The sequence below is a fragment of the Mytilus galloprovincialis genome, chromosome 2, assembly GCF_965363235.1.
Source record: "Mytilus galloprovincialis chromosome 2, xbMytGall1.hap1.1, whole genome shotgun sequence".
NCBI classification, from domain to species: Eukaryota; Metazoa; Mollusca; class Bivalvia; order Mytilida; family Mytilidae; genus Mytilus; species Mytilus galloprovincialis.
The window spans coordinates 65,382,793-65,651,395 of record NC_134839.1 but is presented as its reverse complement, the minus strand read 5'-3'; the positions used below and the strand labels follow the sequence as shown (position 1 = coordinate 65,651,395).

Genomic DNA, 268,603 nt, shown 5'->3' with positions numbered 1-268,603 from the left:
AGCAGTAATACAAATTCAAGCAGCTGCACAAATTCAAGCAATAATACAAACTCAAACAGCAATACAAAATCAAGCAGCAATACAAACTCAAGCAGCAATTCAAACTCAAGCAGCAATACAAACTCAAGCAACAATACAAACTCACGACTCAAGCAGCAATTCAAACTCAAGCAGCAATACAAACTCAAGCAGCAATACAATCTCAAGCAGCAATACAAATTCAAGCAGCAATACAAACTCAAGCAGCATCACGCAGCAATACCAATTCAAGCAGCAATACACACCCAAACAGCATCAAACAGTCAAGCAGCATCACACAGCAATAGATTCAAGCAGCAATACAAATTCAAGCAGCAACACAAACTCAAGCAGCTACATAAATTCGAGCAGCTACACAAACTCAAGCTGCAATAAAAAAAACTCAAGCAGCAATACAAACTCGAGCAGCAATACAAACTCATTCAGCAATATCAATTTAAGCAGCAATACCAATTCAAGCAGCAAAACAAACTCAAGCAGCAACACAAACTCAAGCAGCTTCACTCAGCAAAAGATTCAAGCAGCAAAACAAACTCAAGCAGTAATATAAATTCAAGCAGAAATACAAACTCAAGCAGCATCACGCAGCAATATATTCAAGCAGTAACACAAATTCAAGCAGTAATACAAATTCAAGCAGATATTAAAATTCAAGCAGCAATACAAACTCGAGCAGCAACACAAAGTAGCAATACAAACTCAAGCAGCATCACGCAGCAATACAAACTCAAGCAGTAATACAATTTAAGCAGCAACACAAATTCAAGCAGTAATACAAATTCAATCAGCTATTCAAATTCAAGCAGCAATACAAACTCAAGCAGGAATAAAAACTCAAGCAGCATCACGCAGCAATAGATTCAAACAGCAATACAAACTCAAGCACTAATACAAATTCAAGCAGCATCACAGATTCAAGCAGTAATACAAATTCAAGCAGCTATTCAAATTCAAGCAGCAATACAAAATCAAGCAGCAACACAAATGCAAGCAGGAATACAAACTCAAGCAGCATCAAGCAGCAATACAAATTCAAGCAGCAACACAAATTCAAGCAGCTATACAAATTCAAGAAGCAGTACAAATTCAAGCAGCAATACAAACTCAGGCAGCAACACAAATTCAAGCAGCTATACAAATTCAAGAAGCAATACAAATTTAAGCAGCAATACAAACTCAGGCAGCAACACAAATTTCAACCAGCTTCACAAAAACAAAAAGCAACACAAACTAGATCAAAAACTCAAAGTGAAGTAGCAACACAAACTCCTGCAGCAACACACCTCAGTATATTTAAATGAATATAAAAAAAAAACAATCGAAAGACTTATATATTTAAAGGAGATCAAATTATTACAAAAGCAATAGAACATCCACACAAATGAATTCGTTTATCCCTTTTGTTATTACACACACATAAAGTCTTTAAAAAAACCCTACAGAAGTCAAAGTTGAATATTTGATTGACTTGCCTGTGTTTGAAACCCATACCTTCGCACCTGCGAGACGATCACGACATTATTTCAAAAACTTTAAATGGACCATTGAATATAAGCTAGAAATGTCATGATCGGATAAGATTGAAAAGAAAAAAAAAATACGACCGATATTAGATGTACGATTTTCAGGCAACCAGCTTTACTGTAAGTGTACATAAAAGTGTTTAATTTTAGAACATTTTTTTAAAATGAAGAACAAAATTTTAACAAGCCTTTTGTATACGTTAACACATTTAATAGACCACAGAGTCTTGAGGATATACAATTTGAGGTGGGGATAATTAGGTTGAAAACTCATCCTTCTTCATAACCAAGGAATTTGTTTTATACTTATGTAAATCAATATTGAAATAGACTTAACCGTTTTTAATATAATTATTCAGGTATTTATCAGAAGACAACAAGTACCCAGGATACTTGAGTGTGTTTGCAGCCGGCTTAAAATGGAGTCGATACAGTTTCGACTTGGCCAATGGGGATTTTAAGAAATGTTGTCAATCATCATAGATCAATATAATCATAAACTAAAATGATTTACAACGTGATGACATGTACTAAGGATAGTCTACCCCAAGAATAGATTCGACAAAACGTTAAGGAATTTTGGGTTCTCAATGCTCTCCATCTGCGTACTTTATTTTTCCTTTCAACTTTTTTATTCGAGCGTCACTGGTTATTCTTTTGTAAACGAAACGCGCGCCTGGAGTACACAATTCTGGTATCTATGACAATTTTATTGAATCATATGTCCTTGTTGTTTTCTTGTAGTCGAAAAATCTAGTGAAATTCCAAACCTTATTACTACCGTACATGGCATATTCACAGTCTTCAAATTCGTTCAAAGAGGGAACAGATTTTGGATGATTTAAGAATGAAAATCAAAAAAATTTGCAATCATGACTGTTTTCGTCCAATGCGACCGTATTTTAACTTTCTAATCGAAATTAAACAAGTTACCAATTAAAATTACCGTTAAAACATAATCACTGCCAACATTGCTTTAGTATGTCATGGAAGGCTTTGATAAGAATAGAATGATACAACGATTTTTAAATTCGTTCACTTCACATTTTCTGATACAGATAATGTTCCGACACTAAAGAACTCAGTCTGGTGATTGTTCTCATATCAGTTTATTTCATTGAACCTAGAAAAATGATACCAGACACAGGTAGATAGATATATTTGTTTACACCTAGAATTGTCAGCAGTACTGCTAATTTTACCTGTCCATTAAAAAAAGACAACGACTTTAATCTTCAAAGATTTTATTTGACTACATTCATTTATTTTATCTCCCAAGTTAATATTCCAGAGCTAGCATTTTCTAGCACAATATACTTGATAAAGGAATAAATGCTTAATAATTTTGAAAAAGTTTTTTTTAGTAGACGAAACTATGTTTAAATTCAAATGGCAAATATATAATCTAATTAAAGTAATGAATATTGTAAATATACAATGACGATGTACCGAGTGTTCTGCAGCGTAGCTTTATGTATGTTTTCACACCATATTTGCGCATCATATGAACCCCTAAACATTTTGAACCAGGTGCTCCGCAGGGCGCAGCTTTATACGACCGCAGATGTCCAACCCTGAACAGTTGGGGCAAGTATGGACAAAACATTCAAGCGTGATACAGCTCTGAATTTGGATTGTGATCAAATTTTTGACATTACATGGTTTTTTTTTTACACAAAACAAATGTCAAGATTTTACAAATCAATTAAAGATTTCTTCTTCAAACTTTTTAAATCTAAAATTAAATAGTTGACACAGCATAGGTTTCTGACACAGAATGAATGTGGTCTAATGAACTTTACTTTTTTTTGCCTTTGAGCAATTCACTATGCTGTTGAATATTAATCCTCTCAAAAAAATGTTTGAAGAAATTTTCTTTTTATTTATGAAATCTGAAATGAGAAAAATTTAATGTAAAATAAAGTGCTTGTTATCACTGAATGGTAAAGATTGGTTGGTAGTAAAAGTGAATATACATTGTTTATTGTATAAAACAATAAAAAAAACTTCATCAGCAACATTTTATATTGGCAAATTTCCAATGAAGTTATTTACATAAAGTTATTGGCAAATAAAAATAGAAAATGACATCATAGTCATGTCTGGCAAATGTCCAACATACATTATCTAAAAACATTTTAGATAAGATAAGGAAAAAAAGCTTCATCAGCAACATTTTATATTGGCAAATTTCCAATGAAGTTATTTACATAAAGTTATTGGCAAATAAAAGTAGAAAATGACATCATAGTCATGTCTGGCAAATTTCCAACATATATTATCAACTACTATTCTATACAAAGAAAGATAACTCCAATTGAAAATTAATTGCTATTGCACAATATTGTGCAATTAGATATTTCTTGCTATTGTGCAATACTGTGCAATTGAAAATTTCTTGCTATTGCACAATACTTGATATGGAATCCTGATTTGGACCAACTTGAAAACTGGGCCCATAATCAACAAGAGGCTGTCACAACGACAGCAAACCGGATTTATTAACATTTATTTGTGTCCTGGCTATATCACAAGAACCATTACTGATGAATGGTGAAAGTGGAAATCGTCAATATCAAATTTGACCTCCATTTTGTCATCAGTATCAACATATTAAAATTTGAAAAGCTTAGATTGAATGGTTCATGAGTAAATGCAACAACCTGAATGGAAACGCCATTTTACGATCTTTCAAGAACCATAACTCCTGAACGGTAAAAGTCAAAATCGTCATTATTGAACTTGACCTCCATTTTGTCATCAGTAACAGCATATTAAAATTTCGGAAGCTTTGGTAGAACAGTTCATGCATAAATGCACGGACACGACTGGAAACTTCATTTTTCAATCTTTCAAGAACCATAACTCCTGAACGGTAAAAGTCAAATTCGTCATTATTGAACTTGACCTCCATTCTTTCATTAGTAACAACATATTAAAATTTGGGAAGCTTTGGTAGAACAGTTCATGCGTAAATGCACGGACAACTCCATTTTTCAATCTTTCAAGAACCATAACTCCTGAACGGTAAAAGTCAAAATCGCCATTATTGAACTTGACCTTTGTATAGTTGTCAGTAATAACATATTAAAATTTTAAAAGCTTTGGGTGAACGGTTCATGAGTTAATGCACGGACAACATTTGATTGCCGCCCGCCCGGCCGGCCGGCCGCCCGCCGTACATCCCCAAATCAATAACCGATATTTTTGTCACAAAAATCCGGTTAAAAATCAAAGTACATATTTAGATAAAGCATATCAAATAAGCCCAAGAATTTAATTTTTGTTAAAATCAAACTTAGTTTAATTTTGGACGCTTTGGACCTTAATGTAGACCAATTTGAAAACTGGACCAAAAATTAAGAATCTACATACACAGTTATATTTGGCATATCAAAGAACCCATTTATTAAATTTTTGATGAAATCAAACAAAGTTTAATTTTGGACCCCCATTTGGACCAACTTGAAAACTAGGCCAATAATTAAAAATCTAAGTACATTTTTAAATTCAGCATATCAAAGAACCCCAAGGATTCAATTTTTGTTAAAATCAAACTAAGTTTAATTTTGGACCCTTTGGACCCCTTATTCCTAAACTGTTAGGACCAAAACTCCCAAAATCAAACCCAACCTTCCTTTTATGGTCATAAACCTTGTGTTTAAATTTCATAGATTTCTATTTACTTATACTAAAGTAATGGTGCAAAAACCAAAAATAATGCTTATTTGGGCCCCTTTTTGGCACCTAATTCATAAACTGTTGAGACCTCAACTCCAAAAATCAATCCCAACCCTCCTTTTGTGGTCATAAACCTTGTGTTAAAATTTCATTGATTTCTATTTACTTATACTAAAGTTATTGTGCGAAAACCAAGAATAATGCTTATTTGGGCCCTTTTTTGGCCCTTAATTCCTAAACTGTTGGAACCAAAACTCCCAAAATCAATCCCAACCTTCCTTTTGTGGTCATAAACCTTGTGTCAAAATTTCATAGATTTCTATTCACTGAAACTAAAGTTATAGTGCGAAAACCAAGAAAATGCTTATTTGGGCCCTTATTCCTAAAATGTTGGGACCAAAACTCCCAAAATCAATCCCAACCTTCCTTTTGTGGTCATAAACCATGTGTTAAAATTTCATTGATTTCTATTCACTTTTACTAAAGTTAGAGTGCGAAAACTAAAAGTATTCGGACGACGACGACGACGACGACGCAGATGACGACGCCAACGTGATAGCAATATACGACCAAAAAATTAAAATTTTTGCGGTCGTATAAAAATGAAAAAAAAAGCATAATTATTATTTATCACTGAATTAATATGCTACCTTTTTGCTTCTATATTAAACTATTGTTACTGGTTATTAAACTTATACTAGTATTAACCTGTTAACTTATAAGTTCATGAAATTTTCTTCAGTGCATATTATACAAAGCACCATACTTTTATTATTTTTGTCAAAGCATTCAACGAAACTTTCTTTTAGCTAAATGAACCAGAGAGTGTAAGCTGTCATCAAATGTAAGGAGAAGAACGACTCAGGTGTCAATAGGATTATGAAATGAGGGAGGGGAGTCCTGAACTTGAAAGCCAACACATTACAAGTACCGTTATAGCTTATCCTGAATGAATTCATTCACAAGATCAAAACTTCAGTTGGTATAGGTTTTGCAGATGTTGGAGGCTATACACTTATTACCAATGGTTACAAGTTGGCATGCCTTACAAGTTTACATCTTCATCATTTGATGTTTAATCAGCAATCATACTAGAATGTTTTAGTTTCAAGTTTCTAGTTTTTGCTACAAGTTTATAGTTTTGGTATATTAGAAGCATTAAAGATTTCAACCGCAAAATTAAAAGAAAAATGTGGGGAATGTGTCCACAGCACACAGACGGTGCCCCTGCTTGCACCTAACGTTACAAAGGGAAATAACTCCTAGTCATCAAAAGTGATGACATGTGTAAAGGGGTATAACTCTAGAAAGGTATTAGTCGTGCAACCAAAATTCAAACTTGATCTGATCTAATCTGTGTTTTGTGGTAATAAGCATTGTGTATACGTTTCATATATATTTGGTTGAGTTAAACTGATTTATAAGTAAGAGAACGGAAACAAAAAATTCAGCAATTTTTCCATTTGTAAAGGGGCATAACTCTAGAATGGTATAAGTGAAGCCACCAAAATTCAGCCTTGATCTGTGTTTTGAGGTTATAAACATTGTGTATAAGTTTTATAACATTCATGACATTTGGTCAAGGCAAACTAAAGTTAGAGAACAGAATACATTTTTTCCATTTGTAAAAGGGCAAAACTCTAGAACAGTATAAGTGGCCCCACCAAAATTCAAACTTGATCTGTGTTTTGTGGTAATAAGCATTGTGTACAAGTTTCATAGCATTTGGTTGAGGCAACCTTAAGTTAGAGAACGGAAACCAACTTTGGCACCAAAGGACAAGGGTAAAACTTAATGTCCCCTCTACTAAGGTGAGGGCATAAAATTGATTAACATATGAAAATCAGTGATCTTAGAATGTGTTTCTTTTGGTGAAAAGATAAACTGCACACTTCTTACGCTTCCATAAATTTGAAAACATTTTTTGGGAGGGTGGGGATGGGAAGGTGGATGTGTATGCATAGTCATAGAAACCAACTTCAAAGCATCCTTTAAAATTTGTTTAAAAATATGAAAATATACCATTACCACTGTTGGTACTTGTTACAAATTCAAACAAGAAATGAACTAAATAAAATTTTTGGATTGTTTAATGCATTATAATACTACATTGAAATAGAAAACATTGATCCATCCTTCCATATGTGGATATATCTTTGAAAACATAATGAAACTAAACAAAATAAAGTCTGAGTTTGAGTCAGTCACATTTTCACCATTACAAATTTTTATCAAATGAATGTTGTTTTTAGTCATGGCTGCCATGTTGATAAAGAGAACAAAATATATGACACAAATTAAATATTAAAATTACACAAAAATATATGCCCATATCTATTCTATGCACAAGAACTGTGCAAAAAACACACCTAACTATACTGTAGAAGATTGTTTTTTCCTGTATCAAAATTTGGAATTTATCTCTCTGTCAGTCTCCTTATTTTGCAGTTGTCAAATTATTGACAAATACCATTAACTATTTTAGTAATGGCAGCCATATAACAGTTCAATGGCAAGAAAACATGGAACAAACTTCAAACTTAACAGTAGTGACAAATCTAAGTTTCAACTGGCCAAGTGGTTTCAAAGAAAAATGTTGAATGTTAACAGACACCAAGAAATGAGAAAATATCTCATTAGGTCAGCTAAAACACCTAATACATCTGTATAGTTCGAACAATACAGTGAATAACAATTTAATTCTGATACATAAGATTATCACAAATAATCCCTATGACTAGATGCACACATTAATAAGCAATCAAGTTGTTAAACATGTATGAAAATTATCAGTCTAACTGATTTACCTTTATCTAAGATAAATTCTAAAAACAATTTAAAAGGAAACAACACTATTTCTAACTAAAGAGTACAGATAATCCATGCATACAAAGTTTGACTCATTCTGCATAATATGTAGAGCTGATTAAATGGAAAACAAAGACTTTTTACCCGAGATACATATAAAGTGTGAATAAAAACGTGGAATATGCCAACAAGCATTCCAACAAGATGAACAACGTTAAAACCCTCATGATATACAGAGGTCAACATTTGTTCATCATTAATAAACAGTGTGTCATACTATAAATCACTTTCAGTAATAAAATGTTGTATATAAATATAATATTGACTAGCTAAGATTTTTCATCGACACAAAATTTTTAAATTCCCACAATGACAACTTTATATGATTCTATTACTAAGATGTTAACCACCCAAAGGTTTTCAAACCATGAAACATGGATCAACTAATGCTCTTGAAAAACAACACTAAATACAATAGATATACATACCAACAAGGTTGCATGATTATTGACCAAACAGACACCAAGATGTATATGCACATGCACACCAAGGTTACTCAAAAGGATTTTCATCAACTTCTTCAAGTAACACAATAACTAATACTAATTCTACATTAAAAACAAGAATGTGTCCTCCGTACACGAATGCCCCACTCGCACTATCATTTTCTATGTTCAGTGGACCGTGAAATTGGGGTAAAATCTCTAATTTGGCATTAAAATTAGAAAGATCATATCATAGGGAACATGTGTACCAAGTTTGAAGTCGATTGGACTTCAACTTCATCAAAAACTACCTCGACCAAAAACTTTAACCTGAAGCGGGACAGACGGACGAACGAACGAACGGACTGATGGACGCACAGACCAGAAAACATAATGCCCCTCTACTATCGTAGGTGGGGCATAAAAAGCAGCAATCTCATTTAAGTCACATCTTTCACTTTGTTTCATTAGATTTGTTTGTAATTCATGTAAGATTTGAAGACATCCAATAAGGGGTTATGAACAATGACCTTACAGCATCTAATCACATAATTCCATGCAAAAGTTTCCTTTTTGTTTACAAAAAAGATTCAGTCAATGACAAGATTTGAATATTGTACAGAAACTAAATATCTTTTTAAGTGGTTCCAGTTAAATACACTGACCACATTCATTCATCAACTTAGCAAAGCATTTAATTTTCATTATTTTATTACTGTGTTTAATTTATTTCATAAACCGAAGTTGATAAAACATAATCATTAAAAAGACGAAAATGACTTAAACTATGTTTGTGGGAAATCTTATTGCAGCATGTCCCTTAAAATTATTTTCTGATTAAAAAATTACATAAAAGATCATCCAACATGTCCCCTTACTGGAAATGATTACATTTTTAATGAGGTGCAAACATTTCTATGAGATCAAAGTGAAAGATCTAATTTCTTTTGAATCAGATTGAAATAGCATAAAGGTACATATTTAATACTAATTCTAAATAAAAATATCAAACAACTTCATATGTAATACTGATTCTAAATAATGTAATAACAAGTTAAAAATACAATGCACATGCACAGTCATTTGAAATCCTGAAAGTGTTCCTATAAGGGTTATGTAACCTCACATTGATGTATGTAAAATTATATTAAAATCAGTTGCATGCCAGTAGATCTAGAGGTATTAGAATTATTAAAAAAATTCTTGGCTTTTAAAAAATAAAACTACAATGTTTTTAAAAAAGAATAAATTCATATTTTTTCCCCCCAGTGCATATGCCATGATGGCTGTTATATATTTCACCATTATTTTCTTCTTCCAAATTTGAATGAACACATTTACTGATCATGCTGATGTTAAGGTATTCTACATTGAAAACTACAGTAAAACTATTTACAATCACAAAGAAAATGCATCTAATATTATGTTACAGCTGTTATCCTAATGTTAGCAAGTTAAGGTTTGGTTTGCTTACTTGCCTTTGTTTATATTAATGTTTGCTGAAGCATTGTAATTTAGACATCTGAAAACAAAGTAAAAAGGCATAGTTTAACTTGTATAAATTATATTTAAATTTGATTGGACATTATCAAATAATCAAATTTACGCATATACAGGTTTAACTCTGCCTACTTATATTGTTTGCAGATGTCAATCTTAATTACAATGCTTGAGCAAACCTTAATACAAACAAAGCAAGCAAGTGAGCAAACCAAACCTTTAACTTGCTTGTATTAAGATAACAGCTGTAATAGTAAACAATTTTTTTTTATTTAGCTTTACCAACAATTGAAAAAAAGACACACCTTCAGGTGTGATTTGTATTAGGAAATGTAGCCTTTAAGGTTAAGATATCGATTAATCAACTATTCGACTAGGTAGAATTTAAAACTTTAGTTATTATAACCTATTACAGGATGACAGTGGACTAGCTTGCTTTCTGTTGATACGGCAGTAAAGATGAGAATTTTTATTCTGAATTTGCACAACAATAAAAATATACAGACAACCTGTGAGGTTATATAAAAAAAACCATGCAAAAATGTCATGCAAAATATTACACAGGATAATACAGTGAATAGTTTTTAAAAAGTACAAAAACAAGCATGATCAAAAATGACCTCAACATAAAAATGAAATTCTGAACTGTAAACCAGTAGTATTTCAGCACTATGACTCTTGTCTGATAAGAACTAAAAACTCATCAAACACTATATCTTCTACATCTTTTGTCTGATTAAGAACTAAAAACTCGCATAATTTTAAAACTTTCAAAATGTTCATAAAATTACAGCACTAAATATTTTCTACTTCTTTTGTCTGATGAAGAACTAAAAATTCACATAATGTTAAAACTTTCAAAATGTTCATAAACATACAGCTTTACTTTTTGAACAAGTGACCCCATATTCTACTGTTTGATGTTAAATATTCAATCAACTCTCATAACTGTCAATCATTCATTGAAATATAATCAACAGTTGAAGAAGCTCACTTTAAACATTCATATCTTCTGGTTAGACACTTAGTGATCTCCTCAGCAATAACTTTCCAGGCTTTTCCGTGTTTATCAGCATTTACCCTATCAGGGTGAAAATGCACTATAGCTTTTTGTAGAATTTTTTTCAATACTGGTGATTCTAAATGTACTCCTTTCTTGCGTGGAATACCGAGTAATTTATGTTCTGGATTTTTTGGTGGAAAAACTCTATATACAAACTTCAAAAAATCTTCTGAGTCTTTTTTGTCATTCTTTTCAATATCTTTCATTTCTTTTGAGAGTTCCTTCATCAGCTCTTCTTTCTCTTTCTGCCATTTGCTATCTTCTTCTTGGACTGTTTCTTTCTGGTACCGTTCTAATATGTCACTACATTCCTTAAACCAGTCTGAAAAAATAAATATTAGTGCTACAATATTCTCACCTTTATCAAATGACAGTTTTTTTTAGAATATCATATCATTATTATCATATGGACAAAAAGAATCTAAAATAAACAATTGACAATGCAAAGACTCGATAATATGTTTCATCATTTTGTGTGTATTTTTGTCTAAATGTCATTCAATAGACAACTTTCGAGTTCGATGCATTTCCGTCAAAAACTCTGGTTTTAGTGAACGTCATTTGTGCGTTTAGGGGCGTCGTCACTTCCATTCCAATGTTGAGCGAGTGGTTGGAAAACTATAATTCTATATTGTACGAATTATACGACAAATTGAATTCTCAAAATTGACAATCAGCATTGATGTCATTAGGGAATTGTCATTAAGTACCTACAAAACAACCATTATTTCTAGTTTATCCTGCACAATGACGATCACCAAGACGCTTGATGAACGTAAATAGTGCAGGGATACAGGCGACCCCCTCTATCTGGTAAATGACGTCATAAAGGACGTCATAAAGGCGCGTATAATTGACGAGTTTTTTCCGGTGACGGATGAACTCGAAAGTGGTCTATTGATGGATGATTCCTCCAAAAACTGCAGACGGTCATATTACCATGATTACCTGATTTAAACATTAATTAAGGTAATAAATTATGACCATAAGTAATTAGATTTTTTTTATTGGTCTGTTTAATTTCATATTGTAGGTTAAAAAGTATGCATGTTTATCGTCCTTTTAACCTATACAAGAATGAATTTTTGGTGGATATATAGGATAAGTCAACCAAATGGTTTATCCTTGTTCACTTTTTCATTGTTGACATTCTTTTCTTTTCAATAGCTGATTACACGAATCAAAGCGCTGTAAACGCTGAAGGCAGTTAACCAAAAACCAAGGCAAATGTAATTATGAAAACTGTGGCAATGTTCCTTCAACATTAAACATTCATATATAGTACATTTATGTTTATCTAATAAATTAATTATTAAGGCAAATAATTTATATGTTCTCAAGGTTTCTAAAGCAATGCATATATATCAATGTATATTTTTTATGGTGAGTCTGCAGTGGTACAAGTTCCGATGATTGCAGTTGTTCTACTTGTAGTTAACATTGGTTTAAGTTGACTGCTAGTAGTACAGTTTGACTGAGTACGAACATGAAATAGTATGAATGGACTTGTTTCCATGGAAAGAAAACTGAGTTTGTGTTCTATAGTACAAAAGTTATGAGACACAAATCAGACAAATGTTCACTACTACAGGTCTCATCAATCATCAAAGGTGAGGTCTGACTGACCTGCCCATAGTAAATGTAAATTATTTGTTATATTGTCCCATACAGGAATATATGTGGTTTAGGGGTTGGGATCTTGACCGTTTCAAAGTTATCAAACAGGAGGGGGTGAGTGACTCCAGGGACTTCCCCTATGTTTTATTTGATTTATTATATTGTCCCATACTTGAATATATGTGGTTTAGGGGTTGGGATCTCGACCGTTTCCAAGTTATCAAACAGGAGGGGGTGGGTGACTCCAGGGACTCCCCCTATATTTCATTTGATTTGTTATATAGTCCCATACATAAGTATGTATGGTTAAGGGGCGTGGATCTCGACCATTTCCAAATTCTCAAATGGGAGGGGGTGGGACAACTGCAGGGACTCCCTCTATATTCCATTTGATTAATTATATATTGTCCCATACTTGAATATATATTGTGTTTAGGGATGGGGATCTCGACCACTTCATAAGTTTCCAAACAGGAAAGGGTGGGTGACCCCAGGGACTCCCTCTATATTTCATTTGATTAGTTATATTGTCCCATACATGAGAATGTATGGTTTAGGGTTTGGGATCTCATCAGTTTCTAAGTTATAAAACGGGAGGGGGTAGGGTTAACAAGTCCGAATTCCGCTTGCAAAAGTGGAAGGTCGCGGACCTCGAACCACCGCTTATTTGAACCCCTGCCTCCAAATTGAAAAGATACAAAAATTTCGTCTTCTAATTATTTGAAATTGCCGCCAACAGCATGAACAGTTGAACTTATTATATAATAGACTACTGACGTAGTTGTACTTGATGACAAACAATATTCCTACGACTTTTGCCATTTGGAAAATCTAAACTACTTGTCTTAAGAGATTTTTGGGGATTAAATATTTCATACAATTGTTCTTTATCATAGCCAAAAGCACAGGCAATAATAAACTACACAAGGATTCCTAATGAGCACTACTTCCTTTGTGCAACTTCAAAACTTTTGGGTGATTCGACGATCATTTAAGGTTTTCTGGTCAGATTTTTTGTTATCCAGAATTAAAAGTATTAAAAAAGTGTTCAATTAGTTATATATAACATAGAAGCCAGCTAGATAATAACAACAGCGAGTATCTCAGCATTTATTGGGTAGAACACAAATCTAGGGTGCTCACATAATGCAGCTTAACTGCATACAAATTGTTGTCAAACCAGATCAAGATCAAGAAAACAGTCATCATAACATACCTTCTCCATGGAATGTCCTTGGATGCATAGAATGTGCCAACTGTATTGACCTCATCAGGTACTCTTTAGCCTTGTACTTAAGCTTAAGTATTTTGTCATATACTCTGCCCATCCTACTGAGTGCAATAGCCTCTAATTCTACCTCTGTCACCTCTCGGGTACGTAGAATGGCTTGTTTGTACCAGTCAATCATCTCGTACACCATGTCCATGTTAAGCTTTTCTTCATCTAATAAAACTTTCCTAAATATACCATCCCCTGAAAGTTCAAATACACCTGCATTGCAATACTTTATGAATACAGTGATCAGTTTTTAGGTGTATACCTTAAACTATGCGAATGATTAGGCTTAAATTAAAATATTGTTTGTTTGACCTTTACCGACCAACCCTATAAATTCCTTCCGCCTGAAAATCTTTTATTTGTATTTACCAGCAAGATTTTATTTTATTTTAATTTTTCGTTCCTACCAACAATCTTTTATTTGTATTTTCTGCTCAAATTTTTTTTCCGCAATCCTTTGGTTTTATCTTTCCTGTATACGATCTAGTCTGTTTGGTATCACTTGAGCATTTGACATGAACACTTGCATTTGAAGTTTCAAAGCATTTGTTTGAATCGATGTTGAAAGCTTTGAAATCATGATATGACGAACATTACTGTGTGTCTTTATACTCGTTTAACACAAACTTATCAACGTGTGTACAAAATATCTTGTAAACAGACGTTGTATCCTATGTAGAAATCAGAATGATTATGTTAACGATGCCTTCGACCAGCATTGATATATTATTTATATCTTACATGAACCAAAGGTCTGTAAAGTGGAGAATATTTGGCAGCAAAATCGCCAAGTTTTTCCATACAGATCATTTATAAACATGCAATGTAATATACATGTACATGACAATTGAGTTTCAAGTCTTATAGCATTTTTATTGGAAACACAGGCACACACATAATTTAAACACTCTATAGGGACTTTTTCTACTAGTAATGTATGTCTGCCACGACATATTTTACCAGGACAAAGTTATCTTTTACAGAAAACCTTTAGGTCGAGGTATGCGTACACGGTAAGTAGTACAGAATATTATTAATTAGTGTAAGTATAAACTCCTAAAAGTTCCAGGCATATAAAAGTTGAAAATATGCCGCAAAGCCCTGTATTTTGATATTTGAAAACAAAATTAAGTAGTGCATATATGAATTAACTTCACATTCTACCATGTCTACATGACAATTTTTTTTCAAAACTTCCTGGGACTATTATACTAAAAGTCACAGAATCTTATTAGCAAAATCATACTTAAACAATAGCAATACAAACCATAATAACATCATGCAGATTTCGTATCTATGAAATATTATACCTACCTGCCTACCCATAACAAAAAATAAAATATTTTACCTTCCGATCTACCCTGTTTCAAAACATAGGGTCGGAAAAGGGCAAACAAACAATATTTTAATTTAGGCCTTATTACTTTTAAAACTTCCTTAAAATTAAATGAATTCAATTTATTGTGATTGATCATTGATTAACATTTAAATACAAAAACATAAACATAAACAAGTTGGATTTCAAAAGATTCATACATTTACCAGTATTTTGCATTTAACTAATCTGAATAAAATAGTAATTCAAAATCAAAGTGCTTATGAAAACTGAAAGGTAAAGATTGCTTTCATTTTGATATTTGTGAATTTTTAAATTTAACATTGAATTGTATTTTGCTTGGCATGTTAACAATTTTAGTTGGAGTTATCTTCCTTTGTTCATGATTGTACATTTGTAGTAAACCTACAAATTTATACAAAAGTACAAAATTTATATTTGGGCCTATTACATGTAAATGACGCAAAGCAGGTTAGTAAAAGTTAAGTCAAAAGTTTTATTTAAAGTCAATGTGCATCGTTTATGTACCTAGTAAATGTTTCTTACCTATCTCTCTTGCCTGTATTGACTCAGCCATGCAAGAATGCATGAAAACATCCTCTTCTAAAATTCTTGCCTCAGCCTCAATTACTGTTACTCCTTTTCCAATTCTTTTGGTTTCATTTAGAGGAAAAAATGTTTCTTTTAATACATAAATAGCTTTCTTAAAGTCATTGTTCTGTAAAGCATAAACAGCTTGATGAAACAAACAATTCCCTAACTCAATATAAACACTACATTTTACATTTTCGATTCTGACACTCTCAATTATGTCATTGTACATTTTTAATCTTTCATCTATATTTACATCAGCTATTTTCAATTTAAAACACTCTAAACATGCAGTTGCATTTGCAAATACACCATCACGCCAACTCTGCGGTTTGACACCATTGGAGGAGTCTCTCCAAGAGAATGAAAAATATTTAAAAGCTTCTTTAAAGAAATATGTCATGGTTGAAAGTCTGTTCTCCAATTCTGCTATGCGCCAAGATACCATGCCAAGATTTTTAGAAGCTGAAATAAAAAAAAAATATTTATAATAGAATATAAAAGATATTAGTTAACAGGTTAAGCACACGTACAATCAAAGCCTAAGAGCCATGTAAAAGCAAATGTTGCTGAGTCCATGATTTTGTGATTTGTACTTGTTTTCATATCTACATAAAAGATGTATATCATGTCCAGCAGACAGGAGACTATATAGATAAATCAAATACAAAAAAAGACTTCTGACAATTGATTTTTACTACAACATTTTCTTAAGGAGAATATTTGGGATTTTGAAAGAAAAAAATGGTACTTTCAATTCAAAACCATTTGATGACATCTTACTAGAGTTATAACCCTTGAAATGTTTATATTTAATTTCAATTGATTACAACTTCATACTGGTACATGCATGATCTTTTTGAAAGTATTAGGTGACCTTGTGCAAACCAGATGTAGCAATTTTTGCATTAATTCAAAACAATCTATTTGCTTCTAATTGTTTGAGGAGACATGGTGATACATATTTAGTACTTCACATTCTTATTATATAATTAACATATTAGATGTCTTTTTATATTATTATTCAATGTTATTTCATTTTGTATGAAGTATTTTCGGAAATTACAAATTGACAATAATTTATTTTATATTTGGGATTTTTTTCACTAGTTACACAAATAAAAGCAAGCACAAATTTCTAAATCTACACAGTCATGATAGTATTTTCATTAGGGGTGCAATCAACATTTTGAGGGATCATGAATAAGTGACCCTTAGTGGTGGACTGATTAATAAAGATACTTGTATAAAACTAGATATCACTGGAATCAGAATATCTCTAATTTATAATGAAATAAAAATAATGTATACTTTTAATGTATTAAAAATATTCCATCCAATGAACATGGGGAAAAAAGGTCTAGTTTGAACATAAAAAACTTAAAACCAGGTCATATGCACACCCATGAAGACATGATACATGCACATTTTACACAATCAAAACTGTATGAAATTTGTAGGTTTTTACCTGGCCTTTCAAAAACAAGAGTGCACACGCTGAAATGTCTCGCCTTCTTTACTAATCATTGATATTATGTTGATAGTCCTAAGTATAAAGCTTTATTAAAAACTGTCACATTAACTTAATATTAACCAAGATAACTAAACAATGACCAATGAACCATGAAAATAAGGTCAAGGTCAGATGAACCATGCCAGACAGACATGTACAGCTAACAATGCTTCCATACAACAAATATAGTTGACCTATTACTTATAGTTTTAAGAAAAATAGACCAAAACACAAAAACTTAACACTGAGCAATGAACCGTGAAAATGAGGTTGAGGTCAAATAAAACCTGTGCGACTGACATATAGATCATAAAATATTTCCATACACCAAATATAGTTGACCTATGGCATATAGTATTAGATAAAAAGACCAAAACTCAAAAACTTAACTTTGACCACTCAACCATGTAAATGAGGTCAAGGTCAGATGACATCTGCCCGCTAACATGTACACCTTACAATTATTCCATACAACAAATATAGTAGATCTATTGCATAAAGTATGAGAAAAACCGACCAAAACACAAAAACTTAACTATAACCACTGAACCATGAAAATGAGGTCAAGGTCAGATGACACCTGCCAGTTGGACATGTACACCTTACAGTCCTTCCATACACCGAATATACTAGCCCTATTGCTTATAGTATCTGAGATATGGACTTGACCACCAAAACTTAACCTTGTTCACTGATCCATGAAATGAGGTCGAGGTCAAGTGAAAACTGTCTGATGGGCATGAGGACCTTGCAAGGTACGCACATACCAAATATAATTATCCTATTACTTATAATAAGAGAGATTTCAACATTACAAAAAATCTGAACTTTTTTTTCAAGTGGTCACTGAACCATGAAAATGAGGTCAAGGACATTTGACATGTGACTGACGGAAACTTCCTAACATGAGGCATCTATATACAAAGTATGAAACATCCAGGTCTTCCACCTTCTAAAATATAAAGCTTTAAAAAAGTTAGCTACATGTAACACCCACGCCGCTGCCGATCACTATCCCTATGTCGAGCTTTCTGCAACAAAAGTTGCAGGCTCGACAAAAATCTTGTTACAGGGTACGGTCTCCTGCTCCAAAAAGAGCTACAGTGGCTGCAAATAAGTTTTCAATTTTCACTGCCAAAAAAACAGGATGTTTACAGTGTTGTCTCCCCTCAAAACATGTAAAGTTGATATAATTTTTAAAATTATTTCAATCACTCAACCTGTTTTAATTGAAAGCTAATTAACTAATTTTTACAATCAAATACAAAAAACATGATACTTTTTCACCAATTGAGTAAATAAACAGGGGTTTCCCCTCCATGGTTATTTTTATTCGGGAAATAACCCCTAGTTTTTTTTTATACGAAACTGTTTATAGCACCCTAGGTACATGTATAAGTGTGATATTTTGACACCATGCTGTTCAGGTCAATTTAATACTACCCCTGTATTCCTTTATTCATATTTACCCGACACTTTATCTCCTTCTGATTGACTGAAATTCAAAGCTTTGTAGTAGTGTCCTGAAGCTTTCGTCAGTCGTTCTTTCTGAATAAATGGACTAAGGTTTTTGGAGGCAGTGACATAAATTTTATTACCCAATGTCCTCCAATGTTCTGATGAACTACCAGCTACACCTGAAGTTCCTAAAAAATAGAGCATGCAGCTGTACAGAAAATTAAACATATATGAAAAGAAATTTTAAGAAGCCATGATGGTTGCTTAAAATTACCAATTCAAGGGCAGCAGCCCAACAAAAAGTTGCCCGTTTGGTCTGAAAATTTCATGGCAGATAGATCTTGACCTAATGAACCAATTTATCCATAACAAATTTTCTCTAAATGCTTTGGTTTCAGAGATATGAGCCAAAACCTGCATTTTATCCTATGTACTTATCTTGGCAGGGTCATAGGACATTTTTAAAACTAGATACCCTATAAATGATGATTGAGGACAAGTGGTTGAATTTGTCCAAGTAGCTTCAGAGGAGAAGATTTTTGAAAAAGATTACAAAAAATGACCAAAAAATTGTTAAAAATTGACTATAAAGGGCAATTACTTGATGAGGGGTCAACTGACTATTTTGGTCATGTTGACTTAATTACATGTAGATCTTACTTTGCTGAACATTATTGCTTTTTACACTTACACAAAATGTATCTCCATCTTTAATAATATCCAAGATAATAACCAACCAGGTGCTCCCCAGGGCCCAGCTTTATATGACCGCAGAGGTCAAACCCTAAACAGTTGGGACAAAGGACACAACAATCAGCTTGATACAGCTCTGAATTTGGATTGTGATCAAATTCTTGACACAATATTTTTTTTATCTTAAGGCATACAAAATCATTTAATTGCCATCCTTTTCTGATTCTTAGTTGAATTTGTATTTAGTTTATGTTGTTTTATCAATTCACATTATTTTAAAAATGAAAACTTAAAACAGGATTAATCAGGGGAAGTAACCCTAAATTTCTTTGAATTGTTTACAAATCTTGAAGCAAAAGTCGTTAATGATCATTAAATAGTACTTAATAATGTTTGACACCCAAGCTGTCAACATGGTCAAGCAAAGCCATTTACTTTCACATGGTCTGTGATTTACAGGTAACAACACCCCTCATCAGTGACACAAAAACGTAATTAATGTTGACTTGTTAATCAAGGTTAAAATATCTAAAAGCGGGAGATTCTAAACTCCCGCTCGGGATGGTCTCGGCAAGCGGGAGATTTCTTGATTTTCGTCATTTGAGCAGGAGACACTCCTACTCAAAACAGGAGGGTTGGCAGGTATGCTCCAGACACAGAAATTGTTCTAAAGTAAAGGGTATATGATATTGGTAATGACATACTAGTCCAAATATAAATTATGACATCTTGAAAGGCTATTATATTTTTTCCTTAACGCCTTACACAGGTTGGGAACAAAGTTAACCCTCTAAATGGTGATTATACCTGTATAGAGGGATACAATTATCTATCTTTAACATGAAATTTAAAGGTCAACTATTCCTTTTGTTGTTGATCAGGTGTTCAGATAGGTATACAATATATTGCAAGTTTTGTCACTTTAGCAGAAAACTGGTCATCCCAATTTTAAGTAAAGTGCATATGTTGATGCATAATGCTAGAGATTATAGCCAATATAACTAGAAAATGCCATTTTGCCCTAATTTGCTTTAAATCCAGTGTAAACAAAAATACTCCTCTATAGAAGGATATCATTATACCTTTAAAGAAGGATTATCCCTCTATACAGGTATAATCACCATTCAGGGGGTTTGTTCCCAACCTGTTACATCGTCGCAGGGAGGCGTCAAAGCAGAAATTTAAAATAGCCTTCCAAGACGTAAATATATATTTGGACTAATGACATACCTGACACTAGTCCAAATGATTATGACGTCTGGCAAGGCTATTTCATTTTTTTCTGGGACGCCTTCCTACAACTAGGACGTTGTAGGAATTAAGGCGTCCCAGAAAAAAATTAAAATAGCCTTGCCAGAGGTCATACAATGTAACAGTGTAAGACTCATAATTATTTGGACTAACCTGACACCATAAATTAAGCGAAACTAGAAGATGCAAAAGAGTGAAATGTACCTGCAGAACCAACAGACAGTTTATCAGCATTGACTGTGATGCTTGGTTCTTGGATCTTTTCTGCATGAGATTGATAGTTGTCTTCAACATCCATTTCTGCGTTGCCCGTCTGGAGCTTGCCGTCAGTCTCATTGTTTGAATTTGACACAACATCATCGTCCCTGTCGTTATCATCTGTGTCGCTCGAAAAATATGTGTCATACATTGGTTTTAATCTCTCATTCCTAGGTCTACTGTAAAATCTTGGTAAGCCATCGTCAAACTCAGTACCTGTGGCAGTGCTCGCACCATTAGTGGTCTTACAATTATTAGTCTGTTCGTTCTTTTCAAACGTACTGCTATCATTAGTTTCTTCTGTTCCTTTACACGGAGACCCCGTAGAGCCATTGGCATTGCCATCGGGAAATGGTGAACTAGGGCGCTCCTTGGCTTTCTTGTAGCCCGACGTACTCCCACTCTCAAAATCGGCTTTTTTTGCGTCGTCTGTGCTTTCAGTCGATACAGACGATGGTGTTCTTCCAGTTTCATTAAATTGTTTGTAGTTTACAGGGGAATGACGGCGCTTTCGGCAGTTTCGCGACGAAGCCATGTTGATATATTTTTTTACGGCACAAGGGAAGTAATTTACGCGGGAATCTTCTTCTTCTGTAGGATATCAACCCTATATGCAGGGTCACCGCATTAAAAATATATGCGTTATTTAAAAATTAGCTAATTTACCTGGTCAATATAATAACGAATTAAATTAATGTTAAAAAAATATTTATAAAAAAAAAAAGAAGAGATAAATTCGTAAAACATTTGTAAAACTAATTCTTACAGGAAGCAAATTAACTCGTACCACGTTAACTCGACTTGTACCACTGGGAAGTCGTACCATCAGAACTCGTACCACTGTAAACTCGTACCATTAAAAATATATGAAAAAAAAATACGATGTTTTATGGGTTTTTGTTTGTGAACTTAATAAAAATAAAGTTGAATTACTTGAATTTTATACTGGATTTTAATGAAAACTTAGACAAAAATAGAAAATGTTTTTAGTCTTTTGTAGACGAAACGCGGCGCGTCTGACGTGTATACAAAATTTAGTCATGGTATAAGGGTCTGGATTGGGGGGGGGGGGGGGGGGCTGTTATACTGTAAACATTTAATTTTCACCCCTTTTTCTCTAATCTTTAAAAAATTAACCCCTTTTTTCTAATCTTCGAAAAATTAACCCCTTTTTTTCTCTAATCTTCATTTTTTTGCCCGTTATTCTCTAATCTTCATTTTTTAAGGACATTATTCTTTAATCATTTAACCCCAGCCAAACCCTCTGGTATCTATGATGAGTTTATTCAGAGACATATATACGTCTCTGGTTTATTTTAGCTTTAATTTTTAAACACTGATCTTTCAAACTAGAACTTAATCCAGATGAGTTAAAACATTGCTTTAACTGTACCTTACGTTGAATATATATATATCCAAATTAAATTAATTAAAGCTGTGATTCATGATCACTAATTGAATGCTATGTTTACAATTGTTGAAAGCCATGTGTTTTTTTGCGGGAAAATTCGGAAACCCCTTAATAGGAAACAGTTACATTTCATTGTTATTTATAGACAGTAAGAATTTAAGTTTGAAAATCATTTGGATTAACTGCTAACTAAAGATTTATTCATGAAAAATTAATATTTTCTTGGGGTGAAACTGATAATACTTTAATAACTTCTACATCTGCCACGGTATTTTCTATGATCTTCTATCCAATATATATAGACAAGGAACATTAGCTACAAATTGGTCATTGTACTTTCAAATTATATACATTTTACAGACTTATTATAAGAGTTATTGAATGAAAGTAACGTATATCATGTATATATTCATCATTAAACACCATTTAAATGTATTTAAATAAGTTGGTACGAGTTAGAAGTGGTACGAGTTTGCATTGATACGAGGCTTTTTTTTGTGGCACGAGTTTACAATGGTACGGGATAACTATTATAAACAATCCAGGGGTTCCGCAACAATAGTAAGACTTAGTGTAACATCACAACATAAGAAGACTGTCCTTAAGGAGGGGGGGGGGGTGGTGCTCCAGTCATGTTTCAATGATTCCCTCTATAATGAAACAAATTTTTCCCACGAAAGAGGGGGGGGGGGGCAAGGGCCCCCAGGCCCCCTGGATCCGCCTATTGTCACAATGTAAAAACAAAATCAATTTTTACAAAATAAATATCAGTCATAATTATAATTATTAGACGAGTACGAGAACACACAACCATCTGTGTGCCTGTGGAGAACCCGGTGATAGAAGATAATTTTAATTTCTTTTATGTTTGTCCATTTTTCATAAGAGCTCTTTCGAAAAGTAAAGGATACAAAAGTTTCCCAATTTTACAATACATGTATTATTTTGTATCATGTGATAAAAATTAAGTATAGTACGTACTGTATAATAATGTTATATAATACACAGATTGCCGATAAGTCTTAAAAAAACGATAGTTTCTGCATCTCTAGCTTCATCAGATTTATAAATTAATACTGCGGGTAGCATCTGACCATGCTGGTGGGAAATATTACATACTAATATGGCATGATAAAATCCTTGTATTCCGAATGACAAATTCATTCAGTCAACAGCCAGCTGGAACATGGTTTTTGTCACATGTAAGTTCATGAATTCAGTGCCCTTAAAATCTCATATGTTGATATTAATTATTGGATTGCATAGAAAAGACTCATTAAAAGTCAGTTTTACATGAAGTTGAACATCATGTAGGGGTGGATGAGAAAATTGAGAATGTAAATGGGGAATGTGTCAAAGAGAAGTTCTCTTTGCTGAACAACCCCTTCCAAAAAGCAGACAATAGCCATAGGCAACCAATCCGGGGTCTTCAACGCAACGAGAAAATCCCACACCCGGAGGTGGTCCTAAGCTGGCCCCTAAATGAAATTGTGTACTAGTTCAGTGAAAATGAACTTCACACTAAACTCTAAACATAGAAATGAACTTTAATTAAAAAAAACCCATACCAGACTAACGAAGGCTAGAGGCTCCTGAGTAGGGAAAGGCGCAAAAATGCGACGGGATTAAACATGTTTTGTGAGATCTCAACCCTCCCCATTACCTCTAGCCAATGTAGAATAAAGAAAACATAGCAATACGCACAGTAAAACTCAGTTTAAAAGAAGTCCAAGTCCGATTTCAGAAAAGATTACAAAATAAATTAAGCAAAACGACAATGATACATAAACTAATAGAAGACTACTAGCAGTTACTAAGATGCCAGCTCCAGACCTCAATTAAACTGATCGAAAATTATGTCTTCATCATATGAAAGTCCCTCTCGTTATAGGGGTTTAGTATCATACCATCATAACATATATGAGAAGAACATAACCCGTATTATGCCAATAACTGGTTTTAGAATAAATGTGTTTATTTTCGATGCAAATTAAAATCATTGTATGTTGTGAAATTACTTGAAATGAATTTAAAAACGTTTCCAACGTTTTTTGCAATTGGATAAGCTAACAGGACTGGTAGTCGATTACACTCATACCTCTTGGACCACTGTATGTCAAATTCATTTGAAATTTCGTTTATGAAAATCAATTAATAGTAACGGAGATAGGCCTACTATAGTTTAACACATTGTTTGATACGTGGTTTAATTAATATAATTAATATCAGCATCCTAAAATGGATTGCAAAATTGTTTCAACAATTTAAACGAATATTGTGAGCAATGGAACTTGAATTTGTAACAGTAAAATCGAATATTGACAAGACTGAGGCAAAGGTTTTTGATCAAATAAAAACAATAAGAAAAGCGGAAAGTTTATTTCAAAATAGCATAAATTGAACATACATACATACATACATAACATTGCATAATAATACTATAGAAATTGCAGAGGTGTATTAAAGTCATATTTTTATATAAAGAAAATGTTGTATTTTGATGCTTTTGCTATATATCATCTTCGCCTATAGGGTTTAAAATGTTGATAAAAGTTTTGTCTAACATATACGAAGTTCTATAAGCTTATGAAATGATCTATTCAATTATCCTTTATTATAATCGAGATATCGTCACTTACTTTGGTGAAGAAAGAAAAACACTTGAAGTGAATTATTTGTCAATGAAATCGGTAAAACTCCAAACTAAATTGGCTAAACAAAATCTACTAATGTCATAGGCCTTACAGTAAAGCTGTACTGCCTAAACTGGAAATAAACCCAGGACACGTTCGTGTGCTGGCGCCGAGTGATTTCACTGTAGGGGATCTAGGCTTTATATTTAAAACTCAAAGGATATTATCATATGATGTTAATATAATGAAACATGAAGTTACGGGAAGGATTCCTTTCAAAAATTAAAACACAACTATCTAAAATCAAACTTTTCTCATGTTTTGGAAAATCAAAGTACTTTTTCTAAATTTTGTTAGTTTTGCAATTGGGGAAATCAAAATACCATTTCTAAACAAAATTAACCCCGAAAAATTATAAATTATTCTGCTTAAGCAAAAAATATAAATGAAAAATACAAAGTATTTGAAAGAATTACTGATGATTTAATAAATTAAAAAGCAAATTAGTACGATTTGTATTTAGTATTTTTTCCTGATTAAACACCTACGATTGAACGTTGTCAATATATAAAATAGTATTAGAAAATAGAGTGTCCATTTAGCGGCTCTACCTGACTACAGAATATAGACATGAAGATGTGGTAGGATTTCCAATGAGACAACTTTCCATGCACAATAGACCAAATGACATAGAAATTAACAACCATAGTAGCATATGCAAACAAAGTAACATTTATATATATATATATTATTATAGCAAGTAACAATCTATTAGCGATAAAACACTGCCAAAAACTGCGAAAATTTCCATATACATAAAAAAAATAAACAAATGAATTGACAACTTAATACTTGCAAAATTGTGTTGTAGTAATTAAAAAAATGAACTAGAGCTTGTGGCGCTCACATGCATCTTCAACAATGACCACTTTTTGTTTTGATAATATTCAGCACGAAAGTGCATTAACCATGTTAACTTCATAAAGAGTGAATTTAAAATTATTTTAACGTATTTAAAAATGTTGTCCTGTAGATTATATTTGCTATTTAAAGTTAATATTTGTCTATAATTTTCAAACAAATATGAAAAACAAGTTAAAAATCAAAATTAAGGGCAATAACTCTTATAAGGAGTTGACTGACGATATGGGCCATGTATACTTATCCTGTCTAGCTGATTATTTTTGCTTTTTGGATTTTTCTATTTATCTCCATGCATTTACCATTTTGGCTTGCAAAGCATAATTTTGCTATTTTTTTTTTACAATTTTCTCTATTTTTGCTCTAGAAAAATAAAAATAAAAATACCAAAATTTTAATTTTATTACTTTTACACCAACATAGTACTATATTTCCATATATGTAGTTTAGTCATAAGTGTTGTTTTCTTGCGGTGATGGATAATTGAAAACTGGTAGAAACTGGCTTTCCCCCCATACATTTCATTGAAAATTTGCAATTTTTTTTAGTTGAACAGTCCTGCCTGGTGCTCTCTGACATTGACTCTTAACATTTTGATAATTCCTGGTAAGTTTTTCATTATTTTCAGCATTTGCAAGATAAAAAAAACCTATAATATATTAGCTATGTTGGCCATGTTTATTGGCAAGCAGGATCATCGGACACAATTTGAGAATTATATATATCAAGGATAAGTCTGTCCAACCTTGGTGCCGTGTAGAAGATGATTGTAAAACTATATATCGGACGACAGCAGACAAAAAATGCAATAGTAATGAGAAAAAACTCATTTGTTCATTCGGTTCAGATGACCTTAAAATAATAGATAAAAATAAAAATAAAGAAACTTAAAATATGCTTAGTGTTGTTATTCTTAATATACACGTAATAAAACCTTAAAAAAGCAAAACATAAATAAATACACAAAAACATATAAACATACAAAATATCTTTAAAAAAACAAACGAAGCAAAACATCCTTTTTGTTTATTGATTTCATTTGAAACAGTACTTATCAAAGACACAGTTGACCAATTATCTTTTTGTACCAAACATGCAAAACAAAATAACCAACATGAAGAACTCAGGAAGGGTCCCTTGTGCATTTGTGCGAGGCACAGAAAAAATAACTTATACCGATACAACCGAATCAATACGCTTAAGAGGTTGTTTTGTTTGCTTTTAGAAATTTTGTTACAAGCTTAGGAAACAATTCAGAATATGTTTCGATTGAAAACGTGTCTGAAAGATGATTTTTGACACAAAGACAGGATGTTTCTCAAATTAATAAATAGTGTGTTAAAAATTTATTTTTCACCAAAATTTAACACTAATTTTTACACAAAAGTAAATTTTATTGCTAAAATTAAAATTTCATTTTGCATTGTTTGAATATAACATAATGAATTGTCATGTTCATTCTTCACCGTGTATCATCAGTACACCGGATATAGGTACTAACCAAGCGGGCATGGTCGATTTTGACCTTACAAGGTAACGAAGATCTTTGTTTTACTTTATCAATATTCAATGTACATTTCCCAAATCATTTCTTAAAACAGCAATTATGTTTAGATTGAAGTACACATTGATATTGTGTGAACAAAACAAAGATTTTTCGTTACCGTGTAAGATCAAAATTGCTCACGAACGCTTGGTTAGTACCTATATCCGCTGTACGATGATACACGGTGTTCTTATTCAAAAGTTAGAATCAAGATTTACTTACAATTACTTTTTTTCGTGTAGAAAAGATTATTACATTTAATTTGAACTGGTTATAATTTGATAAGCCATCGAATTATTTTATGTTTTTTAAAATAACATTTTCTGTATTTCAATTTCAAAATCTGTTTCTATATTATTTAACCTATGCCTTATTTTTTCATGTTATAATTATTCTATATTTTTAAAATTTCAAAATGTTGGTATGAGTTGGAAGAACCATGTGTACACCGATAAATAACTCTAGAATTAATTTATTTGTTCTGAGATTGTTCCTTGCATTATTTCAATGAGTAAAGAACATAAATTTAATTTAATCATTGTTATGTGAAAAATTTTTGTCATATTTAAGATAAATAACAAAACAAAATTAATTTTAGTACTACTAAAAACCGATATTCAAAGACTTTACTACAGAGTTAAAAACAGGGCGTAGGATATTTGATCGGGAAAACAAATGCACATAGGGTCATTTGAGTGTTAACATCATTAAGCACCGGCTTTATCATCTTTATGCCAGTGCTTTGGGCTTTTTTAAAAAACAAATAAAGATGTTTTAAACTTCGAGCGATATAAACTCTTCATTTTATTAGTTAAATTCTGCTTGAATTCCTACTTGCATCTCCCCGTGGTGAGCAGGAATAACAGATTGTATTTGGCGAACGGATCAAAAATTGTCTTGCTCAAATGTCTTACTTTTATTTTTATTTTTCTCAAATGGCCTACAATTTCGTTTAGACCCTCAAATGTCTAATACTTAGGCGCTCAATCGTCTTTTTTTTTATCGCTGAAATTGTCGTCCATTGCCGGGTAAAACCGAACAACAATTTCCAGAATTTACATGTACGAGATTAAAATTATGAAGGTTTTTTTAAAATAATATGAACGTTTTATAAAATGACAGAATTAGTTTCCAAATACATCATAAAAGTAAAAGTGCAAATTCTTTACAAAGCTGAAACAAAAGCTGAATTTGAAAATATAAAAAAACAACGTTGCTGGTTTAATTGGCTAATCATGGAATCTGTTGTTTGATATCAAGCACTTGATATACAATTATCTATACGCCGAAAATGATCACTTCTCGTTTGATTTGTAGTACATGTAATAATCGTCGTCACCAGTTTCTTCTGTGAAAAGCTTGCTCAATTCCTCCTTGATTTGTTCAAATCCTGAACGTTTACGTGGATCATAGTGCCAACACTTCAGCATGATTTTGTAAAATCTATAGAAAAATATTTTATAATGAAGGTTAATAGTCAAGTTGTCATCTACTCCGTACTTCTGATACCAAAGGTATTCAATAACGAAGACTAAATAGATCAGTATCAAATCAAGCTTTTCTCTAAGATATCCAAAGGCGTAAGGCCGATTTCTCTTCAAATGGAAGTTTTTAACGACCTTGACTAGCTATACAGCCCTAAGCTTGCACGATCGGTGATTTCACGTGAAACTAGTTCTTACCAGTGTGCACAATACATGTATAATGTGTACTTTTAATTAAGGTTGTAACCCTGTAATTGCTTAGTTCATTTCATCAGGTTTTATACATACGAAGATAGCTCTAATCATCTATTTTATGAACGAGAAGGTATGATGAAGCAATTTGTAAGCCCTTTCATTAAAAAATCCTAAGTATTTTAAAATTATATAATAATATGTTCATAAGTCGTACAATTTTTTCTTACGTTTGTCACTAGAGCCCCTAAAAACTCTTGTATTTTGCGTATGACAGCTTTACCTTATGAAATATTTTGCAAAATATGTATTTAACTAGGTTGTCAATCGGTGTAAAATATCTGTTCAGCTAAGATATTGCCTACTATATGTATATATATATTGTAAATGAATTTATAATGTGATATCACATGTGTTCATTCTACATCCAATGATCTGTAGGTTATATATTAAACTTCTCATTCACAATTAGATAAACATACTTTTACAAGACTTTAATAAATTATCTAATTTTGACATTTCAGGGCCCAAATAATGGTTCTTATAACACCGCCTCCTTTTGAGTATTTAACCCTAATATTTCTAAGGACATCGTTAGCCAAAAACCGTAAAGCCTGTATTTTCTTTGTGCTACAAATTCAATCCACAAGGTTCAATCCACCACTTTCTATATATAAGTAAATGCCTGTAAAAAGTCAGGAAAATGACAGTTGTAATCCATTCGTTTGATGTGTTTTGAGCTTTTGATTTTGCCATTTGATGAGCGACTTTCCTTTTTAAATTTTCCTCGGAGTTTCGTGATTTTACTTTTTATTTTGGTAATAGATGTTCTACGATACAAAATTTTACAAGCACGTGTGTAATTTTCCATCAAAATGCTTTTAACAACAACATATAGTGCTGAAAAAGATGTTTTTTTGGGGTATGGTATCATGATGTAGACTTCTAAAAATTAAATGTCCATTATGATTTGACAACTTATAAATTTTGTCCCTGTGAATAAACTCGTCATAGATACAAGGACTGAAATTTTGTATATGCACCAGACGCGCGTTTTGTCTACAAAAGTGAAACAAATACAGGGGAAATTGGTGTTACTCAGTTTGTTTATGCCAGCATTCGGAGTAAAGGAGAACTATTTTTTTCTTATCTTCGCGTCGGTACATTTATCCTACCGCTAGAACCTCCTTATGTTTGTCTCTTAATGCATTAATGAGCAATAAATGTTTCGGTCTTGTTTTAGATTGAATATTTTGGTCAAGGTATTCTAACATCCAGTTGTGGTCACATCACATTCACACTTAGTTATCATATTTTATGATGTGAACTCTTTATATAATTTGCCAAATTAGAGTAAAAGTATGTATAACTTTTTTACAAATTGAAAATAAAATGTATTATAATACATACACGTCATCACATAGCTCTGGTTTCTTCATTTTAGTGCCACGCTTAACCACACTTAATACGTCTGTGTTTTTTATACCTGGATATGGTGTTTCACCTATAGAAAGTAAAACATCGTTTTTACACTGTACATACAAAATATGAAAAAGAATAGAAATGAGTTTAGTTTAAAAAAAAAACCACAATACAATGTTGGATATGATGACAATTTATTATGATCTTATAACTTTTTAATTTCAGGTGAGGAGTTGTTCAATTCATCTTCATGGTAAAATCAAGACTTACGTAATGAAATCTTATTTATTTTTTTAAATTGCAAAAGTATTTTTGACGAACTTTTAATAATTTTGAAATTTCATGGGTTTTTCGTATGAAATTATTATCATGTAGTGGGTGTTAACAGCAGGTACTTTTGTATGAACAAATCTGAGGTATATATAGAAATATTTTCAAATGTTCCGGAGACATGTTTACATCTTTCTTCGTTCTAATTTCAGATCTGCACACATATGAAAAAGGTTTTAAGTCAATCCAAACTACAGGCTAGAAAAAAGTAAAATCATAAAAATACTCCGAGGAAAATTCAAAAAGGAAAGTCTATAATTAAATGGCAAAATCAAACGCTCAAACACAGCGCACGAATAGATAAGAACTGTCATATTCCTGGCTTGGTACAATCCTGTTCTTATGTAAAAAAAGGTTTTAAAGTTAGTTAAACATCTCTTGTATGACAGTCGCATCAAATTTCATTATATTGTGTGAAAAAAACAAACAGACACAATAAGCAAAAATGTCACAAGTAGGGGCATAGCAGCCAACATTATATCATAATCTTAACCACAATAAAAACAAACAAATATGTAACAAAGAAACACAAAATGACATAAAGACTAATCAATTAACAAACATTAAAGACAAGAATACTAAAGTACACAGATTTACTTTAGTATAATAACACAATGACGGGATGTATAAGTACAGAGTCACGTCATGTATGTACCATAGAAACATAAAAAGGCATTTTGACAAAGTACATAAGCAATCATGAAAGACAAGAATAAAAAAATGTTGTATAAGATCACAATAACGGGATGTAAAAGTACAGGGCCACGTCATATGTATCAAAGAAACATCATAAGGTATACAGACAAACCACATTAGTGAAAATAAAAGTCAAGAATACGAGAATTATCATAGAACAATAACACAATGACGGGATGTACAAGTACCGAGCCATATCAAATATATATCAATAAAGACAGACTAAACAGTAAAAGTAATAACCACAAAGACAGATTAAAGAACACTTTATAACACAATATTATTTAGATTATAAACAACGTCAGTACCAATAATCTCTCATACTTCAAGACCATTGTGTATTATTTGAGAAGTTGAAACAGAATATTTATCAACAAGTTCTTGGTACCATCCGATGAATATTTATAGAAAAATGACGAGACGTTCTTTGACATATCCCTGGTTTATCAACTTTTTGCTCAGACACTGGTGACGATTTACAAAGTCTGAGTAGGAGCTGCAAGCTCTTGAATACCGAAAAATACGTCTTTTAAATTGAATTGTAAGTTCGAAGTATCTACTTAAAATATCTCATATATATGCGTTTTCTATAAATATTTTTTGTGTTTGTTTGCAAGACTGTTTTTTTTTACAGCATACATTTTACCGAGGACAGCCTGCAACATTATTTTTGTCTTTCAGTGTAATCATGTTGGTATTTTTTTATTATTTCTAAACTAAATTCTGAATCTTTAAAAGATGAATCTATAGGGTTTTACCAAGCGAAAATATTTCCCACATAACGATTCCATATGACCACACGTCACTCAACTCATTTGCATATTTAGTTGTTTTCATACATTCTGGAGCCATCCATTTGATTGGAATTCTCTCCTACAAAAAATGTTTGTAAAGTATATAGTATAGTAGGAAATAAACCATCACCAATGACATATGTAATAGCAATAGAAACTTTTTCGTTTCTCTGACAACTTTTTTATGTTCATCTTTATTGTTTGTCTTTTTGTCTTCAGTGAGTCTCAAATTCATTCATTTGAAAAACAAGTTGTTATATAGTCATCCGAAACCCCGTGAAACCTGTATGTTAACTGACATCTAGTTGGTATTTAGTGTTTCTTTCTTTTGTGTTGTCTCATTGAGGTACAAATACATTTTAACGACAGTCTCTTATAATTCATTCAAAATTAGCATGAATATTTACTCAGGTACAGGTACATATAATGTGCATATATCTCTCTGGTTTACTAAATATCCCCCTTCCTCAATCCCCTCCCCAAAAAAAGACCCCCAATATAGAACAGATTTTTGTATGCTTTGTGTGAAAGGTTAAAATGTTAGATAATCATATTTGCAACTACGACATCTGAAAAGATCTGATACTAAAATAGATTTAATCTCCAAGCATTAAAATTATATTTACAGATTTTCTGGTGTCTCCGGTTTCGGTTTTAATTGCTTCCGGATCCGGGCCGAATCCTGTGATTTTTGGAATATACTGATCGTTGAGTAACACATTTCGTGCTGCTAACCGCCTATGTACCACCTACAACAATAATCAATTCGTTTTTTTATAAGTAATAAAAAAGAACCACGTAAAACGATTGTAAAATTGTTAAAAAAGAGGTACGACATAATTCTATTTATTCCACACTAAGGCCATTTTCTGAAATTCCTAGAATCTTTACCAAAGTTAAAAGAATTATAGAATGATACACGTTCGTAACATAACATTCAGGCGTATTTCCGAGTTCCATATTGTAGTTTTGAGCTATAGTGTTGGTAGCAACTACATATATATATTTTTTTTTACGATATAGATTAATTTATTCCGCTGAATGATTTATTTCAATGCAAAATTTTACAAAACGTGTAAAATTTGCCTTATAATTGCTCAACATAGCAATATGGGGCGCTGAATAAAACTTTTATTCATTAATGATATGTCAAATCGTCAATTTATTTTAAGAGTATCAAACTTGTGCCTTAATATTCGAAAAAATTGTGTAACAAATATATGCAGTACAATGTATGATTATCATTTACACAATTATCAAAAATAGTCAAAATGACAAGGATTCAAGACTGGCCTTCAACAATGAGTAAAGCTCAGATGGTTTAAAACACATTTCTAAATTTTATGTGACAAAAACAATCGAAATATGCCCTTAACTTTACACAAGGAAAAATATAGTTTACATTTTGATGACCATCATGTGCTACCTTTCGAGAACCCATTTCAAAGAAAGATTTCGTCAAAAGCAAAATCAATGATTATAGATTATCGTTGATTATCTCAACGAGATTGATTTTCTCGCTTGAGCCGGGACGGCGAAAGCGAGAAAAGTAATCAACTTGAGATGACCAATGATAATCTGTTTATCGCTATTTTAACTATGACGACGTTGTCAAATTCATGTCAATTTCATTAGCAACGCCACGTGCCTCCTTAGTTTCTAGCGATAATTTTCCATCTCAAGCGAGTACCATGATATAAAAAAACTATCACAAAAAAAGATCAAAGGAAAAATGCACAAAATAGCGATAATATTGCGTATTTGACGTTATATATCATTATATTTTATTCATATAAAAATTGTAAAGAAATTATTATGAATAGTTTAACAATTTTTTTAAAGTGACAAGCAATACGAAACGCAGATAAGGTAATTGGAAACATCTAGTAGTAGTAGTAGTTTGATCTCGGATGAAGAGGGTTATTGGCATTCATACGAGATCCTCTTTTGTTCATAGCACAATTTAAATCCTTCACCTTGCATTCGAAATGCTGAACGAAACATAACATCAATCAAAAGGCATAACTACAAACAAACTAGACTCATTGACTCAATAAGGTTTAGCTAGCTTTAAAACCGGGTTTAATCCACCATTGTCTGCATAAACAAATACCATGCCAAGTCAGGAATATGACAGCTGTTATCAAATCGTTTGATGTGTTTGAACTTTTGATTTTGCCATTTGATTTGTGACTTTCCGTTTTGATTTTTCCTCGGAGTTTGGTATTTTTGTGGTTTTACTTTTTATTTCCATTATCTAAATTAACGGAACAAGATACCATACGTGACAGATATATAAATAATAAAAAAAACATGACTTTTTAGTAAAATTAATTGTATACATATGCAAAATCTAGCTCTTTTGAATTGTAGTTATGTTGTACTCATCCCTGAGTAATTGTTTACAAAGACAAGCAGACAATACTTTATATATGACTGCAAGTGAAGAGCGATTAATACTTTAAAACTTGTCCTGTTTAAATAATTTTCATATCTGTTATCATGGTTATACCATCTAAGTATTATATTGACTTATACTCCGTAGTTTAATTAACCCAATTGAATGGAATAACTATTTTATATATTTCGATTTGAGCGTCACTGATGAGTCTTATGTAGACGAAACGCGCGTCTGGCGTACTAAATTATAATCCTGGTACTTTTGATAACTATTTAAACCACTGGGTCGATGCCACGTGGACGTTTCGTCCCCGAGGGTATCACCAGCCCAGTAGTCAACATTTCGGTGTTGACATGAATATCAATAATGTGGTCATTTTTATAAAGGAGTAGGTTTACAAAACTTTGAATTTTTCGAAAAACTAAGGATTTTCTTATTCCAGGCATAGATTACCTTAGCCGTATTTGGCACAACTTTTTGGAATTTTGGATCCTCAATGCTCTTCAACTTTGTACATGTTTGGCTTTATCAATATTTCGATTTGAGCGTCACTGATGAGTCTTATGTAGACGAAACGCGCGTCTGGCGTACTGAATTATAATCCTGGTACTTTTGATAACTATTATGGTTCAGCAGTAAATTGAAAAAAAAATCTGTTTTCTTTAAGATCTGCGAGATATTCTCACCTGCTGAGAGGATAAATAATCCATTCCTTCACAAATAGCAAGTGTCATTCGAAACAATCTTTCCTCTAAATCCACAGTGACGTTTGATCTGACGGACTCTAGAAACTCCTTCAGAACTCCTTTAGGACAATATTCTAAAATCATGATAGGACCACCTACAAAACAGAAATTGTGTCAAGTTTCTCATGTGTATGTGCTTCTCTCAAATTATTTGTGGTGCGCTGATCGGCTTCGTAGTACAATACATATAACACTATCACAAGCGATAGTTCTTTTTCTACAAACTTATGTATGCGTAAGCCAATCAGTATTTCCTCGTCAATAACATTAAAAGAAAGAAGAGTTAATCAAATCACATTAATTAATCAAACATAAACATAATGTTTGATTTTGATGTTCCTTAATGTTATGTGCATATTAAGAATGCATGGAGTGCACCTTCAGAAAAGTTATTCGGAATCGAATGACGTATGTACCTCAATCGATAGCATACCTGTTTATATCATTCCATTATCACGTCTATACTCACGAATATCATCGTTAACAGATCCAATAAAATCCAAGATATTTTTGTGATGTCCAATTTTTGTCCCATAAAAGTTGATCTTCCCTTTCATTTTAATGACATTATCTTCATTCTGATCATCTTCAAGAAGAGAAATAAATGTGCAACTAAGTCCAATGTTTCAAAACAAAACAATATCACTCAATTCAATCATCAAACATGACAGAATTATCTATTGTGGTGCAAATATTCACATATATTTTTTAATATATATAAATCATTTTTGGCGCCATTTAAAGCTTATTTTTTTACGTGAGCCAAGGCTCTATGTTAAAGGCCGTACTTTTACATATGATGGTTTTCTTTTACAAATTGCGACTTGGATTGAGAGTTGTCTTATTGGCATTCATACCATTTTTTCATCAAGCAAAACAATATTTTGTTAACTTCCACTGTTATCTTAGTAACACATTCAAACGAAACCATCATTTTGGCCGAAATATACTATTGGGAAATATACAGAATGGGGAACTTAAAACAAAAAAAAAAAAAAAAAAAAAAAATGTTTAATTTAAATAAACTAACGCTTAACGATTAACATTATTCGTTTTTATTATTTGAAAGCTGATTATCGATGGTGGATCTTTTATAGTTATTGTTTAATTTATTTAGATATTACATACGTATGTTGATATTTGTCATAAATGTTTTGATAAAGACTGTATAGACATTGCCTCCTAATTTCTTCTAAATAAATCGTCTATGGTGCCATTTGAATGTTGTAATTTCTAACTTCTTGAATGGTTATGTATTTGCCAAAGTGGAAGATTTTATATAATTTACAAAATAAGTTATCTTCTTCAACGGTACCTTTTAAAGTTTTTGCAACAACTTTTCTGACATCCTGGTGGTTAAAGTATTGAGCCAAATAAATTATGGCGAATCGTCCACGTGCAAGTTCTGTTTCTAAAGATAAATCTTGTCTTGAGATCGCCCATGTATCTCGTCCTTGTGTTTCCATTGCACCGTAAAAATATATATCATCATCGTTATTCGACATCTGGGCTCGGTTCTAATATAAAATTTTAAACAGAAATTAAAGTTTGGTTTACATGTATAATGTTCTAATTACACTCTTCATAATATATAATTCTTGAAAATATTATCCTTCATAATGTATTTCCTGGTTCGTCTGATTTTCAATGATGATTTTTTATATTTTAATTTTTAGAAAGTTCAGAGATCTTAACTACAATTGATTAAAAACTCATCATAGATACCAGGATTACATTTTGTATTTACGCCAGACGCTTTTTATAAAAATGCATTATTTCATTTAAACTATGTCCAATAGCAAGCTGAATGGGCATTACAAACAAGATTAAGCATCTTTTGGCTGTGTCATTTAATCAATTCTATTATCTGATATCTATGAGTGTAATTAAAAGCGTATTCAACTGTCTATGGAATGAGAAAAATGTAAATGTTATTGATATAAAATTCGAAAACGCTAAAAAAAGATCTTATCTTATTGTATTTATACATTTTCTTTTATATAAATTCACTGCAATGGATAACGTGAAATATATTTTATTTTCTTATTTTTTAATTTTTTTTTATAATAATTAACTGAAAACAAATAATATACCCTTACAGATTTATTAAATAAATGTATATAAAAACTGGTCGAATATACGTTAAAAGAACGCTATAATTGATAAGTACAACCAGTCACTATACTAATAAAAAACCAAGATAAAATCGACAGCAAGGAGTTGTCTTTAGGAAATACTTAAAAGTTGGTTTCGGTTCTGTTCATTATTTCAGACTTTGCTAAGTATTTTTTTATTAAATTATATATCATTAAAAATAGAAAATATGCACATCAAATTTTGGTAAATCACGGTTCATGCAATATATAGTTTATGAAACGTTTACAAACTGAACACTTCTTTTATATGTAGATTTATTTACTTGGAGGAATTTCAACGACAATTCAAAAAGTTTAAAAAGAAATAGTAAAATGGTGTTACTAAATAGCCACATTCACAAACAATTCATAATTTAAAAATAATAAGATGTGTTATGATTGAGACAACCATATACCAGAAACAATTAAAACTAAAAGAAGTCAACCACTATAGGTTATCGTATTGACTTCAACAAGAGACAAAACCCATACCGCATAGTCAGCTATAAAGGAATCCAAAATTTCAAATGTAAATCACTTTTCAAACCAGAAAACGAACGGTGTAGTCTTTGTTCAAATAACTCAAGCAAAAACATTTGGTAAACAGCAACTACCGCCAACCGCTGAATAACAGGCTGCTGACATGGGACAGGCGCATGTATAATGTGGCGGAGATAATAGATATCAGAAGATGTGATATGATTTGCTGGCTTAACATGACAGTGGTGTACGAGTACAACAAAAACACAGACGATAAATATCATGTGTAAAAGGCTTATCATATCGATACAAATAAAATATTAGCCCTACCAATAACACCAAAAGTAGATATGAGAGAACTTGCAGTTATTGGAAGCTAGTTCAATGCCAATTACGAATCATGAAAAGTCGTGTGTATTTTATCAATCTGAAACCTCCAATATTCCTGCAACGGATATTTTTAAAAAACGTCTCAACAACCTTTCCTTAAAAAAGTTTCTTTTTTAAACGTTGAGTTGCTCAATTATTGGATCCTTGAAACCGAATTGATTTATTTTTCATTTCTTAAAGAAGTACACATATCAAGCCTCAATTCCTAACACATAGGAGTATGGAGCCACACGTTTGAACATGCATTTTGAAATTTGACTTATTTGTTCAGAAATATTCAAGAGGTTAAGGCTACTTTTTGTAAAATTTATTGGGGTGTTAAAACGTTGACAGAAGTACATTTTGTACGAAGCTTTTACAACCCTACTAAATTACTAAAATAAGTATTCATATATTGATTTTATGCTAGGAACATAAACCGACGATTCATATCAAGTTTTTCGTTTACTTCTTCAACCTGTGCACTTGTGGAAGCTCGTGTTATCATGAATGTTACATTTCATTTTGAAATGAAAGTTAATTTCAGAATGACGCGATGTGCTGGTAGCCTATCAAATTAGCGTATAATAATGAAGCATACATGTAATATAATTATACTAAATTGATACCGGGCACACTAGATAAATAGTCATCTGACGCCCGAAGGCAGATTGAAATCTAGTAATATATATATTGGTTCTTTTGTTTGCTTTTATCTATTGCTTAAAAACCCATATTACACCTTAATCTATAACGACTGGGAGTGCGGACCCACCTGTTTGAACACGTATTTTAAAATTTGACAAGTGTTTTAAGAAACATAATGCAATACATACCGGGTACATTTTATACTAAGTAAATAGGCATCTTCTTAAATCTATCTGATGTTCGGTGGAAGAATCAAATCAAGAGATCTATGTATAAATTATTTTGTTTGCTTTTATCTAGTATTTAAAGTCTTAACAAATTTTAAAGGTAGACACTTAAAGCAGTGAAACAGAGATCAATGAACCGATAAAATTGATCATAAAACGAACTTTTTGACAATTCCACTTTCTTTTATATTTTTCTTATGCTCTTTAAAGTTCTTCGTTTACTGGTATTCATTTTTTTTATCGTTCTCACGTCAATTCTACACTAAATTTTTTCTATTGCATTTGTTCACATGATTACAAAGTTTCATTGTTAGGTATTATAAAAATCATCAAAAACAGACCCCCACCCCATCACCAACAAAATAGTGCTATCAATTAACTGGTGTTTATAACTTGATTTAAATATTACTGGTACCAGTTAATTTTACTTTCCAATAAAGTATATTTACATTTCCACTGGCTGCTTCTGGTACTCTGATGGTATTTCTAATTGTTCTTATACCAGCTTGTAATCTTCTGGTTTTCCAAAGAAACAAGATTACAGCAACCAGGACAAACAATAGTAAAATTAAACCTGAAATTATATTGAAATAAGTACAAACATCCAAAAGATTTTTCTCTTCCTAAATTGTAAACTAAAGTTTTGTACGAAGATACATTGGGTTTACATAAACTCATCATAGATACCAGGATTTAAATTTTGTAAATCCGCCATACGGGTGTTTCGTCTACAAAAGACTCATCAGTAACGCTCGAATCCCAAAAATTTTAAAAAGGGTAAAATACAGTACGAAGTTGAAGAGCAATAAGGTGAAACATTCCTAAAAGTTTTGCCAAATATTTAGATAATTTATATGTACTCATAATAATAATGTTGAAAATGGAAATGCCCATCGATACCTTATACCCTATACCTCTAGCCAATAAAAAAAAATAAACGCATAACAATACGCACATTAAAATTCAGTTGAAAGGAAATTCGAGTCTGATGTCAGAAGATGTAACCAAAGAAAATAAACAAAATGACAATAATACATAAATAACAACAGACTACTAGCATTTAACTGACATGCCAGCTCCAGACTTCACTTAAACCGATTGATCTGTTGTTCTCTTCCTTTTTGAAAAAAAAATAGATAATTTTGAAGAATCTAGAATCATACAATTAAATTCAAAATCAAATTTATGCCATCCACAAAAGATGAATAGTCGTTGACTTAAGACTGATGATGTCGATTAGAGCATCCTGTTTGGTAATACATGAAAATATTTGTGTTGCTCTTCAGGTCATTGCACTCTACGTGTTTCAAGACTTTGCTTTCGAGCAAATCGGACTAGAAAATGATATTACAATGCGCATGTACAAATAAAAAAATATATATAAATTTCGCTTATCCGAAGCAATTTTTCACAATTACCGTCATCAGTAACGCTGAAACCGTAATATTCGAAAGCCATGATTCTATATATCAAAACATGTAAGGAGCTATTTGACTAAAAGGGAAATTTGCCTGCGGGAGCTGGATTCTTAGTTTTATTATCAATTTTAAATAGTATGTTATAAGTCATATACGGTTTTTATAAGGTAACTTATCAAATTAATATTATATTTAAGTATTGTTTTACAAACTCTTCCCTGGTTGTCGTTAAGCTGGTACATCCCCAAAATGTCATTTTGTTATATAATTAACTTCACGATTTAATTTCACCACGATGGTAATAGGTTTGACCATTATATATTGATTCGAAAAAAAAATGCTAGGCATTTATAATCATATTCCGATATGTGTCTTTAAATTCTATCTCCGAAATGAATATTCAAAAGGTACAGTAAAACAACTGATCTCAACTGCATTTGTATAAAAAGATTGAATCTTATTTAAAAGCTTTTCATCATTAGAAATCGCCGAGATCTGTAATTCGTTTAATTTGAATTGATTTGACTTATTGTTATATGTCTTTTTCAAAAATGTTAGGTAGAGCTTAAAAACAAAAACATTTTGAAAAGATATAAACATGTTTCACAAATTTTAGAGCTTGTATAAAGCGTCGCCATTGTTGTGATTTGTTTTTATATGTCCATTTTGTTGTTCGTTTCATATTTATTTTTTACAATCAATTTGCACTCTGTTGCCACTGAGTTGTTTTCTCTAATTGACACTGTGAACACAATTTGATAACAATGTTGAGCCATCTGGTAGCAATTGAACTCTTCAATTTGGAGGTGAAAACGCGGTGACCGTAGCGTCTAGATTCTACACACTTGGGAAAGCAGGAAACGAAAATATACATTGACATTCATTCATTTGTGCAAGAAACACACACAGGAACTTCTATGAGTTGATTAAACACATTCAAATTGTCACTAAATATAGCCGTATGTTTAGGGATGTAAAGACTTTTGCACAATTACCACGTGGCAATTGTTTACATACACTTTCTACACTTAAAAATGGTCATGTTAAATGCGCTTTTTGTTTGTATGCAGCGAGTTTCGACAGCAACCAATAAAAATCATTACCTTGTGTCTCCGAAATTATATTTCAGTCTACCAAGGGTAGAGAGGAGGGAAGTGAATCGTAACCCTAGGCTATCGAAGATGTGTAAGCGCATGTAAATTGATATTTGACACTATCTGAGATTTACATGGTAAACTTACTTGTAACTATTGCAATGACAATGTTCTTGGGAAGTCCTTGTATTACATTCACATGAGTTTCAGTATACACAGGAGCCGTTTGCGACACTAAAATTATTGTAAAGAAAGAAAAGAAATATATAAACGTTATTATAGTCGAGTGTTAGACATTCATTAAGTCACAAGTTACTCAGATATACTACAATACCAATAATGATATACTTTATTTGGAAACACTCAGACACATATTTACATGTGAAAGAGAGGCAAAATACATAGTCATAATTATGAGTACCACTAGAATGAATGCTTCACATTAGTGTCCATAGACAAGTCATGTATGTTTTCCTGTAAGGTGAAAATTAAGATTACATAACACCAGCTCATCGTAGTGTTTCTTATAACCTATAGTTACGTTCTTTTCAAATGAGCAGATAGATGAGGTCAATTGGTTGGAGAAGAGGATTTCCCTTATTGTTTCATTTCAATAATTTTTTCTTGTAAAACTTTAAGTAAATAATATAGACAAAGTAGTTGTGATTTTTAGTCAAATGTTTATGAGCACTGTCAGATTGTTTTCTTGTTTAAATAACAAATTTTATAAGTATAATAGTCTCATGTGTATCTGTCTCAAAATTATCAGGGATTCACATTAACAATGGTTTAATGTTCATGACCTTCCATTTACAGGTGTGAACTGTCCTGACATAAGTTAGTTACACCCGACAGACTTTTGTTTTGAAAAATAACATGAGCATTAAAAACAAAAAAATTATAAAAAAACAATCTTAAAATATGTAACTAACCCGATGTTTGAGTAGTACCCTGTGAGAAATTGATCTTGGCAAACACAGTTAATCAGTTTAATAGTTGAAAAGGGTTATTTGATTCACAGCTCTATCGTTTAAGGTATGCATGTGCTTCATGAAAAAAGATTTTAGACCCTTGTCATTAGCTCAAAATTCTGTAAAGCTTCTATCATGAAGACACTCAAGGTTATCAATGGTTTTGCGAATGCTTCTTTTAAACCAAAGAATACAGCTTGTAAATAAATGTAGAAAAAGTAAATAATACAAAACATGCTATCGACGTAATGCATGATTATGACAGGCTATCAAGAGTATTTTATTGTGACATCTCTAATCTCAATCGTGTGGGTGACTGCAAAATTTGATACGTTCTCAGAACACATAATAGGCAAGTTCGTTTACATTTCGATGTGACACTTCCTAAGTTTTAACTCGTCATTTTCGAGAATAATATATGCTCCTAGCTAGCAGACAGTACATACATTATCTGTTTCCATATAAAGATTTTTCGATCTCTTGGTGAATCAATCAAAAGTTTACAACATGATAGAACACGTACATTTGGATTAAATTCTTTATAAAAGAGAGGCGAAAGTTACCAGAGGGACATTCAAACTCATATATATAAACAAAAAATTGACAACGCCATTGCTAAAAACGAAAAAGATGAAAACAGACAAATGATAGTACACTAAACACAACATAAAAATAAATATTAAGCAACACGAACCCCACTTAAATAGGATTGATCTCAGGTGTTCAGAAGGGTAAGCAAATCCTGCTCCACATGTGGCAATTATCTCAACACGTATGGGATAACATATCGTTCTCTTATTTTATAACGTGACATCTGTATTGGCTGGCCGTTGGTATCATACTGACAACATTTTTTAACAAAAAAAACCAACCCAAAAAAACCCAACAAAAAAAAAAACAAGAATGACATGACTGCTGTAATTAAACCTCTTTGCAAAAAATAATAATCAAATGGTTTATATACAGCACATAGGAGGCAATACATTCACGTGATGTTTTCATTTAATTTTAGCATGTTATTTTTTGCCTTTATATGCAATGACATTTTTAGATCTCGTAATATAATTTAAATGAAACACTATATCGTCTTCAATTTTAAAGTTGAACATTTTGAGTGCTGTTAACACTTACAATCCACTTCACACAAGCCTCCACTAAATCCATTTTCGCATACACATGTGTCAGGTTCTGTACAAGTTCCATTGTTCCTACACTTCTGATTACAGATAGCTACAGATAGACAAAATATTGCAGAAAATGTCAAAATGAAAACAGGAAAAGATGCGCTACGTCTTAAATATATTGAAGTCCTTTTATTTTATTTTATTGAAAGGCTCTTGAAATTAATACATATTACTATACGTGTCTGCATCCTAAAAAGGAAGTCCTTTCATAGAATGTTATGGGAAAATAACAAAAAAAGTCATTTAGATAAATAGATTAAATAAGTTGCACAATGTTATTAGATATCAACAAACCTGTGAAAATTTCAACGGCTTCGGATACAAACGAATTTATTTATAATTCATCTAGTATTATAGGTTACAATTAATTAATTTAAAATGACAGTAAAAAATAAGATAATCATAGATTACCTTGGTCATCTCAACGAGATTGATATTCTCGCTTGAGCCGGGACGGCGAAAGTAGAAAAGCAATCGAGTTGAGATGACCGATGATAATCTGTTTATCGTTATTTTACCTATGACGACGTTTGTCAATTTCATGTCAATTTCATTAGCAACGCAGAGTGCCTCCTTAGTTTCTAGCGATAATTTTCAATCTCAAGCGAGTAGCATGATATGCAAAATTATCACAAAAAAGATGAAGGGAAAAATGCACAAAATAGCGATAAACACACACACACACACACGATATTGATTTTAATATGTAGATGTAGTTATATCTTTTATCATTGTTTATCAATCACGAGTTTCTATATTTCATACACAAATAAGATCTGAGCATTATACACATTTTGTCAGCTATATGCAATCGGTACTTGTGTTAAGACAAAAAAGAAACATGTATCAGAGAGAGAAAAAAGTAATAATACATATTTCAAAATCCGTTTCAGCTTTATTGAATTGTTTTCCGTCTACAAGTTTTACCAATAATTAAAGGCAAGAAATAAAAATGTGCAATTAGAACTAATTGTGTATTTTTCGAACAAACATGTATAATATACTTACGAATCGTACAACTATTTCCTTCATAACCGCTGGTACATGTGCATTTATTCGTATCGGTACATGTTCCATTGTTCATGCATTCTGGATTACATGTCACTAAGGCATGAAAAAAAATGATTTAAAATTTATTTCAATAAGATAGAAAATATTAAATTATGAAGTCCTATATATTTAATATGTATCTCGCGGTACAATTTGAATCAAGGTGGCACATTGTTAACACAGATGTTTCACAAACCATATTTTGTTATGGGAGAAACTTAATATTCATAGATGTTTGATTTTGTTTACATACTAGGTCCCAGATATGATATCAATGCTGCATATTTTAAGACACAACCTAATAATGTTACAAGTATGAATAATCACGGATAGCGGCCAAATTAAGTGTTGAAGAGATCCAGAGTGAACAGAGGAGTAGAACAGATGAAGGGTAAGTTTGAAATCTTTGAAGTTTGAAGTATATAAATGTTGAAAATATGCCGCAAAGCCCTATATGTTTTACTGTTGATGAAATTATAGAACTAATAGTGCATTAACACTTTCCAGTCTAGAATAGATTATTTCACAAAACTGCATGGTAAAAGTGGCATAATTTTAGCAATAAAAAAATTCCTATTGTAAAAATGCAATGTCTATATATAGAAATACATCCTATTGTGCATGTTGGACAAAAAAGGGAACATGTAGAATTTTCTCCAAATCTCGTTTATCTTCAAAGATTTAAAATAATAAACTCAAATATCAAGTTTTATAAATATTTCACGAAGATTGAGAATATCGTAGGCCATAAATATAACGTTTCAGCAAACATTAACATTTACATTGTTTAGAAGTGTATAAATCTATTCTTAGCAGTCACTAACATGCATAGATCCCTGATGAACATTGTTGCAAGGATGTTTTTGTCCTGTCGAAAACCAACAAGTAAGCAGTAACACCGTGACTGCGGCATACAAAAAGACAAGTTGTACATATAAAAATATCTACTAAAAGTAACAACTGTGTTCTATCCTACAAATATAATACAAATTCCATATTCACATAAACAAGAGAATTATTTAGCAATTTGAGGCCCGAGTGGCAAAACAAAACCGGAATAAAAAAATTACCCCTGGGTCATAAAACAGATAATTTTACATTTAAAGGGTGTCATTTTTATCATTTTTATCAATTTGTTTGGAAATATTTTGAAAAACAGATTTAAGCAATCAAAACTTTTAATGAATTTGTATATCCAAAAGGTATATTCATATACATTTCTGTAAACCTTTTTCGCAAATATGGCTAGTTAAAAAAAAAGCGATGCGCGTGTTATTGTCGTGTCACTGTCGTACAACAGTCGTGGGTCACTCGTGCGATTGACTTCGAACTACTAGTATATTAAAAAAGTCAGATTTTTTGCGTGCCATTTTTCATTTGTCTACAATATTATTCAGTGGCATTATAAGTTCGGCCCAAGTAAACAACGTTTTTCGTATTAGTTTATATTATAATTGTTCAGCGAATTTTAACAAGGATGTCGCTAGCTTTTATCAGCATGTTGAAAAATTAATCCGAGCTATGCTCTACTTTTTTTTTTTAACAATAATTAAAGTTATAGCGATACACATTGTAGATTTTGGATGTCGTCAGGCTACAGCTTTGAATATCTGAATCTTTTTTTAATATAATATAAAAGTGTTTTTTCGAGCAGGACATTGACCAGGGCATAACTATATTAAACCTGCTTTTAACCAATACAAACATTCACAATACAACTGTTTGGTATGTGCATGTGTATAAAAAATTTAACATACACAAAAATAGTTTATCAAACATTGTTATTTTAACTTACCTTCAGTTTCACAAAGTAATCCTTTAAATCCTCCTGGACATTGACATAGTCCACGAGATATGCAAGTACCATTATTTTTGCAGCCAGGTGGACAAAAATCTAAAGAAATACAATTATAATATTAAGATTTCACCGAACTTAGAGTTGAGCTTCTTTCTTTTCCAAAGCAGACACATTTGCATTACAGCATCAAATTATTAAAATGCACGAAAATATTGTAATAACTGGAAACTATGCAAGGTATATATTTTACAAGCTGAACATTTTTGCTACACAGAGTTCGTGTGGATTACTAATAGTTTTAAAAAAAGACAACAATAAACAAAACACTGCAGTGTACTTAATTTTCTCTTTTCGATGAAATTATTGCCAATCCTTCCCTAAAAAAACTAAACTAATGTTCTTGATAGATTAATCTTTTATCTTTCGGTGTTTTTCTGTCGTCAGAATTTATGTCTATGCATAAAAAAGTTCAAATGTATTTACACCTGCTACAATCTACACTTTTGTGAAAATTTGTCTTACATATTTACATAATTTACATATATTTCGAAGTGCTATAATTTGAGTAAAAACACATATACATGTATAAAATCTTAAAATATGTACTTTCAATAAACTTTTACAACACATAGGAACGGATGTAAAACATTCAAATGTACCAACTGAGCCATTTTGTTTAACCTTTTGTACTAAAGAATTTAATCTCTATTTATGAATTTCAATCGGATAACACTCTTATTTAATTAATGAGAAATACCCATGTGGCATGCAAGCTGTAACAGCACTGACGTGAAAATGTAAAACAGTCTTGATCCATGTAAACTTGTTGCTCCTTTAAATAAACTTATTCTAAAAGGTTACCTATTCAACGCTGTAATAAGATCATTGAATATTGCTTTTATTGGTATAGATATTGATTTTGTCATCAGTAGATTAAAAGCTAACTAAATATCACTAGTATGTTATATACATATACATTTTCATGGATCTACAATCTGTCGATACCTGTAACTTGACATTGCACAAGGTCATGTTCTTCTCTGGCTGTTTATGACGTCTTTACACTAAATCCATTGTATGTTGGATGTGTACGGATTGAGTGTTTAGTCTTAGAGGCATGATTTTTTTATGAGTTGTTAGTGGCTTTGAACTAGCTGTCAGATAACTGCGAGTACTCTCAGATCTGTTCATTGTGTCTTTTTGTGTTGGGATGTATAAGTACCCGGCCACGTCCACTTGTATTTTTTTTGTCTATCTGATGAGTTAAGACTTTTTCAACTGATTTTTATAGTTCGTTCTTATGTTGTACTGTTATACCACTGTCCCAGGTTAGGGGGAGGGTTGGGATCCCGCTAACTTGTTTAACCCTGCCTCATCATTTATGTATGTGCCTGTCCCAAGTCAGAAGCCTGTAATTCAGTGGTTGTCGTTTGTTTATGTGTTACATATTTGTTTTTCGTTATTTTTTTTACTTAAATAAGGCCGTTAGTTTTCTCGTTTGAATTGTTTTACATTGTCTTATCGGGGCCTTTTATAGCTGACTCTGCGGTATGGGCTTTGCTCATTGTTGAAGGTCGTACGGTGACCTATAGTTGTTAATGTTTGTGTCATATTGGTCTTTTGTGGATAGTTGTCTCATTGGCAATCATACCACATCTTTTTTTTTATATTAACTACTAGTACTTGGGATCGGAACATGCGGAATGTCTGCAAGTTAAACACATTTGTGTGCGCAAAACCTTCTGCTTACCAAGAGGAGTGGTGTTACATCACATCATTAAAACAAACTGTAAAAATCAGTTGCAAAATCTGGACTTATAAGATCTACACAATTCACTCAAAAAGAAGAAAGACGCAAAGTGTAGTTCTGCGGGTACTTGCAGTAATGTAAAAATAGTTCAAACTTAACTACAAGTAATACACATATAACGTAAGGTAGCTGATATATTATGTGTAACGACGTTATACACAGCAAGAAAATACTTTTGCAATTGAAAATTCATCTTTATCTGTATATTTTTTTTGTTTATACATGACCAAAAACGAACCTAAATATGTCGACATTTAAAGACAATAACTCGCAAAAGGATGTGCCCTAATATTTTGGCAATATAGACTTTCTAGTAGATCATATTTTCAGATCTTCTCATGCTGATGATATTTTGTTATAGTTATTGACCAAGCAAGTCGGTATATGTTATTTAATCTGCACAGCACGAGATGACCCAATAACCCGAACGACGTAGGAGATCGTGTTATTTGGTCATCTCGTGCTGTGCAGATTAAATAACATATACCGATTTGATTGGCCAATAACTGTTTTAACACATGACGCAATCAATTTATGTGAACGTTTTAGAAAAGTGGACGTTATTCCGCAATCCACGGATCATAGGAAAGGTTCTTGCAGGGTAAAGAAAGGGTGAAATACGACTTTGGTAAGTTTTAGATTAATATATTTTGATATTTAGACTCATTCTAAAATTGCGATTAAATTGTATATTTATTTTTATCGTTTCCGTTTAATTTATTCCCAATTTTTATTTAACTGGTGACGATTAAGACTTTGAAAATTGTGTACTTTCAAATCGGTGTATGAAAAAAAAAATAACTGCAAAGGTTATTGAGTTTAAATTAGATTAATAGCTTTTGAATTTCTTTCCTTCAATGATATGCTTAGAGAAAAAATGAACCGAGAAAGCTTAAGATGTTATATTACCTAAATTTAAAATGTTAAATAAACAAAAATACGTTTCTCTTTCAAAAACATTTACTTCCCGCACTCCCCCCTCCAAATTTCTTTTTATCTACTGTATTACATTTTAAGACACGTCCATCTAAATGAAGTCTGATTGATCTCCAGCTAATCCCCGTTTTGAAACTAACTTAAATATGATCCTCATTAAATTTGATCCAAATAGTCCCTTTTTAGGAATAGATATCCAAAAAGTCGTTGAAATTCCATCGAGTCTGATACTAATCCAAATCAGATTTCTTTAATTCGGACATTCTTAGATTCCTTTTTTTTTGGGGGGGGGGGGGGGGCAGAAACTACCAAAAATTGTTTTAACTATCTAACTTTAAACACTGATTTAGATTTACGTTTTACACAAAATATAATAAAAAAGTTTATCTCCCAGCTTAGATAAAAAAAAAAGGAATGAGAAACCTTTCTTTTTCCTATTTTGAAACTACGATGTTTGAACGAAGTTCAATGTCGTAATTTCAAGGCAGATGGCGGATTCGGGGTTAGGTGCGAACAGGTGTTTAACCCTTGGATTGGACAAAATATCGTGTTTTAGCTTAAAATCGTCAATATTGTCTTTAGTCTCGCTACACTCGGTGATATTTTTTTTTAATTTGATAGAATAACGCCCCTTTCAAAATCCAGAAACCGCCATTAAGGTAAAAATAGATTTGAACTGTGCAGTATATCTGAGGTAGTTAATGCACACCTTAGCTGTGCATTATCTAGATTATAACACGGTAAGAACAAAGAGATTTTATTCTTGCCATGTGTTAACTGTTTATATTGTTTTATTTTAGTTTGTTAGTGCTGTGACATAATAGATAGAGGTCGATTATCATAAAGTTTCATTTCACTTAATAATTTACACGGCTAAGCATTTGCACGCCAAGAACAATTAATTACCTTGAATTTCCTATATGTCGTCAAAAAGACGTAAAGTGCAGTTTTTCCATTTTTTTGTTTCGCTAGTAAATTTGAGTTTAACCCGTTATCAAAGGTACCGGGATTATAATTAAGTACGCCAGACGCGCGTTTCGTTTACATAAGACTCATCAGTGACGCTCATATCAAAATATTTATAAAGCCAAACAAAATTCAAAGTTTTGTAAACAGGAAACTTATGAAATGACCTCATTATTGATATTAATGTCAACACCGAAGTGTTGACCACTTGGCTGGTGATACCATCGGGAACGAGACTTCCGCCAGCAGTGGCATCGACCCAGTGGTGTAAACAGTTATCAAAGGTACAAGGATTATAATTTAGTACGCCAGACGCGCGTTTCGTCTACACAAGACTCATCAGTGACGCCCATATCAAAATATTTATAAAGCCGAAAAAGTACAAAGTTGTATCTAGCATTGAGGATCCCAAATTCCAAAATATTGTGCCAATACGGCTAGGGTAATCTATGCCTGAGATAAAAAAAAAAATCCTTAGTTTTTCGAAAAATTCAAAGTTTTCTAAACAGGAAATTTATAAAATGACCTCATTATTGATATTCATGTCAACACCGAAGTGTTGACTACTGGGCTAGTGATACCCTCGGGGACGAAATGCACATCATGAGTGGCATACAGTTGATCTATTTTTAACGGGGCTACATCCAATCATATTTTTTTTCTGTTTGTTTTATGCAACGATCTATGTTAAGCCATTACGGTCATGTCGCTTAACAAACAGATTGGTAGGGCATAATTTGCAAACTGAATACTCGAAGGATGGTTATAGCATGTTTTGTTGCAATTGACTCTTATTAAAGAGGAAAAGAAGTTTTTGTAAAGGTTTATAGTCGAAGGACGTAGAAAAAAGAAGAAAAAATAACCACGATGGCAATTTGTTTAAAATGACACCGTGATACAGATAACGTTCAATACAGGACAACAAGCCACACACGTAATGAAATCATAAAAAAAACTTTCAATCAAGCAGGACACATTATGCAGATGGCCAAACTGAGTACCAGCGCATACATTTTCTGTGATCGTTTTTTGTGCAGTAATTATAATTTGCTATCTTTTAACTAATTACATTTAAATAGGGTTTTAAAAGTACAGAAAATATACATAAAGGCTATAAAATACCTGTTATAGTTTTTATAAGTTTGGGTAAAGTTTTCTCCAAGTTATCATATGTTGTATCAAAGTAATATTCCGGTTTGGAGACCAAAGATCTAAGTTGTTTTTCATCAACACTACTCCCAATTCCTATCCCGATTATTGTTACTTTTTTGTTTTTACATTTTTGCAGTCCTGGATTGTTTGCACTAGATGACTTTCCATCAGTTATCAACACTAAAATATTTTGGGCATGTTTTCTATCTCCACGTTCAAGTTCAAACATATCGCTGCAAGCGTAACCAATAGCACGATCAATGTCTGTTGAACCACCACTTCCGAAAACTGTCGCCAATATTTTGTTTGTAAGGACAGACTTATTGAAGCTTTGATCGAGCTTAAATCTTGTTTTAACAGTGCCCTGGAATAAAGCCATACCAACACGTAGTAAGTCGTATCTGATAGGAAGTCTATTCACACCATTGGCAAGATACTCCATGGTTACACGAAAATTACCACTGCCAACACTACCTGATTCGTCTACCACAAATATAATATCAGATGCTGAAAAAAAAGAAAATTATCGCGTGATGTTCAAATGACAATTTCTGTAGTGATATGAACATTCTATGACAACTTCATAGCTGCATAAATCATTCTAATGTGTTATTTGACCTCGAATTCTTCTTCTCAATTCAAATGTCATAATTTGTGGCATATCTCAACAACAGTAAGAATTGGGTTTCAATTATATTTCACTATTTCTTAAAAATAGTACATTATTTTTATATGAAGTACCAGCTTTCGAAACATTAATGAACAGAGTATACCTTAAGTAATACGAACAACTTTTATTTTTCGGTTCCATATATCCCAATAAGGATTTAACACAAATGTTAACAGATACAAATTAGTCCCATGTATATAGAATATTTGCATGGCAAAAACTGAAGAATTTTAATTATATTTTAATGCCAACTAAATGAGACAGTTAGACAATGTTGATTTTTTAACCCTGTATGCGTACATTGCCTATGTAAATTTTAAAATTGTTTATAATCCTGGTACTTTTGATAGCTATTGTATGCACATTGAACGACAAATTTATGTGACGTATATAATTTTTCTGACGTCAGACACTCAAATCAATCCATGGGTTCGTAGATAGATGTTTTTGTGTCCTGTTAAATTGTTCCTTTTAAAAGTTTTGGATTCTAATAAATTCTATGTATAACTTTTGGACTAGTTTGAATCTCGGTCTATTTCTGTAATTTATTCTTACATACTTTTGATTTTTTAACCCTGTATGCGTTCATTGCCTATGTAAATTTTAAAATTGTTTATAATCCTGGTACTTTTGATAACTATTGTATGCACATTGAACGACAAATTTATGTGACGTATATAATTTTTCTGACGTCAGACACTCAAATCAATCCATGTGTTCGTAGATAGTAGATGTTTTTTGTGTCCTGTTAAATTGTTCCTTTTAAAATTGTTATACGATGATGACTGATGTACCCATATTTTGACTATTTTATTAATTGTGACTGTTTATTTAACGCATCATGTAAATGTAGCGGAATTTGATGAGACTGTTATTAAAGTGAGAGGGTTAGCGCTATAGAACCAGGTTTAATCCACCATTTTCTACATTTGAAAATGCCTGTACCAAGTCAGGAATATGACAGTTCTTGTCCATTCGTTTTTGATGCGTTTTGTTTTTTGATTTTGCCATGTGGTTATGGACTTTCCAAATTGATTTTCCTCTGAGTTCAGTATTTTTGTGATTTTACTTTTTACAAGTGAAATAGTAAATTTCAGTTACATTTAGAATAATGAAAACCATACATTTATTCTAAATATCTTTCAACTGAGCTTAAACCCACACTTTATAAACTCATACATTTCTTAAAATACAGAGTATGCTAATCAATGGCATCATTAAACTGACAACTGACTAACATACTTACGATTAACATCACAGAAATCACCTGCATAACCTGGTGTGCAAAGACATTTATTTGGTCCATAACATTTCCCGCCATGCTGACAAGGTGGAAAACACGCATCTGTAAAATTAAAGCATTTGATCATTACCTTCTTTTTAAAACACAAATTTGTATTTCATATATATGCAAGACTTAGATTAACGCCCGTTCCTCGAATCGTCGTCATAATAAAATAAAATGATATGCCCCTCTATTCGTTAGGATTGTCAGTTTTCCTTGGAAAAGTCAGTGGATCTCTACAGGCACTCCGGCTTCGTCCAATAATTAAAGCTGACCAGCAGGAAGTAGGCACTGCTGCTTAAGGTAGCGTACACTATCAATTATTAAATCAGTCAATCAATCAATATGTGTTATTGCCATTTCATGATGTTTTCCTTTGTTTAATTGATTATTTGGGACGAGCTGTTACCTACTTGTTGTACATTCTCAATCTCATAGACGTCAACTAAGTGGATTAATTACCTCTTGGTAAAAAATTAAAACGACATCTCATCTAGCAGAGTAAAAAATTTCCCTGCGAAGGAGTGGAAAATGACGTGGTGTATTTATTGTACAGTTTTTTTCTTATCTGTAACGAATCACACAGTTAGCAAACCTTTTTATTTATTTATTTCTCGCATTGATAACATAATTTGTGAAAAATCTTGGTTGGACGTACACAATTTTAATCATTGCACAGGTGACAAAAATCAGAGTTTCTAAATTACATTGTCACAACACAATATTTCTTTTCGACTGTTTCCGTTTGTACTTCTTGCACACCCTAGGCCCTAGATTTGCTGACCTCTTCAAACCTATTATTATCTTTCTCCCCAATACAGTGATTTGTCATAGTTCATTTGGACATGATTGTGTAATGTGTTTTAATGACAAAAAATGACAAATTATAAACATTCTAATTTTTGGCTGAAGGAACTTTTGTATATGAATTAAAGCTGATAATTATCTTTGTTTATAGCTTATATGATGTTAATTCAAAGATTACTGATAATTCAGTGGGATAGTTTGGTTGAATAGTTTCATGGTGTTGTTCATGTTCGACCTGATTCAATTCTGTGATTCTTATTGTAACGAAAAGTAACGACCAAAGTAAGCATACATTACTAGCTATAAAACCAGGTTCAATCCACCATTTTCTGCATTAGAAAATGCCTGTACCAAGTCAGGAATATGACAGTTGTTATCCATTCGTTTGATGTGTTTGGACTTTTGATTTTGCCTTTTAATTTTGGACTTTCCTTTTTGAATTTTCCTTGGAGTTCAGTATTTTTGTGTTTTTACTTTTTATTATACTAAACTATTTGAATAATGTTAAAAAAAAAACTGATTTTTGCGGATGCTTTTTTCGAACTAAATATATTCTACCCTTTGGTGTGGCAATATATTGATGCCATGTTCTAATGTTTATATGCTTTTAGATCTAGGTTTCACATATTTGCGTTCGTTTTCTACTCGCGAAAATGAAATCGCTCTAGACAATAAGTCGTTAACAGTAAAGATGTTTACTCTATAATAATAATATAGGCATTTGTTGATTTGTTAATAATATATCTAATGGTACTTTTCTTTTAAGAAATATCATATTAATTTAATAGTAGACGGAGTAGGATTTCAAATGAGACAACTACCCACAGAAGACCACAATGACGTAGATATTTGCAACTGCAAGTCGCCCTATGGCATTTAACAGTGAGTAAAATCCATGCCGCAATGTATTTTGTTATATTAAAGTAGGCCGTTAATTTTCTCAATGGAATTGCTCCATATTTTTCATGTCGAGGCCTTTTATAGCCTACCATGATACCATATTTATTTTTCTCATTGTTAAAGGCAGTTCGGTGGCCTATAAATGCTAACATCCACTTCATTTGAATCTTGGTGGTAAGTTGCCTGTCTTATATGAAAACAGACCACATCTCCTTATATTTTAAAAGTGGCGATTAAGAGATTGACATATTGTTGAAGATTGTATGGCGTGCTCTCTTTATTACTAGAACCTGAGTTCTTGGCAGTAACCTATCAAACCATAACTGACTGAATCAAACTATTAAAAACTCTCTTTAAACGCTCCTCGATATGAAAAAAATAACTATCCGCGCTGTAGTTTCACAAAAAAAAATAACACTCAATCATAAGAAAACAAAAATACATCGAATAAATCTTACTACCAGAACATTGTCCTCCTACTGTTTTGTTTGAACAGCGACATGTATCAGGACCATAGCAGGTTTCACCACCATTACAGGGAGGATCACAGATGGCTGAAATTAAATACAATACGTCATTTAAGACATTGAAACATAAAAACGTCTATATCGTAATGCAAATGATATCTTAAGTTTTGACACTGTCTGTCCAATTTTTGAAGTATCATATTTAAAAAATTACAGTAAATGTAAACTGAGTAATATTGCCAATACCTTCACGGGTCAGAACGATTACACGTCATTTTTGTCACAGAATTCATACTTCAAGAGTCAAATCTTTCGCAAATATTAGAATTTGTCTCTCGTCATGAATTGCAACCAGGTGGTTCAAGCCAGATACTTAAATTTCCAACCAAGTTGAAGCTTGCAGGCACTTGCTAGCAGCTAGATTTCAGATATATGTCTATTAATCAAAAATTTGCATAAGATTCAAACGTTTTTGATATATGATAAAGTAGTCGTAGACACTATTACTAAATTTAAAAAAAATCATTACCTGTTCATTACTTTAAAAACAATTGTTTTCACTTTATATATATACAAAAACAGGTGCTGCACGATTAAAATTTTAAATAGAGTGTATGAAGAATCTTATATAATTATGAAATCATTTAAATGGAGCAAGACAGTTTGACAGCATTTTAATAATTTCATAATTATTAACGATTTTATATACTCTATATTTCAAATTACAAGTAGACATCATCTACCCAGCTTCCTTATGCATCTAATGCGGACAAAAGTATTGTAGTAGGGTTTTTATATACATATCTCACAAAATAGCTGCAAGCATGAGCCTGGTATATTTTTGTTAGATTTGTTTGTCGCAGTGTCTGGTATTTACTTTAGTAAGAAAGTTACACACAAAACCTAACTTTCGACTATATCAGTCAATGGAACGACTACAAAACAACTGTCATTATCCGGACTTAGTATACATACATGTATACCGTTTTCTAAGAAAATAATGGATTATCTCATGACATCACAAACGAGGCTATTTTAAATGACCGTTTAACGCACAATCTTATCTCTCCTTACAATTTTTTTTTTAATTTGAATAATTGAGATTTAAAAATAATTGTCAGGTTAACTCTAATATACAAAAAGTATATATACATATATGTATAGTTTAAAAGTAAAAAACACAAAAAAATCACATCATAAATCGAACATTGTTTCTGTTAGCGCTTTCACTGCATCTCCTGCGGTCCATCAGACAGAATTGTTATCGTTAATAGTAGCGACATGTGACGTTACGTTATAGTAACGTCATGCTGTAATTGTATATGTCTTACGGAATCTAATTAACGGAACGAATTTAATTTCCTATTTAATGTCGGCTTATTCAGTTCAATAAAATATTGTTCCTTGGCTTCACGCGGAATTTTATCATCGGTCCACATCTTGAAAAGGGGATATATTTTGAATTTTCCCTTTCCACATTGGTCAAAGTGTTCAGAACAGGGAAAATTTCTAATTGACGGGTCTTTTATCTGCTGTTTATGAACTCTCACTCTATCAATTAGTTTATTGGTTTGACCTATGTAGTTTTGATTACAAGTGGGACAGGTTGCACAATAAATGATATTTTCCGATTTACAGTTCATGCTTTTTTATTCGGTTTGATTACTGTGCCAGATTTTAGAGTTTTACTTTATCCCACTTCTAATATTTCACACGTTCCACATCTGGGATCCCCGCATTTTTGTATTTCTGCTACCTTCTGTGTTCTGAACTTTGCTCGTGTAAGAAGTTTCTTCAGATTTGGCGCTTGTCGACGGCTCCCAATAAGCTGTGATTAATCGACTAGATCTTTCATTTTCTTTGATTGATGTAGAATAGGTAAAAACCCTTTAGCAGAATTAAAGATCTGGTGATTACGTGGATTATGAGTGATAACAAACGGAATTGATTGTTGTTTATCTTTTTTGTCATCCCTTGATACTGTTTTTCTTAGTTCAGCGATTAGAATGTTCAATGCCTTTTTTTTTTATTCCATTGTCAATTAAACTGACTGGGTAGTTTTGTCTTTTTAGATAATTTTTCAATTCCTGTAGTCTCTTATCACGTAACTCAAAGTTTATTACTATTTTGCATATACGTCGGGCTAAATCAACAGGAATATTTCGTTTGGTATGTGACGGGTGACATGACCTAAAATCTAAATATTGATGGGTATCAGTGGGTTTACAGTATAAGTCCGTTATTATTTGTTCATCTTCCTTGATAATATTGATGTCTAAGAACGGGAGTTTTGAAGAGCTGGAATCGTAAGTGAACTGAATCGATTCATTTAAGGCATTCAGCATTGAATGAAATTTATCTAGTTCAACTTCACTTTTTGTCCAGAAAATAAAACAATCATCAAGATATCGCTTCCAATTTTCTTCAATATTAAGTCTGAAGTTTTCATCGAATTCGGAAGGTATCTTTTCGTATAGTTGGTTTTCTATGTAACCCATAACCACAGTGGCATATGTTGGTGCCACCTTGGTACCCATCGCTGTTCCCTTGATTTGAAGGTATTAAGTGGTCCAAGGACACAGTTATCGTCCTTTGGTTTTCGTTGTCTACGAATATAGTCCCTAGTGTAAACAGTGTATAACTTGCATGTTTTATTTAATACACTTTCCCAATTTATTTCTTTATATTAAATGCATGAAATATTAAGTAGGGGGATGTAATTACATGTCAAAAAAACTTGAGTGCTGAAACTTTATGTTAAGTAGTGAACTGGTCCAGTTCTAAAAGGTCAAATTTTATCACGTCTGAAGCTGTCAACTGAATTTTACACCCCCTTAACACAGAATTGTCAATATTTTGAGTTAGAGCTGGTACAGACCTTCTAAAATTCAAACTGACCACACGCACGATACACGCACGCACGATACACGCACGGTGAATGCACGATACACGCACGGTACACGCACGATACACGATACACGCACGATGAGCGCTGAGCGTTACACGGCGGATTAACGCAAAATGAATGATGAATGATGAACGCACGATACACGCACGATGCACGATGAATGATAAATACACGATACACGCACGATACACGCACGATACACGCACACACGATACACGCACGTTGAATGATTCATTGACGACTGAACAACGAACGCTTTTTACACGATTCTCAAAGCTATTTTATTTAGAATAGTATTTAAAATTGATTTGCATTTTCATTAAAGGCAATACTTGTAGCTGTTTTGCCGATACCAGCATAATAGATAATATGCTATTTTGCCAGCTCAGATTCAAATAACGTAATTAAAGTCGGCTATTTTATAGGCACCGGAAATATTTGTGAACTTGGACAGAAGCTCATAACAATCAAAATATAGTGTCTTGATTTTGTTCAGCCTCACCCTGAGAGTTCAAGTTTACGGCAAACGAAGGCGAGACATTGTGTTCCGCGAAACCCTTACTAATTTTATTTCATACAGTTAAAAACCTAAATTTTATTTTTATGCATGCAATGTCCGACGCATTATATCTACAGAGAGTGACTGGTTCTAGAAATTATTTCAACTAACATGTTGATATAATTGATTGCAATAAATGAATGATCTATGTATTTTTATTTTCATGTTATATATTTTTTCACTTTGACGCATACATTTTATAAACGATTATATATGCATATATCTAAAAAAACATTATAAGCTGTTTTCGTATTCACTACAAGCATAGCAGAAATTATTTGATTCTTTTATGTTAACATTCACTGCAAATTTTTGTAGTTCTGTACATATATAGGACATATTAGGTTATAATTTCACCAATAAATGAGTAGTTGAACAATCTTTAGAACGTGTCGGTTTTTCCTTGATATTGCCGAAAATCAGTGATCCGACTGACACGAGCGAACTGACATAACACCTGATTAAACAATCATAATTTCTTTTTTTAATGTAAGTTACAAAGTTCCTTATATTATCCATTGATATCAGAATCGTATGTGTTAATTGAGAGCAAAAGATATTATTTTGTCAAAAAAAATTGATTCGTACAAATTAATTAGAACTACCTAAGAAAATGACATTTACTAAATAATTAGAAAATTTAAACATTTGTAATACCAAATACTTCATTATATACTTCTGAAACGACTTTTCGTTCTGAATATGCATGAAATTTTTGCCACTGGACGTTTAAACAACCACTGAATAATCAATATATCAAATTTTGCTCTCAGTAAAAATGACTTAAACAATATAAGACACAATTGGTGTCTGTTGTTTGTTTGTGCAGTAAACATACTGAATGTGTTTATATTCCTTACACAATTTCAGTATGTAAGAAACTTCATACATATTTTCAAACATCCTGACACTTCAAATTTCTAGGAGGTGAGATTCACGGGGTTTTACCTAAAACTCTTTGGGAAAATGCAATTTTTAATTCCAATTTGAAACAAGGTTTTTTTTTTAAATGCATGTTTAATTTGATAAGGAGATTTGAAAAATCTATCTCAATGGTAGTTGAAATTATTCAGTGCAATCATTTTGTGTCCGTCGTTGTCTTTCATACATATCAATGAATTGGTGTATCCACTGTTTGCTGTTCGTAATCTGTTGTTTATGGCAATCAGGCCTCGCGATCGGTGTCCAAAATTTAAGCTCCCACTTAGGTAAATTAATGATCCTTTATAGGGGAGGGGCTATTTTTCTCGATGCAAACATTATTTTCCTTCCTGAAAAAAAACCAGCTTAACAATTTTCTATATTTTTTCATTAAATCATAAACCGATGCATATTAAATGATTTTTTAAAAATTTAAAAACATATTTTTATGGTAAATATATCTAAATGTCTGGGTAATTTTCCTCTCTAAATAATTATTTTGTTAATTTTTTAAGGTAATAGTGTTATCAGTTATGTAATTTGACACGTGTCTTATAGTTCAGTGATTTTCGAAAAAAAATTAACGAAAACCGGCACAGGCATTGTTCAATTATTATCAGTGATCTTTTATTGATTAAATTTGAATGTATGCATTAAATATCAATTTCTATCTAGATAAGAAATTTGTTTACATTGCACATCACTCTTTTAGTCCTTAGTAGCATATTATAACATATTAGTGCACTTAGGAGTCCTTAGCCGTGTTTAGACGCACCATTTTCTGCTCTTTGGTTGAATTGTTGTCTCTTTGACACATTCTTCATTTCAATCCTCCATTTTATTCAATTAGTTGTGATTATACCGTATGGAGATTTTTGTTCCAACTATTATGAAGAAATTAACGACTTTTTTTAACTAGATAAATATTCAACAAATTACCGTTTTTTCTTAAATCAATTTCTTTTAACAAAAATCAATTATTAACTAAGAATTGTTACACAAATGTAGTAAGAACCCAATTTTGTAACGAAGATATTCCTTTTCTCTTTACCGAAATCTGCATATCTTTATATTTTGAAACATAAAATGTTAAGGGTGTCTGCTCAAAGGACAGAAATGTCCAAGAAACCGAAATATTAAGTAAATGTCGAATAATTCAAACCCAGTTGTCTTTTAAATTTAGCACATGAAGATATAATTTTAAGCACATATACACATGTACAAATTGATTTTGTAAAAAAAATCTCTGTCGGTGGTCTAAAACTGTATCGCATACCCATAAATGTCCTAAAGCTTTAAATGTTAGATCATGAGGGTCTGAATGGGGATTCAGTATTTCTGTGTTCTATATTTTTAGGCAATTTGTTTTATAATTCGTTTTACCTTTTGCCGATCAATCTTTATTCCATATATTCTAGTACCTCATCATTTTCTTTTCTATTTGTCTAGTTATTTTTTGTATTCTTTACTTTTGTCTATAGTTTCCTTCTATAAACCCCCATTCACACCCTCATGTATAATGAAAGACGATAAACATTTTAGTATACATACCACCCGTTGTCACTTTCACCTGACATACAAATCACATATTGTTATTACGGCCCGTTATTTCCACCTGGACACAGGCCTTATATAATATATATATTACGTAATAATAACGGATATAGTAAATTCAGTAGATTATAACATGTATCATCGCACTGACTTCTTAAATGTATTTTGAACTGACAATTGTAAATAGTATTTTTAGTTATTTAAAAACTAAGATGTGTCAAAGAGACAACAACCCGAAAAGAACAATTGACAGCCGAAGGCCACCAGTTATGTTTGCTAATGTTTTAGTTTCGAATAAGGCAAAAGCCATTGTATTTTCAGAAAATCTCTAAACGGATAATGAGAGTTTAGTGACCTTGACTTGCTAACAGCCCTAGCACTGTCTCTAAACATTGTCGAATTTAAGAGCCTGTATCAATTAAGGGATATGCTACCTAGCTTTTGGTGTTTACAAAAATATACATTTCAGAACCAAATTGTGGCTTCTTTATATTTATACCAAAATTGAGTTCAAGGCAGTATTTTGTCGAAGAGAACTATTACCCAAAGTGCAACATGCGAGAAGAAGTTTCATTTCCCTTATTGTTTTTAGTGATGTGACTAATCTTTCGAGGTTACGTCACGGAAATATATCTTAAATGAAAAGGTGCAACTGGGTGCATCCCTCAAAAACAAATTAAAAAAAAATCTAAATATATAAAATGACGGGTATTCGTAAATCAGACAGCAATCCAAGAATAAGAGGTTTAAGCATACATGTACCCCGCGCTGGTATCAACTTACTGAGTTGTGAGTAAAATTCAATATACATGTAGGACTATGAAACGGGAAATACACGAAAGATTTGTTCTTATACGTACGATTGAGTATCATTCCCTACATACATACGGGTCCACAAACTATTCTTATGATTATATAATGGTAAATGAGGATCTCATTAGAGGAACAAATTAAGTAACGATACATGTAGAAGCAAGAATAATTTCCTTTTGCAAAACATCAAATAGGACGATCTCTCAATAAGAACGCAGCAACTTGAACTATAACATCCATAGGCAATAACACTATAGTAAATGCTTTATATACTGACATTGAAACAAATATACTGCTCATAATAATTGCACATATGTAGACTTTAATTAAGATATCCCGCGTGTTATAAAACATCGCACTCCATTGCGCCAAAGTCTGCTGGTCTGCGCCGAAGTGTGCTAAGCTATTATTTTATTATTCAACCCAATGTAACGCAAAACGAATAATACCGTTTTGAGCTATAAAACAAAGGCAACCCTTTATACTAGTCAAAAATTGCTTGGTCTTGATAGATGCATACGAAACTTCAATTGATTGTTTGTATTTTATTATATCCGATAAAAATGAACAAAAATTGGATAAAAACTACCGATCTTTCTATGAAACAAAATTTATCCTTATTGGAGTCTTTGTCATATGGATTCATAAAGGACAAAAAATCTCCTCAGTAACAGAACAAAAAACACCCCATGGTAAAAAAAAACACGGGTGCGTCTAAAGGAGTCCTTAGTGCACTAAGAACTTATAACATGCCACTAAGGACTAGATGGGATTCTGTTACATGTAATTTCTTTTCATATTATGGTATATATCGATATTTAATGCATAAATTTCAAATTTTATAGAAAAGTAATAATAAATAAACAGTTATTCAACATTATCAAGACACGCGCCTGTTTTTCTTTGATATGCCGAAAATCAATGAACCGTCTTACACGTGTCAAATTACATAACTGATTACACGGGAATCCTCCTATCTGATGTCTTAACGTTTTAAAATCGACAAGATCGGTAAAGTTGGATACTTATAAATGAATAATTCTTGAAAAAAAAATCAGAACGAAGAAGTATTTTCTCAAGTGTATTTTGAAATCATTTCAAGTAAATGATAAATTTGTCAACAGAGTAATAGATCTAATGTCGGTTTTTAAAAGACCGCATACAAATTTTGCGTTCGTATATTGGTATCACTTTGTCGTCGTCCGTCGTCAGTTTGACTTCTTCGTGGAGCGTTTTCACAAATTGTGGTATACTTTGTTGTTTCCAGTTAATCGCCATTTTGAATACGTGTTTTATAGATTTGCAAATGATACTTGTCCACACATGAACATGTTGAAGCTGGTTACGAGGTTTCAATACATATTCGTACAATCGTTCTTAAAGTTTTTGAAAATACATGTTGAAGTTTTGATAACAAGAAAAAGATGTGGTATGATTTGGGATGAGACAACTCATCACAAGAAATAAAATGACACAGAAGTTTTCACCATAAGTCACCCCACGGCCTTCAACAGTGAGTAATGAACACACCACAGTAATTATTTCATAAATTATCTCACACAATATGTTAAACAGACAATTTGTTAAAAAAAATTCGTAAAGGTTCCGCGGAACCCAGTGTCTCGCCTATTCTTTCTGTTAATCGCATGCTCAACAACAATGAGGAAATAAATCAATAAAATATTCCTGTTGATACTATCTTTTGATTGAAAAAAGCTTCTGTCCAAGTTTGGTAAAAACCCAGGACAGTTTATTAATCTAATAAATGTTTTAAAACTTCCTGATACTATCTTATGATTATTAACAAGCTTCTGTCCAAGTTTTATAGAAATCCAGGATAGTTTAAGAAACGGTCATTAAAATTTCAAAGACGCCGACGGAATGTAGGATCGCTTAGGATCGCTTTTTCGACTAAAGTCGAAGACTCGACAAAAAACATACAAATCAGATTTCTTTTGAATACGGGCGCACTACGTTTTATACGCCCGTCAACATTTTGACGGGACGTTTTATGGTATACAAATGTCCGGCGTCCGTCCGTCCGCATGTCGCACTGTAACTTGAGAACCGCTTATCTATTTCATGAAACTTAACATAGTTGTTTCTTATGATGGTTTTCGGAATTTACTCATATTTTTAGTGAAACCATTTGTATTTACACGCATCTTTGTCGGAATTAAAATAAAAACAAAACACTTATAAATATATATATTCCTTTTGTCTCCGTATATCTTACATAAACATTTTAACAAGTTGACCACACTCTTATTTATAAGTTGACGCACATGCATCAAAGTCGTGCTCCTATGGCAAACAATTTTGTTGCAAAAGAAATAAAACAACAGCAAAATTATTTGTCCTCTTCATCATTTTAAATAATAACAACACATTTAATTATAAATATTTGAAGCATAAATCTTTTCGATACAATTGTTTTAAATCACTTAAAATAAACTAGATCGTCATTGTTTAATCAGTTGCTCTATATATATATATACATGTATGTTATTTGGCACGTGTCAAACGGTTCATTGATTTTCGGCATATCAAAGAAAAACCGGCACGTGTCTAAATAATGTTGAATATTTCGTTTATTTATGATTATTTTTCTGTAAAATTTGAAATTTATGCATTAAATATCAATCTCTAACATGATATATAAAAATAATACATATAATAGCACTCCTTCTAGTCCTTAGCGGCATTGTATAGTCAAAGTCTTAGTGCACTAAGCATTCCTTAACAGTGTTTAGACGTACCGATAAAAAAACAACATCCGTCATTCTTTAATAATCATAGAAGGTTAACAACTAGTCTGTTTCCCGGCCGTTATTGAAATTCATGACAATACCTTAATATATGTATGTTCCGAATGCATACTGAATGTTTTACGGAGGGGACCAACCTAGTCAGTAACAACGTACTATAATAAAAAATGAATCCGTGAAAGTGTTCCATGTTTATTCCATTCAAGTAAAGACTTGTTATGATAATACCATATATTTAACTAATTTCTAAAAAAAAAACTAAAAAAAACAAGATTATATCTTAAACTTGTAAATCCAATTTCAAGTTTTAAAAGTTCCTCAATTTAAGATAATACATGATGTGTTTGCGTGATCTTATATTTGTTTAATTAAAATAATCCCTTCAAATACATATAATGTTTATTTTTATTCAATTTTCCACAAAACATTTTAGCTTAGTTTAAATGAAATTCAAAAAAGAGAATTCAAACACTGTTGAAGAGAACATACATATTCGTATTAATTCGCCTCAGTTTAATTTGTTAATTCATATTTGACATTTAACATTTTAATCCGCAATCCACATTTACCCGACAATCTTGTATATTGTATTTTCTCAATGAAATAACATAACGTGCATGTGACCATCAGAAACTAAGACAAAAATGATATTTATAATGGAATTTATCAAAACTGAAATCTTTGAAAATATCTTAGTAGCATAGGAATTTGCCAAACAAGCGAAGAATTATAGTCTACCTAGGATTTACAACCAATGATTGGTATAGTTTCTTTTCAATAAAATATTGTTGGTGTTTTTGGCGACTATAGCAGAAACATTGCCGTTATTAAATAAACATATAAAATTTTCGCTATCTGATAATTATAGCCGCGGGTTAAAATGTTCATTAAAATGTATAATATTTGTCTTAAAACTACATATAATGGGCATTTAAGAATGACATGAAGTTCATCTTCAATAGTAGAGCTACAACACATGTCATCTCGTGGACTACTTTTGTTTCATAGTTTCCAGTTTCTATTGTTTTAGTGGAGCTACCCCACATTTAAATTTTGCAAAAACACATTTGTTTTTAATTGACAGAATATTTTTAACAAATAACAGTTGGCCAACAGTATATTTTTAAGTCCATTTTCGCTCAGTTGAATAGAAATTCCAATTTTAGCTCTTCTGTCGTAGAAATGTCAATATCATGTTATTGTTTGTACGTACAACATGTATCGTTATGTAAAAATGTGTCAGTCCCAGCCAAGATTCACCGAATAACCACAAAATATTTACAGATGATAAAATATTTACACAAAAAGTCATGAATCTGTATGAACGTTATGTACGATGAAGTTAATTAAGTGTCTACAAGAAAATAAGTATGACTGTACATTTTATTTAAATTATTTATATACATATACTTTAACCGTGAGAAAAAATATAAGCTTTGGTGAGCTCTATAACCGACTATCATATAGAAACCGCAATGTATGAACGTTACACAATTAGAGATGAACGTTTCACAAATGCCCGTTATCTGATCTACACAATTATACACGATTGACGAACGCACGATACACGGTTATAAGAATGAATGATTGATGAACGCACGATACACGCACGATACACGGTTAAGAATGAATGATTGATGAGTGCACGATACACGCACGATACACGATTAAGAATACACGATGCACGCACGTTACACGGAAAATACACGGAACGATGAATGATGAACGCACGATTGGTACACGCACGATACACGCACGATGCACGCACGCAACACGCACGATACACGATGAACGCACGGAATAATGGTCAGTTTGAATTTTAGAAGGTCTGTAGAAGTTTCTATAATTTTGATATTATTTTTCTCACTGGTAGTACACTACACTGTAAAAACATTTTGGAGAAAGAGCAGGTGCGATTTTTTTAATTTGAATTTATTGTCTAAAAGAAATGCACTACGAAATAACTGTGTTCTCGGGCCTAAGAGATGGATTCCTGAAATCTAGATTTTGTACTTTGGGAACTTTCCTGAATGATTTGCTGGTTTTAATTTGCCAAACTCAATAAAAGTAAAGGATTTACATCTTTGGTTAACAGAAATTCTGTTAAAAAGTGCCATTTTGGCATTCTACAGCTATAATAAGCATTTTAAAGCAATTTATATTTAATGCCTAACAGGCATGCTGACTTTCTATCTGACAGCTTTTTTATTCCTGATATTTGTGTTTCTATGCTTAAATCAAATTTAATTAACCATTTGTGAACTCTGAATAAAGAGAAAAGTAGATTATCACAGAAAAAAAGTTCAGCATATTTTGTATTCATGGCCCTGGTTAAACGGCCTAATTGATGTATGTAAAATGTGAAGCGCTTTGTACATCAAATCTGTAGTCCATCACAAATATTTCACTAAATCTGTAAAAAAAGCATTTAACTATATTCAGTACACCTTACTCCTTTAAAGGCTAACATATTTTTTTTCCTGTATCATAGTAAGTGGTCAAAATTTATGCCTATTGAGACTAAAACTATATGCAAGTTTTCCATCCAAAAGTGAAAAAACTGGCTGTCAGACCATATTGTCTTTCAAAAAATATAAATGCAAGAGTCCTTATGCATTTAGACTTCTTGTATCATAACACCTTACCATAGAAATGAACAAACAGTAACACATTTTCACTCCTGATAGCTTCTGTGTGCATTTTTATTTGTCAATATGGACTACCGCCTAAATTGACTCTAAATAATTCTCAGTACTACATTGTCCAAGATCATTTTATACTCATGTGGTATACTTTTTGTAACTTTTCTATACATTTAAAGTACATTTAATATATATGAAAGAATAATACAGGCTTAAAAAACTTCAAAAACTTCAAATTGGCTGAGAAAAATGCATATTTATATAAGGCTTCCCTGAATTGGAAAATCTCTATTTTCAGGCATAGGTGCATATAAATTTGACTTTGGAATAAATACAATACATCTGATAAATAAAATGAGTGTGCAGATGCTTTTAATACTTAATATCTTATATTCAAGAGCATTTAAGAAGCAATTTTTTGCAAAATTTCAAGTTTTTAGGCCAAAATCTTGACAGTTGAAGATATTTAATTTATACGTCAAAAATAAACAGTCAAATGTCAATACTAAAATGACCATAGTTTCTGTTCTATCTGACATATGGCCATGAAACTTGGCAAACTATCTCATTATTGCCTAAGCTTAGGTTATGCAAAGTTTTATAAAGATTGGTCGATTCTTTCTGTCCTATTAGGTCCAAGGACACAGTTATCGTCCTTTGGTTTATAGTCCCTAGTGTAAACAGTGTATAACTTGCATGTTTTATTTAATACACTTTCCCAATTTATTTCTTTATATTAAATGCATGAAATATTAAGTAGGGGGATGTAATTACATGTCAAAAAAACTTGAGTGCTGAAACTTTATGTTAAGTAGTGAACTGGTCCAGTTCTAAAAGGTCAAATTTTATCACGTCTGAAGCTGTCAAACTGAATTTTACACCCCCTTAACACAGAATTGTCAATATTTTGAGTTAGAGCTGGTAGAAGTTTCTATAATTTTGATATTATTTTTCTCACTGGTAGTACACTACACTGTAAAAACATTTTGGAGAAAGAGCAGGTGCGATTTTTTTAATTTGAATTTATTGTCTAAAAGAAATGCACTACGAAATAACTGTGTTCTCGGGCCTAAGAGTCGTGAAACTGGAAGTAGTTGTTCTCAAGGATCAGTTTTAATCCTTTGATGATGAAGTCATTGGAAAAACGTCTAGGAATTTCATCTAAATACTTTCCAACCAGTATTGTACAGCTTTTAATCCTAATTCGTGAGGAATGTTCGTGTAAAGACTTATTACGTCAAAACTCACTAGAATGGTATCAAGAGGTACCCGGTCTGGAATATAGTTAAGAAAATCCATGTCATCTCTGACAAAACTTGGGACTTTTATACAAAGTGGCTTAAGCAGAATATCAAGGAGGTTGCTTAGCCTTTGGGTACTACATGCAGGTCCTTCAATAATCGGTCTTATTTTTAAATCAGTATAGGCCTGTTGATTTTAATATACATAGAATCACAGTTTTCTATATGATCTTGAATTTCCTTGGATTTGTGGATTTTCGGAAGGCCGTAAAAATTGCTGGTTTTAACCTCAAAATTTTTAAGATAATCTATTTTCTTATTATATCGGTAATGTTGTTAGAATATTCCTTTATTAGTTTTCTTATTTTCGACATGGTGCTTTTGTCTCTATTTCCATTCAGTTTTTGGTAGAAAACACCGTCTTTAAGTTGATTAAGAACCATTTCTGTGTAGTGATCTTTGTCCATAATCACTATACCCCCGCTTTTATCCGCCTCTTTTATTATAATTGATGCATCATTTTGAAGTTTCTTTATAGTCTTTTGTTGAGACTTTGACAGATTTGAATTTACGTGTGAATCGACACTATTTGTGTTGGCAGTTTGTTTTAAACAATTGATATATTCTTCTAAATATTTGTCCCTACTCGGTTGAGGATAAGTATCCGTACCAGGGATTGTCAGATATTAGTGTTGGGGTAAATTTGAAATAATGTTCCAAAAGTTTTATTTCCTGGTCAGATAAATCTCTTCTCGATAGATTAATTACCTTCGGTTTTGTCGTTGAGAAGTTTGGAAGTTTACTTTTTTCCTTCGTTTTTTCCACATCAGACCTTCCCCTAAAAAATGAATGTTATTTCCGGGATTAGGTTTCTATCTCTAGAACGCTGATAAGTATGAGCATTCCTGTGTGTGTCCTTCATTGGAAATTTTTCTGTTTTGCCTTTGTCTACGTGGTCTTTGCGGCAAAGCGTCAGGACGGTTATAGGTACTTTGCTCTGCTCTATGATTTGATGGTTTTCTTTCGTTTTTAACCACTGAGGCATAAGTCTTCTTATTTATAATTGACCAGGACCTGGATCTACTCCGAGGAAGAGACTGTCGGCGTGTTTTTTTGTTATTTCCCATTGATTTATCAATCTTTCTTTTTTGGGACTGACAGATTTCACGGGTTCGTTGCCAAAATTTTCTTCGTATTTGTCGAACCACTCGTTCGTTGAATCTAGAATTCGTTCTGACTTTTCTTGTTCTATAGTCGTTACTATTAACGATAACAATTCTGTCTGATGAACCGCAGGAGATGCGGTGAAAGCGCTAACAGAAACAATGTTCGATTTATGATGTGATTTTTTGTGTTTTTTACTTTTAAACTATATTTTCTGTACCAAGAACTTTTATTTATCAATATATATTTAAACTATATTTTCTGTACCAAGAACTTTTATTTATCAATATATATATATACAACTCGTCTAAACATCAACCCAACAATGTTAGATCTGTAAATTTGCTTTCGCAAATTTTTTGTTCTTCCCTCGCCGGGATTAGAAACCATGCTTCTGAGATATCGTTACACCAAATCGCCTGCACTAGACCACACGACCACCTGGGCTTATATATATATATATATATATATATCGGTTTTCTTACTATGTATTTCCTTAGAAAGGACTAGTACAATAATATTTTTCTGCTTTGAAATTAATTTCGATATTTGCTCAGAGTTACCCTATATTGCATATGTGAACGCATAACAAATCAAGAAATCCATTCGATATGAAATAATAATTACATAAGATGTATGTTTCATTATAATGCGTTATTCCGATTGGCTACACTGCAATCTCGCGTTATTCCTTAACCAATTTCATTACACAATAAAATGTATCATACACGATGACACGAGGTCCCACAATAGAGTGCACAGGTAAATTAAATAAAAACTTGATAAAAATCTTGTTTTCATGATCCTAGCTAAAAAATGTAATTTTAAGTATTGAATGCTTTTTTTTTTAACTTCATAGAGTTGTAAAAGCGTTGACCGTGCGCTCATTTTTAGAATGAAGCGATTCCGCTTCGGCTTGTACTTGAGTTAACGTTTTTACACCCCAAAAATGAAGTTCCAAAAAGAAGCATTCAATTCTTAAGGGGGTACAGAACACCTAAGAAAAGATAACTCTTACTCATGGTCTGATTCATTGCTACGTTTTAAAATCATGTGCAATATGCAAGCTTTTAAAAGATCATGATTAAAATGTTTACATTATTTCTAAGAGCAGCTGTACACCTATTGTTATTCATTTAATCTTTTAATCCATTTAAAGTTACTCATTTTCCATGAATGAATCTCCAAAGAGACATAATAGGGAACCATAACTGTTTTCGTTTTTTACTTGCCAATGCCTAGGTTTTACATAAAATGAAATAAAGTACAAAAAGTAAAAAGTCTAAGGATAATACCATTTGATTGTATTGGGGGGGGGGGGGGGGGGGGGGGGTTGAATTAAAAATTTTGTCCTGCATTTTTTTAGTTGTAATCATTGGGGAGGGGGAGGGGACCGGAATCATTTTTTTTTAAGCTCAGGATTTCGGGAACCGGGAATTCTTTTTTCGAATTTCGGGATCTCAGGATTTAGACTTATTTGAACTCGGGATTTCGTGTCTTTAAGCCCAGGATTTCGGGATCATGACCCTCCTACCTTCCCTTATCTAACGTCATTGTCCTGCATTTTTATTTTTCATTCTTTAGGGACCTACAATTTTTATTAATTAGTTTATCCTGAACTTGTTTACATAAATAATAATCTGCTTGTTATGCCAAATTACTGTTCCTGCCTTGGTTTGCTCAAAAGCCTGTCTTGCCCTTTTTCAAATTTCATCCAACTCTCCCTCCTCAAATGATAGCTCCCTCTCCCTCTGACAATAAAATTTTAACCAAATAAATAAATAAACCATGGACAACTATACAATGTTTCTGTTCGTAGAATGATCTTCACCAAATTGATTAAAACCGAAACTGAATTGACTCCACAATACATTTTTTTAAATCTTACATGTAGTTTTCAATGAAATACACTATGGGCTTAGTAATACACTAGTACATGTACCTATATCCGCTGACCTTATGACACACGGTGACTATTATAGAATTAACTGGGATTAATGCTGATTTGAACCTTCGGTATAAGTTTTATAGAAATATGGGAAGAATTGTACAACAAGACCTGATCGAGGGACAGATAATATTTTGCTACAATATAGATGTTTTTAACAAAGATCATGTTCATGGGATCAAATTGTCTTTTTGGATAGGGTTAATTACTAATTTGACAACTAATGAGTGAAAAACCTCTTTATACAAATCGTAGTAATGTAAAATAGGTTATGAATAATTTATAATTTTAAAATTTCTGGCATATTTTTTTTTAGTGCAATTGAATATTTTATTACAAGATCTATATTCATGTAAAAAGTTAGAAGATACCGAAGGGGATACTCAAACACCAGTGCATTATTTACATGTCACGGAACAAAGACAAAAAGAAGGAAAAAAAACATCCGATTCAGTCCACAAAACACTACACATTTATGCACTCTCACATTCATCTGAATAAAAAAAAAACATATTTCTAGTATATTTTTTCAAACTTTATCCTGACAGGACTGGTAATAAACGGGTGTCTTCTATTCCGTCCGCAATTTTCAGGAAAGTAAAGTCTATATTTAGAATCATGGTTGAAACTGAAACTACACATGTATGATATAAATAGAACATGTTATTTTTGCTTTATCAAATTTAAATTTCGAAGGGATAGCAAAATTTGTTATTTTTCTTTTGTTGTGCTGTTGTCCTGTTTGTGTATTTTTTCGAATTTTTTAATCAAATGCAATTTTGAAATAAATATAAAAAAAGAAAGTGTGGTTTTATTGCAAGTGACAAGTGAAAATGTTTCTTCTCAAGTCTCAATTCAAGATTATTACTGAATAGAGTAATCATTCTCTATAATAATAAGGGCCCCAAAAAATAATGTGAAACTTGTAATTTCCGTGCTTTTAACTAAAAACCAGTTGTATCTAATTTTCATAACCTTGAGCTCTGCAGAAATATTAAAAAAAGTTCTATGTTTAACGAACTTGATTTCACAGTATAAGGATTTTGCAGTCAGCTCTATTTCATCTCTCATGAGCCGTGGTTCTTTGAACGAATAGTTTTGTTCCTAAATTTTGAATTGTATAATTATGAATCTATTGACCAATAAAGTGAAAATCTTGATCATGTAAACATGTAAAGCAACTGCAAACTTTAAAGCTTCTCCCTATGTATCATATGTATTTTTGGCTTGTCATGGTTTCAATGTCAACAGCTCGTATCTCAAATCAAAAATCAATTACATCCTTTTTTTTGGGGGGGGGGGGGGGGGGGTATTGTTTTACCCCTGTCCATATGTCCTTCCGTCCGTCCCATTATTGGTATATAGTTATTTTGCATAACTCCTCCAACTGTTTGATTCCTAGGAATTTTTCACTTTGCTGTCTGTTGAGTAGTTATATATATATAAGTACGTACACTGCGCTTCAATAGAAACTATTCCTTTTTCAAACAATTTTATGTGACCACATGTCCATTATGAATTCCGTGTGCATGGAATGGGTTGACATGTCATAAAATGTGTCTATATTTTTGTATGGTCGATTGAAGCTAGTGTAATATGATTTTTAAAATAAATATGAATTCATAAATACGTAAAAGTCAGTGATTTTTACCAAAAAACACACAATTATCGTCCTCGAGGTCAAATTTCAAGGTCACATGAAGGTCAAAAATTTAAGAAGGCACATCACCTCATGATGATACATCCACATGCCAGAAATGTAAGGCCAAGGTCAAAAGGGAAAAAAGTAATGGCCTACATGATTGTGTTTTTCACGAAAAAAACCAAACATAAAGTTGACCTTGAGGTCACATTTGAAGGTCACAAAAAAATCATTATGATGCAAGACACTTAACCCCGTGATGATACACCCACATGCCAAATATCTAAGGCCTAGTTCAAAAGATGAAGAAAAATATGGCCATTATGTAGTATGTACTTTTTGAATAGATTTTGCTCTTATTTAACAAATTTGAGGGTGGGGCGTATTTTAGACTTAAATTCCAAAAAATCTAACGGACAAATTTTAAAAAGATTTTGCAAGAACAACCGACTAGTATAGCAATCCAATTGCTTAATTTTTTGAAAAAATTAAACGACACATTTGAAAAAAAAGAGAAAATTCTTCTTCAAATACCAGAAGCCCATCATTCACTTTTCGGGGCTGATTCTGATACCCCCTATTAAAGTTCGGGCAAAATTTTAAATCCGGAATAAAAAAACTCACCTCAGCTTTCATTATTAGCTATGTTATTGTCAATTTAGGAATAATTTTTTGAATTTTTAACATATTTAACCCTATACCTATATTTCAGAAACTTCCAATTTTGGCCTAAAAGATGCCTACGGTTCAAATCTTTTAAAAAAATTTACAAGATGTTTAGGTTGGCCTAGTTTATCAATGAAATAAAATTAAGAAAAATTAAACGACAGGATTTTTTTGGGGTATAGTGTTGGGTACCCCCTTAAAGGACATTTGTATATTTTTAAAAACTTACGAATTTTACAGGTATATCCTTTCCATTTATCGCAGCAGTTGGTCTCTGTGTAAAGTTTGGTATACGAACACCTGCATACATTTAATATTGCAATCATTTTTAATTATCAATTTACATGCACTAATTGTTTTCTTATTCCAAATAAACAAAATATATCGACGGTCTAAATACGACATTTTGTTAGAAATATCATAGCATAAATGTGTTTTTTCAATTGAAGACTGCGATTATATTTCAAAGTTGTGTGATGTTCAGAATTTTCACTTTTGCAGCGTTTTCGTGTATGATTCATGTTCCGATTCACAGTAGATACTTTTTTTTTATTCTTACTAAAAGAGGGACGAAAGATACCAGAGGGACAGTCGAACTCGTTAATCGAAATAAACTGACAACGCCATGGCTAAAAATGAAAAGGACAAATAGACAAACAATAGTACACATGACACTAAAGGTCTATGATCGTTCCCTTCAAAATCAGACCTAAGCTAACCTTTTGACAGCCTATAACAAACGGTTGAAGTAAACGTACTGACAGTGTATGTTATTTTAGAATGTTTAATAGTCATTCAAGCTAAAAACAAAATAGTAAAAAAATATACAATTAATGTGTACGGAAACAATCATGGCCTTGTCATAATTTGTTCGTTATGTAAATTGCACACTTGAGTACATCGCTGAGAATTTCTGTAATCCTATGATATTTTATAAATATCTCGCAATAATTGTACACTTTATAGTTATTAACATTCATTATGGACTGTTCTCCTGTAAAGGAACTTATCAGCGTTGACTCTAGCTTGTTCCAACCATTACTAATATATGGTTTCGAAATAATAAATTTTATAATGATTCCATATTGAACACAAAAACTGTCATGTTATGCCCATTTTCATTATATGATGTGCAAATATCCTTATATGACGTGCAAATATTTTTATATGATGTGTAAACATACTTATAAGATGTGCAAATGTACTTATATGATGTGCAAAGATACTAATATGATATGCACACATTCTTATATGATGTGCATACATACTTATATGATGTGCACACATTCTTATATGATGTGCAAACATTCTTATATGATGTGAAAATATCCTTATGTGATGTGCAACTATACTTATATGATGTACAAATGTACTCATTTGATGTGCAAAGATCCTTATTCAAATATGATGTGCAAATGTACTTATATGATATGCATATATACTTATATGATATGCATATATACTTATATGATGTGGAAATATCCTTATATGATGTGCATTTTCCCTTATATTATGTGCAAACATCTATATATGATGTTGTTGTGTCAGTATATTATGTGCTTGTAATCTTATATCATGTGGCTCGGTTAAATTCATTATATGATGTCGAAACGTCATTATATGATGTGCTGTCATCGTCGTTATGGTCAATAAACATGCTTACGATTACAATGATTACTATCTACGTCATAACTGATTCCGATCTGCTTCTGCGGAGTTACTAAAATGCCGCTCAAATCTGTTGCTATTGCGAGCGAATTTCAAAAGTGCATTTTAAAGATGAAGTTGGACAATGCAATTCAACAAATATTAACGTTTTAAACATTTCGGAGAAAGATTAAGATAATATAATACAGGAGCTAGTTGAAAAATATCCCGGCTGTGACGAATATATAATAAAACAAATGTTGGGGCCCTAACTGTAGCTTAATGTCCAGTTTGAACAAAAGCTCCGTGTTGAAGGCCGTAGTTTGAACTATAATTGTTGACTTTTACGCATTATGACTTGAATGTAGATTTGTCTCATTGGCACTCATACCACATCTTCTTATCTCTACTCATTGCAAAAGACACCAATGTACTCAAAGTCAGTTTTAAAAACAATTCATAACAATAGGTAGACAATTATCTACTCTTGAATAATTATACCGGTATGGATGATTGGTTGATTTTTTTGTTGATTGATTGGTGTTCAACGCCACTTCCAACACAATCATGCTAATACTCGGCGGTGAGATTATATTGATGGAAGAAGCAGAAGTCTCCGCAGAGAACCCCACAGAGAACCACCGATTTTCGGTAGTGAAAACTAATAATTCTTTTCAATTAAGATTGGAGTAAGGCTTACCTGACCTAAGTATTGACAGGCTAGAAAAAGAGTAGGTCGACTACTTACACCACTCAACCACCGAGCCCCCCTCCAAACACAACCAAAAAACATGGATTGAAGGAGATACGGAATGAGTTTCAACTCAGTTCAGAACATGATTTTTGTAAATTGTTTATCCCTTATTTCTAGACACATATTTTATCTTTTTCAGAAGGGAAGTGAAATAATTTGTTTCCATGGGAAATGAGTGAAAAAATAAAACAATTATGAAGTTGAAAAAAAAATAACCATGTTATCGAAATAAAAGTTTATTTTTTATAAAAGTTGAAAAATATGTTTGTCCTGAGCACAAGGAAATACACGTGCTTTTGTCAACACTAGATGATGCCTAACCAATCTGATTAAGATATAACGTACAAAAAATCTGTCTAACTAAAGCTTAAAGTTTGATTCCCAGTGTATATAACGATATCCTGAAATACTTTTTTAACAGTATCCGCTATGAATTTCTGATGTAGAATGACAAATAAACATACGAAAAAATCATGATTTTTGACTAAAATACGATATGATATATTATCGCTATTTTGTGCATTTTTCCTTTGACCTTTGACCACGTGGCGTTGCTAATGAAATTGACATGAAATTGACAGCGTCGTCATAGGTTAAATAGCGATAAACAGATTATCATTGGTCATCTCAACTCGATAGCTTTTCTCGCTTTCGCCGTGACCGGCTCAAGCGAGAAAATCAATCTCGTTGAGATAACCAACGATAATCTATAATTATATGTACTATAAATTCGTGATATTGTTAAGAGATGCGAAAAGGATTTCATCGCGCCTACAGCCATGCATGTGTAAAATTCATACACAAATAGATAAATATCGAGAATAGTTCATGAACAGAGCGTGCAAGATATTTAAAAGCCGCAGTTAATTTACATTTGCAGAAAAATGTACAAATGTCAAAACATTGTCTCTTGGAGTCTCGTTTAAACCATTTCATCATTGCAAGCAGGTATCACCAAAAAATAATATTTCAATCAAGTCTTAAGTGTTTTTAAAAGACATTTTATTGCAGCATAATTGCAACTTCGACCAGCATCTCTCAGCTGTACAGTTAAAAGCTATATTCAAAGCTAAATTCCTTATATTGTCACAGTTTCCTATTGTACTGTTTAATCAACACGTTATTGTAAGATTACATTAAGAATACTAAAAATCAAATCTTCAAATTGTATATGGCGGATGGGAACAGTTTCCAATTTGTTAGCCGGCATGACATAACTAGAGGCTCCCAAGAGCCTGTATCGCTCACCTGACTCTACTTTGGTTTTTGAAATCATATAAAAAAAAAGATAAAATTTGGCTACAAAATTACAAAACTTGGTCAGCACCTCATAAGGAACATTCATGCTATGTTCGGTTCCATTCCATTCAGTGGTTCTCTAAAAGAGGACCTTTTGTATGCATTTCCCATAGGGTCCTATGATAAACTAAACCCCCCACTGGCGGCCATCTTGGATGATGGATTGGCTACAAAGTAACAACACTTGGTCAGCATCTCATAAGAAACATTTATGTTATGTTTGATTTCATTCCATTCAGTGGTTCAATTTGAATGCATTTCCCATAGGGTCCTATGTTAAACTAAGTCCCCCAACTGGTGACCATCTTGGATGATGGATCGGCTACAAAGTAACAACACTTGGTCAGCATCTCATTAGGAATATTCCTGTTATGTTTTGTTTCATTCCATTCAGTGGTTCACTAAAAGAAGTAATTTGTATGTATTTCCCATATTGTCTTACGTTAAACTAAGTCCCCTGCTGGCAGCCATCTTGGATGATGGATCGGCTACAAAGTAACAATACTTGGTCAGCACCTTATAAGGAACATTCATGCCATGTTTGGTTTCATTCCATTCAGTGGTTCTCTAGAAGAAACCATTTGTATGCTTTTCCCATAGGGTCCAATGTTAATCTAAGTCCCCCGCTGGTGGCCATCTTGGATGATGGATCGGCTACAAAGTAACAACACTTGGTCAGCACCTCATAAGGTATATTCATGCCATGTTAAGTTTCATTCCATTCAGTGGTTCTCTTAAAGAAGTCATTTGTATGCATATCCCATAGGGTCCTATGTTAAACTAAGACCCCCTGGCGGCCATCTTGGATGATGGATTGGTTACAATGTAACAACATTTGGTCAGCACCTCATGAGGAATATTCATGCCATGTTTGGTTTCATTCCATTTAGTGGTTCTCTAAAAGAAGTCATTTGTATGCATTTCCCATAGGGACCTATGTTAAACTAAGTCCCCCGCTGGCGGCCATCTTGGATGATGGATCGGCTACAAAGTAACAAAACTTGGTCAGCACCTCATTAGGCACATTCATGCCATGTTTGGTGTCATTCCATTCAGTGGTTCTCTAAAAGAAGTCATTTGTATGCATTTCCTATAGGGTCCTATGTTAAACTTAGTCCCCCGCTGGCGGCCATCTTGGATGATGGATCGGCTACAAAGTAACAACACTTAATCATCACCTCATTAGTAACATTCATGCCATGTTTGGTTTCATTCCATTCAACAGTTCTCTAAAAGAAGTCATTTGTATGCATTTCCCATAGGGTCCTATGTTAAACAAAGTCCCCCCATTCATGCCATGTTTGGTTTCATTCCATTCAGTGGTTCTCGAGAAGAAGTTCAAAATGGAAAATGCTAACGACGACGACGACGATGACGGATGACGACGACGACGACGGACGCCAAGTGATGAGAAAAGCTCACTTGGCCCTTCGGGCCAGGTGGGCTAAAAACGGTGAATACAAGAACTTAACTGTATATATAATAACTAATATAGGGCAATAGTGCTGATCAAAAATAAAACCATTCCAGTCACTTTTTTCCGAAGTAATTGATATTACAAATAAGTAACAAGTTTCAGGTCCGCGGGTTAAAACAGACTGTATCTTGTAAACTTTATCAGATTACATACAAGTTCTAAAAATTCAGTCTAGAAATAAGGATTATACATAATTTGATACTCTTATTCAGCCATGGAACCGCGATAACGCGGGTGTTTTCTTTTCTAGTTTCAATAACAACAGCAAATTATGTTCGTGATGTTTTACTAACGAACGGTGCAGAATTATAACTAAATAAAAAATAGAAAAATAATCGACGAACGGTACACAGCGCACACCGTCCAGAATCATCTATAAATTGGTTATGTATACCGGTGTAAGTTCAAGTAAGCATCTTCGACTAGCTTGAATTTCAAATATTTAATTTCATCAATCTTAAATTCGTTAAAAGACTTTTATCAGTTGTCGCATGTCGAATTATCGCATAAACCAACATTGAAAATTCATCACAACCCCAAAAATTCCACATCAGAAATAAACGCACTAACAGTTATAATTCATCGCATTTATAGTTAAAATGAATCGCATTCAGTAATCAATATTATGGATTCTGCTGCTTTAATTACACTTTTATGGACTTTAATCATGTTATAATACATTAAAAAGTTACATTCTAATAAAATTGTGTTAAAAAATACTTTTAAATCATTTATTTTGTATTTTCAAAATGTAAACAAACGCAGTTTTCGCCATCATTCTTTATTCTACAATAGACATATTCGGATACGACAGTGAAAATTAATTAACTGGGTTCGCACTTTATACACACTGATTACAAAATCTGACAACACTTCCATTTTACTTTCTATTCTGGTAAATATAACATCAGCCAATGAAATTCAGCCTTTCACATTTTATTTAGGTGTATATAAATCCGATAAAACCAGAGAATTCCAATGGTCTTTAAACAGGAAATAGAATGAAACGTTTTGGAGAGCCGCGTAAGCATATAGCTTGGACACTTTGTTTACTGAGGCCTGGTGGTCATTAACGGATAAAAAGTTGTGTTTTAAAATTTTCTAAGTGAATCTTTACGGCGGTAGCTTTAAATATTTTGCGTTTATCTTGAAAACTACAATAGATTTAAAAAAAAATTAGTGCAATGTGTCTGAATATATTCTATAGTAAAGGTTTCATTTTGGCAATTTGAGCTCTTATGAGTTTTGTTGTTTTATTGGCTATTACCTTGATATTTAGAGAAACCTTTTTCTTGGTAAAATGGTGTAGACAAGAACAGATTTCAAAATAAGTAAATTATAATCAAGTTAATTCTCTTTCATTGTTGGCGGGGACGTGAGAGGAAATATGGGAATTTCTCTTATTTTTCACAAGTCAACACCTTGAAATAGGACCCCTTTCCAAAGACATAAACATTTCACCTCCCCCAAACAAATTAAAACGACAGCCAACAATAATACACACAAATTTCTGAACACTTTTGTTCGTTATAACATACAAACAAACAAAACCCGCACTAAATTCCTATTGCAAGATAAGTTTAAATTAATAAGTCAATAGTGTATATAGAACTTCAAGTGCGGAATTTTTTGCGACTTGGAGCTTAATGTGGATAATTAGCCGGTTATGGTATCATTAATAATTACCACACATTCATTCAATATTACTTGTTTCAAATGAAACATACTCTGCTAAAAGAAATTGTTGAAAATAAGGATTTAGGATTTTTATAAATAGTTAAGGCTAGTGGAGCGAGGCGTAAAAATTGACGTTTTTCGAGTCCATTTTTTTTACTGGGGGGAGGGGGTTACGATGAGGGTCGAGCACTGAACAGTTAGGGCAAGTATGAACACACCATTCAAGCTTGATACAGATCTGAATTTTAATTTTAGATATCTGACACATCATATGTTTGTGACACATAATAAATATGGTCTAAGATTTTAAAAAGTTGAAATTGGACATTTACCTATTATATTGTCCAATATCCAAAACTAAATATAGTGTTAGTTCAGCATATCAAAGAACCTTAAGAATTGCTTGTTTTTGGTCCCGTTTTTTTGTCTCCGAATTTGTAAACAGTTTCTGCCAAAAGAGTATTTACGGACAACAAACTCATCGCCATAACAATATACGGAGGCAGTTCTATAACTATAAACAATTGAATACCAGTAACACCGTTTTATTAAAAAAAAATAAAATAGAAATTAAAGGCTCCCTTAATTTCTTCCTATCCCCCTCGTTGAGGGGTTAATGCCCGGTCCATTATATTAGTTATTACCCTATCAATGTTTTATTTTTGTTAATATTTGAGTCTATCTTGAGAAAAGTGATATATAAAGAGAAATTGCACTGCTAAAATGATCAGCAATGAAAAATTTACCCCAAAAATCAACTGGAATTTCGTGTATTTATTTTTATATAAAAAAACGCTACGCTAGGTATAAAGATATTGACAAATATAAGCCTACAAATGTAGTACCCTTGTTAAAAAGTACGGAAGCCGAGAAGGGCCATTCAAACGACATCGCTATAGATATAGGAAGATGTGGTGTGAGTGCCAATGAGACAACTCTCCATAGAAATAACAATTTAAAAAGTAAACCATTATAGGTTAAAGTACGGCCTTCAACACGGAGCCTTGGCTCACACCGAACAACAAGCTATAAAGGGCCCCAAAATTACTAGTGTAAAACCATTCAAACGGGAAAACCAACGGTCTAATCTATATAAACAAAACGAGAAACGAGAAACACGTATATAATTATTACATAAATAAACGACAACTACTGCATAACATGTCGTAATAACGACATCGCTATTTATATAAAAGAATATGTATCATGATTGCCAAGAGACTAAATGACACAGAAATTAACAACTATAGGTCATCATAATGCCCCCAATAATTAGAAATGCCCCAGCATAGTCAGCTATAAAAGAGGGACGAAAGATGTACCAGAGGGAGACTCAGAGTCTCCGAAATGCTGTGTGGCAGACAATGTTATTAATTCATTATTAGCTCCCTTGGTAAAACTCCAAATTTCATATTTGATGTATTTCATTGTTTAATAATTTACATGAAGCTTGATAAGTATATATTTGTTAATTGCATAGCTTTTGCTATTTGAATTCATTGGATAATGATATTTATTTATATTGTAAAGTTTAACATTTGCATCGTCGCAAAATCTTTGGTTACCTTCTTTGGTTACCTTCTGTGAAAAACTAATATATATTATAGATCCCAATACAGTATAAGAAGATACCAACCGTGGAAGGGCTGTATCAAGGTCAAAATAAAATTGTATTTGTTGGAAGAATATTATGTGGAATTATATGAGGACTGACACTCAGTCCTACCAAGGCAAGCCAAGCTTTCCATCTCCCTTTAAATAATCGCAAACTACATGCCTTCTTGTATGAAGGGTGAATTGAAGTAACAATTGCTCTATTTCTACTTTCAAACGTTGGGCACGATGTTCCTATATACAATCACTAGGATTTAAAACAGAATCTTCGAAATTCCATCCGCAAAACAAACAAAAATGTTAGAAAACACGAACCAATATTAAAACAAAGTCAATATATATGTTTTAAATTATGTTTTTACAGCTCTTCATCATATACTAAGTAATATCTAGTATATTTGAGGATTAAAATAACAAAGCTATGTGAAAAAAACGGATGTTCAACGTTACATTTATGAAAAACTGTTTTAACTCTTATGTATAGTGATCCTATTTCTTATTCTCTGATCTTCTTGATTCTTGTAAGGAACAACGACATGTGTCGGTTCTTTGTGGCTTTAAAGCCGTTATTTTGCCAAATTTCATTTGACTGGGTGTCGTGATGAAAGTAATTTCTGTACTAGCGAAGCCGGAACTTTTATTCAGTATAAACTTTTGCATGAAATGGAGGTAATTGAAAGACGAATCCCAAACAGCGACAAAAACCGTTTCATCGAATTAATAAAAACCTGGGATTATATCAGCCGTTTTCGCGGACAATCCAGGAGTAGATAACTATATTTTAAAATGTATATCAGATGTTAAACACTACAGATGACTTGGGAAATAATTCTCAAGCCAAGGTTCAAGTATTTGAAGGGGTGCATTTCGACAACTTATGTGCCAGGAAAAATACAATTCTATTCAAATTTAACCAAGGGTAAAAATGTTCGACTTACTTGCAGAGTCTCAGATATATTTGTATTGGGGTTGAATTAAGATATAGAAGTTTTACAATGACAGATGATATCCACCTTGAAAGTTAAACATCCTATGATAAAAGTTTTGTACATCTAAAAGAAAAAATATTTTTTATATGGATAACCGTATACATGTACTTCCGTCCCATTTTCCCTTCCTACATTACTTGCGACAGTACTGCATTTTTAGTTGAAATAACTTAAAGGGTAAACATTATTGAATCGATTTCCACAACTTGAGGTAATTTATGATATAATGACATCACAAAACAAACAGAATCAGAATCAACCAACATATAAAAAACCTAATAAAACTTGCTAAAATTAATCGAAGTCAAAAACCCTCTTCGACGCCGCATTTTAAGTGTAACGTCGTGTTGTAGAAACATCGTGTCCAACGTTTGAAAGTAGAAATAGAGCAATCAATATTTCAATTCACCCTTATTACAAGAAGCCAAGTAGTTAGCGCCTATTTAAAAGGAGGTGGAAAGCTTGGAATGTCAGTCCTCATATAATTCCACATATGCCAGAAACTTTTTCATCATGTACTGACCCTGTTGATCTAAATGACAACATAATTGATTGTCTTATATATGCAGATGACATTGTTATTTTTGCTGAAACACAACATGGTTTACAAGAGAGAATGGATAAATTACAATTATATTGCTCAAAATGTGTTTAAATGTAAACCTTAATAAAACCTTAATAAAACAAAAGTTTTAATTTTTAATAACAAACCCGGAAAACATGTTGATTGCCCAGTGTATTTTAATAGATTACCTGAGCCGTATTTGGCACAACTTTTTGATATTTTGGATCCTCAATGCTCTTCAACTTTGTACTTGTTTGGCTTTATAAATATTTTGATATGAGCGTCACTGATGAGTCTTATGTAGACGAAACGCGCGTCTGGCGTACTAAATTATAACCCTGGTACCTTTGATAACTATTTAAACCACTGGGTCGATGCCACTGCTGGTAGACGTTTCGTCCCCGAGGGTATCACCAGCCCAGTAGTCAATACTTCGGTGTTGACATGGATATCAATAATGTGGTCATTTTTATAAATTTCCTGATAACAAAACTTTGAATTTATCGAAAAGCTAAGGATTTTCTTATCCCAGGCATAGATTACCTTAGCCGTATTTGGCACAACTTTTTGATATTTTGGATCCTCAATGCTTTTCAACTTTGTACTTGTTTGGCTTTATAAATATTTTGATATGAGCGTCACTGATGAGTCTTATGTAGACGAAACGCGCGGCTGGCGTACTACATTATAACCCTGGTACCTTTGATAACTATTTACACCACTGGGTCGATGCCACTGCTGATGGACGTTTCGTCCCCGAGGGTATCACCAGCCCAGTAGTCAATACTTCGGTGTTGACATGAATATCAATAATGCGGTCATTTTTATAAATTTCCTGATAACAAAACTTTGAATTTATCGAAAAACTAAGGATTTTCTTATCCCAGGCATAGATTACCTTAGCCGTATTTGGTGCAAATTTTTGATATTTTGGATCCTCAATGCTCTTCAACGTACTTGTTTGGCTTTATAAATATTTTGATATGAGCGTCACTGATGAGTCTGATGTAGACGAAACGCGCGTCTGGCGTACTTAATTATAACCCTGGTACCTTTGATAACTATTTACACCACTGGGTCGATGCCACTGCTGGTGGACGTTTCGTCCCCGAGGGTATCACCAGCCCAGTAGTCAACACTTCGGTGTTGACATGAATATCAATAATGTGGTCATTTTTATAAATTTCCTGATAACAAAACTTTGAATTTATCGAAAAACTAAGGATTTTCTTATCCCAGGCATAGATTACCTTAGCCGTATTTGGCACAACTTTTTGATATTTTGGATCCTCAATGCTCTTCAACGTACTTGTTTGGCTTTATAAATATTTTGATATGAGCGTCACTGATGAGTCTTATGTAGACGAAACGCGCGTCTGGCGTACTAAATTATAACCCTGGTACCTTTGATAACTATTTACACCACTGGATCGATGCCACTGCTGGTGGACGTTTCGTCCCCGAGGGTATCACCAGCCCAGTAGTCAACACTTCGGTGTTGACATGAATATCAATAATGTGGTCATTTTTATAAATTTCCTGATAACAAAACTTTGAATTTATCGAAAAACTAAGGATTTTCTTATCCCAGGCATAGATTACCTTAGCCGTATTTGGCACAACTTTTTGATATTTTGGATCCTCAATGCTCTTCAACTTTGTACTTGTTTGGCTTTATAAATATTTTGATATGAGCGTCACTGATGAGTCTTATGTAGACGAAACACGCGTCTGGCGTTCTAACCTATAATACAGGTACCTTTGATGATAACTATTTGCACTTCATAGGCCCAAAAAAATATCTTTACTTATCATTTACTTCCAGCATATACAAGTTTATATCGGCAATGAAAACAAATGGAAGTTTTTAACGACCTTGACTGGCTATACAGCCCTTGCACGGTCGGAAAACGGCAATGATAAGTTACACATATTGACATCTATAAAATATATAAGTTTCTCATAGAAGGTAACCAAAGATTTTGCGACGATGCAAATGTTAAACTTTACAATATAAATAAATATCTTTAACTAATGAATTCAAATAGCAAAAGCTATGCAATACACAAATATATACTTATTAAGCTTCGTGTAAATTATTTAACAATGAAATACATTAAATATGAAATTTGGTGTTTTACCAAGGGAGCTAATAATTATTTAATAACACTGTCTGCCACACAGCATTTCGGGGACTCTCCCTCTGGTATCTTTCGTCTCTCTTTTATAGCTTACTATGCAGTGGCTTTTCTAATTATTGGGGGCATTATGATGACCTATAGTTGTTAATTTCTGTGTCATTTAGTCTCTTAGCAATCATAATACATATTCTTTTATATATATAGCGATGTCGTTATTACGACATAGCTATAACGACATAGTGATGTCATTATTACGACATGTTATGTCGAAATTACGACATAGCGATGTCGTTTAACGACATGTTATGTCGAAATTCCGACATGGCGATCGATGTCGTAATAACGATATATTATGTTGAAATCACGACATATTTTTTTTTAATGGCCCTTATCGGCTACCGTAAAAAGGACATAGAGCATGGCATACAATATATTTTCTTTAATTGATTAACTTTAACCGTTCATTTTTTGTAGACCCATGATCGATTAAAATTAAACTTTGCAATTCATAATTTGAATTTTCTAACAACATCTGGTGTATGTTTTTTTTTAAATCTTAAATCGAGGAACTAACATGTCTCTCTTTTTAAATATCAACATTTTTTCAAACGATACCTACAGATTTGAGCTGGGTTTATACAAATTCCAAAGAAGCAGGTCGGAATCATTGTAATCGTAATCATGTTCATTGACCATAACAACGTTAAAAGGTAATCATATAATGACGTTTCGTAAATCGAACCACATGATATGCGATTACAAGCACATGAGATAATGATAAAACCAAATCATAAAAAGATTTGCACATAATTAAATATAAGGGAAAATGCACATCATATAAGGATATTTGCACATCATATAAGTATATTTGTTCATCATATAAGGATATTTGCACATCATATAAGTATATTTGTACATTATATTATGATATAAGGATCTTAGCACATCATATAATAACATTTGCACATCATATCAGAACATTTGCACATCATATCAGAATATTTGCACATCATATAAGAATGTTTGCACAACATATAAGTATGTTTGCACATCATATAAGTAAAGGAGTAGGTTCAGTAATTAATACCCCTTTTTGGCCCCAATATATAGCAGTTTTACAAAATTGTGAAAATGTAATCTTTTAGCTATTTACTGGAAAGAAGAATGTATCTGCTACAAAAATATGGGCTGTTTTTGACAATACTATGCCCATATATCGGGTACTAGCATCATTAAGTCATGCTAAGTTACTGAAATCTTCACAATTTTAGCATTTAAGTTGAATTTTAGACGGTTTCCGTCTTAAATGAAAGTGCCCGCATTCGTGTTCATTCATAATATTAAAATGTAAGTTGTATTTAATGATAATACATAACATATATAAAGGTTGAGGATGAACACGGATGCGGCCACTTTCATTTTTGACAAAAAAACATCTGAAAAGTGACGTTTTTTGGCATATTTGATAGATTTTTCATATTTAAGCTAGAATCGGGGCGTTTTTATTGACTAACTCAGTTAAAATCTTTCACATAAACTAATTGAATCAATTGAAATAGACACTTAAGTGTTAAAAAAGTATGCAAAATCTTTCGTTAGATCAACCTGAAATTTGAGTACAAAATCGGCCCTTACCGTACCTACTCCTTTGTACATCATATGAGTACATTTGTACATCATATAAGTATATTTGCACATTGTATATGTATGGACATTATATAAAGATATTTGCACATAACATAAGCATTTTTGCACAAACTATAAGCATACATGTATTTCACGTCATATAAAGGTGTTTGCACGTCATATAATGGCAAGTGCACATCATTTAAAGGTAAATGCACATCATATAATGAAAATGGTCATAACAAGACAGTTTTGGCGTTTCATAATATTAACAGAAAGGTAGCCTTCAGATCGCGTTAATTGCAAATACCCATACATTTTTCTATTTCCAAGGGATATCACGCGTTTGATATACACCTTTAATATTACTTCAATGAAAATATGGCCAGAAATTTTCACGTTAGATTGCTAACAAGACCGGATGGATGAACGCCCGTTATTTCATTGTCACTCTCAATGCAATGCGCGAGACAAAAAACAAATCTATAATAAAGAGACGACAAATTGATATTCGAGACGAAGGGCAGGTTGAATTTTAAAGTAGAAATGTTTTACGCCATTACCTTAAATAATTTTCATTTTTAAACAATTATTTACTGAATTTCGGGTTTCAGTTTTAGTCCTTTTCATCATCCTCTTCCCAAAAAAATCAAATGGTCATACATTTATTTTTATTATTTATTCGAGGACCTACATTTCTAGAAGGAGTAAACTTTGTTAATTGTTATTGCAGTTTAATCCTATCGACATATATGGGTTTCAGATAATTTTTTTTTAGAGATAACAACATCTGTTAATATTGGGTTTATCTGTTTCATTAAGTAATTAAAAGATTAGGCGTTTCTGTTGTTTGCAACTATACCATATTCAAATTATACCTCTGATAAGATAGGAGTACTTCATTCATGTCTGCACATAGAAAGCAACTTCGGGGATCGTTTGTGTTCTAATTAAACTGAACTTTTATAACAAGAGATTACAGAAAGCGTGTAAGCCAAGGATAATATTTCTTTCAAATAATCGACTTTGAGCAATCATGATGAAGGTAAATCCAGAAAAGCGTGTCGGACGCAATACATTTATACGTATTGTTTTAATTTTGTTTTATTCAAAACAATGCATTATGGTAAAATATCAGAATACATACCCAGGACAAGACTTAGTGCCATACTGGTAGGTCTTTGGTCTGTTGCAAAAATGTCTATAAAGTATGAAAATATAATCTAATGATAACATCAACATCACATTGTCATTTGTCAATTATTTAACTTTTGTATTATGATCATCCCTAAATTTCATTACTTGCTATACCTATACTCAAAGTAAAGCACTACTACACTAGAACGAACAAAGCCTCAACCATGACATCACTTATTGCAGAGAATTTTCATTCTTATAAATCAAATAATGTGCAATATTAGCCCGTGGTGGGGTTACTGACCATCCTTTCGGGTATAACTGTGCCGACAGCACTTGCCAAATTATACCTTGTTCTTACCAAAAAACATTGAAAAACATACCCTCTTCTATAGACACGCTCACCGGGAATAATCCTGTTCTAGACCGGAAAAATTAGATGCTGTTCTAGTCCCGGGTTCTAGACTGTATCTTAAACAGTTAAATAAGCGATCCTGTTCTAGAGGAATACTTTGATTTAAAAAAAGACCCTGTCCTCACCAGCAGGGCATGAAAAAGAGAACCTGTTCTAACCAGCAGGGCATGAAAAAGCGACCCTGTTTTTCGGCACACTCGTACCACTAAAATATAGGAAGTAACCCTCCGGGAATATTTGCGATTTTTTTCTCAGAAAATCTTAAATACATGGTATTGATGTGATGAAATGAACCTAAAAACATATTTAAGAAAAGATGTGGCAACTTTAAAGGTTAATATATGTAAGTGTTTCTTTTTTAGTTTCACTGTTTTATATTTAAAATGAAAAATCATTTACAACATATTTCAATTAGTATGCCAGCACTGCGTTGTTCGAATTTGAGTTTTCTTGTTACATGTTATATATGTTTCGCTACATTATTTGAATTTGAGGAGGTACGATTATGGTCAATGTGAAAAGAATTTGACGAATTTAAAACCCCATTTAATTTATCCACGATGTTCGATCGTCCTAAGTGAATAAAGATGAATTCGCAGCAGTAGTGCATAATGAGGTTTTACTCGATATAGCAATATGTAATAGATTCAGCTGTCACGAACTCTTACATTTCGGGTTTTGATTTTGGTATGGGCTATGAAACTATTCAATTTAATGTATGTTATCACCAGCTGATCAACCATTTCCCATTTGAGCGGTTTTTCCCCCAGTGTTTTGACATTAAGCTTCTCTATTGAATACGTAATGACAAAAGAACTTGATTCAATGTTCCAAATCTACAAAGTAATATGTTGATTGATTTTGTTTTTTAAATGTTGTTTAAACAAGGCTAAACATGTTTTCTGACAAATGTCAACGCTTTGATACACATGAAGAAACGTTTCAATCTTTACAACTGTACAAAAACAATTGAGGGGCAATGAATGAATATAGAAAAGAGAAGTATTCTGCTGTTCGAAATTAATAAATCGATTGGAAAGAAACCCAAACAAATCAGGAGATGTTTTCACAAAAAAAAACTTACGACTAAGATTGGTCTTTTAAAGTCATGAACAAATCAGTATATTTACGACCGATCTTAATCGTAAGAATAATTTGTGAAAAAATGGTGGGCTGAACCTGGTTTTGTTGCATGCCGAACTCCCGCTTTAATGGCCATGTTAAATATAAAATTAAAATGACAATATTACATGACAGCAATACAATACAAATATAAATACAATAAATCTTAATCTTAAATTTTTTTTGTGAAATCGACTCCTGGGTTACAAACTAAAACTGAGGGAAACGCATCAAATATAAGAGACAGAAACACAACATTAATGTGTAACACACACGGAAACAAACTCTAATATAACAATGGACATTTTTCTGACTTGGTACGGGATATTTTAAGAAAAAATGGTGGGCTGAACCTGGTTTTGTTGCATGCCAAACCCCCCGTTTTAATGGCCATGTTAAATATAATATTAAAATGACAATATTACATGACAGGAATACAATACAAATAAATGGGAGAAAATATAGGACAGAGAAACACACGAATAATAGCTAGGTTTAAAATTTAATACGCCAGACGTACGTTTCGACGACACAAAACTAACCAGTGATACTAAGATGAAAAGGATTTGAAGCCAAAACAAAAAATTGAAGAGCACTGAGGACCAAAAGTTCCAAAAAATTGTGACCAATACGGGTAGGATTTTCTTTAAAAACGAATGTGTCCATAGTACACGGATACCTCACTCGCACAATTATTTTTTATGATTAGGTGATCATGAAATTTTGGAACAAGTTTAATTGGGATTATGATTGGAAAGATCATATCATAAGGAATGTAAACTAAGTTTCAAGTTGATTGTACATCAAATTCATCAACTACTCCCACAACTAAACACTTTAACCTGAAGCAGTTCAGACGTACGAACGGACTGACGAAGGAACGGACGAATAAGCCAGAAAACATAATACCCCCTTCTATCGTAGGTCCGGCATAGAAATATCCTATCTCCATTACTGTACAAAATTATGTTCATTTACCTGTGTACATTATTCATATGAGTGGCATTTATTTTTAATGTTACGGTTGTCTATTTGAATTTCGCCCATTATTTTATTGATATTGTATTCACTTTCTGCCATATATCATATTTATTCGTTCAGTATATATTGATATAAGAAGACAATAACAATTATCAGTTAAAGTGCGGAATTCAACACGGAGCCTTGGCTCACACCGAACATCAAGCTATACAGGGCCGAATTACATGAAAAGGTAAAACCATTCAAACCGGAAAACCAACGGTCAAAACTTCACAAAAAACGAGAACCACATAAACAAAAGACAACTACTGTACATCAGTCTTCTGATTTAGGACGGGTCTAAAATGTAGTGGCTTTTGAAATGGTCTCAGTGGTTTGTGTTAATATATCTTTTGATTGAATGTAACCATTGCAATTGATATTTCATATTGTGCTTTTATATGTTGTGATGTTACACTATTGTTGTTTTATGTAATTGTGAAAGTTGGCACCTATTTCAACGTTTTAACCCGTTGTATTTGTATAAAACTTGCCTAAGTAAGGAACCTGATGTTCAGTGGTTGTCGTTTATTGATTTGGTGGATATTGAAAACCCGAGGGTATCACCAGCCTAGTAGACAACACTTCTGTGTTGACTTGAGGTATCATTAATATGTTTGTAATTATAAATTAACGCGCGTCTGGCGTAAATACAAAATATAATCCTGGTCTTAAAATGAGTTTGTTAACCTGTTAACAAAACCTCGAATTTTCAAAATAATTCTAAGGCTTTTCTATCTCGGGAATAGTTTACCTAAGCTATGTTTGGCAAAACCTTTTGGAATTTTAAGTCCTCAATGCTCTTCAAGTTTGTACTTTACATTGCATTTTTACCATTTTTTAGTGTGTCTAGTTTCTTGATTTTTATATAGATTAGACAGTTGGTTTTCCTTTTTGAATTGTATTACACTAGTCATTGATGGGGCCCTTTATAGCTTGCTGTTCGGTGTGAGCCAAGGCTTCGTGTTGAAGACCGTACTTTGACCTATAATGGTTTTCCTTTACAAATTTAGATAGATAGTTGTCTCATTGCCCCTCATACCACATCTTCTTAAATATATTCATAAAATCAAAACAGGTAAAAAATATGTATGTAAAGCATTGTTTACACAGAAAACATCAATGTATTGGGAATGGAATGCAATAGGTAAATACTGGTTAAGGTCTCTAGACGGAAAATATGATACAGACTTTATTATATGTTCTTGTTTGGATACTAGAGGTATTAAAAAAATGTCTAAATTTTATATAAAATAAGTTTAGATTATGAACTGACTTGCAGAAAACTCAAAACTATTTTTCAAGAATGTTGACCTTGTAGAGTAAAATTTATTTAGCAATTGTCAAGGTTCATGCTTTAAATCATGCGATTTTTGTCTCCATTGAAATATTTAAAAAAAAAAAAGATATATTCAGACTTAACTTATCGATCAGATCGGTAATCGAACACTAATCGATCATATTTGATCAGTACTCGATTGATGACTTGAAGTCATCGATCAGTAATCGATCAAACTCTCTCAGGAGTTTGATCGATTAGTGATTGATTAGATTATTGATCGATTTAAGACCGATTACTGATGGATTAGTGATTGATTAATGACAGATTAGTGATTTTATTATTATTGACAAAACAATGCTATTCCAGAAATAAGCCTTATGAAAGACATCATTTGTGAAATAAAAGTTCCATGAAAATATTTTCACCATTGCCAAAATTTTCTGAAATTCCTGGATTTACTCAGTAATACATGTTTATACAATATGCAGTTGTAACCTAAAGAAGCGTATTTAAGGTGGCTCGGGCCTATTCGAAGTTTCTATCAGAAGTGCCGTATTTTTGGTTATTTTATTCTTTAAACAAAATGAATCAAATTGGTCGAAAAAAAATAGGGGGTCACGGACCATTTAAGCTCAAAATTTTACTTTTAAACAGGTATGTAAAAGGGGCCATTTTTCAATGAAATGATAGGGAAAATAGAGGTGTTGACATATTTTTATCGCAATTACAAAAAAACGTTCTATGACAATTGGTCCAAAACTGTAATATGGAAAGCTGGAATATAGCTTCAAAGAATGAGCCAATAAAAAACATAGGTCACCGATAAGGAAAGAAAAATATTTTGCCTTAAAACCCAAATTTTGGCGGGAAAATGGTGAAAATGGTTAAAATGTCATTTTGACCCTTTAACAAATACGGATAATAACGAAAATATTCTATAAGTCACATAACAACAATGATTTAACATTTCTAATCAATCAAAATATTTAGAAAAATTATGTCAAATTTACGACAAATACTTTTGTAATTCATGCGTGAAATTATGCGCAGTCGAATAGTCCCGAGCCACCTTAAAGGTTAGCCCTAACAAATTCCTGACTAAAAACTACATTTTTGTAGGTTTACCCATGTATATTAGTCCTAAAAACTATGATATGACGTCTTGAAAGGCTATTGTATTTTTTTCTTTTACCCCTTTCATTGACGGAAGGGGTCAAAGCAAAATTTAAAATAGCCTTCCAAGATGTCATAATTATTTGGACTACTGTTTATATAATTAGATATGACCTACAACATTATTTCCATGTGAATTTGGATCCAGCACTTACCCAACCCTTCCCGTATCATATTTTTACTTGTCAAAAATGTATATCTGTCATAAAATGTTTTTTTTTATGAAAATAAGATTAACCTAAAGTATACATGTATATAACTGATGAAAGATACATTGCTATTTTTTCTAAAGACATCAGAATTTCTTTTCAGGATACATTTGCAGTAATGTAATGTTTCATTATTATATATTGTTAATGTTAATTAGGTGAAAATGTCAAAATAATAGGATCAAAAGCACAAACAGCAAATAAATAGCTGGTAAGATTGTATGGGGAAATTGATTTAGATATAATTGATTTGACCACACTATTGGAAACATTAACAAACATCAAAAGATTCTGACATCTAATTAGTTTCAGACACTTGTGATATAAACAGGCAAGTTGAAAACTTCACCTCCATCTAAATTTCACGATTTTATCATGAAATATGTAATAGAGCTTGAAATAGTGACCATGGTGACCAGCTCATCCCTACCACTCAATTCATTCAACAACACTACCTGCTAAAGTTTACTAAGGAATGCAATAATCATTCCATAAAATTTCTAGACCTTGAAATCCTCAAAGACGAACACATGAAAATACTGGTAAGATATGAAATGCTATAAAAAAAAAATACAGAAAAATTTCAACATCTTCATAAAAACCCAAAACAAACCCATTTGGAACTTTAAATCCTATATTAAAGGCAAAGGTATTCATTTACATAGAAACACAAACCAGAAAGAAAACTCTTTATTGAAAAACCATTTTATTAACTGAAATTGGTAAAACAAATTTTATTAAATTCCATGACAGAAAAGATAAAATTAAGAAAAAGGAAAAAGTTTAAAATAGATGTTATGTAACATTTACATATTATCATCCTCAAGCAGAAGAACTTCAAAAAGTATTCAGGAAATTCTGGCATCTTATTAAAACAGATTCTTCAATAAGGGCTACATTGTGTATCATATCCCATTAAAACCTATCCATAGGATTCAAAAGAAATAGAACATTGGTGAATTAATGAAATGACCTATAAAATAGTTTGTATGAAGGTCACAATTCCTTCAAAATATTTCACTGTGCAGAACTAATTAATGACCATCATCATGTAAACCTCACATGTAAACTGAAATTCTTATAAGACAAAATTCTACCAGGAAACCACTGTGTCTAAACCACACCGGCAAAATTTGCTCGGACTCGATGCTATCTAACATCCGGCACAATGACGGAACACCAATATACAAAAGAAAGGTAGGTTTCTCCTTATTTTTTATTCTTTTTATGATATCGAAGAATATATATACATATACAACTATTTTCTATTGTGAGATGCAATATTTTCTACAACCGTTCTCTATTAACGGAGAAATAAGTCAAAATGCATGTCAAAATGACGAATTGAGTGAACCTTGCCTCGAAATTGTTTAATTTCTCGTTAAATTGTTCACATTGTACGGAAAGAAAGGTACGGGAAGATAGATATTGACACGGAGATTGCAAATTTAGTTATTATGAGCATCTCAATAATTGTAACTCTGTGTATGGAACGAAAGAAATGGGTCATGTCAAAATCGAACTGGCCGGTTTCGTCAATGTATACAACCCGGTTTCGTCATAGATTTCAAAATGCATAACCCGGTTTGGTCAAATAAAAAAAATCATAATCGCATTACATTATAATTGATTATTTAACTTCAGCATTCAAAAGGAGTTTTGTGGGTCGTTCGAAAACAAGTTCGTTCACCGGACAGCGGCTTATTATTTGTATGAGTCTCAGATTCAAATAAATAATAAGCAAATTCATACTCTTATAGAACACTTAAATTTTAATTTTACTTTGCATTCCGAAATTTTTTAACAGCATATTGAGATTAAAGCTCTCTAACTATGCTTTTTCTATATGAGTTATGGGAAAATATGTTGAACATTTTTAAACTTGAAATTAAAGTTTACGGTCTTAAAATTCGAAACACACATTTCATATGTGATTTTCTCGCACAAAAGAATGGTAATCTAATCATTCCATGTATGAAATCTTTTCTACCATCGTTAAAAATAAATCTTCTTAAGGATAAACGTCGATAATAAGACAAATGTATATGCATGCATAATCGACATAGAAAATGAATGTAGGATTACAACTACCATGCATTAAAATAAAATTTATTTATCACTATACTGCTATGTACAAATTTGTATAATAGTCTCAGGTCATCGATAAAATTCAATAATAAATATTTTGTTAACATTATTAAAAAAAACCAGTCTGCACTGTCGCCATTGTGTTATGATGATCTTACACTGATGTTGAACAATATATTTTGACAATATATACGGACAGACGGATTCAGTTTATTTCAAAGTGGGCGTATTTCGAACAACTTTTACATACCGCCGAGCGTAGCGAGTCCAACAATATTTTGATTATTTTTTGCTTTACAAAATCTTTAAATACAGGAATCAATAAAGTTTTGGCAACCAGAGGTGGGGTCGGGGCGTACAACATATACGTCATCTAGATTCGCCACTTATCTTATAAAGTGTATACCGAATTAAAATATTGTAAGAAATGAGAAAACAGGGCCACCCGGGCAATCGGATTATGTCAGTTGGATTATGTTTCTCATAATAAATGCCGAATATCAAGTTCTTTTTATCGATTTCTATACATTTTTTTTCAAATATATGTAAAAGTTATATAGGAAAATGATAAGGCAGACACAAATACAAATAAATCGACTTGGCCGATATCCTACTAAAACTTATTGAACTTAATTACGATTTTTTTTTTCATTTCTTTGCGTTTTTACACGCCCGTCCCAATTTTGACAGGCCGTATTATGGTATACACCCCCTCCTTCCATCCGTCCGTTCTTCCAGCTATCAGTCATTCTGTCCGTCCGTCCGTCCGTCTATCTATCCGTCTGTCCATCATAAACATGTGGCACCGTAACTTCAGGACAGCTTATCTCATTTTCTTAAAATTTAACATAGTTATTTCTTATAATGGCCAAACGATCTGTAAACCTTTTAGTGAAAATCTAGTTAAATCTTTTTGAGTTACAGAAAATGTAAGTGAAACAGGATTGTGGGGTTTTTTAACATGTCGCGCCATATCTCAAAAACGAAGTATTATAACTGCATCAAACTTTATACACTTCTTAGTTATATAAAAACTATAAACTTCTGTTTACTTTTTGGTGATGTTTAAAATTTTGGTTTAGAGTGATTGAATTTTTTTTGGTAAAACAAAAACAAAAAGGGGGGGGGGGGGGCATTTAAACATGAAAAGTTCATACAAATTCCAAGCGAAAACAACCCGACCATAGAGCAGAAAACAGCCGAAGGCCACAATAGGTCTTCAATGAAGCGAGAAACCCCCGCATCCGGTGTTGTCCTTTAGCTGGCCCCTTAATAAATATGTATACTAGTTCAGTGATAGTGGATTTCATAGTAAACTGCGAATACATGTATATTTATCATATTTAATGGATAATTTTAACTATGATACAAGTTTTGGCACAAATCGCGAATTAACTATACAGGCTCTGTCATAGGACGAATTAAGGTTTATTCATTATTTTTTATTATTTGTACTTTTGTTGTACTGTTTGTGTCAGCGACAACACTTTGACTCAGTCCATTTCCCGAGTCACAGGCCTGTAATTCCATGGTTGTCTTTGGTTGCTTTATACCATATGCGTTTTGAACATAAAATAGGCAGGTAGTTTTCTTGTTTGAATTGTTTTACATTTATAATTTAGGACCCTATAATAGCTTGCTTTCATGCGGTTTGTGTGCTTTTCTCCTTGTTTAAGGCATACGGTGACCTAAACTTGATTAATTCAACATCATTTATGTGTCTAAAAGAAAGTTGTCTCATTGTCAATGTGTATGGGATAAGTAGTTACCGTCACTTCTTCTAAATAAGACCTAGATATAAATGACGGTGATGTTTTGCAAACCAACTTTTATTCACATTGAAAATACAAAACTGTCAGATACATGTATTGTTTTCGAAAGTTATCTTGAAGTTTCAATTGAATTCGAACTGTAAAAAAGATGAATTTGAACTGTAAAAAAAATGAATTTGATCTGTAAAAATAATGTGAAAAACATGCCTAGGAAAATAAATGTGCTTACCAGAAACGGGGAGAAAGTTACAAATCTCACTGCTATGTTATGGATGCTTAAGTGTGAAAACTTGCTTTAGTGCGCAAGGAACACAGTATATATAGTACCAGAACATATGGCAGGACTGCATGCATGATAAACTTGTGCAGAACAGTATAGACTATAGTCGGTTTGGGACTGTTTGAATGCATAGTGTATATAATATAGTATAGTAAATTAAAATTATGGCACAATCAAAACACATACTTTTATTTTTCATCTTTACATACTACTATTATAAACAAAGAAAATATAATAATGTTACAAAATAATTAGATACCAGTGTTTGCTATTGAGTATTTATATTCCATTTAAAATTAGTTTGAAGTTAAGTGAAATAAGGGATACGCCTTTCATTAGGAAAATGTGTATTATCATAATTAACTATGTCCAAAAGTGCCTGTTTAAAATAGATTTTAATACGCCAAGTTTACCTTACAATAAATATATATTTAAATTCTCGAAAGACAATGTTGAGATCCGTGCCAAAGTTGCTTTTCATAAATTGTTTGTTAAAAAAAACCAAACAAAAAACGGGTGATATATAGACGAAACCGGGTGATTGTGTAGTAACAACATTGACGAAACCGGTTTATTTTAATTTGACATGACCCTTTTCTTTCGTTCCATACACAGAGATAAAATTATTGAGATGCTCATAACAACTAAATTTGCAATCTCCGTGTCAATATCTATCTCCCCGTACCTTTCTTTTCGTACAATGTGAACAATTTAACGAGAAATTAAACAATTTCGAGGCAAGGTTCACTCAATTCGTCATTTTGACATGCATTTTGACTTATTTCTCCGTTAATAGAGAACGGTTGTAGAAAATATTGCATCTCACAATAGAAAATAGTTGCATATGTATATATATTCTTCGATATCATAAAAAGAATAAAAAAATAAGGAGAAACCTACCTTTCTTTTGTCTATTGGTGTTCCGTCATTGTGCCGGATGTTAGATAGCATCGAGTCCGAGCAAATTTTGCCGGTGTGGTTTAGACACAGTGGAAACACTTAATTCAACATTTATTGAAATAGGATGAAATAGAAAATCAAAAACAGAGTTCGTGAAAAGTGGTGGACCTCTGGATTTTACCACCAAAATTTTGCATAGGACTGACACAATTTTAGTATTTTTCAATAGAATTAATAATGAGGACCAGCAGATTTTCTCCAAGGACCACCTGGGGAAAAAAGATTTCGTAAACTCTGCAAAAGAAACAAAAAATCTAAATTCAAATTAACAAATTTTACAAAATTATGAAAAAATCAATAAATTAAAAGCAGTAATAAACCAGGTGCTCCGCAGGGCGCAGCTTTATACGACCGCAGAGGTCGAACCCTGAACAGTTGGGGCAAGTATGGACAAAACATTCAAGCGTGATACAGCTCTGAATTTGGATTGTGATCAAATTTTTGACATTATATGTTTTTTTTTTACACAAAACAAATGTCAAGACTTTACAAATCAATTAAAGATTTCTTCTTCAAACTTTTTAAATCTAAAATTAAATAGTTGATCATGACACAGCATAGGTTTCTGACACAGAACTAATGTGGTCTAATGAACTTAAAAGTTTTTTTTTGCCTTTGAGCAATTCACTATGCTGTTGAATATTAATCCTCTCAAAAAAATGTTTGAAGAAATTTTCTTTTTATTTATGAAATCTGAAATGAGAAAAATTTAAACCCCCCCCCCCTTTTTTTTCACATCCCCGTTTCCCTTTTTCCAAAACTGATATCAATTCAAATTTCAAATGGAGTTTGCAACAATAACTTCTCTTTTAAATACATCATAAAATATTAAAATGTAAAATAAAGTGCTTGTTATCACTGAATGGTAAAGATTGGTTGGTAGTAAAAGTGAACATACATTGTTTATTGTATAAAACAATAAAAAAAACTTCATCAGCAACATTTTATATTGGCAAATTTCCAATGAAGTTATTTACATAAAGTTATTGGCAAATAAAAATAGAAAATGACATCATAGTCATGTCTGGCAAATGTCCAACATACATTATCTAAAAATATTTTAGATAAGATAAGGAAAAAAAGCTTCATCAGCAACATTTTATATTGGCAAATTTCCAATGAAGTTATTTACATAAAGTTATTGGCAAATAAAAATAGAAAATGACATCATAGTCATGTCTGGCAAATTTCCAACATATATTATCAACTACTATTCTATACAAAGAAAGATAACTCCAATTGAAAATTAATTGCTATTGCACAATATTGTGCAATTAGATATTTCTTGCTATTGTGCAATACTGTGCAATTGAAAATTTCTTGCTATTGCACAATACTTGATATGGAATCCTGATTTGAACCAACTTGAAAACTGGGCCCATAATCAAAAATCAAAGTACATATTTAGATAAAGCATATCAAATAAGCCCAAGAATTTAATTTTTGTTAAAATCAAACTTAGTTTAATTTTGGACCCTTTGGACCTTAATGTAGACCAATTTGAAAACTGGACCAAAAATTAAGAATCTACATACACAGTTAGATTTGACATATCAAAGAACCCATTTATTCAATTTTTGATGAAATCAAACAAAGTTTAATTTTGGACACCCATTTGGACCAACTTGAAAACTAGGCCAATAATTAAAAATCTAAGTACATTTTTAAATTCAGCATATCAAAGAACCCCAAGGATTCAATTTTTGTTAAAATCAAACTAAGTTTAATTTTGGACCCTTTGGACCTTAATGTAGACCAATTTGAAAACGGGACCAAAAATTAAGAATCTACATACATAGTTAGATTCGGCATATCAAAGAACCCCAATTATTAAATTTTTGATGAAATCACACAAAGAAAATGCTTATTTGGGCCCTTTTTGGCCCCTTATTCCTAAACTGTTAGGACCAAAACTTCCAAAATCAAACCCAACCTTCCTTTTATGGTCATAAACCTTGTGTTTAAATTTCATAGATTTCTATTTACTTAAACTAAAGTTATAGTGATCTAAGTACATTTTTAAATTCAGCATATCAAAGAACCCCAAGGATTCAATTTTTGTTAAAATCAAACTAAGTTTAATTTTGGACCCTTTGGACCTTAATGTAGACCAATTTGAAAACGGGACCAAAAATTAAGAATCTACATACATAGTTAGATTCGGCATATCAAAGAACCCCAATTATTAAATTTTTGATGAAATCACACAAAGAAAATGCTTATTTGGGCCCTTTTTGGCCCCTTATTCCTAAACTGTTAGGACCAAAACTTCCAAAATCAAACCCAACCTTCCTTTTATGGTCATAAACCTTGTGTTTAAATTTCATAGATTTCTATTTACTTAAACTAAAGTTATAGTGCGAAAACCAAGAAAATGCTTATTTGGGCCCCTTTTTGGCCCCTAATTCATAAACTGTTGTGACCTCAACTCCAAAAATCAATCCCAACCTTCCTTTTGTGGTCATAAACCTTGTGTTAAAATTTCATTGATTTCTATTAACTTATACTAAAGTTATTGTGCGAAAACCAAGAATAATGCTTATTTTGGCCCTTTTCTGGCCCTTACTTCCTAAACTGTTAGAACCAAAACTCCCAAAATCAATCCCAACCTTCCTTTTGTGGTCATAAACCTTGTGTCAAAATTTCATAGATTTCTATTCACTTAAACTAAAGTTATAGTGCGAAAACCAAGAAAATGCTTATTTGGGCCCTTTTTGGCCCCTTATTCCTAAAATGTTGGGACCAAAACTCCCAAAATCAATCCCAACCTTCCTTTTGTAGTCATAAACCTTGTGTTAAAATTTCATTGATTTCTATTCACTTTTACTAAAGTTAGAGTGCGAAAACTAAAAGTATTCGGACGACGACGACGACGACGACGCCAACGTGATAGCAATATACGACCAAAAAATAAAAATTTTTGCGGTCGTATAAAAAATGACAAACAGAAGGGGTGGTCTCTGCTGAAAGTTTCCCTTTAATCACCATATTTACAGAAAAACTCTAAACATTGCTACACAGTATCAATGAAAGGCCAAAACAATGATTTGTAGTTGCACTATGCAACTACAAATCATAGGTGGATATAACGGCCTTATTTATTTAAAAACAAATATGTTATATACACATAATAAAAAAAGACAATCACTGAATTACAGGCTCCTGACTTGTGACGGGCACATACTCAATTCTATTTAAAAACATCTTTAATTTCTTATTCATATTTATTCTACTTATCTTTAGATGTGTATGCTTTCGTGTGAAAATAAAACACTAACCACTATTGCCTTGCATAAGGACTATTTTAAAATTTTAGAAAAAAAGGGGGGATCTTTTGTATGTAAATTCAAAAGTCAATAGAAAGTTTTCCACTGACTCTGATAACAATCTATTTATTTTTATCAGTATTTTGCAATCCTTAGTAGAGTCATAGTCCACAGCTGGTCATTTCTGGTCAGTCTTCTACAATATTGTGGAAATTAGACAATATCCTGCTGTGAAGACAAACAAGTGTGTTTGAATAAATGATGTATCAATTTTCTGTTAATTGGTAAATGTTCTGGCTATTTAGTTGTGACCTAAATTCTGGCATTAGTTAATAATGTTATAGGACAAACCCTAAATTTCATATATCAAATTGCACAATTTATTTGTGTTGATTAATCCGTATATATGAAAAATACAGATTTTAATAAATATTAGCTTGGTTGAAATTTTCATCTTCTTAATAAAATCACAAGTGTCTGAAGCTAATATTATATGTAAAAATTAATTTTGATGTGTTAACAAAGGTCATTAACTTAAAAGGCATCAAATATTTATCAAACCATGGAAGTATATATATACTACTGTATTCAAGTCAAAAGTTGTTGTGAAAATCTATTTTTTTCACTCTTTTTGTCTTTTGGAAAATGTAGTTTGTGCTGTATTTAGACCCCTCTACAACCAAATTTGTTACATGCACACATATAAAAATTAGAGTTTTTATATCAATAATTATGACATCTTGGATGGCTATTTTAAATTTTGCTTTGACGCCTTCCGTCAATGAAAGTTTGTAAAAGAAAAAAATACAATAGCCTTTCAAGACGTCACAGTTATTGTACCAATATACATGGGTAAAGCTACAAAAATGTAGTTTTTATTCAGGAATATGTTAGGGCTAACCTTTAAATACGCTTTTCTTGGTTGCGACTGCATATTGTGTAAAAATGTATTGCTGAATAAATCATGGATTTTTTGGCATATTTAGACAGAAACATAAATTCAAGACTTAAAAATAAACACTGATGTCTGGCATGGGTATTGGTTCTAATCTTTACATTCAAATTTCCAGACATATTGACAACATCATGAAAAAAAAAATCCAGTATCTTCTTAGCATTGAAATGATTTTAAATTCTAGAATTCCAGAAAATTTTGGCAATGGTGAAAATATTTTCATGGAACTTTTATTTCACAAATGATGTCTTTCATAAGGCTTATTTCTGGAATAGCATTGTTTTGTCAATAATAATAAAATCACTAATCTGTCATTAATCAATCACTAATCCATCAGTAATCGGTCTTAAATCGATCAGTAATCTAATCAATCACTAATCGATCAAACTCCTGAGAGAGTTTGATCGATTACTGATCGATGACTTCATGTCATCAATCGAGTACTGATCAAATATGATCGATTAGTGTTCGATTACCGATCTGATCGATTAGTTAAGTCTGGATATATACATGTATATGGGACCGTTATAACAATAAATCCTTTAATACTTTTCTAGAAATTTTCAACAAGTTTCAAGGTTTAATTATAAAGCATGATTCAGACACATCTATGTGTAACATGGGGTAAATGTACATTAATAAGCATGATTTAGAATGCAATCATTATGGGAACATTTAAAAACAGAAACAAATGAAAATTCAAACACTTTACATATCACAATAAGTTATTTAAGCTTTTTAATAAAAGAGGGCACCTGGCCATATGAATAATCATTGCAGTCAGAAGAAAAAAAACCCAGATAATTTCTGCTTGATAAAAGATAAAAGGAACGGGATGGCACAATATAGTCACCCTAAGCGTCATTAACGCCAGAGCAAAATGACCTTTAAGAAACCAAAACTATCTCACAAAGCCAATTTTTGTAGACCTTTAAAAATAATAAATTTCTGTCATTTTAGAATCAAAACAAGAAGTTTATGGTGATTTAAAAAAAAAACGATATCCAATACTTTTATGAAAATATTACAACTCTAAATTGTCATTTCAAGTTGAATAAACAATTCAGAAAACACTACTATTAAAATCTATTTGGGGTAATTTCGATCAGAATTAGCTTTCAGGAAATCGAAACAACTTCAATGGAAGTTACTTCATGCTATAACTTACACGGAAGCCAAATTACACAATAAAAATTGCCCCAAACGGAAAGTGTCACTATTGTATTGAAAAAGTTCTACTATCCAATCTGTTTATATACTGTAAACTAGTGGGAGAAGTTTAACGGGAATTTTTTTTCGAAAATAGGGGAATTTTGTTCAAAATTGAGTATCGCAAAACTAGAAAAAAAAAAAATCAGAAATGAGTATAATACTTGTGGGTGTCATAAATGCAGATATTTCTTATTTTAAAATTTTAGATATGATATTTTTTTCTTGGAAAACTAGAAATATAGCAAAATATCAAAAAAAATGCGTAACTAAATCGAGGATTTTGATAATGATAATTCATGACTTGAAATGCAATTTTTATTCAAATGTCAAATCCTACTTTTTATGAATGAATAACACATTTCCTTTCTAATAATTTTTAATAAGTAGCACAGTCATGAAATGGAAGTACCTTTATAACATAAATTAAAAATGAATAAATATTTTGAAATAATATTGCCCCTGGTATAAATATTATAGTTTATATTCCAAACGGAATAAATGGTACAGAAGATGTGGGATGAGTGCCATTGCGACAACTCTCCTTCCAAGTCACAATTTATAAATTAAAACATTACAGGTCAAAATACGGTCTTCAATACAGAACCTAGGCTCACACTGAACAGCAAGCTATAAAGGGCCCCAAAATTTACTAGTGTAAAACCATTCAAACGGGAAAACCAACGGTCTAATCTATACAAAAAATGAGAAACGAGAACCTTCACAAACAAACGACAACCACTGAACGTTAGATTCCTGAACAAGTATTTTTTGTTATAAAATTACATGTGACATATTGAGTATAATTCAATCAAGATATTATTGTTGCTTATTGTTATTGGAAGAATGTAAGGGCGAAAATTATTTAACTCAAAAGTCACTTTCAGTCCATTATGGTTGCTATCATAATGTTGAATTTAGATCTTTTTGACTCTTGTGTAATTGACATTGCAAAAACTTGATCTTGAGCAAACCTTACATATAGCTCCGTATGACAGACATTTAGTAGAATAATGGACGGCTCGTGATCCGCCGTTTGATACATTGGATGATGATGCTGTCTTGTAGTAGATAAACTTTTCATTTCGGTAAGAATGATTAATTTTGAAGGAATCATAATCTTAGATTATTAAATTGTCATGATGATTGTACCTTTACGGATAATTTTAAATGCCTGAAAATCTGAAAAGTATGGTATTACAGTCCTAAGTATGAAATAGTTCATATTATAGTGGCATATTGTTATTCTAAACTGTTTCCCAAAATTGATCGCCCTGAAGATCATAAAAAATATTTTATTAAACTAAAGTATGTCAATAAAGATTTTGATTTTGTAAATATTGCCGGTTTTTTTAACGATCATTTTATTAAAGACCAAATACCTGGATATTTTGATAATACTGAACTCCCTCTTATTTGTTATATTTACAAGAAATCTACTCGGAAATATGTGGTTTATTATAGACAATTGTGTACAGATGTAAATATTATTGAAAATACACCTATGTCATGTAATTGCAGTAATTCCGAATACACTTATGGCCCCATTTCCCATGTCATCATGTCATAACCAGGAGACTCCATTGTTCGCGACCGAGGGTTACAATCATTCCTCAGTAAAGGACCTCAATATCGGCCCCTGTCAATTATTAACTGGATTGAGTGTCGTAATATCATCCACGACTGACTCCGTACCTACTGTTTGTAATGGGTAAAACGGGAAAAAGCTGACAACAAATCTTTGGAGTCTTTTTTTAATTCAGTAATGAAGATAGTTGATATTCAAATACAACATTTTAAAAAATATTTTACTTTTAACAACAACCTTAAAAATCGTATTTCGAGTATCAAACATAAAGAATCAAGGAATTTGTGTTCGTCCCTGCTACTAATAATATCGTTATTGTTTGACATAAATTTTATATTGAGGTTCTGCAAAAGGAATTCACCAACATTCCAACTAACTTCATTTTCAATAAACGACATCTGTAACAAACACAAACCTTTAGTTACTTCTTTACAAGCAGAACCAAATAAAGATTTATTTCATTTTCAAGCCATTGTTCCACTACTTAATTGTCTATTATACTAACTTGTACACTTGGTACAATAAAAAGCATGTTAATAAATTGTTCAAATAAGACCGGTACCTTTAAATATGGTGGAGTTAATTACTTTTGGAGTGTCAAAAACTCGTTGGAAGTACTGGATAAATTGCATGCATACATTGGTGATTTTGAATCTGTTCAAAGTTTTGAATTTTCTACCCCATATACCACTTTGCCTCATATTCTTATCAAGAAAAAATCATATCCCTTATTAACTGGGCATCTGAAAAGACAAAATGCGAGTACATATGGTCAATCTCTTTAGGACATTTTTTAGTAGCAATAAACAAAAGAACTATGTCAATTGGACATGCTTTGATATTATAACAATACTTTAAGATATTTGGATGATATAATGACGACGTCAGTATGTATACTTAAGAAATGTATCCTGTTGAACTTACTTTTAATAAAGCTAATACTAACAATAACCACTGCCCTTTCCCCGATCTTGATGTCGATATCGTTAACGGGAAACTCAATACAAAAACTTTATGATAAAGAGATTATTTTTCATTCCCTATCGTTAATTATCCATTTTTAGATGGTGACAAAAAATACTAAACTCCAAGGAAAATTAATAAAAGAAAGTCCATAATCAGATGGCAAAAACAAACGCTCAAACACATAAAACGGTATAAAACATAACAAAATATAACAATAAAACGCTACACTAGAAACATAGCTTTGAAATAATAGTATAAGGACAACAAAACAAAAAAAAATATACAGAAAAAGTTTATTGAATAAGCAATATTAAATTTTATAATACAATTGTGTCTGTATATTCAGACAAAGGGGACGAAATATACCGGAGGGTCATTCAGACTCATAAATCGCAAGTAAACTGACAGCGCTATAGGTAAAATAGAAAGAAAAAAAAACAGACAAATAATGCTACAAAATACACAACATAGACGCATAAAGATTAAGCAATGTGACCCCCCTTAAAAAAGAAACCATAGAAAACCGGGATAATCTCAGGTTATTTCGGTTGAATCATAATAATGTCATAAGCATGTCATAAGCATATTTAGAACAGCACATGGAAGATCAACGATAAACATTCGAACGTTTTAGTGATAAGAGAGATTGATCATTAAATTTAAATCATTGTTTATAATAATGTAATTGTAATAAATACTAAATAATAAAATGAAAATATTATCTTTCTTTCATTTATATAAGTTCAGCATGTCCTAGTCATATCCAAATATTTTAAAAATTTCCTTCATCGCTGATTTACTATTCTTGGTAATTAAAGGATAAAAAAAACAAAGCATGAATAGTAGGCCTTTCATGCAAGAACTTTCAATTTGGCAACCGGTTACAGATAGAATTTAAAAATCAACTGAAGAATATTCATTTTTTTTCTTCAACATGAAACTTTTTAACATTTCAAAAAAGTTTATTTTTAGCGACCAGTTAATTACCAGGAAAACAAATTACAAATTATGATTCTATAAAATACAAAATAATTATTGAAAAATTACAAAGCAAAAAATTATTGTACTCACCCACATAACAAAAAATGAAAAGACAAAAGAAATATTATTGCTTGAAGCCAACTCTGTGATATCTTCGCCATACTTTTGTTAACTGAAATAGTATTGATTCAAACCGGAGGTCTAATAAGTGTTCACTCTAAGTACTTTAAAAGGGCTTAAAGTTTGGGGAAACCATTATCTTACAATATAATCTTTTATCTTTCCAGGCATCGTTTTCTGGTGACAGATACATGTATGTGCTCTGATATTTACTATTGATGAACCGACTTCAAATAAGACTAAGGTTAAATCTGTTCGAGTTCAGAAGGAAATATTCTTTCAGGAATGAAATAAAAACAAAAATTTAAAACATGTGAAAAATAAAAACCAATTTCCCCTCATCCCTCAAAAACCTTCCACCACCACTACCAAAACAAAAATCCTTTACCATATATATATTATTTTGTTTATTAATGAATAAAAGTGATATTAATTTAGTGGATCTTAATATTTTTCAGAGGATTAGAGTTCAATGACGATTTATTAAGTGTTACTGATGTACTCTTTTATCGCATTGGTCGCAGCAATGTAGCCTGTTTGTGTAGATGAGGTGCAAAGGAAACACCAATCAATCTTTAGCTGCAGTCGATGTCTTTTCATAAGTTTGAACACTATCATGACGTTCATTGACTTGTTGGCTTCTTTTCCGTTTTTAACTTTATTTCAGAATCTATCATATATTTATCGGCTAACTAAAACAATGTTTTTACGCTCACAAAATCTGTCAGAGCCTTCCAGTGGAGATTTTTTAATAATCACTTGTCACTCATTTTAATACAAAAATTATGAAGCCTACTTTAAACAAAAACTCTCAAGCAATTTGTTTTAAATTTGTCATAAATGTACAATGTACATGTGCAATATTGTAGCGGCTACATCGGGCAACGTAGATTTATGACTATTGAACGAGTAGCTAGCCTAGTTTCTACATAGATATTGAAAGCAGCTACGTAGCATCTACATAGCCGCTACGTAGCTGCTACGATATTAAACACGACCCTATGCTTATATTGTTTGACTTTCTGTTGTTGTTTTTTTCTATGGTCGGGTTGTTGTCTCTTTGGCACATTCCCCATTTCCATTCTCAATTTTATGTATTTATAAGTACGTCTGAAGCAGTGACAACTCTACGACAGATTTCATCCCTCAGATCACCAGTGATGGTGATACAAGGCTGAAAATACATTTTGTTTATATAATCGTCTAAATAACACAGCGGTGTAAGATTTGTAAATTTGCGGAAGCAAATGTTTTGTTCAGTTCACTCCCCTTTTGTACGTCCGTTGATATTTTAAATTGGTACAACTTTATTAAAAAAAACCCAATAATTAGTGTAAAAAGTATAATTATATTTTAAACATGATTATCCTTTTGAAAAAAAGACCCCAGGGGTAAATATCTTCAACCAATAGTATTCCTCACTAAATAAATTCGGCATTTAAAGAAAAGAAATGTTTTGACTGATCGAGGCCAATCAATGTAAAAACTAGTCCAAGTGACCGCATTATGCCGTTAAAATAAAAACTTGAAACTTTTTGTTTTTGTATCTTTAATCAGTTTATGACCAGGTCAATCAACAACGAATGTCCAAATAAGTAAATAGTTCAAGGAAGTAGCTTGTCCATGGATTTCTGTGATATAACTATAAGATAAATAAATCATGTTTGCGGAAGGGTCTACTTAGAAAATAAAACCAATGAAAAGGAATGTGAAAGTATCTAAATTCATCCGTGACAAAAATCTTTTGTTCTATCAATTTTTATCTGATAAACGGTGTATAGTCATTCACCTTAATATTTTTATTAACACGTAAATTATCCATTGATATGAACATACTTATTTTTCAAAACTATTATAACTTTACAAATATTTAAGACTAATAATTATGTTCAATCTAGTTAAGCAGTGCACAAATAGAAATTTCAATCAAATATCATTTGACATTTGATTTTTTCTTAAAAAAAAGAAAACTAAACACAAACGTGAATTTGTGGAATCGCTTTCTGCTAGTATAAAAACAACACAGACAGCAGCAGTGTGGGAAATTTTGTTTAAGACTTCCAAACGTCTGATTACTTGCGATTTATAAAAAGACCTAAATCGCAAAGACATTTACAATATGATTTTCTGCTACAAATTTATATCTACAACTAAACTTGTTGCGTTGCTGAGCATTCAAAACTAATAATAGAAATCTGTGTTATTTTGCCAGTGCAAGTACTAGTAATATAGACAAGCGTAGACACTAATTATATGAGAATATTAAAAGCGCATGCAAGAAAAATAAATATACAAGTCATGTAATTGAAAATTAGAAGGCCTTTGCTATGAAAACAATTATATACTGAAATGTGTTTTTTAAACATCCAAATGAAGTAAATCTATCTTTTGATTTCTGTGAAATGACTATTATAACAAAGATAACTCCTGGTTTTGTGAATAAATTATTAGGATATGCGAACGAAGTGAGAGGAAATTCGATAGTATCTAAATGTGAAGGTCGTCAAGTTTGTTCCTTTTTCCTTATTTCTTGTTTGTAACCTGTTCGTTAGTTATTACTTATTCTTTTCTCGTGTTACAAGAGATTAAGGAACGACTAAGTAATAGGGTATCAATCGAGCACTAAAACGGGTACATACGCGCTAATATGGTTATTTCAAATTTAAAAACCCATGGCCAACTCCAGAGACAAGAAAAAATTGAAGAGGTTTTTTGAAAAGGTGTAACGTATAACACACTTATTACAAGCGAAAGGTGCTACGTAAAGCATATGTTTTACAATCAAATAAGGAACGAATAATTAAAAGAGTATCAAGAGAGCGCTGAAACGGGTACATAGGCGCTAATATGGTTATTTCACCTCTAAGAACCCAAAGATCACACCAGAGACACTAAAACGAAAGAAACGATTTTTTTTTTATAAAAGGTGCAACATATAATTCACGTATAACAAGCGAAAAAGGAAGAAATAAGTAACAGGGTTTCAGTCGAGCGCTGAAAGTGGAACATACGCGCTTATATGGTTATTTCATCTCTAATCCAAAGCTAACACAAGAGCCCAGAACAAAATCGATAAGACTTTTTTTGAGTTGCAACGTATGATACCCATATTACAAGCGAATGAGTTACAGGGTATCAGATGAGCGCTGAAACGGATATACACGCGCCAATAGTGTGATTTGACCTCCATTAACCCATAGTTAACACCTGAGACAAGAAAAAAAATGGAAAAGTATTTTTTAAAAGTTGCAACGTACTACACACGTATTACAAGCGAATCAGGAACGAATAAGTAACAGGATATCAGTCGAGAACTGAAACGGGTACATTTGCACTGGATGTGTAGTTGCACCTCTACAAAGCAAGAACTATGACCAGAGATAAGAAAGTAAAGCAAGAAAAGGGGGAAATACACTAAAATCGAATACGTAATGAATAAAGAATAAAGAATATGTAAAGAATAAGGAATAAGTAACGAAAAGGTAACAAATAGGGAATAAATAACGAATAAGGGATAAGGAATGAGTAACGAATATGGAATGAGGAATAAGGAATACGTAACGAATAAGGAATAAGTAACAAATAATAAATAAGAATAAGTTGATGACCTTCCAAATTTGTCTGTGACACAAATGTTTTGTTCTGACAATTTTAATCTGATAAACGTTGTAATGCCATACACGGTAATGTTTAAAACACTAATTAGTCAATATATATTTCAGTCAGGCATACAAATACCATAAGCATACTAGTATTGCATGCACTAGCCAGAATCAGAACTTGTTTTGTTATATGATAGAAAAAAAGCTAAATTGAGGAAAAGTACATTTATTAAAATGCAAAAAATACATTTAGAAATAAAACATTGCACATAAAAGTTCATAATTAATATGAAATCATAGTTCATGATTTCATATTAATTAATTAATACACAATTAATGCGAAATTACATCAACAAAAACAAAATAAACTAAATAAACGACAAAGAAAAGCAAAGGTAAGAAAACAAATCTCTCCTACTAATACCATAAATACTATTAGTTACAAAGTGTGCTAGTGACCTATTTTATGTTGGGTGTGTACTGATGGATATTTAAGTCTTAGATAAATAAATGTTTCATTAGTTATTGTGTATGAACAAGTACTCTCAGATCTGTACTTAGTGTCTTTTTGTTGTGGGGATGTATAAGTACCCGATCACAATTTGTCAAGTTTCAAGTTGTCTACTTTATTATTTTCTAATCTTACAAGTAAGGTTTATGTTTGTTTTTACTGTTTCTTACCTATTATTCATAGTTACTGTTCGTTAGAATATTAATTGTACTTTTTTTGTCATAGGCTGAATATATCATTAAAGGACAATCGCTACTATAAGAAGTCGTATGCCGGTTTTGGTATAAATAGAGAGATTGTAGATCATCAATATTTTCATATATCTGCTCTGTCGGATTTTCAGCATCTATAGCAGTTTCTAAGATAAGACAAACAGTTTACCCCTATACTTAATTGTAGCCATGTTGATGTTGGTTTGAAGGCCGGATCTTCAGTCATAATGTTTAAACTAAATACCACGAAAATGATGCTGGTCACATGCTGGTTCAATATACGTCCAGTATTTTTAAAACGAGAAGATTAAAACAAACAAGAAGGGAAGAAGACAGACGACAGACACCAGTTGATGAGCTATGCGCAATTGACTCTTCTGATCAGGTGAACTAAAATTGATTCAAATAAAACATATAGCAGACTTTATACTTGCTAAATGTTATTGTTCCTAATATGATTTAAATCAACAATTCTAAAGTTAACTGAAAAAAGAACAGCAAAAACATGCATACATAGAATAGTTAATAAAAATAAACTAAATTATGCGCAAAATCCATTTTATTTGTTAATTTCTTTGTATATCAGATAATTGTCCAATAAAAAGGACAAATTTTACCAATTATATTGTTATACCAAACATGCCCCCGAAAGCCAAGAACACTGACGATGTAACTAGGAAGAATCCCTGTGTACTTTTTAGAGGCACAGAAAGAAATGATTAATACCGATACAAACGACGAGGGTTTAAATTATTTTTGTTTGAAAAGCAGTAACTTATTGGCAATTTTTGACGCAAGGTTTTAATTCCGACAAAGTAAAGTTGACCTTCTAATGAATTTTCAAAGAAAATCTCCCACAAAAAGGTGTATCTAAATTTGTCCTTTTTTAACATAAATACTTTGATACTGAGATTTAATTTTCTTCGCAGAAGGACGTCTCTAAAAATATTTAACACACTATCATTTATGTAATTCTGTTGTTCAGTTTTGTCGAATAATCTGAACGTTCATAAAATGAAAGAACGAATTTCAAAATACAAGTTTATACAAAAGTAAAAAGCTATAAAATAGAAGCTTTTTTTAAAAACAAAATAAACATTTTGCGAACTTATTTAATTTTATGTTCATGGATGCTATTGTTTGCTAACAATATCTTGACACGATATTCAGACTCTGGAAATTTTCAGACCTCGTTTGTTTTGTAGTACATGTAATAGTCGTCGTCTCCAGATTCTTCTGTAAAAAGCTTGGTCAATTCTTGCTTGATTTGTTCAAATCCTGAACGTTTACGTGGATCATAGTGCCAACACTTCAGCATAATTTTGTAAAACCTATAAAAGATAACTTTTTTTATGAAGGCATCGCTATAAAAGCATATAAATATAGATTTTATTATGCACGACACGTGTTTCAAATGAACAAAACCTTCATCAGTTACGAAAGGTAAAGTCATGACACACCCAGTTGTACTGAGAGAGAAAGAATGTCGTAATTCCAAGATATGGAAACGTTTAAAGGTACACAAACAGTTGACAAGGGCTTACCTCATCAGTTGGATACAAAGCTCACGTACATCCTACAAAATCTCAGAGTGGACGCGACAGTATATTTACACTTCCGCACAACGGACAGAATATAATTGTACTCCCTGTTACTGATAGCTTCTTCAAAGCCAATAACAACTTATACAACAAATCAAGTATCAAAAATATCAATAAGTATATATCCAAAACCTAATGGATTTAGTTAGTGTAAAGACGTCATTAACGGTCAGTGGAAAATATAAACTAGTAGAATGCACAAATACAGAAATCGAAAAGTTGTACAGTCAATATGCATATGTATATGAATGAAATATACATTAATGTCCAATTTCAATAATATTCAGTTTTATTCATGCATGTTACAATTCCAGTAGGAATCGACAGCATTCAGATAGTGTTCCTATGAGTGAAATAAATACAAGCAACATTGTCTTTCTCTGTTTTTAATGCTCGACTACCACAGAAGGATGACATGTTTTTTTGTTCTGATCTGTTCGTCCCTCCTTCTGTAAGTCCCTCTGCACCTCCATGAATAAGTGCATCCGTCAGTGTCAGACTGATTTTTTGGTCAATGTTAAATATCCAGTTCAAAATTTAGTTATCATTTTCATTATAATGTGAGCTATGTTCATACTTGCTAAATTAGGGTTTGGAACCCCATCGCAATTTTCATCGAAAATAAAAGAAATAAATAGCAGTGTCTGCACAGATTTTGATTTTAAATATTTGATATTGTAGTGGGGTTCTTTTTTTGGTATTTGCATGATTCCAATCACAACATAACCGAGTTGTACTTCCAATGAGACTTTTTTTTCTCATGCAGGTACTAGTATGATCGACACCAAGTGTTGCAAAACTCAATACAAATCTTTTAGGACTAAACCATCCCCGCAAAATAAACCATTAATGAACATTGATATGGTTTTTAATCTCAAGTTAGTTTTGAGTTAAATGATGCAATTCATCAACTTGAAGCTAAAAAAAAAAGATTATATTTTTTTCATGCAAACACAGTGTATACTATATGTATGTGCATAGCAGGCAATTTTTGCATATATTTCTGGTTTGTGTGTTCCTTCGTTCTTCCTTCCTAATGTTAATCAGCACTGTATTCTCATGAAAAGTTAAACGATATTTTACAAATTGAATGGAAAATAAAATAAAGTGCTTTATTATACATACGCATCATCACATAGTTCTGGCTTCTTCATTTTAGTGCCACGTTTAACCACACTAGGTACGTCTGTGTTTTGTATGCCTGGGTATGGTGTTTCACCTTTAGAAATTGAATATTGTCTTATTAAACTGTACATAAAAATATGGGTATGTGGTATACATTTAGTCAAAATAAAAGTATATAGAAACGAAACTTTTTGAAAGTTATAAATGCTTTTCAAGGACTCCCGTACATTGTGTAGGTAGTTTGTTTCTATGGAAAACGTTTGGTCTACCCAACATACCCATGTAAAATAGTTGGTAAATTCATCTTCATGGTAATATGAAGACAGAAGTTTTTGCACTACAAAGTCTAGTCTGAGATAATAAGATCTTATTAATTTATCTATATACTTACATAATTTTTTAAATACTGCAGAATTGTTCTAATTTTGCAGTATCAGGAACTCTTGTAATATTTACGACTTATGTAACTTATGAAAAACTTGTTTGAAGCATTTGGACATAAAATATCTCATTAATGCGTTTGCTATGTATAAATTTTTGTTTGTTAGCATGCGTTTTTCTTCTTCTAAACAACTAAACTGTACTTTTTAAATTGAGCATAACTTAAGCTAGCTAGGTCTTTTAAACTGAAATTAAAAGTTTGAAGCATTTTGACTTAAAATATCTTATAAATGCGTTTGCTAACTTTTGTGTTTGTTAGCATTTTTTTCTTCTAAATAGTTAAACACCATTGCATAGTTTACCGAGTACAGCCTACAACATAAAGCATATCTTTCTTTATAATCGTGTCTGTATTTTTAATTGTTTCTAAACCAAACTCTGAAAACTTTAAAAATGAAGATATAAGGGTTTACCAAGAGAAAATATTTCCCACATAACGATACCATAAGACCACACATCACTCAACTCATTTGCATATTTAGTTGTTTTCATGCATTCTGGAGCCATCCATTTAATTGGTATTCTCTCCTACAAAACAAAATATGAAATCTCTCATGTATAGAAATAAAACATCATCATTGGCATATATACTAGTAACAGAAATTTTATCGTTTCTCAAATAACTTTTTGTCTTTCTTTCAGTAAGTATCAGTGAAATTTATTTAATGATTTTTTATAGTCATTCGAATCTCATTGAAACCCGTTAACGGACATTCCGTTGTCATATATTCTACTTTGTGTCGTTTGGTTGCTGTCACATTGATATAACAAATATATGTCAATGATTAGCATTTACAATTTAGTCAACGAGGGACGAAAGATACCAGAGGGAGAGTCAAACTCATAGATTGAAAATAAACTGACAACGCCATGGCTAAAACAGAAAAAGAAAAACAGACAAATGTTTTGTCCATCTGATGAGTTAAGCCTTTTTCAACTGAGTTTTATAGTTTGTTCTTATATTGTACTGTTATACCACTGTCCCAGGTAATGGGAGGGTTGGGATCCCGCTAACATGTTTAATCCCGTCTCATTATGTACATGTATGTATGTGCCTGTCCCAAGTCAGGAGCCTGTAATTTAGTGGTTGTTGTTTGTTTTAAATGTGTTACCTTTTTGTTTTTCGTTCTTTTTTTGTACATAAATAAGGCGGTTAGTTTTCTCGTTTGAATTGTTTTACAAATATATATAATTGTCATTTCGGGGCCTTTTATAGCTGTTACCGCGGTATGGGGTTTGCTCATTGTTGAAGGGCGAACGGTGACCTATAGTTGTTAATTTCTGTGTCATTTTGGTCTCTTGTGGAGAGTTGTCTCATTGGCAATCATACCACATTTTCTTTTCTTTTTTTAAATAATAGAACAGAAGACAAAACACAGAAAACAAGTCAGTATATCAGTTTATCGATTACCCCCTTCTCCAAAATAAAACATGCATACAAAAGGAAACCAGTTAGTTATGCTATATTTGAAGGGTTTTGATGACATCATCTGAAAAGATCTGGTGTTGAAAGTTGTCTATAATAATATCTTTACTTATCTAAATGATATTTACTGATTTTTTTGTGTCTCCTGTTTCGTCTGCTTCCGGATCGGGGCCAAATCCTGTGATTTTCGGAACATACTGATCGTTGAGTAACACATTTCGTGCTGCTAAACGCCTATGTACCACCTAAAACAATAATAAATTTGTGTTTATAAGAAAAAAAGGTAAACTTTTTGCTATGTTGCTATAAAAAAGGTATGACACAATTTTTTTTATTCCACACCAATGACTTTTACTGAAAGTCCTCGAATCTTTACTAACGCTAATAAAACCATAGAATAATATGCGTTCTTAATTATTAACATAACATTTATGCGTATTTCCGAATTCTGAATAATTTATAAAAGACAATAGGTTCAAGATGACATTTTCAAACATTTTAGTAAAATTTCAGTACTATTTTAACACTTTTGAACAGCACATTTAAATTATATTGGAAGCATCTATATATATACTTTTTTGCGTTAAAAATTAATTCATTTGTTTAATGATTGTTTTCCAATGCAAAATTTAATAAAAACGTGTGAAATTTGTCATATAATTGCCTCCAAAGAAATCGACAATATCTATTTTGATTACCAAATGTCTATGATGAGTTTATATGCATAGGCCTCTTAATAAACACATTTGATATACAACATGTATTTATGGTACAATGCATGATTGTCAATGAGACAATTTACCCCAAGAGCCGAAATGACATGGATTAAAGTATGGCCTTAAAAAATAGCAGATTCCAACTATTTAAAATCTTCGAGTGTAATAAAAACAATAGTTATATGCCTTACACAAAAGACGAAAAGCAGTTTATACATTGATAACAATCCTCCTGTAAAACCATCACGGAAACATGTTTAAAACTTTTGTTTTCAAAAATGCAATCAATATTACTAAGTCCATGACAAAATTATCATTATCATTTATTCATAAAACTACTGAAAATAAATTTTTTTTGACAGAATTTTAAAATGAAAAGTTAGAGTGGGGTGCTCATTTTCGCCATAATTTTCCATGTTTTCTGTAGTTCATGTTCAAGTCTTTATGTTTTTGAAGTATACTGATATTTCTATATGAAGATAACATCAAAATCAAAATATTCTTAGCTTGAACATATGTTTCTGTAAAAAAAAAAATCACAAGAAAAGTAAGAGTAAAGGCTATTTAAAATTTTCGGATGTTTTTTCAAATGGGGACACACATTCGTAGTTTTTACACATCTATTTAAAACTAAATAACTGCAGCTTTAAACAATATTTATCAAATCAATTTCATTATAGATGAATAGCAGACATTTCAAACGTGTAAAGAACTGAAAGGAGTAGGTTCAGTAAGACCCCTTTTTGGCCCCGAAATAGAGTAACTTTACAAAATTGTGAAAATGTAGTCTTTTAGCTATTAGTTGGAAAGAAGAATGCTTCTGCTACATAAATATGGGCTGTTTTTGACAATATAATGCACATGTATCGGGTACCAGAATCATAATAAAATTTCAGCATTTTAGTTAAATTTTAGACGGTTTCCGTCTCAAATAAAAGTGACCGCATTCGTGTTCATTCATAATATTTATATGTTAGTTGTATTTGATGATAATACATAACATATATAAATTTTGAAGATGAACACGGATGCGGCCACTTTCATTTTTGACAAAAATCAACTGAAAAGTTACGGTTTTTGGCATATTTGATAGAATTTTCTTATTTAAGCTTGAATCGGAGCGTTTGTAATGACTAAATTAGTTAAAATCTTTCACATAAACTAATTGAAACAATCTAAATAAACACTTAAGTGATTAAAAAGTGTCCACACTGTTTCGTAAGATGAACCTGAAAATTGAGGCCAAAATCGGTCCTTACCGGACCGACTCCTTTATGGCAATCAGTCAAAGAAGTATTAAAAAATACTTCTTTGAAATCATTATTTCATTCAGGAAATTGGCCGAAAATCGTTTTTCGGTCTTTTGCGGTAAGTGTCGAAATTTTGTCCAAGTTTTAAAAATAATCATATTTGTTGTAATAATATAATTTACTGGCATATTTCTTCCATTTCACCCATCCTTTGAAGTTTTTACACCTCAAAATCCTAAAAATAAAAAAAGTTGTGTCCCCGGTGAATATGAGCGCACCACTCTACATGTGATAAGAATTGCAAATATGGTTATATTTCTACATCACTTGATTTCAGCTAGTGAAAAACTGTGTAGGTAATAACCATACCACATCTTTTAAAGCACATTTTACTCGAACTGCTAAATGAAACAACCCTTCTTAGCTTTTACTTCGATGAACAGTCAAAAAGCAAAAATTACAAACAAATTGAACCCATTCGATGCAATTTTATACATGATTGTCTAAATTTAATGCATATTTTACATATGTTGGCCAGATATATGAATGCTAAAAAGCACATACTAGTACATTTATTTGAACATAGGTGACAATGAGAAGATTAAATGAATGATTATTCGTCAAAATCTAATTAGCTCTATTATAGCGTTATATTTCTTCGTTGCTCCGCAATTGCTTTTGAAGGCAAAAAGAAACTAATTCGCAAATGATTGATTATTTTCATATCTGTAATACCATCCACGTAAAGTGTTACCTTTATTTATCCAACCAAATGTTAGTTTCGTCGTTCGTCATTAAATTGCAAACATATACTTTCTTTAATGTCTGCAGGAAATACTTTACCTGCTGAGAGGATAAATAATCCATTCCTTCACAAATACCAAGTGTTATTCGGAACAATCTTTCTTCTAATTCCACAGTGACGCTCGATCTGACGGATTCTAAGAAATCCTTCAGAACTCCTTGGGAACAATATTCTAAAACCATGATAGGACCACCTTCAAAACATAATGTGTGTCAATGTGTGGAAACTACAAAAATGTGTGGAAAAAAACAAATCTAAATTCAAAATTAATAAGTATAAGAACCTACTGGAAGAAACTTTAAATAAATGGTATTTATGTAAATTGAGAAAGGAAATGGGAAATGTGTCAAAGGGACAACAATGTGTCTAGATACCATGGGGGTATTGTTACAAAATGGCTGGTCTTGCCAGGGAAACGTGTGAGACTCATTTTGATAAAGGGATATTGATTGGGGATACGAATGCAATACAAAATTGCATATTCTTACAAATAACTTGACATTGTTCAAAGTAAATTCCCAATCTGTGTTATGGTATAGTTTTGAATGTGTTTCGTCCAATCAGGTTCGTTTTTTCATGCATATTAGTGAGTGTATATAGTATGAGCTGACACTGTCTCCCTGGTAAGTTATATGAACTATTGATATGCATAATAAAAAAATATCAATTCTCCAAAACCAATAATTGAACATAATTAAAATCCTTTTAAAACTTAAAACATGTTATATATGCACTTTGCTTAATGCATTCGCATTTACGTAACGTAATTTGATCGTTGGGTCATTAACCGGGTATGTGATACTGGAAAATATTACGTTCCGTGGTGAAATCATTAATCAAGATCGATTTATGGTGATAAAATGCATAATTTCGCAAAGCAGGAAAACCGTAAAATATACGTGTGATGTTTTTTTTTTATAATTCACATGTTTAATACATTGCAGTCGCAGATTGTATATTATTTCATCACAGAAATTGTATCTGGTAACAACATACTCTGAAGTTTGAAAATCAAGCTATTCAGAAAAGAGAACTATGGTTTTAAAGACAATTTTCACATTGTTATATAATATATCAATTCATATAATAGCCTATTAGACGTCATAACAATCTCGAGCTACCGTTACAAAAGTTCGTCAATTTTCAATTGTGCTTTATTAATTGTATAATGTTTACGATTAAAAGTAAAAGTTAAAGATGCTACAATTTTCCTCTATTCTAAATAACCTATGGCATTATCTATTTACAATAACTTTGTATAATCCCTTAGAACATATCGTTTCGAGCATATTATCACTTCCTCTGAAAGTTTATTGAAATGTTTACCTAGTTAGCCAATCAGTATACTAATATATATATATATATATATATTTTAAAGTCGCCAACAGAGAGGAAGTCGAGTTTAATGACATTTATTGATCAAAGATAAACATTCTGTTTGATTTTGATGTTCCTTCAAAATCTGTGTATATTAAGCCTTACACCGTGTACCTAAATCGATAGCATACCTGTTTATACAATTTTTTGTCATTAAGTTTTATTGTTTATTTTTCGTGAAGAATGTTTTCATTCCCTGATGGAATAAGACACAAATGCAAATTTTTAAGATTTTAATTTGGTTAGAAAAGAAATCAAATTTTTCAAGTAACATATTTTTTGCTATTGACCTCGTCAGAAAAATTAAATGAATCATGAATAATATCATCGCCAAATAAACTTTAAACATTCCTACAACTCATGATATTTATTTGATAAATAATAATTTTAGTGTAAATAATAGGACAGTATCGTTTTATAGTGGATGACATTTTTAATACATGGTCTTTAACGTATATTGAGAATGAAATAAGGTTATACGGGACAATACGTATACTATGTGGATATAAAGCAAATAAGGAAATCTAATGTTTTTTTTAAAAGTCAGCTAAAATAATACAGGAAAATCATCAGGTTATTTTCAAGGATATAATTTCGGACGGTTTAAAAAAAAATTGATATCCCATGAATCTGATTCTATTAAATATATGATAAACAGAATAATCCATGGTAAAATCCGTATTGCATGCTGTACCACAACTCGACCAATATCAGCCCTTGGTACTTTCGGCCCTCGAGACTGATATTGGATTTCTCGTGATGATACAGCATGTGATACGGCTTTTTCCATGTATAATTATTCTATACATAAAACTGTCTATACTCACGAATGTCATCGTTGACAGAACCAATAAAATCCAAAATATTTTTGTGATGTCCAATTTTAGACCCATAAAAATTGATCTTCCCTTTCATCTTAATGACATTATCTTCATTCTGATCATCTTCAAGAAGAGAAATAAATTGCATCTAATGTTTCAACATAAAACAATATTCATCTATTAAATCATTCAAAAACGATAGTACAAATATTTCGCCTTTTATTAAATGAAAAAATCTTTTTTGATTTCATCAGGAAAAACAAATCATTTTTATTTACATTTATTGTAAATGATACATTGAAACGAGACCATCAATAAATATCGCTACACACAATTTTGACACTTAGGAGATGCGAAACTTATAAACGACCTAACAGTGTAAAATTCAAATATCCTAATACTATTAACAACGAACATAAATCGTTTTTGTTATATGAAGGATTTCGATATGCTGATGGTAGAACTTTATAGATTCTGTTTTGATTATTTAACATATGTCCCAAATTTCTTCCAAAACATGGTCGTTTGTGTCATTTAAACTCTTGAATGGTAATGTATTTGCCAACGTGGAAGACTTTCATTTATATCATTTACTACATTACCTTTTAAAGTTTTCGCGACAACTTTTTTGACTTCATAATGGTTAAAGTATTGAGCCAAATAAATTATGGCAAATCGTCCACGTGCAAGTTCTGTTTCTAAAGATAAATCTTGTCTTGAGATCGTCCATGTATCTTCTCCTTGTGTTTCCATTGCACCGTAAAAATATATATCATCATCGTTATTCGACATCTGAGCTCTGTTCTGAAAAAAAGAGTTGAAACAAAATTTCAAATTGGCTTTATTATGTTCCAGGTTCATTCTTTATAATTGATTGTAGTTAAAGAGTAAAGACGTCAAAATGGATTAGATTTTTTTTTATCTCCAATTTATTCATTTCGCAAAGTTTCGTTTTACATCTAAGTTATTAGAAATCTTAGTACAGAGTCCAAAGATCGTTACTACATTTCTGAATTATCCTCATATTCATTCTTCTGTATGTAACATTTTATCATTTTCTTTCATGCAAAAAAATGTTCAATAGCAAGTTTTTTTGACATTTTTATATGTATTTGCTGTGTCATTTGATCATATTAATTAAAAAAAATTCACAGATTGAATATATATGTGTGACAAAACAACAATACATAATAAAGGTTGTAAATGTACTTGGCACAGAATTCGAAAACGAGCCTAACAAATTATGTTCAAAGTAAATGATCACGTATTGTTGAACTTCATGCATCCATTCTACATTCACTCAGATAGATAATGCGGAAATTGTGTTTTTCAAAAAATGTGTGTTACTATATCATGTTGAGTTGAAAACATATAATGTAGTCTCATAGAAAAAGAAAATACACGCTATGGAAAAAATATTGAGAAAGTTATGATGAACACTCAATAGACTAATGAAATAAAACGTGATATCGACAGCAAATAATTGTTTTTACGGGATGCTTTAATTTTGTATCCGTTCTCTTCTGTTCATGTTTGAACATGAATTTAGAAATTTGAGTAATTTGTTCAGAAATTTGAATAAATAAAGACCAAGTACCAAATAAATAGACATCTGATGTTAAAAGGAAGATTATGTTTTGTTCCGTTGCTTGCTTTTATCTGGTATTTTAAGTCGTAAAAATCTAAATACATAATCAAATCAAATGAAGCAGTTATACCGATATCAATAAACCGATTGAATTGACCATTAAAACGCATCCTTGCGACAATTCCCCATTAGTTAACACTTTTCTTACGCCCTATGAAATTCTTAATTTACTGGTATTTTTTTTATCTATCGTTAGCACGTTCATTCCACATTAATGTTTTCTATTGCATTGGTTCACTTGATTAATTTTTTGTCTTCAAATTAACGATTTAGTAATATAAAAATCATCTAAAACACATCCGCCTTCGCCAAAAATAACGGTGCTATTAACTATAACCATAGTGGTATTCACATTTTGATGCATGTGTTACGGATAGCAGTTAGCTTCCCATAAGGTATATTTACATTTCCACTGGATGTGTCCCGTACTCTGATGGTATTTCTAATTGTTCGTATGCCAGCAGTAACTCTTTGTTTAGCAGGTTGCAATCTTCCGGTTCTCCATAGAAACATGAATAAAGCAACAACAATAAGCAATATAAAACATAAACCTGAAATGATATTGAAACAGATATTAGGAATATCACAATATTAATCAAGTTTTCGAAAGCTTCTTTTTCAGCATTAAAAGTAGACTTATGTTCAAATCCAGTTTTGTAGGTATGTACATTTTGAACGGAAAAAGAACATGCCTTTGAGACGTTATTTTTTATTTCACTCCAGATCTAAATCAATATTACATTTTGTTTATTTGAACTATTCAAAAAGCAAACATTTTCACTGTACATATAAAGCAAGCGGTGACATAATATGCATGTCATTTGTAAATATAACTCTACATGCAGACTTCTTATACGTTCAGGTATTTCACATCCAATCTTTTATGGTAATATTCTTTATAAAGTACAAAAATGTCAGTATTCACCTCAGAAGCTAACAAAACCTTTAAATAGACTTATTAAGTAGAGTTATAGCTACTATACTGTTGTCAGGTCATTGATTGCATATATTGGCTTAAACATTGATTCACTTATAGGGTCTTTGCATCGGAACTAAACATATTTATTTATTATAAAACAGTTGTTGGCATGACACGGGTTGTCTTCTTCTCATATATGTTATGATGGTATGATACTAAACCCCTAACGGGAGGGATTGTGCCTGATATTCATATGATGAAGACATAATCTTTCTATCAGTGTAATTGAAGTCTGGAGCTGGCATGTCAGTTAACTGCTAGTAGCTGTTGTTATTTATGTATTATTGTCATTTTGTTTAGTTTCTTTTGTTACATTTTCTGACATTAGATTCGGACTTCTCTTGAACTGAATTTTAATGTGCGTATTGTTATGCGTTTGCTTTTAGACATTGGCTAGAGGTATAGGGGAGGCTTGAGATCTCATAAACATGTTTAACCCCGCTGCGTTTTTGCGCCTGTCCCAAGTCAGGAGCCTCTGGCCTTTGCTAGCCTGGTACTATTTTCAACTTTAGTTTCCTGTGTGTAATTTGGAGTTTAGTATGGTGTTCATTATCACTGAACTAGTATATATATTTATTTAGGGGCCAGCTGAAGAACGCCTCCGGGTGCGGGAATTTCTTACTGCATTGAAGACCCATTGGTGACCTTTTGCTGTTGTCTGTTATATGGTCGGGTTGTTGTCTCTTTCATACATTACCAATTTCCATTCTCAATTTTATGTGTATTAAATTTCTAAACCCGAAATGAGTATTCCAAAAAGCAACAGTAAAACAACTGATTATAACTGAATCTCTGCAAATGTTTGCACATGTCTTAAGTCAGGTATCTGATGTACAGTAGCTATCGTCTGTTTATGTAGTTCATACGTGTTTCTCGTTTCTCGTTTCTCGTTTATTTTTAGTTTAGACCGTTGGTTTTCCCGTTTGAATGGTTATACATTACTAGTTTTTGGGGCCCTTTATAGCTTGCTGTTCGGTGTGAACCAAAGCTACGTGTTGAAGGCCGTACCTGGAACTATAATCGTTTACTTTAATAAATTGTTATTAGGATGGAGAGTTGTCTCATTGGCGCTCATAACACATCTCCTATATCTATATACCTTTTGACACATGATCTTAAGTTTGTATCGTGAAAAAAAAACATTTGTAGAAAAGAGATTGAATTTTCTAAAAGCTTTTTATCATAAGAATTTCGAAAAGTTGTTATCTATTGTAAAATGTCGCTCAAAACTTTGAGAGATGAGCCTAAAAAAAACTTAAAGAAATACATTCAAATTTCATAAATTTGAAGCTTGAATTAAGCATCACCACCGTTGTGATTAAATATAAAAAAAGTATTTTAAGTATGATTTTTCTTTTGTTATTTTCAAAATTATCGAGATTTTCATAGTTGATGCTGTAAAACCTGTCAATATATATTTAAAACTATCAGAAATTTGCATGGTAAATACTCTTACTTGCAACTATTGCAATGAAAATGTCCTTGGACAATCCTGCAATTACATTCACATGGGTTTCAGTGTACACAGGAGCATATTCTGACACTAAAATGTAATTAAGAAGAACTATATATATATGTTCCGGACCATATGAGTATTTGGACCATACGCGTATGGTCATTACCATATGGGTATATACTCATATGGTCCGACCGTACGCGTATGGTCGGGGTAATCAACACTCTGTTACATTTTACTTTCAATACTTCTAAACTCTTCATATGATATGACCGTTCATTAAAAATACGCTATCATATATTAGGTAATTTTATAATCATATTATGATAAAAAGATTAGTTTCACATAGTTGATTTTACTTATATAATTACTTGTCAAAACTATAATAAACACATTTTATGCCGATGGTCATTACCGATTTGTTATTACGAGTGAATGGCAATATGTCGACTTAAAAAACTGAATCCAAAAATTTCTTAATGAACTGCTACACAAGAAGTCACTGGAAAGTAACATAGTTTAATTAAGTTGTCTTGAACATATGGTGTACTTCAGTCATGTTACGATATCTGAGATCCAGAGCTTCTTAAAAACACCGTAGACATATCGGAATGGCCCAATACCTCGGTATCACTGTAAGCAGCTGCAAAAAAGGCTAGCTTTTCACTCGCAAACAAAAGATGTAAATGAAAAGGATTTTGCACAACTAAAACTTGCAAAAAAGCTATGATACCGTGTGGAAGTAAATGCCGCCCCAAGCCTACGTGCAAGAATGTAATTAGCGCTGAAAGCTAACTATGGCGTCAATGTTTTATTTTTACGTAGTCTTTGAACTATAAAATTAATACATTGTCACGTAACCATCATTGTTTTTTTAGACAAAGTTTTTGTTTTACTTTGGTTTATAATGTAATTTAACAAGAGGCTGTCACAACGACAGCAAACCGGATTTATTAATATTTATTTGTGTCCTGGCAATATCACAAGAACCATTACTGATGAATGGTGAAAGTGAAAATCGTCAATATCAAATTTGACCTCCATTTTGTCATCAGTATCAACATATTAAAATTTGAAAAGCTTTGGTTGAATGGTTCATGAGAAAATGCACGGACACGACTGGAAACACCATTTTTCAATCTTTAAAGAACCATAACTCCTGAACGGTAAAAGTCAAAATCGTCTTTACTGAACTTGACCTCTATTTTGTCATCAGTAACAACATATTAAAATTTGGGAAGCTTTGGTAGAACAGTTCATGCGTAAATGCACGGACACGACTGGACATTCCATTTTTCAATCTTTCAAGAACCATAACTCCTGAACGGTAAAAGTCAAAATCGTCATTATTAAACTTGACCTCCATTTTGTCATCAGTAACAACATATTAAAATTTGGGAAGCTTTGGTAGAACAGTTCATGCATTAATGCATGGACACGACTGGAAACTTCATTTTTCAATCTTTCAAGAACCATAACTCCTGAACGGTAAAAGTCAAAATCGCCATTATTGAACTTGACCTTCATTTAGTTGTCAGTAACAACATATTAAAATTTTAAAAGCTTTGGTTGAACGGTTCATAAGTTAATGCACGGACAACATTTGATTGCCGCCCGCCGTACATCCCCAAATCAATAACCGACATTTTTGTCACAAAAATCTGGTTAAAAATTATACCTATATGGTCCAAATACTCATATGGTTCGGCCGTTAATAACCAAACGAGTTTAATACTCATATGGTCCGACCATTAGCGTACGGTCGGACCATATGAGTATACGCATATGGTCATGACCATACGGTATGGTCATAATATTCATATGGTCCGGAACATATATATATGTAATAGAAGAATCTTTTACATTTTATTAAATAAAATCAAAATAAACTCGGTTACACCGGAATTATTGTTTTACGAAAGTGTTCTAAGACAAGGCATATGTTTTGTCGTAAGGTGAATCTATAAACATCACATCAAACCATCTTGTGGTAATGTTCCACGAAACATACGTTCTTTTTTAGATTGTGGTAATTCCGTTTAATACGCCAAGCTTAATACCGCAATGTGCAATAGAAGTGACGATTTTGTGTTCATTGTTGTTCATTGTCCTTTTTCGTTTCTTTGACTTATCTGAAAGTTTGTATGTTTCACCAATTCGTTCTCTATTAGCAAGTTTATTTGACGTGCTAGACAAACAACGTTACATATATATAACTTACAAATTATCAATAACATTATAGTTACAGGTCGATTGGTTCAGATGCACAAGTCGACAATCAATGCATATTTAGTCATGCTCGAGACCAAACCTAGTAGAGCCAAAAAGGACTTTTGATATGTAAACCGCTTGTAAGCTTTATGATAATTAGTTTCAGTATTTGCTGATCGGCACTATTTCTATCTAATCATTTTTATATTTATTCCTACAACCTCTCGAAACTTATAATTATGTTTGAATTAATGTGACGAGTTACTCAGACTGCTTTTCAAACACGTCTTTACACTAAATTCTTTTGAGAAGTATTCAGATCAGTGATAATTTACTCATGCAGAAAAAAGTTCAGTGGTGTAGCACTGTAAAAATGTGCTAACAAATAGTTTTTCAACCAGTTGTTGGCATGACACGGGCTTTGTTCTTCTCATATATGTTATGATAGTATGATACTAAACCCCTAACGGGAAGGATTGGGCTTGATATTCATATGATGAAATCATAATCTTTCAATCAGTTTAATTGAATCTGGAGCTGGCATGTCAGTTAACTGCTAGTAGTCTGTTGTTATTTATGTATTATTTTCATTTTGTTTATTTTCTATGGTTACATCTTCGGACATCAGACTCGGACTTCTCTTGAACTGAATTTTAATGTGCGTATTGTTATGCGTTTACTTTTCTACATTGGCTAGAGATATAGGGGGAGGGTTGAGATCTCATAAACATGTTTAACCTCGCCGCGTGTTTACGCCTGTCCCAAGTCAGGAGCCTCTGGTCTTTGTTAGTCTTGTATTATTTTAAATTTAGTTTCTTGTATACAATTTGGAGTTTAGTATGGCGTTCATTATCACTGAACTAGTTTATATTGGTTAAGGGGCCAGCTGAAGGACGCCTCCGGGTGCGGGAACTTCTCGCTACATTGAAGATCTGTTGGTGACCTTCTGCTGTTGTTTTTTCTATGGTCGGGTTGTTGTCTCTTTGACACATTCCCCATTTCCATTCTCAATTTTATTTCAAATACTTTTATCAAACATATTCTATTCATAAAAAGTAAAATCACAAAAATACTGAACTTATAGGAAAATCTAATCGGAAAGTCCGTAATCATATGGCAAAATAAAATGACAAAACACATCAAAAACGCATAGACAAGAACTGTCATATTCCTGACTTCGTACAGGCATTTTCAAATGAAGAAAATGGTGGTTTAAACCTGGCTTTATAGCGCTTAACCTCTCACTTTGATTACAGTCTTATAAAATTACGTTATATTTACAAGGATGCGTGACCTAAATAGGAATAATAAATAAAGTAGTCAAAATATGGGTACATCAGTCATTATTGTGTAACAATTTTAAAAGGAACAATTTAACAGAACACAAAAAACATCTATCTTTAAACACATTCATTGATTCGCGTGTCTGACGTCAGAAAAATTTATACGTCACATATATTTGTCGTTCAATGTTTATACAAACAATTTTAAAATTTCACATGGGCAATATTGGCATTCAGAGTTTTACTAATATCGTTCAGCTTATAGTTGGCTAACGTTGAAAACCCCTTGCTAACGATTTGCTTTCCAGTGGCTTTGCCACTGCAGTTAATACGTCATTTGAAACAAGGCTTCGAACCGACTAACAATAACTGCTAGTGATATTGGATCAGCACGTTGTTGTTTGTGTCTTTTCATTATTCGTTAATACATTTGTATTATGCTTTGTTAAATATTGACATTTCAATCTCAAACGTTTAAATACATTCAAAATGAAATTTCGGATATGCAAAATCGAAATGCGGACATAATTATATTATTTCTGAATTGAAAGTGACCAAGGGTAATTCAAGGGTTTAAGTGCTCTGAACTAAAATCGTATTATACTTTCTAATTTTACTGAATAGCTGTTTTCAACACGTTATTCAAGCCATTATAATATTCAAGCAATGACTGTAATATTTTTTCTGTCTATGAAGGAATAACATAAAAAATGTGGTGCACACTGAATAACCAGCGTAGCGGGTAATTTAAAGTGTGCACCACATTTTTTATGTTATTTCGAATAGGCAGAAATAATATTACCGTCATTTCTTATAATTTAATTCTTAAATCCATTTCAAACTGGAGTAAATCAGGAAAAAACATTGATGATTATGAAAATTATGTCTATGGGCTGATAAACAAAAGGACGTCAGCCAATCAGAAGAAGCGTTTAATTATTATGAAATGTATATGCAATGAAACTTGTCTTAAGACTAAAATTAAAGATGAAGTAAAACAATATGATTGAAACACCACACCTTCTATTGATTTATAACTTAAAATTTACGTTCTGTTTATACTTACAATTCACTTCACACAAGCCTCCACTATATCCATTTTCGCATACACACGTGTCAGGTTCAGAACAAGTTCCATTGTTCTTACACTTAGGGTTACAGATAGCTACAGTTAGATAGACATAATCTTGCAGAAACTTTCAAAATAAAAACATCAATAAATGCTACTATTTAGATGTATTGAATACTTTTAAGAATTTCGTGGAGAGGCTAAGCTACGTGTCTTGTAATTACTACTTTTAACTATTTTTCTTGTTATTTGTTTGAATCCCTTGGGTATTAAAAGATCTGTAAAAATTTCAACGGCATCGCATAAAAACGAATTAATGTACCATCAATCTAGTATTAACAGGTCTCATTTAAATAATTCAAGATGACAGTATAAAGTAAGATAAACGATGTACAACGATATTAAATTTGATATGTAAATATATTGAATAGTTTTTTTTTTAAAGGGGAGGCTAACTTCTCTTGTATCTTCCACTCATTTCTTTTTCTCCTGCTATTTGTCTGAATGCCAAATAGGAAGTCAAAGCATACATTGATATGAGGATAAAAACATTTGAATACAAAAGATAAATTACGAGGTACACAATGCAATGAAGTATTACAAATTATTTGACTTCGGATACAAAAATATTTTTTTTTCATCAATCTATTATGAAAATGCTATAGAAAAATAGTATTTAGAACGATACTAAATTTATAATTTAGGTGTACATATACTTCATGAGATATGCATGATTTATAACCGTAATCAACCACGTAACTCAATTGTTTTTGAAAATACATAGGTCTTAAAAACATGAATCTTTTAGGGACCAATCTAATCACATATAAGACAATATTAGAGCCATCTGTGTAATGAGGTACAGACTAAACCAAATATTCACGGATGTAAATATATATCTCATATGATATATAAAAATTGTTGAGTTAGATTGCTCACAAATAATAAATACATTGTGTATGAAAATAATAATATAACATCTAGACACGATTAAAAAAAAACCACGTGTCTCATGTCTATCTCTAGATTCACCATCCGTGACAAGGTAACAATACGACTATTGAAGTTATATTTTTTGTATAGCGGATGTGGTCGAGTGGTCTAGAGCGCTGGACACGAGGCTAAGCGATTGGTGATGTAGTGTATCAAAGGTGTGAGTTCGAATCCCGCTGAGGGACGGACAAAACATTTGTCAGTAGAAAATCTAACTCTAACACTGTTTGGTGTAATTTTCAGACTTATATATATATATATATAAGTGCCTATAAATAGCAGCACATGACATACAAATCTATGGGAGTGTGGATTAATCAGTACAGAGATTACTTCAATTACACAAATAAAATTATAGATTGCCTAACAATGTAATTTTAACACACTATTTAGTATGTAAATATAAGAATGTTTAAATTATTTACAAAATGATGAAAATAAACGCAATATTTCGCTAGACCAACTAGCTTTATCAAGCGTGCATCTATCCAGGTGAAATCGGATGTAGATAATAAGAAACTTTTGCAGCTCAACGTCTATGTTGCACTTAACTGCCTTTAAAATAAGAAAATTTTGCAGCTCAACGTCTATGTTGCACTTAACTGCCTTTAAAATAAGAAAATTTTGCAGCTCAATGTCTATGAGCACTTGAATTTAGCTGCTTTGAAAATAAGAACATTTTGCAGCTCAATGTATATGTTGCACTTGGATTTAGCTACCTTAAAAATACATAATTGGTAGTTGAAGTTAGCAACGTCCATTGGCCAATATTACGGGATAAAAAGGACGATGCTTTGTTTTAATTATTCTTTATCTTTCCTGTATCTTTTTTCGTCTTTTTCGTTAAGACCATCAGGTTCTAAAGTGTGGAGTTGGTGGATCCAAAAGTTTTCTCTTCTCCTTCTCGCCGTGGTGTCCCACTCGGTGTTGACTTCTATAATTTGGAAAGTAACATTATCAAAAGGATGTTTCGTTGAACGAAGATGTCTTGTGAGAGGACAGTTTTTGTTGGTTTTGTACGATGAACGATGGTTATTGAGCCGAATATTAAATTTGTCCATTGTTTCTCCCACATACTGAATGCCACAAGTGTCACATGTTAATATATAAATAGAGTTCTCCGTTTTACAGTTGGAATTAGAGTAGATGGTATAATTTTGTTTAGTAACGGAGCTGATGAAAGAACTGCTTGTATTGGCAGCTTTACAACACAAACAATTCCTTCGACCACATTGTTTGTAGCAACCGGGCGATGGATTAGGCTGCTCTGCTAATACAGATGTCACTAATTTGTCACGGATGTTTTTAGGTCTGCTGAAGGCCATGACTGGTGGTGATGAAAATCCTTTTTTTAGATTTAAATCATTTTCTATAATTTTCCAATGCTTTTGAACAATGGATGACACATTTTTAAAATCAGGATGGTAAGTGAGTATAAGGGGTGTTCTGTTAGCTGCTTTATTTTTATCTTTGTACTCAAGAAGTTTTTGGCGACTAGTTTTGTTTGCTCTTTCGAAAGCGCTATCAATGATGTTGTTATTGTATCCTCGAACAACTAGATGTTTACGAAGTTGTCCAAGTCTAGCATTTTTCGTATTTTCAGTAGAGTATATTCTCTTGATTTGCAATGCCTGGCTGAATGGGATACCACGGGAGCAGTGTTTAGGATGGCAACTTTTAGGAGAAAGGAATTGATGTTTGTCCGTTTGTTTGGTATGGAGGTCCGTTATAATGGTTCCGTTCTTGATGTAACTCGTAGTATCGAGGAAGTTTATTTTCTCCATAGATGATTCATATGTAAATTTTATTGAATGGTGGAAAGAGTTACAGTGTTCTAGAAATTCATTAAGATGTTCTTGTGAATCTGTCCATTTGAAATCAATATCGTCAATGAATCGGAACCATGATAAGGGCTGATATGGAGCACTAGCCAAGAGGCGTTTTTCAAGTTGGCCCATAAATATGTTGGCATATGACGGGCCCATTTTTGTGCCCATACTAGTACCGTCTATCTGGAGATAGTGTTTTTCATTGAAAGAGAAGTTGTTATTCTCCAGTACTAGTTTCAGAAGTGTAAGAAGGCACTCAGTGGGAGGATTTTTTTCACTACGAGTGTTCCATGCCTCTTCACACGCTGCTCAAGGAAGCCGGATTAACAGATTCAGATACTGTCACCAATGAAGAAGTCACGCCCATCCCAAAATTTAGGAAAAAAAGTTCATGGAAACCACCAAAGAGCAAAAATGATAACTTGGAGTCATTCATTAACTACGTGAGGTCTGATATAAAGTTCTATATAACAAATACAAGAAATTATAATTTATCCAAGTCAGAAAGTATAGCTTTGAAAGCGTTAAAAGATCAAGAGGATATTGTAATAAAACCTGCCGACAAACGGGGCGCTGTGGTTGTCATGAATAATGATTATATAGCAGAGGGGAATCGACAACTTTCAAACTCCATTTTTTATAAACAATTAACCACAGATCCAACTCTTAATACTATTTGAAGGATCAACACCATCCTCCAAGAGATGTTCGACAATAAGCATATAGACAATGACACCTTTGATTATCTCCGACCTCTTGAGAACGAAGCGTGTGAAGAGGCATGGAACACTCGTAGTGAAAAAAAATCCTCCTACTGAGTGCCTTGTTACACTTCTGAAACTAGTACTGGAGAATAACAACTTCTCTTTCAATGAAAAACACTATCTCCAGATAGACGGTACTAGTATGGGCACAAAAATGGGCGCGTCATATTTATGGGCCAACTTGAAAAACGCCTCTTGGCTAGTGCTCCATATCAGCCCTTATCATGGTTCCGATTCATTGACGATATTGATTTCAAATGGACAGATTCAGAAGAACATCTTAATGAATTTCTAGAACACTGTAACTCTTTCCACCATTCAACAAAATTTACATATGAATCATCTATGGAGAAAATAAACTTCCTCGATACTACGAGTTACATCAAGAACGGAACCATTATAACGGACCTCCATACCAAACAAACGGACAAACATCAATTCCTTTCTTCTAAAAGTTGCCATCCTAAACACTGCTCCCGTGGTATCCCATTCAGCCAGGCATTGCAAATCAAGAGAATATGCTCTACTGAAAATACGAAAAATGCTAGACTTGGACAACTTCGTAAACATCTAGTTGTTCGAGGATACAATAACAACATCATTGATAGCGCTTTCGAAAGAGCAAACAAAACTAGTCGCCAAGAACTTCTTGAGTACAAAGATAAAAATAAAGCAGCTAACAGAACACCCCTTGTACTCACTTACCATCCTGATTTTAAAAATGTGTCATCCATTGTTCAGAAGCATTGGAAAATTATAGAAAATGATTTGAATTTAAAAAAAGGTATTTTCATCACCACCAGTCATGGCCTTCAGCAGACCTAAAAACATCCGTGACAAATTAGTGACATCTGTATTAGCAAAGCAGCCTAATCCATCGCCCGGTTGCTACAAACAATGTGGTCGAAGGAATTGTTTGTGTTGTAAAGCTGCCAATACAAGCAGTTCTTTCATCAGCTCCGTTACTAAACAAAATTATACTATCTACTCTAATTCCAACTGTAAAAAGAAGAACTCCATTTATATATTAACATGTGACACTTGTGGCGTTCAGTATGTGGGAGAAACAATGGACAAATTTAATATTCGGCTCAATAACCATCGTTCATCGTACAAAACCAACAAAAACTGTCCTCTCACAAGACATCTTCGTTCAACGAAACATCCTTTTGATAATGTTACTTTCCAAATTATAGAAGTCAACACCGAGTGGGACACCACGGCGAGAAGGAGAAGAGAAAACTTTTGGATCCACCAACTCCACACTTTAGAACCTGATGGTCTTAACGAAAAAAACGAAAAAAGATACAGGAAAGATAAAGAATAATTAAAACAAAGCATCGTCTTTTTTATCCCGTAATATTGGCCAATGGACGTTGCTAACTTCAACTACCAATTATGTATTTTTAAGGCAGCTAAATCCAAGTTCAACATATACATTGAGCTGCAAAATGTTCTTATTTTCAAAGCAGCTAAATTCAAGTGCTCATAGACATTGGGCTGCAAAATTTTCTTATTTTAAAGGCAGTTAAGTGCAACATAGACGTTGAGCTGCAAAAGTTTCTTATCCTCTACATCCGATTTCACCTGGATAGATGCACGCTTGATAAAGCTAGTTGGTCTAGCGAAATACTGCGTTTGCATACTTAATAGTGTGTTAAAATTACATTGTTAGGCAATCTATATATATATATATATATATATATACATATATATATATATATATATATATATATAAACGCCTGAAAAGTGTACATAACAACACCAATGATATAAAAAGGAACTATAAATGTAATTATTTATAAATATTTTGGATAACAGATATCCTTCGTCAGTCAGATTCTGATGTTAAATGAATCATCTTTAAGTCTTCTTAGATTAAACTTTTACTAAATCTTGAAATTTATACAATAAAAAAGGCAAACCGAACATCAGTTAAGACGCTTGCACCATTCTAAAAATTTGTTGAATATGACATAGGTTATATGACTAATTACATCAGAGAGTTCAAATATATGCTTTAAATAAATAATAATGTGCGATGTGAACTAGCACAATTTTAAAGCTTTAACGGTGTCGATATTATGATGTGACAAGAAAGATTGCGTCAATAAGAATTCCAAATAAACAGCACTGAACGGTCTAAATTTCTAAATATTTCAGATTTGACAACTGTAGTGTAGTTACATAAGAGTATGCGATGTTTAAAACAAACGGCCGTTAAATATAATAACAAATTTTGACTAAAGTAAAATAGTTGGACGTGGCTTGGTACTTATACATCCCTAAAACAATTAAGCAATTTAAATTGTTATATTCAACAGATTTATTTTAGAGATGAGTAAGGTAAAGAAATAGAAACGGAGACTGTAATAATAAGTAATATAACCCAGATGTGAAGCACTGCATGGTGTCGAACTACATCTTTTCATTTATCCCATTTGGTGCCAAAGTTGTTAATTTTCTTATCCAAAATCTTTCCCGAGTACGTCTATCCTCCCTAGACCAAGCAGAGTTGTGGTCAATGATAGTAATGGTCAGTCGATTGAGATTTGCCTTATTGTGGCCAGGGGATCTCAAATGTCGACTAAGAGGGAGGTCTGGCTTGCATTGGTAGTCGCTACGATGACCGTTCATTCGTTTGTGAAACGGCTGTTCTGACTCGCCTACATACTGTTTACCACATTTACACTGTAGGAGATACACAACATTTGTAGTCTTGCAATTAACATTGCAAAATATGGTGTATTCTGTACCAGTGGAGTGACGGTTAAAAGTCTGGGTATCCAGTATTTGTTTGCAAGTCAGACATCGTTTGTTTCCACAACCATTACAAGAGCCCACTGACGAAGAGCCTGCTTGAGAGGGTAACTCAGCTCTCACCAGCAAGTCTTTAAGGCTTTTGGGCCTGCGGAAAGCCAGTACAGGTGGCTCGGGAAAGATCTTGGATAGTTTAGGATGTTTTTCGATATCTTTCCAACTTTCGCGGATAAGGTGAGACAAGTTGTCAAATTTTGGATGGTAAGTCAACACAAAAGGCACCCTCCTGTTGACCTTTTTGACTTTATATTGTAAAAGTTCATCTCGGCTGATGTTGCTAGCACGAGAAAAACCTTTATCAATGTATTTCCTTTTGTAGCCTCGATGTTTTAGGTGACCGCGAAGTTCTTGTAGTCGTTTGTTGGCAACATCGTTGGTGGAGCAAATCCTTTTTATTCGTATGGCCTGGCTGTAGGGAATGCTCTTGGTGCAATGTTTAGGGTGACAACTTGTAGGAGACAGATATTGATGTTTGTCTGTGGGCTTGCAATACAGATCTGTAAATATGTTTCCATCCCTCTCTTGCGTTGTAGTGTCAAGAAATGTGATCTTAGAGTCAGATATTTCATATGTGAATTTTATTGAGGGATGGGCATCGTTGGCATGTTGAATAAACAAATCTAGTTCTTGTTCAGTATTGTCCCACTTCATGTCAATATCGTCAATAAATCGGAACCAAGAGAGGGGTTGATAAAAAAAAGAATTGAGAATTCTCTTTTCTAATTTTCCCATAAAAATATTGGCATAAGACGGGGCCATCTTTGTTCCCATTGCTGTTCCATTAACTTGGAGAAAGTGTACACCATTGAATGTGAAGTTATTGCATTTTAATACCAAAGTTAGAAGCTGGATGAGACATTCAGTTGGTGGATGTACGGTGTTACGAGAGTTCCAGACTTCCCTACAGACTTCAATACCATCGTCATGGGGGATATTAGTATAGAGGGAGGTAACATCAAGCGAGACAAGGATCGTTTCAGGTGGGAGAGGGTTCAAAGATTCCATTTTTTTAAGATAATGTGTTGTGTCTTGTATATATGAAGGTAAATTTTCTACGTGTACAAAAGAAAATACATTGATAAAGGTTTTTCTCGTGCTAGCAACATCAGCCGAGATGAACTTTTACAATATAAAGTCAAAAAGGTCAACAGGAGGGTGCCTTTTGTGTTGACTTACCATCCAAAATTTGACAACTTGTCTCACCTTATCCGCGAAAGTTAGAAAGATATCGAAAAACATCCTAAACTATCCAAGATCTTTCCCGAGCCACCTGTACTGGCTTTCCGCAGGCCCAAAAGCCTTAAAGACTTGCTGGTGAGAGCTGAGTTACCCTCTCAAGCAGGCTCTTCGTCAGTGGGCTCTTGTAAGGGTTGTGGAAACAAACGATGTCTGACTTGCAAACAAATACTGGATACCCAGACTTTTAACCGTCACTCCACTGGTACAGAATACACCATATTTTGCAATGTTAATTGCAAGACTACAAATGTTGTGTATCTCCTACAGTGTAAATGTGGTAAACAGTTTGTAGGCGAGTCAGAACAGCCGTTTTACAAACGAATGAACGGTCATCGTAGCGACTACCAATGCAAGCCAGACCTCCCTCTTAGTCGACATTTGAGATCCCCTGGCCACAATAAGGCAAATCTCAATCGACTGACCATTACTATCATTGACCACAACTCTGCTTGGTCTAGGGAGGATAGACTTACTCGGGAAAGATTTTGGATAAGAAAATTAACAACTTTGGCACCAAATGGGATAAATGAAAAGATGTAGTTCGACACCATGCAGTGCTTCACATCTGGGTTATATTACTTATTATTACAGTCTCCGTTTCTATTTCTTTACCTTACTCATCTCTTAAATAAATCTGTTGAAAATAACAATTTGAATTGCTTAATTTTTTGAGGGATGTATAAGTACCAAGCCACGTCCAACTATTTTACTTTAGTCAAAATTTGTTATTATATTTTAACGGCCGTTTGTTTTAAACATCGCAGACTCTTATGTAACTACACTACAGTTGTCAAATCTGAAATATTTAGAAATTTAGACCGTTCAGTGCTGTTTATTTGGAATTCTTATTGACGCAATCTTTCTTGTAACATCATAATATCGACACCGTCAAAGCTTTAAAATTGTGCTAGTTCACATCGCACATTATTATTTTTATTCAAAGCATATATTTGAACTCTCTGATGTAATTAGTCATATAACCTATGTCATATTCAACAAATTTTTAGAATGGTGCAAGCGTCTTAACTGATGTTCGGTTTGCCTTTTTTATTGTATAAATTTCAAGATTTAGTAAAAGTTTAATCTAAGAAGACTTAAAGATGATTCATTCAACATCAGAATCTGACTGACGAAGGATATCTGTTATCCGAAATATTTATAAAACATTACATTTATAGTTCCTTTTTATATCATTGGTGTTGTTATGTACACTTTTCAGGCGTTTATATAATTTATTTTATTGTGTACATGTATCGTTACTTGTAACGATCCAGCCCCCACGTGGGGAAAATCGTTGACTATTATTCAGACGTTTGATATATATATATATATATATACCATCAAGACTTATTGTGTAATTTTCGAAAAACATGCATATATACTTACGAGTTTCACAAATATTTCCTGCATAACCATGATGACATCGGCATTTGTTTGTATCGTAACATTTACCGTTGTTCATGCATTCTGGACTACATGTCACTAAATAAAAGGTTTTCAAAGTATTAACAATAACTAAGATATCAAACATTAACTTATGAATTTTTGAATAAATTTGATATGTGTCTTGTGGTATAATTTGAATTCAACAGTATTTTATGCGTGTTGACAGCGATATACATTGTAGCTTGTTAATGATATCTTGCCAAAGCTTTGGATATTTAAATATTTTTTAAAATTCATATCAATGTTGTTAATATTTCGAACAGGACATTTAGCATGGAATAATTACGTATAAAGTGTGTTTTAATGTTAACAAACAGTGAACACAGAGTTGTTCATTTTGTTTATTGTTGAGTGTGTGCATGTGTTTAAATGTTACAACAAACATATTTAAATGCAACCTTAAACATTTTTAATTCTACTAATTACCTTTAATTTCACAAAGATTTCCGGCATATCCCCCTGGACAGTCACATTTTCCTCTAGCAATGCAAGTTCCACCATTTTTGCACCCTGGGGGACAAAAGTCTAAAAACGAAAAAAATCACAAGATTATAATATTGAGATATGTGGTGAGTTGAGATACGTCTACACCATCTTTCCTAGCGCACACGCAAAGGACAAGACTAACAAGAAAACATTGATTAACTAAATGATTCAAGAAATATTTTTCATTTACTTTGCTTCTTTAACATACATAAATAAAATACACAAAAAAAGTACACAATGAACGTGGTTGTTAAATTGGATATTTGTGCTTCTTTGTTAAATATTTGTTTGTTTTTGCTTTGATTGAGATTGTGACACGGTGATGCCTACTGTATCAATATTTTGACAATTAAACCTATTACGTCTTTTTTGTTCACGCATAGTTGTCAAAACTACGGAATTTGATGTGACTCTCATACAAGTGAGAGGTTTAGCGCTATAAAATCAGCTTTAATTCACCATTTTCTACATAAGAAAATTCCTGTACCTAGTCAGGAATATGACATTCGTTGTCAATTCGTTTGATGTGTTTTATCTTTTGATTTTGCCATTTGATAAGGGATTTTCCGTTTTGCATTTTTCTCGGCGTTCAGTATTTTTGTGAGTTTACTGTTTATGTGCGATTGTTAAAATATAGGTAGAGTACTTGAAGAACAAAAACTATGCATGCCAAAATTTGTCTTACTGATAATTTGTGCCAGATAGAGTATTTCTATAATATTTTTCAAAATAGAAGGCACACATGACATAAAAAATATTTACAATGTGATTAATGGGAATGATATTCTGGTGCCTCTGGTGGCTGGCTTTTATTTCCTTGAATTATTCGTAGATCTTAATTATATTCTTTTGGCCAATTTTATCTAATTTTAGATATAAGGTAAAACACTGTATTTGGCATGAACCTGGTTTTGTGGCATGCCAAACCTCCCGCTTTAATGGCAATGTTAAGTACAACATTAAAATGACAACATAACATTACAGGACTCCAAACAACTACGAGAACATATTTGACAAAGAAACACACAAATATATATATAATAGCTAACAAAAGGCACCAGGTTTAAAATTTATTACGCATACTAATGGCATCTGTGCCAGTTCTCTATTCATCTTAAATGCCGCTAGCCGCGTTTCATGTATTAAAGGTAACCTTAGTATTTTCAATAATACTTCTCTGCGAAATGTAATATCCGAATTCCCGAAATATTGTGAGCTTGAATCCATCAGTTGAAAACACAACTTCAAAAAAATGATCACTTTACATATACCCCCACGACACTTACTAAAAAAGAAATCCTATATAATCATCGGTTTGTTCTACGTTTCCTTGAAAATCAACCAAGGATGGAGAATTGGTTTTTACAATACTGTTTTGAATACCAACACTACAAAAGGGTCCTTACAAACAACAGTTCATTGTTTAATCTGCTCCAAGAACTCTCCTTCTAAACTATTTACATCTATCTTATCAGCAATAAAAGCTGGGCTTCAAAGTTGTAATGAAACTACCTAGGCCTATTCAAAGATGGCGTGTATCAGATTATGATACTAAACAATTCCAAACATATTTTAGAGTTCTTATAATTTAAGACTTTTTCTTCTGGCAAAAGTATTACAAAATTTGACCTTTCTACACTTTACAAAAGTGTTTCACATTCAAAACTAAAAGACAAATCGAAAATGTTTCATAAAAATAATGGCCAACGTATATACATGTATCTTATCTTGGGTAGGGATAGATCTTATGATTAAAACAAAACTTTCTATGAAATTGACATTATAAAGCTGCTTGATCTCTTGATTAACAACAAATTTTTTACGTTTTGAGGACGAGTTTTTCAACAATTGTCACCATGGGGAAAATGTGTCCACCAATTTGTATAATCCCAAATATATCAATAAATATGAGTCAGTTCAGTTGTCGAATAATTCTGATAAGTCCAATGTGACGAAATAAACACAATAATTGGTACACAGATCGTCTGACTAAGTCAGTGATTAGTCCAAACTTTTTACACGACAATATCTACTATATCATCCAAAACAACTATTACCATCAAAATTCCGAATTGATCAAGCTGACACCGAAAACAAATCATGATCACAAACCAAAACCGATTGAAACGCATTACCTATACATGCTATATAAACCATTTAAACGAATAAAAAAGAAATACAAGTCGGCACTCAACTAGGAAGCATGGTCAAATGTGTTCGACTGTGCTTTATAAAGCTTTAAACCAGCTATTAGAATGTTTCAAATCTTCTTATAGTTGAAATTGAAAGATGGAATATATAATTGAACTAGTGACCCTGGTAGTATGTACGTCTATGTGAAGAATTACATGTAATGCCATATTTGAACATTCATTTTCTGTGAGCAGCTTTGTGAGGAATGGACAACATTTTTAATTTACCATCTTTCAAACTTCGATAATTGACAGTATTCATAGTTTTAGGCTTAACATACCTGTAATAGTTTTTAAAAGCATTGGCAAAGTTGTATCCAAGTTATTGTAGGTTGTATCAAAGTAATACTCCGGTTTTGAGACCAAAGATTTGAGTTGTATTTCATTAACGCTGCTACCGATTCCTATCCCAATTATTGTTATGTTTTTGCTTCTACAAGCTGCCAGACCAGGTTTGTTTGTTTCAGATGACCCTCCATCTGTTAATAACACCAAAATATTATGACTATGAGTTCGTTCACCACTCTCGCGTGTAAACATATCTCTACATGCGAAGCCAATAGCACGATCAATGTATGTACCACCACTTCCGAAGTATGTCTTCAATATAGCATCTGTTATGGTCTTTTTTGTATAGTGGTCATCGAGGTTGAAGCTTTTTCTGACAGAATCATCGAATAAAGCCATTCCGATACGCAGCAAGTCATATCTGACAGGAAGTCTATTAACAGCATTGGCAATATACTCCATAGTAACACGAAAATTATCGTCTCCAACACTTCCTGATTCGTCTATCACAAATATGATATCAGATGCTGAAACAATAATAGCGTTTGTCACCTTTTATTCAGGTAGTAATTCTTTTAGTGATATGAACATTCAACATTGGCGTTTTTATTATATAATGCGCGGTTCACACATTGCCGATTATTGCTCCCGTTTGAGATCAGACAGCGATACGACTCGAAAAGTGAAAAAGTCGGATTACTATCCTCAATTATCTGGAATGTCCTATCATTGTCTGAACGCAGTCGTTTAAGTTCGTAACAAATTCCTACGGGTCGGGAGGGATCCGAATAGTTCGGCGAAGCACACAGACAGTTAGGTGCGTCCCGTAACATTCGGGGAAACTCAGCCGATTTTGTCTAGTCGGATTACAATCGTGCCTATGTCGTGACAGATTCTGCTGTATCGGATCAAAATTCTAACAATATTATGTGTATACTTGACGGTGTCCTGTGAAACGGGAATGATCTGGAGAAATGTTTCATTGCTGTTTTTCTGCCGATTGAGTCCAGATTGCATCCAGATCTTGTCGATTGCGAACCGTTTTTGCCGAAACCATTCCGGAACAGTCCCGTTATTAATACGAAATTCGTCAATGATACCCACGTCAGAGTCCCGACAATTACAGAATACAATACGAATGAGATCAGACAAAGCCGTTTGCAATGCGATAGAGCGGACCGTGATAGGATTACGTTCCGACAGTACCTGATCATCCCGAGTATGCCGACTGTTTTCGAACGGATAACTTCCGTCAGCGTCGGTTCACTGTCTGGTCACTGTCTGATCTCTGTCGGATTATATTCGGTAGAATCGAGACGCAGTCGTGACAGACTCGGTCGAATTTTACCAGGCGAAAGATACAAATCGGATTAAAAGCGGATCGAGAACGGGATAATCGGGATAAATTCGCTTGGAAACGGTTGAATATCGACGCTTCTTGAACAATATCTATTGTTGTCGTGATTAAAATTTTATTTTTCTAAATTTTAATTAAAGTTTGAATTTCCATCCACGATTCACAGGATCTTGTTCAGACTTTTGACAAATTTTAATCGGGAATGCTCCCGTCAAGGACGGCAGTAAAAATCGTGAATGTGTGACCCCAGCTTTAAGGAATGAATCTAATGTGCAATTTTACCTAGAAAAAATGTTCGTCTCCAATGAACATTTAAACTTTATTTCAACATTTCTAGAATTTATTTTTGGGAATTTAACATTTATAACTATAATAGTTTTGAATATTAAATACCAGAAAATATCTAAACATTAATTAGAAGATAAGTTAATTAATCAAATTTTTTGTTAACAGGGATCAAGAACTGCTACATATTTACATTTGTTTCATTTTCGATGTTGACATTTGTTACCCTTTTATAACCCAACAATAATTATTATATAATCCATTGTTGGCTAAGTGGGGAAGTTGAAGGTCATATGAATACGGATTCAATTAGGTAGAATTGTTCACTTACAAGTGAATAAATCATCGTCGATGTTACTCAGCTTATTTGGACAGAATTGAACTATACTGGCTACTTAGAGCTAATTGTTATTTCTGTAATTCACTTACATTAAAGATTTAACAAAATAAAATCATATTATTATATTTTGGTATATATTTTGTAGTTCATCATCTGAGCTTAAATAGGAATTATTGGAACGGACATATTTCTGAAAAATACAAAACATATGATTATCAACGGTATCATCGTACTGAAAATTTCTATTTTTATAACTTAACAAAAATACTTACGATTAACATCGCAAAAATCGCCTGCATATCCTGGTCGACAAGCACATTTATTTGGTCCGAAACATTCCCCGCCGTGTTGACAAGGAGGGAAACACTCATCTGTTGAAAATAGTACTTTTATTAACTCTTTCTTTTTCAAACATAAGTTTGTATTCTACATACACATATGTGGACATCAGACCCCATTGTGAATATGATAATCGCCATGAATATATGTAGGCTTACTCTAATGTGTTTATACTGAACCTTTTATGATTTCAATTTGATGTAGTGTAATAACTATAGTCGCCGTCAGCCGAAATTCTTAGCGGTTATCGGTAAAAATAATCTAAACTATCAATCGCGTTCACTCGAGATATAGTTTTTCACATTCCATTTATAAATCGTCAAAAGAAAAACCACTACTGACCTACCTTTTAAGTGATCGCACTGTAATAATCCTGACTTTCACATTCTACAGAATGTTTTCTATTGTAATTCCGCCATCTGCGTTTCTATGAGGATCCGTTATTTACATATGACATGCGTCACTTTCGGAGTTTCCTGTAATATTCTTGTCATTAATGTGATAAAGTTTTCCGCGCTTTATGCTAATTTTCACCATTCAAAATCGTCTTGGAAAATGTGAAGTTCAGGATTATCACAGTGCAATAGTGGATAGTTTAGATTATTTTTACCGATAACCGCTAAGAATTTCAGCTGACGGTGACTATAAATACTTGTACAACACTTTTAACCATACTGCTCCTTTTAGGGCACATATGATTCCATAAGGTTTGTATGCTTCCTTGATTTGTCTCTTAGCCTTCTTACTAATTTTGAACATAACTAAGCTACTATCGCCTTACTTTATTAACAATAAATAAGTAATCATCTTTTGTATAATCAATTAATATCTTAGCTTACAATCAGGACAAACTCCTTCTACAGTTTTATTTGAACAGCCACAAATATCAGGACCAAGGCAGGTTTCACCACTTTTACAGTTTTTACAAATGGCTGAAATATAAGACATTAAAACATAAACAATGTTATTTTCAAAACCTTAATACAACGACTATATAATAACAAAGTTTGGAAACTATCTGTTGGGATAATATTTGTATAATATCCTATTATGTTTACTTGTTGAACAATTTTCAAGGACATTGTGGTAGGGAGAGCTCACAAGTCACGTCCTTTTATTTACTGCGATCAAGTCCAAGTGAATCTGACTGTGGCATGTCTAAAGAAAACTAAAAGAAAAAGAGAGGCAACAACAATACTCAGCAAAATACTAGAAGTCATCTCAGATCTTCAGAAGGATAGCTCTACTAGTAGCATTCTTTATCTTCATCACGCTTAGTAAATAGTTTGTTATAAGTTTCAATTGGGAATGTTGTATTCAGGGAAAATAGATCGAGATTGTGATTTTGACAAGTGGAACACATCTGTTGTCATCCATGACTCAGACATTTCATAACAGTCAAACTACTCGTGATGACATCCGTAAAACTTTTAATCGGATAAATTTGGCCATTCCTATTGCTTCATCAAATTCAATAAGGCTCTTTCTAGGAATCATCATCGAAAGGGTCAGCTCCTACAAACCGCATCAACTGTGAGATATAAACTTAATATACAGATGCCGCTTTTGGGTTTTGAATATTCGGCATGGAGAGTTCACTAATGGGAATCTGAAATATGAGTCGACCCAGATTGGGATATGTTCAAACATTTAACAACTTTTAATGTATTTATTGAAAAATCATCATCTTTTTAACAAAAAGTGAAGTAATAGGGTGCATGTAATGCTAGCTACTCAAAAGCAACACGTTTGTTGTATATGAAACAAATAAGCATATTGGTGATATCATCTCCAGATATATGTTTGCAGATGAAATAGAGTGGTTTTTTCTCTCTCACAAATTATAATTCATCACTTCCTTAAGTAAGATTTATGTTCCTACATTAACTATTATTCCATGAAAATATAGTAAGACTAATTCTACCAATCTGTCTTCAAATATATAATGGGTAATACTAGTGTAAAGGTTAGAAAGATCACATACTTTATATCGTTAGAATATTACTGATAGTTAGATTGTATGTGATATAACAGAACCTTGGTTTTATTAGGAACCCACTACTGATTCACAACGCCTCTTCAATAGGTAGATGCACAGTAACTATAAAGCCCAACTTTAATTGCTGAAAACATTGAGGTTAATAAGTTGAAAAGATGTATATTGGAGCACATGATAGACCAACCCTTTGATCGTTATGAAACGTGCGTAATTTTGGTTTTAGTACAGGGATGACAGATAAGGTTTAATTTTGGTGAGAGTTTATGTTGAGTTTCCATATTATATTCTTATTAATCATTCTATGTTTAATGATTTACACACATTAACGATATTGTCCGTATGGGGTTTGCTCATTGTTGAAAGCTGTACGGTGACAGTTATCAGTTTCTGTGCCGTTTGGTCTCTTGTGGAGAGTTGACTCATTGGCAATCATACCACATCTTCTTTGTTTTGTTTTGTATTGTTACATATTTGTATGGACATTTATTTTCCTGCTTATCCTTTGTAAAACAAAACTCATCACAGACACCAGGATTATGATTTTAAACGCCACACGCATGTTTCGTCAAAATGAATCAAAGTAACGCATTGATACAAAAACCAAAGTCTAAATCACCCCTAGTTTTTGGTGGGGTTCGTGTTGTTTATTCTTTAGTTTTCTATGTTGTGTCATGTGTGCTATTGTTTTTCTGTTTGTCTTTTTCATTTTTAGCCATGGCGTTGTCAGTTTGTTTTAGATTTATGAGTTTGACTGTCCCTTTGGTATCTTTCGTCCCTCTTTTAATCTATAAATAATATAATTCCACTATAAACATTTATATAGCTATTTCATTTGTTTAGATAAACCCTTTATAAAACTGAAATATAATACATAACTAAATACAAAATGCACTAGATGTGCGATAGATACATGTGTGAAGGGTTTTACACTGGTAATTTTGCGCTCTTTATTGCCAGTTGTTCGGTGTGAGTCAGTGATCCATGTTGAAGGCCGTGACCTATGACTGTTATATTTTTGTAAATTGTGACTTGGAGAGTTGTCGCATTGGCTCTCTTTATTTTTTTAAGGAATGACTTTACTATTTTTTCCGTCTATGAAGAAATAACATAAAATGTGGGTGTACACGGCCTCGTAGCGGGTTATTATAAAGTGTGCACCACATTTTTTTTTATATTATTTTGAATAGAGAGATAAATAGTACAGTCAATCCTTAAAATTCTAAATTCCATTTAAAACCAGCGTAAATGATGAAAAAACGTTGATGACATCACAGTAAAAAAAACATTGTCAGCCAATCAGAAGACACGTTACATCCAAAATTTAATTATAATATTTATAAACTTACGAACGTCGCATGTATATCCTTCCCATCCATTACAGCAATATACCTCTCTGTAACTTTTTGAAGCTGAACACCTGCAGACATTCAAATGTTGCAATATTTCAGTTATGTATGCATGTACTTATTTTGTGTCATTGATGGATACCCCGTATGCTTTGTTTTTTGTTACATGTGTCAGCTGCACGTGTGCTTTTGTCTTAAAATACATCAAATAGGTCTCGTTTTAGGTAACAACCAAGAGACTGCATTACATATTTTGTCGTTAATAATGCGCGACAAAGTCTAAAAAATGATTTGCATTCTTTATAATAGATAGACAGACAAAATGGTATTGCACATTTGTTGAAAATAATGAAATTACATGTATAGGTGTCTTACTATCTCGTCACTTACGTCCTTTTGGGTGTCATAATCATGCCCTCTTTATTTTCAATTTTTTTCCCGTTATGCACCATAAACCAATTCCTACGTTAACAATTATCTCTTGTTGACTATGAGTTTCCACTTGTAACGATTTGTTTTTTGATTTTTTTTTACGCTGACGGAAAAACATCATGTGAAATATTGAAAACTAAAAAACTAGTTTAAACGTTCTAGACGAAAATGTGTCAAAAATATCGCCAGTGATACTGGCCGCCTGTTCACATGTCACCGTCAGCAAAGTGTGTTGGTATTAGCCAATGTATTTAGACGTTTCAATCAAATTACTTCGAATTAATATAGACTTGGGTCATCCAGAATATGTCGTACGTTCTAGAGTTTTGTGCATCGTTTACTATTGTGTTTTTATATAGTAGCTAAATTTATGATCAAATACGTATGACATTTATACCTCGTCTCATTTTTTCGACTATTAGTAAATTAAAAGATATTTTCATTATGTAAAAAAGCAGTCTTAAAGTCATATAAAACCTCAAATTAAAAACAATAATGATGCATATGTTTTTATAACACAGTGGATAGTTTTCATTATTAAAATTATGTACATAAACTTTTTAGAAGTACTTTACTTTTTTTAATTGCTTGCTTCCAGGAAGCAATTCGCCGACATATTTTTCGTATTCAAAATGACATTTGCGTGACCCTCCTCGTAAAAATCCGGTGATCGCTAAACGCATGGATCTATCACTGCAATGAACTAGTATAAACTGTTATACACGTGCACAATGTCCATGCTTCTTTGTTGATTATTAACTATAAGATGACAATCGGTAAACTACGGCTTCACGACAATTTAGGAGCTTGCCATATTTTCGCTTCATAACAGACAGAGAAAAAAACGACGATTATACAATTTTTATGCGAAAAGAATGATAAAATCGAGCAGAGAAAACTACGTTTATGATATATTCATGAATTGGTTCAAAAATTGGATAAACATTATTTTTCAACAGTCACTCGTTTCATATGATGTTATGAACCCGAATACAGTTTGTTCAGACCCGAAATTTAGAATTTAATGTTGGTATCTATATTCACAATACAGAATTCGAATTCAGATATTGTATAATAATGTCTTCAGCATATAGTTTATTCATTAACATTCATTATTAGAATACATACCCGTAACCACCCGAAAGACAGCTGGTGTCGTACTGGTATTGTCTTTGTCTTTTGCAAAAGTGTCTACAAAGTACAAAAATATAATATTATAATGACAGCACTACCTTAATTACTCAACTTTTTTATAACTGCAGTACTAAACCATAACGAACATAGTATTAACCATAGCATCACTTATTGATAAAATTAACAATCTTTTAACATAAATTGTGTGCAATAGTTTTCAGAAACCCCCCAAATATTGTATTAATGTGATGTAATAGACCGTGAAGGTACATATTTTATTGATGATAAAAGTTTAGGTAACCGTATGATAGCGTTTTTCGACAATTTCACAGTTTTCTATTTAAGATTTTTAATATATCATCTACAAACATAACCGTCTCTTTGTTAGAAGTTTAACATTTATAAAAAAAAACAACTCACCGCTGATACATTTTGAAACATACAAAAGACATTCTGTATGTGCCATTCCCAAGTGAAGAGCTTGTACTCCAGTGGTTGTCGTTTGTTGTTGTATGTCATTTTTATTTTGTTAAATATTATGTGTTCCGGGACATTATTTGAATTTGAATAGATATGTTCATGGCAAATATGAGTAGAAAATAATTGCCACTGTCTAAAGTACGAACGTCGTCAATAAATAACGATGAATTCGAAGAAGGAGTACATAATAATGTTATAGCACAATCAAACATATTTAGCCACAAACTTTAAAATTTCGGTTTTGAATTTGATAAAGCTATCACCATTCTAAATGTATTATATTTTATCACCAGATGATCAACATTTTCCCTTTTGAGCATTTTTATTTTAAATTTTTAATCACCTTCTCCATTCAATATGTAACGACTCAATGTCCTTAATCTACAAGGTGATTTTGATTGATTGATTTATTGATAGTTGTTTTTTAACGCCACTTCCAGAATTACTGTTGTATGTTGAAGCGGTCAGCTTTTACTGATGAATTACAGGTCAATTTTACGACTCATTTGAGTAAGAAATTTAATTTTTTACCGCATTCATAAGTAAGTGTGTATGGGTCATGTGTGTGTGTGTATAAGTTTGTTTAACATCAAATTAATAATATCCGAGTAAACCCATCATAGATACCAGGATTGAAATTTTATATTTGCACCAAACGCGCGTTTCCTCTACAAAAGACTCATCAGTGAAGCTCGAATCAAAAAGGGTTAAAAAAAAACAAATAAGGAACGAAGTTGAAGAGCATTGAGGATCAAAAGTTCCTAAAAGTTCTGCCAAATACAGTTAAGGTAATCTATTCCTGAGGCAAAATTAAAATTTCCTCTTAAAAGTAACTACCTTTTTAGAAATTCTGATTTGAACTACCTAAAAAATTACAAACTATGAATTTGAGATATTCAAAATTAATATTAAGACAATACAAAGCAAAAAGTTATATTGTACTCACCCACAAATCAAAAAATGAAAAGACGAAAGAAATGTTATTCCTTGTAGCAACCTATTGTGTGTAATCTGCCCCATACTTATGCTAACTGAAATAACATTAAATCTAACCGGAGGTCTAATAAGTGTTCACTCTAAGCACTTTAAAAGCACTTTACGTTTGGGAAACACCGTTATCCTACAATTATTGTTTTTGATGACAGAAATGTGCTGTGATACCAATAATTGAAAACCCACTGTAAATGAGTGCAATACAATATCCGATCGTGTTCTGAAAAAAACATCGCTTGAATTAAATATAAACAAAAATTACCATGTAAAAAACAAAAAAAAAGGAATTCCCCTCACCCCCAAAAACTTATATTATAACCATCACCTTTTCAACTTGTTTTATAGATTGTTCATTGTTATTTTGTTACACCACTGTCCTATGTGAGGGAAGGGGTATACACCTGCAAACATGTTCGACCCCGCCGTATTCTGTATGTGCTTGTTCAAGAATCAGTAAAAGTTATTCATGGGTTGTCGTTTGTTGCTGTATATCATATTTAGTTCTCTTTGTTCAGAGTTTTGTGCAATTATTTTGATATTACTTTTGTCGTTTGCATTGTTTAACATTTGTCATCTGATAGCTGACTGGGCGATATTGGTTTTGGTATTGTCGAAGGCCGTACGGTGATATATATATATATCAACTATCAAGTGTCATACTGTCTCTGGGCGATAGTTGTCTAATTGGCAATTATAGCATATCTTCTTGATTTTATATGAATTCTAAATGAGTCAAAGGTTCCTCTAATATTCAAAAATAATAAAGTGTACTCTAAAAGTGGTATTTTAACAGAACTGAATACAAAAGAACAACGTTGGTCAAGTGTTAATCGGTGGTATGTGTGTATTGGATCATGGTACACCTATTGAATAAATCGAATTCATCTCTCAATCAAATATTCAGTAACAATCAACCACAGATTGAGTGCGCCCGGATAACCAGAACAGACCTTCAGAACCCTTGTTAACCCTCGTTTCTATCATTCCGTTATAAACGTTACAACCCTCTCTTTATTAAACAAATTCTTATGGAACAACCAATAAACTTATCATCCATAACAAGATTTATATTGCAACAAAGACATGTAAAGAAGGAATTCAGTATACTTGATATTCATATTTGACCATAAGCGAGTTTGTGTTGTCACTGACGATACAAAAAAGATGACCTCCAAAGATTCGATTTGGTAGTTCGTATTTATCATCAAATACGTAATGCATAGACTAATTAAAATATCAAAATAGCGCATTTTTCATAAATTTAAGCAAATTTACAGACCATGCAATACTTTCATTGAACCAGTTAAAATTTTAAACAGAAATATGGATATGATGGAAACACATTTACTGCATATGATTACATTTATACCAACTCAATGTAAAACCCGTGTGTATCTTAACAGAAAATAACATTCATTCCAATTTAACCGACACGAAAGCAGTTAGCGAATGAAGTGCATATATATGACCAATATTTCCATTTTTAGACATCAACAGTCTATTTGACATATTAAGGCCGGATTCGTCTACTTCACAAACCCTTGTCATGTGTTATGACTGTTTATGAAATGTATGCATTAAGTACTCAATATTTAATCTAACAAAAGGAAACGAGTCAAAAGTTTTGTTTTTTCTTATCTTTCACAATTTGATTTACAAATAAGGAAATATTGACGAAAATTAATCATCATTTTACATGGAGTTTTAATTGTTATATTTTCAAGCTATTTTAACTACTTTCATTATAAGGTTGTTTTATGGTTTTTCACACTCTATCGGTAATCGGTACTTTTGATATGATAGCAGTTATATACTTATTCTGCAAACAATGAATAAATCCGTTGAATTCAATGGCAATAAGAACTAGAAACAAATATCCTCTGTTCACTCTTAAAAATTATTTCTAATAGAAATTTGAAAATTCAAAAGAAAAATATTGATACATCATTTTTGAAGATGTGATAATTGTTTTAAATTGCTGAAATTTTGTTGCATATTTACTAATATAACTAAGTTACAAATGATGTGTGCCAAAGTCAGAAGAATGGCATTGTTGGTAAACATTTTTTCTCATTTTGTCAAACAACTTAAATTATTGACTTCTAGGAAACGTTCGAATTTCATAAGCTTTGTAAAATTCGACAATAATAACAAATCAAAATTTGTTAAATTAAACTATATCTTAGCCAAACCATTGTTTTAGATAAATCATAGATAAGACAATAACGAACAAGACAAAAAAACCTAATCAGCTTCATGTTTCGCCTATACGTATCAACTAAAGCTGAAGAGGCTAATACATGTTTACAATGATCCCCGAACATGCTCGTTCAGATTCAATACTGGTGATCCCACCGTAATTAGGTCAATTTAAAAAACATTTATTTTTAAATAAAAATCAAACACGAACTTTTTGTGAATGATGTTTATATGGAATGATTCATTAATGAGAATTACATCAACGATAAGAGGAAACACGCTCCCTTTCGCAAAAATGGTAGTGCGTAAGATCGAGACATATAACAAAGTTTTTCTAACATCATTTTCTCAGAAAATGTTTGTGTATTTTTAGAAATTTGGTTTTGAATTATCTTGTAGGCGATACTCAATAGTCTGACATATACCAATAACATTAAAAGTACTTTCAAGTGACATTGAAGTGGTTTTATATAAATGTATGCAATAAGGAAGTTATGAATACTGTTTACATCAATTCACAAGGAGGCACTTAAATTAGGATGAATACACACTTGTTACTGAACTCTCATCACTATCTATACTTAGGTCGAAACGGTATTCTAGAAAAAAGAGTTCTGAACCTTAAAGCTGGAAAATATTAACAAAATTTAAAATTAAATACGATGATTTTAGAAATATAAACAATTTCTTTATTTACTGGTTTCATCAGAAAGAAAGGTGAAAACTATACAAACAGGCATTTCTGACGTCACTAGTTAATTGCAAAAAAATTGTTTCTTAATGCGAACAATTCTACTAACTTTCACAATAATAAAAAAAACTCAGATTCTGATATCTGAATAGATATAAGATGATGTGTTAAGAATGCATACGAGACAACTCTCCATCTAAGAAACAATTTGTAAAAGCAAACCATTATATATCTTAACATGGAGCCTTGGCTAAAACCAAACAGCAAGCTATAAAGGGCCCTAAAAATGAACAGTGTTAAACCATTTAAACAGAAAAAACAACGAGTAATCTGTAAAAGAAAGGTTCCTGACTTCGGACAGGTGCAAACAAATGCTACGGGTTTAATAGGGTTCAACCGAGACTTGAATGAAACAATAGTGTAACGTCACAACATAGAATGACGAACTATAAGATATTTGTTGAAATGACTTAACTCAATCTAAAGACATTTTAAAACAAACAAGTGAACATACACTGAACGGAAATTTGTAATTTATAATACAATGTAAATACAAAATTGATAATATTAGATGTTAGATGTTAAAAAATATGAGAAAGTAAACTATAACATTGGTCAAAATGTCGCCAAATAAAATTAGTTACACAGGTAAATGAAACTTATCTTGTTGTAAGGTAAATAGTAATGGAGAACGGATTTTGTTTTTATTAAAGTAAATAATTTGTTGTTCATTGTACGAAAGCAGAAGTCACAAACTTATAGTCAAACCAAACTCTATGTATCTATCTGGTATATATCCACCAAAAAAGGAAACGAGATATAACGCTAAACAAGAAAATATTAAATAACAAACAGCATAACAAATTGTATCAACATGTCAAATTTACACGAAAGTACGATTTGAAAGTACTGGCAGTTACTGAAATCTGACTAAAAGCCAAAAATAATAAATAATAATAAAAAACAATCCTGCATCAGAAACTAAAATTAACTAAACCACATCCAATGGATTAGGTATCTTATCGTCATGGACAATCAAAGAAGACATGACTTGTGCTATGCAAAAAATAAGTTTCGACAGATTATCAATGGTTTTTAGTGATTTTGTACGATGGGTAAAACATATTCAACAATTTTTTTTTTTAATTTAGTTTAAAAGCGAAAGTACATGTAATTGCATCTATATGGTAAATGAAAAAAAAAACAAATACAGAAAATCTCTTAAATATCTTAATTTATTATTCCCCTCACATAAAAAACCTGTCCGTCAAAGTATTTTCGAAGAACGGAGGCCTTTGAATCAGACATGATATATAACATATTTTATGTATTTGAACTGTTTATGACATGTAAGATGTTAATACTAATTTGGTAGCTAGATTGCTTTCTACCCTCTTTAAATGGTTTTCTAGGAAAAACCTTTGTGCAATATATATTTGAAACCATTTGATCGTCATGCTGGACCAGTATTTAAATGGTAAGATCTTACATAACCCTCTTTCGTGTAATGAACACTTTACTGTATGTAGGTTATAGTCATTAATCATCCGTTTAATTCAGGAATGTTCAAAATAAAAGTGATGAAAATCATATTTGCCTTACTCACAGGAAACTCAATAAAAAGATGGGAATAATACCATTCCTGTAAACCACCTGCTCATCCGTGTTATAACTTAGGATTGAATAAAGAAATCTGCCAGGATTAAACTAATTCATGCATACCTGAAAAAAATCACCACAACAATATTTGCATTGTCACTACATTAAAAATTGTTCACAGCCAATATCGAAACCTACATGCAGGGTCCGGAAGACCATGCATAGAGCGTTATTTTCCTCTGATTACCGTATCACCATGGTGATACGGTCTGATTAGTCAGAGGCTAAACGTCAGGTTCGGGTAAATCTGTTAACGGTATTTCTGTTATTTCATTGGTTATAAATACTATCTAATGGCTGCTTCGTGAATGTTTCCGGAATGATTATGGGGGAAATGAAGGTCATTTTAACGTCTGATTGGCTATTAATGAGTGGCATGCATTATATGTTCAACGCGTCCGTAAGTGGGGTCGGATTGAAATCATGATACTAGGTTATAGGTACATAGTATGATAAAGTGTTCATTTGCTATAGTGATTAGTTATGGTGATAACTCACCACAAACTGTCAATTTGGTACAGATTATATAATCATGTGACAATGTGATGATTTACTCTTGAAATTATGTTGCTATTTTGGTAAGAAACTGTACATTTATGTATTATTGCTATTCTCTAAAAATAGAACAGTAATGTGTATAATTTACACTTTAAACTGCGTATTAAAACGGTTAAATGATTGAGATACTTTTGTGTTAGATTTCTTCGTATAAAGCTTAGATTTTAAATAGTTAATACACAAAACGTATGCTCTATTTATAAAAATATTATAACCATTCATTTTTCATTGCTTGGACATATTGATTAGAAAATATTAAAATCACGGAATTTACCGAAGATGTAATTTCGTTTCCAGCACTTTCATCGCTTCATTGATTTCTGGTGTAAATAAACAAACCCGACGATCTGATTAGAAGAATACAAAAATTACAAGGTGAGCAATATGGTTTCTTATGTGCAAAGAAGCCTACACCAAGCATCACGGTATTGTTATTGACAAGGGTTTCAGTGCACTATAGGATACTATAGTGTCAGCTGTTGCAAATTATATGATTTAGCTTTTTACAATGCACAGCTCTATATTTGACAATGACCCCAAAGGCAATCATTTTATACGATCCTTCGAACCCAAAAAACTTGCAACACAGTGAACTCCCAAAAAGATGTTTGCATGTGGGGTAGACAGTTTGATGATCTTTGATGTACTCGTACATGATGATTTATTCTTTGGAGTTGTCAGGAGCCTGATTTAGAAGGGGGCCAGGGGGCTTGCCATCCTTTTCTGTGAAATTTTGTGGGCCTGCACTTATGAAAATTTCTGGATCCGCCACTGGTTGTTGGACCATAATAGTCCCAGTATGGACACAGTGGTGATCAGCAGTCATTATAAAAAAGAAGATGTGGTATGATTGCCAATGAGACAACTGTCTACAAGAGACCAAAATGACACAGACATTAACAACTATAGGTCACCGTACAGCCTTCAACAATGATCAAAGCCTATACAACACAGACAGCTATAAAAGGCCCTGATATGACATCTATAACAATTCAAACCAGAAAACCAAGGCCTTTAATATTTATATACAAAAATGAAGGAAAAACAAATAAGTAACACATAAGCAAACGACAACCACTGAATTACAGGCTCCTGACTTGGGACAGAAACATACATAAATAATGTGGCGGGGTAAAACATGTTAGCGGTATTCCGATCCTCCCCCTAACCTTGGACAGTGGTACATGTACATGTATAACAGTACAACATAAGAACAAACTATAAAAATCAGTCAAAAAAGGCTTAACTCATCAGATTGCCCATTGATATATCAAAAGCACTGAAAACTTCATTTGATATGTCTGATTTCAATTTATTCACATCATCAGGTCTTACACTTAGTATATTTTTTCGTGATGAACATTACTATTTGGCTGATTATGTAGGAAATCACTGAAGCATGACTGGAGAAGTTGCCCCCTCCCCCCCCCCCCCCTTATTGTCCCAGCTGACCTGAGAATCTGTCCAATTTTAACCATTAACGTCATACAACAATTACTTTTCCATTGTGGCATCATATATTTTGTATTAAAATATCAAAATTTTACATGGAATATATGTGATGTACATGCATGTACAGTTTGTAATGGCAGACATACAAATGTATACATATTGTAGCAATAAGGTGTATCCAAAGCAAAATAATTAATAATAAATCAACTCAATGGATAGAAGCATACTGGTAAGTCAATTTTTTTTTCACACAGCATCTGCATAGAGTGATAAGATATAAATCAGGAGATCAATCACTGGTTTTAGAAGTCAAGAAATTTTACATTTTACTTATTTGGGTAGATAAAATGTACATGTACATGTAACACAACATTTATCTTGTCATAATACCTGTACGCTCAGTGTTCTTCATGAAAACTATCACACTGATTTTAAATCATTATAGGAAAGCACAGTGTATAAGCAAACATTTCAGGAGGCAAATAGTCTATAATTATAGGCTGACTGCAATAGTCTGTATATTATCTGAAAAAGCTTAGTTCTTGTCAACTTTCTTATTATTTCAAACATTTAAATAGATGTCTCCCAAATTTGGTGTATTTCTATTAGCTTTTTTTAAAGTCATTTTCATTTATTTTTCAACCCGTCCCAGAAATATGTTTAATATAGCTGATTTAGAGAAAGGCGACCTGGGTCACCTCTAACAAAGGCTATATTTATTGTCACTGCAAACATTTTACCTGTTCAACACCAAATGCTGTCAAGTTTGGGGCCCCTGGCCATGGCTCTTTTTTTCATAATTCATCTTACATGTACATCTCCTTTGAATTTGTTTGCTTATTTGTTCTATGGTCTATCTATGCATATCTATCTATATACCACATTTTCATGGTCCCACAAAAATGTTTAAAATGTATACATTTGACTTTTTTCTAGCTTCTCTCATGTGATAGCCGTACCTTTTTGGTCACTATTTATGTGTTGCGTTTAAATATGAATTGTAACACTTTACAGTGACTGAACAGGTAAAACAAATACTTCTCAAGAAACAGAAAAAAAAAGACTACTTGGAACAGCACCAGACTACATGTATGTACATGTATGAATAAAAACTCAGATCGGAATAGCATGGAGTATACAACTGTATGATATGTCCTTGTGAATAAGCAAGGAAAGCTTTTAATAATAGTGCCTATTTTTTAATTTACTAGATTTTTCATTCATTATCTGTGCAAATTTCAACATAATTTGTCATTAATCCTTATCTAACTTTACTCAAACTTTCAGTGAAGGATCCAGAAATTTTCATAAGCGGGAGCCCACTGACTGCCAACTCCAGTCATGCTTCAGTGATTCCCTATAAAAACAACAAAATATTTCCTAAAAAAGGGGTGGCCCAGGCCCCCCGAAAAACCCTCTAACTCCACCTCTGACTTTAATTTAATATGACAAGTGTTTCATTCACCAACATACTGGTGCGTTTCTGTGATAAATACATGTTTCATGCACAATTTTATAAATGAGAGGGGACAGAAGATCCACATGTGGTGTACCTGCACATGACAATTGCAAACTGCCCCATTTTTCTAATCACAACCAATCAACTGATCATGCTGATACTGACATTACCAGAGAGTACACATCAAATGAAAAATCACAAATAACTGATACATATTATCAGATATTACAGAATTAAATATGTTTTAAATTTATTACAAACAATTGTGTTCTCAATCTTGTAGATAGATATTACTGGATCTCATATACATGTAAGTACCAAAGACAACTGTCTATCCAAGTCACAATTTATAAAAGTTATTATATTAAATGTTGTAGTTTGGTCTTCAACGCAAAGCTTGGTTCACACCAAACTGCAATTTTATATAGTCCATATCAATCATGACAATGGCGTTTGGGGTTAAACATGTTTTCGTAGGTACATGTAAATAATATTGCCATGGAACTTTTTTCATGAGAGTGTTATATTCTATAGAGTATTACTTCCTGTTTGGTGGAATAGTGAAATAGAAGTCAATACGTTCTAGCTCAATCCTATGTTGCTTTGAAGGTGTCATGATTGTAATCCTCAGCTTAAGTAATGTGTTACTGTAATTTGAATTTCAAAATGACTGAGCGACGTTTTTCGAAGCACTGGTCAACTCCACCATAGCGAATCACATGACTTTGACAATCAGTAAATTCCAGCGAAAAATATCTCTATAAGTAAAGAATTGACGGATAAAAATTAAATAATAGAGTTCACAGGAAATGGCAAAGTTCACATAGTCGCGTATGATTAATCATTTAAAAAAAAAAAGAGCAAAAGGGGGGGGATGGGGCGTACACACATTACGTCCCCCTCTGGATCCGCCACTGCCTTCTGTTGTCCATTTTGTCAAGTAGTAATCCTCAAAAGTTTGTGTAGGTTATGTGCCATTTTTATCAAGTTGATTATAGACACAGAATACATTTTATTATAATATCATTCCCCATTTTCATTCTCAATTTTATTAAGTCTCCTTCCATTATAACACGGGTCCACCAATAATACAACAAAAATGACAAATTAGTAGAAAAAAGCGCTATGTTTTCATATTGCTTGAAGTGCAGTATTCCAATAAAAATAAACTACTCACAAACCACTGATCTCAATATAATCAGCTAAAATACGGCAAGCTTTTTAGAAAAGCTATTACTTGTAATCTTTTAATATTCATACTTATTTGTTTGTACATACTTTTTGTTTCAATTCAGATTAATGAAGGGCAAAATAACATTTAATAAACCACCTCTATACAACATCTTATTCTTATATGTGAGTGTATGTATAGGGAGAACAAAACGTGTGAGAACGAAATGTCGTCGTGTCTTTCTGTTTGACATTAGAAATGATTGACTTGCTGTGAATGCAAAGCCGTTCATCATCATTAATATTTCCTAGAGTGAGAGAATATTTTTAATACATAAGAAGATAGATCTGAATTTGTTTCATACCAACTAGGAAATAACTGTAATGCCATACATGTAAGCCTGGCCCTCTTAAAACATAGTTTGTACTGTCGAATATTCAGTTTACCTAGCGGAGCGTTCTGGAGGTAACACATTTCAATTCAATGGTAACAAGACAAGCTCCTTGAGTATTGACAATGGCATAGTTGACTACGCTCGAGATATTGTTGCATCCTGTACCGACTAAACCAATAAAATTAACTAATGATGATCGTAGATACATCTGATTGAAAAATGGATATCACTCGCCTGTACGAGGCAACAGCAATCGCTAGTGATTCAGATTATGAATCGAAGATCATATGAAATAAAAAGGGCCATTAGAAAGAAAAAGACAAAGAGAAAAACAGGAAAAATAGCTAAACAACAGCATATTCCTAATAAGTCTAATCCTAGTCTAAATCCTCAAAAACCCTTAAGAGGTGGCCAGCCGTGTTCAGAATGGAGGTTTCCGACATAAGCAAGATGGTACTAATATTATTGTTACGGGAAGGTTGACAGAAAATGCCAAATTTTTGAAAAATATTGGTTCTTATGATTTGTTATTGTCTTTATAGATTTGATTCTATTCTATCGTCTACATGTGTTTTTGAAGGGTAATGGATCCGAGATTAATTTCTTGCCACCTACTCTGCAAACCGATGTTGATGTTTTTGTGGATTTACTTTACGAATTTAAAGCGGGCGTTACCGTTAATACTTATCATTCAGGTTTATTCGTTGGGAAAAGTGGACCGGTCATAATTGGTATAAATTATGGTTGTGATATTTTACTGGCAAAACCCTTGCACGTTGCACTGTATTTTTCTTCAACAGTCACACTGATAGTCCAGTTAATTCAGCATTTTAAAGTATTCAATTGACACATCGTATGACCGGTCAAACGTCTCCTATCGGACATTTATTTGCGAAGAAAAGAAGGTACAAAACAGCGTTTAGCTATAATTACTGAGAAAAAGAAAAAAGTTACTCTTGAGCACCTATCAAAAAGTTCTTTATTTGAGGAATATATTGTTGTGTATTATTTGCATGTGTTTACTTGCTTATTTCGGTTTTATAAGAGTGACCGAGTCATTAAATATACAAAGATGTGGTATAAATTTTAATTGGGTTATTTGTCTATATTTATAAAGAAAGAAAAAACCCGATATTTATCGTGATGGCAATTCTGTAGTTTGATAGTATGTGTGGATTCGGATGTGTGAAAGCATGTGTACTTCGGAAGGATAATAAACCGCTGTTGAACACATGTATGAGATGAGTAAATTCTAAAAGCAATGCACAATTCGTATTGCTTGTTCTATGTAATTCAGAATATGGCACTGTTGTGTGGGTATTCAATTTGAAACTCTAGTTTGGTTTATATAAACATTTTCGTGACTGTGGCATGCGTTAAGAGTTGTGTAGTCTATGGGTTTTATAATTAGAATAAATGTGACGTCAAATACAGTGACCGGTCTTAATAACTTTGACCCAGACATATTAGAGACGTCATAATGTTTGCTAGTGAATCAAAGAAAACACATCCCAAAGGCGCAATTGCAGCCCGATAAATCCATTATCAGGTTATCTGCATATTGAGATTGTAAAGTATCAGCTGCTGGACACAATATGATGGCTTTTTTTTTCGCTGCGCTTACTCGACAAAAAAGCTTCATATTGTGACTCGCACCTGATATTTTACGAAATCAATATGCAAACAACCAGCTGATCGGTACTTTTTACCACGTGACACGCACTGGTACTAGGAAATTACATTAAGAATGATATGTTATGAATTGATTTGCATAGGAGTAAAAATACTTTATGTGAAATGCAACTCTATAACTATCTGCTGTTTCCATCTTTGATTTATGTTATGTTTAGCTGTATATGATAGCAGTATACATTGCTAATCTTAATTCCCACCCAGAGCTGATTAATAAATACATTATGATAAAGAAATTATAGAAATTATATAGAGGCAAACTTACATTTACATGGTTTTCTTATGCAGTATAATTCCTCTGTCTAAATGTATGGTATCGAAATGAATCACCTGTTTGTTTACAAGATTTGTATTACATAATTTACGTGTGCAAATCATTTTGTATTTTTTATTTACCAAGATGTTCTATTAACACAACGCTGGCAAGAGATCAAAATAAAATTGCGATGAACGGATGGACGCAGTAATTTGAGAAAATCTCAAAATAATTTTAAATTAAGTTAAAGCATCATCAAATGAATCAAATCACTGCTTTGTTTCATTCAGTATGACTTCATCAATTTAAAAAAGAAATATAAGATTTATATATATCAGCTGTTGGTAAATTAAAAAAGAAAACATTTGTTTTTAATTCCTCTAATATTATTACGTATTCTCGCATATTTGTGGGCTTTCCAGTGGTGGATCCAGGGAGAGGGTTCCGAAGGTTGGAACCTCCCTTTTTTGGACGATCAATGCATTTGAATGGGGACATATAGTTGGACCCCCCCTTTCCTGGGATAGGACCTCCCTTTTTCAAATGGCGGGATCCACCACTGCCTTTAGTGGATAAACTGATTACTTGTAATTTACGACCCAAAGCGATTGTAAGAAAACTTTAAACTGTAATAAGTAACGCATTGATGTCATTGCTGCTGATTATAATTGATGACTGCTTAACGTATAGCGACACGTTAATATACATTCTACTCTATGGAAGGGTTGTTGTCGCTTTGAAACATTCCCCATTTCCTTTCTCAATTTTATTATATTCAGGACAAGAACATGTTATTGAACAAGAAACAATTTTAAAGAATGACGATTCAAGGGGGGAATCACTCGTTTTGTAAATTTTTTAAACTGGAATTATTGTGAACTTCAATATTTTACTTGTGTCAGGAGAACAAGTTCGGCATGTTTTATTTTTATTTTTTAAAGCATATTATAAAAGCTAGCTTCTTATTATATTTAATTCATAATTCTATCACAAATATATATTTCTATTCACAAACATGTGTTTTAGTTATAAGCCTAATACTTTGATAACTATGAATAATCTATAAAGTAAAGTAAGAATGCCAATGATCTTCCTTAAACATGTTTTAAAATTTATGAAGCAAAAACAGAACAAAGTTTGTACAATTTTAAAATTTCAACATATATCAAATAATTTAGACTTTTTTTCTTTATCATCATGCGAATATATTTTTAACAAACGAATTTGATAGACATTGTTTATCATTTATTGATTTATATAAGTATCTTTTTTAAAAGTATGATTTAAGATTTAATTTAGAAAAACTTCCTGTTAAAGGGAAGTTTGAAACTCATGACCCCGAAAAGTTTCCTTATCTTTTCGCTAATATTAAAATCAAAATAATGGAAATTTACGAATAAAACAAAGGTGTAAAAACACAACTTTTCTCTGAAGCTTATGCTTCTTTTAAAAGGACAGTTTCACTTAATCTTGGATAAAATTCCAAAGAAAAGATACTTGTCGATTCTACTATTTAGAAATTTTAAAGAGAAAAGTGCTATTCTCTCGACAGGATATTATTGAATAAAAACTTATTCAAGATATACAATTTAATGAATAAATAAGATAAAGAATGAAGGTGAATTTATTAATAACAGTATTTAAGTAATCCGGTACCCAAAAAAAATGCTGTTACACTTTCACACTAAATAATGTTGGAATATGAAGATGAGCCATCGATATACAATATTTGCTTAATGTCAGCAAAATCTAATAAATATACTAAATTATTCATCTTGCACTTATGTAGACTAAGTGTTCCATGAAGAAGATAGCTTGAATGTATGCATCTTGCACTTATGTAGACTAAGTCTTCAATGCAGAAGATATCTTAAAAAGAAGTAAATAAATTTGCGAATCAGATAAATGTCTGAAATTCCAGATTACAGCGTTATCGTATCGTGCTTGCCTCGTACATATTTGATCCCTATTATCGCATGGTTGGAAACTATAAGCAATTATCGTTTAGCAAGGAAATGATTTAGTATTCATATTGAAGAAGATTTTTTCTATTAGCGGTTTTGGATATTCTTTCATCTGTCTTTAAAGTGAAAATATAATGATTTAATGTGATCTGAAACCTTATTGTAAAAAACAATCACACAAACTCATTTTTTTTTATAAATATTAAGATATTTCTATAGGTGTCAGACCACCAATTAAAAGTCCCTATTTGTTTAACCAAAATTTGCAATTTTCACGTGCTGCTTTCTACGTATTTTACCATAAGTTTAACTTCATTGAAACCAGGTCACCACATCTTCCTATATCTATATCCTGAATTGTACAGGTATCATCTTTCTACATGCCTATTTTCCACACACCTTTAAAATCATTTAACAAAGAAGAGGTCTCCCGAATAGAGGTACCACTATAAATAACCCCTTGTTTTCTGGAAATCTTAAATTAGTATACTATGGAGTGCATTAATCCTTAATGGTTGTCGTTTGCAGATGTGTTACATATTTGTTTTTCGTTCATTTTTGTACATGATTTAGGCCGTTAGTTTTCTCGTTTGAGATGTTTTACATTTATTATTTCGGCGCCTTTTATAGCTGACTATGTGGTATGGGGTTTGCTAATTGTTGAAGGCCGTACTGTGACCTATTGTGTTGTTAATGTCTGTGTCATTTGATCTCCAGTGGAGAGTTGTCTCATTGGCAATTATACCACATCTTCTTTTTAATATTGTTAAAATGTAGTAAAAAGCGATCGACTTTCACTAATGCCGAAATGTTGAAATAAAAGTATTGAACGCCATGTTAGACTTACCCATTGGAAATATAATATAAAGATGAAAACAATAAAATTCCTATAAACCGACTGCTTATCTGTGCCATATTTATTTGACTGAATAAATACAACGAAGACAGTCGCAAAGCTTATACTTATCAACAATAGAACCCCTTGAAAAAGGGAAGTTTCTATCAAGGACCTACACATATATAAAATGCACTTGCAGTTACAGAAAAAAAGTTATGATGATTCATAATTGTGAAGAATATATGAAATACATTTTCTAAGTAGGTGTTGCGTCATGTCATTTACTCACGCTTTCAAACAAAGTACACCCAAGTACTATTGTTATACTTCATAGTCTATAAACAGTCTCCGGGACAAGTTTGCAATTCCGCTGAGTGCAAAAGTTGTCACCTTAATTTTTGGAGTTAAGTCAAAACAAAGTTGATAACTTGGTTGGTATTGGTTCCCTGATATTTGTCCTAAAATTTTTTTGATCTAGCACCACTGTTGAAAAAGTTATGCCCCTTTTTTCAACAATTTCCTCAGAGGAAAAGTACTTTTCCTCAAGGGAAATCAAATTTCCCTGAAGGAAAAAGATTTTTCCTCAAGGGAAATTGTTTTTTCCTCAAGGGAAAAAGATTTCCCTTAGGGAATTTGCTGCATAATTATTTCCTTTGAGGAAATTCTATTTCCTTAGAGGAAATTCTTTTTCCTTAGAGGAAATTCTTTTTCCTTTGAGGAAATTTGCAGCTTCAAATTTTCCTTGGAGGAAATACTTTTTCCTGTGAGGAAATACTTTTTCCTGTGAGGAAATGTTTGACAAACACTTTTCCTTGGAGGAAAATTCAAGACAACAAATTTCCTCTAGGGAAATCATTGTTCTTCAAATTTCCTCTAAGGAAATTTCTGAAGATCAAATTTCCCTTAAGGAAATGTTTTCCCTTATTTTTACTTGTTGAACATTTCTTCACTACACCATGTATACAAACAGTATGAATATAATAATAACAAGACTGTATAATTGATGCAAATGATATTTAAAACTTTAATAAATGTTTGACTCAACATTTTAATGACATTGAAAATAATACAGTCTGACTGTTTCGATCTAGGTATTGTTTATACTTTTTTTATAAATTTAACTTTGATTTATAATTTTTTTTGGAGCAAATGCTTCTATTTTCTTTGTAATTGTTTCAATGCGATACATTAATAAGCAACCAATTTGAATGTCATACCATTTGTGGTGTTCTAAAGAATTTGTTTATATATTTGCAGATTAAATAATAAAATAAACACTTTTCGTGTTATTTTAAATTAGAATTTCTTCTGTTTCAGCTTGTGTACAGTTATTCAATCCACTACGTAAGAATTCAGTGAATACATTATTCCATTCACTAAACAATTCCCTTCAATTCTAAGAGAAATCATTTTTGCAAATTGTTCTTCAATGATCTTCTTCTGTATATTTGATATGAGGGAGCGATGTAAATGAGTGGATAAAACTGGTGTTCCTTTTTTCAACAACAACATAGTATTTGTTCAGCATTCTCCTTTCTTTTGATTAAGATATGTTGTTGCTTTTATGCAATAGTGTTTTTGTGTATCTATGATAGAACTCCATTTTGTTTATGGTCATTATCATGTGATAATGTTGAAATTTCCTATTTCTTTTTTGCAGGAAAGCACACATTCCATTTCAAATTAATCCAATTATGCACTATGTAAATAAATTTCAACTATAAGTTTCCTCTTCAGTAATGACCTATTGATCATGAAAACCAAGATGTCTGATCACCTATAAATACACAAAATAAACAAATAAAATGTTATAAATGGAGAGAGAAACAGCAATAAATGTTTTTCATGTGTATCTTTCCTTATTAAAATACATTAAGTAAACTTGAACTCGAGAAAAATAAATAACTGCGATGTAGACTAGAAAGTATAAAATGCCAAATAAAGTATTCACGAAAAATTAGTTGATTTACAGAAGTCAAGTCCCTGTTTGCAGGAAATTTACATCATTGGTTGTCTGGTGGAGAATTGTCTTATTGGCAATCATACCACATCTTATTTTTATATAACCTTGCTATATTCCTATTGTGCCTGTCCAAAGTTCAGAGCCTGTAGCTTTTGTCAGTTTAGTCTGACACTAAAATTTAGTGGTTGTTGTTGTTGTTTCATACCGGTGTCATATGGTATTTTGAACCCCCTAAAAAGTGAACCCGGGGTCAAAATACCATGCGGTAAAATGACCCCGGGGTCATTATACCGCATGGTATTTTGACCCCGGGGTCATTTTTCACATATGGTATTTTGAACCCCCCTGCGGTATATTGAACCCCCCTGTTTTTGATAAATAGTATTGCAGATAATCTAATTTACAATTTTTTAGCTATCAATTTTTTTAATTTGGGCTTTTAAGTAGGGGGTTCAATATACCGCAGGGGGGTCAAAATACCATGGCTAAGTAAAATTTTCAAAATATCTTTTCCAGTATATTAAATACATACAAACTACTCATTGGAGTATTATAACAATGTTGAGGAGTAAGAATAGCTTGAATTTTTGAAATTCAAGGTCTATAGTAGGGGGTTCAATATACCGCAGGGGGGTCAAAATACCATGGCTAAGTAAAATTTTCAAAATATCTTTTCCAGTATATTAAATACATACAAACTACTCATTGGAGTATTATAACTATGTTTAGGAGTTAGAATAGCTTGAACTTTTGAAATTTAAGGTCTATAGTAGGGGGTTCAATATACCGCAGGGGGGTCAAAATACCATGGCTAAGTAAAATTTTCAAAATATATTTCCAGTATATTAAATACATACAAACTACTTATTGGAGTATTATAACTATGTCAAGGAGTTAGAATAGCTTGAATTTTTTTAAATTTAAGGTCTATAGTAGGGGGTTCAATATACCGCAGGGGGTCAAAATACCATGGCCAAGTAAAATTTTCAAAATATCTTTTCCAGTATATTAAATACATACAAACTACTTATTGGAGTATTATAACTGTGTTGAGGAGTTAGAATAGCTTGAATTTTTGAAATTCAAGGTCTATAGTAGGGGGTTCAATATACCGCAGAGGAGTCAAAATACCATGGCTAAGTTAAATTTTCAAAATATCTTTTCCAGTATATTAAATACATACAAAATACTCATTGGAGTATTATAACTATGTTTAGGAGTTAGAATAGCTTGAACTTTTGAAATTTAAGGTCTATAGTAGGGGGTTCAAAATACCATGGCTAAGTAAAATTTTCAAAATATATTTCCAGTATATTAAATACATACAAACTACTTATTGGAGTATTATAACTATGTCAAGGAGTTAGAATAGCTTGAATTTTTTAAATTTAAGGTCTATAGTAGGGGGTTCAATATACCGCAGGGGGGTCAAAATACCATGGCTAAGTAAAATTTTCAAAATATATTTCCAGTATATTAAATACATACAAACTACTTATTGGAGTATTATAACTATGTCAAGGAGTTAGAATAGCTTGAATTTTTTAAATTTAAGGTCTATAGTAGGGGGTTCAATATACCGCAGGGGGGTCAAAATACCATGGCCAAGTAAAATTTTCAAAATATCTTTTCCAGTATATTAAATACATACAAACTACTTATTGGAGTAATAGAACTATGTTTAGGATTTAGAATAGCTAGAAGTTTTGAAATTCAAGGTCTATAGAAGGGGGTTCAATATACCGCAGGGGGGTCAAAATACCATGGCTAAGTAAAATTTTCAAAATATCTTTTCCAGTATATTAAATACATACAAACTACTTATTGGAGTATTATAACTATGTCAAGGAGTTAGAATAGCTTAAATTTTTGAAATTCAAGGTCTATAGTAGGGGGTTCAATATACCGCAGGGGGGTCAAAATACCATGGCCAAGTAAAATTTTCAAAATATCTTTTCCAGTATATTAAATACATACAAACTACTTATTGGAGTATTATAACTGTGTTGAGGAGTTAGAATAGCTTGAATTTTTGAAATTCAAGGTCTATAGTAGGGGGTTCAATATACCGCAGAGGAGTCAAAATACCATGGCTAAGTTAAATTTTCAAAATATAGTTTGTATGTATCAAACTTGCTGGAAAAGTTATTTTGAAAATTTTACTTTGCCATGGTATTTTGACCCCCCTGCGGTATATTGAACCCTACTCTAGGCCTTTAATTTTAGAAATTCTGGCAATTCAAACTCTTTTATGTAGTAAGAATACACCATATAGAACTTACTTTAAATAAAGCTAATGATAACAATGACCACTGCCCTTTCCTCGATCTTGATATCTATATCATAAACGGGAAGCTTAATACAAAAATTTATGATAAAAGAGATGATTTTTCATTTCCTATTGTTAATTATCCATTTTTAGATGGTGACGTTCCCTTGTCACCATCTTATGGTGTTTATATATCTCAACTTGTACGATTCGCTCGTGTATGTAACAATGTATTAGATTTTAGCGAGAGAAATTTATGTATTACTGAAAAATTATTACACCAGGGTTTTCGATATCACAAACTGGTCAAAACATTTACTAAATTTTATCACCGGTATAAGGAAATAATTCGTAAATATAACTCAACATGCAGACATCTTATACGTTCAGGTATTTCACATCCAAAATTTTATGGAAATATTCTTTATAAAGCACAAAAATGTCAGTATTCTCCTCAGAAACTAACAAAACCTTTAAATAGACTTATTAAAAGGGGATATAGTTACGATACTGTGGTCAGGTCATTAAAGATTGCATATTTTGGCTTTAACATTGATTCACTGATAGGGTCTTTGCATCGGAACTAAACACATTTATTTCTAAAAAAACAGTTGTTGGCATGACACGGGTTATGTTCTTCTCATATATTTTATGATAGTATGATACTAAACCCCTAACGGGAGCGATTGTACCTGATATTCATATGATGAAGACATAATCTTTCAATCAGTTTAATTGAGGTCTGGAGCTGGCATGTCAGTTAACTGCTAGTAGTCTGTTGTTATTTATGTATTATTGTCATTTTATTTATTTTCTTTTGTTACATCTTTTGACATCAGACTCGGACTTCTCTTGAACTGAATTTTAATGTGCGTATTGTTATTCTTTTACTTTTCTACATTGGCTAGAGGTATAGGGGGAGGGTTGAGATCTCATAAACATGTTTAACCCCGCCGCAATTTTGCGCCTGTCCCAAGTCAGGAGCCTCTGGCCTTTGTTAGTCTTGTATGATTTTAAATTTTAGTTTCTTGTGTATAATTCGGAGTTTAGTATGACGTCCATTATCACTGTACTATTATGCATATTTTAGGGGCCAGCTGAAGGACACCTACGGGTGCGGGAATTCTCGCTACATTGAAGACCCATTGGTTGCCTTCGGCTGTTGTTTGCTCTATGGTCGGGTGGTTGTCACTTTGACATATTCACCATTTCCTTTCTCAATTTTACCAATAAGTAGTTTGTATGTATTTAACTTGCTGGAAAAGATATTTTGAAAATTTTACTTTGCCATGGTATTTTGACCCCCTTGCGGTATATTGAACCCCATTCCGGTCATATTTATTTTTTGTAATTTATTTTGTTATAAACTAGGCAATTACCATGATTAGTTTTACAGTTTGGATTGTTTCAATGTTTCATCTCTAGGTCTTTTATAGCTGCCTACTTTGACTATAGTATAGGGTATGGATTTTCTCATTATTGAAGGTCGTAACAGGCCTACAATTGCTTTCTCAAAGCCATGATAGTTTTCATATTTAATATACCACATCTTTTAATTTTTATAGTAATCATGATACTAGTAATCATCTTTCAAGTTCAATAACTTTTTTAAAATTAAAAGGTGCCTTACCATTTAGGTTTAGTTGGCTTCTGCAAATTTTACATTGCCTATCATTTCTGCTGTATATAATTTCTCTGTATCTTCTATAGTTCTTGTCCTATACATAAAAGAGTAAAAGTTGAATGACATCTTGCATCAATATTTTTTTCTGTTTAATGTACATATTATGTATATTAATGTGTGTTTAATAAAAATCTAAACCATGAGTGCTTGATAAGCTTCTTGCCCTTATAGCTGGTCTTTAAGCTTTAAATGAATTTTAATGATCGACTAAAAAACTATGAGCACTGTGCAAATAAGACCCCTGCCCTCCAAAAAAAACAAAACATGCAAAAACAGTGGTATTTATTGACATAAAACATGTATATAATTTGGCTCCATTTATAGATATATATCTCAAGTGACTATAAGTTTAAGGCTGTGATTTTTTTAACAAATCCATAAATTTCTAAAACCTTTCAAAGTTTTTAAAAATGACACAAGTTTTAGCTATAAATTTGAACACAGGGTGTGACGAGCGGGGTTTCTGAAAACCCCTGCTTCTACGTCCCGACACCACAGTCTTTTGTTATTCATAATTCGAAATTGGTAATTGTGTCAAACATATTAAAAGAACATATTTCAGGAAATTACATTAGCAAAAAAACATTTAGCATCTATTTTTAATTAAAAAAATCATTTTATTCGGATACTCCTTTATTTATTGCTAAACATTTTCATCCCATACGCCAATGTCGTTTAGAACGTACATGAAGAAAACTTTTATTTTGATTAAACATAAAAACAAATAGTTTTCATTTTGACTAAGTCTCCAGGACAAGTTTGCGATTCCGCTGAGTGCAAAAGTTACATATATCACTTTAATTTTTGGAGGTAGGTCAAAATAAAACTAATAACTTGGCTGGTATTGATTCCCTTATATTTGTCCAAAAAAAAATTGGCTCTAGTACCATTGTTGGAAACGTTATGTAACAGTATAACCATCAATTGCACATATCATATGTTTACTATTATTTCTTTAAGTTGCTTTAACCTGACTGAGTACTAGGATGTCAAAGGTAATATGACGGAAAATTTAATAAACCGGAGGCAAAAGTCGGTTATTTGAAACACGTTTATTTAGTAAACTAATGGCCAAATTTATAACAAAACAAATTACGAAAAACAAATATGACAAACATGAACCGACGACAACCACTGCACTACAGGCTACTTACTTGGGACAGGCATATACAGCAGGTTACGGGGTTGAGCATTATAGAGCGCTCAATATTCCCATATTCATGGCGTGGGCAGGGCTGTAACCGAGCCGTGACAACATAAGAACAAACTATAAAAAAAAAAGTTGAAAAACTTGAAGCAGAATAGGTATATTTGAAAAATTTATGTACATCTAGATCTGATTCTATGAGATTTAAAAGTTTTATATAGGTGCACGATTTAAGATTTTTTTGCATCTCATAAACGTAGTAGTATTAAGTTTACTAAAGGCCTCAGAGTATATACAACTCTGCTTGGTTGTTAATTTATATTTTTTTTGAAATACTACTGGCATTGAATGATGCATTTTGGGTAAATTTGTCGGTTTTCAATAGCTAAATTGATAGTGTGTCATCACTACAATTTCTTTTATTTTTACGATTTAAAGAATTTTGTGGCTAGGATCTTGACTGCATGCGAATGGGTGCCTGCCTCAACGTTGTCGATAAACTTTTTATAGAAATGGATACCGTTATTATACAGAGGTAGACGATAGAAGCACTAAAGAGTCAATGTAAAGTCTGTTATCCCTGAAATCAAGGATCGGGGTATACCTGAAGTCAGATAACATTCATGAATTCAAGGATTATACCTACATGTATATAAAAGATGCATTAGATCAGCTCTTTATAAATTTATTATTTTGGTGCCCGATTTATGCAGCGGCATAACACATTATTTACTATGAATATAGTTACGGTATTGTTGTCATATCATTAAAGATGGCATATTTTGGTATTAATATTGATTCACTCATAGGTTCTTAGCAATCGGAAATAAACACGGACGGCTGTTATCTGCTCTTTGGTAGGGTTGTTGTCTCTTTGACAAATTCCCCATTTCCATTCTCAATTTTGCATTTATTTTAAAACCAGTTGTCGGCATGACACGGGTTATATTCGTCTCAATTATTTTATAATGGTGTGAAAAAAACTCTAAACGAGAGGGATGGTGCTTGATTTTTTTATGATGAAAACTTTTTCAATCAGTTAAATTGAGGTTTCGGGCTAGCATGTCAGTAACTGCTAGTTGTCCTGCTATTTTATGTATCATTGTCATTTTGCTTAGTTTCTTTTGTTACCTATTCTGACATATGATTCGGTTAATTTTAAGCTGAGTTTTACTGGTTGTGTTTCTGCCTTGGAGCGAGGTATTTTTGTTTTACTCTTATAATAGCTATAGCAACATTCAATTCACATTTTCAAATAATTCCCTAGAAAAGTACATTCTAAATTTTAAGAGAAAGTGTCTTCCTAGTAACTCCATTAGTCCAGGTTTACGGTACCTATTAGTGTACAAATTATCATCACAAATGTTATATAATTGTGCACTTTCTGATGTTATTTATGTATTATTGTCATTTAGTTTATTTTCTTTGGTTACATCTTCTGAGATCAGACTTGGACTTCTCTTGAACTGAATTTTAATGTACGTATTGTTATGCGTTTACTTTTCTGCATTGGCTAGCGGTATAGGGGGAGGGTTGAGATCTCATAAACATGTTTAACCCCGCCGCAATTTTACGCCTGTCCAAAGACTTTGTTATTCTTGTATTATTTTTAATTTTAGTTTCTTGTGTACAATTTGGAGTTTAGTATGGCGTTCATTATCACTGAACTAGTATATATATTTGTTTAGGGGCCAGATGAAGGACGCCTCCGGGTGCGGGAATTTCTCGCTGCATTGAAGACCTGTTGGTGACCTTCTGCTGTTGTCTGCTCTATAGTCGGGTTGTTGTCTCTTTGACACATTCCCCATTTCCATTCTCAATTTTACTTTCTAAACATATGTAGCAACAAGCCATCCTGCATATACATGTACGGTATATATCTCCCGATGATACAATATTTCAAGGCTGGCGTTTCTTATTCAGATTTTCTTGACAGAATGGTTGCTGCTCCCAAGGCAGCTATTAAACCAAGAGTTTAAAGTATTGATGTTCTAGACACCCCTTTGTAAACCGTACAAAGCAATAACGAGTTTGTTGACCGCTATGATATATCGATTTCACAAATGAAGACGCATATGTTCCGTTCGTCGTAACCACAATCCAGTACTCTCAAATGTGACCAACCGAACTATACTTGCCACATTTGGAGCAGCATATACTTATCCTTCTCTGGGATCAACACCGGTTTTTGGTGTTGTTGTTTGTTGTTTTTTTTTAGGGGGTGGGGGGTCTTGTTGTTCAGTTTTTCGTTCTTTTTGTTTATTTGTATTTGTATGCGGTTTTGATTTTTTTTTATCTTTTGTAATTTTATTGCCATGACATTGTCAGTTTATTTTCGACTTATGCGTTTGTATGTCCTTTTGATATGATAATGGAATGCATTTAATGGCGTGAGTGTGTGGTTATTGGGATATGTCATTTCTACCCGAGTTCAGTCTCAAATCATCGACTCCCAGGAATGGTTTGAAACCGAACAAACAATCAGGCATCTTGATTATGTTCGTCTCATTGATATTTTTTTTATGAAAGTATTGTTCCTCTGCTTCAAACAAGATATGTGTTGCTTACTTACTAGTGAAATAAAATCTGTCATGTCGGGGCTTTTTAAAGCGGACTGAGTTGTTCCATGTTTATATGGCATCAAATGAAGTAATCTGTATTGTAAAACGACATAATAAAATTAATTACCAACTCGAAAATAATTCATAAAGGGGAAATTTATAAAGACCGTAATAATCAAACGTCATCAATCAAAAGAACAAGCGAAGAACTGTCATATCCTTGCCTTTGTACAGTAAGGTTGAGTCAAATAGGAATGTACTGAAGCTAACGGTACTTTAGTCTTTGACTAACCCACTCCTTACATTTTTTTTAACAGCTGTCGGGTTGATGTTTCTTTTTAAAACGTTCGAATCTGAGTATATAACCAACCAAGTATTAAGCGCGACTAAACTGGCAATGACAAACGATTGATTTTCGATCCATATACTATTGATGAATTATTGAAATCATTCGAATCAAGTGTGTTCTACCCAAAGGTATAGATTTCCAGAAAACCTTTCGTTTGGACACGAGTATAGCTGACGAGTCTATCTTTGATAAAATGTTACAGGAATGCTGATGATTTTTCAAGTCACTATTTACCACCAATCTATTCGTATCGTTTATAAATAAACACCTTCAACTGTTGCAAACCTATGGTTCAAACTTGTAATCGCCAATAAGGAGATTATACAACTCTTCTATCTTTAATAGTCCTTATGCAGTTTTCAACTGAAAAGGTCAATCGAATATTGCTGTGAAATGTAATTGGTTAACTTATCATTACACATCAATATTCAAAACATCTGATCAATATCTGTAAACACACCGAAAAACATCCGTACATCTGTTTCATTGTTGAAAGACTGACATAAACGATACTATATGGCACGATCACACAAAAATGATTAGCATAATTTGATTCATGTGTCTTCACTGAGATGAACTGTTCAACAAAATATCATTTTTATTTGAGCAATTTTATTTCAAGCAATACAATACTTTATTCATTTGCTTTTTTTCACTAACTCAGAAAGTCATAAAAGCTATATAACAAAATGATTCTATAGAGCGCTATCAAAATGAAAAAAAGCAAACCCATAGTTTTGATAATGAACTTTCACTTGGCAAAACAATATTAAGATTGAATAAATTATATTAAACCATTCAGATTTTGTTAATCCATGTCATATCTTATCTTCTTTGTTTCAATTTTAAGGTTGGATTTAAGCTTTATACAGCATTCTCTACAAAGCCACACAATATCAATATCATTATCTGTAAAATAGTCATCACCAAGCCCTTCTATAGATAGAATATTAGACTCTTCCTTGATCTGAAAAAATCCAGCTCTCTCACGATATACATATTACCAAAACTTCAGCTTGATTTTGTAGAACCTATATATAGATTAATTTATCAAACATTTTATTAGTATTACACTACTTGGTTTCCGATATCTAAAACTCTTTGGTCGGGTTGTTGTCTCTTTAACACATTCCCCATTTCCATTCTATGCTTTATTGGACCGACAAGGAACAAGTATATTCGACACATTCCCCATTTCATTCTCAATTTTATTGGACCGACAAGGGACACGTATATTTGACACGTTATAAAACTTATAATTTGATAAACAGCGATATTACTGACATAATCGGATGAAATATATTGAATTTACTCAAAAATAGGTAATAATTGATCATACTTTGAAACATGCGTACACAAAATGTCTTAATATGTAATAATTTGTTGATATTCTTTGTTTGGTATTATTAGTATGTTCTATAAGAAAATTTCGATAATAAACAAAACGCTTAAATATCAAATTATTTGAGGTGATCTTAAAAGGAGCAATTTGTGCGATTGTACGTGTTAAAATAATAATCAATTTTAAGTCTTGCTACACAGGGATTAAAAAACGATATAATACGTAGACGACATTAAAATATCAAAAAGGATTTTATCAAAATGAAAGTTCGAAGTACAGACAACACCTTTGGCAGAATTTAAGTCCTTAATGAGAACCAATAGCACGATGTATGATGATAGGTACCACATATTTGATTGTGGGTTTGTGTTCAGTTAATAATTTCTTAATTGTGTTTTATGTATAGTTGCTCGTTGTTTCATCGTTTTTTTTTTTCTTTTTTTTCGCAATGATCTTGTCCGTTTGTTTTTGACTTATGAGTTAAATTTCTCCCTTAGTCATCCCTCGCCTCTGTTATCATATTTTTGGTCTTCTGGTGTAACGATGAAACGTATATGACTTTTGTCACTTGCGAATCTGATGATTTCAATTAACAATCATTTGTATTAAATAACTCATGTGTTGCACGAACTGTTATGGTATTTCGTATTTTGCTAATACCTGCATGTACTTGCTGCTTATTGGGTTGTAGCTATAGTCTGACAAGAACGACTAGCACATCTGTGACAGCAATCAGTATGGTGAGGAAGCCTAACAATAGATAATTGTGTCATTTGAAATTCAAAACTACTTATTGAAAACAAAGTAAACAGTTATCAAAAGTGCCCGGATTATAACTTAGTACGCCAGACGTGCGTTTCGTCTACATAAGACTCATCAGTGACGCTCATATCAAATTAGTTATAAAGCCAAACAAGTACAAAGTTGAAGAGCATTGAGGATCCAAAATTCTAAATGGTTGTGATCAAATACGGCTAAGGTAATCTTTTCCTGGAACAAGAAAATCCTTAGTTTTTCGAAAACAAATCAAGGTTTTGTAAACAGGAAATTTATAAAAATGACCACATAATTGATATTCATGTCAACACCGAAGTGCTAACTACTGGGCTGGTGATACCCTCGAGGTCGAAACGTCCACCAGTAGTGGCATCGACACAGTGGTGTAAACAGTTATCAAAAGTACCAGGATTATAACTTAGTACGCCAGACGCGCGTTTCGTCTACATAAGAGTCATCAGTGACGCTCATATCAAAAAAGTTATAAAGCCAAACAAGTACAAAGTTGAAGAGCATTGAGGATCCTAAATTCCAAAAGGTGGTGCCAAATACGGCTGAGGTAATCTATTCCTAGGACAAGAAAATACTTAGTTTTTCGAAAAAAATCAAAGTTTTGTAAACAGAAAATTTATAAAAATGACCAAATAATTGATATTTATGTCACCATTGAAGTGCTGACTACTGGGCTGGTGATACCCTCAGGGACGAAACGTCCACCGGCAGTGGCATCGAACCATTGGTGTAAATAGTTATCAAAAGTACAAAAGTTAACATTTGCTGGGTCTTCCAAGTGCTCCACGAAACCTCTTTCTAAATTATTAACATATTTTTTATCAGCAATCAAAGACGGGCTTCAAAGTTATTGTGAAACTGCCTATTCTAGAAGTGGCGTGAATCAGATGTGGATACTTAAAAATTCCAAAGATCTTTTAGAGTACATACAATCTAACTCTCTTTCATCTCGTAATAGTATTAAAACATTTGACTTTTCTACACTTTATAAAAGTATTCCACATTCCAAACTAAAAGACAAATTGAAAGGGTTGGTATTGCTTTGTTTCATAAAATAGAATGGCCAACGAAGATATAAGTATCTTGTCTTAGGAAGGGATAAATCCTACTTTGTAAAAGATCACTCTGAATCTGACTAAAAATTCTCTGAAACCGACATTATCAAGTTGCTTGATTTCTTGATTGACCACATATTTGTTACGTTTGGAGGACGTGTTTTTCAACAGACTATCGGCATTCCAATGGGAACGAATTGAGCCCCTCATCTTACCCACTTGTTTCTTTATTATTTTGAGGCTGACTTCATACAGGAACTTCTTAGGAAGAAAGATAAGAAGTTAGCAATATTTTTTAACTCTACTTTCCGCTATATAGATGATGTCCTTTCACTAAATTATTCAAAATTTGGTGACTATGTCGAACGCATCGATTCCATTGAACTAGAGATAAAGGATACAACAGATACAGTTAAGTCGGTCTCATATCTTGACTTACATCTACAAATTGACAATGAGGGTCGATTGGAAACAAAACTGTACGACAAAAGAGATGATGTCAGCCTTCCAATTGTGAACTTTCTATTTCTAAGTAGCAACATTCCAGCAGCACGTGCATACGATGTATATATATCCCAATTGATACGATATTCCCGTGCTTGCATTTCCTATCATGATTTTCTTGATAGAGGGTTGTTGCTCACAAGGAAGCTATTAAATCAAGAGTTCCAAATGGTGAAGTTGAAATCATCTCTTCGTAAATTTTACGGTAGCCATCACGAGTTGGTTGACCGTTATGGAATAACCGTTTAACAAATGATATCGGATATGTTCCTTACTTCGTAACTACAATCCCCTTCCCTTTCATAATTGTGACCTACCGAATTAGACTATTTACCGGATTTGATATCTCAAAGGCAACACGACGGGTGCCACATGTGGAGCAGGATAGGTTTACTCTTCCGGAGCACCTGAGATCACCCATAGTTTTTTTGTGGGGTTCGTGTTGTTTATTCTTTAGTTTTCTATGTTGTGTCGTGTGTACTATTGTTTGTCTGTTTGTCTTTTTCATTTTCAGCCATGGCGTTGTCAGTTTATTTTCGATTTATGAGTTTGACTGTCCCCCTGGTATCTTTCGTCCCTCTTTTATACTTTTTATTTCATCCGGATTTTTCATTATTTCATTATTGAAAGTTTTCCTTTACAATTATGTGATGAACTGTATTCATACGACGTTGACAATGGATAAACAGTTATACTGCATTCTTTTGGGCAACCCCGTAACAACAGTCAATATCGACACTGACAGTTTTCTTTTAAAATTGTGCCACGTACACGTTGCACTCTGTGTTGCTGAGTATAGCAGAGTAACGAGATAGTGATACAGTAGCGTGCCAGTACATGAACTATCGCTAGTGAGAGCAATTTTCTTTAAATGTTCTTTTGGTACATTACTATTATATACTAGTAGTTTTTGTAAATATTACAGTTACTATTGTATTGTGTTGTCTGTTTTGTAAACTTTTGTAATTTAATCCGTTAACATTTATTCTTTATTGAATCTCTTGATAGGGGAAATAAACAACTGAATGAATGAATGAATGTTGCGAAGCAAGGAATACTGTAAAACACAGTCTACCAGCATCTTAACGACAAAACTATCATATATATATTGATCCATATATCTTTTACTGAATGAAATTTTATCAGAAATCTGTATATTTAACTTCTTTCAAAAATCAAAATTAACATACATGATAATATTGTTTTTGCTTTTAAACGTCCGCTATGTTGGACCGTTAAGCAGCATATAAAATAATACAAATAAATATGTATAAGCCGTAAAATTATTTTCCCCGAGTACTAGCAATCATAATTTTATTGTAACTGACGCATTCATGTGTGCAGAAAAGTTCATCTAAAATTGTGCAGTGACAAGTATCTGAAACGGTGCTGCGACGTGTATTTGAATTGTTGTCCGTCTCGTTGAAACGTTATCATGTCTAATAACTATGATGTTGGAAAAGAAAATGATATCATTGCATAAATGAACTGATGAAAAACAATTTGAACATTTTAAATAAACATATGAGGACAACGCGGACAGCAATAATTATGAAATTTCATGGTATTTTTTTTTTAAGTGGATAATTTTTGGGAACTTGTACATAGAAACTGTTGTAGAGCAAATTTACTACACCATATTAATTCATGTACGTTTTTTTTTAAGTAAACAATATCACATGTCAATAAAAAGTAAAATTACAAAAATACCGAACTCCGAGGAATAATAAAAAAGGGAAAGTCCCTAATCAAATGGCAAAACCAAAAGCCCAAACACATCAAACGAACGGATAGCATCTGTCATATTTCTGACTTGGTAAAAATAACTGTTGTATTTGTTTAGAATATTTGTGTTATAGTTGAAGTTTTGAAATATGTAGTTCAAGCTAAATGTAAGATTACCTGAAGCTAATCCATCAACTCCACCGCTCACATCTAAAATGCAAGAAAGTTGAATGACATAAAAGCATTTAATAACAAGAAAGTTAGTATTTTGAACATGTTGTCTGTCGAGATTGACTATTTAAACAAGGTGTTTTTCTCTAAATGTTGTTGCCTTTGGTTCATTTACATAATGCAACAGGAAAAGGAAAGGAATGAAGTGAACTGATACTTTTTTGTTAAGTCAAGATACATTAATGAAAGATTTATTTAAGCACTGAATGTTTCTTTTTGTAAATTCATTGGTGTGAAAAAGAGTTGACCGAGGTACATTTTGTATGAAGCACGGAAGCGCTTCATTCTTAAAATGTGCGCACGGTCAACGCTTTTACAAGCCTATGAAATTAGTAAAAGAAACATTCAATACTTATAATTGCATTTGTTTTCGCTATAATCATGATAAAACGATAACTATCAATTTTTTTTTTATTTACCTGTGCACTTTATTGTTGAAGCACGTGTCAACATGAAACGAAGTTGATTAAGGAATAACGCGAGATTGCAGTTAGACAATCAGAATAACGTCTTATTATGAAACATATATTTTTTTAGTACATCTAATGTAATTATCAAATATTGAAAAGTGTATCGGGATTGAGTTAGCACGATACACGTATGGCCCAATGAATCGAAAAAGTAACAACATTTAATGAATGGCTATTTTTCATTTTGAATTTATTGAACCATAAAATTAATTTTTGACTCTTCACATTGAATAATACGCGAAGCGGATTATGTAAAATGTGAAGAGTCAAAAATTTATTTTATGGGTCAATAAATTCAAAATAAATTATTGCCATTCATTATAAATAAATTTCTATCAAAAATAAGGCTCAAAGAACTTTTTAGATTATTTATATTAACAATAACAACGTACACACATGTTGGCGTATGAATACACAACCAAATTTATTAATACTAGTATACCAGAAATTATTCTACCAACAACTAATTCGTAAAATTTGTAATCTGTTTATCCTATCTATGATCAGTTTATCACTAAAGGGTATGACAAGAAAGAAATATGCGAAAGGCTGGCAAATGTTCTTGCAAATCTATTTGAACATTACTGTATATGATAGTAATCATGATCTAAGACCCAGTATTCAAAGTGGTGAAGATGAAATGATCAAATGCCGTCATGAGTTCGTTGACCGTAGTTGACTATCCGTTTCACATATGATAGCAAATATGTGCCTGGTGTCGTAACTAAAATGTTGCCCCTTATTCCGAACATGATCTACCGAATTGGACTTATAACCGGGTTTGTACTAGCAGCAGCAACATGACGGGTTCCTGATAACTCCCTGTTTTTGGTTTGGTTAGTTTCACAGTCTTCGGTTTTTTTGTGCTATAAAATATAACATAAAATACGGAAGATTGTATTATTGGTTGTCTACTAGTGTTGGCAGTCTATTTTCGACTTATAAGTTTGAAATTTCAATTTGTTTCTTTCGCCTTTCCTCTGATATGAAAGTCTTTAAAATTTATATGAAAATGTCAAAGATTCGTATAAACATACTTATGCAAAGTTATAAGATTACAGCCAACTGTAAGGCTGCACCACTTAGCTCCTGTATTAATTCATGTCGTAGCGTGCTACATTCACTTTCTAGACTTATTTCTAACGACAAAATCTAATTAAATCAGATAACTAATTCGTTCAATCAGACTTCGTAGAATTCGAGCCTGGCGCGCCTTTGTTTCAAAGGTTTTTTTTCTTTGTTTTGTTTGGGATTTTGGTGAGGACTTGTTTGGTAAAAGTTTGTTTATAAATTTAATTGCATGCTCAATTCATATTATACCTACGATTTGAATACATGTATAATAAAATGCAAAATACCTTCTGTAGTAGAAAAATAAAATTTTGTCGGAACAGAACTGCTGACATAGTAAGTATCATTTCCATAATTGGTTGTCATTGTAAGCCAGTATGATGTTGTTGCTGATAAGCCTGTAAGATCAAAGGTAGTTGCCTCTTTGTGAACTTTGAAAACCTTTGTCGAATTATCTGGTCTATACAAAATAATCGATATTCCTGCCCTTTCGTAACAGCTTGGGGCCTGAGTCCATTGAATGCGGACATTGGTGCCTGTTGTCTTTAAAACGGTTATATTCAAAGGACTGAAATCTAAATACAGTTTATATGTTACAGCTTGTAGAAAACAAATAGTGTATATGAAGTGCATATATGAGATTGTAACCTACAAAATAAGACTTATTACAAGATTTGAACTAACATAAACATAAGTTGAGAAGGATATATATTCCGATCTGGAGCACATGATATCACAGCAAGTTCGTTGTGGTGTTCGTGTTGCTCACTCTTTAGTTTTCTATTTTGTGTTTTGCGTACACTTATTTGTCTGTTTTGACTTTTTTAAGCCATGACGTTGTCAGTTTATTTTAAATCTATGAGTTTGACTGTCCCTCTGGTACCCTTTCGCCTTCCTCTTTCTGGAGAGTTAAACATTTTGATAATTGATTTTTTTTTATAGTAGATAGCTGATTTATATTTAGTCAGGTCCAATTTATTTTTAGTCAGGACAGTATTAAAAGATGTTACATTTGAACGCAAATGCCGAATAAAAGACTTTGGCATCATTTATCTCAGAAATTACAAATCTTGTATTTTTGTGTAATTAAAATATAAAAAAGAAGATGTGATATGATTGACAATGAGAGAGATCTCAATTAGATAAGGAAACAGAAATTAACAACTTTATATATAGGAAGATGTGGTGTGAGTGCCAATGAGACAACTCTCCATCTGAATAACAATTTAAAAAAGTAAACCATCACCACGAGCATCACTGAAGAGACATTTATTGTCGAAATGCGCATCTGGTGCAGGAAATTTGGTACCGTTAATGATATTACTACCACTGGGTCGATGCCTCTGCTGGTGGACTGTTAGTCCCCGAGGGTATCGCCAGCATAGAAGCCAGTAATTCCGTACTGGCATGAAAATACAGATTCTTTGTGTAATTGAAATTTGCTGTTACAAAAAATTAGAAATTATTATAAGTTAAGGAATGTATCTCCCTCATGCTAAGCTCTGATTCCTTTCACGGATTTGGCTATACTTTTTGGAACTTTTGGATTATAGCTCTTAATATTTAATAAAAGCTTTGAATTTTAAATTTTTTGGCCACGAGCATCACTGAAGAGACATTTATTGTCGAAATGCGCATCTGATGCAGGAAAATTTGAACCGTTAATGTTATTACTACCACTGGGTCGATGTCTCTGCTGGTGGACTGTTGGTCCCCGAGGGTTTCACCAGCCCAGTAGCCAGTACTTCGGTACTGGCATGAAAATACGGATGTTTTGTGTAATTAAAAGTTGCTGTTACAAAATGTTAGAAATTATTATAAATTAAGGATTGTATCCCCCTCATGCAAATCTCTGATTCCTTTCACTGATTTGGCTATACTGTTTGGACCTTTTGGATTATAGCTCTTACTATTTTACATAAGCTTTGGATTTCAAATATTTTGGCCACGAGCATCACTGAAGAGACATTTATTGTCGAAATGCGCATCTGGTGCAGGAAAATTGGTACAGTTAATGTTATTAGGTCATTAAAAGTTCATTTGACATTAACCGGTTTGATTCTGTTCTTACATCGTTGTCACACAAATTGATTACTTTTCATTTGCAGATTACAAGTGTCAAACCTGACCATATGTTTTTTTTACCACGCAAAGTATTATAAACTAAAATTATAGATTTTGACATTTTAACTAATTCCAATTAAAGAGGTCTTAAGGTCAATATGACTATACATTATATGCATTAACAAAAAGCTCATTATCATGGGAAGTGAGGAAACGAAGCCGTTTATAAAAAAGCTGAAAGTGGCATTTAAATATTGCAAATGTTCTTTATAACGTGGGATTTATTTTTCGAAAAACTATCGTGTCACCCATTGCTCTATTCATGAGAAGCTCTGGTAAATTTCAAACTTGTTTTTATCAAGAAAGAATTTACATTTATGTCAACATATTAATAAAATGCATATTCCAATATCTCATAAAATGAAATTTGATATCAAGCATAAATTACTAATATGCAGTCTCCTAAATTATCTAAATCGTTCATTTATATTTTGGTATGGGTTAGAAAACCAAAATCTGAAAATATTTTTTATTTACAGAACACCGCCTCTTTTTAAATCTAAAAGTTCGATGATCGTTTCGTTGTTGTGGCATAAGTATAGATTCAGCTGTAGTTACTGTTGTCCCATATTTTGTCAAATATTTCATGCCCATTGGCAGATTGTATTTGGGCAAAAATATAACAAATGATGTGTATGTTCAACATAATGAAGTTGTATTCAAATAGTTTTAAAAACACAGACAAAACTTGGGTTCTGTACATTTCTTGCACATATACAGATCAGATGTTATAGAACTGTTTGAATTTTATCATCATTTCATGTATTACTACGAAAAGTGGCTTACAGAATAATGAAAAACTAACTTACAGTCTTGAACACCATTAATGGTTTTAACCATTTCAATCTATTAAAAAGAAAGATAAATGTTGTGTTATCGTTGATATTTATGCAACTTGCAAATTCTACGTGTTTTATGTATGTATGTACTATGGAGCATATTGTTAAATAGTCTTTATAAGTTTCATTTGAACAGAGTTCATTATTTTGAAGATTGACAAAAATGAATTAAAGATAATAAAAATCTCAAGCAAAGAGTTCGATTTTACGTTATACAAATTGGCAAAAAACTTATATCCATCAGCTTGTTTTATTTGTCTTTAACTATCTTTAACTATACATTTATACTTACCGTTTTTGCAATGCTTGATTTAAGCATTGCAGAGTTAAACACCGTAACTTCAAGTAAATAAACATCATTTTTAATGTCACCAATTGGAACTTCCATCCAGCAATTGTTTATTTCAAGATGCATGTCTATCATGAAACAATCGCCCATCCGAACACAGTAGCATTCTTTTGGTAGCTTGTTGCAGTATTCTCTTGGCTAAAGTAGGAGAAAAGAAACAAAACAATCACAATATTATTTTTTTTATTTTCAAAAGACGGTGTATGATAAGTGCAGTATTTAGTTTTTTATGAAAATAAAATAATTATTTAAGTTTTTTCAAGAAACGGTTACCGATTAGTAATGATACTCATTTATTAATATATAATATTAATAAAACGTAAAATCACAAAAATACTGAACTCCAAGGAAAATTCAAAAAAGAAAGTCCCCAATCAAATGGCAAAATCAAAAGTTCAAACACATCAAACGAATGGATAACAACTGTCATATTCCTGACTTGGTACAGGCATTTTCTAATGTAGACAATGGTGGATTGAACCTGGTTTTATAGCTAGCTAAACCTCTCACTTGTATGACAGTCGCATCAAATTCCATTACATTGTCACCGATGCGTGAACAAAACAAACAGACACAATAGGTAAAAATGTCAAAAATAGGGGTACAGCAGTCAACATTGTGTTATCATCTTAATCACTATAAAAACAACAAATGTAACGAAGAAGCACAAAAAGGCATACATTAAATTTAACATCCTCAGCTTGCCCATACCATACGATTTTATTTATCTATGTAAAATGCACCCACAAAGGATGGAGGGTTTTAAGTACTGGTGTAAAATTGCACGTTTGAAATTCGCACAGGTAGACATGAAATAATTTTATAAACGGGTGTCTATAACGAATATCCGTCCTTTCTACGCTTCTGTGAATATCTGATTAAAATATGAGCGGAAGTTGGAACATGTCAACTATTTTCATGAGATATTTATGATAAAGATTCATTAATATATAAAATTTAATAATTGTTCTGAACTGCGCTGATATAGAAATCTTCAAAAATTATCATCTTACTTGAACAGTCATTTGACGTTTTGGTGCGTTTTTTCTTCTTTTTTTTTTTGGAAATTTATCAATTAAAGATGCCAAAGAAGCTGTTTATAATTAAAAAAAAACAACATATGATGTTGTTATGATAATATATGATAAAGAAATGAAATGTGAATTATTATCCCAACATGGACTATTCAACACTTCGGTGTTGACATGAATGACAATGATATGGTCATTTTTAAGAATTTCCTGTTTTCAAAACTTTGAATTTTTCGAAAAACTAAGGATATTCTTATCCCAGGCATATACTACCTTAACCGTATTTGGCACCACTTTTTGGAATTTTGGATCCTCATGCTCTTCAACTTTGTACTTGTTTGGCTTTATAAATATTTTGATATGAGCGTCACTGATGAGTCTTATGTAGACGAAACGCGCGTCTGGCGTACTAAATTATAATCCTGGTACCTTTAATAACTATTTACACCACTGGGTCGATGTCACTGCTGGTGAACGTTTCGTCCCCGAGGGTATCACCAGCCCAGTAGTCAATACTTCGGTGTTGACATGAATATCAATGATGTGGTCATTTTTATGAATTTCCTGTTTTCAAAACTTTGAATTTCTCGAAAAACTAAGGATATTCTTATCCCAGGCATAGATTACCTTAGCTGTATTTGGTACAACTTTTTGGAATTTTGGATCCTCAATGCTCTTCAACTTTGTACTTGTTTGGCTTTATAAATATTTTGATATGAGCGTCACTGGTGAGTCTTATGTAGACGAAACGCGCGTCTGACGTACTTAATTATAATCCTGGTACCTTTGATAACTATCATAATATATGAAAGCACGAATACATGTACAATAATAGCCTTAGTCTTATATTATTTATCTCAAATCTATAGACCTTAGATTCGGAAATATTGAGATCTAATGAAAGTAGTGGTTTTAATACTGTATATCTATTTTAATGATGAATATGGTATACTGACCTCCATATGATTAAGGGTCCTGGTATGGTCTTTATGTCTTATTGACGCATATCACACATTTTAAACAGTTAAATTAACCAGACTAACAAATCACTTTAAATGTGTTAACAATCACGGGTGTGGACTTACATAATCATCAATATGGAGCTGGATGTGCCTACTCTCCCGGAGCATCTACAATCACGCCCAGTTTTGTTAGATTAGTATAGTTTAGCCTTAGATTTTATGTAATGTTGTGCTGTTTGTCATTTGTGCGGGGCTTTTTTCTATTTTTGGTCTGAATTTGACTAATGAGTTAGACTTTCACTTTGGGTTCGTACGCTTCTTATTGGCGATAATATATAATACAATTGTATATCAATGAACAAATACATTTGTAAGATGCCTTTGCCTTATATATCAGAAATGATATTACCTGTGTTTGTATGTCAAACGTATGCTCGCTTCTGACCTCCTCTGTTTCATTCACTATGAATTTAAATGACACTTTCTTTATACCACTGTGTTGATCCTTCGCAGAAATAACAACGCTGAAAAAAAATGTTAAATTTAATATAAACTTCAACCACAATTAATATTTCAGTTTTTTATAAAAGTACTGAATTTTATTATATTAATCGAAAAAGTAAAAGAAGACTGTTGAAAAAAGGAGTTATAATTTTTCATTAATATTCAAGAAAATCGGGTGTTGATTTAATATAACAGCAACTTGATGGTCTTAAGTCGGCATGAGACAACCATATATAGTTTAGAGTATCAAGAAAATTAAAATCGAACATTTGACTAATAAATATTACAATATTAGTTCAAAACTTTTGTCTCATAGATTTCGCTTTTCACGTCAATTGGTTAGTCACAATTAGACATGTTCACCATAAGCCGATACCGAAAATGAAACCGATACCGAAACACAAAAAAAAGTAGTGAGGTAAATGATAAATGTTCATAATGATAATTAACTCAACCCTTAAGCTCCATTGTATTTTTTTTTTTGCAATTTGTATACACGAGATGGAGTATTACTTCAAAAAGTATGAATAATTCGAAATACTGGGGATTTCTTATCCCAGACATGGATTTAACTCTAGTCGTATTTTGCACAACCTTTTTGAATTTTGGATCCTCAATGCTCTTCTACTTAATACATGCTTGTCTCTCTAACACTTTTGATTTGAGCGTCATTGGTGAGTCTTATGTATACGAAACGCGGGTATTGCGTATCAAATTATAAGCCTGGTACCTTTGATTACTACTATGACTCTATTTTTCAATTCACATGAATCTATCAATCAAGCAAACTTAAATTCAACCATTATTGAATACAGAAATGCAAGTAATATACAAATTTAAGATATTGATTCATTTATGCAATTCATTTATGATGTCCATAATTCATGAAGCAGTTATCGTCGTTGGGAAAGAGCTGCGCATAGTTTAACAATAGGTGCATTATCGTTCTGTCTATGTTTATAAAGAGAACCTATTATTATTATATAAATTTTCATTCGTCTTATGGAATGTTTTATATTTACATAAACCCTAGAATTGAAACATTTGCGTTGATTGCGAAATTTTGCACTAAGATAGATATATCGTATCTGCAAGTAAATAACAACCACTAGAAAACGAAAATAGTTCGTGTGGACCGATCGCATCCACCAATGTGTAAGTCATTGCGTCATTGTTATGACCTAGGAAACCAGGTTTTATGTATTGTATTTTCTTTCCTATGTCTATTGTTGCTTGCGTATTAATTCATTGTCTATAACAATTTTCACTTTAAAAAATGTGTTTTTTCGATTTGGCGATTTATTCATTGGGAGGTGCCATCAGTAGATCCAATTATGGCCAATCACCCTTCATAGATTCCCATTCTTCAATTGAAGGCCATGTTATCACTAATGGATAGCAAGATGAATTATTTCATGGATAGCTGAATGAATAGTTTCATGGATAGCTTAATGAATACTTTCATGGTTAGCTTAATGAATACTTTCATGGTTAGCTTAATGAATAGTTTCATGGATAGCTTAATGAATACTTTCATGGTTAGCTTAATGAATACTTTCTTGGTTAGCTTAATGAATACTTTCTTGGTTAGCTTTATGAATCAACATTTTGCTAACATAAAAAGTCAAAGCGAATTGTTCAAATGTAGGGTAATATCTTTACCAAATCAATACTATTAAAAGTGTATTTTGCTAGTTTATACGTACCACTCATTTATTCCTCTGTCTTATACTCTGATTTATGTATAGTATTCTTAATTGTTTATAACTTGCGTTATTATATTTTTTATTTGATACTTCCCTTTGATTTTTTGATAGATTCATGTAAATTGTTGAATTGAACTAATACTTTATCTAGTGCATTAAAATTTCACACAATATGATAGAGTAACAGGGTTGAATTAATTAAACATATAAACATGTATTATTTTCCTCACTACTATTTTTGGTTTCGGTATCGGTTTCGGTATCGGTATCGGCTTATGGTGAACACGTCTATTACTAAACAAAAAGCGTAGTGAAATAAAAAAAAATTACCTGCTAGAGAAAGGATAGTTTCCATCTTTTATGTTAAGATCTATCATTAGTTCGTATACAAACGGTTCACTGCTATCAAAATGAACAACTGTAGAGTCCACTTTTGTATTACTCATGATATCGTATGCTCGAACCCAAAATTGGTGGGAATCTCCATCTTCTATATCAATTCCATCTAGGTTAAAAGTAAAGTTTTCCCGAAGAGGAAAAACAGGAACCCATCCGATCTGTGGTATTTCTGTGCTGACTTTTCCATGCCTGGTTTCAAATCGCACAATGGAGTTAATATTTTTAATAGCCGTTTTGTTTCTGAAGCCCTCATTGTCGTCAAATATATTTGGGATTCTCTTGTAATCAACTCTATTTAAACCATCACTTAGTCTTGGCGTATAGTCTAGAATTTTGGCCAGAAAATGACCCTTTTCGTGTACATCGTTTACAAAATGGTTAGTCCATGACACATTAATGTGTGAACTGAACTTCGTCATCCAAGAGAAATGCGATTCATTGGATGCAGATGCTGCATACAAACGATGAATTTCACTAGTAATTATTTCTGACGTGTTGTCATAAATGACAAATCTTCTGGCATATCTAGAATTATTCGCCCTATCATTAACTTCTATAATCACAGAATAAACCCCTGGATCTGTTGGTTGGTAAGTAGGAAACTTTATGGGATTCTCTGGAAGTACTTCCTTTATATAATCCGGAACTGGATTGAACTTTGTTGTCATATCTGGTTCTCTTAAACCTGTATAATCGACGCTATACTCCATTTTCCAAACTTCTATGACATATTTCTCTATTCCCGCTAGCTTGTCAACCCATCCAGACCATTTTGGTGAGATTGGTAACTTTTCAAATTATAAGAAATACAATTCATTTCAAATGTTCATTCAAATATATCATTAGATTTACTTGAGGTAGGTATCATTTGACCTATTTAAATATTCTTTGCAGTGAGTTTCTACGAAATATCTCGATCACAAATGTATAAAAATAATCTATGAACTATTTATTATTTTATCAAAGTGATCATTACACCTGGCGCCACATTAAACAAATAAACAACAGCTTTTTTTTCAAAATATAACATTTTGTTTTTTTATTTGTCTAAACATTCAACTTTTCAAAATTATCTCTACCAAAATTTAGTAAAACTTCCAAACACAAATGACATAATTAGAATAAACGACAGTGGGGCTGGTTATAAACTAGGAATGTTGAATAAAAATATAGATTTATATAACCAGACTTTTAACATGCGCTTCACTGGTACGAACTAAAATATATTGTTCAATTTACATTTGAATTTCTTGAAATCGACAATAAGATTAACGGTGACCATCAAGATTGGTTAACCGAAAATATGTAAACGTTAAAACTCACTTGCGTCAATTTCTGTCTTAGATCTTTATATTTTATAGTTTTCAGTCCTCTCATATAATATTTTACTGATTGTAACTAATTCCTGCATAATTAAAATAAGAACTAAAACGGGGAATGTATCAAAGAGACGACACCACGACAAAAAGAGCAAAAAGAGCCCAAAGCCATCAATGTATCATCAAGGATGCGAGAAAAATCTGCACATCGGAGCGGACATCAGCTATCCTCTAAACTAAAATGTGTACTAGTTCAGAGAAAAAGAACGTCACACTAAACTCCGAAACATATAAATGAACCAAAATTTAAAAAAAACAAAACAGAGGCATAACAGAAGCACCATGCATCAACCATTATGAAGTTCGTATTCTTAGTTTTTGTTTTTACCTTAATTTATTTCCTTAATCAATTTATGACATTTATTGTGTCTGTTTGTTGTGTTCACGCATCGTTATCAATATTATAGATTTTGATGCGCCTTTCGTACAAGTGATAGGTTTAGTGCTATATAACTAGGTTCAATCCACCATTTTCTACATTTGAAAATGTCTGTACCAAGTCAGGAATATGACCGTTGTTGTCCATTCGTTTTAATTTTCCTCGGAGTTCAGTGTTTTTGTGAATTTCTGAACAAATCGATAAACTACTGTTATCCTAATTTACCTTAGTTATATCTTCCTGTAACTGCAGTGGGATTTCATTTGAAGTACAACTGTAGTCTTCGGTGCAATGGTTTGGTTCATCATAGTCAAACCAGAACTCCATAGAGTTTTCTTCGCTGATACCGGAGTACGTTTGAGTTCCAGAATGTCTCCAATTATTGGTGTTTCTAAGCTTCCGATATCCGCCAGTTGTTATGGTATATTTAAGCTTATACCTGCAAAGACAAACAACGATGGATCCTATAGCCTATGCAAAGCCCGAACATCATCCTTTGTAATAGATTTTTAGAAAAAACACAATTTCAATTGAAGATATCAGTATTATTATTACAGATTCATTAGAATAATTTGATATAGTAAAAGAACATAATTTGCAAATGTGTGTCATTTTTAAAAAATCAATTCACAAGTCACAAGCATTATTTATATATTTTCGTATATTTTTCTAATCCAAATAATTATTTTTTACACTATATTAGTTGACATTTTCCCCACTAATTTTACGTTTTGTAAGTGGTAGTAAACTCATAGAAGCCCACAATGCATTGAAGTTCATTTAGTCGATTGGTCAGTTTTTTTCAAGGCCATGTTTGACTTCTATATTGGGAAATTATAACGCAAATATATTATGACGTCAGGAAATCTAGAGTGCCGAACCTGTTACCTAAGTAGAACTTTGTTAGAATTCCCTCTTTTCTCTTCTCCTTATTCCCACAGTTGTACATTTTGAAAACTATAGGGATACAAATAATTACGTAAACCATTGTAATAATTTCAACAAACATTAATCATTATAATAACATGTCAAGTCTTTATATATAAAATCTTATGACCGAACTAGAAACAAGATTTGTATTTTCTCTGTGATATGTATGCAGACTTATAACTGTAAGACTATTGTTTCTGGTTAGTTCAAATGATGCAATATAAATAAAATTACAGTACAATGACTTGATTATGTAGTTAATGTTATTTCTTTTGTTCTATTACTTGCTAGCTGAACCATGAACTCCTTATTATACCTACCTTCATTTGGGTAAAGTCAATAATTAAGTGCAGAGAACTAATCAAAATTAAGGACAGTGCAAATATTTGACCCGATTTAGTTATTTTTTGCACCTTCTGTAGTACCTGCTTCAAAAATACACATCAAAATCAAAGATAATGATAATGATGCGCTTATAACATATATAAACATATAAAATACAGATATAAGAAGTGGTGTTTTTATATCGATTACATCATAATGTTATATATATTTACACATGTAAACAATCTTGTTATAAATATAAACAGAGGTATTTGATTGAAATGAAATTGAACTTTTAAACACACCTTCAACCTAACAAGATATTATTTAACTAATTTGTAAAACTACTTTCACATTATTTATATACTGATCCTACTTATGACTGGTTCCTTCCTTGATTATTGAATCCATACAAAAAGAGAACTAATCAAAATTAAGGACAGTGCAAATATTTGACCCGACTTAGTTATTTTTTGCACCTTCTGTAGTACTTGAAATACACATCAAAATCAAAGATAATGATAATGATGCGCTTATAACATATATAAAAATATGTAATACAGAAATAAGAAGTGGTGTTTTTATACCGATTACATCATAATGTTATATATATTTACACATGTAAACAATCTTGTTATAAAATATAAACAGAGGTAATTGATTGAAATGAAATTGAAATTTTAAACACACCTTCAACCTAACAAGATATTGTTTAACTAATTTGTAAAACTGCTTTCACATTATTTACATACTGATCCTACTTATGACTGGTTCCCTCCTTGATTATTGAATTCATACAAAAAGAAGTTACTAGCTTATTTATTAATGATTTGAAGGTTCAGCTATCATGTAAGCTAACAAAGACACTACATTAACTTACACACTTATGTAAATGTGCTGTAAATTTTAACTACATCCCGACTGGATTCTTTATTTCATAATAGCTATACATCTTGGTAATAGTAGTTTCAACTTTTGGACTTTCCCAATTGATATTCCTCTAAGTTCAGTATTTTTGTGATTTTACTTTTTTCAAAGCAAAGACTTATTAGCAGATTAGTTCTTTGGAGGATACTGATAGTCCTTGAGTAAAGATGTCGCCTTATTGATTATCAAAGACGTATGAAATAATTTCCGTCTGCAAGGCAGATATTTCAAATTGTATATAAATGTATCATAGAGTAACACAGAGTAACACGATAGAGGTGTGTAATCATATTAAAGTGACCAACCTGTCCCCAGAGTCAAACTGAATTATGTAATTATCTTTTTTGTAGCACTTGAAGCGTTGGTCACTGATTGGTTGGTAAGTTGACACGCCTGGACACGAAAGAGTCTTTTCTTTTGCTGTATATATACCATCTACAAAAACAGTACAATCAGAACTTTTGCTTTATACATACAAAGCGGCTCAACATACTCACAAATCTGTATAGTGCTACATAGAAATTTTCAAATTCACCAACCCTATATCGAATATCTAATTAGGACAAATATTTATAAAACTGTATAGAGACTATACTTTTTAGTGCAAAGGTGATACAAATTCAAGATGAAATTTACCCCAATTATGCCTGAGAAGATAATCGTGTCATTATTTTAGTCATTAAACGCTTCTTAAACCATACCTTACTTGGGAATTGAAAGAAACATAGAAACGCCTAAAAGTTTCTTACGTTTAACCCTGTTTTCGTATAAGGCTTATCTTATCTCTTGTGTTTTCATGTTGATTTCATTTTGAGTCCTAAAAACAACGACACCCGGAACTTAGGTTGGCAGGAGACTCATGCTGTAATATTGTGAATAAGAATGGGGAAAGTGTCGAATAGACAACAACCTGAATAATGAGTAGGTACAGCCTTAGGCCAATAATGGGTCTTCAACACAGGGAGAAAATCTTGCTCCTGAATTCGAGCTTCAGCAGGCCCATCAACAAAATGTGTTCATTATTAGCATCACCCTACAAACGTATCCAGACTCATATATCATTATCATATCGTTTAAATATGTTAATGACTAAGGCGTGGTGTATATGTTTTGTAACATCATTTAATAGTGGCCTGGTGATTTTTTATCCAATAAATAAAAAACAGTGGGAGTGTCGGTCGTTCTAGCCCGCTGTTTAGCGCGCGCATGACATAACCGATCCAGTTAGGAAAACGGTACATCAGATATGACAAAAAGTTATTTTTTCTGAATTGAGCGACTCGTGTTCCTCTAAGGCATATACCATTTGATTTTTTGGGGCCTGTGAATTTTTGGACAAATTATTCCGACTCTGATTTGTCATAAAAAAAACTCTTTAAAAAAAGATCTCCCCAACATAATTGTATATCAACAAAATTGTATTGCATTTATTAAATAAAAATATTCCGGCTAAGGTATAATCAAAAGAAAATTGCGTATTATCTTACAAGTGATGAAATACGGCAAAAAACTGAGTTTTCTTCATTTATAAGTAAAAACATGAAAGTAGCAAAAGAATCCTGTTAACATAAAATACTGAACCTGGTGTGAAATAATGCATGGAGGAAAGTATCGTCACTCTTTCTAATAACTATGAAATGTATATTGAAATTGAATCAATCAACAACTTTATTGACAGCAGAAGTCTGTTTATTTTATTTTCATTGTAAATGCGAGACAAACTCTCTTAAAGAGCTATTATATTTGTCTTGATGATCATTTTGGTTAATTATTATCTTGCATACAAGATGGATAGTTTAAGTTAAAAAGAGAAACATTAGTTTTATTAAAAAACGATATTTATAAAAAAAAAAAATTATATTAAAAAATATTTTTACTTGTTCCAAGTTTTTCGTGTATTATCTTAACACTTGCAGCTACAATACCCAGTTTGCTTTCCATTATATATAAAGGTTCGGGTGGATTGTCAGGAAATACAGTTTGAGTATCTACGACGGCTTCAAGGTCAAATTCTAATTGATTGAATTTATTTTGATTCGTCCACACAACATCACCAGCAGTTCTGTTTGTCGCATCGGACATGTAATTGTATGCATCTTTGTTTTTAGTAAAACTGTGGTAAGTGAAAGTTGAATTAATCCTCTCAATTAGTGGTTTAAACTTTGGACTCTTTACTGGAAAGAAAACAAAGCATATGTTTTTTAAAGCAATTTTTTCTGGTAATCATTCAAGATTCAAGACAATTTATAAGAGGTGTTGTTATTTACCGAATAATAAAATGTGGAGTATTGTAGTGTGCACTTCCTTTTTTCATTTCAAAAGTAAAGTTCATATAAATTACATTAAATTACATTTGATCAAACTACTAAAGAGTCTTAAAACGCGTTTTGTGTAACAAAATAAATGTCAACGTCTGATATAGTTGCTTAGTCTTATAATTTTATATTTTTGTATTTTGAAACTTGAAGCTTTCTTAAAACAAGTGACAATTTTGGTTGTTAATAGTTCCATTACACCTTTAAAAATATCTGATTTCATAAATGACTGTGACAATCTTTGTATTGCGTGTTTCAACAGTAGTGTTTTATGAAGTGTTTTCATTTTTTCAATATAAAAAAGAAGTAATGGTATGATTGCCGGTAATTATAAGACAACTAGACAAAAGAGACTACATTAACAACTTATGGTCATCGTACGGCTACAACAATGAGCTAAGCGTATAACACATAATCAGCTATGAAATGCAATGCATTGAATACGATATTTCTACCTAGACGTTTCGTCCAATCAGCAAAGTTTTTTAAAGGTTTTTTTTTTGTTAATGGCTGATTGGACGACAATGCGTGTGAATGCGAATTAGTCGCAAAATGATCTTCAAACCTAGCGAAAATTAATTCTCAAGCCAGTCGGGTGAGATTAAAAATTATTACACGTATAGCAATAAAGACTACCTTTGTTTATTATTTTCTGGAGTATCTTTGTTTGGTTATTTAGTTTGAGACCTTTATAGTGGACACGCATATTATACCATGACACCAACGAGCATTCATTTTTACAAGTGGTGTTAGACTTGCAGATCGAAATATTTTTTAACATGGAGTCCTTGAAAATATATCATCATTACTGTGTTTCTTTTGGTATGAATAAACTAATCATAGATACTGGAATTAATATGAATAAATAGAGATAGATGGTATATGACATCTTGATAACAGAAACAAATATACAAAAAACATATAAATTCATTTATTCTATGTCAAATTAATTTACGTTCTAAACAACTTGCTCCAGTGAATCCATTAGTGCAACTACACCCACTACCGCCATAACACCTTCCTGGATAACAAGGTTTTGTATGAGAGCAATGAGATACTGTAAAGATAAGTATCAATATCAGAATGTAATTTTTCGCATATGGTATTAATCCATACTAATATTATACTGGGCTACATTTAAAAATATGTATATATATGTGTCAGATGTTTTCAGTTTTCCTGCCTAACTGATGAAAGAAAATACCTTTTCACGCCCGTAAACATGTTTAAACTCAACTCATTTACTATATATTTGTCAAGGTCACGAGCCTGTACTTGAGTGGATGCAGTTTATTTAGACTACGTTAACCATTTTAATCGTTCATTACTGTTAGGCTTTGATGGAACCGGTATTCACAAAAATAATCATAATTATGTATTAGTAATGCAATTCTGTCAAATCAAAGCACTCTTGTATGGCAAGTGTATTTGCAACTTTTGTAGAATAGTCTAGTGACATTTACTGTATATAGTATGCACTCACAAACACAGCTACCAGTACAAAAATACTTTCATATGACGAAGACATAATATTTCAATCATTTAGATTGAGGTCTGGACTGGCATGTGAGTAACTGCTAGAAATTCTTTATTAATCTATGTATCAGTGTCATATTGCTTCGTTTCTTTTACTACCTATTCTGACATCGAACTCGGACTTCTATTTAACTGTGTTTAACTGTGCGTATTGCTGCGTGTTTCTTTATTCTATATTGGCTATAGGTATAGGGGAGGGTTGAGATCACACAAAACATGTTTAACACCGGCGTACGTTAGCGTCAGTCCCAAATCATGAGCCTCTGGACTATTAAAATCTGGAATATTTTTTTAATTCTAGTTCAGTTACATGTTTTGGAGTTTAGTATGACGTCTGTTTTCACTGAACTAGTATTCCTTTCTATTTAAGGCCCAGCTGATGCCAACCTATGGACGTGGGATTTCTTGTTGCGTTGAAGACCCATTGGTAGCCTTCAGCTGTTGTTTTCTCCTTGACATATTCCCTATTCTATTCTCAATTTTATACTGTATATCTACCAAGAACTAAATATACATCACCGTTACAGTATTTGTTAGAATTTCAAATTAGATTTTGTAGTCTGTGCATACATTGTGAACTAGTGATTACTATCGGATAACACATAATATATATTTACACCATATTCTAACTGAAGGAAAGGTATTCTGATATTGTATGCCTGCCACAAAAAAATCAATACTGTTACAGTACTGTAGAAACCAGAACTGTTAAAGTACTAAAAAAACAGAACTGATTTAACCAAAAGTAGAATTTGACAATTTATCATGTAGCCGTTCAGTAATGAATTACAAGCGGGTAGAAATGTACAAGAAATGTTTGATGCAATGTATAAACCGTTCACGGACAGCAAACAGAAAAATAAGAGTATATAGATTGGACGCAAAAATGGCCTGTTAAACTATCAAAGCATGATCAAGCAAACCAAGGTAGTACTTACAGCCTGTACATATATCTCCCGTATAACCACTAGGACAAGAACATTTGAACGGACTGGTGCATCTCCCGCCGTTCTGACAAGAAGGGCTACAAATAGCTGAAACATAGAGAAATGTTAAATAATTAACAAATTTTACACACTTAAAATGATATTATTGTTTCTTACCTTTCTCAAGTAAATCTTGATAAAATCTAACTTTACCTGACATAACACATGTATCAAATAATATCAAGCACATGTTTATATGAACATCTAGACAGTATATATGCAGCAAGTTTTATCTTGTAAGATAGAGAAAAAAACAATGTCATGTGGCAATATGTTTTCATAAGGAAATTTACAGTGCTAAAAAAATGTTCAATATTGGTTGGTGGGTGGATGGAAATCCAGTATGTTCGTCATTGTCCTGCCCCCAAGTTGATGGTGTTACATCTTACAAAGACCCATACATATGTTACCCCTTCAGTGTGACAGCAAAAACTTGATTTAGATTTTTAACTTTATTGATATAAAGCCATTTTTTTCATTCACAGATAAGGCGTGATTGTCATTTTGCAAGCATCTCCTCTCAAACCGGTGCTAATGACCGTCTCAAACATACAATGAAGTTAGAGGGTTTTTTTTGCTCCGTATTTACATTATTGTTCTTTAAGATAATGAACATCAATAAAAGTGCCCCAATTGTACTTTATGCGATATGTGTTGAGCATTCTTTTTTCAATATTTTGATTTTATTAAAGGATGATATAGATAATAGTATAGTCACTTAAGGGCATAAGATACAGTTACAGGGTAGGTAATGACGTTGCTAACGTAAATTGTTATTTTCGCGACGTCAAACTACGACTAATCGTGAAAAGATGCAGTTTTCGACTTATGTTTATCATTTAACTTGAAAACGAGTTCATGGACCCCTCTTTTTTAAAATGCCATTTGGTTTGAATACGCGAGAAGATTATGTGTGCCAATTTTCATGAAAATGCGAATAGTGCATTTTTTTTAAATTGGATAAATATACAGCAAAAAATGGTGTTTTTTTACATTCATGAACATTTGTTCAATTTGAGTTATTTCTGAATATAAAAATGTATAAATTTTTAGGATACTTAAATTAAAAATTATTTAACAAAAAACCATTTGTGTTTATCTTTTAGAACAAAAACGTTATGTCTTTCTTTCGAAAAGGAAAATACGGGCACAAATCCAAATTTTGAGCAAATATGCAAAATTTCTACCTCATTTAACCCAAAAAGGAGCACATGAAGGTCTATTTTTTATTACTTATTTGATTTAATCAGGTACAAAATAGTATATATGGAAATGTTTATCAAAATGTAAATACGGGATCAAAACTGTATCGTATGCCCTTAAGTTCATGCGCTACTATTTAGATCCTGCGATTATTTTACTCTTTGGATACAAACGATGTGGAATGATGCTACTCTACTTGCCAATTTTAATGTGTTACAGAAGTTTACGGTCATGTGATAAAATACCATAGTAAGTGCAGAAGAAATGTATACGGTTTCTTTGACATTTTATCCTTGGGACAGACATGCATAACCTTTTTTGTTTGAAAAGATAAACACTAGCAATAAAAAAAAACATTTGAAATATCGTTTTTACATAATTAAGTATGTTACAATTCTTGTAAATTGTTCGTGATTTCAAAAATAAAACGTCCGTTTTTAGGTTTGTTTATATAAATTAAAGTATTTTCATTGGTGACTGTTCAGACGCGGATCAGGGGCTCAAACCAGGAGAGAGCCGGGTGGGTGCGGGGGGGGGGGGGGGTTGGTGTGTTGAGAAGAAATAAATGGCACACATTTTTTCCTCCGGCATATGGTTACTCGAAATAAGCTTTTTAGATTATTTTAATTATTTAATTACAGATAAATAGTTATCAAAGGTACCAGGATTATAATTTAGTACGCCAGACAAGCGTTTCGTCTACATCAGACTCATCAGTGACGCTCATATCAAAATATTTGTAAAGCCAAACAAGAACAAAGTTGAAGAGCATTGATGATCCAAAATTCCAAAAAGTGGTGCCAAATACGGCTATGGTAATCTATGCCTGGGATAAGAAAATCCTTAGTTTTTCGTAAAATTCAAAGTTTTGTAAACAGGAAATTTATAAAAATGACCACATTATTTATATTCATGTCAACACCGAAATGTTGACTACTTGGCTGGTGATACCCTCGGGGACGAAACGTCCACCAGCAGTGACATAAAGGAAAATATCAAACATCGGATATACAAATTTATCATTAAAAGTCTATTGTTGATTATTTCATTCTGCTGTTTTAGCCAGATAATTTTCAAAATATACATAATCATTTAGGTCAAAATGTCCCTTTGGTATCTTTCGTCCCTCTTTTATAAATCAGTAACTAAAAAACATTTATGCATTCTATTTTAACTCTATCAATTTTGCTGGAACTTAAGATTTTCCGTTTTGTACATCAGAAACATATAAATGGTAAACACGTTTCTGTGAACATGCAGGTGTGAAAAATCGTATTCTAGTACATTCTATTCAAGTTTGTTTTTTTAAATACCAAAAACAATATAGCATTTTGATTTATTATGATACAATAAATAAATCAGACAAAAACTTTCTTGACAACATTAAATTTGAACAATTTATTTTTTGGATTATCTTGAAAGATCGTTTTTAGAAATAAACAATTTCATCAAAATGTCTTATTATGAATATGAATTATTCAGCAAGCAGTAATTAAATGAGCGAATATTTGAATAAGTTAGATTAAACGAGTCAATAACTTACGTGTGTTACAATTATATCCCCTATATCCCCTATATCCAGGACAGCAATAACTTTCATATGTATAGTAAACTCTCCAAACACTTCTATACCTACAACACCTTTAATAAAAAAAAATTACATGGTAAAAATTCCTATTCACTATTTCTTATTTTGTCTGTTATAACATTCCAGAAAGGAATTGAGGTGGAATGGTCTTTTGTTATTATTTTCAATTAAATTCTAGCTTTGACACATAGTGTGGGGCGCTCATATTCGCCGGGGACACAACTTCGCCGTTTTATGATTTTGAGGTTAAAAACAAAAAGACCTGAACATAAACTGCAGAAAACAATGAACGTTATGGCGAAAATGAGCACCCTACTCTACTTATTTTTTTGTTTAATACAAAATTTGAGACACATTGTTACTTTTGTGGCGTTTATTCATTATAGTGACAGACACACAACTTGTTATAATTCTATTAAGTTGTTTTTGTGTCCTGTCCTAATTCAATTTTAGTTATTCTTTGTTATTCATGTCGAAATGTACCATTTCATTATTTATTTATGTGTTTCTCTTTATTTGGTGTTTTTACATTTATTTGTACGGTATTCCAGCCATGTAGTGTTGTTATTTTAAAGGTATATTAAAATTGATATAAAGCCCGGAGGTTTTGGATAGCCACAAAACTAGGTTTCTATCATTCATTTCGGTAGTCCGGTACCACGCACGAATATGGCAGTTTTTAACTTATATTTAGTTTCTATGTATGTTAACTAGACCCATAAGTGGTCTTCGGTTGTTATCTGATCGATGGTCGGGTTGTTGTCTCTTTGACACATTCCCCATTTCCATTCTCAATTTTATTCATTATCGTTTGTTTTTATGTTGCACTTGTTCTGTTGTTTCGTTGTTTTCCTCTTATTGTTGATGTGTTTCCCTTTTTTTTTTAGTTTGTGACCCTGATTTGTTTCTCTCGATCAACTTATGACTTATGAACAGCGGTAAACTGCTGTTGCTTTTATTTTAATAGCCATATTTAATTGGTTTAGTTTGTATTATACTTACTGACATTTTCGGGATGACGAAAAAAAAAGAAAAAGTAAAAAATCAAATGTACATGGGCAAAGCAAATAGAACAAAAGACAGCCCCGAAGTACTTTTCGCTTAAACTAAAGGTTAAACAACATGAAATACATTAAGAACCGTGTTTGGGCTAAGGTGCCCAAATAAAGGCAACAGGAGTATACCGCTTTTCGAAAGTCATAAATCGAGTGAGAGAAAACAAATCTGGGTTACAAACTTAGACTGAGGGAAAAACATCAAAAATAAGAAGAAAAGAACGGTAAAGGGAGAAACACTAAAAAAAACATCCAAATCAAACCCAAAAGGGTAACCAGTTCCTTTTCAAACAATGACATTCATTGTGTTTATTCTAGTATGGCAGATACCATTTGTGTATCTGTGTAAGTTGCATATATTGATAGAAATAATCGGGAGAAAATGATATGTTAGAGCTTTTAAAAATGGAACGTGTGCGTGACTTTTGACACAGATAGTCAATAACGGCCCATAAAACGATGATGATGTCACTAATACTTTATGTTTTTATGTTGTGATTGTTACACTATTTTTTTTTCGAGTAAGGGTGAAGATTGGTACCTATTGAAACGTTAAAACCCGCCTCATTTGTTTGCACCCGTCCTAAGTCAGAAACCTGATGTTCAGTGGTTGTCGTTTGTTGATATGTATTTTTCGTTTTTTTATATAGATTAGACCGTTGCTTTTCCAGTTTTACTGGTCATTTTTGGGCCCTTTACTGCTTGCGATTCAGTGTTGGGCAAGGCTCCCTGTTGAAGACAGTACTTTGACATATAACTGTTTACTATTGCAATTAGAACTTGGATAAAGAGTTGTTACACTGGCACTCATACCACATTTTCTTTTATCTATTTAAAAAAGGAATGACTTCAACTTTTCGATTTGTAACGTTTGCTTCGATAGCTTTTTGGAAGCAAAAAACCCATTTCATTGAAATATTAGTTTTGTTTTTAAGCTCTGGAAATCGTATCAACTGGGATATACTACTTTACATTCCATATGCAGGCACTGTCGAAATGTTTCTATAGACAAACGGAAAGCTACTCATATACTCAGAATCGAGTATACTAAGTTAAATATTGTTTATAATAAAGTGTTGTTCTCAATTAACCCTCATTATGATGATTATATAGTCAATGGTTGATATATTAATATGAAATAAGAAAAGGTGGTATAATTCAAAATGAGATATTTCTCCACCATATACAAAATGAAGTAGAAATTGACAGCTATATGTAATAGTACGGTCTTCAACAACAACAACAAAATAACACATCTCACAGTCATATATAAAAAAAAAACCAATATGACACATTTAAAACAATTCTTACGATGCATTTAATGGTATGATTTAAGTACAAAATGGTGATCGAAGCTATATATGGTTAACAACAACACACTATAACCATTGAATTAAAGACTACTGACTTATGACAGGCACATTCAGATTGTGGCGGAGTAAACTAGTTTGAAGGCGCAAACCCTCCCCTAACCTTGGACAGTGGTGTAACAGTACAACTTAACAACAAACTTTAACCTTCCAAAATCCAAAACGTAATTACAGAGTACGAAGGATAGATTATGTTGAAGTGTAATGTAAAGGGATGAAAAGTCGAAACTGGCAACATAATCAAAAGAACCACTTAAAAGCACCTAATCTACCTAAATATTGAAAGCTTTTTTACAATCCAAAAGTAGTAAATTTCATTTTTTTCATATGTTTTAATAAACTTAATGATAAGTTCTTTGATTGAAATTAAAGACACCTTACTAGATTGTTTTATGTTTAAGTGACCAATGCATAATAGGAACCTTTATATGCATAATATGAATTTTCATAACTTCAGAAGATGTCTTAAGCTGTGATTTGTTTTAATTAAGTTTGTTTACTACATGACTCTCAGTAGAGCAGACGGACTTGAATGTATAAGAATTTAAATTTTATTGATGTAGAATCCATGTTTTTTTTACGGCATACCAAAACCACATTAATGGCTGCTTTGTCGGCCGGTACAAACACATGCCGTTTTTCGAACTTGAAGTGTGTTTATTATTCTTGAAATAATAGGTAGACTTACTTATGTTTGAGGAGGATTTCCACCTCTTAAAAGTTTGTTTTGGTATATGTTGGGATAAAGGTGAAGGAAGTTAACAGTTATTTGAAAAAATTATCTGTATCGTTCATTACCATACGCCGATACGTGAATGAAACCTCAAACAATATACGTTCAAAATTAAGACAATAACCAAGAACAACACATTGTATAGATAACCGGAACTGTGGTGTTAACAAGCCTTTCATTGTCCTTTTAAGACTTAATGCTCTTAACGAAAAAACAAACGACAAATATCATCCACCCCTAATTTCTTAAAGAACTGTAATTTGCCTTCGAAATGAACAAGATTGATCTTGAGGCCGGTTAACCAAAACAAAACGTAAATTGGTTTTACATCAAATCTGATAACTTCATTTTACAATTCAACGTTAATAGCTATTATTTTATCTCCAGCCATTTTGCCTCGTTTTTATTTTGCAGGATATTATAAAAGATCAACTTTTCCTTAAAAGGGAAAACACATTTCCATTTAATTTTTACATTTAAAGTAATATGTCTATATTGATAAATTGTTTGATAAAATGTTGTTTACAACATATACAAAAAAAATTATCATCTACAAATCAAATCAAACAATTTAAAAACACCTTTTGATTTGTCATGGTAGACAGTCTATGCAATCGATAGTCAATACAATTTTCTCACTAAAAGCTTCTCATTTCAAATCAAACCAACTCAACGTTTCAAACTAAAATAATAATTTGCTGAAACTGATATTAACCCTTGTCTACACCTTTAAACAAACATGTCGACGACAATTATCTGTATTCATCTTCTAGTACACGTATAGTCAAAAAGAAAGCCTAAAATTCGTTTTGAATAATTACATTAATTAGTAAGGTAAGTGTTTTTGGTATTTGATAATAACTTATTGACCATACCCACGCACAGTCCACCACCACCAAAACCTGCAAGTGCACACGCTCTCTGTATACCATACGGCTTTTTGTCTGCTACAGGTACCACTGAAATAAGAGTAATAAAATGATTAATATACGAATAAGTATGATTTTCTCATTCCGACTAAAAACTTTTCTCACTTAAAATAGATAACAAGGATATTTTTTATTCTTATCCAAATTTATGATTTTTTTTAATAAGACGCAGATCTTTTAGTTTCTTAATAAATTCAGAATGAAAATGGGGAATTTGTCAAAGAGACAACAACCCGACAAAAGAGCAGACCACAGCCGAAAGCCAACAATAGGTTTTCAATGCAGCGAGAAAATCCCGCTCCCGGAAGCGTGCATCAGTTGCCTAACAAAATATATGCTAGTTCGATAAAAATTCTACTATGGACCTCTACGATAAATTCTTGCCTGGTTATTGTTAACAAGTTTACCTTAGTTTGAAAACGACACTACGATCATCATTTTGGATCGTTAATTATGTTTGTGTCTCAATTCACAAACGACATGTTTTGGTACTATCATTATAATTTTAGATAACAAATTATTGAATCGTCTTATCTGTTATATAATTAATCATGATTTGTTCTTGATCGTGTTATTTGTTTCAGCTTAGTGTGGATTCGAATGACAGATGACGCATGCATTACATTATACACTATTCCGGCGGCGTTGTTTATTTTTTGGAGTTAATGAGATTCCATCAGTCTTTTGCGTTTATTATCTTGGTTGATCCTATTAATCAATTAATGAGATTGAAACTCTTATCTTAATTTATACCGTTTAAAAGTATTCAGTGGCAAAAATTTTACTTTCAAACGTTTACATTTCAAATATATACGGGGACTCTAATTTTCTTTCTAATAAAATTAAAACAGTAAGCTGCACTTGCTGGCGAGCTTTTCCTATGAACCAAGTGTTTGTTTTTATCTTATAAATACTTTATATTTGTTTGAGGTAACGAATTAGAATATAACCTTTTTTTTGTTCAGAGCTAATAAAAAAGACAAAATAATCAAGGTTTGACGTTACCAATGACTATGATTGCTGGTTATTTATTTACCTCTATTCCCGTTACAAATTTGATTGATTAACATGGTGATCCCGGTGGATTCGTAGGGGTTACCTAGATTTTTGATGATTTCACTTTGTCAGATCTTCTATAAGTGGTGACGTCTTCTATGAATGTTATTGTATTTCATTGTTTGTTTATTTACAACACGTATTGGGGAAAGTTCCGTGTGTGATAAATTCTTTATACGTATTTTGTGTATCTTTTTGTTTGTTTTGTGCATGATGACAATCGGAAGAGTTAGACTATTTTATACATTGGTTGACACTTTGTTTTTAGTATTGTGCTGTTATAACGTTCCTGAATAATGAAATGAATGTTGATAAAAAAAAAAAGCGCTACGGAAGCATAAAATTCGTTATTAATTGCTTTCATTTTATTGTCATTTGCAATATCATTGAAAGTGTTATTTTTCGACCAATGAGTTTTGAATGTCCCCTGGTATCTTATTACTTCCGCCTCACTTAAATGTCAAATGTTTTTGGGTTTTTTTTTATTTGGTATTTGTTTTCCTTTTTGATGATGATTGTTTTTCTTCAAGAATAAGAGGATGGCATATTGTCAGTCTATTAACTTTCAATAAGAGAAAACAGATGTCATATGAATTTGAAAGCTTATTATAATAGTGGAGTGACCAAGCCAATAATTTTTCAACTGTAATGCACCATCCTACCTGCAGGCTTTATTATGACTTTTTGGAAAGAGATATTTTTATTCTCTAATTTGAGCCTAGTCGTAAAATTGAAATATGGTGCATTTTTCTTTTCAAATAGGGTCAAAGGTTAGTGATTGAGTTTTTCACTATTGTCAATTTATTTCACAAGAGGTTATAAAAAGTCTCCAAATAATATCTAAATGGTTACTAAACCAGAATTTCATAATGAAATAAACTGCGACAGTTCACTTAATTTTAAAAATGTTATCATGTACCAGGATTATAAGTTAGTACACCAGATGCGTATTTCGTCTACATAAGACTCATCAGTGACGCTCACATTAAAATATTTATAAAGGTAAACAAATACATAGTTGAAGAGCATTGAGGATCCAAAATTCCCAAAAAATGTTCATAATACGGCTAAGGTAATCAATGCCTGGGATAAGAAAATCCTTAGTTTTTTCGAAACATTAAAAGTTTTGTAAACAGGAAATTCATAAAAATGACCACATTATTGATATTCATGTCAACACCGAAGTGTTTGCTACTGGGCTGGTGATACCCTCGAGGACGAAATGTCCACCAGCAGTGGCATCGACCCAGTGGTGTAAATAGTTATCAAAGGTTTCATGATTGTAATTTAGAACGCCAGACGCGCGTTTCGTCTACATAAGACTCATCACTGACGCTCATATCAAAATATTTATAAAGCCAAACAAATACATCGCATGTACTTCTGAATTTTACGGCCTTTATAAAAGGAATCGAAGTCAATAGGCTACTTGCCAATTCCAGTAATTGACACTGTAATTAGAGATCCCTTTTTTAGTTGTCTCTCTTATAATGGACATTAATTTTTATTTACAATGGAGAGACATCAGAAAGAGTAAATTTATCTGTGCGTAATGTGAGTAATCTTTAAAGTTTTTAAATCTTATGATTAAATCAACTTGTTGTTCAGCTAAATAGTTTTGACATCAGAAACTATTTTAATGAAACACTTTGTTAGACAGACAATACATCACTTTCATTTCAACATGCTTTGCATTGGCAAATGCCAATTTTGTCCGGTATGGAACCAGTACACGATTGACACAGGGAAGTTATTTGTTTAAAAGTGTGTATTAACAGAATCAAATAGGTAATTGACAAATGGACTATTTGGTTTTTGCTTGGGTGTATATTTATTGCCAGTCACAAATATTTCACAAGGCAATTAAATCAAATGAGTTTAATGATGAACTAAAGTTTCAGCGTATATTCTAGCTCTATGAACTTTTTAGGTTTTATGTGCCTTTGCCTTACAAAAACACACCTGTACCCCTTAGAAAGAGTAGTTGTGTGGGATATTTTAACAAACAAAGGGCATGACAACTTTCGAAACCCTGACATCAGTCATCGTTTTATTCGTTGTCTTCTTCCAATATTACTCTGTGAGTTTAATAAATTCTACAACCATCAGACCCTACACATGAACAAATAATGTTATACGCAGATATCTGTTGGTTGCATACACAGTTGTAATAGCAAGCTGTTTTCTCCCGCCCGTATACGTACAATCAAGGTCTTGAAGGAAATCTACTAACATAGGTCCCCAGAGCAAACCGTTTTTACCCTCTAACCAACCAGAGTCTTTGGTATGTATGATCACTGGTTTAGCAATATTAGAGTTCATCAAAACTTCCGTTTGAAGCATTGCACGTGGGATGTGTTGTAAAAACCTGTTTTCACATGGGGCAATTTTCACAAGACTGGCATCCTTTGTGGCGGCAAACTCCATCCTTAGCTTGTTTAGATCATATTGAAGATACTTGAACTTTCCCTTCGGATCATACAATGAGGCGATAAATGCACTTCCAATGTTAACGGCGATTCCTGATCTCTCGTTTGAAAACTCATCGGAAGAGGGTATCACCAACCCAGTAATCAACACTTCGGTGTTGACATTTATCAATTATATAGTCATTTGTATAATTTACCGTTTGCAAAAGTATTAATTATTCGAAACAACTAATGATTTTCTTATCCCAGGCGTAGACTACTTTGGCCGTATTTGGCACAACTTTTTGGAGTGTTTGTCCTCAATGCTCTTCAACTTTACACTTGTTTGGCTTTCTTACTTTTTTAATCTGAGCGTCAATACTGAGTCTTATGTAGACGAAACGCGCGTCTAGAGTATCAAATTATAAGCCTGGAACCTTTGATAAATTTTATCATAACTTGGATTATTGAAAGAAGAGCAAATTTCCTCTTTAAGGAGGTGAATTATATCAGAGATACAACATTTCCACATGTTACCATCATCATGGAACAGAGCAGAAGGTATTGGACCAGTAAGATATGTCAATGTAATCGAATCTTTTGTCTCGAAAGAAGTCCCAAAAATACAAAAGACTGGACAGATATATGTCGGTTTTCAATGAAACAAGACATAATCTTCCCATAAACATTAGAATAACGAGGAGATCCATACAACTCTAGCCATTGAGTGAAATGTATTTTTACCATCGATTATTTCACCACTTAAGTGAATATTTTCTGCTCCCTCCTGTATAATACGACCACCGTTTCTAAAAAGAGCAATACCATTATGTACATAGGACATGTCTTGGATTCTGTCTATTTTCAAATTTGCTAAATTAGTCCGATATCGACGTACTTCAGAATATGATGCACCAAAACCATGACAGTTTGGATTTTCAATAAAAAAAAAACATTTATAGTAAAACTAATGGTGTAATTGTAATGCCAAAGCAAAATGAAATGGAGTTAACAGGTTTATGTTTAAAGCAAGTATGCATTCTGTTATTGCCAGGACTTTTCGTAGTTTCTCGACTGGAAGTAAAGAAACATTGCTACAACTTTTCGTAGTTTCTCGACAGGAAGTTAAGAAACATTACTACAATCTCTCAATGAGCATCAGAATAACAAGGAGGACCATCTCATAACCATTGAACTATAATGCAAAGTTAAAAATCCTCATTAAAGTTCATTTATTAGAAATACTGACTTGGAATGGCTTCGAAGTTTAAACATTTTAAATCGGAAAGTCATGAAATTATCAATGTTATCTAAAATTACAAATGTTGTAAGCACTTCGTTAAACTAATACACAGTGTGCTTTCGCCACGCTGAGTGAAAATGGACAAAATTTAGGAAAAACAATTAAGGAATTCTAGTTTTACATAATGAATAAACCATAAAACTCTGTACAAAATGCAAAATCATATGTCAAAAGACAAAAACAAGTATCAAAACTCAAATTTTTTCCCATCTTGAAACTTGAAAAAAAGTCCAAATGTCTTTTTTATTCCATTTTTTAAAAAAAACGACCGGACAAAAAAGTAAGCTTAAGGTATTAGCTTAGCTAAAAAATCGTTTTTAGCCTGTAGGTATGCCGGTTCATTAAAATCGTAAAATAGGCACCTTTTTCTTGATCTGTCACTCCACTATAAGCATGGTGAACCCGTGTTTCACCGAGCCAGTTAAAAACATATATCAAATTAGGAAATATAAAAAAATTATGAACATAGGGTACATATATGTTATAATCACTTAAATTAAGGTAATGTTTCAAACCGGTCTTTCCTGTATTAAGTAAGGAACATGAAAAATAAAACTCATTCGTTCTTTGGTTTGATTTTGTCTGTTCTCATGGATTCTGTTTTAAAGAACCTTTGTTTTTGTAATACATTTTTACTTACCCATACGTTACGCAACATAAAGAGGAACATAGTACAATTCCTATAAACCAACTGCTTATCCGTGTCATATCTTATCATGGAACGAAGAGAGTATTCAGGTTAAATCTTATGTTAACCTGATAAAAGAAAAACAGCGTCAATTGATTTATGATGTATCTACATACAATATTTTGAGCATTTTCCGTTCACGTTGCGCAAATCGCATACCAGATAGTTAGCAATAATAGGCCAGACATGACAAAATATAAAATTAACTAAAAAAAAAACCGGCTGATTTATTCTGAAACATAAAGTCTGCTGAAGCCCCAGTCCCACTAGACCACAATTGCACCACGCTCACCACGATCTAAAATAAATTCAGATCGTGGTGAAGTCGCGGTATGAGCGGCATGAAATTGTAAATTTTCGTTGCTTTCACGATGCTACCACGTCCTCATTACGCTTTTATAACGATCCCGCTACGAATATACTACGTTCTCAACGCGCTTATGCTGCGACATCACTACGCTTATCAAGATCTTTCTACGATCATCACGTTCTCACTACGACCATACCACGAGTTATCCGATTTCAACACGATCTTACCACGCTTCTACTTCGATTAAAGCACGTTCTGACCACTATTATACGACGTTCATACCGTAATCTTACTACGCTCTCAGCAATAATGTCAACATTGTGTTCCATATCAATACAGTTTCATTCCTTCTATTTCTGATTTATACGTTGATTTCTCGGAAACAATAGTCATGCCACCAAAACCTACTAGAACACGTGGGCGTGGTGGTAGGGGTTGATGTAGAGGCGGCAGAGGGAGCTTTGATAATAACGAATCCTGATCCAGAAGATATTTCGGCCCGACCAATCTAACCTAAATTACAACCTATTGCTGGTCCATCAAGCTAAAATGACGATATGTAAGTGCACGATAGCAGAGATGACACAGATGTGTCAATATATATATAGAAAGATGTGGTATGAGTGCCAATGAGACAACTCTCCATATGCATCAAAGTAACAATTTTTAAAAGTAAACCATTATAGCCCAAGGTACGGACTTAACACGGAGCATTGGTTCACACCGAACAGCAAGCTATAAAGGGCCCCCAAAATTACCAGTGTAAAACTATTCAAACGGGACAACCAACGGTCTAATCTATATGAAAACGAGAAGCATGATTGAGCCGTTAGAGAACATGGATAAGAAGTCCCATTTACATACACACAAACAAAACCTGGAGAGATTTAATATATTCGATGTGCAAATTACAATGAGAATAATGGTCGTAGTATGAAAGTAGTCAGGTCGTAAGAAGAGCGTGACGAGGACGGCAAGGGCGTGAACAGCGTGGTAAAGTCGTAGTGGAAGCGTAGTTGGGTCGCAATGAGAATGTGATAGTCGTAGTAAGGTCGTAATAACGTTGCTGTGAGATCGTAGCGCAGTTTCTCTGAATAGAATCACGCTTTCACTACGCTCTCGCTACGATGGTACAGCGACCTTTGCGATCTTACTACGATCTTACTGCGCTCTCGCTACGCTTCTACTACGACCTGATTTCGCCACGACCGCACCACGATTGTTTTGAATATGTTCAAAGTTGGCCACGCTCATTACGATCCTGAAGACCTCACCACGATCGTGATACGACCTTACTGCGATCTACACGATCGTACTACGATCATCAAAATTTGCATTTTTTTTCCTAGATCGTAGTGCGATCGTGGCCTAGTGGGACTGCGGTATTACATGATTGTTTATGTTCTTCTCCTAAAAAAAGTGTTAGCTCAAAAAGGTTACGTATGTTATCTGCCAGTCATTTAACCGGCATTAGAAAAATCAATAGGCAGAGATAACTGTGAAACCGAATTGTAGACAACTTTTACATGTTCTAGATGTATCCCGTAATATAACCATCTCGTAAGCCGACAAATATCATAATTAGACAATAGTACTCAAAACTGTGATATAATACAGTGGTCTCGTGGTAGCGGGTTGCCTTGAGTACAAATGGGTCGTTGGTTCGAACCTCGGAATTGTTAGTCCAGAGTCTTTTAAATTGGTGTTAGATGTTTCTCTATGATAAACACACGGTATTGTGACCTGGTTTGCACTTGTCGTTTGCTTTTTTCCGACGTAGTCGGTATAGTTTCGGTTTGTGCCCTTTGAACTTAAGGACGCTTAACTATGGCAACAGAATGCGCATGCTCGAAAATCCTTTCTGTGATTGGACAAAATGCTGTCATGGTGGGTGATTTGGTTGTGTTTGAAAAAAGTCTCGTTAATTATATCGTGATGGAAAGCAAGTGAAAAACTATAAATATTTGAACTAGATCTTATAAAGATTTATATTTTTATTAAAATAATTGTTTCTCCAATAGCTCTTTGCATCCGTGACAGCTGTTTATCGGGACAATTATATAATTTTTAATGTAAACTTTGTTGTACGAACGTACATAACTTTTAGAACGCACATACGCATGTGAGATTTTCGAGGGGTTTTGGTGAATGTAAACAGAAAGATACGAGGACCGAGAATACTAAACACAAACAGAGAAAACGTTAGTTAAATGGTATCTTTTTGCTTCTGAAGGTTATCGAAATGATAGTTTTAAACATATACTCAAATTTAAATACGTCGGATATCTTTTTTAAAGATAGTTCTTGTTACATTTGTGTTTATTATTCTTAGTTTTGATTAAGTGAAAGCGTTTTTCGTTTTCTCCATCATTTAATGTAAATATTCTGAGTACGCATATCTTTGTTGTATCGTGCAATACATGTTAATATAGTTAACACCTCGAACTAAAATCATTGCATCTGTATTTTTCTAAATGTTCAATATCGAAGACATTAGAGGATTGGAAGCAGGTATTTTTTAAGGAAGTATTCAAAACTTAAATGTAAAGGAAAATATTAGATGCAAGCGCTGACTATATCATATAAGGTTTTAATAAATAAGCAGGACATCAATTTCATATCTAAAAGAAATTTTAAAATACTTTGCAAGACGTTTTGTCTGAAAGTGCTTCTTTAAACTATGTCTGTATCCAATTTGACATTTGTTTTCATAACTGCATTTCAATTATAAATCATCCAGATATACATACGTTGCCACACAAACAGAGGTACAGTGTAAATTAAATATTTATCGTAGCAAAATACATGCACTAACGTTACTATCCAACCATCCGCAATTGATTTTATCATTTGCTATACACAGCAGAAAAGTATAGCATCAAATAAAATCAACATTTTTTTGGTTTGCATTTCCCAATTCTCTCTAGAAACTGCTTATTAACATGTTAAAAGCACCAGGGTAAAACAATTGTGTACTATATATTTTGGTGATCAAACCGCATTATAAAATTACAAAAAGAAAACTCACACTCCACAGGATGTTTTATGCAGAATGATTCCTCCATTATCATGTTAATGTGATATGTGTAATGCATTGAATGCTTGTTTACAGTATGTGTGTTACGTCATGTAAGTGTGCAAATATATTATTAAATTGCAAATGATGTAGTTTTTACAAAAACAGATAAACACAACGCTGGCTGGCATCCATAGTCAGTCTGGATTGTATGTATTACCGCAATTTTATTAGAATATTTAAAAATTTATATCTTAAGCCTCAGGATGGTTAATTTAATCAAATCATAGTAGTAGGTTAGTCAATATGATTGTCTAACTATTATTACACAATGTACATGATGTATTAATTAAAGGTTAATATCACATTTGAAACTTATACCATTTATCTTTCAGAAATTTCCATATATCATATCTTAAACATGTTTAACACCGAAGTAATATACTCATTTTGTTACAGCAAACCAATACGTAAATGTGATCAAAATTCTATATTTTTACTTCAAAGAGAATTCAAATAATTTGAAAGGAAGAGCGCTAATGTTTTACTCGAGTTGTATCGGAAAAAACTCGACGTTTTGCAAACATGTACATGTATAAGACTTTAATTCAGTTTAGAACATTAAAATATGATATAAAAATGATAACTTATATCAGCTCAATTTTTTTAAGTTTCAAAATCTGCATATCATGCATATATCATTTGCATCCTTTAAATAAGTTAACAGATTATATTCATTAATATCGTATTTCAATGCTCTTAACTCAAATAAATTTAAAAAAAAAACAAGGTCAAAGCGAAATACAGGGGGTGCCACATTAGAGCCGGATCTGCGTTACCTTCCAGAACACCTGAGATATCCCTTATTTTTGGTGGGGTTGGTGTTGTTGAGTCTTTAGTTTACTATATTGTGTTTTGTACCATTAGTTGTCTGTATGTCTTTATCTCTTTTAGCCATGGCGTTGTCAGTTTATTTTCGATCTATGAGTTTGACTGTCCCTCTGGTATCTTTCACCCCTATTTAACTGAGCCCACGTAGTTTAAGGTGTGTGTCACCTTTTTGTAGGCTGGCGTTTCATCAGGGGAGTTAAATCAGGGGCATTTAAATATAACAACAACTTCTAGCTGCTAATTCGCCTCTAAAATACCGAGCAAGGTGTGTCCTGGCATAAGTGTTTATGGACTCATAAGGTGGTTTCTGTGTTTGGTATCCTCAGCTTTGATTTACAACTAATACGTTGATCACTTTAGACATAAAGAAAAAGCTACGTTTAATGAGATAATGTAGTCGATCTTTGAATTAAACATTAAGAATAGAAGTGAAGTATTACACAGCAGACCTGTCGACCTATGTACATAAAGACTTTGCTAACTGTCTAGCATACTTCCCAGTTAACACATTATTTTTGTGAAAATGAGTTACAAGTTTATAAAATTTGACTAGTGGTAATAAAGTTCTTTGACGGACACACTCTTAACACTTTTATAAGATTAATATGTTTTAAAAGTGTTTTATTTATAAAATGACTTTTATGCAAACGCTTAATATTAGAATAGGCCATCGGTTATCTTAGTTCAGCATGACTTGACTCATGCAATCGAAACATCCAAATTTAAAAAAAAATACAATGATGTATATGGAAACAAAGTTCATAAAGTGTTGGCATTTTCTAATAAAGTCTACACAAAAGTAGAAAATATTTTATTTATGCAATTATAATTCTAGCAAAACAATACAATTTTAATTCAGTTTGTTTGGCAATCTGAAAATAAATAATAATAAAAGCTTTTAAATAATGAAATGATATTGCAGTCCACAATCAAAACGAGAAAAGGTAGATCCTCAGTACGATAACTAGTAACGGACTTTCACCTGGCATAAGCAATATAATAAATGAAATACATTGTAAACAAAGGTAAAATTCAAATTTTGGTCAATGAGTGTCAAATCTTGTCCACTGATTTCTGGAGTTAAAGCTGTAAACAGCAATAATCGCAAAGCAACATCAAATCATAGTTCATTTGTTCTGTAGTAATAATCATCACCAGGAGCTTCTGTGAATAGGTTATTCAATTCCTCCTTGATCTGAGAAAATCCAGCTCTCTTACGAGGATCATAGTGCCAACACTTCAGCATGATTTTGTAGAACCTTTTAATGAATAAACAAATAACAAATTTTATCATTATTGACTACTTGGTTTTGTGGCAACGATAACACTTACTATTAACGAAAGAAGCCGGAAAATAATGCATGATCCAAAACATATAGATTTGAAACAACGATATCATTGCATCCGTTGGATGGTATATATTGCGTATTCTCAAAAGGAGTTAGCTTATTGATTTTATTTTTAGAATCATAAGTGCTACAAATGTGTACAAAATTTTTTAAGTTGTATTTCTAGTTCATTTATTACGTTTTAAAAGCAGGATCAATTTCATGTAGTATTACACTGGGAATAATAAGCTATATAATACGAATGAAACATTAAAAAACATAAGTTGAAACAAAATGTAAATTGTAACAAACAGCTTTGACAGAATTTAGAAACAAAATGAGAACCAATTGCACGGGAAACAATTTATTTTCATCATGTACAGTAAAGCTTTCGAAAGATTAAAAATCACGTCTTGGACACTTGTATGCAGAACCTCATAGGAAGGACATCAAAACGGGAATATCAATCTTTTGAATATCAAATAAACCAGATTTATATATACTCCATATGTCAGCGCTGTTGGAATCAGTGTTCAGTATTTAGTTGCAGTTTGCATAGATATATCTCCGTCGTAAGAATTATAGATTTAAGAATTGTTGGTTGTTTAACGCCCAGCGGCAATTGTTTTATTCATGTTGAGGACGACGAGCACAAATTATCAATAAAGACCAAAAGCTATGTTCTATAATAGAGGTAGTTTGGGTGAAATTTATAGTTATTTGGACTGTCATCCTACAATGAGTATATATTGGATAGGATGATCAATTTCACATTGCCAGAGGTCACCTATAAACCCTTTTAATAAGGCTCATTGGCAATCTATCTTTGGAGTTCATCGGATTTATCGTCCCCCTTTTTGACCGAAAGTGACACAGTACTTTAATTGTGTAAACTACGGATGTATTTTTAGTTATGATGCAATACAGTCGTCATTTCAGTAATGAGTGTAAAATTTTAACGCCAGTAAAGACTTAGTTCTATTGATTAAATTTCTAGGTGACAGTTAAAGTGATATGTGAACAAGATGCTTACATGTGTACCAAGGATTCAAAAAAAGTTAAAAATCACGAACAGATATCTGGAGGATATGAAAAGAAAGAAACTGTTCACGTGTACTTCGCCATTACTTTTGATACCGCAATTAACAAGTTTAGGAATACATTGCTTCACAACTTAAAGTGACATAAGACTGAAACATACACATCATCACAATGCTCTGGTTTCTTCATCTTATATCCACGTTTGACCATACCCGGTACATCTCTACTTTGCACACCTGGATAAGGAGTCTCACCTATAAAAATAATGAAGATTATATTCGGTTGGTTTTTTTTTAAAGAGTAGCAAGTCAGTAAAAGAGATATATTTTTCCTGCTGTTATATCTATATTTCGTAGACCTTTTAAAATATATTAACAATATTATCAGCAACTAGCAATTTTTCAGCCGTTTATTTGTACTTTGCGGATTTTTCCAAAAATGGATGTCTTATATCGCTCAAAATGTATGATTTTCTTTTAACGTCAGTTATATATATTAAAAAAAAAGGAGTTCTTGTAAGTTTATTGCCAATTATTTACAGTATCAGTCTAAAAAAGAAGAGTAATATTTTAAGACATACATCGATTAAAAGAAAAACATCCTTCAAAAGCAGAATATATGTAACATATATATATATCATCACATTTGAAAAATTAAAAGCAGTTCTTTAACATAATAAATTAAAATGTAGTCTTATAATATCAGATCATATAATAAAATGATTAATATACATAACGATAGCAATTATTATTTAACGTTAGTTCTGGCACAGGTTTAGAACAACATATTACAATTGGCAGTCTATATATAAAACTGCAAAGGATCGTTCAATACGTACCGAGAGAAAATATCTCCCACATTACGATACCATAGGACCAAACATCACTCAATTCATTTGCGTATGCTGTGGTTTTCATACATTCTGGGGCCATCCATTTGACCGGTACTCTTTCCTGCAAAAGGTTAATTATAAAAACATTACACTATATACTTAGTCAAACATATAAAAAATAGTTTGTGCAGGTGACAATTGAGCTTTTGACGTATTTTCTAGTTTTTGTCTAATATGTCACTAATTTCTCAGGTTTGTGTGTGTAGAAAGGAAACATAACTAATTTTAATGTGTTAATGATATATGATAGTTTTGAATAATTGTGCCTGAAAATATTTCAAGTTTTCAGATTCGAAATGTATTTTTGATAATACAAAAACACAACGATATTTTATATCTAGCGACTATAACAAGTGAGTATTCGATAGAATCTAAAATATTATTCTGATAATCATGTTGATGATTTAAACATGACGATTCATGTTTAACAACATCACTGAATGTAAAATACATATGTAAAAACAGAATTGGTCACATGTCTCTCGCATTATCAAATATGTTATTTGTATGTCAATATAGACAAAACCTTCAAACATTGTGGCGTGCAATTAGCTTTTTCATGATGAGTACACTCTAACGTACTATGATGATTCCAAAATGAAAAAATTTCAGTCCTATTTCATTATCCAGATTTTGTTTTTAAATAAAAAGGAAGTACACATTACGATACATTGTGAATTAGATTTAGCTTAAGATTTAATATAAGAATGAATTATTGCTTGCTGCATAAAAGAAAGGCTTCAACAAAATGAAATAAGCAATCAATGAATAACACAAGATCTGTGATAGGTCAAGCTATCATCTATTTGCACCGATACATAGGAGTAGCCCAGTATATGTTTTTATTTTTCAAACTAAATTTTGAATTTAAATCTCAAAATCTATGAAATATTGAGTTGGTCGAATGTGGGTCTTTAGTTGTAATTTTTTTTTATCAATATCATTATGTAACAAGTTTTAAATCGAACCGTTAAACACACAATATCAGATATTTAAACATTATATTAAATTGTAATTTTACAGCGTTTTTGGCATCTTCCTCTTGATTTGCATCTGGATCAGGACCGAATCCAGTGAGCTTCGTTTCATGCAGATCATTGAGTAACACATTACGTGCAGCAAGTCGTCTGTGTACTACCTGTGATTAAAAAACGAACAAATGTTGTGTATGCATGAATAAAACGAGACGCATTCATATCTTATTACTTAGTTTATAAATTATGAGGGAAATATCGTACTATCTACGATGTATTCATTGAATTTGAACATAAAAAACCAACAATATGCCCACACGAAGTAAATACAGGAAACAGTAGTATACCGCTGTTCGAAATTCATAAATCGATAAGGAAAAAACAAATCCGGGTTACAAACTAAATCTGAGGGAAACGTATCAAATGAAAGAGAACTACGACACAACAGAACCACAACATTAAAATGTTTTTTGTATATGCGACTTTTTGTATTTCTTTGGTTCTTATAACGTGACTCTGTACTTTAAAGGATCCCGTCAGTATGAATTTGTTCTATTTTATGTCATTATGATATATTTCTATTATGAATTACAATATACGTTGAACCACAAACTTCAAAATCATGCAATCGCGTAGTGGAATTAACTATTTGTGGATTCTTATAAAATCTATATATAACTTTAGGACTAGTTTAAATCTCGGTCTATTTCTGAAATTTATTCTTACATACTTTTGATTTTTTAACCCTGTATGCTAACATTGCCTAGGTAAATTTTAAAATTGTTTGTATGCACATTGAACGACAAATCTATGTGACGTATACAATTTTCTTACGTCAGACACACAAATCAATGAATGTGTTTGTAGATAGATGTTTTTGTGTTCTGTTAAAATGTTCCCTTTTAAAATTGTTATACGATGATGACTGATGTACCCATATTTTTACTATTTTATTTATTGTGTCTGTTTAGTTGACGCATCAATGTAAATATAACGGAATTTGATGAGACTATGCGGTATGGGCTTTGCTCATTGTTGAAGGCCGTACGATGCCCTATAGTGGTTAATTTCTGTGTCATTTTGGTCTCTTGATGACAGTTGTTGCATTGGCAATCATACCACATCTTTTTTATATTAAGTGGTTAAATGCACACCAGCCTTCATCAGATAAGCATACTTGACTAGTTTTTGATAGCTATAAAACCAGGTTTAATCCACCATTTTCTACATTTGAAAATGCCTGTACCAAGTCAGGAATATGACAGTTCTTGTCAATTCGTTTTTGATGCGTTTTGTTATTTGGTTTTGCCATGTGATCATGGACTTTCCGAATTGATTTTCCTCTAAGTTCAGTATTTTTGTGACTTTACTTTTTATGTAACACACACAGAAACGAACTATAATATAAATTATTATATATAAGGATATAAATAATTTAAGAACAATTAAGCTCTAATGTAAAATAAGCAGCAACATACAGTTATATCATAAAAAATGCAAGCATAAGACCACACCAACATAAAGACTATTCAACATAAATTTATAATGGCCGATGATGCATGTAATGGCACGAGGTAACGACAGGGGCATTACAGTTTCCGAGGCCATAATATCTGACCGAGGACAAATAAGAGGGTCAATTTGAAAACACCCATTTCTTAATATTTTTATTAATCAAACCGTCAATGTGTAATATTTTATCAAGACAAATTATTCTTTTTGAGGAGAAATTGTATACATGATATACCATAGACATGAATACATGTCTCTGATTATACAAAGTGCATTATTAAAAGAGATACTTTAAAATGATTTGATGGAATATGCAAATGTAAATATAGTTAAATTGTTGTCCTATTCAAAGCAGTTCATGGCAAAAAAAAAGCACAAAATTTCATTCTGGATTTTAAAACTCAAAATTAAATAAATTGATAGAATTCATTGACCTCATGATGACTCATGTTCTTTTCATAACCGCTCTGTTTTTTTATTATTGCGTTGTGTTTTTATAATTGCCCTGCATTTATGCCATTTTGGTCTGCAACGAACCATTACTTTCATTGATAAAGGGGAATCCCCTTAACTAATGCACTAAAATGGTTTAAAACATTGAAAGTCTGGTATTGATTTAACATAGAAAAATGCGTAAAATATTACTGATCAGCATAAATACATAAACATTATAAATACCTTGTTAGAGGCCAAATAATCCATTCCGTTACAAATACCGAACGCCATTCGGAACAATCTCTCCTCTAATTCTACTGTTATATTTGATCTTGCAGACTCAAGAAATTCTTTCAACACTCCTTTCGAACAGTATTCTAGAATCATCATTGGACCACCTACCAAGTAAACAAAGCAACTTTATTATTTAATGATGTCTTCTCCAACTTTTATCAGCTGATTCATTTTCAATGCGAATTATCAAATCGAAGGTCAGTGGGAATAGCATGTTTTACTGTAGGAGTTAAACAAATCTTTTGTAAATTGGCCGTTGATAAATTACATTTGTTTTAAAGAAACTAACTGAAGTTTTCAACTCCCTCAGACAAAGTTGAGCTTTCAAAAATTTTGTCGTTTTTATATACTTTTTGGTCATATATCATTATTCTTACTTGGCTTTCGAATGTTGTAATTGGAAAGTTTCTGATGAAGGTTAATTCAGAAAAGTGCTTCTTTCTGAGGCACGAAATAATCAAGTGTTATTTTCATTTACTTCACCACGAGGTCAATACCACTACTAGTGTTTATGAATTTACCTGATTTATCACAAACCCTTTCGTAAATCTCCGCTGTTAAATTCAGAAATTATTAAGAAACTAAGGTGTCAACTTTTAAGCCAAAGTCCTGTGGTGAATTTGGATTATTGTTTATTTGTTGTGGTTGGGGTTTTTTTTTGAGAATCAAGAAAAACGCGTCACGTGTTCCTTTTAAAACATATTTCAAAGCTGAATGGACATTTTTTTCAAGAATTTTACCTGTCAATAAACTCATCATAGATACCAGGATTGAAATTTTATATTTACGACAGACGCGGTTTTCGTCTATAAAAGACTCATCATTGACGCGCGAATCTAAATATGTTAAGTCATAAGCCCTAAATCACTTTTAAATCATATAATTACTAAATTAGTCATTTGAATGAAATGAATTATATATATTTACTCACGGACATCATCTTCAACTGAACCGATGAAATCCAAGATATTTTTATGATGTCCCACTTTAGTCGCATAGAAATTTATCTTAGCTCTCATTTTCACCACGTTTTCCTCATTCTGGTCATCTAGAATTGGTAATAATATATGATTGCGTTTAGTATAAGTTTAAAGCAACTGTACTCCCTGCAAACTACGATTAATTACTGACTTTCTTCTAGTTTGCAAACAATAAGTAATAAACAATGTTTACAATTCTTTCATTTTAAAGTCATTGCTTTGATAAACTTATAAATCTTTAGTATCCTTTACAGCAGCATATTTACGTTGCATGCCGAAACATTTTCATCATTGCAGTGACACAATTAAATGATCTTATAAGTCAAATAAAACTATGGAGTATTATTTGTTGAATGGATGAGAGACGTTTTTGCGTGATGCAACTGATAAAATTCCAAACCATAGCGTGCTCAGATAAAGCCGTAGACATCAAATGCAGGCAGCTATGATTTCTATGATGGTTTACGGCGCTAAATATATGTGCCAATTTGCAGCACATTTTTATGACGTCATTTTCACTATAATAATGATATTTCAAAGCTGTTACAGTAGTTTACTAATTTGGATGTTTTTTTACCACAAAAGATAATTTTATAGGACAGCATATTCAATGTAATTAAGGAACTGGGCTTATATGCATAAAACTTTTTAAATTAAGATCTGTTCCGAACGGACGGTTTTTCAAACATGTCCTGCGATAAATTAGTACTACGATTGTATATCTTAACTAAAAAAAATTATTAGTTGTTATTGGCTTTGAACCAGCTGTCAGATAACGGCGAGTACTCTCAGATATGTTCCTAGTGTCTTTTTGTTGACGCATTGTACAATGTACAAGTACCTGTCCACGCCCTCTGTATTTTTGTCCATCTGATGCGTTAAGCCTTTTTCAACTGATTTTTACTGTACGTTCTTATGTTGTACTGTTATATCACTTTCCCAGGTTAGGGGAGGGTTGGAATCCCGCTGACATGATTTATGTATGTGCCTGTCCCAAGTCAGGAGCCTTTAATTCAGTGGTTGTCGTTTGTTTATGTGTTTCATATTTGTTTTTTTGTTTTTTAGTTTTCTCTTTTGAATTGTTTTACATTGTCATATTGGGGCCTTTTATAACTGACTATGCGGAATGGGCTTTGCTCATTGTTGAAGGCCATACGGTGACCTATAGTTGTTAATGTCTGTGTCATTTTGGTCTCTTGATGACAGTTGTCGCATTGGCATTCATACCACATCTTTTTTATATTAAGTGGTTAAATGCACATCAGCCTTCATCAGATACGCATACTTGACTAGTTTTTGATTCACTGTGCGGTCCAAAGTAAATTTCTTGTTGATGAGTTGGTTCTTATATGTGTACCTGTATTCAATAGAAGTATTAAAGCAAGTGTAGTTTCAAAAGTTATTTACAGATATATAACAGTATTTTAACCCTTAGCATTTAGTTTAAATGCCTCAGTAAGCGAAAAAATAGGTTAATTATACAATACCTTTAAGCGATTTAGCAATAACTGTTTTAGCTTCTTGGTGCGTATAGTATTGTGCTAAATATATGATTGCAAATCGTCCCCGTGTAAGCTCTGATTCTAAAGAAATATCCTTTCTGGACAAAACCCAAGATTTCTCTCCTTTGGTATCCATACCACCGTAGAAATATATGTCATCGTCTTCTTTTGAAATAAAAGCACGGTTCTATATAATAAAATGATTGATACTTAAAACCCTAAAATACATTACAAACATGAAATGACATATCAAAAAACATACTTGACAATTTGAAAAAAGGGGCAAAAGATACCAGAGGGCTATTCAAACTCATAGATCGAAAATAACCTGACATCCCCAGTCTAAAAAAAGAAAAAGACAAACAGACAAATAAACAGTACACAAGATACAACATAAAAAACTAATGACTCAGCAACACGAACCCCACCAAAACTGGGGGTGATCTCAGGTATTCCAGAGGAGTAAGCACATGTGGAATCCCTGTATTTCGCTTTGGCTTATTTTGTAGCTGAGTTTAGAACATTGAAATACGATATAAATGAATATCATTAATCTGTTAACTTATTTAAAGGATTTAAAAAATAGTACACAAGACATAACAGAGGAAAATAAAGATACTTCGTCTTTTAATGTGGGTACAATTTTCGATGAACTTAAAACTCGTTTTTTACCAAGTCAGGAATATGACAGTGTCGTCCATTCGTTTGATGTTTGAGCTTTTAATTTTGCCATTTCATTAGGAACTTTCCGTTCTGAGTTTTCCTCAGAGTTCAGAATTTTTGTGATTTTACGTTTTGCTTCGTCTACCTTACAGACTCAGTTCAAAGCATTTTCATATTTATCAAATGGAATAATAATTAAGTATGTAAAGTCTTCATTTGAAGTTATAAGAATACTCACATTCAACCCACTACTTGTACCACGTACTCTTATGGTATTTCGAATTGTGCGTATACCTGCAGTAACTTGTTGTTTAGCAGGCTGTAGTCTTCCGGTTCTTCCAAGAAAGACTAGCACGGCAATAACAGCAATCAGGATTATGAGAAAGCCTAACAAATAACAATTAAAAAACCAATTGTTCAGAGAACAATTGAAGGTCTTTCCACCATAAAAAATGTATTTTATTACGAAAGTTGTAAAATTAAGTTTAAAATGTCATTTCAATCGTCAAATGATAGCTTATTGTACGCTGATTTAAAAAATGTATGGTTTCTATACAATATTTTTTAATAAGGGAGATAATTTGTTACTTCCGGTTAGAAAAATGTTACTTCCGATAATATTTGAATATTTACTTGACACTGATTCCAAAAATATCTGGTTCTATATACTTTTATATTAATAAAGTACAAAAAATTGCTACTTCCGGTTTACAAAAGTCACTTCCGGTATTTTTTTTTCAAGGTTAATTGTTTTGATACCTTTTGCCAAAAGTCTCATGGATTTATCATGTATACATATGAGGTAAAAGCAAAGGTCAAAAAATAGAACGTCAAATTAAGCTATGACCTTGAGATCAATTTCAAGGTCATAAACCAAGGACCTCAAATCTAAAGACCATAGGTCTTAATTATATTTGGTTAATGAGTTATATCACCATACGAGTATTTTTAAATACAAGAGGGGAGAAAACTCCCTTTTATGTTCAACGTACCCTTGCAATCAAAATATATATCTTACGACATGTCGCAACTAACAATTTAGTAAAAATAATTTGTTTATATCTTATACGGTCTTTGGGAATAAGAGAAAATAAGCCAAATTCAAATATTAGAATATGACCTTGACCTTTGACCTTCACCTCATTTTCATTTTTTTGGACCAAGGACCTCAAATCAAAAGATCCTAGGTCTCTATCACTTATGGTTTACAAGATAGAAATGCATATCACTTATATCAGATGCATAAGGGGAAATAACTCTCATATGGAGCGTTCATTTTGCTTCGGTCAAAATAGGACAAATCATGTGAAGGATATAACAAGCAATTTTATAAAATAAATTTGTCGTAATCTTTTACGGTTGCGAAGGAGTAGTGGACGCAAGGAAAACAGTGTTTGGGGAGATAACTCCTACAAAGAAAAGTATTCGGTTACGCAGGGTAAATTTCAAAAGCGCATAAACTGTTCGATATCATATACCTAATATCTAAGCGACATATTGCGAAACAAATATTTATCGCAAGAACAAAATTAGGCGGAAGAAAAAAAAAATAATCAGAAGAAAAACAATAGGTCTTTCCACAGAAAAGTGGAAAGACCTAATTATGTAATTGAAAATCCAGTATTGCAAAAAAATACAAAAGAAATACTCATATTCTCGAAAAAGAATTACTTTCAAATTCGAAATCGAAAAAACAAAAAACAAAAAACAATCAAGCCGTGAAAAATGATTAATTGTTGAGCTATATGGTAAAAATCACTTAATCAAAATTGCCAGAATCATCTTGAGTCAATTTGGCCCGAGGAAGCATGAATTCGTTTTATAAGACCTATATTTTTGAGAATTTGAGCATTTTTAATCGACTTAAGGTTTTGAATTGTCACTTACTATCGTCTTTCTTTCTTTTTGTCGTTTTTCGAGAACATGAGAATTTCAAAAATTCAAAATTTAACTGTACAAATGTGTTACCTTCAGAATGCTTTTCTTGAATTTTTGTCAACGATCAGATCCAAAAATATGGAAGTCGGGTGAGCTAAACGCCCAACATTAATCTAAACAGAATTACTAGGACTTTGTGCTGTCAACTTGTGAGCTTCTTGAAATGGAACCTTAATTCCTTAAATTCTTACAGATACCTGCATAGATTTTGTGTTAAATCAAAAGAAATTAAAAATCAAATCTATTAACTCGTGTTTGTTTAAGATAATCTAGAAACATTCGACTTAATTATATAATGTTTCATTACGTTTGTTTGTTCATTTGTTTTGTGATGAGCCTTACTGATTGCAATATATTGTTAAAACTAATCTACGATTACCTGCAACTAGTCCACCAACTCCACCGGCGGATAGTCCAACTTCTAAAAACATAATTAGTCAAAGTACATTAAAGAATTCGATAACAAGATAGTAAGTCCACTATTTAGAGCATCTTGTCGAGTTTTACTTTGAGAACAATGGTTTGCTCGATCGTTTCATCTAATTAACCTATGATTTATTTACTAAACGCAAAAAATAAAGGACTGCGGTCAACTGGAAAAAAAATTGTTACATCAAAGCAAAGAAGTTTCCGATTTACTCAATATTAAAAAGTATATTTGAGATAGGGCTAGCCTAATAAGGCTTGACCAAACAAAAGGAATCAAAGAAAACGAGATAAAAATAAAAGAAAACCCTAGAAACACATCCCAGAATTACAAAACTTAACAGAAGCAGAATCAAAGCAGTTTTATCGACATGGCTCTCATATGTTATAGTCAACTTATTTGCTTATTTCTCCACATGATACATGTAACAATCATGGTCTCAGACAGATTTTCAGTGAACATTTTTAACATTATTCAAGCAATTTATCAACTTTCAAACAACGACCTCTAATTAAAGTTTTTCGTCAATCACTTGCGTTTCGTTATTTTTCTGTCTCATTGAAATCTATTTTACCAGTTAAAGGTTAATCATTGAGATTATTTTGTCATCAAGTCTGAATTTCAAATCAGTGGGCATATGGCATGCAGGCTTTTCTCCCTAAATAAACATGTACCAAGATTAACAAAAACAAGTAACCTAGGGTTATGATAATGAACCCAAGGTTAAAATTTAACTAAGATATAAACAACCAGGCTCTGGTGTCAAAAGATTATGTAAGCAGCGTAAATACAAGTAAACAAAACTTTATTTAGTCGATTTAAATTTGTTGGCGGTTACTGAATTGTGATCTTACTTTTAAAATAAAAATTGTTTTGACATACTATTATTTGTTTGCCAAATTATTAATGCCTACATTGCAGATTAATTAACTGTGCAGCATTTAACTTTTTCCACTTAAAATATAAGTTGTGCATGAAGGCGTAGCTTTCTCAATTCAGTAATAAGACTTGATTTTTTTAAGAAGAAATCTTGATAATTTAGATAAAATTTTGTTAATTCTAAATCAGCATATATCAAGCATGTTATCCCTTTTTAATGATTTAAGGCTTGGTTAGAATTGATGTGGATTCTCTTTTTTCTATCTTCATTTCTCAATTTAATGTCATATGCAATTATATGATTAAAAACAAAATGCAAAATACCTTCTTCAGTAGTAACAAATGAAAATTTTGTCGGAACTGAACTGCTGACAAAGTGAGTATCATTTCCATAATTGGTTGTCATGTTAAACCAGTATGATGTTGTTGCTGATAATCCTGTAAGGTCAAAGGTTGTTGCCTCTTTGTGAACTTTGAAAACCTTAGTTGAATTATCTGGTCTAACAAGAATAATCGATATTCCTGCCCTTTCATAGCATGTTGGTGCTTGAATCCATTGAATGCTGACACTGGTGCCTGTTGCTTTCAAAACTGTTATATTCGAAGGACTGAAATCTAAATAGAATGGTTAAATGAAGCTTTTCGAATAAGAACATGTTATCTTAATTGTGTACTTTATAACATTTTGACCCATAAAAAACTTAATCGCACATGTGATTACAGAATCTATCAGTCCATTAAAAAATAAAACATACCGATAAAACCATTACAGGTAATATTTTCTGCTGGTTGATGTACCCCTATTATGTCTGTTTTGTTAACGCACCATTGTCAATATGATGGAATTGATGCGACTGTCGTACAAAAGAGAGGTTACGCGCTATCAAATCAGGTTCAATCAACCATTTTTCTACATTTGAAAATGTCTGTACCAAGTCAGGAATATGGCAATTGTTGTCCATTTGTTGATGTGTTTAATCATTTGATTTTGCCATTTGATTAGGGACTTTCCGTTTTGAATTTTCCTCGGAGTCTAAAAATGTTAGAGTAAATAATTGATTCTGTTTTTAGTTAGGACAGTTTCAGTATGTTACATTTGAATGCAAATGCAATAAGTAAGACAATATTACATTATTCACACATGAAATTGCAAATCGGGAAGTTTATTGTGATTAGAAATATAAAAAAAGACATAGCAAGATTGTAAATGAGACAAATCTTTGTAAGAAATCAAATGACCCAAAAATTAACAACAAAACACATAATTTGACATTTACCGTTTTGATTCTGTTATTGATTCGTTTTTACACAAACATGACAAATTGATCCCCTTTGTCATTGAAGATCACAGGTTTGTTACCGAAAAATTTAGGTTTCTTACCACGCAAAGTATAATGAATTGAACATGATATATTGACGTTTTAACTCGTTTGGGGAAGGTTCTAACGGTCAATATGGCTATTTATTTTATGATGTTTGCGAATCAGCCCAAATACGAATAAATCAGCATGTGCAATACTGATGACGTCAATATAAATCAAGACTAATTATTGCTTTTCGGATGGGACCAATACGGATAAAGCCGTATTGACCAAAGGGTTAATACAACTCTCACTTTCATTTTGTTTACGCCTAAGCTTAATTAACTTTGGACGAACGTTATGTATACAATACATTTTTGTCATATTTTTTTTAACTCAATATTATGAAAATGTGGTTACGTGTTTTGTAAAGTCTTGATACCAAAATATCACAGTCTTTTCAAGTACGACTTTTGATTATTGTCATTGTTATATTTCCGTTAATCAATCATCAGAACGTAGATGATTTAAGATTAAGAAGAGTTCAACTGTCTGGTTTGTTTTTCTCAACTACTTACTATATGCTAGATAAAATGTTTTGTAATAGCATAAGATTGAGTCCTTAAACGAGAAATTAGAAATTTAATCTGGCAATGGTGACAAAAGTCCAACGTGAATACGAAAAGATTTGCAATTTAAGATTTTAAGTTTCTCTCTTTTATCGGTGAAAAAAACTTATTTAACAATAGCGTTAAGAACTGGCGGTTTCTGTGTTTGCCCGGTTATAGATTATCGATCAGCTGTATCTGAACTCAACTCGTTGAGTCTCGGTACCAGTACTGATAACCTCGAATCTATAATAAGGCCAATACAGTACAATTCATTCAATAACAGTATAAACTTATAATACAATATTCGAATATCATGGTCATTATTACATAGGAATTGAGGAAACAGAGTCATTGCATAAAAAGCTGAAGTAGTATCAATGGTATTTAAATATTGAAAATATTTTTTTATAAAGTGAAAACTTTTTTTCAAATAAATGGTGTCGCACATTTCCCTATTCCTTAAAAACTCTTGGCAATTTTAAAGTTGTTTTATCAGTCACTGCAAAAAATAAATGAACCTATACCAATATCTCGTTAAATTTAACAGGTGGTTTCAGTTTATGTTCAACATGCTATAAATGAATTCAAGTTGTTAAAAGTAGACAAGACTTTGCTTGTTTTCATATCCTTCAAATATACAGATCAGATGTCATAGACATGCGTGATTGTTATCATTTCATGAATATTATATATTCCTAGAAAAGTTGGATGGTAAAATAATAAAAAACCAACTTACAGTCTTGAACACCATTAATGTTTTTAACCATTCCAATCTATTGAAAATAAATAAATTTTGGGTTATCTTTGATACCTATGCAATAGGCAGAACATACTTTCGACGTTTTTCATGAATGTTTTATGGGATAAAACGTCAAATATTCTTTCTAAGCTTGAACGGAATTAACTAATTTGAAGATTAAGAAATAAAATGAAGATGATCAATTTCAACCAAACAGTTTGTTTTGCATTAAACAATCTAAATACAAGATTGAAAAAAATCTTATTGTCATCAGCTTTATTTAATTGTCCTCCTTTATCGTGTAAAAAGATTAATTATACGTACTGTTTTTGTAATGCTTGATTGAAGCATTGCAGAGTTAAACACCGTAACCTCAAGTACATAAACATCATTTTCAATGTCCCCAATTGGAACTTTCATCCAGCAATTGTTTATTTCAAGTTTTGTGTCTATCATGAAACAATCATTCATCCGAACACAGTAACAATCTTTTGGTAGTTTGTTGCAGTATTCTCGTGTCTAAAGTAGAAGAAAAGAAACAAGTGATTATCAAACAATCATGATTAACTTTTTATTCAAAAGATGGCGCATGATAAGTGCAGTATTTGCCCCCTTTACTTTTCTTTAGACTTAGTCACATGTAAAGCTTATGAAAATCAAAGAAATGATTGTGTATAGTATTGCGCGGAATCAGGGATTACTATTCTTTTTCATTTAATGTATGCATATGTTAAATCATTTGAAAAAAAAACAGTTTGTCAATGGAGAACCCAATTAATAAGCTATATACTAAATTATTATTCAGCAGAAGCTATATTGATTTTAGCATGAGCTTGATTAAGTTAAGCATTATCTCAATTCATTTAAGCTTATGATAAAATGAACTTGGTATATATGATAATAAATTCGAAGCTTAATATTGATGACCTCGATTCCGCGCCAACATTTATGTAAAATCTTACAAATTCAGCATATGCTAAATTGATTCAAACATATGCTAAATTGATTCAAGGATATGCTAAATTGATTGAAGCACATGCTAAAGGGTAGGCATGCATGAATTAGAATATGCATAAATGATTTTAGCATTTTAATATTTGATTTTAGCTTAGCATTCCCTTAATTTTTTTCGCATATGTTAAAATTAATTTAGCCTATGCTGAATTGTAATGCTTTAACATAAATGTAGGCGCGTTATCAATGACAACAATGATAAATTTAGCATATATGATTATACATACCAAGATCATTTTAGCATATGTTAATACGATATTAGCATATCGTGACTTATATTAGTACATTATTAATCGATTGTGTTCTCCAATAAAAAAGCTCGCTTTCTTAACTACTTGGTAGATTAGATAATTTCTCATCTGTACAATGTCTAACAGAAGACGTCACACAAACCATCGTTCTTATATACTTTTTTGTAATGGAATTATGCAGGATTGAATGTGTTAACTGAACATTGATCGTTTTAAAATTATTAAAGATCAGCAGTGAATATATTTTTTTTTTAGTAAATTTTATTTGATTTTGATGGGAGCAGTCTAGGAGCTCATTTTATTTTTACAAGAAATGCAGAATTCAAATCCCAGAAAATAAAAAACATGATATTCGGAGACAGCTTGCGAAATAAAGCAGAATACAGATATCGTGGAAAAAGTCAGGATAAAAAATCTGTTTTAACCCCATCCCCTCTACAAATCAAATGGTTGCTACCGTATGATGCGGTTGCATTGATTTTATGATATTCTCTTAATTCAACAATTCAGTATATACTTTTTTAAACTAAGGATATGCTGAAATGAGTTAAGCATGTTCTGAAATCAATTAAGCATTTGCTGAAATAAATATATCAAAAATTATGACCTGGATTCCTCATCAACATTTATTTATGACCTAAATAAGCTTAATTGATTTTAGAATATGATAAATTGAATTTATCATACCCTTAAATTATTTTATCTTAGAATCAATTTAGCATATGCTATGATAATTTAGGCATATTCTGAAATCAATAATCATGACCATAATTCTGCATCATAGTAAAAGGAACATCATTGTTGAATATGATATTCTGAGCTTGACATGTTTTATGGTTTGGTCTAGATGTCTTATTGACGCATATCACACATATCAATAGATTGAATGAAACAAATTAACACATCACTTCAAATTTGTTACCAATAATGGGTTTGTAATAACATGATCACCACGGCAGTGTTCCATATAGAGCTGGATCTGTCTACCTTCCCGGATCATCTGCAATCAGCCCCGTTTGTTTTATTTTCGTACAGGTCAGCCTTAAGTTTTGTGCTGTTTGCCGTTTGTGGTTATTTTTTAATTTTGTTTTTGGTCTGGCATTGTCAGTTTGTATTCCAGTTTGACTTTCCCTTTGGGGTTATACGCTATTTTTATATAACATAATTAAACATCAACGAAAATATAAGTCGAACTTGCCTTTTTACGTTCACCAGAAGTATGTTTATTACCTGTGTTTGTATATCAAATGTATGCTCGCTTCTAACCTCCTCTGTTTTGTTTATTTTGAATTTAAATGACACTTTCTTAATACCACTGTGTTGATCCTTCGCATACACAACAACGCTGAAAGAAATATAACTTTTAATGAAAACTTCAAACACCAATTAATAAATGTAGTTATTATAAAACTTACTTGTTTATCATATCAATGAAAAATGTAAAAGATGATGGTTGAAAAAAAGAATTATAATTTTTCATAACAAGTTGAGCGATTAAGGATATCGTGTGTTAATTGAACAGCAACTTGATGGTCTCCAATCGGTATGAGACAGCTATAGACAGTTAAGAGTATTAAGAAAATTAAATTCGAAAATTTGACTAATAAATTTTACATATTCTACTTTGTTTTCGGTACAAAACTGATGTCTCACCTTTCCGGAGCACCTGAGATCACTCCTAGTTTTTTGGTGGGGTTCGTGTTGTTTATTCTTTCGTTTTCTATGTTGTGTCATGTGTGCTGTTGTTTGTTTGTTCTTTTCATGTTTAGCCATGGCGTTGTCAGTTTGTTTTAGATTTATGAGTTTGACTGTCCCTTTGGTATCTTTCGTCCCTCTTGTCTTATAGATTTCGCCTTTCGCGTCAATTCGGTGGTCACAGCTATTAAATATAGAAAGCAGTCGAATAAAAATTAAGTTACCTGCTAGAGAAAGGATAGTTTCCATCTTTTATGTTAAGATCTATCATTGGTTCGTATACAAACGGTTCACTGCTATCAAAATGAACAACGGTAGAGTCCACTTTTGTATTACCCATGATATCAAATGCTCGAACCCAAAATTGGTGGGAATCTCCATCTTCTATATCAATTCCTTCCAACCTAAAAGTAAAGTTTTCCCGAAGAGGAATAACGGGAACCCATCCGATCTGTGGTATTTCTGTGCTCACTTTTCCTTGCCTGGTTTCAAATCGCACAATGGAGTTTATATTTTTAATTGCCGTTTTGTTTCTGACGCCCTCATTGTCGTCAAATATTTGTGGGATTTTCTTGTAATCAACTCTATTTAAACCATCACTTAGTCTTGGCGTATAGTCTAAAATCTTGGCCAGAAAATGACCCTTTTCGTGTACATCGTTTACAAAATGGTTAGTCCATGACACATTCATGTGTGAACTAAACTTCGTCATCCAAGAGAAATGAGTTTCATTGGATGCAGAAGTTGCATACAAACGATGAATTTTACTAGAAACTATTTCTGACGTGTTGTCATAAATGACAAATCTTCTGGCATATTTAGAATTATTCGCCCTATCATTAACTTCTATAATCACAGAATAAACCCCTGGGTCTGTTGGTTGGTAAGTAGGAAACTTTATGGGATTCTCTGGAAGTACTTCCTTTATATAATCCGGAACTGGATTGAACTTTGTTGTTATATCTGGTTCTCTTAAACCTGTATAATCGACGCTATACTCCATTTTCCAAACTTCTATGACATATTTCTCTATTCCCGCTAGCTTGTCAACCCATCCAGACCATTTTGGTGAGATTGGTAACTTTTCACATTATAAGAAATACAATCATTTAAATATACTGAATTGATTTATTCAAATGTATCATTAGATTTACTTGAGGTAGGTATTATATGACCTCCTTAAAGATTACAGTGAGTTTCTATGAAATATATCGTTCAAAATGAATAAAAATAGTGTATGAACTGTTTATTATTTTATCAAAGTGATCATCACACCTGGCGCCACATTAAACAAATAAACAACAGCTTTTTTCAAAATAGAACATTTTGTTTTGTATTTGTCTAAACATTCCGACTTTTTCAAAATTATCTCTACCAAAATTAAGTAAAACTTCCAAACACAAATGACCCAATTAAAATAAACGACAGTGGGGCTGGTTATAAACTTTGAATGTTGATTAAAAATATAGAGTTATATAACCAAACTTTTAACATGCGCTACACTGGTACGAACTAAATTATATTGCTCAATTTACATTTGAATTTCTTGAAATCGACAATGAGATTAACGGTGACCATCAACATTGGTTAACCGATAATATATGTTAACGTTAAAACTCACTTGCGTCAATTTCTGTCTTAGATCTTTAGATTTTATAGTACTGAGTCCTCTCATCTAATAGTTTACTGATTGTAACTAATTCCCGCATAATTAAAATAAGAACGAAAACGGGGAATGTATCAAAGAGACGACACCACGACCAAAAGAGCAAAAAAAGCCCAAAGCCATCAATGGATCATCAAGGCTGCGAGAAAAATCTGCACATCTAGGCGGATATCAGCTATCCTCTAAACTAAAATGTGTACTAGTTCAGAGAAAAAGAACGCCTCACTAAACTCCGAAACATATAAATGAACCAAATTTTAAACAAAAAAACAGAGGCATAACAGTAGCACCATGTATCAACCATTATGAAGTTCATATTCTTAGTTTTTGTTTTTACCTTAACTTGTTTCCTTAATCAATTTATGACATTTATTGTGTCTGTTTGTTTTGTTCACGCATCGTTATCAATATTTTAGATTTTGGTGCGACATTCGTACAAGTAATAGGTTTAGTGCTATATAACTAGGTTTAATTCACCATTATCTACATTTGAAAATTTCTGTATCAAGTCAGGAATATGACCGTTGTTGTCCATTCGTTTGATGTTTTTTTATCATTTTGATTAGGGACTTTCGGCTTTGAATTTTCCTCGGAGTTCAGTATTTTTGTGAATTTCATTTTAACAAATCGATAAACTACTGCTATCCTAATTTACCTTAGTTATATCTTCCTGTAACTGCAGTGGAATTTCATTTAAAGTACATTTGTTGTTTTCTATGCAATGGTTTGGTTCGTCGTAGTCAAACCAGAACTCCATGGAGTTTTCTTCGCTGATACCGGAGTACGTTTGCGTTCCCGAATGTCTCCCATTATTGGTGTTTCTAAGCTTTCGATATCCGCCAGTTGTTATGGTATATTTAAGCTTATACCTGCAAAAATACGACAAACAACGATGGATCCTATAGCGTATTCAAAGCCCGAACATCATCTTTTGTAATAGATTTTTAGCAAAAACATAATTTCAATTGAAGATATCAGTATAATTATTACAGATTCATTAGAATAATTAGATATAGTAAAAGAAGATAATTTGCACATGTGTGTGACTTTTCAAAAATCAATTCACAAATCACCAGCGTTATTTATATTTTTTCGGATATTTTTCTAATCCAAATAATTATTTTTTACACTATATTAGTTGACAGTTTTCCCATTAATTTCACGTTTTTTAAGTGCTAGTAAACTCGTAGACGCCCACAATGCATTGTAGTTCATTTAGTAGATTGGTCAGTTTTTTGCAAGGCCATGTTTGACTTTTATATTGGAAAATTATAATGCAAATATAATATGACGTCAGGAAATCTAGAGTGCCGGACCTGTTACCTAAGAAGAACTTTGTTAGAATTCCCTCTTTTCTCTTCTCCTTATTCACACAGTGGTACATTTTGAAAACTATAGGGATACAAATAATTACTTAAACCATTGTAGTATCCCCGGACCAACACCATTTTAATAAATTCAAAAAACATCAATCATTATGATAACATGTCAACTCTTTATATATAAAGTCTTATGACCAAACTATAAGCAAGAGTTGGATTCTCTCTGTGATATGTATGCAGACTTATTACTGTAAGACTATTGTTTCTGGTTAGTTCAAATGATGCAATATAAATAATATTACAGTACAATGACTTGATTATGTAGTTAATGTTATTTCTTTTGTTATATTGCTTGCTAGCTGAACCATGAAATTCTTATTATACATACCTTAATTTGGGTGGAGTCAATTATTAGGTGTAGAGAACTAATGAAAATTAAGGACAGTGCAAATATTTGACCCGACTTACTTATTTTTTTTTTACCTTCTGTAGTACTTCCTTCAAAAATACACATCAAAATCAAAGATAATGATAATGATGCGCTTATAACATATATAAACATATCAAATACAGATATAAGAAGTGGTGTTTTTATACCGATTACATCATAATGTTATATATATTTACACATGTAAACAATCTTGTTATAAATATTAACAGAGGTAATTGATTGAAATGAAATTGAAATTTTAAACACACCTTCAACCTAACAATATATTGTTTAACTAATTTGTAAAACTGCTTTCACATTATTTATATACTGTTCCTACTTAAGACTGGTTCCTTCCTTGATTATTGAATCCATACAAAAAGAAGTTACTAGCTTATTTATTAATGATTTGAAGGTTCAGCTATCAAGTAAGCTAACAAAGACACTACATTAACTTACACACTTATGTAAATGTGCTGTAAATTTTAACTAAATCCCGACTGGATTCTTTATTTCATAACAGCTAAATATCTTGGTAATAGCAGTTTCAAAGCAAAGACTTATTGGAAGAATAGTTCTTTGGAGGATACTGATAGTCCTCGAGAAAAGATGTCGCTCTTATTGATTATCAAAGACGTATGATATAATTTCGGTCTCCGAGGCAGATATTTCAAATTGTATATAAATGTAAAATAGAGTAACACATAGTAACACGATAGAGGTGTGTTATCATATTAAAGTGACCAACCTGTCCCCAGAGTCAAACTGAATTATATATTTATCTTTTTTGTAGCACTTGAATTTTTTGTCACTGATTGGTTGGGAAGTTGACACGCCTGGACACGAAAGAGCCTTTTCTTTTGCTGTATATATACCATCTACAAAATAACCGACAATCAGAACTTTTGCTTTATACATACAAAGCGCCTCAACATACTCACAAATCTGTATAAGGCTACATAGAAATTTTCAAATTCACCAACCCTATATCGAATATCTAATTAGGACAAAGATTTATAAAACTGTATAGAGACTATACTTCTTAGTGCAAAGGTGATGCAAATTCAAGATGAAATTTTCACCAATTATGCCTGAGAAGATAATCATGTCATTATTTTAGTCATTTAACGCTTCTTAAATCATACCTTACTTGGGAATTGAAAGAAACATAGAAACACCTTAAAGTTTCTTACGTTTAACTCTGTTTTCGTATAAGGCTTATCTTATCTCTTGTGTTTTCATGTTGATTTCAGTTTGAGTCCTCAAAACAACGATACCCGGAACTTAGGTTGGCAGGAGACTCATGCTGTAATATTGTGAATGAGAATGGGGAAAGTGTCGAATAGACAACAAACCTAATAATGAGTAGGTACAGCCCGAGGCCAATAATGGGTCTTCAACACAGGGAGAAAATCTTGCTCCTGAAGTCGAGCTGCATCAGGCCCATCAACAAAATGTGTTCTAGCTAGGGAAAATGAACTTCACACTGTGCAAGCATCACCTTACAAACGTATCCAGACTCATATCATTATCATATCGTTTAAATGTAAAATGAGTAAGGCGTGGTGTATATGTTTTGTAACATCATTTAATAGTGGCCTGGTGATTTTTTATCCAATAAAAAACCAGTGGGAGTGTAGGTCGTTCTAGCCCACTGCTTAGCGCGCATGAGAAAACCGATCCAGTTGGGAATACGATCAGATATGACAAAAAGTTATTTTTTCTGAATTGAGCGACTCGTGTTCCTCTAAGGCATATACCATTTGATTTTTTGGGCCTGTGAATTTTTAGAACAAAATATTCCGGCTCTGATTTGTCATAAAAAAAATCTTTAAAAAAAAGATCTTCCGAACAAAATTGTATATCAACAAAATTGTATTGCATTTATTAAATTAAAATATTCCGGCTCAGGTATAATCAAAGACAAATGCCGTATTATGTTACAAGTGATGAAATACGGCAAAAATCTGAGTTTTCTTCATTTATAAGTAAAAAACATAAAAGTAGCAAAAGAATCCTGTTTACATAAAATACTGAAACTGAAGAATATCAAAGGGTCTTATGGCTTACAGTAACGATTTCTTTAAACATTTTAAATCCTAAAAATAAAAACGATATCCAGTTATTTGTGTTAAAAGTAGTTTTTAAATTGATATGTTATTCTGAATATTCTTGTTGATAAGACCAATTAAATCGAATGGCATTCTTGACCAAAAAAAATAATTTATATCGGACGAAAAATGCATAGCTTTTCTTTTTATTGAATATTTGTTTGGTTAAGAGTAATCATGTTATTCGATTTGTTTATAATAAAAAGGAGTAGGTCCGGTAAGGACCGATTTCGGCCTCAAATTTCAGGTTCATCTGACGAAAGATTTTGACCTCTTTTTAAACACTTAAGTGTCTATTTCATTTGATACACGTCAGTTAGTTTAAATTTTAACTGATTTAGTCATTAAAAACGATCCGATTCAAGCTCAAAATGAAAAATCTACCAAATTTGTTAAAAAATGTCACTTTTCAGATGGTTTTTGTCAAAAATGAAAGTGGCCGCATCTGTGTTCATCCTAAACCTTTATATATGTTATGTATTATCATAAAATACAACTCTCATTCCAACATTAAGGATGAACACGAATGCGGCCACTTTCGTTTTAAGCGAAAACCGTCTAAAATTTAGATAAAATGATAGAATTGTAAAGATTTCATTAATTTAGCATGACTTAGTGGTGCTAGTACTCGATATATGTGCATTGTATTGTCAAAAACAGCCCATATTTATGTAGCAGAAGCATTCTACTGTCCAATAAATAACTAAAAGTTTACATTTTAACAATTTGGTAAAACTGCTATATTTTGGGGACAAAAAGGGGTCTTACCGGACCTTCTCCTTTCTCAAAATCCATCAAAATTGAAATGCGGAATCCACTCCAGTAATTGAAATTGAAACTACAAGTGGAGTTATTTCCCCCATTTCTTTAAATCAAGAAGTTTAAGTAAAACAGAAAGCTATAAATTATATTTTTAGCTAGAATAAGGTCACAAATAACCTGGTGTGAAATAATGCATGGAGGAAAGTATCGTCACTCTTTCTAATAACTATGAAATGTATATTGAAATTGAATCAATAAACAACTTTATTGACAGCAGAAGTCTGTTTATTTTATTTTTATTGTAAATGCGAGACAAACTCTCTTAAAGAGCTATTGTATTTGTCTTGATGATCATTTTGATTAGTTATTATCTTGCATACAGACATAAAAAAAATGGATAGTTTAAGTTAAAAAAAGAAACATTGGTTTTATCAAAAAAAGATTTTTTATCAAAAAAATGATTTTTATTAAAAAATGATTTTACTTGTTCCAAGTTTTTCGTGTATTATCTTAACACTTGCAGCTACAATACCCAGTTTGCTTTCCATTATATATGAAGGTTCGGGTGGATTGTCAGGAAATACAGTTTGAGTATCTACGACGGCTTCAAGGTCAAATTCTAATTGGTTGAATTTATTTTGATTCGTCCACACAACATCACCAGCAGTTCTGTTTGTCGCATCGGCCATGTAATTGTATGCATCTTTGTTTTTAGTAAAACTGTGGTAAGTAAATGTTGAATTAATCCTCTCAATTAGTGGTTTAAACTTTTGACTCTTTACTGGAAAGAAAACAAAGTATATGTTTTTTAAAGCAATTTTTCCTTGTAATCATTCAAGATTCAAGACAATTTATAAGAGGTGTTGTTATTTACCGAATTATAAAATATGGAGTATGGTAGTGTGCCTTTCCTTTTTTCATTTCAAAAGTAAAGTTTATATAAATTACATTAAATTACATTTGATCAAACTACTAAAGAGTCTTAAAACGCGTTTTGTGTAACAAAATACATGTCAACGTCTGATATAGTTGCTTAGTCTTATAAATTGTAATTTTGTATTTTGAAACTTGAAGCTTTCTTAAAACAAGTAACAAATTTGGTTGTTAATAGTTCAACTACACCTTTAAAAATATCTGATTTCATAAATGACTGTGACAATCTTTGCATTGCGTGTTTCAACCGTAGTGTTTTATGAAGTGTTTTCATTTTTTCCATATAAAAAAGAAGTAATGGTATGCTTGCCGGTAATTATAAGACAACTAGACAAAAGAGACTACATTAACAACCTATGGTCATCGTACGAATTCAACAATGAGCTAAGCGTATACCACATTATCAGCTATAAAATTTCATGCATTGAATACGATATTTCTACCACTTTTGGTATAAATAAACTAATCATAGATACTGGAATTAATATGAATAAACAGAGATAGTTGGTATATGTCATCTTGATAACAGAAACAAATATACAAAATACATATAAATTCATTTATTCTATGTCAAATTAACCTACGTTCTAAACAACTTGCGCCACTGAATCCATTAGTGCAACTACACCCGCTACTACCACCATAACACCTTCCTGGATAACAAGGTTTTGTGTGAGAGCAATCAGCTACTGTAACGATAAGTATCTATATTAGAATGTAATGTTTCGCATATGGTATTAATCCATACTAATATTATACAGGGCTACATTTAAAAATATGTATATAAGTGTCAGATGTTTTCAGTTTTCGTGCCGAACTGATGAAAGAAAATACCTTTTCACGCCCGTAAACATGTTTAAATGAACTCATCATAGATACCAGGAATAAATTTTGTATATACGCCAGACGCGCGTTTCGTCTACAAAAGACTCATCAGTGACGCTCGAATCCAAAAAATTAAAAATGGCCAAATAAAGTACTAAGTTGAAGAGCATTAAGGACCAAAATTCCTAAACGTTTTGCCAAATACAGCTAAGGTAATCTATGCCTCAGGTAGAAAAGCCTTAGTTTTTCAAAAATTCTAAATTTTGTAAATAGTTAATTTATAAATATAACCATATCAATGATAATTCATGTCAGCACAAAAAGTGCTGACTACTGGGCTGGTGATACCCTCGGGGAAATAAATCTCCACCAACAGTGGCATCGATCCAGTAGTTGTAAATAAACGCATCATAGACACCAGGACTAAATTTTGTATATACGACAGACGCGCGTTTCGTCTACAAAAGACTCATCAGTGACGCTCGAATCCAAAAAAAATAGAAACTAACTCATTTACTATATATTTGTCAAGGTCACGAGCATGTACTTAAGTGGATGTAGTTTATTTAGACTACGTTATCCTTGTGGGACTTTGATGTAACCGGTATACACAAAAAAAAGTCGTAAACATGTATTAGTAATGCAATTCTGTCAAATCAAAGCTTCTTGTATGGCAAGTGTATTTGCAACTTATGTAGAAAAGTCTAGTGACATTTACTTTATATAATATGCAATCACAAACACAGTTAACAGTGCATGTAATGAAGACATGTCAGTATCTGCAAGTATTTTTTTATTAATCTATGTATCATTGTCATAATGCTTCGTTTCTTTTTTTACCTATTCTGATATCGGACTCAGACTTCTATTAAACTGAATTTTACTGTGCGAATGGCTGTGTGTTTCTTTATTCTGTATTGGCTAGAGGTATAGGGGGGTGAGATCTCACAAAACATATTTAACCCCGGCGTATGTTTGCATCTGTCCCAAGTTAGGAGACTCTGGCCTTTTTAATTTTGCATATATATTTTTTTTTAGATCAGTTACATGTTTTGAAGTTTAGTGTGCCGTCTTTTTTCATTGAACTGTACCAATTAGTAGCCTTCCGCTGATGTTGTCTCTTTGTCAAATTTCCAGTTCCTTTCTCAATTTTATACTGTATATCTTCCAGAAACAAAATATGAATTACCGTTGAAGTATTTGTGAGAATTTCAAATTAGGTCTTGTAGTCTGTGCATACATTATAAACTAGTGACTACTATCAGATAAAACATAACTTATATCAACACCCTATTCTAACTGAAGGAAAGTTATTCTGATACAAAACGTCTGCCACAAAAATCAATATTGTTACAGTACTGTAAAAAACAGTACTGTTAAAGTACTGACAAATCAGAACTGATTTTACCAAAAGCAGAACATTACAATTTTATCATTTAGCCATTCCTTACTGAATTACAAGCGGGTAGAAGCATTCCATCAACGTGTGATGCCAGTTTTGGTAATGTATAAAACGTTCACGGACAGCTAACAGAAAATATAGAGTATATAGATTGGATACAAAAATAACCTTTTTAACTATCATTGCTTGATCAAGTAAACCAAAGTATTACTTACAGCCTGTACAAATATCTCCTGTATAACCTTTAGGACAAGAACATTTGAACGGACTGGTGCATCTACCGCCATTCTCACAAGAAGGGCTACAAATAGCTGAAACATAGAGAAATGTAAACAATTGACAAAGATTTCACACTTAAAAAAATATTATTATTTCCGACCTTTCTCAAGTATATCTTGAGAAAAATCTAACGGACATAACACATGTATCAAATAACACTAACCACATGTGGCACTTGTTTATAGGAACAGCTAGACATTATATATATATGCAGCAAGTTTTATCTTGTAAGATAAGGAAAAAACAAGGTATTTCCATTAAAAGCACACTGACCGCTGCGGATCATAAATTGTTTCATTTAGAAGGTGTAATACCACCAAATCATGGTACGTCACATCCGGTTGTATACGAAAAACATATTCCCTTGAATTTGACAGTTGTAGGTAATTAATCCTACATTTTATTGCAGTAAAAGATTTCTGTGTCATAAACATATGTCTTGGGTATTTTAAAGCACCATTATTTTTTTATTTGGGATTTCTATAGAATATTTTGTAATCTTAAGGTTACATGGTGACTAAACCTTGTACACAGATAAAATAAGGGGAGAAATTTGATTGGTTAACTTCCAGTGATGGTTATTTTCTTATATGCAATGAAATGTTATGTGATTTTTTTTTCTATAGTACTGGACAGGATAAAATTTTACTCATGCCAAGTATTTCTTTATTTGAAACAAAGATAAATTCTATACATTTTTTTGAAAAGTGCAAATTTAATAAAGAATAGGGGAAATCAATGGTGGTATTACACCTAATAGTATAAAATACCCAAAAAAACATCATGTAGCAATTTGTTTTCATAACGAAATATACAGTGCTCAAAGGTACAAAAAAAGGTTAAGTATGGGTGGGTGGGTGTATGGAAATCAAGTATGTTCTTCATCGTCCTGGCCCAAGTTGGTAGTGTTACACCTTACAAAGCCCCATACATATGTTATCACTTCAGTGTGACTGCCATGCAAAATTATGACAGTAAAAACTTGATTTCAGACTTTTAACTTTATTGATATTAAGCCATATTTTTTTTAATTTACAGATGTAGCGTGATCGTCAGTTTGCAAGGAACTCCTCTCGAACAGGTACTATGGACTATCTTAAACATACAATGAGGTTAGAGTTTTTGATTTTAATAATCATGGTTGATTTGGATAATTGTGTCGTCACTTAAGGGCATGCGCTTCTGTTTAGATCTTACGATTTGTTTACGGAAATTTGGATACAAACTATTTGGAATGACAATAGACGTATTTACACTTGTATGCAAATGTGTCCGCGATTACGTACAATCACACTGGTTCCCGTATCATCATAATTTAAAAATCTTGACGTCACAATTAAAAAGTTATTGTTGTGTCACGTCAGAAGGTTATTCAGAGTAGATATTTGGTCATTCGGAGGCAAAATTCAGCTAAATACCAAAATTGTTAATACGTTTATACTCTCCTTGTCAATTTTAATGTGTTATAGAAATATACTGTCATGTGATATAATTCCAGAGTAAGCGGAAAAGACTTTGACATTTAATCTTTTTGACAGACATACCTTACTTTTTTCTTTGGAAAGATAAACACTAGCGAGTTTTTTTAAAAAAAACATTTAAAATATCGTCACTACATAAGTATGCTACAATTCAAAATAGATTTTTATAAAATGTTATACAATTCATAAATCAGACAGAAACTTTTTTAACAACATTAAAGAAGTAAGTTCGGTAAGTAAATATAATAGGAAGATGTGGTATGAGTGCCAATGCGACAACTCTCCATCCAAATAACAATTGATAAAAGTAAACCATTATAGGTCAAGGTACGGCCTTCAACACAGAGCCTTGGTTCACACCGAACAGTAAGCTATAAAGGGCCCCAAAAATTAGTAATGTAAAACCATTCAAACGAGAAAACCAACGGCCCATATTTGGCCCCCATTATAAAGTTCAATGTTACAAGATAAAAAATGTTTTAAGGTGACTTAAAGACATGTGAGAAACTTAAATAGAACTAATCGTGTCAAATTAAAGTTTTAACCTAACGCGTTGATTTTTACATCCCAAAGAGGTCAAGATGTATAAGAAATTTTGGGGAAATTTGACAAAATCTTCCGGATTTCAACCAAATTAAAGACCAAAAAATATAGAGCGCAGGCGTCGACAAACTAAATATTTAAACTAGACACATAAAATGTCACCACAAACAATATTTAAAAAGATCTTAGATGTCGACGTATGCGCTCTATTTTTCCTGTCTAATAATCGATGACAGTTTACCCATTTTCATTGATTTTAGGGCTTTGCCGAACCTACTCCTTTGAACAATTTATTTTTTTCTATTATCTTGAAAGACCGTTTTTAGAAATATGAATAATTCAGCAAGCAATGATTACATGAGTGAATGTTTGAAAGAGTTGAAGTAAACGATTCCATAACTTACGTGTGTTACAATTATATCCCCTATATCCAGGACAGCAATAACTTTCATATGTATAGTAAACTCTCCAAACAGTTCTATACCTACAACACCTTAAATGAAAATATAATTACATGGTAAAAATATCTATTCACTATTTCTTGCTTTGTTTGTTATAACATTTTAGAAAGGAAGCGAGGTGGAATGCTCTTTTGGTTTGTTTTTTTCCAACTTAATGTTAGCTTTGACACATACTTATTTTTTGTTTAGTTCAAAATTTGAGACACACTGTTAGTTTTGTGGCGTTGATGCGTTCTAGTGACAGACACACAACTTGTCATTCTAACAGAGACGTCTCTGATTCTAATAAGCTGTTTTTGTGTACTGTCCTTAATTAATTTTAGTTATTCGTTGTTATTCATGTCGAAATGTCTGTTTGTGTATTTCTCTGTATTGGGTGGTCTTACATTATTGTACTGTATTCCCGTCATGTAGTGTTGTTATATTAACGTTATATGTAACATTGCTATAATGCGCGGAGGTTTGAATTGCCGAAAAACCAGATTCAACCCACCATTTTTTCTTAAAATGTCCGGTACCAAGTCAGGAATATGGCAGTTGTTAACTTATAGTATGTTTCTCTGTATTTTTCATTATCGGTATTTTTTTGCACTTGTTCTGTTGTTTCGTTGTTTTCCTCTTATAATTGATGCTTGTCTCTCGGTTTTAGTTTGTGAATCGAAATTGTTTTCTCTCGATCAATTTATGACTTTTGAATAGCGGTATACTTCTGTTGCCTTTATTTAGGTAGCCATATTAATTTAGCTTGAATTACACCCACTGACATTTGTTTGGGGTGACGAAAAAAAAAATAAGTAAAAAATCAAATGTATATGGTCAAAAGTAAATGTATAAAAGGCAGCCCCCGTAGTACTCTTCGCCAAAACTAGAGGTTACACAACACGAACTTCATTAAAAACAGTGTTTGAGCTAAGGTGCCAAAAAAGGGTTACCAGTTCCTTTTCAATCTATGACATTCATGTGTTCATACTAGTAAAATCCTATTATAAATACATTCAAGCATGTTCTTGGCCTTTGACACAGAGATTCAATAACGGTCCATAAAACCATGATGATTTATGTTGTGATATTACACTATTGTTTCAGGTAAGGGTGGAGATTGGTACCTATTATAACGATTAAACGCGCTGCATGTGTGTGTACCTGTCCTAAATCAGGAACCTGATGTTCAGTGGTTGTCGTTAGTTCATGTGGTTCATAATTGTTTTTCGTTTCTCTTTTTTTTTGTATTGATTAGATTGTTGGTTTTCCCGTTTGAATGGTTTGAATGGTTTAACTTTTAGTCATTTGGGGGCTCTTTATAGCTGGATGTTCGGTGTGAGCCGAGAATCCGTGTTGAAAATCGTACTTCAACCTATAATTGTTTACTTTTACAAATTTTGACTTCGAGAGTTGTTTCTTTGGCACTCATACCAGATTTTCCTATATCTATTTAAAAGGGATGACTTTTCCGTTTGAAACCTTTGCTTCAATAGCTTCATTGTAAGCAGAAACTGTCTCTCATTGAAATAATTGTATTTGAACTTTAGCTCTTGAAATTTTTTCAACAGGGATATACTAGTTTACACTCCATGTGTAGGCATTGCTGAATTGTTTCTATAGACAAATGAAAAGCTACTCATATACTAAAAAAATTAAGTATACTAAGTTAAATATTGTTTACAGTAAAGTGTTGTTCACAATCAATCCTCATTAGCATGATCATATTGACAATGGTTGATATATCAACATAAAAAAGAAAATGTGGTATAATTCCAAATAAGACAGCTCTCAACCAGATACAAAGTGACATAAAAATTGACAGTTATCTGTTATCGTACGGCCTTCATCAATGATCAAAAACCAAACCTCACAGTCAGATATTAAAACAAAAACGATATGACATATATAAAACAATTCTTATGATAAAGCTAACGTTCTGATTTAAGTACAAAATGCTAAACGAAAACTAAATATGGATTACAACAACAAACGAGAACCATTGAATTAAAGACTGCGGACTTATGACACGCACACACAGATTGTAGCGGGGTAATTTACTTTGAAGGTGCAAACCTTCCCCTAACCTTGGACAGTGGTGTAACAGAACATCTTATCAACAAACTATAAACTTCCAAAATAAAAAAAACACATAATCTAAAATCATAAACAGGATAACATTATGTGGAAGTGTAAACTTATGTTTGTTGACGATTTCCGCCTCTTAAAAGCTTGTTTGGATATATGTTGGGTATACAGGAGACTAAAGGAAGTTAATAGTTATTCAAAAATATATCTGTATCTTCCAAATACTAAGATTATGGTCCATTATACGCATGTGGCCATTGCCATACGCCGATACGTGAATGGTCCGAATACTCATATGGTCCTGAACAGACTCAAAGACAGATCAGACTATCCCTAAAACCTCAAACAATATGTAGGACTCTAAAGTGCGATGAGGACGCTAAAACGCGATGCTCACGCTAAAGTGCGACGGCCTACGCTGAAGTGCAAAGATATGTGCTATTTAAAAGAACACGCTTAAGTTTGAAAAGTGAATGGTCCGAATACTCATATGGTCCAGAATAGACTTAAAGACACATCAGACTATCCCCAAAACCTCAAACAATATGTAGGACTCTAAAGTGCGATGGGGACGCTAAAACACGATGGTCACGCTAAAGTGCGATGGCCTACGCTAAAGTGCAAAAATCTGTGCTATTTGATAGAACACGATACGTAAATGGTCCGAATACTTATATGGTCTAGATCAGACTTGAAGGCAGATCAGACTATCCTTCAAAACCTCAAACAATATACGTTCAAACTAAGACAAACAGCCAAGAACAACACATGGTACAGATAGCCTGAACTGTTGTGTTAACAAGCCTTCCATTAGCCTATTTAGACTAAACATTTTTAATGAAAAACACACAACAAAAATCATCCATACCAATTTCTTTACGAACCTTAATTTGCCTTCGAAATGAACAAGAATGTACTTGAGGCCCGTTTACCAAAGCAAAAAGTAAAGGGCTTTTAATACAAATCGTGTTACTTAATTTTCCAATTCAACGTTTTGCATTTTGCATCGTTTTATACATTTTTTTGGATATCATCTGACTTCTTAAAAATCAGGAAAGACAAAATAGACTAGATGAACAAATGTGAATATAAAACTTAAATAAACCTGGTATTGTTGTCGATTGTTTAAAAATAGCAATAATACATGCACGCAATTACTGAATTTACAGTAAATTGAATATATTTTGTGTGTCCGAAGCGCATTTCTGGATTTTCTCTTCCAATATTCTTGGAAAACCAGGAATGATAAATATTAAAACATGCGATGAGCGATACAGGCAATAGAAAAAAGTGAGTTCAAAATCAAAAAATGTCCTATTATTTCAACTAAAATCAATATTTTTCAAAAACATATTACCAAGTTATTTTGTGAGCAATTTCCATGGATACCATAAGATGTAGAAAAGTGTGAAGTTTAATTTCTTTATTTGGCCATTAACTTTGAGAGGACTGGTTTTATTTTCTGATTGGTTAAACACACATGCAATTTTCTACAATTTTAATTTGGTTAGAATACAAATCAAACTTTTCCAGAAATATTTTTCTTTGCGTTTCCCTTGTCAGCAAATCAAAAAGAGCATAACTGATAGCATGGACAAATAAGCAATAGAGTTTTAAACATTTCTCCATTTTATGGTATTTTTTTATATAAATGGGCCATGTAGGTCCTTAGTAATAATTTTTATTTAAATATTGAAGTTAGGTAAAATGATAAAACTTCTTATAGTGGGAACGCACTTTTGTCCAATGACTGTATGTCCACACGATACAGTATAAGTATCAGAATTCCATAAAAGATCAACTTATCTTTTGAGATTTTAAAGCGGGAACAAATCAGTTTCCTGTAAAGTGTACGTTTTAAGGAGTATCTCTATACTGATAAATCGTTCTATAAAAATATTTTCACAACATATGAAGCAAATTAATTTTCAACAAACAATTCAAAAATAATTTTAAAACAACTTTTATCATGGTAGTTAGACTGTGCATTTTTGTGGTGAAAGTATGTGTAAGTTTACTGAAATCTACAGTCAATTTAATTTTCTTAAAACCTTCTAGCCAAGGCTCCGTGTTGAAGGCCGTACATTGACCTATAATGGTTTACTTTTATAAATTGTTATTTGGATGGAGGGTTGTCTCATTGGCACTCACACCACATCTTCCTATATCTAATTTAAAAAAAAAAAAAGCTTAACATACGAGGTTTGCCATTTGTTTCAAACTAAATCAATAATGTGCTGAAACTGAGATTAACCTTTGTTTATAACCTTAAACAAACCCTGTCGGCGACAAAAATCTGTATTTAGTTTGCAACTATAGTCAATAAGACAGATTTAAATTCGTCTAAAAGACTTATATAAAAGATGGGCGAAAGATACCAGTGGGACAGTCACGGTAAGTTGCGTTTGCATTTAATGATAACTTATTGAACATACCCGAGCACAGTCCACCACCACCAAAACCAGCAAGTGCACACGCTCTGTGTATACCATACCGCTTTCTGTCTACTACAGGTACCACTAAAATCAAAGTAATAAAATAATAAATAAATAAGTTATTACTTTTGGCCTTCAGACTAAAAACCACTTGCTCTTACTTAAAATTAAACCATTAACAAAACCTTTTGATCCAATTTTATTATTCTTTTTAAATAGACGCAAATCCAACAGTTTTAAGGGCAGATAAAAGTCCAGTTAGTTTTAATTTGTGAGGTGCTCTTCCATGCACTTCTAAGAAAATGATTGCCTTGCAATTGGTAACGAGTTCACCTTAGTTTGAAATCGATATTCTTTACGGTTTACGGTTATCATATGGAAACAATAATTCATATGTTTATGTCTCAAATCACTAGCGACATGTTTTCGTAGTCTCACTAACTCTTAAGATACCAGAATACCGAGTCGTCTAATCTGTCATTTTAATTTTAATTTTCATGAAGTGCATTCCGTTATTAATTTCCCTTGAGTTCGGTAGTTTTGTTTTCCCCTCATCAAAGTTTGTTTACTTTCAAACCTTTGCGTATTTTACAAGCAACAGATTGTTTTAAATTAATGCAAGTTTAACGGGAACTACATTACTGTTTTATAAGCACTGACTTTTCTAATTTCAGGGAAAGTTATTTATCTCTGCAGCTGTAGTCATAATTCATTGACTTTGAATATGTAGCATTGTTTACCTGTTTAAACATTGCCATTTTGGTTTCTTCATTTGCATTAAACTAAGGAAATTATTAATAAAAATAGGCCATACAAATATCTGTGTTATCATTCTCAAAAGAGAAAAAGCATCAATTTGATAGTTTATAGATTTATCGGTTACAATTTTCCGTCTTCGGCATGATGTCTATCAAGTGTATATTTTATACGGGTAGCGATACGTTTTTTAGGGAACCACGTTTACGGTCTAGGTATGGCGTTTTTTTACAAATACAAAGGCTGAAGTCAGATGAAATCATGTGTTCGTCGCCATTCTTGGCACAGCTATCATAATCATCACGGTATGCATAGTATCAAACTTTTTAATGAATCGGTCCTCTTTCTTCGAGTAATATTACAGATCGTTTTACTGATATTTCGCGATTTTTTTTTAGTTGAATTCGTCAACGTCTACCGGCAAATATTTCATACATGTTTAAGACGAGCACCAGTTAACGATACATCTTTAAAAGTCCTGTAACAGAGGATGTTCGTGATTAATGTCGAGAAATTTTAGACTGCCACTGCAAGTTAGAGTATATTGGATAAGGACAGAAAAAAATGTCCTTGCAACATGCCACCTACGGATCCCCCGAAGAGCTATTGCACTGGTTCTTCACATGAAGTGTGGAAGTCAGTTTTTCAAAAGGTCAATAGTACCACATATTTACCTCATCAAAAGACCGTAATTGTATATTATCATCAGACAAACAGTAAATGCAAATGTGTATATGTATATATATTTTCTCTTTTGTCGAAATTTAAAGGATTTTATGACCACTTTGGACTTACACTATATGTCATTGTATTCATCTGTACGTTGCAAACAAGACGATATATGGTTGAAGGGTGGGGATTGTGCTAGATGTGCATATCCCAACTATTTACAAGATGTTTGAACATTTTAAAATTTTAAATTGGTGGGGTGATGATGACCTCGGGCGGCTTCTCGCTATCAGTAACATTGATGGATGATAATTTTAATTAGAAGTTTAAGAAATAATTCATGCTAGCTATCGACTTAATGGATATTTTCTCATGACCCAGACTATGTGAAAACAATAACAAATGTAAAGCTTGCATGAATTATTTAGATTCTGATAGGGCAAATACGATAATTTGAAAAACTGCAGCGGAGGCAAGATTTCCGTGTGTATCTATTTTAACCCCTGTAAAATAAAAGCTACACATTTTAAAAAATAAATCTAGGGCTTGCATAAACTATTTCTGCCATTTCTAGAAAAATGGGTTCAGTCCGTATAACTCTAAACCAAAACATTGTTTTTTTCGTTGGCTATTATTTGCTGTTTATCTGAATCCAGATAGAGTTGACATGTCGTATCTAAGCTGGAGTAATCCGCGTTGCATGTTGAGTTCCTAAAATCCATGAATGTACGAATGATGCAATAGAATAGATTAAATGAAACAGCACCTACCTTAAGACTCCATATCAATGTGATATTATTCCGGAATTTGGAGCGTACAAGTAGTTTTTACAAATCTTCAGGAATATGATTGTATGCTTCACATTTTGCAGTCTAATATGGACTTAACACTTTCTTAAGTCCAAATAGGCTGACGCTTACAAGTTTTGTAACATTATATAGCAAAGAAATTATAATTTGCTTTTATTATTAGGTCTTTCCACTTTTCTGTGGAAAGAGCTATTGTTTTTCTTCCGCCTAATTTTGTTCTTGCGATAAATATTTGTTTCTCAATATGTCGCTTAAATATTTGGTATATGAAATCGAACAGTTTATGCGCTTTTGAAATTTACCCTGCGTAACCGAATACTTTTCTTTGTAGGAGTTATATCCCCAAACACTGTTTTCCTTGTATCCACTACTCCTTCGCAACCGTACAAGATTATGACAAATTTATTTTATAAAATTGCTCGTTATATCCTTCGAATGATTTGTCCTATTTTGACCGAAGCAATATGAACGCTCCATATGAGAGTTATTTCCCCTTATGCATTTGATATAAGTGATATGCATTTCTATCTTGTAAACCATAAATTAGAGACCTAGGATCTTTTGATTTGAGGTCCTTGGTCCCAAAAATATGAAAATTAGGTTAAGGTCAAAGGTCAAGGTCATATTCTAATTTTGAATTTGGCTTATTGTAACTTATTCCCAAAAGCCGTATAAGATATCAACAAATTATTTTTACTACATTTTTAGTTGCGACATGTCGTAACACGTTAATTTTGATTGCAAGGGTACGTTGAACGTAAAAGGGAGTTTTCTCCTCTCTTGTATTTAGAAATACGTGTTCGGTAATATACCTCATAAACCAAATACAATCAAGACCTATGGTCTTTTGATTTGAGATCCTTGGTTTATAACCTTGAAATTGATCTCAAGGTCATTTATTGATTTGAGGTTCTAGATTTTAACCTTTGCTTTTATCTCATATGTATACATGATAAAGCCATGGGACTTTTTGCAATAGCTTTCAAACCATTTAACCTTGAAAAAAAACCGGAAGTGACCTTGTGTAAACCGGAAGTAGCTCTTTTTCATACCTTATTAAAATAATAGTATATAGAATGAGATATTTTTCGAATCAGTGTCAAGTAAATATTCAAATAGTATCGGAAGTAACATTTTTCAGACCGGAAGTAACAAATGATCTCCCTTATTTAAAAATATATTAAAAAGAACCATATATTATTTTAATCAGTTTACAATAAGCTATCATTTGACGATTGAAATGACATTTTAACCCTAATTTTACTTCTTTCATATTTGAATACATGTTTTGGGTGGAAAGACCTTCAATTGTTCTCTGAACAATTGGTTTTTAATTGTTTTCATTTTATTTTCTAAAATCAGTAATTCAATTTACGATACATCGTATTCCTATTAAATATTTCCAGGTTTGATAAGTAACTAAAGTCTGTTCTATTAGTCGTTCATGGTTTCATGGGGTTGGATTTTTTTTCTTTTCAAAAGACCGAAACTGAAATACATGATTACAGAAGAAAAGCTTTTAAGTATTATATAAATTAAGAAAAGCGTTTTTCCATTTAAACAAAATATCTTCACATTAATAAACATCTAATAGTCACAGAGTAAACTTGTATTGAAATATGTCGAGCTTACACAGATCAGAAATTGATGATCAACGCAGAAAAATTTACCACAAAAGTTTTGAAAAATTTAAAACTAGAACACATCTATTTAAAAAGGAGTAGGTTCAGTAAGACCCCTTTTTGGCCCAAAAATATAGCAATTTACAAAATTGGGAAAATGTAATCGTTAAGCTATTTGTTGGAAAGAAGAATGATTCTGCTACATAAATATGGGCTGATTTTGACAATACAATGCACATATACCCAGTATTAGCATCATTAAGTCATGCTAATTTACTGAAATCTTCACAATTTTAGCATTTTAGTTAAATTTTAGACGGTTTCCGTCTGAAATGAAAGTGGCCGCATTCATGTTCATTCATAATATTGAAATGTAAGTTGTATTTGATGATAATACATGATATATATAAAGGTTGAGGATGAACACGGATGCGGCCACTTTCGTTTTTGACAAAAACCATCTGAAAAATGACGATTTTTGGCATATTTAATAGATTTTTCATATTTAAGCTTGCATAGGAGCGTTTTAAATGACTTAATCAGTTAAAATCTGTCACATAAACTAATGATTTCAATTGAAATAGTCACTTAAATGTTTAAAAAGTGTCTAAAATATTTCGTTAGATGAACTTGAAAATTGAGGCCAAAATCGGCCCTTACCGGACCTACTCCTTTGTCAATTTGCAAAAAACAGATTGGCCAATGACATTATTTTTGCTGTCATTTTTAAGCATAAGTCGTTGTTTGCTGTTTTATTTGATAACCTTGAAAAATTAATGTTACTTAAATACAAACCGTGCGGCGGATTTATCTCACGAGCTACGTAACTCAAAGTAAGCACACTTCAACGAAACGGAAAAAGTTATTATGGAATATCCTGTTATCGACCTCATTTCACATGCAACAAATTTGTTTTTCTTGGGTATTTCTGATGAAGAATTATATAAAAATATTGACTTTTGAGTTTAAATGTCCCTTTGATATCTTTTCGCCTCTTTCAACACGAAATACATCGCACGACACATCTAATTTTTGTAACTGTTTTCGAGAGTATCTTATTTTTGTAATAATTGGTACAACGTAATACACTTCAAATTAAAAAATGTTGAAAGTAAAGTGGTGAATGTCATGTTTAAAATTCAATTTCGCTTACCCATAGGAAACGTAACATAAAGAAGAAAATAATAAAATTCCTAAAAACCAGTTGCTTATCCGCGCCATATCAAATTACTGAATGAAGACAAGGAAGACAGTTGTCAAGTTTATACTTCTTACCAATTGAAGCACTTACAAGAGGGGAAGTTTCTATGATGGTCTTTCAAATGTACCTAAAGTTACAGTGAAAACTATATACTGTAAAAACTACAATATTTTGTAATATGTTGCCGCACAGAGTTTCTACAAGACAAAAGAAAAGATACTGTATGTACCCAAGGAATAACAACATCTATTACGCATCACGGTTGCTCTTTGAAAAACCTTATAATAGAAATACAGCGAAGTTTCAAAATGCTAAGTTTCATAGTAAGATTAGGGAAGATGCAAAGTTCATACAACCGGGAAGCCGCTTTAGTGTTATAAACTTCGGTACATACTAACAAGCCAAAAAGTCACCCAACGTTCCGCAAAAACAGAAATATAGTATATAAATAGGTTTGTTATCATAATACTTATGGATCCGTAAAGAAGGGTTAAATGGTCTTTTGATCCGTAAAGAAGGATTAAATGGTCTTTTGATCTGTAAGGAAGGTTTAAATGGTCTTTGGATACATAAAGAAGGTTTAAATGGGCTTTGTTGTTGTCTAATTTATGATGCACCTAACCAACCAATAAACAAAATTTTACATATACACCTTGATCGTTTATTTGGGTGCGTCATGTAGTATTCATTTATGATATCTTGAATAATACACTTGAACATGTATGTAGGTGGTGCATGTATTTATTCATTTATGATCCATTGAAAGTACAAAATACTCGTATTTGACGTGTAATCGTTTATGGTCCTAAGTTTGACAAGTACACATTGACCTTGTATTTAGGTGGGCCATGTATTCATTTATGATCTATTTAGCTAAACAGTTATAGAACTTGCTTAAACATAATGAAACCCGTTTCCAGTGTATTTTATGCTTTTCAAAAACATTCTCCTATTGTAGTATTTTTTTTTAAGAAGGACCGAGGCGGGCTTCCGGCTGCAAAATCATCCTTATTCATAATGTCATTAGTTGCAAATAATTTCCAACAAAACTTCATATAAAAAACACGATCGCGATTTTGCTTTTTATTAGGTTGAAAAATCATCTCCATAACAGTTGCGAACCAGTTTTAAAAGCCAATGTCTATCAAAAACTTACAAAATGTTCTGAGCGTCTTTGTTCAATTTATAATTTCCAATGATATAGTTTATAGATTATATGTCTTGGAGAAGTTAAAGATAATCCAAAACTTTTAATTTATTGAAAGATGAAAGATTAACCGTTTCAAGGGAAGCATTTGTCAGCAATTTTATTTCCATTTTGCCAATTGCCAACAAAATAAATATCTTAAAAATCTATATTGATATAATACTTCAAGCAATGGTTTACTAGTACTGTTGAACAACGATCATGTAAATACATTATGTCTTATTTTTCGGTAAAAATAACAAAAATACGCAGTTTTATTGATTTAAAATTATGCAACCAAATAAGATTCGGAAGTGTCACACAAGTACCATCGTAGGAGTACATATACTTGTAGTTGTTTATATACTGCACACTTGGTATGTTATTTTTTATGATCGTTTTAAAGCAATGGCATGTGTAGGTTGGTTCCCTCCTTAAGATATTCAGTATTCCTTCGGAATATACAAAATTTATACTCAGCTGGTGATAAAGGTGTTGTATCAGTCAATGTCATGTGTTTGTCGTTCACCTGAATTTCTCGTATATGGAACTTGGATCCAAATATTTCCTCTATTACTTCAATGCAATTTTATCATTATTGAAGGACAGATTTTTATCCCCTATATTTGACTGATAAATTTCATTTGCTTTCGTATACTACTATCCCCCTTCGTGGTTTCTTGGAGAATTCTTGAAGGATCATGACCGACATGTAGGATCATTTCAATTTCTTCCTTGTCAAAATGGAAAATAATATTTGGACCATTTACTCAGACAATCATGATTTATATACAATTTAGAACCACATGAAATCAACAGAAGTTGAAAATTTAATGAATACTTTTTGAATATATATTACAAATGTAAACACTTATGCATAATTTTCATCTCCATACAATACCGGTATCAACTTTAGAAGATGATAGCTTACCCTATGTGCATGTTTTCTGACATGAACTGTCTAGAACCTGTTTGAAACTATTCTGATAACAAATTGAAAGCATTTAAGAATTATACTTTAAATCATGTAATTTTAATGCTTAGTAGAGTTAATCCTTCCAACATACAAGATTATAAAAAAAAAGTAACTAGTCCTGCCTCTGTCTCCAGTCCACATCTTTGTTTTATGATCCAGGGGTAGTCATTTTTCCTCTGTTTTTTGCCACTGGGGCCTCGCATTTCCTAAATCATTCCTCTGTTTCTAGCAACGTTGAATATTTAGTACATATTTAAGATAGAGGACACTATACTAATTGTCTTTTTGTTATTCTAGCTTGTACTTTTTTATGTTGCGGTCACAAAACAACACCTTTAGTGGTACGGCTTACTTTGGGTTATCGACAGGACAAAACCTCCTACCAATTATATTTAGAAAGGATCAATGAGTTTCAATGACTGCGAAGAGTAAATATCAGCACTTTTTAACAATTTAAACTACAAATAAGAACATGTTATGAATCTATTTTTAAATTCAGAACTTTAAGTAAACCATGATGCATACTGTAAAATGTGATTTTGTATCAAGTCATCATAGTTAAGACCCATGATTTTTTTTTCAATCTTCATGGAATATTTATTAAAATTTAAATTCGAGCTATTTTTTTTTTTAAACTCTGAGATAAACCAGATTTTGTGAAATTCTTTATGTTCTCTTTTTTAACCCTTTATAGGTTGCATTTCTGTAAATATTGACAATGCAATTTCCCATAGGAACTTCTTTTACAGCTAAAACTGTACCCTTAAAAGTCTCAAATGATAACGTCAAATTTTTACGTTTTACGGCGATTAATGATTATTTGAGATAAAAAAAATTTATTTCGCTTGTAATTTTTGTTTTGCATATCAATATGGATACTTCTTAATTACTAGTTGTACTGAATATGCATGAAATATTTCCCACTGAAAGTAACGTAAGCAGCAAACATAAAAATATATCGCATTTGGGTAATGCATAAATCTATATGAAATGAGAAGATATATACGGTATGATGAGTGCCAATGAGACAACTCTCTACCAGAGACCAATTGACATAAAACGTAATGAAATGCAATGTTTCCCCATTTAGATCCGAAAAGGAGAAAGATATATATTTTGTTTAACTATAAAAAGTTTGTCGGGAATTACAAGTTAAACGGGTCTTGCTTATAAAATTCAATTTACTAATAGCGGTACAATTAGATTAAAAAATGAGACGATTGTCAGAAATAAAAGGTTAATTATAATTCATCTCATATACTTACAAGCTTTGTATGATGTGCAGAAGTGTATATAGCCAATGGCACGCTTTAGGCCCAATTTCATTTTTACTTTCAAGTTCTATACTTATGAATCTTATTGCAGAGAAATAAAATAAAAAATCGAAGTTTTACGCTTCCCAAATTTGAAAATTTGAAAAAGAGGATTCTTTTTTTCCTCTCGTGATACTACTTTTTCTCAACTTAAGAACCTCATCTAAACGAACAACCCCAGTCATCGGATTTTTTTTTAATACTTTGTGGTCTTATTGATAGTATCTGACCATCAAGAAAATTATGTCGGAGGAAATATACAGATGATCCACCATAAATAGTGTACCCCGAATAGACAACGTTGAAAACGTATGAAAATCGTCCAGTGGACAAACTTGCAAGACATTTCATTTCTTTGAAAACGAAGTCGTTTTGACTACGCAAATTATTAAAAACTATGTAGCTGTTTTGCAAAGTTAAAGCACAATTACGGAAAAGCACTATGTAGCATGCAACTAATCTAATTTTTCAATGAATAGCGTCGCAAATGCCAAATTATTTGTAAAAATCTGCAAAATCCGACATTGGACATCTTGCAAGACATTTTCCAGAAGCCGTTGCATTTTTATATGAAGTGTGAGTGCTGCAAAAAAATCGATTCTGATATGGTCTATGTATGTACTTTTGTGAGCATAATTTACACAAACGAAATATCATATAATCTTATATTTTAAAACCTATAAATTTTGATAACTTAACATTTTCCAAAATCTTACCATAATGACCACTATTTGTTTTTACCAAAAAATAGCGTTGATCGTTACAGGAACGCATATTCAGTAATATTGTAATATTTTATATATAAAGCATATCATTCATTCGAATTTTCGTGGAAATAACACTGTTTTGAAGAACACAAACACCCCTGCAAAAGTTATTATGCGCATATTTTTGACGTTTTGTCAATATGTTCTCCTTATTTTAGACTACAGTAAAGTATGATAAAACAATTTTCACTTTTTTTCGAAATAGTATTTACCTTTCTAGTCTATGGATATAAGTTTTATATATCTTAACTGTTCTGAATTTATAGAAAAGCTGTTTATAAGGGTGGACTTGTTGAATACATGTAGTTGTAGTATTGACGCAATAACGTGCGTAACGTCACTACTATTTTTTTAAAGGTCAAAATATAGGGCTGTGTGGCATATTTTCAACGTTTATATGCCCCGAACTTCTAAGTGTTTAAACTAAAACTAAATTTCTTAACTACCCATACCTCGACTGTAGGATTACCACAGATTTTAATATAAACAATATACACATGTATATTTTCTGGTTTCATTCCCAAGTTAGGTCTCTATGAGATTCAACATTGAGATCATAACTGAGACCCAGTATGTAAACAAAATTATTAATCTATGGATATTCTATATCTTCCCAAACGAGGCGTGGTTTAATAAACAGCTGTATTTACAAAGAGCAACCTAACAATTCTTACATTAGTACAAATTAATTATCGAATTTATACAATCGTGACAGATAAACTGCCTGTACCAAGTCAGGAATATGACAGTTGTTTTACTTTCGTTCGATTTGTTTGAGATTTTACCATTTGGTTCGGAGTTCAGTAATTTTGTGATTCAATATTCGATTTAATGAGGTTATCCACGACTAACTATTTAGGTGGCACGGTAGTATTTCCTGGCCCGTAAGGGATAATGATAGCCTTTTTAGAATTTTCACCACTTTCTAACACTGCAAAAAATTCTTCATTCACAGTTACATGTAACTGAAGTACTTTCATTTTACAATTCAGAAATGAATTTGAATAGGTATCATGACCGTTTACTTTTTTTGCTATTTTTAAAAACCTAAGGCCACTAGTACTTTTAGGTCTTTTATGGTGCAGTGAATAAAAAATTTAAAAAAAAAGAAAAGTATAAATATTACCTTTTTGCACCTGGCATAATCACTCTTTCCATATTAAAATCATTTAAAATAAATCATCCAAAAGTTTATTTCAGCTCTCATCTTTCATCTCCACCCCAGAAAAACTGAGAAATGTATGAGAAAGGGAAAGAAAAAAAATAAAGAAAAAATACACTATAATTAAAGGGAACTATATTCCTGGACAACGAAAAGCGGGATCATTAATTATGGTCTTGGGTCATTACTAAGTCTGAGTACGAGCGTTATTCGGTAAGTTTCTTCCTACTATATTTCATAATCCTTTGACTACATCACACTGCTGATGTCTTCATATAATTACATCTGTTTTCTTACACTGACATACATATTATCATCGACATCACAATTAACTAACCGACGTTGAGAAGTTTTCAAGTTTGGTTAATGATAAATTCTCATATAGTGATTTTATAACTTTTTTTAATGAAGTTGTGGTCAGACTAGTCCAATAGCATATGCCCTATGTCATTTTTTCTATTTCTATGTGTTCTCTAACATTTTCTTTTTTTATTAATTATGTTCTTTGTTAATTTTCATTTCTAAGTGCTAGTTTTACTATCAGTGTCGCTTGGCATTTCAAATTGAAAATATCACCATGAAAACCTTAAAATGGACTAATAATGCAAAGTCTATTTTGTTCTGGCATGCCAGTATGTGTTTGTAATTAGAATTAAATTAGAAACATTAACTGCACACATGATTCAAATAAAATATATATTTTCATAGAAAAGAATCGAGTGTTCGGGGAAGTGGGAAGACGTTATTTTCGGACCAGACTCAAGCTAGCGAACAATAAGCCAGCGAACAATAAGATGAATCAAGCTAGCGAACAATAAGCCAGCGAACAATAAGAAAACGCACCCACATGATCATGCCTAAAAACCGAAGATTTGCAATAACACGACACGTACTTATAAATATGATGACAAATAAATAAAATTGATGACAAATAATTTCCAATAGGAAGATGAAATGCAATTCCATTTAAAAACAGAAAAGTTTAATAATTTATTTGTGTATTTAATAACTTTTTTTTAAGGCCGGGAATTAAAAAAAAAACTTTCTCCTTTCTCTTTGATAAGGGATTGGTTATTGTCTTTATAATAATAATAACAATTGATAACAACATGTTACACTATACTACTGTAGCAAAACAATAAGATCTTCAATCTTATATAATTATACGATTAAAAAGAAAAACTGATAACCATTATATTCACTTTTCGCGAAAGAAATAGCTAGTTCACGTAATTATTCAGAAGTAAATAGTCACTCTTGTAATTTATTTATTACATTTCGATAAGAAGAGCGATACGTGTAAGAGAACTTTACACACGAATACACGAATTACGTCAAATAGAATGAAAACGATTTGACCTAAATATTTTGGTTAATCTAGACAACAATTTATTTAGAATCATATATATCTTTATTTACCAAAGTAATAACAACTATAGGCATACAACATATAAACTACACAAGTATACATCGATAGCAGAAGGTAATGTGTTTAACATATTACATCATGTTAGATCTTAATTTTTGTGCACGAAATATAAATTTACCCAAATTACATAATTCTTTAAGATTATTAGAACTCATTAATTGTATATATTTATACATAGAAGGTTTTCTCCAATAATATGGTTTTATAAAATAAGATCTAAGACCTTGATAAGTAGGACATTTCAAAATAAAATGCATCTCATCTTCAATGTCGTCTTTACAAAAACTACATAGTCTATTACTTCTTGGAATTGCAGAATAGCGACCACATTCTATAGCTAGATCATGACTACTAAGTCTTATTTTGGTAATACATGTCTTATAAATAACTGGTATTGGTTTACATAAATAATTTTGTAAACAAAAATTATGAACCATATATCTATAACTTGTACATTTAACTAAATTATTCATTTGGCTGTCAAAATCTTGCTTCATACAATCAAACAGGCGTTGTTTAATTATCAAGTAAAAACTACTGGAGAGCTTACTATCTAAAAATAAACCTTGATTATACCAAATATCACCTAAACCTATACTGAGCAACTCATTTTTAATAAAATACAACCAATTTGTCTTATTATTTGGACATTTTTGTAAATCGTCATATAAAAAACAGTAACAGTTTTTCAAAATACAGTTTGTAGTACATAACAGCTTAAACCAGTATTTAAAAATTCGACATTTTCTGGTGTGCAATAATGGTAATCTACCTAGCTCATAGTACACCATGACATTACTAGTAGAGCTTTTTACTTTCATAATATTTTTACAATAGCCAAGATGTATCCTTTCTATAGCTGGTGCCTTGTGAGCACCCCAAATTTCACAACCATAACAAAGTACACTGTTTATATAAGTATCAAAAAGTGAAAGTAGAGTTACAAAATTCAAATATATATCCTTTACATTTCTCCTTAAGGCAAACACAGCTTTTCTACCCTGTTCTGAGAGTTTCTGCTGTAACACATTATATTTACCATTAAAATTCAACAAAATACCAAGATAACTAAACTTATCTACAACTTCTATTTCCTGGTTATTATAATACCATTTTTCATTGCCATGTATTTTTCCACCCTTTCTAAAAACAACAATTTTCGTTTTTGCTATATTCACACTAAGTGACCATTTAGAGGTATAATCATACAAAGTATCAAGTAACGTTTGTAATCCAGATACAGTTTCTGAAAAAATAACCATATCGTCAGCGTACATTAGTAAAAATAAATTTAGTTCCTTCATCTCATAAGGAATAGAGTCACTATTTATAAAAGCCATTTCACAATCATTGACATACATAGAATCAAACCTATGTAAAATAACTTTAATCCATAAACATTTCCGTACGGCAAAGACCCGGATGGGGTAGGGTGACCTTACCATCCCCCTTCTTTAATTCATAAAAAAAAATAGCTACGGTAAAGCTTTTGTCCCCACTATACACAAATGATAAACACTTGACTAAGGTTGCCTGAAGCCAAAGATCCAGGTGGGTAAAGTTACGGATTTTTTATTCGGAGGTCCAAAGTTATGGTCGGGTGACCCTACCCTCCCCCTTCTTTAATTCATAGCCAAGTCCCTACGGCAAAGCTTTTAACCACACTAGGTACATTCGATAGTCAATTGCCTAAGCTTGCCTGGGCCTAAAGATCCAGGTGGGTAAAGTTACGGAATTTTTTTTTCGGAGGTCCAAAGATGGGGTCGGGTGACCACACCCTCTCCCTTCTTTAATTCATAGCCAAGTCCCTACGGCAAAACTTTTAACCACACTACGTACACTCGATAGGCAATTGTCTAAGCTTGCCTGGGCCCAAAGATCCAGGTGGGTAAAGTTACAGAATTTTTTTTCGGAGGTCCAAAGTTGGGGTCGGGTAACCCTACCCCCTTCTTTAATTCATAGCCAAGTCCCTACGGCAAAGCTTTTAACCACACTAGGAACACTCGATAGGCAATTGTCTAAGTTTGCCTGGGCCCAAAGATGCAGGTGGGTAAAGTTACGGAATTTTTTTTTCGGAGGTCCAAAGTTGGGGTCGGGTGACCCTACCCTTCCCCTTCTTTCATTCACAGCCAAATCCCTACGGCAAAGCTTTTAACCATACTAAGTACACTCCATAGGCAATTGTCTAAGCTTGCCTGGGCCCAAAGATCCAGGTGGGTAAAGTTACGGAATTTTTTTTTCGGAGGTCCAAAGTTGGGGTCGGGTGACCCTACCCTCCCACTTCTTTAATTCATAGCCAAGTCCCTACGGCAAAGCTTTTAACCACACTAGGTACACTCGATAGACAATTGCCTAAGCTTGCCTGGGCCCAAATACCCAGCTGGTGGGTAAAGTTACGGAACTTTTTTTTTTGAGGTCCAAAGTTAGGGTAGGATGACCCTCCCATCCCCCTTCTTTCGTCCATAAAATTTTCCTTACGGCAAAGCTTTTTTGCCCACTAGGTACAAATGATAGGCACTTGCTTAAACTTGCCTGGGCCCAAATACCCAGGTGGGTAAGGTTACGGAACGTTTTTTTTAGGTCCACAGTTGGGGTAGGGTGACCCTATCATCCCCCTTCTTTCGTTCATAAAATTTTCCCTACGGCAAAGCTTTTTTGCCCACTAGGTACAAATGATAGGCACTTGCCTAAGCTTGCCTGGGCCCAAATACCCAGGTGGGTAAAATTACGGAACGTTTTTTTTTAGGTCCAAAGTTGGGGTAGGGTGACCCTACCATCCCCCTTCTTTCGTTCATAAAATTTTCCCTACGGCAACGCTTTTTTGCCCACTAGCTACATATGATAGGCACTTGCCTAAGCTTGCTGGGCCCAAATACCCAGGTGGGTAAAGTTACGGAACTTTTTTTTTAGGTCCAAAGTTGGGGTAGGGTGACCCTACCATCCCCCTTCTTTCGTTCATAAAATTTTCCCTACGGCAAGGCTTTTTTGCCCACTAGGTACAAATGATAGACAATTGCCTAAGCTTGCCTGGGCCAAAATACCAAGGTGGTTAAAGTTACGGAACTTTTTTTTTTGAGGTCCACTATTGGGGTAGGGTGACCCTACCATCCCCTTTCTTTCGTTCATAAAATTTTCCCTACGGTAAAGCTTTTTTGCCCACTAGGTACAAATGATAGGCACTTACCTAAGCTTGTCTGGGCCCAAATACCCAAATGGGTAAAGTTACGGAACTTTTTTTTTTTTAGGCCAAAGTTGGGATATGGTGACCCAACCATACCCCTTCTTTCGTTCATAAAATTTTCCCTACGGCAAAGCTTTTTTGCCCACTAGGTACAAATGATAGGCACTTGCCTAAGCTTGCCTGGGCCCAAATACCCAGGTGGGTAAAATTACGGAACTTTTTTTTTTTGAGGTCCAAAGTTGGGGTAGGGTGACCCTACCATCCCCTTTCTTTCGTTCATACAATTTTCCCTACGGCAAAGCTTTTTTGCCCACTAGGAACAAATGATAGGCACTTGCCTAAGCTTGCCTGGGCCCAAATACTCAGGTGGGTAAAGTTACGGAACTTTTTTTTAGGTCCAAAGTTAGGGTAGGGTGACCCTACCATCCCCCTTCTTTCGTTCATAAAATTTTCTCTACGGCAAAACTTTTTTGCCCACCAGGAACAAATGATAGGCACTGGCCTAAGCTTGCCTGGGCCCAAATACCCAGGTGGGTAAAGTTACGGAACTTTTTTTTTTTTAGGTCCAAAGTTGGGGTAGGGTGACCCTACCATCCCCCTTCTTTCGTTCATAAAATGTTCCCTACGGCAAGGCTGTTTTGCCCACTAGGTACAAATGATAGACAATTGCCTAAGCTTGCCTGGGCCCAAATACCCAGGTGGTTAAAGTTACGGACCTTTTTTTTAGGTCCACTATTGGGGTAGGGTGACCCTACCATCCCCTTTCTTTCGTTCATAAAGTTTTCCCTACGGTAAAGCTTTTTTGCCCACTAGGTACAAATGATAGGCACTTGCCTAAGCTTGCCTGGGCCCAAATACCCAGGTTGGTAAAGTTACGGAACTTTTTTTTTTGAGGTCCAATGTTGGGGTACGGTGACCCTACCATCCCCCTTCTTTCGTTCATAAAATTTTCCCTACGGCAAAGCTTTTTTGCCCATTAGGTACAAATAATAGGCACTTGCCTAAGCTTGCCTGGGCCCAAATTCCTAGGTGGGTAAAGTTACGGAACTTTTTATTTTGAGGTCCAAAGTTGGGGTAGGTTGACCCTACCATCCCCCTTCTTTCGTTCACACAAT

The 268,603-nt window shown here is 32.3% G+C and overlaps 5 protein-coding genes and 1 long non-coding RNA gene across 7 annotated transcripts; all 6 read right to left on the bottom strand.

Annotated features, from left to right (window-relative positions):
• Positions 1-10,955: 10,955 nt before the first annotated feature.
• Positions 10,956-21,686, bottom strand: LOC143064141 (uncharacterized). Its single transcript, XM_076236762.1, has 5 exons — positions 21,042-21,686; positions 18,905-19,081; positions 15,878-16,387; positions 13,933-14,190; positions 10,956-11,421 (listed from the first exon to the last, which is right to left on the bottom strand). The coding sequence occupies exons 1-5, from the start codon at positions 21,628-21,630 to the stop codon at positions 11,027-11,029; spliced, it is 1,929 nt and encodes a 642-aa protein (XP_076092877.1). The 5' UTR covers positions 21,631-21,686; the 3' UTR covers positions 10,956-11,026.
• Positions 21,687-26,877: 5,191 nt separating this feature from the next.
• Positions 26,878-109,270, bottom strand: LOC143064140 (uncharacterized). The gene is made up of 18 exons (XM_076236761.1): positions 109,167-109,270; positions 89,801-89,854; positions 75,094-75,164; positions 56,033-56,125; positions 53,826-53,924; positions 51,880-52,416; positions 47,043-47,141; positions 45,206-45,301; positions 44,145-44,243; positions 42,190-42,276; positions 39,980-40,104; positions 36,987-37,188; positions 36,141-36,257; positions 35,612-35,766; positions 33,151-33,273; positions 32,489-32,603; positions 30,693-30,786; positions 26,878-29,049 (listed from the first exon to the last, which is right to left on the bottom strand). Exons 1-18 carry the CDS (start codon positions 109,235-109,237, stop codon positions 28,902-28,904), a joined length of 2,385 nt encoding a protein of 794 aa, XP_076092876.1. The 5' UTR covers positions 109,238-109,270; the 3' UTR covers positions 26,878-28,901.
• A 3,738-nt stretch (positions 109,271-113,008) lies between these two features.
• Positions 113,009-152,706, bottom strand: LOC143064137 (fibroblast growth factor receptor 3-like). 2 transcript variants are annotated; one of them, XM_076236759.1, is made up of 18 exons: positions 152,552-152,706; positions 151,013-151,075; positions 149,453-149,523; positions 146,947-147,039; positions 146,041-146,139; positions 143,780-144,313; positions 141,247-141,345; positions 140,761-140,856; positions 131,727-131,825; positions 127,167-127,253; positions 125,137-125,282; positions 123,686-123,887; positions 123,090-123,206; positions 120,924-121,078; positions 118,243-118,359; positions 117,102-117,216; positions 116,248-116,341; positions 113,009-114,852 (listed from the first exon to the last, which is right to left on the bottom strand). In XM_076236759.1, the coding sequence occupies exons 6-18, from the start codon at positions 144,246-144,248 to the stop codon at positions 114,705-114,707; spliced, it is 1,944 nt and encodes a 647-aa protein (XP_076092874.1). In that variant the 5' UTR covers positions 144,249-144,313; positions 146,041-146,139; positions 146,947-147,039; positions 149,453-149,523; positions 151,013-151,075; positions 152,552-152,706; the 3' UTR covers positions 113,009-114,704. The 2 variants fall into 2 exon arrangements, with proteins under 2 accessions (XP_076092874.1, XP_076092873.1); XM_076236758.1 differs by lacking the exon at positions 152,552-152,706 and adding an exon at positions 152,445-152,540.
• A 24,692-nt stretch (positions 152,707-177,398) lies between these two features.
• LOC143064138 (uncharacterized) lies at positions 177,399-203,442 on the bottom strand. Its single transcript, XM_076236760.1, has 14 exons — positions 203,421-203,442; positions 200,627-200,722; positions 199,108-199,209; positions 197,715-198,011; positions 196,143-196,272; positions 193,882-194,095; positions 191,830-192,686; positions 189,699-189,813; positions 187,240-187,434; positions 186,918-186,954; positions 184,272-184,559; positions 182,390-182,422; positions 178,800-178,889; positions 177,399-177,828 (listed from the first exon to the last, which is right to left on the bottom strand). The coding sequence occupies exons 4-13, from the start codon at positions 197,917-197,919 to the stop codon at positions 178,831-178,833; spliced, it is 2,133 nt and encodes a 710-aa protein (XP_076092875.1). The 5' UTR covers positions 197,920-198,011; positions 199,108-199,209; positions 200,627-200,722; positions 203,421-203,442; the 3' UTR covers positions 177,399-177,828; positions 178,800-178,830.
• On the bottom strand, positions 203,442-216,453 carry LOC143064139 (uncharacterized). Its single transcript, XR_012975189.1, has 4 exons — positions 216,346-216,453; positions 212,960-213,075; positions 207,499-207,582; positions 203,442-203,518 (listed from the first exon to the last, which is right to left on the bottom strand). It is a non-coding gene; the product is annotated as an uncharacterized LOC143064139 (long non-coding RNA).
• Positions 216,454-218,020: 1,567 nt separating this feature from the next.
• LOC143064136 (uncharacterized) lies at positions 218,021-257,540 on the bottom strand. Its single transcript, XM_076236756.1, has 22 exons — positions 257,427-257,540; positions 252,418-252,501; positions 247,859-247,947; positions 245,367-245,462; positions 243,509-243,613; positions 242,476-242,772; positions 239,867-239,996; positions 238,022-238,235; positions 235,925-236,781; positions 235,236-235,350; positions 233,065-233,259; positions 232,738-232,774; positions 230,414-230,704; positions 229,163-229,204; positions 227,084-227,232; positions 226,168-226,369; positions 224,632-224,748; positions 223,650-223,804; positions 221,507-221,623; positions 220,432-220,546; positions 219,754-219,847; positions 218,021-218,483 (listed from the first exon to the last, which is right to left on the bottom strand). Exons 1-22 carry the CDS (start codon positions 257,492-257,494, stop codon positions 218,345-218,347), a joined length of 3,708 nt encoding a protein of 1,235 aa, XP_076092871.1. The 5' UTR covers positions 257,495-257,540; the 3' UTR covers positions 218,021-218,344.
• Between the last annotated feature and the right edge of the window lie 11,063 nt (positions 257,541-268,603).

Coding starts and splice junctions, on each gene's coding strand:
- LOC143064136 (XM_076236756.1), bottom strand. CDS start 257,494: ATGGCGCGGATAAGCAACTGGTTTTTAGGAATTTTATTATTTTCTTCT. Junction 252,502..257,426: donor TTATGTTACGTTTCCTATGG/GTAAGCGAAATT, acceptor CTTTGATTTTAG/TGGTACCTGTAGTAGACAGA. Junction 227,233..229,162: donor AGTTGGTGGACTAGTTGCAG/GTAATCGTAGAT, acceptor GTTATTTGTTAG/GCTTTCTCATAATCCTGATT.
- LOC143064141 (XM_076236762.1), bottom strand. CDS start 21,630: ATGGCTTCGTCGCGAAACTGCCGAAAGCGCCGTCATTCCCCTGTAAAC. Junction 16,388..18,904: donor AGAAGGAGATAAAGTGTCGG/GTAAATATGAAT, acceptor TTTTTATTTCAG/CTTCTAAAAATCTTGGCATG. Junction 11,422..13,932: donor AAGGACATTCCATGGAGAAG/GTATGTTATGAT, acceptor TTATTTTTTCAG/ACTGGTTTAAGGAATGTAGT.
- LOC143064138 (XM_076236760.1), bottom strand. CDS start 197,919: ATGTCCGATGCGACAAACAGAACTGCTGGTGATGTTGTGTGGACGAAT. Junction 187,435..189,698: donor CGTTTGACATACAAACACAG/GTAATATCATTT, acceptor CTCCTACTTTAG/CCAAGAGAATACTGCAACAA. Junction 186,955..187,239: donor AATCAAGCATTGCAAAAACG/GTAAGTATAAAT, acceptor TCTTTTTAATAG/ATTGAAATGGTTAAAACCAT.
- LOC143064140 (XM_076236761.1), bottom strand. CDS start 109,237: ATGGCGAAGATATCACAGAGTTGGCTTCAAGCAATAATATTTCTTTTG. Junction 40,105..42,189: donor TGTCATTGCAATAGTTACAA/GTAAGTTTACCA, acceptor ATATAATTTCAG/GTTTAATTTTACTATTGTTT. Junction 32,604..33,150: donor CCGGAGACACCAGAAAATCT/GTAAATATAATT, acceptor CATTTTTTGTAG/GAGAGAATTCCAATCAAATG.
- LOC143064137 (XM_076236758.1), bottom strand. CDS start 152,518: ATGGGGCAGATTACACACAATAGGTTGCTACAAGGAATAACATTTCTT. Junction 149,524..151,012: donor TGTCTTTCGGGTGGTTACGG/GTATGTATTCTA, acceptor GAATGTCTGCAG/GTGTTCAGCTTCAAAAAGTT. Junction 117,217..118,242: donor CAGGAGACACAAAAAAATCA/GTAAATATCATT, acceptor TTTGTTTTGTAG/GAGAGAATACCAATTAAATG.